This window comes from Schistocerca serialis, chromosome 2, assembly GCF_023864345.2.
Source record: "Schistocerca serialis cubense isolate TAMUIC-IGC-003099 chromosome 2, iqSchSeri2.2, whole genome shotgun sequence".
In the NCBI taxonomy this organism is placed as follows: Eukaryota; Metazoa; Arthropoda; class Insecta; order Orthoptera; family Acrididae; genus Schistocerca; species Schistocerca serialis.
The window spans coordinates 133,026,590-133,307,639 of NC_064639.1; the positions used below are offsets into that span (position 1 = coordinate 133,026,590).

At 42.9% G+C, this 281,050-nt stretch overlaps 1 protein-coding gene and 1 pseudogene across 2 annotated transcripts; both read left to right on the forward strand.

Annotated features, from left to right (window-relative positions):
• The first annotated feature begins 13,805 nt into the window (after window positions 1-13,805).
• On the forward strand, window positions 13,806-226,169 carry LOC126456838 (androgen-induced gene 1 protein-like). Of its 2 annotated transcripts, none has more exons than XM_050092646.1 (5): window positions 13,806-14,034; window positions 212,191-212,328; window positions 214,877-215,094; window positions 215,237-215,388; window positions 225,396-226,169. In XM_050092646.1, the coding sequence occupies exons 1-5, from the start codon at window positions 13,828-13,830 to the stop codon at window positions 225,443-225,445; spliced, it is 765 nt and encodes a 254-aa protein (XP_049948603.1). In that variant the 5' UTR covers window positions 13,806-13,827; the 3' UTR covers window positions 225,446-226,169. The 2 variants fall into 2 exon arrangements, with proteins under 2 accessions (XP_049948603.1, XP_049948604.1); XM_050092647.1 differs by lacking the exon at window positions 13,806-14,034 and adding an exon at window positions 32,730-32,929.
• LOC126459115 (5S ribosomal RNA) lies at window positions 61,111-61,228 on the forward strand (annotated as a pseudogene).
• Window positions 226,170-281,050: the final 54,881 nt, after the last annotated feature.

Genomic DNA, 281,050 nt, shown 5'->3' on the forward strand with positions numbered 1-281,050 from the left:
GTCCTTGAAGTAACCGATCTGTAACAGTTGTTTGGTCACAATGGTGCCAACTGCTGCTCATATTGCTTTGCAGCGTCATACGCCGAACACGATGGTCTTCCCTCTCGGTAGTCGTAATATTATTGGGCTTTCCGTCGTATGAAAGCTGTGAGTATCCTTGGAAAGGCACTCACCTAGCTGTGTATTAAATGGTCAACTTACGAGATGAGACCTATTCTTTGAAAGATATTTGTTTTATATAATTTACGTAACTGTAAAGATGCGCAACTAGCGCCAACGCTAATACATCGATTGCGCAGTCAAAGAAACATTTTAACAGAAGCTGAACTGAGCGTTCCGCTTCAATCTAAATAAAAAATATGGTATGACGGTAAAAAAACCTTTGTAGATCTTCAGATTTTATCGTACTTCTGCTTCTAATGTGAAAGCGTAAAGAAAGTCATCTTTAAGCCATAAAAGTGAGCGATCTTGCCAGCGTGCTGACAACAGTTATTGATTAATAAAATTCAAGTAATTTATGTTCGATACTGTAAATCGGCAAGTTTTTGTTATGAAGGTGTTGAATGGTGCAAGAATTGTCTCGGAGGAAGGAGAAAAGTAATGACTGTAATTTGTGACAAAAACGTGAACCAAGAAGTTAGCACAGGACAGCCTGAAATCTGATCGCACCATACAGTCAAAAAATTACTTATGTAAGTTATACTGTTTATAAATAAGCCCTAATTGCTTGTGAGAATTATTTGAATATATTTAGTGTTTACCAGATTTCTTATTCTATTCTCTTCCTTTATTTTTTTTTTACCTCCATGTCATATTATTTTTATAAATGTCAAACAGCCTTTACCACAGCAGAGAATACAGCGGCATCCTGGTCGTAGACACAAGACAGCTCCTTGTCTTCTATACAACTCATAGCTGCCCTATTTATTAATGATTTCATTTGCAAATGCAATTTTTTTATTGTTCATTGTTAGAGGTCCCTTAGGTAATTATAAAATTCTTATTGATTACGTAAAGAAATCTGGGTTGTTCTTTTCCAAATAACAGAAGCCTTTGCGTAATCAAAAACTAGCCTCCTTCTGACAACGATCAGGAGCCGACCAGAAAAAGGACCGCTTTCGTGTTTCCTGTGGCAAAGCGGTGCCATCTGGGAACACGACATTCTATTACGAAACACAATATATATATATATATATATATATATATATATATATATATATATATATATATATATAAAATTATCATATTAAAATTTCTTTTATCGCTCTTCCCTCTCGGTAGTGCCGCATAGCCGTCTGATCCCGGTCTTCTTGCATCATGGTGTCCCAGGGTCGATTCCGTGCCGGGTCGGGGATTTTCTCCGCCCGGCAACTGGGTGTTTGTGTTGTCATCATCGTTTTGGGAAGTGGCGGGCTTAGAAATTGCAACATTGGGCAGTTGTAGGGCGCTGTTGACCACGATGTTGAGTGCACAACAAACCAACATCACCGTCATCACCTACTTGCAGCAGTATATTCTCGTAATCACCGCTGTCAGCAATCATGTACATTGACGATTTGCCTGCCAAAGTCTGTCTGCAATATTGCAGAAGGAACATCCGTCTTCTCGTAGCCCTATTACACGGCCACTTCCAAAGTCAGTGAGGTGTTCATAATGGCGTCCTTGTCGCCTTCAAGGCATTCTTGACTGACAACTCACCACGTCCAATCTCAAAGGTAACTAGCGCTCACGACCGTTACAACGTGTTTTTTGAAGGAAACTTGATTTGCATCCTCACAATGGCGCTACTAGTGCCACTCTTACGCGAATGACACAACATCTGAATAGACATCACCTTTCAGGTGGAGAAACACGCCTAATAACTTTCGTTTATGTCGCACAACTTCTTCTTGATGTAGAGACTTGCTTCCGTCATTGTATACAGTGTACCTACTTCTTCTGAGTCCTCCGCTACATCTCTGACTAATGATAAGGTAAAGGGGATGGACAAAAATATCGAAGCACTTATTACGACGTAGGAAAACCGGTGGCGTTCAAAACAGCATCCAGTTGTATCGGAATGGATAAATACAGGTCCTTTGTGGTTGCCAAGTCTATTTTATTCCATCCTTCCTGCAAGATGAAAGTTCCGGCAAATATGATGGAGATGAATAGAGGTCACACCAATTTCTCTACAAAGCAGACCATGAAAGGTCAATAATGTTGAGATCTGGTGACTGTAGTGGCCAGAGGAGATATGAAAATTCGTCCTCGTGCTCACAAAACCAGCCCTGGACGATGCGGACTGTAAGAACGGGGGCCCCGTTGTCTGAGACACAGCATCACCATTGGGGAACAAATATTGTTCCATGGGATGGACCTGATCAGCCAGAATGGTCCCATCAGTCTGGGTAGTAATGTGACCTTGCGGAGTACCCATGGGGCCTCTCGGAATATCACGATTTGGCTGACAACTTCATCACCTAACCCCCATCATTTTCACTCTTGGGACGAAAACCTGGCAAGAAGTTGGGAACAGTGCGAAACAAGACTCATACGACCACATGAGCTTCTTCCATTGCTCCATACTCTACATTATATGGCTCCAGCACCATAGTTTCCTGAAGAGTAGTTTTGGAATCCCAGCTTGCCTAGCAATTCCCGGATTTTGGCAGTTCATTCGTGTTGTTTTGGTGCTCACAGGGTTCGCGAGTGCGACATTCATTTCTGCAGTGACGTTTGCAGCTGTCGTCCCGTTATTTTTCGTTACACTTCTCTTCAATGTTTGTGTGTCATGACTCAATAGATATACTATTGTCCGCGTTATGACTTAACGGATGGTGTTTCTCGGTTTTCCCGGTATGTTGCGCAAATTTTCGGTACGGCGCTTCTTGAAACACCAAACTCTTCTGCTGCCTTGGATACGGAAGCACCCACTACCAACAGTTTGCTCATGTTGGAATTCACTTAACCCCGACGTAATGCACTCACAACTATCGAGAATAGTGTTCTGGCCACGACGGACACTTGCAACGTACTGAGGACATTGCACAGATGGCGTTCACGGTCAAATACAACACGCAACCTGTAGGCTTGAGTAGCGCCTGTATTTATGTTAAAGCATGTCTTTCTCGTAGTGTTTCCATATTTTTGTCCACCCACGGCACATTGCGAGTGTGGCATTAGCTGGCTATATTTGGTCAAATTGGTGAGTGGTGTGTCTCATGTATATTTGTTTAACGTACGTGACAGCCGGCCGCAGTGACCGAGCGGTTCTAAGCGCTTCAGTCTGGAACCGCGCGACCGCTACGGTCGCAGGTTCGAATCCTGCCTCGGGCATGGATGTGTGTGATGTCCTTAGGTTACTTAGGTTTATGTTGTTCTAAGTTCTAGGGGACTTATGACCTAAGATGTTGAGTCCCATAGTGCTCAGAGCCATTTGAACCATTTCGTACGTGACCCTGGTAGGTTGCAAGATGAACTTAATATTGTGTTCCTGTGACACACCAAGGTGTAGAAGGGAACCAACTGTTCGCTGCAGCCTCACGACAGAAGGAAGATTTTAAATCGACGTTGTTATTTTACAAACATGCATCTACATCTGTGTCTATGTTATCTTCCCTCGGAGCACTTTCTCTCAGACGACCTGATGAGTTACAAGATTACAACAGGATTAAGCGAGTCTTAAGCAACAGGTCGATAACAAAACTGTTCCTCTAGCAGCACTGACGACTCTCCTTATCTGAGTGAATCTAAATGCATTGTGGACTTGGGACTTTTCCCCTCGCTTCCTAGGCACAGTCAGTATGATACGAGTACTCTAGATGTGACTCCCCTGATCAAAGTTCGATTTTACGAGATTTCGATTGTGATGCAGACTGAGCGACCCTTTACCCTGAAGGGTCACATCATCCGTAATCTCAGGCTTTTTGTCCATTAGTAACGTTAAACAGAAAGATATCAGAATGTGTCGCTGATCGCTTCATAATTTTCTGATGGATAGGATCTCGTGCTTGCAACCAGTTTGTTTGTGGAGGTGGTGCAGTGATAAGGCACTGGATTCGCGTTCGGGAGGACGGTGGTTCGGAACAACGTCCGACTTTCCAGATTTAGCCTTTCCTTGATTTCCTTACATCGCTCACGGTAAATGCCCAGACGATTCCTTTGAAAAGGGCACGGCCAAGTCCGTTCCGTATCTTCGTACAGCCGAGTCCCTTCCGTATCGTTCCCCAACCTGAGCTTGTAATCCGCGTCAGTCGATCATAGTCGACGGGATGTTAAATCCTAATTATCTTCTAATTTTGGTGGCCTTGGTGTTCATAGATTTACACGCTGTAGATGCCGTACTGTACGACTGGCCGCCTACACAATATGCACTGAGGTGACGAGTCATGGGATGGCGATATGCAAACATACAGATCGCGTACCCAAGGTATAAAAGGGCAGTGCTATGGCTGCCTGACAGTAGGGGATATATGTACAAAGGTTGATAGAAGTCAGTCCAGTGTATATACAGGGTGGTCCATTGATAGTGACCGGACCAAATATCTCACGAAATAAGCGTCAAACGAAAAAACTACAAAGAACGAAACTCGTATAGCTTGAAGGGGGAAACCAGATGGCGCTATGGTTGGCCCGCTACATGGCGCTGCCATAGGTCAAACGGATATCAACTGCGTTTTTTTAAAATAGCAACCCCCATTTTTATTACATATTCGTGTAGTACGTAAAGAAATATGAATGTTTTAGTTGGACCACTTATTTCGCTATCTGATAGATGGCGCTGTAATAGTAACGTATAAGTACATGGTATCACGTAACATTCCCCCAGTGCGGACGGTATTTGATTCGTGATACATTACCCGTGTTAAAATGGACCGTTTACCAATTACGGAAAAGGTCGATATCGTGTTGATGTATGACTACTGTGATCAAAATGCCCGACGGGCGTGTACTATGTATGCTGCTCGGTATCCTGGACGACATCATCCAAGTGTCCGGACCGTTCGCCGGATAGTTACGTTATTTAAGGAAACAGGAAGTGTTCAGCCACATGTGAAACGTCAACCACGACCTGCAACAAATGATGCCCAAGTAGGTGTTTTAGCTGCTGTCGTGGCTAATCCGCACATCAGTGGCAGACAAATTGCGCGAGAATCGGGAATCTCAAAAACGTCGGTGTTGAGAATGCTACTTCAAGATCAATTCCACCCGTACAATACTTCTATGCACCAGGAATTGCACTTTGAACGTCGTCTACAGTTCTGCCACTGGGCACAAGAGAAATTACGGGACGATGACAGATTTTTTGTACGCGTTCTATTTAGCGACGAAGCGTCATTCACCAACAGCGGTAACGTAAACCGGCATAATATGTACTATTGGGCAACGGAAAATCCACGACGGCTGCGACAAGTGGAACATCAGCGACTTTAGTGGGTTAATGTATGGTGCGGTATTATCGGAGGAAGGATAATTGGCCCCCATTTTATCGATGGCAATCTAAATGGTACAATGTATGCTGAATTCCGACGTAATGTTATACCGATGTTACTACAAGATGTTTCACTATGTGACAGAATGGCGATGTACTTCCAACATGATGGATGTCCGGCACATAGCTCGCGTGCGGTTGAAACGGTATTGAATAGCATATTTCATGACAGGTGGACTGGTCGTCGAAGCACCATACCATGGCCCGCACGTTCACCGGATCTAACGTCCCCGGATTTCTTTCTGTGGGGAAAGTTGAAGGATATTTGCTGTTGTGATCCACCGACAACGGCTGACAACATGCGTCCGACCATTGTCAATGCATGTGCGAACATTACGGAAGGCGAACTAGTAGCTGTTGAGAGGAATGTCGTTACACGTATTGCCAAATGCATTGATGTTTACGGACATCATTTTGAGCATTTATTGCATTAATGTGGTATTTACAGGTAATCACACTGTAACAGCATTCTTTCTCAGAAATGGTAAGTTCACAAAGGTACACGTATTATATTGGAACAACCGAAATAAAATGTTCGAACGTACCTTCGTTTTAATTTAAAAAACTTACCTGTTACCAACTGTTCGTCTAAAATTGTGAGCCATATGTTTGTGAGTATTACAGCGCCATCTATCAGATAGCGAAAAAAGTGGTCCAACTAAAACATTCATATTTCTTTACGTACTACACGAATATGCAATAAAAATGGGGGTTCCTATTTAAAAGCCCGCATCTCGTGGTCGTGCGGTAGCGTGCTCGCTTCCCACGCCCGGGTTCCCGGGTTCGATTCCCGGCGGGGTCAGGGATTTTCTCTGCCTCGTGATGGCTGGGTGTTGTGTGCTGTCCTTAGGTTAGTTAGGTTTAAGTAGTTCTAAGTTCTAGGGGACTTATGAATCATAGCACCATCTGGTTTCCCCCTTCAAGCTAGACGAGTTTCGTTCTTTATAGTTTTTTCGTTTGACGCTTATTTCGTGAGATATTTGGCCCAGTCACGATCAGTGGACCACCCTGTATGCAGATCGCGTACACAAGGTATAAGAGGGCAGTGCATTGGCGGAGATGTGACTTGTATTCAGGTGATTCATGTGAAAAAGTTTCCGACGTGATTGGGGCCGCACGACGGGAGTTAGCAGACGTTGAACGTGGTAGTTGGAGCTAGACGCATAGAACATTCGATTTCGGAAACCGTTGGGGAATTCAATATTACTAGATCCACAGTGTTGGTAGTGTGCTGCGAATACCACATTTCAGGCATTACCTCTCACCACGGGCAACTTAACTCCTGAGTGTTTGCGTAGAGCTGTCAGCGCCAACAGACAAGTAACACTGCATGAAATGACAGCAGAAATCAATGTGGGACGTACGACGAACATATCCGTCAGGACAGTGCGGCGAAATTTGGCGTTAATGAGCTATAGGAAAGACGACCGAGGCGAGAGCTTTTGGTGTCAGCAAGACTTCCCCTGCAGCGCCTCTCGTGGGCTCGTGACCATATCGGTTGGACCCCAGACGACTGGAAAACCGTGGCCTGGTCAGAGGAGTCCCGATTTCAGTTGGTAAGAGCTGATGGTAGGGTTCGAGCGTGGCGCTGATTCCACGAAGACGTGGACCCACGTTGTCAACAAGGCACTGTGCAAGCCGGTGGTGGCTCCATACTGGCGTGGAATGTGTTTACATGGCATGGACTGAGTCCTCTGGTCTAATTGAGCCGACCACTGACAGGAAATGGCTATGTTCGGCCACATGGAGACCATTTGCAGCCATTCACGGACTTCATGTTCCCAGACAACGGTGGAATTTTTAAGGATGGCAATGCGCCAGTTTGGCGGGCCGCAATTGTTCGCGATTGGTTAAGAACATTCTGGACTATTAGAACGAATGTTTTTTGCAATATGAATCCTATTGAACATTTATGGGCCACAATCCAAAGATCATTTCTTGCACAATATTCTGGCCGCGGAGTGGCTGCGTGGTTTGAGGCACTGTGTCACGGATTGCGCGGCCCCTCCCGCCGGAGGTTCTAGTCGTTCTTCTGGCATGGGTGTGTATGTGTGTGTCGTTCTTCGCATAAGTTAGTTTAAGTAATGTGTACGTCTAGGGACCGATGACCTCAGCAGTTTGGTCCCTTAGGAATTCACACACATTTGAACACAATATCCTGCAACGTCGACACTTTAGCTATTACGGCCGGTTATAGAGGCGTCACGCCTCATATTTCTGCAGGGGACTCCCAACGACTTGCTGAGTCCATGCCGGGCAAAAGGAGGTCCGAAACGATATTAGGAGGTGTCCCATGACTCATGCGTCAAAAAAAAATGGTTCAAATGGCTCTGAGCACTATGGGACTTAACATCTGAGGTCATCAGTCCCCTAGAACTTAGAACTATTTAAACCTAACTAACCTAAGGACATCACACACATCCATGACAGAGGCAGGATTCGAACCTGCGACCGTAGCGGTCGCGCGGTTCTAGACTGAAGCGCCTAGGACCGCTCGGCCACAGCGGTCGGCCTTTTGTGTCAGTGTATGCTAAACTACAAACACTAAACTACCATATGTAGTATACTGTATATGAATATTTCACAGAACTTATTGTTTACCGTAAAACTGCAAACTGTTTCTTTGCGTTTTTCTTTTGTCGCATGAACGTCAGGGAGATCGGGGAAGTCCTGACTGCTTTTGTTCCCTTGCGCTGCACCAAATCTCCTGCGGCGATTGTGACTGTACACTGAAACAAACAAAATTAATACTGAATAATTTGTTGAGTACATAGTAATCTGTTCCCCTTCTGCCCATGGCGATGTCAACATATAATTTATATTTAAAGTCTTTTATACGTGGGATCGCATTCTATCCTGTGGTTCTGAAAAAACTCATGTGATGTGGTTGCGGAAATAGAAAGTAAACACTGAGTTATATATATATTCCCTGAAGTATAAATGGGGAAATTTAGTTTCATTTGTGTTTTGATGGGTGTCAATGAACTGATTACTCACGCTGAAATAGCGTATTTAAAATGGAAACAATGAGAAAAATAAGAAATGGTATGTTAAACACAAATTGTGTTTTCCCTAAACCGCATCAGACAAATTCCGGGATGGTTCCTTTGAAAGGGCACGGCCGACTGCCTTCATCATCCTCCACTAATCCTATGAGATTGATGAGCTCGCTGTTTGGTCGCCTCCCACAAATCAACCAACCAAACACAAATTGATCTATTAATTCAACGTGAACGACAGGAGATTTTACTTCGATTGACTGAAAACATTCGCAAAGTACATTCTGGTGGAAAATATTTGATTTCATGGGGAAAACCAGAGATTCAGTGAATTTATGGGGTCCCATGTCATCGGTGTTTGCCAGTGTAACGCAGACAGTTAACAAACAAATTATAAACAGTTAAGACAGAAATTTTAACCAGAAGCATTAGCCCATCTCGCCCTACTTCACCTCAAAAGCGACACACCTGCAAAATGTTCAATGTCTAAAGAAATGGTGGTGCACACGTAGCAGTACACGGTCAAAGTGAAACTTAAATACATTATCACTCGTAACACTGTCCATTCGCTACATGGACAACACTACAACGGGGGCGTGCTGAAAAGAAATGCCTCCAAATTTTTTATGTGAAAACTCTTAAAGCTTTTTAAGTCAAACAAACTTTCTAGTATTTTACATCTTTATTCATCATGCCTACATATTTACTTCTCAACATAGCCATCGTGGCGACTAACACATTTCTCCCAACGACACACCAGTTTGTTGATGTAGTCACTTAAAATGTAACTACATTTCCCTATACGGCGACTCAGAGCTAATAAACTATTTCTGAGAATTTGTTTATTTGATTAGCTATTACTCCCAAGGGTATAGCGTGTAAATGTTGTTCGTTTCTGACAATTAACAAGTGGTGTAATTAAGCAATAGTCTTTCAATAATATTGAGAATAAATATAAACTTTAGTAAATCTGTTAGAATAGTAAAGAATCAAATAAAACAACTAGCTACATAAGACTTGCGAGTAGAGTCTGTCGGGTCCGTTTTAGGTAGGAACACATAGGTATAGCTTAGTCTGAAATTATTAAACCTTTCTTCACCCAATCTAATAAGAATATTTGCACTGATGGTCTTATTGGCAGCGTCTGGTGTCAGTTCGGTTACAATCATGCAGCGGCTTATATTTCTGAAATTATTTCTTGTGTTCGCAGGCCGTGTGGAATCACCCGTGTGCAGTGATGAATATTTCGATGGAGTGTGGATGATAGTTTGTCCAGTAAATTGCACTATCGGTAGGTCGCGCGTCTTTGCCTTAGCAGTGTGTGGTTCGCGCAGACATCGGAGGCGCGAGGTCACTGACACTGAGATCGAGAAGGTGAAAACATTACATGTTAACTGACGGTGGAGGGGGGAAAGGAAAGGAGACGGAAGGGATTACTAATATTAGCTGCATCGGGACATTACGCGAAATCAGCGGTGACGAGTAAAAATATTTAATGGATCGGGGCTCGAATCCGGGATTTCCTGCTTCCTTTTTTTTAATCTCATTTTGTTCGGTTTTCTTCGTTGCATCTGCTCGGGGCGGACGTCGTAAGACATCCGTTAAAGTTCGTTGGTGATCGATTAACTCAGTTTTTTTTATTACAGAGGGCAGCTAATCCTCTGACCGAAAACGCTGAGCTACCGTGCCGGCTAGTCCATGTTCATTTTCTACATGCTCGTTACTCTGAGATACCCGCAGGAAGTCGGACGTACTTGTGCATCCGCACTGAAGAAAGTGGATCTATTGCATTTCTAGGCGAATCAGTTATGTGAATGCATGGTATCTGTTCTTTCGGACACGTCCTTCTAATCCGATACATTAATCGCAAACTTAGTCCCAGTACCCAATTTCCCACCCACTAATAACCAATCCAGGTACCCTACTGCGCCATTACATCCATATTCCACGTCCCATGCACCTCCATGCCTTATAGATCCTTTCCCGCCGGAATTTTAATCAGTTCCCACTCTCCAACGACGAAATCCGTCCTGAGATATACCCCTCTTTCCAACCCGAAACACAACCCTCCACCTCACACCATCCTCCTATTTTCTCCTTATCCCTTAATCCACCTTGCTGACTTTTAGTAGTTACCTACGGTTCTACATGGCCGCACAGTCATACTTTTTCATGCGTCACCTAGCATCGCCTTCATGCCATGGCATCATTAACATTCATCAGTGATGTATTTTAACTGTAATATAAAATCGTCAGTCGAGTTGAAAAGACCATCAGTATTCTACATATGTATGTATTTTACACACTCCTCGTTTGTTCTTACTTGTTCTTACGTAAAAATCGTTAATACCGTCTGAAGTGTTGGCAGAAGAGCCAACACCGTGTTGCTACAGGAGGCCGATATGCACGCGTTTAATTACACGCAGACTGGCGTGAGGTCTGGAACATTACAAGGAAATGAGAACTTAGAAAAACGGACGCAGTTGCTGTAATACTTAACTTTAATCCATAATTGTAGAACATCGCCCTTGACGGTACATGTTTTATAATTTCAATATTAACTGGTAATGGCGCCTTGCTAGGTCGTAGCAAATGACGTAGCTGAAGGCTATGTTAACTATCGTCTCGGCAAATGAGAGCGTATTTGTCAGTTAACCGTCGCTAGCAAAGTCGGCTGTACAACTGGGGCGAGTGCTAGGAAGTCTCTCTAGACCTGCCGTGTGGTGGCGCTCGGTCTGCAATCACTGACAGTGGCGACACGCGGGTCCGGCGTATACTAATGGACCGCGGCCGATTTAAAGGCTACCACCTAGCAAGTGTGGTGTCTGGCGGTGACACAACACCGTCCACTTATGTATTTTTTACAAAATCATTTTAATGACACTTAAAAAACACGCCTCGTATAAAAGGTAAGTACCGTTTTCAAATGAAAAAAAAAACGTGCTAAGATATCTCAATAATTTTATTTTTACATGAAAGCCTGTCCAAAAATGGCTCTGAGCACTATGGGACTTAATTGCTGAGGTCATCAGTCCCCTAGAACTGAGGACTACTTAAACCTAACTAACCTAAGGACATCACACTCATCCATGCCCGAGGCAGGATTTGAACCTGCGACCGTAGCGGTCACTCCGGCCGGCCATGAAAGCCTGTACCTTAATCTACTTTTCTACATAATTTCCGTCAATATTGAGGCACTTGTCATGACGTTGTACCAGTTTTTGAATACCCTCCTCATAGAAGTCTGCCGCCTGACTTTTTAACCACTGCATAACCACTGTTTTGACTTCGTCATCGTCTTGAAGACGCTGACCGCCCAGGTGTTTCTTCAAGTACAGGAACAGATGGTTGCCACTGGGCGCAAGATCGGGGCTGTACGGAGGATGATATAGAGTTTCCCATCGAAAAGATGTGATGGGATCTTTGGTCTGATTCGCCACATGCGGACGGGCATTGTCTTGCAGCAAAACGATGGCCTAGCTCAACTTCCATGGACTGTTGCTTTGATTCTGGTCTGACGTAGGCCACCCATGTTTCATCGCCCATAACAATTTGGCTTAAGAAATCATCACCGCCGTTGTGGTACCGTTAAAGGAAAGTCCATGCTCTGTCTAAACGTTTGGTTTTGTGCACATCCGTCAACATTTTCGGTACCCAATGTGGGCACAATTTTCGGTAATTCAAGTGTTCGGTCACAATGCCATACCAAACACTACGACAAACATCAGGAAAGTCATCCCGCAAGGAAGAAATCGTAAAGCGTCTGTTTTCTCTCACCTTATTGTCCGCTTCCTGCACCAAACTTTCATAAACGACCAAAGGGCACCCACTCCGTTGCTCATCATGCACATTTGTGCGACCATCTTTAAATGCTCTCCCCCCACTTTCTTACCATTCCACCAATCATAATGTTTTCTCCGTAAACTGCACAGATTTGACCATGAGTATCGATCGCTTTTAGGCCTTTAGCACTAAGAAATCTTATAACAGCCCGTACTTCACAGTCAGCGGGGGCCGGCCTGAGTGGCCGAGCGGATCTAGGCGCTACAGTCTGGAACCGCGTGACCGCTACGGTCGCAGGTTCGAATCCTGCCTCGGGCATGGATATGTGTGATGTCCTTAGGTTGGTTAGGTTTAAGTAGTCCTAAGTTCTAGGGGACTGATGACCACAGATGTTAAGTCCCATAGTGCTCAGAGCCACTTGAACCACAGTCGGCGGGACTCACGTCTATCGGAGGCATCTTAAACACTCAGTACACAACGTAAACAAGGAAGAATCAGACTGCAATGGCGTCAGTGCGTAGATTAAGGTGGAGGCTTTCACGTAAAAATAAAATTATTGAGATACCTTAGCAAGTCTTTTTTTTAATTTCAAAACGGTACTTACTTAAAAAACACGCCTCGTATATTTTAACCATCTTTAAATAAAGTTTAGCGAGCGAGGTGGCGCAGTGTCTAGCACACTGGACTCGCATTCGGGATGACGACGGTTCAATCCCGTGTCTGGCCATCCTGATTTAGGTTTTCCGTGATTTCCCTAAATCGCTCCAGGCAAATGCCGGGGTGGATCCTTTGAAAGGGCACGGCCGAATTCCTTCCCTACTCGGATGAGACCGATGACCTTGCTGTCTGGTCTCCTCCCCCAGACAACCCAACTCATCCCCCCCCCCCCACCCCAAATAAAGTTTATGTAACCTTTGGCTGAAGAGCGGTTTTCATCCGCTGTCGGTTCGCCCCCGTTGTGGGGAATTGAAATAACAATAAAGAAAAAAAAAAACATTCGTATAGTTAGGACTGCGTTTGTAAATTAGGCTATGTTTATGTGCCTACGTCTTTCTAGGTCTGAAGATGGTTATTACCGACCACAATTAATTACATGATTATAAATAAATATTGTGATTCAAGACTGGAATTACGATGAAGCAAATATTTCTCTGGATCGCCGAAAACTTTTTCGTGAATATGACACCACTTGTAAACCGCCACTGTTTTGCAGAAGTACGGTAAGCTGCTCGGAACCGATCCGCAGGTGTGCCGAAGCGCCCGCCTCAGGTGTATCCGCGATCCCCGCTGCTCAGCGGGCTCCACCGTACGACTGACCTTATCTGGCAGTACGGACCGGCGGACGCCGGCGACGGAGGCTCCAAGAGATCGACGCTGTCATTCCGACAGGGCGGGAGACCTGCAGCCGGGTGAGCGCCTTCAAAGACCGCTGCACCGAGGGCGGATTACGCAACCCGCCGGAGCGAAGTCCGCCGTAAAATATAAGCGTGTCGGAGAACGTTATCAACGTCGGATTCATGCTGTATAAAAGCCGGACGAGCGCGGACGTCGTGTACCACTGCACGCCTAACCATGCAAGCAGTCGCCAAGGGTGTCTCGCGCTTCACGAGGTCGACGCAGATGGCGTCGGCGGCGCGGCTGCTACACGTGGTCGCGGTGCTGCACTACCTGGTCGGCATCCACGGCGCGGCGCAGCTCAAGATCGCCAGGGTGGGGCCCTTCCTGTCAGACGTCTTCTACAACATGGGCAACTGCAAGTTCATCACCTACTGGAACCTGGTGAGCGACTCCTCCTTCATTACGACGGCAGCTCCTCGTAGAATACTACACAGTGGGGGGTCAGCTCGTCAGCATCTGTTTGAAAAGACACGCTTCGGGTTACAACCGAACATTACCCATTGGTATATTTTGTGATCTCTGAAAGGCTTTTCATTGTGTGAATCATGAAATTCTTCTAGATAAGCTTAAGTATTGTGGTATGAGTGGGACAGTGCACAAATGGTTTAATTCATAGTTAACTGGAGGAATGCAGAAGGTTGAAATTAACAGTACAGATAGTCTCCAAAAAACCAGCAGAGTCCTCTAACTGGGGAGGTATCAAGAAGTGTCCCACAGGGTTCAGTCTTGGGTCCCTTATTGTTCTTAATATATATTAACGACTTGCCACTCTATATTCATGAAGATGCAAAGTTAGTTCTTTTTGCTGATGATACAAGTATAGTAATCACATCCAAGAAGCAAGAATCACCTGAGGAAATTGCAAATAATGTCTTTCAGAAAATTATTAAGTGGTTCTCAGCAAATGGACTCTCACTAAATTTTGAGGAAACACAGTTTATACAGTTCTGTACAGGAAATGGCATAACACCATTGATAAATATAGACTATGGACGGAAGTCTGTTGCTAAGGTAGAATACTCAAAATTTCCGAGTGTGTGCACTGATGAGAAATTGAATTGGAAGAAACACATCGATGATCTGCTGAAACGGTTAGGTTCAGCTACTTATGTTATTAGGGTTATTGCAAGTTTTGGTGATAAACATATCAGTAAATTAGCCTACTATGCCTATTTTCATTCACTGCTTTCATATGGCATCATATTTTGGCGCAATTCGTCATTAAGAGAGAAAGTATTCATTGCACAAAAGCATGTAATCAGAATACTAGCTGGAGCCCACGCAAGATCACCTTGCAGACATTTATTTAAGGAACTTGGGATATTCACAGTACCTTCGCAATACATATATTCACTTATGAAATTTGCCATTAACAACCCATCCCAGTTCAAAAATAACAGCGAAGTGGATAGCTACAACACTAGAAGAAAGGATGATCTTCACTATTCTGGATTAAATCTCACTTGGGCACAGAAAGAGGAGAATTATGCTGCCACAAAAATCTTTGGTCATTTGCCAAATAGTATTAGAAGGCTGACAGATACCCAACCAACATTTAAAAGCAAATTAAAAGAACTTATGAATGACTACTGCTTCTACTCAATAGATGAAATCTTAGATATGAAGCAGTAACTTTAAAAAAATTAATTGATTATTTTGTGTAAAGAAAACTTATTTTGAAGTGACGCGTTCCACATGCTTACGAAATATCGTATTCATGATCTACGGAACAAGGATTAATGTATGTATGTATATATGTATTGCTATTGGGGATGTCTACAACAAAGCCACAATATGGACTGTATACACTATCCACTGTCAGTAACCCGTTCGCGTCTTCATCACTAAAATTATTTATTAGGTCTACAGCTTTCCTTCTGCCGTTTCTTCTCTAAGTTTGATACTTTATTGCGAAAAACTTACAAAAACCTTACAATTCAAAGTACTAGCCACTACGTTGTCCATCCTTCGGGCAGAATACGTATTCTACTGCGAAAGAACTGGGTGTCTTTTGAGGCGATCCATGAATCGATCCTATTACTCACTTGTTCAGGTGACCGGAGGTGAAGGTCAGCCAGGTAGCGTGCCATTGATCGGGAAAGGTGGCTTTCAGAGAAAGCAATGTCAGGAGAAAACGGCGGGTGGGGTAGGACTTCCCACTTCAACGTTTCCAAGTATGTTTTGGCGGGTTTCGCGACATTGGTTCGAGCATTGCCATGCTGAAAAATCACCTTTTCGTGTCTATCTCTGTACTGTAGTCGTCTGTCTTTCAGTGTTCAATTCAAACGCATCAGCTGCTTTCGATAATGATCTCCTGCGACTGTTTCCGTTGGTTTCAGTAGCTTCGAAAAACCTTCTATCTTCCACCGCCGTGCCTGTCTTCGAATTTAAATCACCGTTTCTAAAGCGTTGAAAACATTTTCTGCACGTTCTTTCAGTAACAGGTGCCTCACCAAAGGTCTTATGCAGCATTTTATAGCCTCAGTCGCAAATTTTCCATATTAGAGACGAAAATTAAATTTCCAGCAAATGACGAGAGTTGCACTCGTAAGTTGACACATTCAGTCGAAAATAACTTTATGGCGCAATCACAAACCGACTAATATATTGATGGCTTTATGTTTACATATGCTTGAACTTGTATGACACTTTAACGACGACCTGAACCACCACTTACCCCCACTGCCATCTAGTGCAAAACGGCGGAAACAAAGTTGTAGACCTAATATTTAAAACTATTATCCATTATGGGTGTGGAACATTGCGACTGTGATGCGTAAAGTTTATCAGAAGAGACGGCAGTCAGTCGCCTTTTGTGTTGGTTTAGGTTTTATGCCCCTATGACTGATTTCAGGTCACCTAGCGACTCACCATCAGGTGGTACACACTTTCAATGATTGCATCACTGTCAGGGAAGTTGTGTAGCAGCTCCGGGAAGATAAAAAAGAACGAAAGTAGTAAGCGATGAGTGTGGAGAGGTGTCAGGAATTATTTATATCGCAAGATCGACTTGAAGACATTACTTACAGACACCTGTATTAGCAACCATGGGTTTTGTACTGGTACACATAAACTTATGTTTTCCCTATATGTTAAATTTACAGCACAACGCAAACTTCACCACAGGCAACAACTCCCACGTGCTTCACAAGTTGTAAACAAACCAAAGAGTATGATGACTTAAGCTAACATTCAAAGATCCAACGCAATATCTTTCAACATTAACTTTAGTCACACTCTCTGGTTTGTTTACATCCTGTAAAGCATGTGGGAGTTGTTGCATGTGGTGACGTTTGTTATTGCTTTAAATTTAACATACCGGGAAATCATAAATTGTGATTTCTGTGGTGGGTGGTGGTGGTGGTGGGGGGATTGTGAGAGGGAAGTCACGGTTTGTTTCTATCTCCCCTCCCCATTCCACGAATATAAATTTTATCTTGTTGCTTCCATGATGTAAATTGGAGACGGCAGCTGTGAAATATTTTGTTATAGAGACCAAAGACTATTCTTCTACTACTTTACCACTCAGCTGCGTTTATTGTTTTAACTTATTTGCTATCGATTGCGGAGGAACTTCGTCTTCGTCGTCAGGTACTTTGGCACTGCACGGATGCGACTTACCACAGCAAGAATATCCCGCTGACGGCCATATTCTATAAAACTTCGTGGAAGCATGGAACCTGTTACATGTTCTTTGGCGTCATTAATGAGATGGACGCTACGACGGTGTTGGAATTTCTGCAACCATTGGGTGACTACAGGAGTAATTCCTTGGGCTCATACGTCTCCAGTTTTATTGCGGACTCAGACTGTAATATCTGCATCCAGTGAACAGAATTCTGACGCACATTTTGGCCTTTACTGATCTCTTGAGATTTTTGTTTTTCCACGAATCCTTCCGAGAAAAACTGATATCAACTCGCGGGGTACAATAATTGTACCTCGGACATAATACTTGTTACAGACGTACCATTCAAAAGTCGGCCTGTTGCGAACAGCAACTGCTTGTTTGATGTTATTATCTTTGGTCGGCAGTCACAATTCTCGATTGGGGTTTTAGAGATCTTTTCCTACTGAAATACGTCTTTATTTCGAACAATATCATATCGATTTATTGCAAAACAATGGGTGTGGTCTCGTTACCGCCTCTTTACATAACACACCCTGGCGTCAACTTCCATTACACACAACGTTGTTCTAAACAGTCTTTAAACTCTTTCGTATTTTGCTCCGTAATAGTTAGTTGGTTCAAATGGCTCTCAGCACTATGGGACTCAACAGCTGAGGTCATTAGTCCCCTAGAACTTAGAACTAGTTAAACCTAACTAACCTAAGGACATCACAAACATCCATGCCCGAGGCAGGATTCGAACCTGCGACTGTAGCGGTCTTGCGGTTCCAGACTGCAGCGCCTTTAACCGCACGGCCACTTCGGCCGGCCGTAATAGTTAGTAATTATGTACAGTAATACGATGTGAGGAACCTGTAATTTGATTACTGGAGACGCACTGGAATAAAACGATACGTCTTCGGTAGAAGTAGAGATTTACTGAAAATGAAAAAGACTTTAAAACCAGTACATTGCTCATTTCATGAATTACATATTTATAATACTAATTCGCAAAGGGAGGAATATCATTGAGAAATATATAGTAAAAAAAAACTCACTTCTATAATTGCATCTGCTTCTGTATTAATATATAAATTATTGCACTTATAATTTTTAACCCAAAATTAATTACAAAAGCACTTACGATTCGCTAATCACGAGAAATTAATAGACGAAATAATGGCGTAATACCGAACCAAGCCTGATTAAATTAAAATCCATACAAATTTGTTATGTACTTTGTACTTTTGACACCATGTAACATTTAACGTAGTCCGTCTACCTAGCCGGGTGGTAGCGTACTTGCCTCCCATGCACTGGGTTCGGGTTCGAGTCCCTTTCGGGTTGGAGATTTTCTCCGCTCGGGGACTGGGTGTTGTGTTGTTCTCATCATCATTTCATCCTCATCGTCGGCCGCAAGTCGCCCTATGTGGTGACGACTGAAATCAGATTTACACTTGGCGGCCGAACGCGACTGGGACATCCCGGCCTACAATGCCATACGATCATTTCATTTCACATGTAACGTACTTGTAAAAGCACTACCAGCTTCCTTTAAAATATTTAACGAAGTTTTACTTTCGTCTGAGAGTACCGTAGGCCCCTTAATCTGAAGCATAGCGCCGTGCGGAAGTGATAGCGGCAAAAACTGAAAAAAATATGTTTCTATCGTCGACAATTGTCTTTTCTGACTTAAAATATAACACTTCCGGTTATATGCAAAAGGTATGAAGGTTTTCGGATAAAAAATTCCTCAATCGCATTGGAACTATGAACTGGGACATAACTTGTGCATCGACTGCAGTTCGTCGCACATCGAGGTACAAGATAAGATGCGATTAAGTAGCGTCAATCAGTTGCTGATTATCACGCGCGTCCCACGTTTGATAAAATGAGAATCCAGCAACAAATATAACTCCTCAAGCCAGCGGGGACCGGTAAACAAGAGAAAGCAGTAGCGCTGATAGCAATCACAGGCACGAGCGAGAGTCGGAGATTAGGGTTCAGCAATAGATTGACGCCGCCGTCATCACAAGGTCTTAAAGTAGCCTCATTAAAGCAAGCAAAGATAATCGTCGTACGATGTTTTTAAATTATTGGCTCCTTATGTGTGTATTCGCCGCATTCTGCTATGAAAGGCAAAAACTATTCATTTCAAAAAAGAAAGTAACCAGAGTTATGTGTAGGATTCACGCACGTTTAGCTAGCGGGCATCTTTCCAGCAGCTGGTAGCACAAACCATAGCCTCAGAGTTCATTTATTCACTTCTGAAAGCTCTGGAAGCGGTCAGCTGTATTTGATTTACCTCCGCAACGACGGACTACAGGATTTGCCGTCGTAAATGGGATCTCCCACTATCTGATATGCTCAGTCTCGGTTCCCACCAGTCCGTCATTATGCCTCATCCCACGCATTATTCGCCACAACGCTCTACCGAGTTGGATTCTGTGACTACGAACGTTGGAGGCGTCTCTGTGTGTTAAACCTGAAGTGCTGGATCAACGCGGCGAAACTGGTCATGTGCGTAAACCATCAATTAGCAGCTGTTTGCGGTTTTATTCAAATTCAGTTTACCAAGCAATTCAACGCCTCTGGCTGCCAGTGTTATAAAGTTGTACATGTTATTATCGCTCATCAACGAAGGACTTCTTATTTGTCAGATCCTTACTTGTTTTCCGCTTATCCATGTGATAATCCAGCATTGAACAACAGAAAGTGACATATTAATCTGTCAAAACAGGTTATTTGTAATAAAATATTCCAAATGGTTCAAATGGCTCTGAGCACTATGGGACTCAACTGCTGTGGTCATCAGTCCCCTAGAACTACTTAAACCTAACTAACCTAAGGACATCACGCACATCCATGCATGAGGCAGGATTCGAACCTGCGACCGTAGCAGTCGCACGGTTCCGGACTGCGCGCCTAGAACCGCGAGACCACCGCGGCCGGCTAAAATATTCCAATTGTGGGGCCGAAGACTGACTTCAATTTGAAAAAAAGATAGTAAAGTAAACATACAGTCAGTTCCACAAGAAACTGTACGCCATAATCTTGAATGTAACGCCCGCAGCCACATCTCTGGTAGTGGTCTCGAATCTGCACTCAAAGCGCTTTTGCACAGTGTATAGATAAACAGTATGAAGTTGAAGGTTTTATTTTGTCGGTTGCAGGTTTGGCTATTTGCCCTTATTTACAGCCAATATAAACGCTGGAGAAATGCGCAATATTCATTAAAAATGCTTTCTGACGTCCGTTAAGAATCTATTTGGTTCGAACGAGGCAGACTGGATGCTTCAAGAGAATAATGATCCGAAACTTTGCAGCCGTCTCTGTACAGCGTGGAAACAACACAATGGGGTGTTCACGATGGATTGGCCTCCAGTGTCTCCCGATGCAAATCCTATAGCAAATGTTTGGTCGTACATTAAGACGAAGCTTAAAGGAAAGCCAGTACATACTTTGAAGCAGCTGTCATATAAAATCAAGACGATGTAGAGATCGTTACCGAGACAATATGCAGATAATCTCGTGAAAAGCATGCCACAAAGGTGCCAATGGTGGCGACTGGATTAAGTATTAGGTAATTGTGCAATTAGAAATACATGTATTTTCACGTAAACATATATTTATATTAGAGTCTTTTATTTCATATAGATAACGGAGTACACTTTCTTGTGGAACTGACTCCATATCACAATTGCTAGAAAAATGACAGCTATGAGAAAAATCACGAAAGTATGAGAGGTCAGGGCGTAAACAGAGGCATATACAGCGTGGCAGAAACAGTATGAATAGCTTGTAAGGGTGTTGCAGGGAGCCGGCCGGGGTGGCCGTGCGGTTAAAGGCGCTTCAGTCTGGAACCGCGTGACCGCTACGGTCGCTGGTTCGAATCCTGCCTCGGGCATGGATGTGTGTGATGTCCTTAGGTTAGTTAGGTTTAAGTAGTTCTAAGTTCTAGGGGACTGATGACCACAGCAGTTAAGTCCCATAGTGCTCAGAGCCATTTTGTTGCAGGGAAGGCTGTCCTGGCTCAAATGGTTCAAATGGCTCTGAACACTATGGGACTTAACATCTGAGGTCATCAGTCCCCTAGAACGTGGAACTACGTAAACCTAACTAACCTAAGGACATCACACACATCCATGCCCGAGGCAGGATTCGAACCCGCGACCGTAACGGTCGCGCGGTTCCAGACTGTAGCGCCTAGAACAGCTCAGCCACACTGGCCGGCAAGGCTGTCCTGACAAGTAAATAATTCCCAGTTGTTTGGTACTGAAATTAGTCAATCAGGTCGTTCCGCACGAAAATTTAAGTAGCCTACCAAAGACAGTGCCGCCAAACTTGTTCTTCATTCGTTCGGGCAACGGTTCTCGAATTGCTCCGTGACCAAGGAGCGGATTTCTATGGTCAAGAGATTGAACGATTGGTAGAACGATGTATCCGTTGTTAACAAAGATTGGTGACTATACCGAAAAATAGTCTCATCTATGTGTGTCACATTTAAGTGTAGTGCAGCATTCAGTAAAAATTAATTGGCGTGCCATAATATTGTACAAGTTTATGAATCGAGATAAATTCGCTGAATACGAATATCTTTGCGTCAGCTGCATTAGGTACAGATATTCTACCCGTTGGTGACATGAAAATTTGTGCCGGACCGCAACTCCAATCCGAATTTCCTGCTTATTGCAAACGCCTTACCATTAGGCTATCCAGCAGGGCCCCCGGGCCGACACTAATTTCCATCCGTCATACTGTCTACATCCCCACTCCATAGTCTCTTACTTTCATCACTTAATGTTCTTAGCTTAATTCTGCATACAGCGAATTTATTTCCATCTAGTTTCGAACGGCCATCAATCATCATCAATGTAAATTTACTTTTTGTAGTCCCCTTTTAATATTTATGCAACACACTGCTTTGCGTCACCGTGATTGGCTTTCGACTTAATGCTGTCGGAACAAAGTTAGCTTTTGCATGCGAATAAACTCTGACAACAGTTTGTGACTGATTTGCTGCATGTCGCTACGAATACCTTGCAACTGACATTTGCCTGTACAAGGGTGCAGATTTTCGGTACACCCGCTGTAACACGGACAGGGTGACCCAAAAGTCCGTTAACATTCAAAAATGCTCTAATTCGCGGAATAATAATGTCGTGTGACTAGGGCCTCCCGTCGGGTAGACCGTTCGCCGTGTGCAAGTCTTTCGATTTGACGCCACTTCGGCGACTTGCGCGTCCTTGGGGATGAAATGATGATGGTTAGGACAACACAACACCCAGTGCCTGAGCCGAGAATCGAACCCGGGCCCGGGCCCTTAGGATTGACAATCTGTCGCGCTGACCACTTTTTTTCTCATTTTGTTCTATATTGATGTAACTCTTCAGGCTTTCCCGGCGATCTAATGACATCTTGGATTGTCGGGTGTTCTGCCGGATATCAGCGTCGTACTTGCACGATATTTCGGTCACGTAGCTCGTAACCTTCATCAGGTGCGACCTGAGACTCCTCCTCGAGTGGACCTGGTCCAGTATTTATGCCTATGGCCTTCCCCCCTCCACCAACGGCTGCAGGCGCGGCCCACAGAGGAAGCGCCTGCAGCCGTTGGTGGAGGGGGAAGGCCTTAGGCATAAATACTGGACCAGGTCCACTCGAGGAGAAGTCTCAGGTCGCACCTGATGAAGGTTACGAGCTACGTGACCGAAATATCGTGCAAGTACGACGCTGATATCCGGCAGAACACCCGACAACCCAAGATGTCGTTGTTCTATATTGTTCGTTGAGTTTGTTCGTGGCGGTCATCTGATGACACCCGCTCAGGTTGAAACTTCCTGGCAGATTAAAACTGTGTGCCGGACCGAGACTCGAACTCGGGACCTTTGCCTTTCGCGGGCAAGTGCTCTACCAACTGAGCTACCCAAGCACGACTCACGCTTCGCCCTTACAGCTTTACTTCTGCCAGGAGTGCTAGTTCTGCAAGGTTCGCAGGAGAGCTTCTGTAAAGTTTGGAAGGTAGGAGACGAGGTACTGGCAGAAGTAAAGCTATGAGGACGGGGCGTGAGTCGTGCTTGGGTAGCTCAGTTGCCAGCCGGCACGGTAGCTCAGCGTGTTCGGTCAGAGGGTTAGCTACCCTCTGTAATATAAAAACTGAGTGAACGGATCAACGAAGGACCTGAACGGGTGTCATCGGACGTCCGCATCGAACGAATTGAACGAACAATATAGAACAAAATGAGATCTAAAAAAAAAAAAAATTGGTAGAGCACTTGCCCCCGAAAGGCAAAGGTCCCGAGTTCGAGTCTCGGTCCGGCACACAGTTCTAATCTGCCAGGAACTTTCATATCAGCGCACACTCCGCTGCAGAGTGAAAGTCTCAACCCGTTCAGGTTGTTCGTTGATTCATTCACTCAGTTTTTTTATTTATTTTTTAATTGCAGTGAGTAGCTAAACTCTCTGACCGAACACGCTGAGCTACCGTGCCGGCGACCACACAGCTACCGGTGGCGGACGATTCAGTGAATAATGTAGGTAGAGACGTAAAAACTGACGCAAATGTCTGAAATGATTTGGCGTTCTATTGAAACCAAAAACGAGTGAAAAAACCGGCCAACAGATGTCGCTGGACAGCAACACGTCAGTGACTCCGCATTAGAATCGTGTATAAAATTAGCCGTAGTTAGAGATGGGGTGAGATCATCCCTAGCCTGTCTGATAAACACCTGCTTCAAGGTACAAATTTCATGCAGGTTTGATGCTCCACCTCGAACTGCCACACGTTTGAAACATCTCTTGCGTACATCGTCGGGTGCGGATCGCGTGCTAGCCGCCACTTGCGTCACTCTTGGTCTCCCAGGTCCCCAGGCCTCAGTCCGCGTGATTATTGGGTGTGGGGAGACCTGAAGGCGGAAGTCCGACCTCATCACGAATGCTAAAAGAAAACATCCGACGACGGTTTCTCACCGTCCCTACTGATACGCTGTACAGCTCTGCACACAACATTGCCGTTCGACCATAGGTATGCCGACATGTTGAACGTTTGTTGTAAAGAACATCATCTTAGCTAAAATCACAATTAACTGCTTTTGTATTACATGAAGCGCCATCTGTTGATCATTTTGTGGACTTTTTCGCTTTCAATAAAACCCCACATTATTTCAAGCATGGCCCATGTCTTAGGCGCATTGTCAGGGTTTGCGCGGCTCCCCCTGTCGAAGGTTCGAGTCCTCCCTCGGGCTTGGCTGTGTATGTGTCGTCAGCGTAAGTTAGTTTGTTAGATTAAGTAGTGTGTAAGCCTAGGGACCGATGACCTCAGCAGTTTACCCCCAGAGGAACTTACCACAAATATCCAAATTTTTTCCTATTTCAAGCATGTGTGGTAATTTTTACTTCTCTACCAACATTATTCCGTGAAGTGTCAAATTTTCAGATGATAACGTACATTTGGGTTATCCTGTACTCTGGTATGCTCGCAAAAGCTTGCATGTTTGAAAATGAACCAAGCGAGAAGCAGTTTGAACAGTGGTTAATTTTGCGCTCAATTACTCTACAGGCCATCTAACACGCTTGAACAACGTGCTTGATCATGCATGCTTGTCAACCCTACTGTTATCTGTGTGGGAATCTTAAAGCAGCCTCATACAAGAAAATATGTTTTTAGGCAATCTTCATAGAGGCAGTATGTCGAACAATGTTAAGTAAATGTGTTGCAAATTACTGTAAAAGTCTGATCGAGTAAATGAAACCTACTCTTGTTTCGTCTGTCTTAAATCAAAAGCCTGTCACTGTTACACAAGGAGGGATGTTCATTAGTCCTACTTATGGTGAAATACAAAGCAATTGCCTTGATAAAGACAGACATGTTGCTATTAAAAAGACAAAATCTTCCAGAAATAATAACAGAAGGGGAAAATTATGGTATTTATTTATCTGCGGCAGGAATTCTACATCTGCGTTTCACAGATATACACAGGTGCCAATATGAGGTTTCTTATCCCCTTCAGCTAGTGAGGAATCGCAGCATTTCCGTCAGCCTTTCGTATGCTGCTGTTTAGTCAACGGCGCAACAGCTTGAAAGACGATTGAAGTACGTTTCTCCATTAGTCCTGAAATAATTATACCAATCATGCGGATATCTCTTCAACTCACTGAGTAGCTTAATGTAAGAATAAAAGTTTTTCATTAGCTTGCTGTACTGTAATGCGGGCCCGCAGCAATTCTTTAGATGAGGTCATTTTCGCTTTCAGCTGTTAACTGTTTAATTCCGCTACTACAATTTTGTCTTTTCTGTTATTTTCAAGTATGAGATTTTAATAGTTGTTATCAGTTAGCTCTATTACCATCAAGAGCGACACAGCTCTATGTCAATGCCGTGATCCACTCATATTATAAAAATGTATGTGTATTTCTCATCTTCTCCTGAACCACTGGCCTGATTTCAGCCAAGATTAGTAAACGTATCACTTACTGTCTGGAAAGAATCGCTGTGGGGTAAGAGCCACCTACCTATCACAGTGGCGGAGGTGGGGGTGAAATAGAAGTGTAGCCTACGACGCGCGAATACCCAGATTTTATTCATCTTGTATTTCAGCACTTAGTGAATTATAATAAACTTTACGCGTAATTCCAATTCTCTGCGAAAACTTTTCTCTCCGGCAGCCTACACAAAATTATGAAAGGAAAAAAAGTTAATCGCTTACTACGTTTTCGCTGCCCGTGCAGTAAAACTGCCGCATCGGACTTAATGTTTTAATTCATTACTTCTTTACAATTAACTGCATTCGCAACACATTTTGCAGACAGTGTCCACACATACCATTGAACGTACCGGCAAAAATTTTATCACTGTACGACACATAGTTCAAGAGATGTACAGCCATAAACGCTGAGACGCGTGAAAAATCTGTCACATGATGCATAACGTTGAAATTTATTATTGCTTTGCTGCTAACTTTATTCGCAACACATTTCGTAGACAATATCCACATATGGCACTGAACAAAATTATATCACTTTACGACTCATAGTTCAGATGATACATTGAACTGCGTGAAAACAAACTGCAGGGAGAGTTTCGATAGATGTATACGTGGAATGTGTGTACAAATATGAGTTAAACGTGTTAAATATGTCAAATGCGTGTACGCGAGCAAAGTCGTGGTTGAAAAGTCTACGTAAACCCGTGGATCGATTTCAGCCAATCTTGGTACAATACTACTTACTGTCAGGCAACAAACACCACATACCTCTCATAGTTCAATAGAAATGACGTTGCGGGAGTCGCCACCGGCAGAATAAATTGCATACAGTGTATTTTTGTGTCTTCTTTAGAGTGGCGTAGGTCACAGGTTGTTTACTCATCGAATGATTCTTTTGGGGTAACGCCCGTTTGACATTTCCCGCAAACGGGACGTCATTTTAACGTCACACACAATACCGACGACCACATGATCGCCTATCGACTTTCGTTAGCTTTCGATATGGGCCTCTCACAGGATTTCACGCACGCGAACCGGAGATTTGCAAGAACAGGTCATTCTTGGAATGATTTATTATAATTATTGCTATAATAATCCCCCCATGAACCATGGACCTTGCCGTTGGTGGGGAGGCTTGCGTGCCTCAGCGATACAGATAGCCGTACCGTAGGTGCAACCACAACGGAGGGGTATCTGTTGAGAGGCCAGACAAACGTGTGGTTCCTGAAGAGGGGCAGCAGCCTTTTCAGTAGTTGCAAGGGCAACAGTCTGGATGATTGACTGATCTGGCCTTGTAACAATAACCAAAACGGCCTTGCTGTGCTGGTACTGCGAACGGCTGAAAGCAAGGGGAAACTACAGCCGTAATTTTTCCCGAGGGCATGCAGCTTTACTGTATGGTAGCATGGAGAGCTGCATCAAACCAGTCTCAGGACTGAAGACCACAACAACAACAACAACATAATAAAATGTCACGTAATGGGTTTGTCGACGGTTAATGCTTTAATATAAGAGTGCTCTGTTAGGAGGAATACTGTGACGGTAAGAACGAGCAACATCATATTAGGGTAGGGGTGATAACGTGGAGAAATAAGAGGGAAGGAGGAGACAGACATACACATGGGAAGAAGGACACGGACAATAAATGGTTCAAATGGCTCTGAGCACTATGGGACTTAACTGCTGAGGTCATCAGTCCCCTAGAACTTAGAACTACTTAAACCTAACTAACCTAAGGACATCACACACATCCATGCCCAAGGCAGGATTCGAACCTGCGACCGTAACGGTCGCGCGGGTCCAGACTGAAGCGCCTAGAACCGCTCGGCCACTGCGGCCGGCGGACACGGACACAGAGAGGGGAGGGGAAGAGATAAAGAAGAAAGGAAAGCCAAGATAGACAGAGGGAGGAGGATGATATGGACATAGAGAGGGGGAGGAGGTGGAGACGGACGGAGGGAAGTGGGGGGGGGGGGGGAGCAAACGGACACAGAGACAGACACAGATTGAAAGAGACAGAGAGAGAGAGAGAGAGAGAGAGAGAGAGAGAGAGAGAGAGAGAGAGAGAGCGGAGAGGGGGGGGGGGGGGAATGCCAGAGAGATGGGGGAGGAGGAAATGGACTAGTAGCAGATTGGAATAAATACATCTTCCGGTAAAGCCGGATATTCAACTAGTATGACAGAAAATCTTGTGCTTGAAAATGGCACAAAAGCCAAAATTGCGTATAAAAGAGAAAATGACATTTAAAAGTTTTCAGACTCATTACATATTGTGTATATCTCGCATTCATTTTTCTGTACTAAGATAAAAGGATGACGTAATGAATGTCGATTCTTGTGAGAGGATGGGCGATCTAACGTGACGGATCTGAGATCAATATTATTAAAAGTCTACGAATGTAGCATAGTATTCTGATTATAGTTAACAGTTGGAGGCGTGTTATTTTGTCTTCAGGCCTTTGAGAACTTCAGCTACGCCGAAACTCATCAGACATGTGATACCTCAACTATTACGTCGGTACTCCAAAAACATTTAATCGCAAAATAGTTTGCTGATCTACTATACGTCCGTTTAGTAGAGTTTATTTTAAAACTTCCACCAATGCAATCATGGCCTGGTATGGACGAATCTGGTAATGGTAATGATAATTTAATGCAGCAGAGCTAGGTAGTTAGAAAAAATCGTTTCAAATGCTAATGAGTAGCGTAGTTGGGTTTCAGATGCCTTTATTAGGTAACGGTAAACGTAAATATCCTACAACAGCAACCTTGTGTTCCAGTCGATCATTGAAAGTAATGATAAGTATTAATATCCCATAGAATTCGAAATGAAGTACCAGGTGTAAGAGCCAGGTAAGTAACTCGTGACAATGAGTGCACATTTACTGTGCCACCGCGGAGAACTACCTGCCTCAATAGAGAGGACTCATGTTTGTACATTATTGAGTGAAACAGAAATTTTGAGGCTGTTTTTTCTTCCCGCCAGAATGTGTAAAGTGCTGCACTATTGCCAGAGGACACGTGGCAGCGAGTTGGCACGCCGCGACTTCCTTTAGTGGAGTGGCACAGTGTGATGATTTTGCACTACAGACTGTGAAACATCCCCTTAGAAAAATTAATGAATTACTGTGCTGATAAACCTCTTACGTTATTTGATTTTCAAACAGCTTAGCAAAACTGAACGTACTCTAGACATTTCTCTCTTTACTTATTCTGATCATCACTAAACTGACAATATTTTTTTAGCGGAACGCAATCTGACTTTCAATAATCCCTACAAAAGAATGGCCCTGACTAACAATAACCTATACCTTTCATGAATCACTTACCTCACAAAAATCTTCGTTACACGAACTACTGCAATACAGCGAGCGCCACTACTGCCAGCTAAATAAAAGATTCTAACTACTGAAGGCACTAACTACTGATAGGCATAGTTAGCAAATGAAAGATTTTGATAGAGAACAATGTATTTACCTTAATAATGCTCAAAAGTCATCACATATATATCAGTTCATGATATGCAGTATTACAAATTTACTCTTTCTGACGGAAACACGTCCAGATCGTCCTCTCTCAAAACTCTGCCATCTCTCTCCCCACATCCACCACTGCTGGCGGCTCACCTCCAACTGCGCAACGCTACGCGCTGTTCACATCCAACTGCCCAACACTACAATAGCAAATATTCCATCAATGCAAACCAGCCACAGACTTCACAGAGCACAGTCAGTGATTTTCATATAGTGGCGTTACCAACATAAAAACCTAAACAGCCTACTTAAAAGTGGAAGTACTGACATTGACGTGGGGGTGGTTGACAAGTCATGAGGTAGGGCCAGGGTCTTTTATACCATGCTGGCAGCACTTGTTTGCGTCAGATTGGCTGGCCCAACGAATCACCGCGAGACGGAGTAAGATTTCTTTCTTTCTTTTTTTTTGTCATTAGTCTTTTGACTGATTTGATGCCGTCAGCCAAGAATTCCTCAGCAATACCGAGCAGAATCACGCGGAGCTCAGTGTGAGGAAGTGTCTGAAAATCCTGGGTGATCTCGCTAGGGGCCGTGCATTAGTACGATGGCTGAGGTTGTTTGGAATAGGTGGTTCAAATGGCTCTGAGCACTATGGGACTTAACTTCTAAGGTCATCAGTCCCCTAGAACTTAGAACTACTTAAACCTAACTAACCTAAGGACATCACACACACCCATGCCCGAGGCAGGATTCGAACCTGCGAACGTAGCGGTCGCGCGGTTCCAGACTGTAGCGCTGAGAACTGCTCCCCCACCTAGGCCGGCGGAATAGGTGGGCTTGTCCAGAACGTGCTGAGTCAAGAGTCGGCTGGGAGCTCATTGCTGGCCACCAAGTAAACAATCCCTGAAGAAGGAGAGGTAGCGTGGAAGCACCAGCAGTGGACTGTAACAGTCAGCACAGGGAGTCAACAGGCGTAACGTGAACATCGTCAAACTGTGGTAGTAGATGGTGTCTGCATTCCGGCACGCAGAAGAAGACAGCTCAGAGACAGGGAGGAAGGACGGCCAAGAGTTTCGGTCATGGTGGTACACTGCAGAGCATAAAATGCAGTGCAGCGGTGTGTACTTGAATTTGTGAACCGGCCTGCTAAAGGGGACTTCAAAACCATTCACTTATAATGTGAATACCAGTTTGACAGGTTCCTCCGTAAGTGGATGGGTCAATGTTTCAATAGAGTGCACTGCTGCAGTAGGAGAACTGTGGTAAGACACCACAAGGGATGATAATGCAGAATCAGACTTGGCATTCTATGAAGTATGTCAAGACTGTGAAAAATTAGATCGTACCATAACTGTACAGTGTGTTAACTGTAAGACGGCAGAGTTGTGATGGGAGTGCGGGGAGAGGAGGAAGCAAGCATTGGCTGGCGAGGGGAGAGGAGCCGATGGGGGGGGCGTGGGGGGGGGGGGGGGGGGACAAGGCACGCCTACCAGTTGCAGTGCTGGCACTACAAACTGCGCGCCATGCTTACACGAAAGCAGACGAAAGGCTTGGAAGTAAAACTCGCTTTAAATGCTGTTCGTAAACGAAACTGAAATCGTCATGTACATTAAAATCTATATATATAAAAATGAATATATATATGTTCGTCTACTATGCGCTCCCCCATGTAGTGATACCAACGACACTCTCTTCAGGTAAGTCACCCTTCCTCTGCCAACATTTATTAAACGTTAAGTTATTATCGATCCACGATTCATCGAGATAAAATATTTCTCTGCCTGCTTCCCTGAAGTTCTTTATGCCAACAATGAAACGAGATCGCCAGTGCACAATGTCTGGACGTTCTAACAACGCAGTCCTCTTGTTTTCCACCTTACGCCATATGAATCCCATAGACAAAAGTACTTTTCTCAGCGAGACAATACTCCGCTTCCAGCCTATTTTGTCGTGCAAAACTGGAAGCAGTGTTCGCAGGCTCGACACAATCTTCCGCACTGAATAAAATTCCGCTATCGTGTCGCGAATGACACGCTGGTTGAAATCATCGATCATTACTTCGATTTCTCCACTTCTTTTCCTAAGATAAAAGAGAGAGAAAGATTTATAAGAAAATGCCTTCTGCACTGCATGTATTTATTTGAATTTGGAAATGTACTGTAATATGAATGTGTTTCGAAATAATACAGTAGCAAGGAAAAATGAAATATAAAGTTAATTCGGTCGAAATAGGGGACTCCTTCAAAGTGATCGCGAACAAAGTATCTGAAATGGAAAATCACCTTTTCTTGTCAGGCGTTTATGGTGATACGCCAGGATGATTCTTGGAAAACTGTTTGAATCTTCCAATGCTACGCATGCGTTGTTTGTGTATGTAGCAGCTCTCACTGAAGATTTGTAAATGGGGTGAAGCAATTTTTTGTGCTCCCTTTCCCTTTCGCAGCATTCAATCACACGCAATATAATTTTGCGAGCATCGCTACGTAATACTGGTTTCCTTCTAACCGTAGGCCTACCGGTAGGTGTTGTTCGCGACTCCCGAGATGGGCCAGCAACTGCCTCTTCACTCATTTTGATAATGTTTAGCACAACTGCACAATAAAAACACGCAGAACGGTACAGCGCAAAACAATAACGAAGCTGACGACAATGGCTACCTTGTACAACACAGTAAGCTACGTAATGTTGGCAGCAGTCGAAACTGCGTGCCTTCCGAAGTCTCCCGACGTTTACCGACTTCTACCGATTCAGGACTAGGGAGAGGTCTGCCATCTAAAAGTTTACACACTGTACTTACATGTACTTGTATGTGGTGGCTTTAGTGTTGTCTGTGTGTACCATTATTGCGATGTCGTTGTGTTTCCTCCTCCGTTTTTCTATTGCACCACCACTACAAAACAGAGCAAAAAGAGCAAATAGTCGTCGTCCGATCTCCATGCAGTCGAAGCTCAAATTGACGCCTGTACGAGAAAAAACTATGTGGAGGCGAAAGTTGCTTGTGCGTGCTTGCACGTACGTGCTTGTAAAGCTGGCAGTTGAGTGTGTAACCGCCTTAGTCCTTAACCCAGTATTCCGGCAAGCAGATCGCGTGATCATCTCTCCGCAGCGGCAAACAGCGTATGCTGTTGCGATAGCCGCGCGCGCTGTCACCTCGCCGCCGCCGGTGACGTAGCCAGGTGTAACAGAGCTGCCAACCTGCAAGCGATCGCAGCGCAGCGGCCTGGATTTCCTTCGCCGTTAGTTGCGTTACTATTGACCTAAAACGCAGTGGAGGTGAGATTCTGTATCAAAGCAGCGCGGGTTAGATTACTGCCGTTCGCTTGAGCATTGCCGGGTCCGTAAGGAAAGGTGCGAATTCGTTCGTGAGATCATCTACGGAAGGTACGCGGATACAATCAGCCGTGCCTCGGCGACAGTTTCATAATAGCGGACCGCGTGTGCGGTGATTAAGAACGGCGTCTGCGCGCCTTGTTGTCGGGGAGGGGGCGACGCCTGAAGGAAAACGTGTAGTGCGGGCGGCGCGCGGCAGTCGACCCTCGGCCATGGACGCGAAGAGAGCCGTGCTGCTGCCGCTTCACGCCGTGGCGGTGGCGCACTTCGTGGTCGCCATCCACGGCGGTCTCACCGTCCAGTTCCCCCGCGGGGACGGCTCGCCCGGCGCAGAACTCCTCTGGAGACTGGGGCAGTCGAAGTACCTCACCTTCTGGAACCTGGTACGGCACACACCTTTACGCTACGTTATTTTCATTCAGTGCAGTTTTATACTTATGCAGCGGGATTGTGCAATAAGGTTTGCCGGAGACAAAGACGATCGTATTGGAGTTTTGAGTTCAGTTCCCGTGCTTACAGAAAAATGAATTGAGGATGAGTCAGCCTTTCTGCAAGTACAAAAATTATCGCCAAAACATGTCACCACAGTTGTGGCATCTTCAGTGGCGCTTTTATTATTTTCCTGAAATACATACATACAGCTTCTTTTAGGTGGTGGAATATGATACATCAGATTTTGTCTTTTCTTTTACGTTGTGTGCGTCCTGTGAGTGCCAGCCGAAATCAACAACAGGTCTAAATGAGTACACCACGTCATCAGCTGACATGAATGATGTTAGAAAACCGCCTGCATTGGATTTATTGTTTATTATTCGTTCTTGAAAATGTATGCTCCCGTAAAATTCGTGGCAATGCCCGTTTTTGGCCTTAGCATAGCAGTATTTTGCTAATCCTTGGCTGTGACAAGTTTTTTAGCGATCAAACGAGTTTTTTTGTAGTTGAAATTAGTAGTTCGATGTAACTTCCTACCTTCAGCGTTCTACTGTAACATCACATTTCAAAAGCTTCGATTCTCTTGTTAGAAGTGTTTGTCATCGACGTTCGCTTCCGTAGAAAATTGTTTCTTTAAAGAAATTTCCGCCATTTGGCTTAATTGTACATTTTGTCATGATATCGGCTTGTAGCCGTTCTCTACTGCATGTTGAGATGTTGAATCATGTCTGACCTGTCTGTGACATGTCATCGTCGAAAAAACATATTTTTGGGCGTATAGATCAGTTGTATTACAGGATACGAGCACTTAAGGAAGATACATTATATGGATGCATAATGAGAAACCCTTAACATACAGTATGGCATATTAAAAGGCTAATAGATTCCTGTGACCTGCATTTGTCGCTGACTGCAGGTCACAATAATGTATTAACTGTTAAATGCACCAAACTGTACGTTAATGGCTATTCATTGTGCACAATGTCAGCCATATTATGTATCTTCGACACATACTCTATCCTATAATACGACAAATGGTCTACAAGACCAGAAATGTTTTTTCGACAATGACATGTCAAAAATGGTTCAAATGGTTCAAAGCACTATGGGACTTAACATCTGAGGTCATCAGTCCCCTAGACTTAGAACTACTTAAACCCAACTAACCTAAGGACATCACACACACCCATGCCCGAGGCAGGATTCGAACCTGCGACCGTAGCAACAGCGCGGTTCCAGACTGAAGCGCCTAGAACCGCTCGGTCACAGCGGCCGGCGATGACATGTCACAGACACATCAGACATATTTTAACATCTCAACATGCATTAGGCAATGGCTACAAAGCCGAAATCATGATTGCATAAAAAGAAATGAGTGAATAATTAAAGTCAAACGGCGGAAATATATTCCAAGAAACCTATTTGGCTGTAGTCCCGCGCGAAGGAAAGAGCATTTCCGAACAAAAGTACACTCCACAGATGTACTGGAAAACGACTAACACCGAAAATTATTTCGAACTGGCTACACACCCAACATTACCTGGGTATTTATTTTGCCAATTTTATATTAAAAACTAATACCCAAAATGAACTGTTTCTTGTGTAATATTGAAAAAATCGTTTCTAAGTATGCGTAAAACCTTCAGCCTATGAAACAGTCGTACAAAGAGATGGCCGCTGTGGCCAAGCCGTTGTAGACGCTTCAGTCCGGAACCGTGCTGCTGCTACGGTCGCAGGTTCGAATCCTGCCTCGGGCGCGGATTGTGATGTCCTGAGGTTAGTTAGGTTTAAGTAGTTCTAAGTCTAGGGGACTGATTACCTCAGATGTTTAGTCCCATAGTGCTTAGAGCCATTTGAATCGTACAAAGAAATACGTATACTGTACAAACACAACTACAGCATCCCGGTCAATTTCTGTGCGCTGGGAGCGGCTGCTTCGCGTGTCTACAGCGCTGTTTTGTAAACGTCTCAACGGCAACGCCTCTTCGAAACTCTGTAGACGGCTATTGTTTCCCGCTACAGCCGTTCACGCTTAGCAGTTCCAAGCTGTCAGAAGTGCTGCCAGGTGTCAGAGATTTCCTTAAGCTGAATCAATTGTAGGAGTGTCTCGCTACTAAAGAATAAATGCATTAAAATTTCATGCATGATGCGGCATTTTTTTCGTATCTCAGTGTTTAACGTCATATCTCCTGAACTATTTCTGCTGCCATGATATAATGTAGGAGCATTTTGCGACATACGTGAATTCCGCCTGCGAAATTTATTGCGAACAGTTAGTAGCATAGAAGTAATAAATTAAAATGTTATGCACGATGTGGCAGTTTTGCACGCGTGTCATTATCACGTCATGGTAGTGGTTCTTACCCCGAAATCTATGGCTGCCTGACAGTAGGGGATGTGTGTACAAAGGTTGATTGAAGTCGGTCCAGTAGTGTAGGACATGTGGATGCATATACGAGGGGCGTTTGAAACGTCCATGCGAAAATAAAAACTACTTACGTGTTTCGGGTAAACCTTTTTTTTATTTTTTCGACATAGTCTCCTTTTAGACTTCTACACGCTGTTCTAATTTGTTGATATCTTCCGAATAACAGGAATTGTCCAAGTGTGTAAAATACCTATTAGTTGCTGCAGTCACGTCCTCGTTTGAATAAAATCTTTGTCCCGCCAGCCATTTCTTCAAATTGGGGAACAAATAGTAATCCGACGGAACCAAGTCTGGAGGTTCAAATGGCTCTGAGCACTATGGGACTTAACGTCTAAGGTCATCAGTCCCCTAGAACTTAGAACTACTTAACCTAACTAACCTAAAGACATCACACACATCCATGCCCGAGGCAGGATTCGAACCTGCGACCGTAGCGGTCGCGCGGTTCCAGACTGTAGCGCCTTTAACCGCTTGGCCACCCCGGCCGGCCAAGTCTGGAGAACAGGGGGGATGTGAAACGAGTTGGAATCCTATTTCCATTAATTTTGCCACCACAACTGCTGAGGTGTGTGCTGGTGCATTGTCGTGATGGAAAAGGATTTTTTTGCGGTCCAATCGCCGGCGTTTTTCTTGAAGCTCGGTTTTCAAACGGTCCAATAACGATGAATAATATGCACTTGTAATAGTTTTACCCTTTTCCAGATAATCGATGAGGATTATCCCTTGCGAATCCCAAAAGACATTAGCCATAACCTTTTCGGATGAAGGACTGGTCTTCGCCTTTTTTGGTCCAGATTCTCCCTTGGTAACCCATTGTTTAGATTGTTGTTCGGCCTCTGGAATGTATCCATGTTTCATCTACAGTGACGAAACGACGCTTAAAGTCCTGCGGATTCTTCCTGAACAGCTGTAAACCATCCTTGCCACACTTCACACGATTCCGTTCTCGGTCAAGCGTGAGCAATGGCGGAACCCATCTTGCGGATAGCTTTCTCATGTCCAAATGTTTATGCAAAAAATTATGTACTCGTTTATTCGAGACGCCCACAGCACTATCAGTCTCAAGCACCTTAACGTCTTTGTCATCCATCACCATATTATGGATTTTATCAATGATTTCTGGAGTCGTAACCTCCACAGGGCGTCCAGAACGTTTAGCATCACTTGTGCCCATATGGCCACTCCGAAAATTTTGAAACCATTTATAAACTGTTCTAATCGAAGGTGCAGAGTCACCGTAATGTTTATCAAGTTTCTCTTTAGTCTCCTGAGGCGTTTTGCCTTTCATAAAGTAATGTTTAGTCACCACACGAAATTTTTCTTCGTCCATTTTTTGACAATCACTCGACTTCCTTGATTCACACGAATGCAAAACACAAAGAAATAGACGAATATGGCTGAAACTTGGTGTGCGTTCTTTCCGAAGATGCTACTAACTAAGCAGTTAGATGGAACGTCTGCAAATACCTGCATAAGTTTTAACTTAACGTCGTTTGAAAAGGAGAGTAGAGTGGCTTCACTCATTTTCTGTAAAGACCTGTGTTGTTCTCCAGACTTCATGCTTCAGAGAGACAGACATAAAACTCAAGACATATTATCGATAACTGAGCTTCAACAACTACAGGCAACTGGACAGGTACGTCAAGAAATTTCAACAAATAACGTGAAGAACATATCGATGGATTACTATTTTACTTCAGCTGGGTCCATAAACTAGTAGGTTTCTAAAATTTAAATGTATAACGGATTATGCAGGGGAAAAGGTTTTAATAAACCACGGTGAGAGAGAAGGGTGTACTTTATTGCGTACTCTTTCTAATATTTATATAGACAACGCCCTCCGAAAATGGAAAGAAGAAAGCGCCAGAAGGGATCCATATAAACAAGAACAAATATAGTAATACACTATTACATGCTGATGTCATTGTACAAATGGCAAATTGTGAAGACAACTACAAAAAACAAAATTGTTTTATCTATGAACGCCACATACATGGACAAGGCCATGTGCACAAGGTGTTTCTTGGCTGTAAATGTTTTATTTCTGACAAATCTTTGTATAATGTGCCACATTTTTATCCACTATTATGACAACTTGACATGAGGTTCCAAGTCACAATGAACATATTTTGTAACAATTTTTGAAGATCAGAAGATGATAGGAAAGCCTGTCAAAAATGGTTGTCTAAAATAAAAAGAATCAATGCTATCTTCGCTGCAGAATGTTCGAGAGAAATACAATGCCTGTAGGGCCACTGCCCTGTTTACTTGAAGTGGGTAGCCACACAAGATTCTTGTCGATCTCCTCCAGTGTGTGTATTTGAGCGAAGGTAAAAACAACCAGTCATATGAAATTTTGTTCTTGAAACACGTGGCTGTGGAGTTCGAAGCCGTAGCACCATTGTTCAGACATTGTCAGTCACTGACAAAGACACATTAGGCAACAAAGGTGGAAAAGCGCCATTCTGTAATTTCGTCTGTTTTCGAAAGTTGTGAACTATCACTGGTCCCTTAGTAAGGTTGATAAGGAAGACTTGTTCCAGTGTCGCTTACAGCGGAGACGCGTGCTCAATCTTTGACAGATAAGAAGGCTGCCCCGAGGCCAGGGTTAAAACGAGCCCGCGTTGATTGCTTTGGGTGGGTATAGTCCAGACACGACCTCGAGCGACGCTCTCGTTAACAGGAGCTGCTCACAAGAAACTGGTTTCCTAACAGACGGACGCCTGTTAACTCGCTTCTATAAGCAGCGGAGATATCTGCACCGTCGCGCGCCTTCTCCACCTCCACCTCCCCTCCCCCCTCCCACCCCCCTCCAATTCGTCATAGCCGTTTATCACCACACTCATTAAGGGTAGGGTAGAGGAGGAGGGGGGGGAGGGGGAGGGAAGAAGTAGGTTAGGAAAAGCAAGATAAAATTTAATGACCTGTCGTTGACGGATGAAGCTTGTAATTTTCTTCTGGTTAGTGTTTAACGTTCAAATGGCTCTGAGCACTATGGGACGTAACTACTGTGGTCATCAGTCCCCTAGAACTTAGAACTACTTAAACCTAACTAACCTAAAGACATCACACACATCCATGCCCGAGGCAGGATTCGAACCCGCGACCGTAGCAGTCGCCCGGTTCCGGACTGCGCGCCTAGAACCGCTAGACCACCGTGGCCGGCAGTGTTTAACGTCCCGTCGACAACGAGGTCATTAGAGACGGAGCGCAAGCTCGGGTTAGGGAAGGATTGGGAAGGAAATCGGCCGTGCCCTTTCGAAGGAACCATCCCGGCATTTGTCTGAAGTGATTCAGGGAAATCATGGAAAACCTAAATCAGGATGGCCGGAGACGGGATTGAACCGTCGTCCTCCCGAATGTAATTTTCTTCTTCACTTCATTGTTTAGACAATACGCCTGTTCTGACTCCACATTTTTAGGCCTGTCTTTTTTCATTTTCTAACATCTCTTTTTCCTCAGCGTTTGCATTTGTTTACAATGACGAGAATACTGTCGTCTTCCATATGTTGAAGATGGTGCCTCAGTTTCTTCCTGTATTCTTTTACTTTGTCGTTTAAGTGAAATTTTTCTAACTCTTCTCGTATGTTCTCATTTCTTATATGATCTCTCCACGAAAAGCTTTTGACAGATTTTTCACAACATTTAAAGCCAGATATACACACCCTTTGTTTTGCAAACTTTCCTCATCTTGTTCAGTAAAGATTTATTTGTAGTTCCAGGTAACTGCTGAAATTTCATTTTATTCTGTACATCATCGTTATTTAAGTTATCACTCTCCAACTATCTAAAACTGGAGGCTTATTCCAGAGCCTTGTCTTAAATGACAATCCATACTGACACAACTTTAGTTTTAATGGACATTTTCATATTCTAGCATTGTCTTCTTAGTTCGTATAATCTGTACATGGAAGCTCGTAAATCTGCGTCCTTATCCTGTATAAGGACTTCATCAACTGCACGTAGCGTAACGTACCACGTAGTACTTTCTTTCATTTGCTTAACAGATTCTCAATATATGACAGTCGGTGATAAGCTACATACTTGCCTGACACCTTGATTTATTATTGACCCTTCCGTTCTTGAGCCGCCTAAGTTCAACATTATTTTTGGAACTTTCATGAAAGTTTGTTTGTATCAGATATATTGGATACCCGGTTTCTTCCATTACTGACAATAGTCGTTTTAATGATCGAGGGAAAAGCTTTCTCGTAGTCAGTAACGGCAGCATATGTTTCTCGACTGACTTCCCATCGTTGTTCTAGAATTCTTTTAATGCTCAAAATGTTATCGTTCGGAGAGCGTCTCTTCTTAAATTCACTTAGCGCTTCTCCCAGGAATACATGTGCTATTGCTCTCAAGCGATTATTTAATGTTTTGAGTAAGTTTTACAAAGTGCATTTAAAAGGCTTATACATTTGTAATAGTCGCTTGCTCTTCTTAGCCCCCCCCCCCATTTTTTTGAGATAATTACCTCCGCGGTCTTCCAGTTAACAGAAACTTCATTAATACGCCAGCATTCATTGAATAAATGTTAAAGCCTTATCTCCCTCACACTGTGTCTATCCATACTTAATGAGTTAGATATTTATTTCATCTGGGCCGCACTATTTAAAAATTTTTAGACATTTTAGTACGAGTTGGAGCTCGTCTGTTATTGACTCGTCTTATCGTATCGGTGAGGCACGTATTCCCTCTTTGCTGCAGCAGTTGCACTATATGTAATTTTTATAATCTATTATCCGTTGTTCTTTATTAATTACATCAATTGTAGCTTTGTCTCTTTCCAACTGATTAAACTTTTTCAACATTTCATGGGTGAAATTCTGCCCTCCACGTATACTTCCATGTATATGTTTCATGTTTGTAATAAATTTATCGTAAGAATCTTGGAATGATTTTATTACTTGTTTAGCATGGTTTCGCTTATTATCTACATACACTCCTGGAAATTGAAATAAGAACACCGTGAATTCATTGTCCCAGGAAGGGGAAACTTTATTGACACATTCCTGGGGTCAGATACATCACATGATCACACTGACAGAACCACAGGCACATAGACACAGGCAACAGAGCATGCACAATGACAGCACTAGTACAGTGTATATCCACCTTTCGCAGCATTGCAGACTGCTATTCTCCCATGGAGACGATCGTAGAGATGCTGGATGTAGTCCTGCGGAACGGCTTGCCATGCCATTTCCACCTGGCGCCTCAGTTGGACCAGCGTTCGTGCTGGACGTGCAGACCGCGTGAGACGACGCTTCATCCAGTCCCAAACATGCTCAATGGGGGACAGATCCGGAGATCTTGCTGGCCAGGGTAGGTGACGTACACCTTCTAGAGCACGTTGGGTGGCACGGGATACATGCGGACGTGCATTGTCCTGTTGGAACAGTAAGTTCCCTTGCCGGTCTAGGAATGGTAGAACGATGGGTTCGATGACGGTTTGGATGTACTGTGCACTATTCAGTGTCCCCTCGACGATCACCAGTGGTGTACGGCCAGTGTAGGAGATCGCTCCCCACACCATGATGCCGGGTGTTGGCCCTGTGTGCCTCGGTCGTATGCAGTCCTGATTGTGCCGCTCACCTGCACGGCGCCAAACACGCATACGACCATCATTGGCACCAAGGCAGAAGCGACTCTCATCGCTGAAGACGACACGTCTCCATTCGTCCCTCCATTCACGCCTGTCGCGACACCACTGGAGGCGGGCTGCACGATGTTGGGGCGTGAGCGGAAGACGGCCTAACGGTGTGCGGGACCGTAGCCCAGCTTCATGGAGACGGTTGCGAATGGTCCTCGCCGATACCCCAGGAGCAACAGTGTCCCGAATTTGCTGGGAAGTAGCGGTGCGGTCCCCTACGGCACTGCGTAGGATCCTACGGTCTTGGCGTGCATCCGTGCGTCGCTGCGGTCCGGTCCCAGGTCGACGGGCACGTGCACCTTCCGCCGACCACTGGCGACAACATCGATGTACTGTGGAGACCTCACGCCCCACGTGTTGAACAATTCGGCGGTACGTCCACCCGGCCTCCCGCATGCCCACTATACGCCCTCGCTCAAAGTCCGTCAACTGCACATACGGTTCACGTCCACGCTGTCGCGGCATGCTACCACTGTTAAAGACTGCGATGGAGCTCCGTATGCCACGGCAAACTGGCTGACACTGACGGCGGCGGTGCACAAATGCTGCGCAGCTAGCGCCATTCGACGGCCAACACCGCGGTTCCTGGTGTGTCCGCTGTGCCGTGCGTGTGATCATTGCTTGTACAGCCCTCTCGCAGTGTCCGGAGCAAGTATGGTGGGTCTGACACACCGGTGTCAATGTGTTCTTTTTTCCATTTCCAGGAGTGTATATACTCCGCTAGCCACCAAGCAGTTTGTGGCGGAGGGCACAATTCGCGCCGAAGTCATATTCCCCCCCCCCCCCCCCCCCCCACTCTGTTCCACTCGCGGATCGCACGAGAGAAAAACGACTGTCTGAACGCCTCCGTACAAGCTCTAATTTCCCTTATCTTTGAATGGTGATCGGTGCACGATTTGAAATTTGGTGGTAATAACACACGGCCGTTTCATGAGTGTACGCGACAGAAGTGCAGCCCTTCCGCAAATTTATGCAGATTTCAATGCTGGGCCATCAACAAGTGTCAGCGTGCGAACCACTCAACGAAACATTATCGATATGGGCTTTCGGAGCCGAAGGCCCACTCATGTACCCTTGACGACTGGACGACATAAAGCTTTACGCCTCACCTGGGCCCGTCAACACGGACATTGAACTGTTGATGACTGGAAACATATTGCCTAGTCGGACGAGTCTTCCAAATTGAATCGAGCGGATGGACATGTATGGGTATGGAGACGACCTCACGAATCGATGGACCCTGCACGTCAGCTGGAGAGTATGTAATGGCGTGCAGCATGTGTAGTTAGAGTGAAATAGGACCCCTGATACGTCTATATACGACTCTGACAGTGATACGTACGTAAGCATCTTGTCTAATCACTTGCATCCATTAACGTCCATTTTGCATTCCGCCGCACTTGGGCAATTCCAGCAGGACAGTGTGACACTCAACTCGTCCAGAATCGCTACAGAGGGGCCCCAAGAACACTCTTCTGATTTTAAACACTTCCGCTAGTCACCAAACTCCCCAGACATGAACTGTATTGAGCATATCTGGGATGCCTCACAGCGAGCTGTTCAGAAGAGATCTGCACCCCCTCGTACTCTTACGAATTTATGGGCAGCCCTGTAGGATTCATGATGTCAATTCCGTCCAGCTCTACTTCAGACATTATTCGAGTCCATGCCACGTCGTGTTGTGGCAGTTCTGCGTGCTCGGGGGAGCCCTACACGAAATAAGGCAGGTGTACCAGTTTCTGTGGCTCTTCAGTGTACATTCTTTATTAGTATGTTATGATCTTTTTGTAAAGCTATGAAAATGATGTCTTCCCCTAGCTGGTTTTTATCTAGTTGTTTCTTTTATAATAAATACATTACTTGCACAGGATTGACCTGAGACAAAGCCGCCCTGTTCTACTCCTATTAGTGTTTCATTCTCTAGACGTTGTTTTATAATTCGGACGCACAGCCTTCCCACTGATGCAATCTTATTTAGATTCGTTTCTTCTTTTTTTAAATAAAAACTTTGTATTCCTATGTGTAAGTTATAATTCATCTCATGTTTCCGCCTTCATTCTTGTAGGAGATATAGTCTTGTGAAACCGGATGAATCTTTATGAAGTACCTTATTTTGAGGGCCTACTTCGACTGTTCTGAGACTGCTGGACTGTGGTCAGCACCTGCTTCCTGGAATTGGCGCCACGAAGCTTTTCCTGTCTGGCCCAAAATACCCCGGCGTGGCGGTAATATCGAACCAGCCGCCCCCACTGGGGGTCCACGCCCACCTCAGGCACGCGACGGCAGAAGCAGACCAGCTGTCCGAGGAGCTGGCCGCACGCCACGGGCGCTCCGCTTCCAGGCAGATTGCTCCACCGTGGTCTCATTCTGCTTTCTCACACACAGATTTTACAGGTGGTACCGAATACGAGATACTTGTTATACGTAATCTGGCTCGTGTATGTCGAAAGATCGAAAGGATTGTTGGTAGTAGTCTTTGGGATTGTTACCGTGTAAAGAAGATAGTGGCTTTGTAACTGACTGTCCTATCCCTCTGCGCGCTGCCTTGCCATTGCTCTGACGGTCTGTCATGGGCCTTAGGGGGGAAGAGTGGCTGGGCGTGAAGGGAAATAAGGTGCAATCAATAAAAGCGACTGTGAGGCCATGGCGCACCTCCTTCCGGCCAGTTACAGCCCCCTGTCCCCCGTCTTCCTTATCAGAAATGAAGAACCGCCTGTTTGTGGTGCATGTGGTGTGCTGGTTACGGTTCACCACATTTTAACACTGTATTTTATATAATGACGAGAGGGTTCAAGCTGGTTTACCGACAGACCTGCCCTCAATTTGGGTGGCTCTGAGCACTATGGGACTTAAAATCTGTAGTCATCAGTCCCCTAGAACTCAGAACTACTTAAACATAACTAACCTAAGGACATCACACACATCCATGCCCGAGGCTGTATTCCAACCTGCGACCGTAGCGGTCACGCGGTTCCAGACTGAAGCCCCTAGAACCGCACGGCCACACCGGCCGGCCAATTTGGGTGATAATGAGCTGAATTTGGCACGTGTTTCACGATTTTGTGTTTCATCTTCGCTTCTACTTAAGCTCTTAGGTCGCGCCACTTTTAGTACGTTAAGACTACGACAGGCTCATCCCTTTGCTATTTTTATGACCCACCGATCTTCTTTTCTGGACTTGCCTCTTAGTAGCTGTCCAGATCAGATGTCATTGTAATGGTGTACCTTGACTCGCTTCCTCCATTGTACCGTTCATAGGAGTCGAGTGTGTTCATCCAAAAAAGAGTACAACGGAGCGTTTGTGGTCTTAAGCTGTATTTTAGGCTATTCTCATTTTGTGTTCTATAGCCCCATTCGCCTCACACAGTCAGCTGACGGGCGCTGATGACCGCCATGTTGAGCGCCCTCCAGATGTAGCCCCCCCCCTCCTCTCCCCCACCACACCCATCACGCAGGTACACTCGAATGTGTCACCCGCAGTAGGATGACAGCTCGTCTGGCTTTAGCAAGCAAGAGAGCTGGAAAAATCGGGCATCAGTCTTGAAACTAGAAGCGATCAGATGAATGAAGGGATCTCTTAGATCTGCAAGAGTTATTTCCAGGGAAAAAGGATCGAATAACTGTATACTCACACCCTACACCTGATTGCTGCGCATACGGGTGAAACTGAACATGGTACTGAAAGCAAAAGAAATTCAACTACTACTTTCTAATACCGAGCGGTCATAATTAACTTTCCCTTATTTAACAGGTTATAACACGGAAACTAACAACCGTACGAGGACCAAACTTGGTAGCACTAATGTCAAGGACAGGGGGAAGAGAAATAATGCAGAGTTAGTTCGATTGAAACGCTTTTAATGTGCCGCTACGGTACATCATACCATTGTATACCGATAACAGTACTGCTACAAATGGGGATCAATATGGCGTCCATCAGTGTCCAGAAGAGCCTGAAAGCGCAGGATTGTTTTCTGCACAGCAGAACGAAGCATATCCGCTTCAGATCAGCACATGTGTGAATGTTCCCCTGGTAAACCTTGTCCTTCAGGTAGTCCCACGACCAGAAATCACAGGGAGTGAGTTCAGATGATCTTGCAAGCCAAACATTTGGAAACGATCGGATGATAATTCGAAAGTTTCCAAATGTGTTTCGGAGAAGCAGAAGAAATTCACGAGCGATGTGTGGTGGGCCCCCATCTTGTATAAAACAGTTGAGTTCAGTGCGTCTGTCTTCTGTAGGGCGGGTACGACTTGCTGGAGAAGCTGGCCAGTCACACTGCACGCCTTTGGTCCTTGAGCGCCAACCTACTAAAAAAGAATGGGCCAATGATGAACGCAGCCGTGAAGCCACACCACACGGTGACACGTTCACTGTACAGAAGAACTTCATTCACAGTGACTGGGGGTGAAGATCCCAACATTCGGCAATTCTGTGTGTTTTCCTCACCCGTAAGAGAAAAATGAGCTTCGTCTACCCATAGGATGGTCCAGGGTCAGCTCTTGTCAACATCTGTCCTTGCGAGAAAGTGGAGAGCGAAGTCAACATGTCGTTGTGCGTGCTGTGGTGCAAGCTGCTGTACGATATGGATCTCGTACGGATACCATGTGAGAACGGTCCGAAGCACCTTCCGTACAGTGGACCACGGGATGTTCAACTGTCGTGACACAGCACACGCACTGCCTGATGATCGGGAATTGCACGCAGCGTTGTCTGCCACAGCAACAGCGATTTCGTCAACCACTTGTGGTGCAACCGGTCGTCGGCCTCTTCCCGGAGCGACGCCTATAGGACGATTAGAACTTCATCATGCTCTGCACAGCAGGTGGAGAAAGGGGACCCTTCCATAATCCTTTCAGCTGGCGATATTCTCGAAGTGCACCTGCAGCATTACTGTTGCTTTGACAACATAACTGCACCAACAATGCCCTGCTTCTCTTGTCCAAGCTCGTGTTGACACGTCAACAAGTGCACTGCGACCAGTCAGGTGTGTGAGGCTATGAATCACGATGACTGATCACGGCACCTGGTGCCCGTAGTTGGAACTGGACGGTAGCGCCGTGACGCATGGAGCATTAATGCTATCAAGTTTCGCACTCGGAAGGTGATTAGTTACCGTGTTATAACGTGTTAAACAGAGAAAGTTTAATTATAACCGCCCGGTATTTTACGAGTTGATTGCTGTGTAGTCTGGTCGAGCCCCTAAAGCCGTCCGTTGTGGCCGAGTGGTTCTAGGCGCTTCAGTCTGGAACCGCGCGACCGCTACGGTCGCAGGTTCGAATCCTGCCTCGGGCATGGATGTGTGTGATGTCCTTAGGTTAGTTAGGTTTAAGTAGTTCTAAGTTCTAAGGGAGTGATGACCTCAGATGTTAAGTTCCATAGTGCTCAAAACCATTTGAACCATTTTTTGAGTCCCTAAAAATTTCCCTAGCCGTTTGCAACATGATGCTGTCGTAATAAGCAGTATAAACAAGAGGACTTATCGATGATATTACAACGCCTCGAATATTTCTGCCTTCCTATTAACGCAGGTCTTGAAAATTCCGTATCTTCTGAAATTAAAATAGAGGATGGAACTCAAAATAGTCCTGAGCACTACTACACTTTTAGATTCTTGATCCAAACCAGTCCTACATTTACCACTTAATATCCGACTTTATCACCCGAACAAACTGCTTTAATCCGGCTACAACCGATCGCTGAAGAACACCATACACGAGGACCAGAAAATATCTTGAAAAAATTCACATTTAGTTTTTTTTAGTTCATGTCAATCAGCAGCTATGTTGGTTCCGACGTTGTGTGCTCAGAACGTTCCAATTCGCGAATTCATTCACAACTACATGGAGACGGGTTACACATATCTCACAAATTGTTCAAATCTGTTTTACTCTCGCCTCTGGCAATAACTATTTTCAGAATACGTTTACGTGAAGGATTTCACTCTCGCCTGCTACTAACACTTAGTTATTTTCTAATGACAGAAAATTAATTATCCAACCACTGGTGATGAAAATGTCTTGTCACAAAGCTTCGGGACCGATGACCACACAGTTTGGTCCCTTCAAAAATAAAACCAATCAACGAAGCAACCTACAAAGCTTCGCCCATTTGACCGCCGTCACACCAATGCGCGTTAGTGATCCTTGGCTAATGCAAGTGTTGTTGCTGCTGCGGTGTCAAATCAAAAGACTGTTTTGATGCAACTCTCCACTCTACTCTCTCTTGTCCAAGTCTTTTCGACTTCACACAACTACTACAGCCTACATCCATTTTAACTTGGTCTCCCACTACACTTTTGCTCTCGACACCACTCCATTATCAAGTTGCCGATTTCTTGAGGCTGCGGGATGCGTCCCTTGAACCGAACCCTTCTAGTAGTCGTGTCATAAATTTTTCTCCTCAGTTCGATTCAGTGCCTCCTCAGTATTTATCCGATCTATCCCTCTAATCCTCGGCACGCTTCTTCAGTACCACATTTCAAAACCTTCTGTACTCTTCTGGTGTGACTTGTTTATCCCCCACCTTCGACTACGTACAATTCCATACTCCATATAAATCCCCTCAGGAAACACCGTAACCCGTAAGTGTACACTAAATTGTGACCACCAACCTGATAAACGATACGTACACATTAGGCAAGGATAACAGCAGCGACGGGGTCGTGACATGGAGGCAGTGTAGCCTTGGTGGGTCACTGGAGGGAGATGGAACGACCTGAGCACACCGAATTTGTTGCGAAGTCCATCTGTTCGAAGCATCTTTCGGTCGGCAGATAGAATTCTTTCCGTTTCGTTAGAGGACGTAACCCATGGCCTCAGAATGGGTCGGACAAATACTTTGTATGTAAGAAGGGGAACTGGTTGTTCAACTTCACGTATTCGGTACTTCATGAGACGTACTAAGTCAGAGTTTAGCATGTTTAATCTGTTCACGTGTGTTTTCCTGATAATTTAAGAGTTCAGCTAGACAGATTCCGAGATATTTAACGTTTGGTGCTGCAGGAGGAACCCCAGTTTTAGTTATGACGTTTCCGTGATTTCTAATGACTGCTGGAAAGAGCGTAAGGCCTGGCACCCAGAAACATCGATCGCCGTCTACACTTTTTGGATCGGTGCCAAAAGCCCGGGCGTGCACCTGCATCCCCGGGACTGTATTCCACACGCTACTGCATCGCCATTCAGAGAATTGCACATCTTTCGCAAACAGCAAAATACTGGCACCTCGATTCTGGCAGATGCACACTAGCTTATACGGAATTTAAAATGAAAGTTATTGTCGTCCACAAGGGATTAATCGTAGGCATGCAAAGATGAAATATTCTACTTCCACGTGTTTATATCATATATCCAGCCTGCTGCGTTAAGGAAATAGTCACCTGGCTATACTTTATGACGGCAGCATTTGTGACGTTTCTTTCTCAAGAGTCGGCCGTTGTGGCCGAGCGGTTCTAGACGCTTCAGTCTGGGACCACTCTGCTGCTACGGTTTCAGGTTCGAATCCTGCTTCGGGCATGGATGTGTGTAATGTCCTTAGGTTAGTTAGGTTTAAGTAGTTCTAAGTTCTAGAGGACTGATGACCACAGCAGTTAAGTCCCATAGTGTTTAAAGCCATTTGAAACTTTTGAACTTTCTCACGAAGCTTTAGTCAATTGGACATCGCAAGATTGCTGTAGCTCGCAAGGTGAATTTTCTCTTCATAGGCGTTGGTATAAATTAGTTCCTCGCATTTCAAATGGTTCAAATGGCTCAGAGCACTATGGGACTTAACTTCTGAGGTCATCAGTCCCCTAGAACTTAGAACTACTTAAACCTAACTAACCTAAGGACATCACACACATCCATGTCAGAGGCAGGATTCGAACCTGCGACCGTAGCGGTCGCGCGGTTCCATACTGTAGCGCCTAGAACCGCTCGGCCACCCCGGCCGACTCCTCGCCGTGTTTTTCTATCTGTATGTGCAGGCTAATCTCAGGAATATTCGTAGGTTTTTCCTCGTAGTCAGACTGATTCACGAGGAAGGTCTGTGTGTATAAATATTTTGTGCAAATTGGATGAACGATGATGATGATGATGATGATGGTCGATTAAGTCGTGCCTCCTGAGAACTTTTCTGGCGTGCTCTGTTTAAATCGTTTACGTTATTCTATACGGTCCAGTCACATTAATGTGACCACCTGTTAAAAACCTTTTGCAGTGCGGACGTGCAGGAGGAAAGTCAATGAGGTACCAGCAGGGATGTAGAGCCATGCTGACTCCAGTGTCATGTACACCTGCACTAGGTTTCTCCGTTTAGGTTCTACGGCTCGTATAGCTCGATCGTTGTGGTCCCACAGATTCTCGATTGGATTTAGATCCGGGAGTTTGGTAGCCAGGGGAGTACGGTAAATTCATCCTGGTGCCATTCCCACAACGCACGTTCACTGCGAGCTGTGTGGCATGTTGCATTGTCCTGCAGGTAGATGCCATAGAGCTAAGGAAAAACAAACTAGATGTAGTGGTGGACATGATCTCGAAGGATAAATGCATAGCTGTGTTGATCCATCGTACCTCCCAGAATGACGAGATCACCAATGGAATGTCACGAAAATATCCCTCAGACCAACCGCATTGCTGCAAGGTTTTTGCCTTCAGATGTTTCTCGTCCGATGGTTCATAAAATGTGATTCATCTGAAATGCCACATGTCGCCACTCAGTGGACAGTGGACGTCCAGTTACGGTACTCCCGTGCAAATTTCAGCTGTTATAGCCGCTGAACAGCAGTCAGCACGGATACATGAAACAGGCGCATGCTTGCTGATGCCCAAAAGCAGCAACGTTCGCTGAAGGTCGTTGAGGAGCCACTGGTAGTAGCCCGTTGGTTCAATTGGGCGGTCAGTTACTCAACAGGTGTTCGGCTATTTGCCAGGCCATATCGCCGCAGCCGTCATTATCTCCTGTCATTTATGACCCTTGGTGCACCACAGTTGCCTCAAATGGTTCAAATGGCTCTGAGCACTATGGGACTTAACATCTGGGGTCATCAGTCCCCTACAACTTAGAACTACTTAAACCTAACTAACCTAAGGACTTCACACATTTCCATGCCCGAGGCAGGATTAGAACCTGCGACCGTAGCTATCGCGCCGTTCCAGACTGAAGCGCCTAGAACGGCTCGGCCACACCGGCCAGCACAGTTGCCTCAGTGCCGGTTTTGAATAGCGCCATTTTGCCATGAATGTTTTACTTTAATCACAGTGGCACGCAAACGGTTTACAAACTTAACCGTTTCGGAAATGCTTCCACTCTCCGTCCGAAAACCAATGATCATAGCCATTTGGACGTCAATAGAAATCGCTCAGTTTCCGCTTTCAGATAAAGACTGCACAGTTCCCCGCATCCAGACACCCCCCCGCGATACGCTTTATATACCATCCACTGTTAGTGCTGCCCCTGCCGCCTGTAAACGGCTATTGCGCGTTGACGTCGAAAATTAGAGGCGGTGGTCACATTAATGTGACTGGATCGTGTAACTGTACTTAGTTAATATACAGTTACGTAACGTTGTTCTCTGACTTTAATAACTCTACGCAACGACCCGTCAAAAAACTATCGCTGCGCAGACAAGTAGATACGAAGTGCAAGCCGTGCGAAGCCGGGTTTTATTTATATATATAACGTATATTTCGCACATAATAAATGCGAGTTAATTTCGTGTTATTAAATGTTACCTTTCGGACTCAGTTCCTTTTCCCTCTAAAATGTGTAACAGTATTTAAAAGTTGCCATATTGGTGGTTTAGTAAAGTAACAAGGAATCAGTATTTATGTAACTCATTTAGAGTAGTATGGCGATATTTGGAACTAAATTTCAAAGACGTTAACGGGAGTTTGAAAGTAAAAAGAGTTTTTTTTACATTTTTCGGATTTTTATCTCATTATAAAATTTACGATTTTCTACACAAAAAGACGCGTAGTTATATACAAAATCAGTTATGAACTCGCACTGGAAGTATTGTTTTTTAAATATCGTCTACACTGGTTGAAAATGTTAAGATTTTTACATGCATTGCTTCAAGATATAATAAAGTCGGTAGCCATTTGTACAGACTTCGAGGTCTGTACTTTTATAAAGATGAAATTACGTTGTTTGTATTGGAAACACCTGTAGAAAACAGCATAGTATCGCTTCGTAGCATAAACACGCGTTTTACGGCTCTAATCACTATGAGACTTAACATCTGAGGTCATCAGTCCCCTAGACTTAGAACTACTTAAATCTAACCTAAGGACATCACATCCATACACGCCCGAGGCAGGATTCGAACCTCCGACCGTAGCAGCAGCGCGGTTCCCCGTTTTATGTGTAATGGACAAAGTGACGAATAAACAGGTACGTCTCTCAAAAAGTAAAATATGACACCAAAATGAAGTGTGTTTAAGAAACATTGGTTTCATGGTAATAGATTTTCGAAGAAAGAGAAACATTGTGTTCAACATACGGCGTGTGAAGTTAGACGACAACACACAGCCCAACTCGTCAGAATCTAGAGAAACACCCATTAGTGTTTCGAAGACTAAAACAAAATGTTGTGAAACATAATTTTCTGAAACGTAAAGTGGTTTAAAATTTAGGTTAGGTTATATTCTGATATATTTAAACACCCTAATAAAGGTGTTAGGTGAGTGTGTGTTGTAAAGTATGTGGAGGGCCAGTTAGCTAACATGTAAACAGTGAGGTTTCAATTGCATTAGCCACGAAACTTGTCATCGATTGTTCTAGCTGTAAATATACTCATTTCTTTTGGAGTTCTCATAAGTGTAAAAGAATTTTATCGACTGAGAGCTAGTTGCAAAGGACACGATGTGTGCTGTGTGCTGTAAAGACCATGTCACGCCGAGCTTGTAGAAATAGTAAGTATACAGGATGTACTGGAGTTGCTGTGGAATTTGCTGCATGTGAGTCAATTAAACTGCTAAATAAATGACAGTTGAGTAACATACCAGCAGCTATTGATGGCACTTGGCAGAAGTTCGGCTGCAGTTATAAGAATTCTGTTGCTACAGTGACCAGTGTGGATACTGGAAAGGTAATAGACTTCCAGAATGCGACAAAACATTTAAAAAAATGTAAATCAGGGAGTGAAGAACAACATATCTGTGATAGAAATTAATGAAGGAACAGGTGGTGGTATGGTGGCCTCTGCAGCTATTGAAATTTTTAGTCGATCTATGAATGAATGGAGTTGTCTGTTACACAAAGTTCTTACGTGACGGGGACTCAAAAGCATACAACAGCGTAGTAGTCGAGAAGTCTTGTGATGCTAAGACTATCACAAAACTGGAATGTCTTCATGTCCAGAAGAGGATGGCAACAAGTTGAAGAAGTTGAAACAAAATTTGAGAGACAAGAAAGTTTCCAATGGTAAAACCATAAGAGGCAGGCTGACAGACAAAGTTATTGATGAACTACAGCAATATTATGGGATGGCTATTAGAAATAGTACTGGTGATTTGTTGAAATTGGATCAGGCAATATGAACTATCTCCTTCCACGGACTGTCAACAGATGAAAAACTAATACACCAACTTTGTCCTCCTAGACAAGATTAATAGTGCAATTACAGCAATGCCCAGTACTCACATAATCCGTACAGTTACAAACATTCCACGTCAGCAGCAATCATGGATGTCATTAAATCTATTTACAGAGACCTGGCATATCCTGAACTATTGAAGAAGTGTGCATGGTCATACTTAAAATTAAAATGAATCTTTCAATAATCTCATATGGATTCGATTATAAAATTTTGGTTGTTGGAATGAAGATACAAGGGCAGTGATGCTGTTATTGCTTTTAATGATAACAACGTTGGTAGGGTGGAAGTGTAACAGCATATGGAAATGCAGTGCAATTGGCCACTAAGGATTAACGCAGAGAAGAGAAGAACAAGAACCTTTAAAAAAAGATAAAGATTATGGTTCACAGTATTGTGCAGGGTGCTCCTGAGTGGCCAAAACTAAAGCATATATAAAGTTAGTTTGTCTTTTGAAACTCTATAAACCGTATCTGAAAATTTACATTTTCTGTTGCATATTTCCCTGAATCTCAGAGCAGAGTATTCAAATTTTCAGGGAGTATGTACTGTGCACTTCTTACTATATGTATATGTAGAGTGGCGTGGCGAAACGTTACGCTAAGCTGGCCAAAATGACACAGACTTGCCTTTACGATTAGCCATACCTCGTCCCCAGTACTGATAGAACGTTAAATTTTAATCCAGGATTGTTAATTACTTCTTCATTCTAGTGGCGGCGCGCAAATAAAGCATTCAGAACAACGCAGGCATATGCCACTAGTACGTGCATATGTCAACTGCTCTAAATCAAATTTACTGTGCCCATCAATAATATTGAAACACGTAGGAAGTGGTGAAAATCCATTACTCGTCACCGCTTGTGTTATTTCTGATAGCAAATGTAAACTGACTAATCTTTGTTTCCATGGCACTTTAAAATGACATCCAAACACGATCTCTAATTCTGTCGTACAGTACTTTACTAAAGAAATCAATAATCCAGTAACTGTTATAGGAATTATACAAGGTGGTCCACTGACAGTGACTGGGCCAAATATCTCACGAAATTAGCATCAAACGAAAAAATAAGAACAACAAATCTGTTCGAGCGTGACGGGGCAAAACAGACGGCGCTATGGATGGGCTGTAGATGGCGCTGCCATGGGTCAAATTGATAGAAACAGCATTGGTAACCACTTTTTTTATTACATATTCGTATAGTGCGTGAATAAATAGGTATGTTTGATTTGGAACATTTGCTTCGCTTTGTAATGGATGGCGATGTAATGTAGGAACGCACCCGATAGCATTGTGCGCAATTCATTACTTAAACTAGGCCTAATAACGCACTTTTCCAGTCACAATAATTACGCGGAAGACATAATCTTGTTGAAATGAAACGTTTAACAGTCTCAGAAGAAGTAGACATGGTGTTTATTTATGGCTATTGTGATCAAAATGCCCAACAAGCTTGTACTATGTATGTTGATCGTTATCCTGACAGACAGCATTCAAGTGTCCGGACCTTTCGTCGGATAGTTAATGTATTTAAAGAAACGGGAAGCGTTCAGCCAAAGAAGACGACGCAACCAAGAACTGCAACAAATGAAGATGCCCAAATAAGTGTCTGAGGCTAATCCGCACATTAATATCAGACAAACTGAGCGGGAATTGGGAATTTCAAAAACGTCGGTTTTGAGAATTCTACATCAATTTCACCCTTGCCATATTTCTATGCACCAGAAATTGCATGGCGATGATTTTGAACGTCTTGTAAATTTTTGCCTCTGGGCACAAAATAAATTACGAGACGATAACAGTTTTTTTTCAAGAGTCCTATCTAGTGACGAGGCGTCATTCACAAATAGATGTAACGTAAACCGGCATAATATCCACTACTGGGCAGCGGAAAATCCACGGTGGCTGCGACAAGTGGAACACCAGCGACCTTGGCGGGTTAATGTATGGTGTGGAATTATGGGAGGACATCTAATTGGCCCTTATTTTATCGACGGCAATCTAAATGGTGCAATGTATGCCGATTTCTTAATTAATGTTTTACCGATTCTACTAAAAGATTTTTCACTTCATGACAGAACGGCGTTGTACTTTCAACATGACGGTTGTCCGGCACATAGCACGTGTGCAGTTGAAGCGGTAGTCAATGGAATATTTCATGACAGGTAGCTTGGTCGTAGAAGCATGGCCTGCACGTTCACAGGACCTTTCATCTCCGGACTTCTTTCTTTGGGAAAAATTGAAAAATATTTGTTATTGTGATCCACCGACAACGCCTGAAAACATGCTTCAGCGCATTGTCAATGCATGTGCGACAATTGCTAAAGGCAATCTACTAGCTCTTGAGAGGAATTTCATAATGCGTATTGTCAAATGCATTAAAGCTGGACATCATTTTGAGCATTTATTACATTAATGAGATTATTACGGCTGCTCACGCAGTAACAGCATTCGATCCCATAATTTATGATAAGGTCACAAAAGTAAACGTATCACATCGTAACAATAGCAATAAACTACTATTTGTTTTTTAATGTAAAAAACCAAATTGTTACCAACTGTTCAACCAGATGGGTGAGGCGTATTATAAGTCTTGGAACATTACAGTGCCATTCATCACAAAGCGAAACAAAGGTTCCAAATCAAACATTCGTATTTATTTACGTACTATACGAATATGTAATAAAAACGGGGATACTTATTTTAAATAATGCTGTTTCTATCGATTTGACCTATGGCAGCGTCATCTGTTTTCCCCTGTCACGTTTGATGCTAACTTCGTGAAATGTTTGGCCCAGTCACTATCAATGGACCACCCTGTATACTCGTAATATCACGCCTACTGTGATGCTATCAGTTAAAATACTTACGTTTCAATCTCTTCAAGGCAGTTAATAGCTTCATGATGCGAGATAACTACAGATAAAGGTCGTTATTTATCTCAAAACAAAGCTATCGGTCGGTAACATGCTCTACAGCGGAGCGGGTCACGTTACTACGAAAAATGCAATGTACATCAACACACACATTGAATATTTACCGTAGCTACTACTAATCTTGCTTCCGGTAAGTACTGATTTAATAAAATGTCTCCAATGTTAAAATCAAAGCTATAATTTTACTATAAACCAGTGATATAGCGATAGGTAGCTCTGCGATAATATTAACTTCGATGATAACTGATCTCTCTGGTATTATCCCTTTTATTATCTTTACTTCCTTAAAACCTTGAAATAAGCTTTTAATTAGGAACGTTATTATTTTCTTTTATATAACTCAAATGAAATTCTGATTCAAACCTTTTCTAATATTTACTGAACTGTCTTAATCGTAATTGAGTTAAAAGTTCGACGAACTTCTTTGTTTTTTATCTTTGCCATTACTGAAATTTACTAATCTAGGCGTAGTCGCTTTTGAAAGCTTTGAAACTCAAAATAATCTTTCCCTTGCTTACGTTACTTGTGTAAATCTACTTCAGTGGGCATTCTATCCTTTCCACTAAATTGAAACACGTAACGAAGATTTCAGTCTGACTCTTCCTTCATTTAATTCAATTAATTAATTTCAATACAACTTTTTAACTTTAGTCTGAACGAGTGACATCAAATCTAAACTCCACACAAATCGGAAATGAAGAAAGACAAAAAGATTAAAACAAAAAGTCTACGTGGCACAAACATTTTTGTACTAAATTTAAAATTATAAGCAAAGCTCAGGCTCTTGAGGTGCTGACTTTCGTGTTCCCACCAACAGTCCGTAATTTGTCACTCGCCACCCTGTCAAGCAACGGAATATCGTAGTGTTACGTCAGTCGGTTCCGCTAGGGCACAAACTTATTCTCACTGTTAAAGCTACTAATTTACGGGCAACAATAGCTCTGTTCTCTCAATGTAAACCGTGCAGAGTCTGGTTCTCGGCTCTTATTAAACACCGATTGAGACTTTAACTCAACGGTACCCAAATCACTTATGATGTTCCACTATACCAGCAGTGCGTACTAAAACCGCAACAAACACAACCGCTGAACACTCAGTTACCTTAGAGTGCGTGTCTTATAACAACCACAAAATTATCGCAAACGCTTAATCATCTTAGAGCGTGCGTTCCTCTAAACAACACAAAATGCAACCGCAACGACTTTTAAAGACTTGCGCACATCAGGAAAATCACTAATAGCACTAATATTCCAATTCTGTGACTATGACTTATGAACACAAAGCTTCTCCAAATAAGGAACACAGCTTCCTCAAATCGAGTGTAAGTTTCCTCAGCAAGTTAGCTCGTCACTTTTGACCTCTGTGACCACGAATAAACTATATCTACGTCCTACCAGCGACAACTAACAAGTACGATGTCGTAGCTAAACCAACCAGGGCTTACGACCAGAAGAATCTCAAATTAATTGACCTCAGTGTACTCTAAATTTCTCTTACGGAACAGCATAAACTCAAAGCAGACAACTGCTGAACTCGTCTACGAAGACCGATCACACTAACTTATTGATCCAAAATCTGAACAAAGTCTATAGCTCCATTCAAATTTATGGACCATATTCGCGGTCTCGACTAGATCCACGATCAATTGCCTTTCCCTGGGTGACCGTTACACGCGATGTATAACTAGAGCTTTCACAGAGCAGCCATCGCATAGGACTGAACTTTTTAACACCCAATAACCATAGGGGAACTTCGACAATCATGTCACGATTCCATTGCTTTTAACAATTAACTATTCATTCATCTGCAGCCTTCGCTGCGACGAATAGTGGCCAGCTAGATCGGATGGTATCTCTGGCACGGACAATTGTTGGCTTCTGCTGGCGCCGCATGGAGACTCTTTGCCGCTACTTGCTCGACTGTCAAGCGTGAACGTTTGCTCGCTTTTCTACAACAGTTTGTCACACAAATACTTTAATTACAGAACATTATTGCATATTACATATTAACAACTTTCGAGCCTCTAAATTACTACGTTGAAGCGACGAAGAATCCGTGATGGCACTGGAAAACTTTGGCCCCGTGACAGGTAGCAACATACATATCGCGAGTCTACTGAAGTAAAAGAAAAATGTAATTAAAACTATTTGAGAGAAAGGACAAAAATTACATAATTCTCAAAAAAATGTGTGTGAAATCTTATGGGACTTAACTGCTAAGGTCATCAGTCCAAAAGCTTACACACTACTTAACCTAAATTATCCTAAGGACAAACACACACACACACACACACACACACACACACACACACACACACACACACATGCCCGAGGGAGGACTCGAACCTCCGCCGGGACCAGCCGCACAGTCCATGACTGCAGCGCCCCAGACCGCTCGGCTAATCCCGCGCGACACATAATTCTAAATGGGTAATTAAAGAAATTGTATTTCCGAACGCAGTGGCTGAAATGCAATGGTTGTAGTTCAGTATGCTCGGAACATACCACGTCCTGTAAGTTTTATGTTAGTTGCTTCAGTGGTTTCTGAAACATAGGGAAGCCAAACGACAAAGTTCGGCGTTGCTGAGATAGGGCGTCCCAATTCCCCTTAAATGACAGAGGGATTTGAAGAGCGACACCAATTAAAGAGGCGTAGTTCGAAACAGGGAAGATGCTGAGATAACTTAACATGTTCTAAGCTTCATAGACTTTTAAACTCCATTGTTATCTATGACAACAGAGGCCAGGCATCAGCTGAGTCGGGAGGGATGGTCGAGGTGTTCAATTTAAGGCAGTACCCTATGCGCCTGCTGAAGTGGTTTAATGAAAACAACGGCAAACTTAAATGTTACCTTGTAGGAGTTGTTGTTTTTGGTCATCAGTCTACTGACTGGTTTGATGCGGCCCGCCACGAATTCCTTTCCTGTGCTAACCTCTTCATCTCAGAGTAGCACTTGCAACCTACGTCCTCAATTATTTGCTTGAAGTATTCCAATCTCTGTCTTCCTCTACAGTTTTTGCCCTCTACAGCTCCCTCTAGTACCATAGAAGTCATTCCCTCATGTCTTAGCAGATGTCCTATCATCCTGTCCCTTCTCCTTATCAGTGTTTTCCACATATTCCTTTCCTCTCCGATTCTGCGCAGAACCTCCTCATTCCTTACCTTATCAGTCCTCCTAATTTTCAACATTCGTCTATAGCACCACATCTCAAATGCTTCGATTCTCTTCTGTTCCGGTTTTCCCACAGTCCATGTTTCACTACCATACAATGCTGTACTCCAGACGTACATCCTCAGAAATTTCTTCCTCAAATTAAGGCCGGTATTTGATATTAGTAGACTTCTCTTGGCCAGAAATGCCTATTTGCCATAGCGAGTCTGCTTTTGACGTCCTCCTTGCTCCGTCCGTCATTGGTTATTTTACTGCCTAGGTAGCAGAATTCCTGAACTTCATTGACTTCGTGACCATCAATCCTGATGTTAAGTTTCTCGCTGTTCTCATTTCTACTACTTCTCATTACCTTCGTCTTTCTCCGATTTACTCTCAAACCATACTGTGTACTCATTAGACTGTTCATTCCATTCAGCAGATCATTTAATTCTTCTTGACTTTCACTCAGGATAGCAATGTCATCAGCGAATCGTATCATTGATATCCTTTCACCTTGTATTTTAATTCCACTCCTGAACCTTTCTTTTGTTTCCATCATTGCTTCCTCGATGTACAGATTGAAGAGTAGGGGCGAAAGGCTACAGCCTTGTCTTACACCCTTCTTAATACGAGCACTTCGTTCTTGATCGTCCACTCTTATTATTCCCTCTTGGTTGTTGTACATATTGTATATGACCCGTCGCTCCCTATAGCTTACCCCTACTTTTTCCAGAATCTCGAACAGCTTGCACCATTTTATATTGTCGAACGCTTTTTCCAGGTCGACAAATCCTATGAAAGTGTCTTGACTTTTCTTTAGCCCTGCTTCCATTATTAGCCGTAACGTCAGAATTGCCTCTCTCGTCCCTTTACTTTTCCTAAAGCCAAACTGATCGTCACCTAACACATTCTACCCCTCCAAAACAGGAGAATTAACATCCTCAATTACCATCTGTGCTTTCGTGAAATAGCGCTAGCGACGGTTTTTCGCACGGTGGTCCCAGCTTCGATTACCAATGGTGAAGTCAGACCCCTCTGTGATGGATATGAAACAAGGGCTTTTCAAATGCGCGACGTCGGGGAGAGTGCTTGAATTAATGATCGTCGTCAAGCTAAAGTACTCTCCAGTCTGGGAGCCACAACACCTTATTAGCGCTGCGCTAGTCGGGCCACTCGCTCCAATAGCTGCTCCGCTTGTGTTGTTCGAAGCGGTCGCGCACTATCGTCCATAAAAAAATGAAACTAAAAAGTCAGGGTCTAAGGCACACATGAAATGGAAATTTGTGGTAAGGACTATGGGACCAAACTGCTGAGGTCATCGGTCTCTAAGCTTACACACTACTTAATCTAACTTAACCTAACCTACGCTAAGGACAACATACACACCCATGCCTGAGGGAGGACTCGAACCACCGACGCGTGAGAGGGGGAGGGGGAGGGGGAGGGGTGAGGGGGGGGGGGGGAGCCACGCGTGCCGTATCGAGACGCCTGAGACCTTGCGGTGACAACAAGGCACACCTGAAAAGTTGATAATCGGGAAGTAGTTCAGTATCAAGCAACGTTGACCAGAGAATATATTGTGTTTAAAGATTGGAAGGTTAATACGCACATGCAACATTAAGTCTTATACCTTAATACCTGCATTGGTATGACGATCACATTTGACAATTTTCGTGGGTGCAATACGCGTTTTCATCTCTCGCCATGTGAGATTCCAGTGACAGACAAATGTTCACTCACTAATCAGCGTTGTTATGGCATTGCGCATCTTCCCCATATGCTTCTTTTGAGGGTTGCATTCGGCACTGGCCTTTTCATGGATGACAGTGCACGGTCGCATTGAACAGCGCAGGTGGATGAGCTCTTGGATATTCGGCGAATCAGCTGACCTCCCCGCTCCCATCGAGAACATGTGGGATGCGTTGGGATGAAGTATTGCAGCACCAACCACCAGCACCGACGGACATCAAACAGTTGTGAACCGCGTTGCTGGAGGAATGGAACACCCTACCACAATAACTTTTTACCAGCCTTGTACACGGTAGCACGTTGCAAAACATACACTACCGTCCTTGATCACCCACCCTATTAAGAAACATGTCCCACCTTTTGTAATATCCAAATGTTCATCATAAATCGTGGTTACGTCAGTGTAGCTTCTGTCCACGAGTAATTGTCATTATCGTTCTTCTCACTCGGTATTTCTTTTAGCTACTTTCTGTTCTACAATTTAGCAGTTCTTTCTATTTGCGGCCCAAATTTCATCTAGCTAGGTGTGGTATCAACGTAAGTCATTTCTCCTTATTGCAGTTGTTCGTTCGTATTAAAGATATTATGGATGGGTATAGGCGGAAGCCGGGACTCTCCAGTGTCCTTGCCAGCGAAGAGGGCAACGGCTTTGCCGCAGTGGATACACCGGTTCCCGTCAGATCACCGAAGTTAAGCGCTGTCGGGCGTGGCCGGCATTTGGATGGGTGACCATCCAGACCGCCATGCGCTGTGGCTATTTTTCGGGGTGCACTCAGCCTCGTGATGCTACTCGACCGAATAGTAGCGGCTCCGGTCAAAGAAAACCATCATAACGACCGGGAGAGCGGTGTGCTCACCACACGCCCCTCCTATCCGCATCCTCACTGAGGATGACACGACGGTTGGATGGTCCCGATGGGCCACTTGTGGCCTGAAGACGGAGTGAGAGTGCTTGCCAGCAAAGAGGGCGATGGTAGCAACATAGCTCGATGCCTTTTTCCACGGAGTCACTGATAGTTTAGTTATACTGTTTTAATCAGTCACTATACAGCTTCAGCATTTCGCCGTTTACTTGTTAACTAAATATCGTATCCCCGACAACATTCTGGGGACATCCGCGCGAAGGCGTTCTTAAGATCTGAGAATGCCATTTGTAAAAAAGGGGCAACGACCCTTTCGGTAACAGGCTTCACTGTAATTTCGAGACGCGCAGCAAACAAGAGTTGGTGTAAGCGACAGGTACAGGCAATTTAACAAATGTTTCCACGAGTTAGCTGCTCCTTAAAGAAATGTGCTTGTCTGCTTCAACGCGCTGGGGCACTTTGTCGTTTGCGTTGCTGACAGTGTTGGGAGATTACTGCGGCTAACTCGCTATATGCATAATCAGCTATTTGACATTCATTGCCGTATAAAAAACGCCTTCCAACTATTCTGTGCGTTAGGCTCTTAAACTGTGCACGTTCATGCTGCTGCTGCTGCTGCTGCTTGGCTTCTAATGCCAGTCTTTTCACATTTGTTGAAGTCGAGCAAACAACGTTCTTAGGTGTATCATTCAGTCATCAAAGTGAATGTATTTCTCATTTATATTTGGTTTTCGTTACGGTCATAATCACCCAGCAAGATGGCGCAGTACTGGAGGGGTTGCCACTTGCAGGGGGTGCCAAATGGTCCCCAAGGGAAACAAGATTTTCCGGAAAATATATTATTAGAGCCGGCCGCTGTGCCCAAGCGGTTCTAGGCGCTTCAGTCCGGAACCACGCGACCGCTACGGTCGCAGGTTCGAATCCTGCGTCGGGCATGGATGTGTGTGATGTCCTTAGGTTAGTTACGTTTAAGCAGTTGTAAGTCTAGGGGACTGATGACTTCAGATGTTAAGTCCCATAGTGCTCAGAGCCATCTGAACCATATTATTAGAGTAAATTCTATATATTAAACTACGCGTTTCTAGAGGGAGCGGCTTACCGACTATCAGGCCAGATTTGCAGCTTTGTTCAAGAGTTCCTTGCAAATGCAACTCAACACGTGTCTCTTATCGGAACAAAATCTTCGGATTTTCTCTTCCGGAGCACGCCTAAGGAGTGTGATGTAGCAATGCCAGAAGACAGTAACGATTTGCAGAAATGCTTACAGAGCATTGATGACTAGTGCAGGGACTGGTAGCTGATCCCGAAGGTAAATAGATATAACATATTGCGCATACATACGAGGGTAATCCCAAAAGTAAAGTCTCCTATTGTTTATAAGTTCATAGACTTGTTTATTTCTATATTTTACATCAGTTTACAGCTTGAATGTTTAGCTATTTTTCGACGTAATCACCATTTCTGTCGATGCATTTTTGTAGACGCTGTGGCAGTTTTTGTATGCCCGTGTCATACCAGCTCGCCGCCATGTTGTTCAGAAAGTTACGAACCTCTTCTTTCACCTCGTCGTCGGAGCTGAATCGCTTTCCGGCCAAATGTTCTTTTAACCTAGGGAACAGGTGATAGTCACGGGGCGCCAAGTCAGGACTAGAGGGTGGGTGGGTGATTATGTTCCACTGAAACTGTTGCAGGAGAGCAACGGTTTGCCGAGCGATGTGTGGGCGAGCGTTGTAATGGAGAATGTGTACGCCCTTGCTCAACATTCCTCTTCTCCGGTTCTCAGTTGCCCGTTTGAGTTTTTTCAGAGTCCCACAGTACCGGTCAGCGTTAATTGATAAAGTCGACCAATAATACCTCTTTCCGATCCCAAAAAACGGTTGTCATGACTTTACCGGCAGACTGCAAACTCTTTACACAACTTACGAACATTTTTGATATCCATGTACGATTCACTATACACTTCTGTCAATTGATTGGCGATGGATTTTAATCGGAACGTGTCCTTTGCGTTCAAAAACCGAATAACTGCGCGCAATTCTCATTTGGCGGTAACATCCAAAGGGAGCTCCATTCTCAACGGCTGCCTAGCCAAGACAGCGCCTCAGAGCGGCGTGCGCATGTTTACACACAGCGTGTGAAGCACTCTTCATAACAGTGTGAGCAACTGCCACACAGAGTTTTGTAGTTAAAAAATAGGAGAACTTACTTTTTGGATTACCCTCGTAGGAAAAATAAATCCACTACTACATTGCTACACTATTAATGACAAACTGCATGAAACAGTAACTACTGTAAAAATATCTAGCAGTAACTATTCACAGCGACCTTAAGTGGAATGACCACATAAAAGAAATAGTGGGAAAAGCTGACGCCAGACTGAGATTCATAGCAAGAATCTTAAGGAAATGTAATTCGTCGAGCAAGGAGATGGCTTGCAATCCGTTTGTTCGACGGATTATTGAATATTGGTCATCATCTGGGGCCCCAAGCAGGCAGGACTGATAGAAGAGGAAGAGAAGCTCCAATGAAGAGCGGCGCGTTTCGGCGCGAGAGCGTTACAGAGCCTTTCAACAAAGTCCAGTGGTTGACGCTACAAAAGGCCTTGTGGATGACGGACAGTTTTCCTACTGAAGTTTCGGAAGAGTTCTCCCCACGCACCATTCGCGGATGGAACCGGAAAGGGGAATAAGTAACCACAAGTACCTCGCGCCGCAGACGGTCGGGTGTCTTGCAGAGTAATGATGTAGATGTTGATCATGTGCTTTGGACTTTGCTGACTGACTGCTTCATAAGAAACTTCCCATCTATAACACTCTAAAGGAGTGGTCGTCAAACTGGGTACGCGGGCCGAATTCTGCCGGAATCAAGTGCTGGTGCGGTTCGAGGTTCTCACATGGGAAACTGCCCATAGCACCCTCCTCACGTTCAGTGGTAAGATGGTCCAGTGCATAGTCCGTCAAAAACTGAACACAGATCAACAATGAAAACAGGAAGAAGGTGTACTGAACTACGAAAAAAGAAGCAGAGTGGAAACAGTGAACGGTCCTAGCACAAGATGAGAAACATCGATTGAATTGAAATAGCCACGGCGTCGCAGTTCTGTGGTCACGGTGCTGGACTGCGAAGGGAAATATCCGTGTTCAACCCTCCCTTGTGCCCCATATTCTTTTTTCTTCGCAAGGTTATGAACTGTCTCTCCGGTCACTGATGTGTCTGTTCGGTGTACCCTAATTTGTGTCTGTGTCGTGGTGTAATATCCGATTGCAACAGCGAATTCTAACGTTCCGTTTTGGAAGTTTTGGTCTTGAATTCCTTTGTCGGAACGCAGTTCACGCTAGTTTGTTGATTTTATCTCTGTGAGTGGTCTATACGGCAACTTGTCTGCTCTCACTACTCATCACATTTATTTGCGACAGTAATATTTTCTTACTTGGCTCATGTTCTATAACCATTATACAGTGTGACAACTATAAAAAAGCAGATAAAAATTCACTTGACGCTTTCCTGAGAGACAATCTGCACTCATTCCAAATTAATAATATAATTGTAGACCAGATGTGGCATAAATTCAAAGAAATAGTATCGACAGCAATTGAGAGATTTATACCAAATAAATTGAGAGCTGCATCAAACCAGTCTCAGGACTGAAGACCACAACAGCAACATACCAAATAAATTAACAAACGACGGAGCTGATTCTCCTTGGTACACAAAACGGGTTAGAACACTGTTTCAGAAACAACGAATCAAACATGCCAAATTTAAACAGACTCAAATTCCCCAAGATTGACAATCTTTTACAGTAGCTCGAAATTTAGCGCGGACTTCAATGCGAGATGCCTATAACAGTTTCCACAACGAAACTTTGTCTCGAAACCTGGTAGAAAATCCAAAGAGATTCTGGTCGTATGTGAAGTATCTTAGCGGCAAGAAACAATCAATGCCTTATCTGCGCGATAACAATGGAGATACTATCGAAGACAGTGCTGCCAAAGCAGAGTTACTAAACACGGCTTTCCGAAATGTCTTCACAAAAGAAGACGAAGTAAATATTTCAGAATTCGAATCGAGAACGGCAGCCAACATGAATAACGTAGAAGTAAATATCCTCGGAGTAGTGAAGCAACTTAAATCACTTAATAAAAGCAAGTCTTCTGGTCCAGACTGTATACCAATTAGGTTCCTTTCGGAGTATGCTGACGCATTAGCTCCATACTTAACAATCATATACAACTGTTCGCTCCTCTAAATATCCGTACCTAAAGACTGGAAAGGTACACAGGTACACCAATATTCAAGAAAGGTAGTAGGAGTAATCCACTAAATTACAGGCCCAAATCATTAACGTCGATGTGCAGCGGGATTTTAGAACATATATTGTGTTCGAACATTCTGAATTACCTCGAAGAAGACGGTCTATTGACTCACAGTCATCATGGGTTTAGAAAACATCGTTCCTGTGAAACACAACTAGCTCTTTATTCACGTGAAGTGTTGAGTGCTATTGACAAGAGAGATCGATTCCGTATTTCTGAATTTCCGGAAGGCTTTTGACACTGTACCACACAAGAGGCTCGCAGTGAAATTGCGTGCTTATGGAATATCGTCTCAGTTATGTCACTCGATTTGTGATTTCCTGTCAGAGAAGTCACAGTTCGTAGTAAATGACGGAAAGTCATCGAGTAAAAAAGGAGTGATTTCTAGCGTTCCCCAAGGTAGTGTTACAGGCCCTTTTCTGTTCCTTATGTATATCAACCATTTGGGAGACAATCTGAGCAACCGTCTTCGTTTGTTTGCAGATGACGCTGTCGTTTATCGAGTAATAAAGTGATCAGAAGATCAAAACAAACTGCAAAATGATTTAGAAAAAAATATCGGAATAGTGCGAAAAGTGGCAGTTGACCCTAAATAACGAAAAGTGTGAGGTCATCCACATGAGTGCTAAAAGGAACTCGTTAAACTTCGATTACACGATAAATCAGTCTAATCTAACAGCCGTAAATTCAACTATATACCTAGGTATTACAATGACGAACAACTTAAATTGGAAGGAACACATAGAAAATTTTGTGGGGAAGGCTAACCAAAGACTGCGTTTTATTGGCAGGACACTTAGAAAATGGGCCGGCCAGGGTGACCGAGCGGTTCTAAGCACTACAGTCTGGAACTGCGCGACCGCTACGGTCGGAGGTTCGAATCCTGCCTCGGACATGGATGTGTGTGATGTCCTTAGGTTAGTTAGGTTTAAGTAGTTCTAAGTTCTAGGGGACTGATGACCTTAGAAGTTAAGTCCCATAGTGCTCAGAGCCATTTGAACCAACTTAGAAAATGTAACAGACCTACTAGGGAGACTGCCTACACTACGCTTGTCCGTCATACCGCTGCGCGGTGTGGGATCCTTACCAGAGAGGACTGACGGAGTACATCGAGCCGCGCGGGATTAGCCGAGCGGTCTAGGGCGCTGCAGTCATGGACTGTGTGGCTGGTCCCGGCGGAGGTTCGAGTCCTCCCTCAGGCATGGGTGTGTGTGTTCGTCCTTAGGATAATTTAGGTTAAGTAGTGTGTAAGCTTAGGGACTGATAACCTAAGCTTAGGGACTGATGACCTTAGCAGTTAAGTCCCATAAGATTTCACACACATTTGAACATTTTTTGAGTACATCGAAAAAGTTCAAAGAAAGGCAGCACGTTTCGTGTTATCGCGAAATATGGGGGAGAGTGTCACAGAAATGACACAGGATTTTGGTTGGAAATCATTAAAAGAAAGGCGTTTTTCGTTGCGACTGAAATTTTTCACGAAATCACAATCACCAATTTTCTCCTCCGAATGCGAAAATATTTTTTTGTCATCGTCTTACATAGGGAGGAACGATCACCACGATAAAATAAGGGAAATCAGAGCTCGTACGGAACGATGTAGGTGTTCATTCTTTCCGCGCGCTATACGAGATTGGAATAATAGAGAATTATGAAGATGGTTCGATGAACACTCTGCCAGGCTCTTAAATGTGATTTGCGGAGTATCCATGTAGATGTAGATGTAGAACTGGCAAGATTATAAAAGAACGGACACATTACTTAACGAACGCGCGGTTCATAAATTTGTGAAAAAAAAATGGGGCATGGCGGAGATTTGAAAACGGGTCTCCCGCTTTGTAGTTCAACAGTATGACCACACAACCAAGGCTCTGTGATTCTTGGTGTACACTTGATATTGCACATATTAACCTCGCACCGTTCACTACTTCTATTTTACTTTTTTTGACAGTTCAGTCCGCCTTGTTTTCATACTACATCTGTGTTCAATTTTGGACGACTTATCCACTGGGCCATCTTACCACTAAATGTGAGGGCGTTGCGAGGGCAGTTTCCCTTGACAGCACTAGAATATTATTATAGACGGCTGACAACCACGAACCGCACGAGCACTTGATTCAGGCCGCATTCGGCCTGTGGGTCGCAGTTTGACGATCACTGCTCCAATGACCGCCTTGTCATTACATACGCATTTTGGTATCTGACAGTGATTTGGATTCCCTGTTCAGCCCGAGCAGCGATACAGAGAAAAGGTGAGAGGTACTCAGGCTTCATACCACGGTCGTTGAGGACATCGCCCCCACCACCGGCATGTCACGTGAGCCTGGCGACTAATGCACAGGGTCCGTAAATACTGAGGCGCCTTCGATAGCGCCACTGATATGAGTAACTGCCCTTGCCTGCGTTTACGCTTTTAGACTCGGAACGCACTGAAGTGTGTGCGCACGGGTTACAATGACATCCACTACACTCTGGACTTTATTGCTGGCTAGACGTTCATTTCGCGAAGTCTGCCGTCATCGACTACAGCGGTTTTCCCATCACCACCAGCGCGAATAATCATAATCTGTTCTACTTACAGCGAGACGGATACAAGATGCAGTCAACATTGTCGTTTAAATGAAGCATTTTTCACTGCTTAGTATTTGCATTTGCTAGGTCTTTGCCCTTTGTACAATTTAAAGCTATATTTTGAAATGCAATAACTTAAATTACTGTATAGATGGTGTTGTTTCAGTAAGAAATGCAACCTTTTTCTTTCTGAAGACAGTTCGGTTTTATTCTGGGTTCTGCACCCCGTATTATTCCCTGTCCTTTTCGCTACAAAATCCTATTTTCCAACGTAATCTTCGTTCAAGTCGACGGCCTTACGCAACCTTACTGTGAGAGCACGTATGCCCGCATGGTACCACTCTATTACTCGACGTCTTGCTACCTCTATTACCTCCCCACTATCCAAGTACTGTTTCCTGCGGAGTGCATCGGGCCAGATAGGTGGAAATCGGAAGGTGCGAGATTTGAGCTACAGGGGGATGAGGAAGAATGATCCAGTGAGGTAATGTGAGGACTGCCAACAGATTCGCCCAGCTGAGCAGCGAGATTATTTGTTTGTGATCCACCGATAACCTCGAACGAGAGGGTCCGCACGTTCCAACATGGCAGGAGTCACAGCTGTGTGCGACCGGCCAGCACACGGAAGATCGAACAGTTTTGTGAGACCTTGTTGCGACGATGACAGACGCTTCTCCCAATGATTCATCGTGTATTTGTTCACTGCCATATCTCCACAGACGTACTTAAAGTGTGTATGAATATCTGATGTGTTGGAGTTTTCCACCAAGAGAAATTCAATATTTGGAATGCACCTCCGTTATGACACCATTTTGAATACTACGTATTGCACCGCCACTAGTTGGAATTTCATGAAACTATCGAAAGTTTTCTACTGAAAATCTCGTGCTTGTACTCTTGTTAAACTTTACTGTTACAGAGATCGCCAAAACTTTATTTTTTTTTTTTATTGGTCCTGTGCGCAACATGTAACTTCCTTGGTCTTTCCGCTGCCACTGCTTGATCTGCTGCATTCCATTATTTAACAAAAACATAAAAAACCTATTATTCATGCTGAGTGCAATGCATGTTCTGTATGGCGGCTCCTGCTGTTGCTGCGGCTGCTGCTGCTTACTGCAACTACATATAATTCAAGAGAAAGGGTCTGGTCAAATCTAAACTCGATAAATGATAACCCAATCAAAAAAACTATATTCTGAAAGCGATTCTTTCTCATTCAATTAACAAAACGCTAGAAGCCCTTTGAACAATCGCTTCGTTTGTAAATCTGCCTCCAGTGGCATTAAAGCAATATTACAAATTAATCAAACTCTTGAGACAGACGGAAATACTTCTCAATTGATTAAATAGTGAAACAATTCCCTGACAATTACAAAAGAAATCAATGACAAAAATCAATACTTAATCTATTCGCCTAACAATGGTTTTCCTTAAGAATTCAACTCGTATCATTATCAAAATTACCGTCTGCCGCTACGCACATACACAAACCCTTTTCTTTAAATTAATAAGCGCGCTGCAAATTATAAAAAATATCAACTAAATACCAAATCCTGTGTCGCTGCTGGCGGACACAGCAGTACGGCAGCTCGGCGACGACCCCTCGCCCAACACACGTGCGTACCACAGCAGGCGGGCTCCTACACTGGCTTCAAAACTACCACTAGTTAATCCGTGCGCTGCGAGGTGCGACAACAATATCTTAGATTCCAGAGCTTGTGTATGCGCGCTGTAGCCAACCTTTACATCCTAAGAGAGTATTGCCAACTCTCACTATAGGGTCTGAAGTGGGAATGTTCCACTATGTCCCACAACGAACTCAGCAATTTTCCAATCGAAATTGGCAAAGAAAGAAAGTGTCATTACTCAATGAACTACCCTCGTAACATAACTACATAGCCTACGTTATTAACTCAGGATAGCATGGCGACACTTGACACAGGTGTTGCCGGTTAAGTTGCTGGCGGAAGAAGTTTCCACCAGTATTGGGAGGCTTGCAGAAGGTAGGAAAGGTGACGACATAAACATCTTGATAAGAAAGTTGGGGCCGGCCGGAGTGGCCGTGCGGTTCTAGGCGCTACAGTCTGGAGCCGAGCGACCGCTACGGTCGCAGGTTCAAATCCTGCCTTGGGCATGGATGTGTGTGATTTCCTTAGGTTAGTTAGGTTTAATTAGTTCTTAGTTCTAGGCGACTGATGACCTCAGAAGTTAAGTCGCATAGTGCTCAGAGCCATTTGAACCATCTGAAGAAAGTAGATAACGTCCTGCATTAAATCAAACTTTGCCAGTATTCGTAATAGAAGGGCATGTGACCCCATTGCTACTGCTATCACACATTGGACTGGTGAGCTGGGCATCTCCCAGTCTAATTGCACACTACTTAAATACTTCCTGCACCAGACAACCGCCACTTCTCATGCCCTGTTTTTCGAATCACTAGTATAATGGCCACAGTTTGTAATATACATAAATAAATACGAGTCACGGTTACGCAAGAAACTTTGTTCTGTGCTTACAGTGTACAATGATGGGAGTTACTGCGTTTACACTACATTTTCCCCACTGGCGTGTCCACAGCAGAGGTGCTCATATTAACAGTGCCCCTTCTTCTCCAGACCAAGCATGACGATTTGTACTTGGGACCCTGGACATTATGTATTATGCTAGAAGAGTATTAGGTTTAAGTGTAGTATCGACGACGAGCGGATTAGAGGCAAAGCACTAGCTCCGAAAGAAAGGGATTTGGCCGATTTCTTTCCTTCTTAAACACATTTGTGTTTTTCGAAAGACTTCTTTGGTGCTTTTAAAGACGTCTTTGGTGCTTTTAAAGACGTCTTTGGTGCTTTTAAAGACGTCTTTGGTGCTTTTAAAGACGTCTTTGGTGCTTTTAAAGACGTCTTTGGTGCTTTTAAAGACGTCTTTGGTGCTTTTAAAGACGTCTTTGGTGCTTTTAAAGACGTCTTTGGTGCTTTTAAAGACGTCTTTGGTGCTTTTAAAGACGTCTTTGGTGCTTTTAAAGACGTCTTTGGTGCTTTTAAAGACGTCTTTGGTGCTTTTGAACAACATGGGATCTTTGTTGGTTTTAAAAACACAACTGTGTTTTAAAGATATGACTCCTTTGTTTTTTAAAGATATGACGCCTTTGTTTAAAAAGTTTTCTTTGTTTTTAAAAATTTAATCATCTGTTTACCCTAAAAACTATGGTGCAAAAAGTTTTGCTTCTCAAACTCGCCTTTTGCTTCTCAAACTCGCCTTTTGCTTCTCAAACTCGCCTTTTGCTTCTCAAACTAGCCTTTTGCTTCTCAAACTCGCCTTTTGCTTCTCAAGCTCGCCGTTTGCTTCTCAAGCTCGCCGTTTGCTTCTCAAGCTCGCCGTTTGCTTCTCAAGCTCGCCGTTTGCTTCTCAAGCTCGCCGTTTGCTTCTCAAGCTCGCCGTTTGCTTCTCAAGCTCGCCGTTTGCTTCTCAAGCTCGCCGTTTGCTTCTCAAGCTCGCCTTTTGCTTCTCAAGCTCGCCTTTTGCTTCTCAAGCTCGCCTTTTGCTTCTCAAGCTCGTCTTTTTATGTAAAGAAAACTTATCTTTTTCAAAGACATCTGGTTTTTAAAGAAACACATCCCTCGTTTTCAAAAATAATGCGTTTGTTGGTTTTCAAAAGGACATCTTCATTACTTTTTAGAATGATAACTCTTCTTCAAAAATGTCTTTGCTGCTTTTTGTTTACAAAACTCTTCTTTAAAAAACAATTAGTCTGTTTCTTAAACAAGTCTCGATTGGTTTAAAAAAAACACGTATTTTGTTTTTATAATGTCTTTGTTGATATTAAAAATTCACGGCTGTTGCTTGCTTAAAAAATCAGATCGTCTTCGTTTTCAAAACGATATTTGTTGTTTTTTAAAATACGTCTTTCGTAAAACTCGTTTGTTTGTAGATATGGATCACGTTTGTTTTTTAAATATGTATCTGCTCCTGCTGCTCGTGTATAAACATGGCAGTAAAAGTAGGCTTGCGAAACTGTGTTGGGGTCTTCCGCAAGTGGCTTGGTGCTCGCTTGATCCTGATAGAGCCGGTTCGAGCCCCGGTGGCGGCGGTGGCCGCGTGAGTGAGTGGACCCTGAGATGACGGCCCGAGCCCCTGTGGGCGGCAGCAGTGGAGTGGAGAGCGGCGCAGTGCAGCGGCGCCTGCCCCTGCCACGTGCAGCGCGACCCTCTCCACCGGGCCGGGGAGGCGCATTGTCCCGAGCAGGCGCCGTCGCTGTGCACTTGTCAGCCGGCGCGGCGGGAAAATCGTTACCGTCCGCCGCCACCGCGGGGGAGGGGCGCTGAAGGGTGAGCCGGGGGCAGGGGGGGGGGGCGACGCTCCGGCGCGCGGCGTCTCGCGACACTCGACGGCGTCGCGGCGCCCGCGTCGCCGCTGCAGTAGCATTACTCGCGTCCTCCTGGCAGTCGCCCGGTAGCGTCTTCTGGAGGTGCGGTAGCTAGGGACCGCCGGTTGCCATGGTCAGGGCCTCGAGGGCGGCGGGCCACCACCGCCACTGCGGCTGGCACGTGACGGTCACGTGCCGCAAGGCGAGCGCGGCGGCACTGCACGTGTTCGCCGTGCTGCATTTCGCGGTGGGCCTGCACGGCGCCTACCTGCTGGAGCACCCACACGTGGGGCCCATGCAGTCCCAAGTCTTCAGGGAGCTGGGGCAGTGGAAGTTCCTCACCTTCTGGAACATGGTAAGCAGCGTCACACCACACCACGCGCACTCTCCTTACGGACGTAGCCGTAAACTACTTAGCCGACAGTCTCCCTTGTAGTTTCGGTACTTGATGAATTGCTTGTAGTCCGTAGATGACCAGTGGCGCAAGTTACGCTCAGTCCGAGCAAAAGTAATGCTGCGAATCATCTCCCATAAAAGTTTGTTTTCGGTTGTTCAATAGCTCACTTGTTTCTTTGTAGATAAAGAGCATGCTTGATATACACAGGTATAGTATACGAGTCATCACTACTTTCCAGGCACGTGCGCAGTTCACTGCCCACTCACAAAAATTATTAGATTTGAGTGTATGAGGGGAAACAATTACAACAACGCATATTGTACTTCTAATGCGAGTGCAGACACACAATGTCGCAGACGTCACACCAGTGCCCCAATCAGGACACGAACCTTCTACCTGAGCCTTGACTTTGGGTTACAGACACTGGCGTACCTACCTTTCTCTGGCATATTTCAGCCACTCTTCTCTGTTCTCTGTGTCTGTATCTGTAATGCAATGTTTTAGCATTAACTGAATTCAAGTTGATCCTCGCAAACAAGATAACAGGAGTCAGTCACTGTCGAAGATACTGTTTACAAAAACAGCGGCGAAGTACTGGTTTCGAACCGACAGCTTCATCTTCAGGCGGTTTTTCCGCGTTTAGATTGTTTGTCGTTTACATTAGTTGTTTACTGTTTTCCCCCTTGTGGCGAAAGTTCATTTTGGTGGTGGTGCCCTACAGAGAAAATAGTGAGAAACGACCTATTTAACTTTATCCATTAACGAATAAAAACGTAAACAAATCTGTAAGGCGGAATTGCTATAGTTTTAGGTTACTTATGTTGAAGATCCCGCCTCATTATGTTGTATTGTTACACACACACACACACACACACACACACACACACACACACACACACACAGGCACAGACACAGACGCAGAACAGTTTTTACCACATGGAAAACTCTAAACAAAGATGGCCATATCACAGACAAAACAGCGTCAAACAATTTTAATTGCACAAGAGCCATCTGAAACTGTCGGTTAGACATCGAGATCGGGGGCTATTTGAGTGAATAATTAAACGAATAATTAAATAAATAACTTCACTAACAACGGCTGGTTGCTGGTTTCTTCTATGCAACAATGAACTTGTATTTTGTACACAATCACAGACGCAAAATGTCTGTTTTCAACAAAATAACAGTAGCGGAATTCTTTCCGTCGGTGTTCGGCAGAACACGAAAAAATGCTAAATAGGAAACACTTTAATCATGTTTCGAGAAATTATTTTTGTTTGGTCATGAACCGGTTTTCGACTTTAGACTATTGTCAGGTGGCAACGGAATGTCGCGAACACAGATAAAGTGATTTGCGACTAAAACAGATTTTAGCTATACAGAAGATACACAAAAAGAAACTCTGGCATATAGAGCATTGACAAAGAAAAGTTTTCATCTTTTTACTTAAATGTAACTATTTTTATGTGACATAAAAATTAACTATTTTGTAAACACTCTACTTGTCATTTTGTAACTTCTGTATAATGAATTTGGTATGGAGATAGGTTGAACTCGAGCAAGAACAGAGGTTACTTCAGAAAGAAAACAATCTACATTTAAGAGGGTGAAGCAGGGAACAGATCTGATTCTTTTTTACGGCAGTGAACTTATGAACGTTGTATAATGTTTAGCTACTTCCATGGCGTGATGTACAGGTGCACCTTCCTGCCCTTCACCCCTGTGCACGCAAAGCTCCGCAGCTACTCTGCGTGCGCCACCGACTTGTCGTGCACTGGGGCAGTTACGGAGGGGTTGGGGGTGGGGGGCGAGGGCGGGGCGCACGTCACGAGCTCTGCTTACCTGAACAGGTAGACACGTGAGGGCAGCTGACATCATTACACATACAATACCTACTTACCTACCGTCATGCATTGCTCACTATAACAACTAAACTGCTGATATCATGAGGACAGTATTACACAAATGGTTCAATGAACAAAATGGTTTCCGGGGGTGCCACGGAAATGGTAATCATTTAACAGAGCTCCATAAACTATGAAAGTAAAAGTGAAGTGTATAGAGGTAGCAGTCATGTTTGCATGAGGTGTGCTTGCTTGTTTTGTTTGTTTCAAAATGGTTCAAATGGCTCTGAGCACTATGGGACTCAACTGCTGTGGTCATAAGTCCCCTAGAACTTAGAACTACTTAAACCTAACTAACCTAAGGACATCACACACATCCATGCCCGAGGCAGGATTCGAACCTGCGACCGTAGCGGTCGTGCGGTTCCAGACTGTAGCGCCTTTAACCGCTCGGCCACTCCGGCCGGCTGTTTGTTTCAGTTCTGAAAAAGGCTTTGGCAGAAAGCTCAGTACATAAGGCTCTTCGCTGTACCTGTCTGCAATTCAACGTGGCAAAATGTTTCGTAGATTAAATTCAGTGGCTGTACAGGATCATGAAATTTCCCATTTCTTTTATGGAAATCGTTAAAATGAAAGAATATTTCAGTCTTGTAAAGAGCGAATGAATACTTCTCTTCTCGCCCTCACTGTGTGTAATTATTTAAGCTGGCGTGAGATCGAAACGTAGCCTTCTGTGTTCCATCCATCACTGCTACTGCACTATAAAGAACGTCACAGTAAATATTTCGTTGAGCTGAAGTAGTCGGAAAAACAATCGCCAGGAGGCATTCCCCACTGAGGAGTACGTTGTATAGAACAATAGATATCAGTAGTCAACTAAAGTATGTCCCTTGACGCTGATAGTGTCTGTCAAGTTGAAATAGACCTTAAACTGGGCCACACCTAAAAAGAAGTGTTGCCAACGAATCTGACAATCCTGCTCCAAAACTTCCAGCACTAGTAAAATACAACCAAAAAGGAAAAATGTATGCCGAATGACTCATTCTGGAGCGGAATGTTTCGTTACGTCCTGGCAGACTACAATCTGGTGCAGGATCGAACCCTTGCCGTTCAGAGATAATGACTTCAACGGCTGATACAACCAAGTATTACTCACAGTCCGGTCAAAAGTTTCAATCTTCCAGTACATCACTGTTCTTTCGAAACTTAGCAGATGGTCACTTGTAGACCTTGTAGACGAATGAATAATGGAAACAGTACTTCAATTGTGGCCGAGCCATTCTTCTCCATTTTTAGGGTTCTGTACATCAGTTCGTAAAAGCAGAACACTCATAGGAACACTTTATTGTCCATCTGTCTGTCTGACTGCTAAGAACCCTTTATCTCAGGAACTGGTAGTCAAGTCTGCACACTTACCATAGTCATCTGTTGTTGAAATGTCCGCAGCTCGTGGTCGTGCGGTAGCGTTCTCGCTTCCCGCTCCCGGGTTCGATTCCCGGCGGGGTCAGGGATTTTCTCTGCCTCGTGATGACTGGGTGTTGTGTGATGTCCTTAGGTTGATTAGGTTTAAGTAGTTCTAAGTTCTAGGGGACTGATGACCATAGATGTTAAGTCCCATAGTGCTCAGAGCGATCTGAACCATTTTTGTTGTTGTTGAAATTTATTTTACATTTGGTTTGTCTGCAGGTACATAAATCAATTTGTGCTGTCTTTATTATCTCTGTACTATCTGATGGCACTCTTGTCATGTGCTGAGGATGTGATGCTAAGACTCTATTCTCAATGGCCTGACTTTAAATTACTTTTCATTGTCTCTGGAATTAATAAGTTAAGAAATGCAACGGATGAGGTTGGGGGCACCTTGAACCAACACATTCAGCACAGAGTTAGGTAACCTGCTTGCTTGAAACACACCCCTAACCAAGCTGATGCTAAACTGAACTGTCGAATTTTTAAACATTATTTGCTGTAATTTCATTTAACGTTTCTGCTACTCTCTCCTCTCATGGAGGTTATATTTGATTTCCATTATCCAATTAATAAAGAGGGGCTTAGGAAGTTTCATGAGGAACATCTAATTAGCACGAATGAACCTTCTATCGTATCGAACAACATTCTCCCTGAATTTGAACGACATCGATTTTAATCAACATTATTTATGAATAGAAATAACGTAAACTTTAATTATGAGTAATTACTATTAAATGAACTTCTGTCAGTCGGTATTTTACCCGTGAATTGCCCCTTGGTTATACTGGTCAGGATAGCAAGAGGGGGAAACGCTCTCAGAACAAGATTGTCATCCAATGACGCTCACAGATACGAAGATCGAAAGCAGCCACGCGCTACTGGTGAAACTTATTTCGTTAGCGCACGTCACACCGAAGCTCTATAGTCTATAGTCACTGTGCCTATTATCCTCAATGATTCCCTTTGTGTGCATGGCAGTTAGCAGGATGGGTATATTACCCATACTAACGCAATGTGGGAATTCCAGTAGCATATCCGTTGTTTCTGCAGTTTGCTCCCACCTCCAGTTCCGTTCGTGGTGGCCTTTCTGTCTTCAGCTATGGCTGTCCTCAGCCAATTGAAAAGTATGAAAGACATACGACGCGAAAGCAGCGCATTTTCTGCAGAAATACGAAACTGCCAAGACGCCTAAGTGATAATTTCATACTTTCTGGGATATGATTAGCGCTCTCGCAACTCATTTGTGTTTGTGTGGACATACTTATACAGTAGACATCAAGATGATAAAATGTGTAGGTTTATTAGATTAGAAAACACAAACTGTTTCACTGTTTCGAAACAGCGTATCGAAACATTACATTGTACTGTTTCATTTGTTTCGAAACAGTTACGTGTTTCAGTTTGCCCATCTCTACGCCACAGGTCGCCGCCTGTCTGACTTCAGGGAGCGGGCAAGCCTCCGATCCCTTTGTTCTGTGTTGACGTATGGAAGGCAAACTTCCTGCCGCCCACTCATGGCTTCAGCATCTTTCAACCACTTTCCGTAGTGTTATATTAGAACAAATAAGCCCTCGGTCACAAATATTAAGTCAATTTTTACTTAATATTTGTGACCGAGGGCTTATTTGTTCTAATATAATTCTGACACGGTCACTGAACCTTAGCAGCTATGTTCAAAGTTTTACTTTCCGTAGAGACCTACGACAGCAGCACGCGTACATCCGAGCAGCTTCGCCGTTTCAGAGTTGCTCGCTCCCAGGCACTGGGCCACAACAATCGGCTTTTGTCAGATTCGCTTAAGTCAGGGGATTTCCGCATTTGCGCCACTTACCGCCCCTAGAATACTTCCCCATTTGTCTCTGCTCCGCTCATATACTTCTTACCGCCCCATAGTTTTACAATGTCTGGAGGTTTAAAGCCGACATCATGTACATAAGTGAACATATAACGTCCGTCAAACATTTTTACGATGCATTACGTCGTTGGTAGTATAGTATCAGTCAGCACCAGAAGAGGAACTTCCATAATCTCAAATTGCTATTGTTACTCGGCCGTAGGGAGAATTATCTTAAGTCACTTTTCAATTCAAAGTAGGGTGCGTTGATACCTTGCAGTGCAAGCGTCCTAACTGATCACCAAGATTGTCTGCGGAGTATACCTTCACGGGAACAATCAGCAACGCAACTTGATGTTACGTCATGGAGTTTACTAACAATGAGAACTAGAAGGGTGTGATGGTGAAGAGGGAGAAGGCAACGGAAGATGCAAACGACTTCTGACAAGCAAAAGATAAGAATGTTATTGGTGTACAAAAAACTAAACGAGGACACGATGCCGAGTGAAGCAAGAAACAAGTATCTGCCCCAAAGCAGAATAAGCTAAATGCACACAGTAAATATTTCATTGATGATGTAGATAAATGTTACCTAATAACAGTTTGACATATAAGAACAATACTAGGAAATATTAGCTTTGCAAAAACTTGACAGCTTACGTCACAGGGAACTGAGCTTCCAGGCTAGCAAATAGACTCTGAGATAAACTGCTGCATCTAAGGGATCGGATTTTGAAAGATGACAGACCGAACGAGTCATTATGTGCCGGCGACAGAACATATTTGCTAAAAGTACATATTACATTTCATTTATTACAAAAAAAAGGAAGCATAAGAATTAATGCGGCCAGTAGCTTACTTAAATGGACCATGGATTCATACATGTTACACTGTTGCAAAAGTCAGTGTGTGCGAAGAATGCTGACTAACAGTTCCAGGCAACCTTTCAGTCTTGTGAGTGCAGTGTTTCGTTTCTTGAAAACTTCTCTTCTGTGACAATAACAGAAACGCTTCTGACTATCGTATAGAAACAGTCACAAAAAGATTATAAATATATAGACAAGGAAAGGTGAACTTTTGTCATCAATTAGAAAACATCAACCTTCTCTTTATTCAGTTAACAAAATTTTGCAAGTAAACAGCTTCACTCCTATTGTCGCCATACGATCTATAGAAATGATTGGGAATCTTGTTAAGAATAAAATCTGCAGCAGTAATAAGTCATACAACTCGCTCCGCAACCAGAAAAAATTACGGCTAATGCTTTCGCAGCAAATAAATGAATACCGTGCGTCATCGACTCTGTTGCAAGCATTTAGACGTAAAGCCGGGTTCCCACGTGCAACTACAGCGACGCCACAGCAAGAGGCATAACGACTGATAAGACAGTTGTGGCGCGTGCTGCTGTTTCCTCCGCAGTCAGTTTCCGCCGTATTGAAAAGCGTACAGCTAGTATTCTGCGACTGCTTGGACAGGTGTCGGTGTTGTCACTCAGATTAGAGCCTTAGAATTGAGCCAAGATCCACTAACAAAGCCTAAATTTTGCATTTTGAATTGCGTTTCACGCTAAAATCAGATGGTCACGTCAAACATACTTACAAAGGAAGTAGCACTTCTAAACAAAAATCCATTCGTGAACCTCTTTTGGATAACAGAAGAAATTTGGAGTACTTGCTGAGCTGCTGAAAAAGCTCTATTAAAAATCCGATACTCAGATAGGCATTACTTGCTCGAGTGAAACTATAAGTGATACTTCGAAATTTGCAATCTGGTGATTATCTGGCATCTTTCCAGTATTTATACCACATTCCTAAAAGCACAGTTTCACTGTCCTTGTGTAATCTGTTGGATACTATTTAAGAAACACTGAAGAGAGCTAATATGTTCACTCCAGCACCCCATATCGGTTAAATAATTCGGTATATAAACGCTATTTCCATACCAAATTTTGATTTATGCTTAGTACAAGTACACTATAATATATTTGGTGACCGGATATTCATGTTCCTTTATTGAAACCTAATCAAGCTGAAGTTATAGCGGCGCCAGAAACCTTGTTACTTTCTGTCTCAAGTGGAGCCTACATCTACATCTACATCCATACTCCGCAAGCCAAATGACGGTGTGTGGTGGAGGGTACCTTGAGTACCTCTATCGCTTCTCCCTTCAATTCCAGTCTCGTATTGTTCGTGGAAAGAGAGATAGTCGGTATGCCTCTGTGTGGGCTCTAATCTCTCTGATTTTATCCTCGTGGTCTCTTAGCGAGATACACGTAGGAGGGAGCAATATACTGCTTGACTCCTCGGTGAAGGTATGTTCTCGAAACTTCAACAAAAGCGCTTACCGAGCTACTGAGCGTCTCTCTTGCAGAGTCTTCTCCTGGAGTTTACGTATCATCTCCGTAACGTTTTCGCGATTACTAAATGATCTGGTAACGAAGCGGGCTTCTCTCCGTTGAATCTTCTCTATCTCTTCTATCAACCCTATCTGGTACGGATCCCACACCGGTGAGCAGTATTCAAGCAGTGGCGAACAAGTGTACTGTAACCTACTTCCTTTGTTTTCGGACTGCATTTCCTTAGGATTCTTCCAATGAATCTCAGTCTGGCATCCGCTTTACCGACGATTAATTTTATATGGTCATTCCATTTCAAATGGTCCAAATGGCTCTGAGCACTATGGGACTTAACATCTATGGTCATCAGTCCCCTAGAACTTAGAACTACTTAAACCTAACTAACCTAAGGACATCACACAACACCCAGTCATCACGAGGCAGAGAAAATCCCTGACCCCGCCGGGAATCGAACCCGGGAACCCGGGCGTGGGAAACGAGAACGCTACCGCACGACCACGAGCTGCGGACCCATTTCAAATCACTCCTAATGCCTACTCCCAGATAATTTATGGGATTAACTGCTTCCAGTTGCTGACCTGCTATATTGTAGCTAAATGATAAAGGATCTTTCTTTCTATGTATTCGCAGCACATTACACTTGTCTACATTGAGATTCAATTGCCATTCCCTGCACCAATCGTCGATTCGTTGCAGATCCTCCTGCATATCAGTACAATTTTCCACTGTTACAACCTCTCGATGTACTACAGCATCATCCGCAAATAGCTGCGTGCGGTTAATGCGGAAACGTGAACTGTGGCGACTTTGTTAGAAAACGTATCGAAACAGGACCAACGTGCTGTTATTTTCTTTTATTGGCTGCCGATTGACGAACACTGGTAGACATTCATCGGAGAATAAATAATGTATATGGGGCAGCATGTCCGTCGAATACTACCGTTGTGGCGTTCTCGCTTCCCACGCCCGGGTTCCCGGGTTCGATTCCCGGCGGGGTCAGGGATTTTCTCTGCCTCGTGATGGCTGGGTGTTGTGTGCTGTCCTTAGGTTAGTTAGGTTTAAATAGTTCTAAGTTCTAGGGGACTGATGACCATAGATGTTAAGTCCCATAGTGCTCAGAGCCATTTGAACCATTTTTTTTTTGAACTACCGTTGTGGAACGGTGCGACAAGGGGTACACACGATAACGCACGTCCTCACTTCGCAAATGTCGTAATGGGAAAGTTACACCAAGTCAAGTGGGAGGCAATGGAGTCCCCGCCCTATAGTATCGATCTCTCCCCACGCCATTATCGCGCCTTCGATCCTTTAACAAAGCCTCGAAGAGTCGATTCCTATCTGACGGGGATGTGCAGCAGCCATTTACAGACTTCTTCGCGTAGCGGGGACACGTATAATGTGGGTGAACAATATGGCTATCGAGTAGAGAGACCGTGCGCCGTTTTACGTGAATGGCAGCAATTCTGAGCAGGTCTGCGGAGAGGTCCGATGTCCTTAAATGGTTTAAAGACGATAATTAAATTCGAAAATACGGGTGAGCTTGGCGTGGAACCTGGAAAAGGTGTTGCTGCAGCTGACCCTGCGGCATCTGACCTGGGTCGTGTTAGTGCTCGCACAGTGTCACGAGAATACTTTATCCCGTCTTCGTTGATCCATTATGGATCGTGGGACGACGGCGGGTATGAACTTCTTGATGCAGCAATTTACCAACAGCCGTATGATTTGTAGAAATTTATTTTATTTTGTGAACTTCTATGTGCTGCCAGTTTCGGCATTACATTGATGCCATCTTCAGGCCCCACTCGTCATAGTCGTAAAATCACAATACACGGAGGGAGCCGTATAACTGGATCCGTCAATCAATCGTCCTGCAACAGCTTTTGGTGGCCAGGCGACACAGACTCATAAATAAGGAGCCTTAGTAACAGCAGGGGCAGTCATCACAGTTAAAAAGTATGTACTGTAAGTTGCCTCACAAGGGAACCTCCCCATCGCACCCCCCTCAGATTTAGTTATAAGTTGGCACAGTGCATAGGCCTTGATAAACTGAAGACAGATCAATTGAGAAAACAGGAAGAAGTTGTGTGGAAGTGTGAAAAAATAAGCAAAATATACAAACTGAGTAGTCCATGGGCCACATAGGCAGCATGAAAGTGTGAGCTCAGGAGCGGCGTGGTCAAGTGGTAGCGTGAGCAGCTGCTGAACGAGAGGTCCTTGGTTCAAGTCTTCCTTCCAGTGAAAATTTTACTTTCTTTATTTTTGCATAGTTATTATCTGTCCGTTCGTTCACTGACGTCTCTGTTCACTGTAATAAGTTTAGTGTCTTTGTTTTGCGACCGCATCGCAAAACCGTGCGATTAGTAGACGAAAGGACGTACCTCTCCAATGGGAACAGAAAACATTTGATCGCAAGGTCATAGGTCAACCGATTCCTCCACAGGAAAACATGTCTGATATATTCTGTATGACACTGGTGACGGCATGTGCGTCACATGACAGGAATATGTTGTCGACCCACCTAACTTGTACACTTGGCGAATGGGTAAAAAGAATCTTCTACCTTGCCCGATTTAGGTTTTCTTGTGGATGTGATAATCACTCCCAAAAAAGTGATGAAAACATGAGTTTGTCACATAAACTGAAAATAAAAAATTAAAATTTTCATTCGATGGAAGATTTGAACCAAGAACCTTTCGTTCCGCAGCTGCTCACGTTACCACGAGACCACAGCGCTCCTGCGTTTCTTATATCCTTGATATTGCATATCTTCCATGAACTACTCAGTTTGTATATTTTGCTTATTTTTTCACAGTTTCACAAAAGTTCTTTCTGTTTTCTCAATTGATCTGTGTTCAGTTTTTCGAGGCCTATCCACTGTGCCAACTTATAACTAAATCTGAGGGGGGTGCGATGGGGAGGTTCCCTTGTCAGTATCAAACAGATATTACTGCTACATTTGAAAATACTGAAAGCAAACAGCACAGTATACGTCCATACTGATAGTTGTAAGGAAGGAGTCTGTGTCGCCTGGCCACCAAGAACTGTTGCAGGACGATTGATTCACGTATCCAGTTATATGGCTCCTTCCGTGTATAGTGATTTTACGACTTTGACGAGTGGGCCCTGACGATGGCATCAATGTAATGCCGAAACTGGCAGCACACAGAAGTTCATAAAATAAAATAAATTTCTACAATACATACGGCTGTTGGTAAATTATTGCAACAAGAATTTTATCCCGTGGTCAACAGTACAGAAAGTTTTGCGGTCTATTTTACACTGGACCCGTACAAGACCCAGACGGCGCAGCAACTGAAACCTAACGAACCGCAACAACGTGCTGAATTTGCTGTTCGGTTTCTAGCACGGATCAAGGTTGATGATATGGATAGAGAGTCGAGGCACATTTTACACTACAGGGTGCTGTCTTTACACGGAAGTACCGAATTTGGGGCACTGTAAAACCGCGTGTTATGCACGAAGAGCCATTTCTGTCGCCATATGTGAGTGCGTGCTTTGGATTCACAAGCACTTTTATTCTCCGCCCGTCCTTCTTTGAAGAGAATGCACTCACAGGGCCTGTCACTTGCACCATGATGCCTGCATGTTATCGAAACCTCTTTGTACTTCATGTGATTCCTGCTCTGAAAAAGCGCAAATGTCGGGGAAACCGTTGTTTCCATGCAAGATTGGGCAGCGGTTCATGTCTCTGGCCCAATGAAAGAGCTGTTTACTGCGACCTTCCACGAACGTTTTATCCCCAGAAGTATTCCAGATGGCTTGCAAGTTCATCTGATATGAATCCGTCACTTCTGACTCAGCGGATATCTATAAGGACGCGTTTACCAGGAACAGATACAGTCTCTACCTGATATGGCCAAAGTACAGAAACACGTTACCCAGATTCCACCAGAACTGGTGCGAACAATTATTGAGTGTTGTTTTACGAAGGCAGCATCTCGTCGACAATTCCGGTACTCATACCGAACAAATTGTGTAAGCAGCCATCTATAATAATCAACATTATGCCTTTCTCACTTGTTTGTCCTCTTCTGGGCGCGTCATGTTTCCAGTCTACTACACATGCCAACATTTCCGTACGTGTTCCTTGCATTCAGGGCGCCAGATTTGCTCATGGTGGCCAAAATTGGAACTAATTTTTTTTCCCCAGTGTAAATCGGATCCACATTACCGCATTGGCGTATCTACAAAGTTTCGCCGCTACACGATAATTACAGCCCAAACTGGACTTCTATGAGTAACTGCACTATAATTATGACCACTTGGTAGATATAGAAAGGGAACCAATTTTTCTATATTTCATTAAAGCTCAGTGATATTATTTTGTATGAAAAAAAATGAATTTCAGAGAGGCACTTTTACTCTCCAAAACTCAGGCAGTTCACGAACTAAGATTAGTGCGTCATATTAATTCACACTTATTGTATACCGTAATAAGTATACTGAAGTAGAAGCCTTACTGCTCATATTGCGACAGCTACCGTCGAACTACCGAAATGTGGAAGCAACAGTTACAGAACACCACATGTTTCCCACTGGCCTTACCCTCATTTCTGAGGTTGATTTTGATCTGAGATTCTCAGGAAAGTCGTCACCTGTAGACCTGCGAAGGCTAGTTTGAAGCACTCTTTGAGGATCTTCCGGTGCTCATTGGAATCCGTTACAGGTATGCAAATGGCAAGCAGCACTGTAAGAAACTGAAGGGTTAACAGTTGAAATCTAAGACTATGGTGAGTAGCCAGTGCTTCACCGTCTTTTTTTTAAGAACCAAACAATCCAACCGGTATTATGTGAAGTGCTGCTCACTGAGACTTCTAACCACTGAAGGTCGAGAAGCGATTATTGTCATAAGGAAACGTCGTGTCTTTCCGTCGTAGATAAGAATTCAAAACAGTCAAATCAAATGGCTCTGAGCACTATGGGACTTAACATCTTAGGTCATCAGTACCCTAGAACTTAGAACTAGTTAAACCTAACTAACCTAAGGACATCACACACATCCATGCCCGAGGCAGGATTCGAACCTGCGACCGTAGCAGTCGCGCGGTTCCGGACTGCGCGCCTAGAACCGCGAGACCATTTCGGCCGGCTTCAAAACAGTCATTTGCATCGGTTTCCTTGTTGATAATCTGATGGATCAAGAAACTGAGTTTCAGAAATAATCAGTCGTTAACTCGAGAGCAAGAACAGAAAAAGGAAGAATAGACGACAACTCGCAACTTCATTTGAAAAGAATGTGCTACTACAAACAGACCTGAGAAGAAATCAGCAGGGGCAATCATCACATTTAAAAAGTATGTACTGTAAGTTGTCACAGTATCAGACAGATATTATTGCTACATTTTAAAACAGTGAAAGGAAATAGCAAGGTATACGTCCATACAGATCGTTGTAAGGAAGAATTCGATTTACAAGCGTTGTCTTTGTGAAGAGAGGTTCTCTTGAGAGACTTACTAATTTACAATCCAACTGTAAATTTGAATACCGCAAATATGTTGGTAATTCGCATTAGGAATTATTGTGAATGTTGGTACAATATCTAGAAACTTTGATACATAAGTATAACGAAAGATAAAGGCATTGCTATTATTAAGTGTAATGCGTCTATTATTTACAGTAAAGTTTTATCAGTTATACCGACCCCTTTTCACACACATCAAAAAAAGTTTTGCATCACCCCCTTTCCCAGAACTCCTGAAGACAGACATTGACTGTGGATATTCTGTCACAGACACAGTCCCTTTGACTGTTCAGAGATGTCAAAAAATGGTTCAAATGGCTCTGAGCACTATGAGACTTAACTTCTGAGATCATCAGTCCCCTAGAACTTAGAACTACTTAAACCTAACTAACCTAAGGACATCACACACATCCATGCCCGAGGCAGAATTCGAACCTGCGACCGTAGCGGTCGCGCGGTTCCAGTCTGTAGCGCCTACAACCGCTCGGCCATCCCGGCCGGCTCAGAGGTGTCACTAAACCCGCCCAAAGATGTAAACAACCATCCATGAGCAGCGCCTATTAGACGGAGCGGGCCCGACAGCCGATCAGTTCCAGTCATTCCACCAGGAAGGACGTACATGGCTCGTGTTTTCTGTAGTTCAATACCGCGGTTCGATCGCGTCTGCATTGTTACTTTGTGCCAGGAAGGGCTCTCAACAAGGGAAGTGTCCAGGCGTCTCGGAGTGAACCTAAGAGATGTTGTTCGGACATGGAGGAGATTCAGAGAGACAGTAACTGTCGATGACATGACTCTCTCAGGCCGCCCAAGGGTTACTACTGCATTGCGTGACCGCTACATACGGATTATGGCTCGGAGGAACCCTGAAAGCAACGCCATTATGTTGAATAATACTTTTCGTGCAGCCACAGGACGTCGTGATACGAATCGAACTGTGCACAATAGGCTGAATGATGCGCAACTTCACTCCCGACGTCCATGGCGAGGTCCATCCTCGCAACCACGACACAATGCAGCGCGGTATAGATGGGCTCAACAACATGCCGAATGGACTGCTTATGATTGGCATCACTTTCTCTTCACCGATGAGTGTCGCACATGCCTTCAACCAGACAATCGTCGGAGACGTGTTTGGAGGCAACCCAGTCAGGATGAACGCCTGAGACACACTGTCCAGCGAGTGCAGCAAGGTGGAGGCTCCCTGCCGTTTTTGGGGTGGCATTATGTGCGGCCGACGTACGTCTCTGGTGGTCATGGAAGGCGCCGTAACGGCTGTACCATACGTGAATACCATCCTCCGACCGATAGTGCAACCGCATCGGCAGCATATTGGCGAGGCATTCGTCTTCAAGGACAACAATTCGCGACCCCATCGTGCACATTTTGTGAATGACTTCCTTCAGGATAACGACATCGCTCGACTATAGTGGCCAGCATGTTCTCCAGACATGAACCCTATGGAACATGCCTGGGATATATGGAAAAGGGCTGTTTATGGACGACGTGACCCTCCAACCACTCTGAGGGATCTACGCAGAATCGCCGTTGAGGAGTGGGACAACAGTGCCTTGATGAACTTGTGGATAGTATGTCACGAATACAGGCATGCATCAATGGAAGATGACGTGCTATTGGGTATTAGAGGTAGCGGTGTGTACAGCAATCTCGACCACCACCTCTGAAGGTCTTGCTGTATGGTGGTACAACATACAATGTGTGGTTTTCATGAACAACAAAAATTGTAGAACTGATGTTTATGTTGATCTCTATTCCAATTGTCTGTACAGGTTCTGGAACTCTCGGAATCGACGTGATGCAAAACTTTTTTTGATGTGTGTATTTGCTCGCAGGAATCGTATTTCATAGAGTAGTAGTTTCTTTCCATGGTAACACCAGTCTCCTTGCTTCCGCCCGATGACCGCCGTATGGGAGATCTAGGTCTTCCGTTTTAAGAAAACAGAATTGACACTGCTACTCGTTTATTTATTGTCGTTTGATAACCCTGGTCGAGTAGAATTTGATTTTTGCTTTAGACACAATGTTTGCTCTATTGCCGCTAGTTTGATATATTTTAATTCTATTCTGAAATATCTTAAGCGGCGCACCATAGCAGTTCTGCTTTGTTTTCTAAACGAGATTGGCAGAACAAAATTGAAACCTAAATTGCTTCACATGTTATACATAGAGACACGGTATCGAACGAAAAGTATCGATACTGAACAAATGATCAGACATAATCTTTCAGTTCTTCCTTTCTACAGTCATTCAAAAACAATATTTTATCCAGTCGTTTCGCTGACAATCTGTTACGCGACTGTGACAACGTGCTGTCTGCCTTTGAAAATAAATGCTCTGAGTGTAGTGCTGTCGAAGAATGAACCATTCTCCTCTTCCTATTGATCTAAAGCATAACCCCACAGTTTTTCAAATAGCCTCATTCCAATCTTTCTGGCGAGCCGGAGCACAGTCGAAAGAGAGACTACTCCATCCTCCTATCTTTCGGGTGCTGTGTGGTGATATCGTTTCATTATTCCAAAAGATATATATCGTTTCAAGAGTAGAATCAATGTGTGTTTCGTTGCTGTTGGTGGTAGGAGTAGCAACATGATTAGTTACTGATAAACACCCTGTTGCAGATACTACACCTACATAAGCTCTGGGAAAAATGCGTATTTTTGAATATTGAGTCAAGAAAGCAGGATATTGAAGCCGAAGTTTTGGGTAAATAATGAAACTGTAATAAATCATTACTAGAATCATTTGATATGATACCTGTTACAAAGTTCTGATTTGATCAGACGTATCAATTGAAAAGTATCGAGTAAAAATGTATCTTTGTCGAGGTGAAATTATTAGACACCACGATACTTATTCTTGTGGCTAGCTTTACGGTCAATAAGCCCGTGTTTGATTGAAAAAGTTTTCCATACGGACGCGGGTGAGCCACTCGTTGTGCTCGTTGCGAACTCAAACGCGGTCTGTGTGTGGCTGACGGCAGTAAACATCGCTGAGAGAGAGAGAGAGAGAGAGAACGCGACTGCTGACTCAGCCGAGCTTTATAGCTTTGCTCTGCACGGGAGACAGCTGCGGCTTCGCAAGCATTTCGCAAACCGTGGGAAATTACAGCATTCGGCCTCCATATCCGTACAGTTGAGACATTATTGTGCCTACCCATTGTAAAGCAGGACCGAAACTGTGTACCATTTCTAATCTCCTTAATCGGTACAGAAGTACAGCATCTGTCAATTGTATTACTTTAATCTGTCATCAGTGCTTTACAACAGGTACCATATCGAAAACAATCTTAATTCTCACCGTGGACTGGCGGAGCACAACAGCAAAACATTACACATAAATGAGAAGGTACAACTGGGAATGCGTGCTGATTTATGTGGGAGGAACTATAAACTATTAAATCGGAATAGATGACACTTGTCGGAAACAGAAGTCATCTTCCGTTGCTCGTCAACAAAGAGTCGCTTTGGTGATCTGCAAATCATCGAACATCTTTTGAGTTGTTCTACGTACTCAACTTTTAAAAAGCTAACTGTCGAAAATTTTACACCTGCTCATGTGGCTCGCCTCACACTAATATAGTCTGAATATTTCAGTTGATAAATAATGATCTTTCTTTTTGTCTCAAAAATGGTTCAAATGGCTCTGAGCACTATGGGACTTAACATCTATGGTCATCAGTCCCCTAGAACTTAGAACTACTTAAACCTAACTAACCTAAGGACATCACACAACACCCAGCCATCACGAGGCAGAGAAAATCCCTGACCCCGCCGGGAATCGAACCCGGGAACCCGGGCTTTTTGTCTCCCCGTCCGCTCCCTCTCCCCTTTCCCTGTCGACACCAGACGAATAAATTTGAAATTAATTACAAAACAATCTACATTGCAAGGCACCTTTATTTATAGGGGACTGGTTTCGATCGTCACTTCATCTTCAGACCTTCAACCAGATTGATGGCCAATGGCTGTGCATGGGACAGGAACCGCCAGCAGTTGACCATCGTCATTCAGCGGTTCCTGTTCCTTGCACAGTCATTCTCCATCAATATGCTTGGAAGTCTGTGGATGATCATTTTGTGACAGAAAATGGACACCTTTTAGTAAACGTGCCCTGCGATCCAGTCTGTTTTACAACTAATTTCAGATATTACATTGTGATCGCTGACTTCCTCCAACAATGTTTCCAAAAATAGAATAATAATGACCATCAGTGTATAGCAAGCATAGTAACTAGTGTGCCGGCGACTTAATAAGATGTGGGTGTGTTGGAAAAACTGTTAGACACGCTTGTGTAACGCTCAACGTAGCTTAACGGTGATTTCTGATACATGTCAAGTGGGACTGAAGTCCACGGAATGAGAGGAGTGAAAGAATACTTTATCTCTGTTGTCCTCTTGAAGTAGTCAGCGGAAATTTCCTGCCATGATACGTAATTCATTGTCTTACTGCAAAGGCCGGATCGCCATGGGTGAGTCACCTGCAGATACCGTCGATAGCGACATGCTATGCGTTAAAGTGATATACTTGACAGAAGCTGTACTTCTGACCCGATTAAGGTGGTTACAAATGACACACTTGTAAATCATCCCTTATACCATGACAAATCTCCATGTAATCCATCACATATTTTATATGCTTACAAAGTCTGTTCACAAGACGTTCTTCCAGGGTAACGACCTGCCATCATGTGAAATATTAGCTCCACTCGATTTTTGTTAAGGGCGCTGGACCTGTTACATTTTGAAAATTACTCGTCTCCTTACTATAAACACCCCTCCCGGCCTGTCTTTGAAAATGCAATATACCAAATTATTTCGCACCTCAGTAAGTATGACCCTATTCAAAATTGAGAACAATTGAGGAGTGTTGACTGTAACAGACTTGATTTTCAAAATTTTATATAATTATTTATCGACTTTAAAACTTAAAATTGGGGCATAATCCACTTACTAAGGGGCACAATCTTCTGTTATAGGTTTAACACTAAGGCAAGTATTATTGTTAGGAACTGTGTATTCAAGGTTTGTTCAAAAAATCCAAGAGATTTGTCCATAATATTTTTCTACGCTTACCTTTTACTTATTGTGCACTGTGTCCTTAGAAATATTCTTACCCGGCCGGTCGTGGTGGCCGTGCGGTTCTGGCGCTGCAGTCCGGAACCGCGGGACTGCTACGGTCGCAGGTTCGAATCCTGCCTCGGGCATGGGTGTGTGTGATGTCCTTAGGTTAGTTAGGTTTAAGTAGTTCTAAGTTCTAGGGGACTGATGACCACAGCTGTTAAGTCCCATAGTGCTCAGAGCCATTTGAACCATATTCTTACCCACGATTGACACACACAGCTCCCAACGCAGTTTGCACTTCCAGAAACAGTCTTGGTATACCTCTTGTTGGATCGTGCTGCAACTTCGCAAATCTTCGTGCTTTCAATGGGGTTTTCAACCTTGGAAATAAAAAAAATTAAAAAAAACTCGCATGGGCCTGGTCTGGAGAGTAAGGAGCATGAGGCAGCACAGTGATTTTGTTTTTTGTGCAGTAGTCACGCGCCAACAGGGATGAATGTTCGGGTGCGTGATGCAGCCACGAATTGTCTCACCACATTACAGGCCGTTTTCTTCTCACATTTTTTCATAGCCGTCGCAACACGTCCCGATAGTACCGTCGATTGACAGTTTGTCCATGTGGCACGAATTCATGATGAACTAATCCTTCAAAGTCAAAGAAAACTATCAGCATGGTTCTGATATGTGACCTCACCTGACGAGCTGTTTTTGGTCTTGGAGAATCTTTCCTGACCCAATGTGAAGATTGAACCTTGGTCTCAACATCATAACAGAACCGTAGACCCACGTCTCATCGCCAGTTATGATTCTCTTCAGGACCATCTCGTCCTATTTTGCGAGATTCCAAAGCTCTTCACAGATTGCGAGGCGAAGATCTTTCTGGTCTTGACTCATGAGCCGTGGGACGAACGTGGCGGCAACATGATCCAACTGAAATGTTACGTTTTTCTACAATTTCTCGGACAGTCTGTCTGCGATTAGCACGCACAATTACGTCGACGTTCCAGACATGAGCGTCGTCGACAGACGTCGAAGGGCGTCCTCAACTAGGATTATCTTTAACTTTCGTCCGGCCATTTTTAAACCGTGTGAATCATTCGTAACACCGAGTACGGTGTAAACACTCATCACCGTAGCCTTCCTGTGTCATTTGGTGTCTATCCTAAGGTTTTCTTGAGCTACACGCAAAATTTAAAGCAGACGCGTTGCTTGTCTAAATCTGCCATTTCGAAATTTGCAGACTGTGCGACTCGATGTTCTATTAAGTACAGCACTGAACAATAACTGACAAACAACAATGAAACTCCGGCCTTTACACATTAACCACCGGCGTGTGCAGGGATGCCAACCGCATTTCGCTTGGTGCGAAATTACGAATGTTCCGGAATTCTTTTAAACAAACCTCGTATGTCTTGAAGCAGCGTACCTCAGAGCGCGCAAATTACTCAGATTCTATTCACACAAAATTTACACACAGTTTGTCTTTTGGGAAACTTTTTCTGTCTGATACCCTCCACATAATGATAAAGGGAAAAAAATTTATGGATTACTTTTTCGCTGTTGACGCTACAGGACTTCAACATTAGGCATGACATTTTGGTTTATTACTTCTTTGAGATTAACTCTAATTCCAACCAATTTTGCGGACTGTGTCGACCGGCCGCTGTGGCCGAGCGGTTCTAGGAGCTTCTGTCCAGAACAGCGCGACTGCTACGATCGCAGGTTCGAATCCTGCCTCGGGCATGGATGTGTGTGATTTTAGCTTAGTTAGGTTTAAGTAGTCCTAAGTTCTATGGGACTGAGAACCTCAAATGTTAAGTCCCATAGTGCTCAGAGCCATTTGAACCATTTGCACTGTATCGACATATACCTTTGAGCCTACCTGCGTAATTGGCTCATTGTGCAACACACATTTCAGGAGATATAACTGAGAACCTCAAATGTTAAGTCCCATAGTGCTCAGAGCCATTTGAACCATTTGCACTGTATCGACATGTACCTTTGAGTCTACCTGCGTAATTGGCTCATTGTGCAACACACATTTCAGGAGATATAACATCATAAACGTTGAGCTGCCTGCAAAACTGGATTTTGCTTAGAATGGAGCGCAAATTATCCAGGCTATACTCTTCCAGTGTTTCATAATGAGGGCATTTACGTCGACTTCTAAAAAACTCCAAGCGTGATTTCAAATCTTCTCTGAACGTTTTCTCGTTTACACGCTTAACGACAAATAGTAATCACATTAACTCCTTTTTAAAGTAACTAGACGTTTGACTTTTTTATGCATGTGAGTTCAAATTTTTAAGGAATACGGGTGAGAGCGATTACTGGTAATTACTATTTGGCATTAGCTTTACTACAGTGTGGGTACAACTTTGTCCTAGTGGTTGTAGTAATGTCTTTTTTGCAAAGTCATTAGCAACAAACAGCAACTGTGCATTATTGCTCTGATACGTTAGATCATCGCAAAGAGAAATGAAGGGACAACGCTGTACATACTTTACTGTGAAACTGATGCTGGGTGGCAATTATAAATGCCCAATAGTAAAACAATCCTGTCACAACGTGCGCTCTGGATAATTATAAATCACTAATACTTTCTGGTACACTCTAAAACAAAAAAAAGCACACCACGAAGGAATTATCCGAATGGGATAGAAACCAGTAGATGTGATGTACATGTACACGCAAGTAAATGATTAAAATTTCAGAAAAATTGATTGATTCATTCGAGAGAAAGGGCTGCGCAAACAAAGCAAGGCAACAACGTTCCCTCTAGCCATTATGCAAGCAGTAATTCGGCTTGTCATTGATTGACATACTCGTTGGCTGTCTTCCAGACGGATATTGTGCCAAATTCTTTCAGACTGGTGCGTTAAATCGCCAAAATATGAGGTAGCATATTAGGACCAACACTGTTTCGCATACACATCAATGACTTTCCCAGTAGTGTTACTCATGGTGAAAAAATCCTCTTCGCTGATGATAGCAATATTATAGTCACTGAGAAAACAAGAGAAGTCCTTGCCGAGAAAGCAAATGAAACTCTCAAGGAAGTTTGATTGGTCAATAAGTAATAAAGTGATCATTGAACATAAAGAAAACTAATGCCATGAATTTCAGTTTGAAGATGAAAAATGACAGTGTTAAATTAAATGTAGATGGCACCTTTATAGACTGTGTGACAAATTGTAAAATTTCTAGGAATGGATACTGATTCTCACTTGAAGTGGTGTGAACACACAAAGGTACTTGCAAACAGAATGTCATCAGAATGTTATGCCCTTAGAATCCTATCATCAGTGTGTAACATGCAGTGTCTTTTAGTTACATATTATTCATATGTACACTCAATTCTTAGCTACGGAATTCTTTTTTGGGGAACAACTGCACAAAATATGAACACAATTTTCATACTCCAGAAAAGATCCATAAGAATAATAACCAAAAATACTAGTCTAGCTCATTGTAAAGGTCTGTTCAGAACACTGGGGATTTTAACTGCTCCACTTTAATACATTTACCAGTCAGTTGTACACATCAAAAATAAGATTGGTAATTGCTGCACAAACAGCTCTGTCTATGACCATGCAACAAGAGATAGACTCAACTTACATCTACCAAGAAAAAATAAACATAAAACTCCAAACAGCATTTTCTACCAAGGAATAAAACTGTACAATGAATTACCAAAAGATATTAAAGATATTGCCAAAATACTTATTTAAAAAGGCAGCTAAAAAGTACCTGTTATGTAATACATTTTATACATTGAAGGATTACGTAGCTAAAACAGAGTAGGGGTTTGATAAAAAGTTATACAAATAAATAATAATAATAATAATAATAATGATTACGGAATACCCAACATTCCACATAACATCTTCATTTTATGTTTTTTTCCTTTCTAGAAATACTTACCCCAAAGCTATGCAAACCACAATACTGACACCTCTTCCTCTTTCTGAGCTCAACATCTCACTCATTATAGAGCGATGCTGACTCAGTTTTTCAGGATAGCAAATGGGAAGTTGCAGTACAGAAAATGGTCCAAAGAACACCAGTGTGTGTGTGTGTGTGTGTGTGTGTGTGTGTGTAGTGAGTGAAGTGTTATGAAACAATGTGTGTATAGTGTGTGCTTTGAATGATAGTGAGATACGAGTGAACAATATGGCATTATATTATTTAATAAGTTATTTCTAAAAAAAAGTATTGTATACCAGGAGTAAATCATGATTGTCTCTAACTAGAAGTTTGTAAATATATGTGTGTACGAATTAGCTTATTTTAAATTGATCTAAATTTGTAAATACTTTAATGTGCCCTATATCCTTGTAAAAAGAGAACTATGGATGAGTGAAGCTACAACTACTATTAAAATCCCAAGCTGGCTGGAGGTCCCTGCCCATAATGTTCCAAAGGTTGTCAACGTGGGAGAGATGCGCCTATCTTGTTGGCCAATGTAGGGTTTTGCAAGTACGAAGACGAGCAGTAGAAACTCTTGTCGTGTCTGGGCGGCCATTCATTATCTTACTGAAATGTAAGGCTATGATAGCTTGCCGTGAAGGGCAACAAAACGGGCCGTAGAATATCGCTGGCGTATCTCTGTGCCATAAAGGTGCTGCGGATGACAAAAGGGTCCTGCTATGAAAAGGGATGGTACCCCCAAGCAATCAGCCCTGATTGTCGGGCCGTATGGAGGGCGAGTCAGGTTCGTATCCTGTCGCTGTACGGAGTGTGTCCAGGGGGCCTGTTCTGCATCTTTCCGCTATTGTGCCGATCGTTTCGTTGCTCAAGAACACCGAACGGTTTAGTACTCGAATTAGAGCCCCCACCTCATTCAGTATGCATTTCGGACGCGATACCGTTCGGGTCTAGAGAATCGAAGCGCTGTTGTCGGTTCGCGTCGCTCAAGCCAATCAAAAGCAAGCGGCCGCAGATCCGCGCATGCGCACTGCAGCGCGCACAGCGCCACGAACACAAAACTGCCAGCAGGTGACACAGGCACGCTATTCTTCGAAGTACCGAAAATTGGGTTTACGTTGCCATAACACATGACGCCGCATTCCATCAAGCTGACGTGCCCGCCTTCAACAATCTTGCCTCCTCCTTAACAGTATCAAGCGCAGTATGTCCATTTCCGTGATTCTCAGCTGAAATGCACAGAAATTTTTACAGTTTCCCTGACCGCATGTTTCCATGCATGCGTAATAATGATAGCGTATTTGACTGTATTCTGCAGATTGTCGTAAATGCCGCATTATGTAATCTTATTCTCATTCACACTGACATCGTGTTTTGGATGTTACATTTCGGAAAATGAATTAGGATAGTGTGTAGTACCACATTGTACTAATATATCTATAAAAATGCCCGAAAAATTGATTCTGATAGTTTCAACGAATAAGAAGATAAACGGATTGTGGTTATAGCTCGTTCCAAGAGATCCAAATGATTAAGTAGCCCACTTCCCTATATGATACGTCAACGATTTGGGTATTAAAAACAAAATTGAAAAAACTCATTTTCGAGAGCTCCTGCAGTTCGTCGAAGTTTATAACATGCATCTCATGAATGAAAATGTTTCGTATATGGTGCTACGGTCTAAAAATATTACGGCGGAGATCTTTCATCTCTGTCTACTGTGGTTGAGGATTCGATCGCAGATAAATACTCGTGACAAGCAAGATTATGAAGATGACTACTGGTAGTTACATTCCCAGTAATTTAAGTTGTGCTCTTGGATTCCTGTCTGACCGCATACTCGGAAATCGCTACATATTCGCAAAAATGGTGAATTATTTCTGACAAGAAAAAATATAAAGGCCACTGTCTGTTGTTTCACTCTCAGCAATTTCATCTCCAGCAATTTCATATTTCTTTTTTTAAACACAAAGAAATCACGAAATCATTACTGAGGAAGTGCGCTCTTTCATGTAAGTAAAAACAAATATTGCAGAAAAATCGTAACTTACACGAATAACAATGTCTTAGAACGCGTTGCATAAATGAAGAGTAAAAAAAAAAAAAAATCTTGCAACCGTGTCTTTTCGTATCGCATTCCCACGCGCTAACCACTTGGCCACGCCAAACTACAAATTCATGTAGCACAAGTCTTGTACTATTGGGTAGAGGAAAGTAGGCTGACTTCATTGCCAAACGGTGTTGCATAAGTCATAAATGTGTGATAGTTTGGAAGGTTTCCAATATCACGCTTCTCATCATTGCTTTCCATTGTTACTTGAAAGTTGTAAACACGTTTCGATAATTACTAACTAAACCATTTGTGGGAAAAAGTACACAATGTCACTAGTAACGTCAGTTCACATTCTTGTAGTATACATAAGCAGAGCCGCTGTCTTGATATTTAATGATCTTTAAACTCTTATTTGCATAAAAATAACACTTATTTTTAGAGAATATTGACCGAAAACTTTTTTGTTTGTTTGAAGTAATCATTCACAGTAACAACCTAACCTAACCAGATTTCTAACAAAGGAAAATAATCTATTATGAACTCACTTTCCAACCGGATGCATCCTCTGATGATTCTTTAGTAAAAATCACTAAATCCAAAGCTAAAACCGCTAAATATGTTTAAAACAACAAATTATAGGTGTACATAAACCACAGCTCACCGATCGACAGGGCCACACCGAAATCCAATCCTCTCGGTACAATTGTCGTAAAATCGGTGGGAGAACCGTTCGGTAACAGGTCTCAGAAGCTTACAGAATAGGATATTTCGATAAAGAACCGAGAATGACGTCGCTACCGAGACTAACCTACTACACCGATCGGTATGAACGATACAGAATAGGGCCCCAGACACGTCTTCGGTCTGGTGTCTCTCTGGCTGGAGTAGAATTGTCTTCAGCAAGGAGTACCGCTTTGAACTGAGCCCCGACGACCAGCAAAGATATGCCCTGACAACCGAAGTGGTGCTCTAATGTGGCATTTCATTTCGTAGCAAGATCGCTTATAGCACAGCGGTACGTCGACGATATTCTACGCCCCATTTTACTGTCCTTCAGGGCAAACCATCCTGGTCTTAAATTTCAGCAAGATAATGCCCGCTCGCACACGGCGAGAGTTTCTACTGATTGTCTTGGTGCTTACCAAACCCATCCTTGGCCAGCAAGGTCCCAGATCTCTCCTCAGTTAAGAACGTTTTGAACATTACAAGTTGCGCTCTCCAACCAGCTCGGGACTCTGACGATCTAACCTGCCAGTTGGACAGAATTTGGCATGGTGTCCCTCAGGCGGACATCCAACCTATCAATCAATAACGAGCCGAATAGCTGCTTGCATACCGGCCAGAGGTGCTCCAGTACGATACTGACTTGTTCAAATAGTGAAGCTCTTTCCCTTGGATAGATCATGTATTTTTTTCTAAAATTGTCATCAGTTGTTTCTCTGTACATGTACATCACATCCATCGATTTCCATCCCATTCGGATAATTCCGTCGTGGTGAGTTTCTTCTGCTCTTAGTGTAAAAATTGTAGCACTAAAATAAAGTCGTATTTTCCATTCCACGTAAACTTGAGCAGCTAGCGAATATAACTATGTAATAATGATCATTTTGTTTTGTAGCTCCTTGTATTGGCCGTGTTTGCAGTTAAAATTGTTGGATGTGAGATCCGCCAGTAATACAAAACACCGTTTTTTTCTCAGTACCCAAACATGTTTCGGCATCACTGTGCCATCATCAGTGGGTTTTCGTTTTTATTTATTCTTTACATTTGGTGTGCATTAATTTTCTGGATCACTTGTGTGTTAATTACTACAGGTAGCTTGTCATGTTTTCGTGTGGCAAGCACTTCCTTTCTCCGCGTCATGCTGAGCTGTTGTGATGGACACGTAACTATAACAAGTATTTTCCACAAATAACGTAGTAAAAACACTTTTCACCTCACCAAAATACAGTGTGATTATGATTTGTTCAAACTGTGTTTTGGTGAGCTGAAAAGTGTTTTTACTACGTTATTTGTGGAAAATACTTGTTATAGTTACGTGTGCATCACAACACCTCAGCATGATGCGGAGAAAGGAAGTGCTTGCCACGTGAAAACATGACAAGCTACCTGTAGTAATTAACACGCAAGTGATCCAGAAAATTGATGTACACCAAATGTAAAGAATAAATAAAAACGGAAACCCACTGATGATGGCACAGTGATGCCGAAACATGTCCGGGTATTGAGAAAAAACGGTGTTTCGCATAACTGGTGGACCTCACATTCAACAATTATAACTATGTAACTTTATGGCATTTTCATATCTCCAACGTGTCTTGTATATGATTCACCGGTATTAATATAAATTGACTTTTCATTGGACATTGGTAGGCAGGTGTACCCTCTGGCTCCGCATTTTGTTAATTTTGTTCTTGTTTTACTAAAATACGAAAATATTTCAAATATAATCAAATTTACTTTACAAATAGTCTCCCTTTCTTTTCCCTGGCGTTTATCCCGTCTAGTACAGGGTTCGCTTTTCCATGATTTGGCAAATATTATGTTATTACGTAAGTTTGTGACAGGAAGTCATCCTGACTTGACAATCGTCAAGATGACCTAATTATGAATAAACTGCGTCCTGTGTTTTACCGTACTGTAACTGTCACATTCTGTGGGTCGGAATGTGGGAACAGCCCAGTATTTGCCTAATGAGCGTGGGAAAACCGCGTAAATTCCACACTCAGGCTGGCTGGTGTGCCGGCCAGATTCGGGTCTGGCTCGCCTCCCAGTCGTGCAACCTAGCGCACTGCGCGTTACGCTATACGAGCAGGTCTTTACAAATAAAGTAATAACAAGAAATGTACGCACAAGGTCCACGAACACAAGTAATTTATCCGCTAAAAGAGACAACTTCTTGGCCCCCTCTCAAAGGAAACACACTACAGCCATTCATGAACTTACCCTTGAGGCGCGTTGGGGCTAAATTGTTTCTCTTCGAGCATCGGCCTCGGACATTCGCAGCCTAAATCGTTTGGAATAAGTCGCAGCTCAATGTAACTTGCGTTTTTTGTGGTGTTCTTTTACATTTCGTCGTAAAGTGGTTTCTTATTCTTAAACTTTTGTGTATGTCTGTATTAAATGTGTTGATCTGAACACTAGAAGTAGTGCGACTACTTAAAACATCATCTCACAAAGAGTGAAACTGTAAGTGTACAGCGGTTAACTTTTACTAAAAATAATTAGAAAACTTAAAAGTGTATATTAAATAAGCTATCTTGTGAAATTCTGTATTGTGCAGTGCACTGAAGAATGCTGCAGTGCGTGACATCGCAGTTGTGACGTGTAGTTCCAACAGACAAAACAAAATAAAAGTTCTACATTAAAATTACAAACCAAATTTTGAAAGTATAAATGTCCTGTGATTTGATGTACGCAAACTAAATAACATTCCAGACATAAAATTATGCACACGCGAATGTAAAGACTGTGCTGTAAGAATAAGACTTTCCGACAAAGTAAGATCTTGAGATCTGAACTAAATTTTACATAAACTGAACCTGACAACAGTTGTGAAATGTAAAGCTTAATTGTAAATTATCCTTCTGTGTCATGACTGATATGAAAATAATCCTAACAAATTTTCATTACTTATCATGTGGTAATGGACACTCGGTACCGCTCGAAACTGATCAAAATAAAAAGTGCGGCATCAAACCTGCTAAAGGAAAAAAACCTTGCCCAGTGCAGTGCAAGGAAAATCATCTGCGATAAGCACAGTATGTTTCACTTCTGAGCATTTTCGTTCGGCTAAGTGCAATGTGCCGACACACAATAACAAAACAAAATTTTCGTGGAGAGACGGTGGTAGAAAGTCGATTTATTAAATGATTGATGGAGACTAGCATTAAAAACTGTATTGTGGATCTCATTCCTTAACAATTACTATCATCTTTAGAAAAATTAGTACTTATTAAAAATATTACTCTCCTATTTAGTATGTTAGAGTCGCGGAACTATAACTCGGAGCGCAAACCATGTGAGTAGATGGACAATCAAAGTAACTAACCCAAACAAATAAAGAAAAATCACTGAAAAGTTGCCTTTCGCAAACGCCTTACGAATTACGCGCGAACAAGCAAAGCAGCGACATTATTATTTTAAAATATTTACACTTCTCAATCAGTCTTCAAAAAATTGTACTTCCAAAAAGCGACATTCTCTAAATTTGCATCTCTGTGTTCTGCTAGACTTCCAATCCGGACAGCAGCGTAACAGACACCCAACTCCATCACTTACTTCACAGAAAGCTGCACTGGCAAAAGCTGAACTGGCAACGGCAATGCTATTGACAACCAAATATCATGTTGCCTGTACACAGAACCGTTATGGTGTAACATATCGACTGTTGAAGACTTCTGTTTCATATATATACAGTGTACGAATATGACGTACGACACATCGAATAAAAATAGAGAGCACTTCACTTTCACCGAATACAAAAATAAGCTAGAAACTTTAAAAAAGTAGGATGTCAGAAGTGCTGAGTGAAATTACGGAGAGTACGTCGCAGAATAAGGCAGTTTTGTTACCCTGCAGAAGCAAAATATAAGGAACATGTAACGTCCCCTTTGAAAAATTATGAAAGACTGCGCTGGTAAACTTCTACGTTATTTGATACAGAAGCAGCTGAGTAAAACTCAACGTACTCAGACAGTTTTCTCTTTAGTTATTCTGATCATCACTAAACTGACACACAATTAGCGCAACGTAATCTGACTTTCAATAATCCCTACAAAGGAATGGCCCAGACTAACAATAACCTATACCTTTCATGAATCACTTACCTCACAAAAATCTTCGTTACTCCAACTACTGCAATACAGCGAGCTCCAATACTGCCAGCTAAATAAAAGATTCTAACTACTGATAGGCATAGTTAGCAAATGAAAGATTTTGATAGAGAACAACCAATGTATTTACCTTCAGAGCGTTCAAAAGTCATTATATACAGGGTGTTACAAAAAAGTACGGCCAAGCTTTCAGAAAACATTCCTCACACACAAATAAAGAAAAAATGTTATGTGGACATGTGTCCGGAAACGCTTAATTTCCATGTTAGAGTTCATTTTAGTTTCGTCAGTATGTACTGTACTTCCTCGATTCTGTTGATCAAATAGTAAATTTTCACAATCAACATGTGTGGGCTGACGAGAATCCGCACGCAATTGTGCAATCACGTCATCAACACAGATTTTCTGTGAACGTTTGGGCAGGCATTGTTGGTGATGTCTTGATTGGGCCCCACGTTCTTCCACCTATGCTCAATGGAGCACGTTATCATGATTTCCTACGGTATACTCTACCTGTGCTTCTAGAACATGTGCCTTTACAAGTACGACACAACATGTGGTTCATGCACGATGGAGCTCCTGCACATTTCAGTCGAAGTGTTCGTACGCTTCTCAACAACGGATTCGGTGACCGATGGATTTGTAGAGGCGGACCAATTCCATGACCTCCACGCTTTCCTGACCTCAACCCTCTTGACTTTGATTTATGGGGGCATTTGAAGGCTCTTGTCTACGCAACCTCGGTACCAAATGTAGAGACTCTTCGTGCTCGTATTGTGGACGGCTGTAATACAATACGCCATTCTCCAGGGCTGCATCAGCGCATCAGGAATTCCATGCGACGGAAGGTGGATGCATGTATCCTAGCTAACTGAGGACATTTTGAACATTTCCTGTAACAAAGTGTCTGAAGTCACGCTGGTACGTTCTGTTGCTGTGTGTTTCCAGTCCATGATTAATGTGATTTGAAGAGAAGTAATAAAATGAGCTCTAACATAGAAAGTAAGCGTTTCCGGACACATGTCCACATAACATATTTTCTTTCTTTGTGTGTGAGGAATGGTTCCTGAAATTTTGGCCGTACCTTTTTGTAACACCCTGCATATATATATATATATATTTCCTTTTTCTGACGGACAAACGTCTAGATCGTCCGCTCAAAACTCTGCCATCTCTCTCCCCACATCCACCACTGCTGGCGGCTCACCTCCAACTGCCCAACGCTACGCGCTGTTCACATCCAACTGCCCAACACTACACTAGCGAATATTCCAACAATGAGTCCAACCAGCCACAGACCGCACACAGCGCAGTCAGTGATTTTCATACAGAGCGCTGCGTGGCGTTACCAACATAAAAACCTAAACAGCCTACTTACAAACAGACTGCCTGTGTCACTGGAATAAAATTTTGCAAGTCATCTAGCAGCTGAAAACAGCGAGCCCTGCTCACCAATGTAGTGTGAAAATACTATTTCAGTAACACTGTTTGCAAGTCAAATCAGTCGCGAGAACTTGTCCTGATCAGAGGCGAATTCTAATGGTGACAGGGGATGGTTACCTATTATTCTTAAATTCAGCACCCGCGTATTGTTCTACAGCACGTCGTGGAGACCAGCAAGGGCTTCTCGTCACATGTTAAGATTCGATTTAAAAATGCTTTCTCATAACATCCAGGGCAATGCAGAAGCCGTAGATGTACTTCCGCGTTTCTATGTGCTTCAGTGACGAAAGTAAATTACCCGTCAATTGTTCACCTCGGTAAGTTCGGCTCCGACTACCTTCGACAAGGGACGCTCGACCGTAAATATCGACAGTGTATTTTGTTTCCCACTGCAATTACTTTTCGTCCAATCGCTCGGCTTCTTGACATCTTCCACTCTCCATTTAGATACCACCAACATTCCGTCACCGATAAGTCTCTAATGAGGGTTCTTAAAATCAAATCTGACATTCTGAAAACATCGTTACGTCTCGTGTGGGAATTATGGGAGGGAAGTCCGTTACGTTAGGGTATCTTCGTCAGTCATCAGTCGATAATCAGAGTGAACGCGCGAGAATCATTATGTATGTAGCGGTAAATCAAATTAACACCTGCCTGTTTGGTCCCCATGACACGTAGAAACTAGTTTCCTCCTCCCAATTTTCTGTCATTGATGAACCAGGTTTCTTTCTCTACAGGTGTGCCCGCCACTGTCTTTCGTTTCGGTGCCTTTTGTAGGCATCACTCTTTCGAATTTGATATCGTCCTCCATCTGTTGTGCGATCTTATTCCCTTCTGATTTTGTTACGTCCTCGACAAGCTGGTTGCTGTCTTAGTCTGTTCCTGCAACCTTCCCCACTCCACTATTCCTCGACCACCCATTAGCCTGTCTTTTGCATTAAGAATTAGCCGCAGCCTCATTTCTGCACAAATGTATCTGGTTTCGAAATCTCTGTCTCAACATTATATAATCAGTATGAAACTTTCCAGTAGTTAGTTAGTTGGTTGTGTGTTCCATTGATCTATCGCACGGTACGGTAGCTGTTATGATGTGGAACGTGTAAAGTGCACAAGAAATGCACACATGAAACAATATTTTTTTAATTATATATATATATATATATATATATATATATATATATATATATATATATATATATATATATATAGGGTGAGTCACCTAACGTTACCGCTGGATATATTTCGTAAACCACATCAAATACTGACGAATCGATTCCACAGACCGAACATGAGGAGAGGGGCTAGTGTAACTGGTTAATACAAGCCATAAAAAAATGCAAGGAAGTATGTTTTTTAACACAAACCTACGGTTTTTTAAATGGAACCCCGTTAGTTTTGTTAGCACTTCTGAACATATAAACAAATACGTAATCAGTGCCGTTTGTTGCATTGTAAAATGTTAATTACATCCGGAGATATTGTAACCTAAAGTTGACGCTTGAGTACCACTCCTCCGCTGTTCGATCGTGTGAATCGGAGAGCACCGAATTACGTAGGGATCCAAAGGGAACGGTGATGGACCTTAGGTACAGAAGAGACTGGAATAGCACATTACGTCCACATGCTAACACCTTTTTATTGGTCTTTTCCACTGACGCACATGTACATTACCATGAGGGGTGAGTGCACGTACACACGTGGTTTCCGTTTCCAATTACGGAGTGGAATAGAGTGTGTCCCGACATGTCAGGCCAATAGATGTTCAATGTGGTGGCCATCATTTGCTGCACACAATCGCAATCTCTGGCGTAATGAATGTCGTACACGCCGCAGTACATCTGGTGCAATGTCGCCGCAGGCTGCCACAATACGTTGTTTCATATCCTCTGAGGTTGTAGGCACATCACGGTACACATTCTCCTTTAACGTACCCCACAGAAAGAAGTCCAGAGGTGTAAGATCAGTAGAACTGGCTGGTCAATTTGTGCGTCCTCCACGTCCTATGAAACGCCCGTCGAACGTGTACCTCACCCCTCATGGTAATGTACATGTGCGTCAGTGAAAAAGACCAATAAGAAGGTGTTAGCATGTGGACGTAATGTGCTATTCCAGTCTCTTCTGTACCTAAGGTCCATCACCGTTCCCTTTGGATCCCTACGTAATTCGGTGCTCTCCGATACACACGATCGAACAGCGGAGGAGTGGTACTCAAGCGTCAACTTTAGGTTAGAATATCTCCGGATGTAATTAACATTTTACAATGCAACAAACGGCACTGATTACGTATTTGTTTATATGTTCAGATGTGCTAACAAAACTAGCGGGGTTCCATTTAAAAAACGTAGGTTTGTGTTAAAAAACATACTTCCGTGAATTTTTTTATGGTTTGTATTAACCAGTTACACTAGCCCCTCTCCTCACGTTCGGTCTGTGGAATCGATTCGTCAGTATTTGATGTGGTTTACGAAATATATCCAGCGGTAATGTTAGGTGACTCACCCTGTGTACACATATATATATTACCATAAAGAGTTAAAGATTAATATTTCTATTATTTACCCCATTCCCTTAAATAGCATAAAATGCGGATACTATATTATAGATTTATTTATTCCTATTTAAGAACTCATCTATGGTACAGAAAGAGTTGGCAAGGAGATATGATTTCAATTTATTTTTGAAGCTATTACTGCAGTTTGTCAGACATTTTATTTCATCTGGTAATTTGTCGAACATTTTTATAGCAGCATATTTTACCCCTTTCTGTGGCAAAAATAGGTTAAGGATAGTGTAAGTCTTTCTTTTTTCTGGTATTATAATGATGAAGGTCACTGTTGTCCATGGCTCTTCCACGCATCCAAACTTCTTACGCAATACTTAAACCAAGCAACGATTAAATTTTACTCTGGGCAAAGTTCTACCACATAGCTTCCTCTCTCTCATTCCTTACCCTCACTCCCTGTTCTCAGGTGTTTCCTTCTCTTTCATTTCGTATTATTGAATTCCATTCTTCTATCAAAAAAAGGCATGGTGTGACTTCTCCGAGGCAGTTATTAATTGTAGTAAAACTCCATTTCTGTCAGAATGGCCTCTAATAATTACACTAGCGATTTCCGTGAATAAATGCTGTGATTGAAAGACATGTGGCAAGTGCGCAATTTTATTTACTGTCCTTTCTAACGTTTAACTTCTTGCAAATCTGTTGCTCTAAGAACAAATTTGAAATATACTACTTTGCAATACTGTCCGCAGCTCGTGATCTTGCGGTAGCGTTCTCGTTCCCCGCACACGGGGTCCCGGGTTTGATTCCCGGCGGGGTCAGGGAATTTCCCTGTCTCGAGATGACTGGGTATTGTGTCGTCTTCATCATCACCATTCATCCTCATTACGGTCGGAGGAAGGCAATGGCAAACCACCTCCGCTAGGACCTTGCCTAGTACGGCGGTGCGGGTCTCCAGCATCGTCCCCTACGCTCCTCGGAGTACGGGACCTCATCATCATCATCATCATCATCATTACTCTGCAGAACTTAAGGAGGATATAAGTTAAGTAAAGTAACATATTAACTACTTGATGGAAATGAATGAAAGTGCAAGGACAAGTCTCACAGTCGTGCACAGAATGCTGGAAGTCACATATGGTGAGGTCACCGTGCCTTTAGTGTCAAATGGGGCTCGTCTCGCAAGACCAACCGGTTGAAGGAACAGGAAAAGACAGTGAGCGTCAATCAGTGAGCAGTTGGGGTGCAGTGTGGTGGTGGTGGTGGTGTTCTTCATTACAACATGGGGCGAAGACGAGATTTGGATGACTTCACAAAGGTAAGAATCATCGGGAAACTGGATGGAGGACAGTGTGTTAAGCCACAGGCACTACTGCCCGAAGGAGAGGAGGTAGTCGACCACGCTCAACTACAGCAGCAGATGACCGCTGCATTGTGCAGCAGACAAGAAGGACCCACGCCAGATAGTGGGTGCTTCTGGAACCTCATTTAACGGAACTGCAAGGCACGCAATCTCACGTTCCATAGTGGCACGGAGACTTCAACGCGTGGTCTCTTTGCCTGACGACCAGTACGTCGTGTTCCGTTGACACCCGCACATCGAAGGAACCGTTTATGACGCTGCCGATAGCATAGGGACTGGCCCAACGAGGATTTGGATCGCATGTTCTTCTCTGATAAGTAGCGTTTCTGCACGTAGCCTCGTGTGGCGACAGATGGGAACACTTAATGAACGCAACATCATTGTCGAACACAGATGTTGTGGTGTAATGTTGTACGAGCGCATTGACCTCCAAATCTTACATCATACACTCGCCGATCAACGCTATTGTGACAATCTGCTCCTTCCCCACGTGCATCTTTTCAGTGGTGCATTCAGCCCTGACTTCACTTTTATGGAACTACGCAACCGCATCGAATAGCTAGAGCAGCTCTTGGGAGCAGAGGATTTTTGGCAAATGGACTGGCCAGTTCGTTTCCACGCATCAAATCCCTTCGAGCACGCGTGGAATGGTTGGGAGACATATTGCAGCACTTTCACATGCACCATCGACCGTCCAGTCGTTGTCAGCCACGCTGGTGGAAGAATGGAACTCCCTACCTGAGGAACTCCACACCAACGTCGTAGCCGCCATGGGAGGACGTTGCAAGCCATGGACTGCCGTCTGTGATGGTCGCACAAAAAAAAATGGTTCAAATGGCTCTATGGGACTTAACTTCTGAGGTCATCAGTCCCCTAGAACTTAGAGCTACTTAAACCTAACTAACCTAAGGACATCACACACATCCATGCCCGAGGCAGGATTCGAACCTGCGACCGAAGCGGTCGCTCGGTTCCAGACTGTAGCGCCTGGAACCGCACGGCCACTCCGGCCGGCGATGGTCGCACACCCTGTTAAGAACTACGTCCCGCGTTTTGTAATGTCCAGATAACTATTATGACTTTCATGTAACTATTATCTTCAAACTTCATTTCTTTTCGTCTCATTGCGTATTTCATCGATTACTTTCTTTACTATTCTACAGCCGTTCTAAGTGTGGTTCAAATATCATCGATCTACGTTACCAGGCAGTGACGTTAAGGTTTGAACACCAGTGTACTTATAGTTTCTTCGCTAGTTTTCTTATAATCTACTTTTAACTTACTTACAAGACAGAGAATGTCTCCGGACTCTGGTCGCTAGATTTTACTGCTGCCTGCTCAGTGTCACAGGGATGTTTTGTCGCCAGTTGGAGGCGGCATGTGGGACCTGGCAGAATGAAACTGCAGACCTGGCAATTTGATCGATCACCAACTGACTACGTTGAGGGCTAAAATCAAACTGAAAATCCTACGACTGACTACATGACCACGCCCCAGATTTGTCTCAAAATGAAACTGAATATCCGAACGGAGATGTTAGTAAGGATAAAGTCTAGTTTGCTTGGACTCCATTCACTCATACGAGCGTAATGTCAAATAAATTTGAATCTTCGTAGCGTAAGTTAGCTCTTTGGGATCTTAATCTGTTAGCGAATGTCCCAAGAGTGCTTAAACTTTGAGCTCTTAGTGTTGAAAGCTGCAGCTGCAATGTGCTTTTTCTTGACTGTGAACAGTGAACCTCAAAGTCCAGTAGATAAGCGAAAGGCTGCTCGTCGTTGTTCTACAGCTCCAGTCTCGCTTCCTAACAGTTGTAATGACACACGTGTATGTGACAGATACGGCAACTAAAAACCAATTAAGTTGTAAAACCACTGGAACGGCTTAAAACAAGCGTTTTCTTGACACTTTGTTTCGGGCGGAAGGAAAGCTGGTAGAGAAGTAATGCTTTGGGTGATTACTGAGCGTGTATTTAATTATGTTACAGAAAAATTTTGTCGAAAAATATTTTAGAATGGTGACACTGCAGAAATTCTCCCGAGGCATGTTAAATTTGAGGCAACCTGTGGCACTCAGAAAAAATCCATGTAGTCTACATGAGTGTAGCTACTGAACTACGTAGGGGATTTTAGAAATATTGATTTTTATATAACTGGAGAGTGTATGAATAAACTCGTTAAATTGCCACCAAAAAAGGACAATCTTTTGTTAATAAATATTGTTTAAATTAACTAATCGAAAATCCCCTCGTTGTTTCACTTTGAAATGCTATTTTAAAGTTATTGTTCAATTTTCAAATAAAAAGATTGAAAACTGCTGGAGTTATGGTGCTTGCCGTCTTGAAAAATCGTATTCCGAGAAAAAAAAATTAATAGAAATTTTGAAATGTGTTAGACATGAACAAATGAAAAATTTCTACCTCTAGAAAGTTCTTACCGTTAATCTGCTGTCCCAACACTGGCCTGTCATACTGTTGCCATTGCGATCGAAATCAGATCCACTAGAAGACCAGTTGAAGTAGCGGTCGTGCCAATTCCATGAACACACACAACTTTACAATACCGTTTAGCCCTACTCCGAGCAGACGCATTGCTAGGACGACTCGACAGTTGATTTCATATGCATTCCGTATAAACTCACTACTTGGTATAACAACTTCTGGGCACTTTGGACAAGCAATAATTATTGTGAAGCCTAAGCCTCAGGGACATCGTTCTTGCAACGTGATGTCTGCATTGCACGTTTTCCATTTCGCCTGTTGAGAAATAATAGAGAACACGGCACGAAAATTTATATTTCTATAGCTCAATCAGTAACTCACATCAAAATCCTGGTCATTGTCTTTCAATTTCATAGCAGATGACCGAGCGAGGTGGCGCATTGGGTAGCATAAGTCACTCGCATTCGGGAGGACGACGGTTCAATCCCGCGTCCAGCCATTCTGATTTAGGTTTTCCATGATTTCCCTAAATCGCTCCAGGTAAATGCCGGGATGGTTCCTTCGAAAGGGTACGGCTGACGTCCTTCCCAGTCCTTCCCTAATGCGATGAGATCGATGACATCGCTGTTTGGTCTCTTCCCCCAACCAACCCAACCCTCTTAGCAGAGGCACTGACTTCTTTCCAACGCCTCTCAGCCTCATATCTGTTGTTTGGACGCTTTGATGACATACTGCTTTGACGCCGCGTTGAATACCATGTTTTCGTATCTTTTCTGCCAGGGTACACTTTCTTGCGACTCACTCTTACTTGAAGACAAAACTGTGTACCAGATCACAAACTATTAAAAGTCAATACTGCACACAAAAATCAAGATTCGGAGCAAAAGAAGTGTCTTTTTTGGACACGGACTGACGCTTGCTGACGCCAAGCTAACATATTAACGTTTTTAAATGTTCTACGTACGAGGGCTGTCCAGAAAGTAAGTTAAGATTGATCGCGAAATGAAAATCACAGTGAAAATCAGAAATGTTTCGTTTGTAACAGTTAGATACACCTTTCAGATACTTCTCTACGTAGTCGCCGTTCTGACTCAGACATTCGTCGTAGCGTTGTACCAACTTTCCAATACCCTCATCATAGAAGGCAGCCGCCAGTGCTTTCCGCCAATTCTCTACGCTGGCCTGAAGCTCGTTGTCTGTGCCAAAATGTTGTCTTCATAGCCAGCGGTTCGTTTGAGCAGAGATGAAACTCAGTGGGAGACAATTACGGGCTGTATTGTGGGTAACCAAACATTTCCAATCGAAACGATGCAGGAACATCTTCATTGCCCCTGCGGAATGAGGCTGAGAATTGTCTTGAAGAAACCGCACAACAGTTATGTAATGTTGGTTGCATAGCTACAGGGGAAAATTCTCATCAGGCCCTCGTACTTGGCGGGAGACACTATTTTCTATAACATCTTTAAGCGCTCACTAAGAGCTCAGGAATGAAAAGAGCGACATAATTCTACCTAGAGTCATACTAGAGACACTGCCCAACACATCTTTGCAAAGCTTTATCGGATTTTCATAGTCGTTTCCATTTCGCGACCGATCGTAACTTACTTTCTGGACAGCCCTCGTATATAATCGGACACTACAGGGTGTGTCGAGTTAGCGCACGTTTGCCGTTTGGGGTCATCCGAGGTGCTCGAGCAGCTCGAAATTCCGTAGAATTTTTTTAGACTTTTGCAGCGTGTTTCAGAAAGTTCAAAGCATATTTTAAGCAAAAAAAAAAAGATATTTTGAAAATTCCACAGTGGTTTTAACCCTAAGTATTTGAAGGCAAGGAATCTACCTTATATTACGTGGTGTCACTCCGTGTCTCAAATATGGTCGCTAGACCGAAAGTAGTCGCTTGCGAATAAACATTCATTGCAACAGATTCTGGTGACCCCGGATAGCCTTGCGCGTTAACCCGCCGCTTCCGGGACTCGGGAAGACGACCCTGCCCCGGGTCGAATCTGCCTCGCGGGTTAACGTTGACGCGCGGTGAGTCGGCCGACCTGGAAGTGGATTTAGACTGTTTCCCACATCCAGTTAGGTAAATACCGGGCTTCTGCCCACGTCTCGCCTCAAACATTTAGAATACGTTCTCAAATTTGAACATGAGAATGAGATTTATATTGTAGAGAGCAGGCAGACGGGGTGTACAGACACAGGAAACTTTCAGTGGTCCCATGAAGCCGTTTTTCAAATACACTACTGGCCATTAAAATTGCTACATCAAGAAGAAACGCAGATGATAAACGGGTATTCATTGGACAAATATATTATACTATAACTGACATGTGACTACATTTTAACGCAATTTGGTGCATAGATCCTGAGAAATCAGTACCCAGAACAACCACCTCGGGCCGTAATAACTGCCTTGATATGGCTGGGCATTGAGTCAAACAGAGATGGTTCAAATGGCTCTGAGCACTATGGGACTTAACATCTATGGTCATCAGTCCCCTAGAACTTAGAACTACTTAAACCTAACTAACCTAAGGACAGCACACAACACCCAGCCATCACGAGGCAGAGAAAATCCCTGACCCCGCCGGGAATCGAACCCGGGAACCCGAGCGTGGGAAGCGAGAACGCTACCGCACGACCACGAGATGCGGGCAGTCAAACAGAGCTCGGATGGCGTGTGCACGTACAGCTGCCCATGCAGCTTCAACACGATACCACAGTTCATCAAGAGTAGTAACTGGCGTATTGTAATGAGCCAGTTGCTCGGCCACCATTGACCAGATGTTTTCGATTGGTAAGAGATTTGGAGAATGTGCTGGCCAGGGCAGCAGTCGAACATTTTCTGTATCCAGAAAGGCCCGTACAGGACCTGCAACATGCGGTCTTGCACTATCCTGCTGAAATGTAGGGTTCCGGAGGGACAGAATGAAGGGTAGAGCCATGGGTCGTAACACATCTGAAATGTAACGTCCACTGTTCAAAGTGCCGTCAGTGCCAGCAAGAAGTGACCGAGACGTGTAACCAATGGCACCCCATACCATCACGCCGGATGATACGCCAGTATGGCGATGACGAATACACGCTTCCAATGTGCGTTCACCGCGATGTCGCCAGACACGGTTGCGACCATCATGATGCTGTAAACAGAACCTGGATTCATCCGAAAAATGACGTTTTGCCATTCGTGACCTAGGTTCGTCGTTGAGTACAACATCGCAGGCGCTCCTGTCTGTGATGCAGCGTCAAGGGTAACCACAGCAATGGTCTCCGAGCTGATAGTCCATGCTGCTGCAAACGTCGTCGAACTGTTTGTGCAGATGGTTGTCTTCTTGCAAACGTCCCATCTGTTGACTCAGGGATCGAGACGTGGCTGCACGATCCTTTACAGCCATGCGGATAAGATGCCTGCCATCTCGACTGCTAGTGATACGAGGCCGTTGGGGTCCAGCACAGCGTTCCGTATTACCCTGCTGAACCCACCGATTCCATATTCTGCTAATGGTCATTGGATCTCGAGCAACGCGAGCAGCAATTTCGCGATACGATAAACCGCAATCGCGATAGACTACAATCCGACCTCTATCAAAGTCGGAAACCTGATGGTACTCACTTCTCCTCCTTACACGAGGCATCACAACAACGTTTCACCAGTCAACGCCGATCAACTGCTGTTTGTGTATGAGAAATCGGTTGGAAACTTTCCTCATGTCAGCACGTTCTGGGTGTCGCCACCCACGCCAACCTTGTGTGAATGCTCTGAAAAGCTAATCATTTGCATATCACAGCATCTTCTTCCTGTCGGTTAATTTTCGCGTCTGTAGCACGTCATCTTAGTGGTGTATCAATTTAATGGCCAGTAGTGTAATTCAGAATGTACTTATGTAAAAGAGCAACACTATCAGCATTACGTTCGATGTATAGAAGGTTACTCAAGCTTTCTGAAATTATATTGCGCAAGACTGTGTACATAAAACTATAAAAATTAAGGAGTGAATGAAAATGTAACTTTCTCACTCTTAAGCCTTCCGCAGATGCGACAGATGACGTGAACGCAGACGGGAATTCTAGCCTCACGAGCCATATCCCCGGCATCACATGGGACGCGCTGGTTAACACGATTTGCGACTGAAGTACTCTACAATGGCAATTATCGGCTGTATCTGGCTCCAAAACAACAGAGATTCTTTACGAAAATAAAAAAGCATAAAATTCCTTTGTTAGCTCTATTAAAACGCTTATTTCCTTCCATTATCCACAATATAGGTATTATTTTTTCTATGTACAAGTTCTAAGACAAAAGGAAAGCTCAATATCCAGTCAGTAACATCACAAGCTGTATAGCTTCACGAAACAGGACAAACGAGAGAGAGAGAGAGAGAGAGAGAAGCACTTATATTTACATAACATCGAATATTACAGAAAAATATTTCAGTTCATTTAATAACAAAGTAAAAATATTTCAGTTCATTTAATAACAAAGTCCCACAACACTCTAGACAGTGCGAAGACGAAAAGAAAATTAGTACACACGAAGACATGAAGCCACTAAATGTTGTTTCGTGACTCGGACCTTTATCGTCTACACTACGCTGTACTTCTACAGCAGATGACCTTGCATTTTGTTACGATCTTTTGTGCGCTTTAATAACCGATATGTCTGCTGTTAGCTGACATTCAATTATAAGGAATCCTACTAAGAACGACGCGTTTTGATGAATATTCTAAGTTCCATAGCCTTAAAACGTTGAACTTTCATAGGGGAAGCTATAATACGAAAATTCTTTAACTACCAGAATGACGTTCCCCGTCATTTTATGGCAACAAATTGTTCCAATGACGCCAGGTTTTCATGAAATCTTCAATACGCTGTTGTTTAGAAACACCATATATTCACAGGATACAACCATAACGGAACCCACCAAACAGTGTTTCAACTGAAAACAAAAAAAAAAGTGACGTCTTGCAAGTTCTGCTTGCGACTTAGAGAGCGTTCTTGCCTTTTATTGGTTCAACGTTTCGTAGCACGTTCCCAAAATATCGCAGAAAGTACTTTGTGTTTCACGTGAGACACTGGCTCCTCAGGGTGAAATATTAGGAAGTGACGTCACAAAACTCGTCCAACTCCACGTCAACGTTAGCTAAATCATCCTGTGTGAGAATAGCTTTAGGTATGATGTTCGTGCCCTACGTTGAATATCTTTTTTTATTGGCCTCGGGGTACAGTAGTACAGTCACTTCAGGTCTATCTTCCCACAAATTAGTGATTAATTTGAAACGCAAATCTCATTAACTTTAACAATAAAACTTAAGTACACTGGCCAAAGAGTCTTTGTATTTTAGGCTACCAAACTAGCCTCTAAATAAGCAAAATAGACCACTCACTCACATAAACAGAAACTAACGTATAATGCTTTAATGCAACCTTCTAACAAGAATTCTGCAAGCAATTTATAAGGAGTATCAAAAATATTTACCTATATGGTAAATATTTTCCATCTACACTGGCCCCAGTAGCGAAAGTTTACCACCAGCCCGTATACGTGGCTGACGTCCTGGATCTCGCGATAGCCAAAGTATGGCGATACGACGGGAATTCAGAGGTGGTGGTGTCGGTAGCAGCCGTGATTGAATTTCAATCTGGCAATGATCAAACGGTCTCGTGTTCCTCTTGCCGCTGTAGTTACGTTTAATATCCTAGTTTTCTGCCCATTACTGTTGCTTCGTTATGTGTATGGGTGGGGGGCGGGGGGGGGGGGGGGGGGGGCTACCGAGCGACGTGGCGCAGTGGCTAGCACACTGGACTCGCATTCTGGAGGACGACGGTGCAAACCCGCGTCTCGCCATCCTGATTTAGGTTTTCCGTGATTTCCCTAAATCGCTCCAGGCAAATGCCGGGGAGAGGGCACGGCCGACTTCCTTCCACATCCTTCCATAATCCGATAGGACCATTGACCTCGCTGTTAGGTCCCTCCCGCAAAACAACCAACTAACCAACAAGGAGGGGGTATGATTAGCCTCTACCAGGTGCCCCCGTGCAGATCTTCAGACCAGAGCAATTAGATCACCAGCTGGAATACATTCCTCTTCTATTCCATTTTTTGATGCTCGCAATTCTCATAACCACAATCCCGGTAAGTCCCTCCGTCTGTACAAACAATGTAGTCCCGTTACAGCTGCAGCTGTTTATTATCGCAAATAGCAGCTCCCTTTATTCTTACGAATTCAAGTTCGTATGTGCAACACTGAAAGTGAGTCCTTTATGATTACCATATGCTCAGCCTGGATCATACTATATGAACGGTAGTCACAAAAATTCAATTATCTAGTGGAAAAACCAAGTAACTACGAAACATGGTATTCTTCCTTCTCTAAATTTTCACCCCCCCCCCCCCCCCCCCCCCCCCAATGTGGCACATTTTTCCCAAAGATGAATGACTTGGTGGAGATCTTGGCTGCTAAAGACTGCAGTTCGGCTGTTCACGAAACGTTCCACCTCGAAATTACCTCGTCGTCATTCTGGAAATGTTTGCCACGCAATGTTTTCTTCATCAAAGGAAAGGGGCATGGAAAGAGGAAATAGTCACTGGGTGCCATGTTGGAAGAGTACGTGGGCCGAAGCAAAACTCGATAGCCCAAAGTAACGAAATGTGAATGTCACGCACAGATTGAACTGGTGTTATTTATGGAGCAGAAATATCCCCTTTGATATCCCCCGATCCTTCGTGTCGACAGCGTTCCATAACGTCGTTACAAGATTTTGATGATATCCTCCTGTGACACTTTGTCCCTTGCGAGCATAATATAAGGGGCTATCAAAAAATTTCCGTTCGAAGGCCGCACAGTCCAGGGTCGGCATGTCAATTTGGCAAAATCGCCGTAAGCATTGACGCAATCACCCACATACGCAACGGGTTTAAGATACCCGTCTGGTAAAATACCGAGCCCTCCTGCGTGAAGTAGCACGTAACAGCCAGCAGCACGTCTCCAACCGATATGGATGCAGGGCACTTCAAGGTCTCTTTTAACGGCCCGAAGGCGAGGTAGTCACATGGGGAGAGATCGGGACTATAGGTGGGCGGGAAGGGGGGGGGGCGGGGCGGGGGGGCGGAGGGAGGTTGATCGAGTGTCTTCCACTTGAGTTGGCGCAATTTCTGCGTTAAGACATTTGCGATGTGGGGACGTGCGTTATCGTGAAACAGCTGCACCCCTTGTCCACAACGATGTTTTTCGACAGACATGCTGCTCCATAAACATTCTTCATTTTTCAATTGATGTTTACCGGTGTTTGTCCTTCGGCAGCCAAGAAAAGAAAACCAGCAAATTGCCAGAGTTAACGTTTCCGCATTTACCGGACGCACCTCTGGTAGACCTACGTGTCGGTTAGTATATCGTCTCATCGGAGTCGCGGTACGTTGCATTTGCTCTGCAGCAGCGCCCTCAAACGGAAACCTTTTGGATCGGCCAATATATGTTAGCACCATGGCAGTCCCAAAAAACACTAAGCGTAGCTTTGCTCATTATGGATTTGTCTTCGCCTTTTGGCGTGATGGTGGTTTCGTGTTTCGACTACCTACTTTCCTCTCTTCTCTCGAGGTCACAGCAGTCGTCCGCGGCGATTAAAAAAATTCGTTCAAATGGCTCTAAGCACTATGGGACTTAACATCTGGGGTCATCAGTCCCCTAGACTTAGAACTACTTAAACCTAACTAACCTAAGGACATTACACACATCCATGCCCAAGGCAGGATTCGAACCTGCGACCGTTGCAGCAGCGCGGTTCCTGACTGAAGCGCCTAGAACCACTCGGCCACAATGGCCGGCCGTGGTGATTAGGCGGCTAAAGAAGTCATCTGTATTGGTCCGATACAGATGGAACACCTCCATTATGCCTCGGTCCAACCGGGTCTTTGAATGGATGAGAGGAATGTACGAAATACCGTGCAGGATAGAATTGATCCAGGACTGTTACTTTTTCCACTGTCGCCTCGAGCGCCCTTACTTCTCTTGAAATTTCTGATTCTTCAGGAACATGATCTGCCTCTTCGTTCTTCGTCATCCGGACTTCGTGCACTACACCGGAAGAACTGCGCCAACTAAATAGTGTCACATGATGGGGCATTGCTGCCGGACACGTCCAGCTCGGCAGCGATTGTTGCACCGTTGATTCTCTTCAAATACACAAATCGAATTACTACACGACACTCCACTTTGTGAAAGGGTTTTGCCATTTTGTTTTGGATACTGTAGCAGTGTGCGGGAATTCCAGTGTGTACCGCGACCGCAGATGTGTATCTGCAAACAACAATAAATTATTTATGTAACTTTATTTTAACTATAAATCGCAACTTTGACTGTCCCTCGTATATAGGCTCTCCTTCCTAAATGTGATGTGATCTATCATATCGCCTTCCGTCTAGCTCTCTCCGAGACATAACTTACGCACCCATTTAAGTTCTGATGTAAGGGAAAAGAGCGTGAAGGATGGCCTGACAAGGATATGACTGGACCTGGCGACTGCCGGATTACGTAATCTGGTAGAGGCCTTGGTCGTATCAAAAATCCGGCAACGGTGACCTCGTTATCAGACATCCGCGTAGTCCCGTCCAGGGTCAGGCCAGAGGCCGCGTAGCGTGACTGGTGATCTCTGTACGGAGTGTGTGATGCTCAATGGAAGCGTTATAGAAGTGTGCGCTGCTTTGCTGTCACGAGATGGATTTAGTATGGACTCTCTCCAAAGTCAAATATTTGCCGAAGTGTTTCGCGTACGGCACTCCCCTTCCGCTGTATTCAAGTAAATGGAAAAATCAACAGTGACCAAAGCTATCTTCACCGACGACAACAGACTTTACACCGTCGACCAGAGTTCAGATACTGGTTCTATTCCTGCCGTGTGAGGGACGTCAGCGCTGTAATTACGGTGGCATCTCGACCTAAGAACTGTAACAACAGGTGTGCATCAGTTGTGACAAATTGCAATGGAGCAGCATCTCTAAATCAAACGTACAAGACATTCCCCAGACTGGTTTGAAATAGAAAAAAGGTGCAAAGTTCGTCTCGCATACCGTGACTTCCGAACAAAAACAAACTACACGTGAATGTCTGCCGCGACTTGACTGATAAAGAAAACAAGGACATTTCTTTTCTGAAAAAGATCATCACGGGTGACCAGACTTTGTGTTACCAGTACGAACCTACCACAAAATGACAATGTGCAGAAATTCACATGAAGAGTCAGCTCTTTGACGACATAACAGACACTCAAGCCACCGTGACTCGCGTGTTTAACAACAGTGCAAAGATGGTCTTTTCTGACACTTTCACGTGGTTGTATGAACTTCCCGCGCGTTGTGCTCAAGTGGAGGCAGATTATCTAGAACATCTCCAGCACTGAAGCCACCATCTGTAACGCCTCTAATTAGTGGTAAAAGTAATTGCAGTGATATACACTTACTTAACAAAGATTCCACGAACTACTATGCAAAGGAAAGACGGCATGTGATATTTTTCTTATCGCTTGTATATTTATTCTTGTTGCCTAGCTCTTGTCTTGCGCTCGTGGTTCTGCATGTCTTTCGATGTAAGAGATTTGCTGCCTATTCATATTAGTTGAATTTCCGTAATTATCAGTGTTGAGTTTAAAAGAATTGTTCTTGTTGTAAAACGGAAACCTTTTGCTCTCCTTACCTATTATGTAAATGTGGCCAATGCTTTGAATGGGTGGAAGCTCGTGTGGAATTTTATTTTAATTTTCAAACGGCGCTTAAAATTGGTTTTCTTTCATTTCTCGCACTCTACATTCAGAACAATTTACATTTTAAAGTTATTTACCAAGTCCGATTTTCAGTTAACACACTATATTTGATTGTCGAAAACTTATCTTTACGTAAAATCACACTAGCAGGAGCCAGCATTAACTTTGGCTTCAGCCTGACGAAGTAATATTTCAGAATTAAAAGAATTTTCAATTTATTTCGAGTAAGAAAGAAAAATATTACATATCCATACCAGAGATAATTTTTCCTATCAGTAAAATATATCTATGATCTCAGAATAACAATTCCTAATACCACGATATTTTCACTTTTATGTATTGAATTATTAAATGCAGGAAGAGAAGTTCATTGTAATATTAAGAAATATTTATTCCTGTTTCCCCAAATAATTGCTTCCTGTAATAAAGTCAGACAGTCTAGTTTACATCTTTTCTCACTCAGTGCACTGTGAAAACGGAGTCTTACATTGTCGACGTGTTGCAAGCACTCTGGGAAAGTGGCTACTTTTATATTAAATGAGTACTTTCGTATATCTTCTTGCGTCGGACCACAGACTATACGAGTATACATATAAAATGTGAACGTTTGCCTATTTCTGTCCATTAAAACAGAAAAGGTAGTCTTCATTCTACAAGGAATTTGCGGCTTAGTTGGGCTCTATTTTAACCATAATAGACTATAGATCACGCGAACAAAATACTATGCCGAATAGTTGGAAGAAATCACAGGTCACACCCACCTACAGGAAAGGTAGAAGAATTGATCGACAGCACTACCATCCACTTTTAATGACAGCCATCTGTCGTAGATTCGTACAACACATTTTCAGCTCAAACGTAATGCGGCGTCACGAACAGAATGACTTGCACCATGGCAATCGGGTTTGATCCCAAAACACTGATCATGCGAAACACAACTAGCGATTGTCTCGTATCCAATCCTGAATATCGTCGAACCAGGATATCTGGTGGATACAGTATATTTTGACGTCCGAATAGCATTTGACTCAGTGCCTCACCAACGCTTATTAACTGTCTGTCTTCATATAGGATATGAAACGAAATTCATAACTGGGTCGAAGGTGTGTTCGTAGCAAAGACGCAGGTTAGCTCGGCTGAAGAGTTATCGAAAAAATGTGTAACTTCAGGAGTACCCCAGAGAATCGTGTTGGGATTCTTTGCTGTTTGTAGTATTAATATGCTGGTAACCAATAATAATCTCAGACTTTTCGCAGATGATGTACTTTTCGAAAAATGCCGCACAAATATTGAATTATATCTTCACAAGATTTTAAAGTGCTGCAGAATTTGGCAAACTGCTTAAAATGTTCAGAAGTGTAAAACTGTACGAAAAATGGGAAAGAGGTATGATCCTATGTTACAATATCAAAGAGTCACAATTACATTCGGCCAGTAGGTGAAAACCAGCGGAAAAAATGATACTGTCGGTGTACAAAAAGGCGAATGTGTTCCTCTTTAATAGACTCTGGGAGAAAAGTGGGGAACCAGCAGCCTCATTCCGCCTTCCTCGCCAAAAATTTTGGCATGCGAACATATTCGCGCTCTTTAAACACAGAATATTCTAGACCATTTTACCCAGTCTCTCTCTGTTTTAATCCGCAGCTCATAGCGTCACAGGTTCGATTCCCTGTCGGATCGGGGATTTTATCCGCCCGGGGACTGGGTGTTTGTGTTGTCCTCATCATTTCATCATCATTCGGAAAAGTGGCGAGAATGGACAGTGAGTGACAAGTTTGGGACTTTGTACGGGCGCTGATAGCCACGCAGTTGAGCGCCCCACAAACCGAATATAATCTTTGTAGTTACGCCTTCGTACTCGGCGTCTCCCTCTCACCAAGACTGTCTGGATGTGTGCCTCCCACTGTCTCGTTTTTTCTCCCACTGATTTACAGTATATCCCACTGGCACTGTTGCTGCTACACTTTCTGCACGAAAAGCTCGAATATGTTCGCACGCCAAAATTTTTGGTGAGGAAGGCGGATGACGGAGGCAACTGGTTTCCATCTTTACTGTCAGTCTTTTCAAGAGAAACGTATCTGCCTTATTTGTGATCCGCCAGGAGTATTTTTCAGCTGGTTCCCTTCTTTTCCCTGCTGCAGCAGGGTGTCATGCCTATATGAAACCTATTGCATAGGTCAGTTAAGTTTTGACAGTTTATTTACGTACCTAGACATATTTAGATACTTTGACACATGTAATCAACTAATAGGCACGCATAATATAAGGTAAACAAAACACCGTGTTTAAGACATCGTGTAGCCATCGTGGCGGTGGCTTCTGGTCACTTTGTGTAGGGGGAGACGTAAAAGCAGCGGCCGAATGAAGGGCGATACTGACAGCAAGTCCTTATACGAGGGTAATCCCAAAAGTAATGTCTCCTATTTTTTATAAGTACGTAGACCTGCTTATTTCTAAAATGGTTTACATCAGTTTACAGCTTGAACATTTAGCTATTTTTCGACATAAGGTGAGTAGGCGCTGAGGCAGTTTTTGTATGCCCATGTCATGCCAGCTCGCCGCCATGCTGTTCAGAAAGTTATGAACCTCTCCTTTTAACTCGTCGTCAGAGCTGAATCGCTTTCCGGCCAAATGTTCTTTTAACCTAGGAAACAGGTGATAGTCACTGGGCGCCAAGTCAGAACTATAGGGTGGGTGGGTGATTATGTTCCACTGAAACTGTTGCCGGAGAGCAACGGTTTGCCGAGCGATGTGTGGGCGAGCGTTGTCATGGAGAATGTGTACGCCCTTGCTCAACATTCCTCTTCACCGGTTCTGAATTGCCCGTCTTGAGTTTTTTCAGGGTCTCCCAGTACCTGCCAGCGTTAATTGTGGTTCCACCGATTCAGCTCCGACGACGAGGTGAAAGAAGAGGCTCATAACTTTCTGAACAACATGGCGGCGAGCTGGTATGACATGAGCATACAAAAACTACCACAAAAATGCATCGACATAAATTGTGATTATGTTGAAAAATAGCTAAATGTTCAAGCTGTAATGTGATGTAAACCATTGTAGAAATAAACAGGTCTATGTACTTATAAAAAAATAGGAGACCTTATTTTTGGGATTACCCTCGTAAGTGTGACCTAGAAGCGTCAAAAAAACAGAGAAGAAAAAGACAGTAAAAAGAAGAAAACCGGAAAGCAGCGGAAGACAAAGGCAGTAAAAGAAAGATTGCAGAGAGCAGGCAACTAAACCCCTCAAAAACTCTTTTTGATGACAGAGGGCAAGTACTGTGAAGAAGAACTTTGAAATTTAAGGCCAGAAGAGCAGTGGATTACGTGCAAGTTGTGCTCTTTCTGGACACATGAACTCGATACGGGACTTTAGGAACACAATTTAACTCTCATTTGTGAAAAGTGCAATGAGAATAATGTTTCACAATGAAATTTGTTTGGTTCTTTAAGTTTTTTTATCCATTTTTTACTTTAAAAATAAGTGGCCACTTCACCCACTCATGTCGGCAAAGTGGCCACGTTGCCACTTTGTGGAAATTGAATTGTTTAAAGTACTTAATTTGATTCTAAGACTGTTAAATTATTTGGTATTATACTTAAATAGTCGTAGATTGTAGTCAGTCGTTTCTGATCATTTCTGTCTATTGCTACACTTTGCCTGCCTCTCTTATATAGTTAAAGCACATGTTTTATGTGTAGAATGAAAATAGCTAATTATTTTTTTTTTAATTATGAATTTGGCCAGCTATGGACCGCATACAACTTAAGACTTATGGTGTTTTTTTTTCTTCCGTTCTTCCCAGTACTTCTTCATTTTCTCGCCAACTGCTCGTCTTTGCTCATCTGTCCACACTCTCTTGGGTCGAGGTTTTGGCGCATCTTCTTCATAGTTCGCGTTTTCTATAAGTAGCCTAAAGTTATTCCTGTCACGTATTATTTCTTCTGTAGCACCTATTTTGTTGGCGTCTTTCTTTACTGCTTCTATCCATCCTACGGTGTTTTTCAGCTTACTAACGTAATTAAAAATTTTCTTTGTAATTCGTGTTTCTTCCATTCTTTTTAAATGTCCATAAAATTTTAGCCGTCTCTTCCTCATTGTGTCTGTGATCTTTTCTGTATTTTTGTATAGGTCTTCATTTCTCCTTTTAATCCACCTGTTTTCCTTGTTTTTCTCAGGACCTAGAATTTTTCTTAATATTTTTCTCTCTCTTTTTTCTAGTTCTCTTAATTCGCCTTTCTTATTCAATGTTAGGCACTCTGATCCATATGTTGCTTGTGTCCTAATAACTGAATTATAATGTTTAATCTTTGCTTGTATGGATATTGATTTCTTATTGTAGTAGTTTTGTGTTAATTTATATGCAAATTCCAACTTTTTTATTCTTTCTTTATTTGTTGTGTTATCCAGTCCATTGGCTTGGATCCACTCCCCCAGGTATTTGAATCTATCAACTCTTTTAATTTTTCCATAATTTGTTTTCATAAACTTTTCTGTATTATGTTTGTGTTCTATATACTTGGTTTTTTCGTAGGATATTTTTAGCCCAGTCTTTTCAGCAATCTCGTGTAACATATCAAGCATAATTATATAAAAAGTAGAATCATAATAAGCGGAACCATTCCGCCTTGCTACTTTTCAGACGTACAGAGTAATGACAGACGTGCGCAGTTTTTAGAAGCTTTAGTGCGATTCCGTCTGTTTTAGTTATTCGGGAGTTGACCGTCTGGTTTTAAACTTTCTTTGCTTTTTGCGTTTAATTTGATTGGGAAACCACTGAGATTGAACTTAACATAAACATGGATGGACGTGAGAAATGAAAGGTTGCAATAAATTTTTCATCTGTGATTATTACTTTACGTATGAAATATTCTGTTGCAGATTAATGAAAATTAATTTCTTTGGATATTCCAAATTAATTATTCAAGTTTTACTTTTATTCAAGTACTAAAGCTGTTTGTGCAAGAATGAAAATATTATTGTCCATCGAACTTAGCAAACATTTTCATGTTGCAGGGGATTTTTGTTTAACTGGATATACCCCGACTAGTTTTGAAGCATAGGATTATCTTTACTATATGAAAATGTTTTCTTTTTTTATATATCGCTAAGCTCTCATGAAAACTATCCACTTTTAAATACACTTTACGATATGTTCAGAATTTATCACTTTTTTGAACGAAGATTTACAAAAGCTGCAGCTTGTATCCACCTGTGAATACACAATATAAAATCTACTATCTCTTTTTATTCTGCGTCTGGAGGGCTGTGAAAAGAAACACTTTGTTATTTTCCTTCGCCTCCACCTGTATCCTTTTTAGGATGTGGTCGTTATTGCGATCGTATATTTAAATCTGCCGCTGCTGCAGACTGCTCGCCAGCGGCGCAGCTCGGCACCGCCAGCAATATCCAATAAAATGCTGAAATTTCTTAAATAAAATGGGTAATGTCCGGTGCGAACTTTGCAGTAAATGTGACAAACAGATTTTACTAGATAAATATATTTTAACAGAAACAATTAAAATCTTTACACACCTTTTACAATCCCAGATACAAATGGCGTCGATCATCGACTTATAACAAATGAAGACTACTTAAGAGCCTAATGCAACGTCACGGGTTCCTCTGCCATTCAGTCCGTGCAGAAGACAAGCGATTCTATTACAATATATTGCCTATTTATATCTCAACTAATTATTGTACAGTCTTTGTCATTTTTAATTACATATCTTTTCTTGTGCGGCGGTTTTCACATCCTCCGCCACAGATAGTATTTCACACTCTTTGAATAATCATTTATAATAGCAAAATTCATAATTATCTTTTTCCTCACAAAATTAAGTGTCCTTTTGAAATTTAACTAACAGAAATACATATAAATTATTTGTTACAGTGAGCATTATATATCGAAATGTTCTTTTAACTTTCACTTTGGATGCGTGCTGCCAGAGAACGTTACAAAGCCGAAAGAAACCCGGCAGAACCCCCCCCCCCCCCCTTAGCGAGGCGCACTGAGACCGGTGTTGCCCTCGCTGAGCTCGGTGTATTGGCGGCCGTGGTCAGTGACCTTGCAGCGGAACGCCAGGTGGGAACGCAGGAAGTGACGGTGGCAAAGGCTGCCGTGACGTAGTCCACCTCGCTGCTGGGGGGCGACACTTACAGAGTGGGCCAAACACTCTCACCAAACAAAACCGCCTCACTCACTAGGTGGTCGCACTGTAGGAGAAGCACACAATGTGCTGAGATCATTGCAGGAAAACGCTGTACGTTTTTGACGCACTATCGAACGATGTGGTCGTGTCGAATATGTCCAACGAGATGTTAAAGAGATTGGAACGTGACTGCTAGGATGACAAAACGAATCAAATTTGTGCAACAAGACAAATATATCTGTTTCTAATTAGCTCCATCCGAGTCTAACTTTTTTTTTTCAGGCGACTACTGGGTAGCTATAATTAAAGTGCAGTTACTCACGGAGGTCCAGTATGGCTTGTAATTATCTTATGGCAGCGAAACTTGGCAGACATGCTAATGCGTTAATGCGGAACAGATTTACGCTGGAAAAAAATAAGTTCAAATATTCGCCACCAGGTGTAAATTTAGCGCTGCACATTTTATGTCGGTATTGCATCCAAGCTATTATTTGACGAGCCATAACGCGAGTGAACAGTATGGCTATCGAGAAGAACGAACGTGCGCTGTTAGTGAAAATGCGCTGTATTGAGTGTGTATCGCCAACTGAAAGGTCTGAAGGGAGGCCTGGTGTAATTTAATGGTTTACAGATGATGATGATGATGATGATGATGATGATGAAGATGAAATTCCAAAACACGGGTGAGCTTACTGTGACACCTGGAAGAGGAAGGAGTCTTATCCCAGTGAAAGTTATTAACGAGGTTGCTGTCACTGTAACTGACCATACAGCACATGCCCTGGCTAGTGTTAATTGTCTATCCCATGGTCAACAAGTAAAGGAAGTACTGTGGTCTGCTTTACTCTGGTAGCTGTACAAGATCCAGACGGCGCAGCAGCTGAAACCTAATGATCCACAGCAATGTCCTGAATTTGCTCTTCATTTCTGGTATGGATTGAAATTGATGGCATGTGACCGATCAATGTTCTATAGAGTCACGAGGCACATTTTTCACTACAGTGAATACACAGAGTGCAGAATTTGGTTTACTTTTAAACAGTGTGCTGTGCATGAAGAGCCATTGCTCTCGCTGTATGTGACTCTGTGGTGTGGATTCACGAACATTTTTAATCTCTGTCCGTTCTTCTTTGAAGAGAATTCACCATGGGACCGGCTAGGTCTGTACGTCATCCAAACCTACTTGTACAATGCGATTCCCAGTTTGGAAGAGCGCAACTGTTTTAATATGGGACTTAACTTCTGAGGTCATCAGTCCCCTAGAACTTAGAAATACTTAAACCTATCTAACCTAAGGACATCACACACATCCGTGCCCGAGGCAGGATTCGAGCCTGCGATCGTAGCTGGTCGCGCTGTTCCAGACTGTAGCGGCTAGAACCGCTCGGCCACTCCGGCCGGCAGAGCGCAACTGTGTGGGAAACTCTGTTTTCGTGCATGGTAAGGAAACATCTCATTTTTGCCCACCAAGGGAAAAAATGGCTGTAAGCACTATGGAATTTCACATCTGAGGTCATCAGTCGCCTAGAACTTAGAAATACTTAAACCTATCTAACCTAAGGACATCACACACAGCCATGCCCAAGGCAGGATTCGAACCTGCGACCTTAGCAGCCGCGTGGTTCCGGCTGAAGCGCCTAGAACCGCTCGGCCACAGCGGCCGGCACCAAGGCAACCTTCCACGATTGTGTTACCTCAAGCGGTTTTCCAGACCTGGCCTGCAAGACCTCCTGACCGGAATGCATGTGACTTTTTGCTCTGGGTATATCTACAAGAACGCATTTACGGGGGCACATTCGGGTTCTACCTAATGTAAAGGCCACTATACAGTAACATATTGCTCAGATTCCACCACAACTGCTCATGTCACGATCTTAACCCAATACATATGAATAAACTTTTATACATCTTTCTTGCAATCACTGCGCCCGATTTGCACCTGGTGGCCAAAATTAGAACTAATTTTTTTAGTGGAAATCTGTTCTGGATTATCGCTTTAAAATATGTACAAAGTTTCGCTGCCATACGATAATTATAGCCCACACTCTACCTCTGTGAGTAACTGCACTTTAAATACGACCACCTGGTGTTAAAAGCTTCGACATAGTTTCAAAAATGCATGACGACACGGTGCTGTCTTATAAATTTTTTATTCAAACCGGTTTCGGTTATTGATCATCTTCATAGTTCTGTGCATACGTACAAAACAGAATAGAAAGCTACGAACATCGAAACAGAATACTATTTCCAAAAAGATAACGTAATCAAATACTTACGAGAAAAATTTTACAGCTGCCTCACATGAAATACGTCTTTAGATACGAATGGTAACATGGGAAAGCCAAAATGTAAGAAACATTTAACAACGGTATGCAGTACTATAATAATGGGTCAATCAACAAGTGAAATATTGGCAGTCAGGCATACAAGTACGATCCAGAAGGTCGCAAGGGAAAATACGTATGATGAACACAAGGATTTTATATAATATGGATATTTTCTTTACTTTGTGCACGAGAAAAATGTTATATATTTACAAAGAATCATTGTGATCATAACAGCTGTTTTTCACTATTTTATACTTAATTTGCGACATTGTTGCATGTTACTTTGTGCTTGTATTGTCTTTGATTGTATTCACAATTCGCTTAACTTTGTGACCTATTTGATTGTACTTGTATGCTGGACAGTCAGTAGTTCACTTGCTGTCTGTTGGGCCTTTGCTATAGTCCTGAATACCTAGAAATGTTTCTTACGTTTTTGGCTTGACCATGGTATCATCCACATCTAAAGATAGCGTTGTCATATCTTCTACGATGAGGCAATAATTGTGGATAAGTATGTAATATCGTCAGAAGACGGTAGTGAACATCAGAAAGAGATGCAGATGATCGACAATTGGTACAGGGACAGCAAGTTGATACTAAATTTAAACAAACGTGACAGAGTTTCTGGTGAACCACATGAGGAGGCAACAAGTCTGTTTGCCGAAATATCGTGCAGAACTTACGTGACGAGAACGGATACCTGAGAATTCTACAAGTTAGAAACACGCCAGAAAAGCTTTGGATCGAACTGGAAACGGGAGCTACCACAAAACACCTAGGAATGACCCTCCGAAGCGACCTAAAGTGGAATGAACACACAAACTGTGGGAAAAGCAAATGCCAGGAAGAATTCTAAGCAAATATAATTCACCTGCGAATGAAGTGGCTTGCAAAATACTTGTTCGACTGATTGAATATCGTTCATTAGTCTGTGACCCTTACCAAGTAGGATCAACAGAAGAGATAAAGAACGTCTAACGAAGAGCGGTGCGTTTCGTCACGGGATCGTTTAGCCGGTGCGAGAGCGACACGAAAATGCTCAACAAACTCCAGCGGCAGTCATGGGAAATTCCGAAAGATTGCGATCGGGAAAGCTTAGGTAACGCACTACTTCCTCCCACAATCGTCTTACGAAATGACGACCGTGAGAAAATGGGAGAAATTTAAGTTAAAAAGGAAGTTTTTCGACAATCGCTCGTCCCAAGCGCCATTCGCTAATGTAAAGTGGAAGATGGGATTGCAGATGGGTGGCCGAACAGTCATGTCCAGTGGTCAGGCAGAATATGGATACCGCTTCTGTTCTTGGTCCATCAGACACTACAGAGTCGTCTATAAGGTTTTTTCCAGATCTTCCCCTCACATGAAATTTTCTTAGATTGTTTCAACTCTTCTAGAAATTTGTTGTTAATAATGCATTTCACTGCAAAATACATATTAATTTTTCAAGTCTGTTTAATTTTTGTGCCCTTTCTGGATAGAAAATCTGCTTTACTATCCAAGCCACAGTGACATATATCATCCAAACTGAAATTTTCTTGTTGTTATTTTGATGGTATTACTAGAAATTGGTTGTTAATAACGGGTTTCACTGCAAAATACATAGTCATTTTTCAAGTCTGCTTCATTTTTGTGCCCTTTCTGGCTATAAAATATGCTTTTTCATATTATCCAAGCCATAGTGACATATATCATCAGAACTGAAATTTTCTTGTTATTTTGTTGGTATTAACTTCTTGGACCTGTAACCTCAACGATGTTTGGACCCTGTGTGTTGATAACAGGCGAAATTGCTGCCACGGAAGGACAAAATTTAACTGCTTTGTCGATTGTGTGCAACTAGTTGGTTAACTGACATGTTGCAATCCTGATGACTTCAACTTCACCTCCAAAGTTTGAGTGCTGTGGTCCCCCAGTTTGATAGAGAGAATTTTGCTGTCTTTTCCTACCCCGACGTTTCGTTCTTTTTCCATTAATGAATCATCTGCGTGTACATGAGTATTTCAAGTTTGTTTGCAGTGCTGCAGCTCACATTATTAATTTATGTTTCACTTTATTTATAATTATCATTATGTCTGGCTGGTATTCAACTTTCGGCAGTTTATAATGCGATCTTACGACTTCTTCTGTCTTAAAACATCGCTTTAGAAAAATTATGAATGACTGTGCTGGTAAACTTCTACGTTATTTGATTTTCAAACAGCTAAGCAAAACTCAACGAACTCAAACAGTTTTTTCTTTACTTATTCTGATCATCACTAAACTGACACACAATATTTTTAGCGCAACGCAATTTGACTTTCAAAAATTCCTAAAAAGAATGGCGGTGACTAACAATAACCTATACCCTTCATGAATCACTTACCTCACAAAAATCTTCGTTACTCGAACTACTGCAATACAGCGAGCGCCAATACTGCCAGCTAAATAAAAGATTCTAATTACTGAAGGCACTAGCTACGGATAGGCATAGTTAGCAAATGGTTCAAATGGCTCTGAGCACTATGGGACAACATCTGTGGTCATCAGTCCCCTAGAACTTAGAACTACTTAAACCTAACTAACCTAAGGACATCACACACATCCATGCCCGAGGCAGGATTCGAACCTGTGACCGTAGCGGTCACGCGGTTCCAGACTGAAGCGCCCAGAACCGCACGGCCACACCGGCCGGCCATAGTTAGCAAATGAAAGATTTTGATAGAGAACAAACAATGTATTTACCTTAATAATGTTCAAAAGTCATCATCATATATGTATGTATATCAATTCATGACATGCATCTTTACAAATTTCCTTTTTCTGGCGGACACACGTCAAGATCGTCAGCTTATGGCAACCTCTCAAAACTCCGCCATCTCTCTCTCCACATCCACCACTGCTGGCGGCTAACCTTCGACTGCGCTGTTCCCATCCAACTGCCCAACACTACAATAGCGAACATTCCAACAATGCCAAGCAGCCACAGACTGCACACAGCACAGTCAGTGATTTTCATACAGAGCGCTGCATGGCGTTACCAACATAAAAACCTAAAAAGCCTAGTTACAATCTCAGTTAAGTTTCTGTAGCTGACACAAATATTCGGAGTGATGACAAAGTGCGTCCTCATGATCATAGATGGTCGCACTGTATTAATGTGGGATCATAGCAGAGGACAAATTTGAGGTAGTGTGACTATTCTTTATTATTTATTCCAGAATGCCTGTTTGTGCACCATCGTTTTCATAAGAGTATGATTCTCCTCAACTCTGCTGACGTGAAGGCAGTAAACACATGTCGAACAGCAAGCATCCTTAAGTTCATTAACTGCCTCGAATTGTGTGGCAGCAGGCCGTTGCGGCCGAGCGGTTCTAGGCGCTTCAGTCCGGAACCGCGCTGTTGCTACGGTCGCAGGTTCGAATCCTGCCTAGGGCATGGATGTATGTGATGTCCTTAGTTCTAAGTCTAGGGGACTGATGACCTCAGAAGTTAAGTCCCATAGTGCTCAGAGCCATTTGGACCATTTGAATTTGTGTGGCAGCAATCTTCTGTTAAATGAGCCCCATAACGCATTGTAGCAAGATGACAGATCAGGACCTCGGGATGGATACTTCAAAGGCGCAGACAAATGGACAAAACCACGTCCAATCCATTTATCAGGAAATAACTCATTGAAATATTCTCTAACGGCAATGGCATAATGTAAAGTTAGTGAAGAACAGTCTAGACAGCAATGATTATTTTATTTAAAAGGACCTGTTTCGGCCTAGTCTTAGGCCTTCAGAATAGCACCATCAGCTGAAATCGACTCTATCTAGAACAGTCAGTAGACGTCAGTCGCAGAGTTTCTGTGACAGGTCTATTGACTGTTATGGACATCGTTAACTTCAGCTGATGGTGCTGTTCTGGAGATAGCCTAAAACTAGGCTGGAACTGGTCATTTTAAATATGGCATCTAGACTGCTCTTCATTAATTTGATATAGCTTAAAAGATCGCTGTTCTCCAAAAATGTTACCAAAAATGTTGAGCAGCATAATGGCCTGCTCTGTCGTGCTGGAACCATACATGACGGAACAGTCTGCAATGTTGCGGATGTCGAATAACCCATGAAATACCATGATGAGATACGCAATGTGATTCACAGCACTGTCAAAAAAACTATGGACGTACCAAATGGGTTGCAGACATTGCAGTCCAGATCATGGCATGTGGAGGGTTGTGTTCAAATTCTTCGTAAAAAATGTGTATTTTCTTTACTCCACAGATACACGATTCTTGCTTCTGCCATATACTGCACAGCCATAAGGGAGTTGCAAAGACATCGAGCATTCGCCCACAAGTCTGGTGACGTTTTTACATGTCATTATCACTCAGTTCGTTTACAACCGAAGATTTCAATACCAATAACTTCGAATTATTTTTCACGTGGCTTTGTAATTTCGACTATGTAACTCTCAACTCCTGTGACCGCTTGCGAATGGGCTTAGGATGCTACCTTCACACACGTTTCCGGTCGTATAGGTGGTCGCCCTGAGCGGGAATTACCTTTTATGCAACCAATTGCAAAGAGCTTTTTCTCCCACCGTAAAATCATTGGTTTCGGTGGAGAAAGATTATGAAACCTACATGCTGAATATACCTCACAGATTTTCCTGTAAGGTGTCGTTGCCATGCCCAAGTGCTCATTACGATCCATCAGCCATGATTCAGATGAATATGATCACCTGCACAATAACAAACAATAATTCACTTACATCTATGTAATACATAAGGCCGGGCTTGGTGGCCGAGCAGTTCTAGGCGTTTCAGACCGGAACCGCGCAGCTGCTACGGTCGCAGGTTCGAATCCTGCCTCGGGCATGGACGTGTGTGATGTGCTGAGGTTAGTTAGGTTTAAGTAGTTCTAAGTTCTAGGGGACTGATAACCTCAGATGTTAAGCCTCATAGTGCTCAGAGCCATTTGAACCATTTTTAATACATAAGGGGACTTTGCGACCACTCTCTATGCAGGATCAGTTAGCTTCCCCTGCTGATGTCGTTTTATGCAACCCGCAATCTTATCTCTGGCCTTCAAAAACCATGCGCTACATTTTCGTAGTATCTCGCTCGGTACACACAAACTATTAATCCTGCAGAAGAAATGAACAGCGCCTTATTCTACGAAATTTAATTTGAACTTTGTACTGTGTTAGGTTCTCGCTAGAGAGTACGGTTTTAACAAAAGAGACGTACAAAAGTGACGTCCAAACGCACCACAATCCCCCACACTCATCCCTCACTAATCACGATTTCTCCTATGTTGTTCGTGACACTCCCTCCTACCACCGTATAAGAATGTCCAGCTACATTAACTATTTCCGATATTAGACCTTTTTTGGTCTCACTGAGCTGGTTGGGCTATTACACCACCAGCATAGTGAACTTCTTTGTTAACATCAGTAATTTAAACGTGCCTATGAGGATAATGAAAGAAAAACGACTTCTGCAAATTGTACACTAAAACTAATGACGTTGGCCATTCGACCCAAATTTAACCGTTAGAAGCACAACCGTTAGAAGCACAACCGTTTCGTAGTCAGAAGGCCTGACGAATACAACGATGTATTATTTATTGTAAGCTGTTAAAATTCACAGAAGTGTTAGGTAAAATTTGCGCAAACGTAAAAACGTAAATTCCACAAACGTTTTGAAAAAAAAGGGGGCGGGGGCGGCAATTTAGCAGCTCGCACGGGGCGGCACATGGGCTTGCGCCGGCCCTGTATGGACCTAATGGGCGAAGATGGTCACGTGATCTTTAGCAGCAATGCGGCCCTGCAACCATGAGGCCCGCGGATATGGGTGCACAAAGCATCACCGAACCGCCCGCCATGCTTAACTCTTGGGACGTGGATTCAGAACTAGGAAACAGTGTGAAACACTCATCCGACCAGCAGACTGTCTTCCACCGCTGCAAAGTTCAGTTTTTATGGATTCGGTATCATGTTTCCCTGTTACAGGGATTTTTATCACTGACCAGTCGTTTTGGAATTCCAGATCGCCTTGCAGTTCTCTGCTTTAGAGATCCCTTCGTGTTGTTCCGGTGCTGACAGGTTTTGCTGGATGATGAATGATGATGTTTGGCTTGTGGGGCGTCAACTGCGTGGTCATCAACGCCCATACGAAGCGCCAATTTTTACGTAGTCCAATTTTTACACAATCCAATCTAGCCACTGTCAGGAATCTACATCTACACGCATACTCTGCAAATCACATTTAAGTGCCTGGCAGAGGGTTCATCCAACCACCTCTATGTGTTCTTTCCAATTTAAGTTGTTCGTAATTGTAATACCTAGTTATTTAGTTGAATTTACGGCTTTTAGATTAGACTGATTTATCGTGTAACCGAAGTTTAACGAGTTCCTCTTAGCACTCATGTGGATGACCTCACACTTTTCGTTAACTAGGGTCAACTGCCACTTTTCGCACCATTCAGATATTTTTTCTAAATCGTTTTGCAGTTTGTTTTGATCTTCTGATGACTTTATTAGTCGATAAACGACAGCTTCATCTGCAAACAACCGAAGACAGCTGCTCAGATTGTCTCCCAAATCGTTTATATAGATAAGGAACCGCAAAGGGCCTATAACAGTTCCTTGGGAAACGCCTGAAATCACTTCTCCTTCACTCGATGACTTTCCGTCAATTCCTACGAACTTTCCTCTGACAGGAAATCGCAAATCCAGTCACATAACTGAGACGATATTCCATAAGCACGCAATTTCACTAGGAGCTGCTTGTGTGGTACAGTGTCAAAAGCGTTCCGGAAATCCAGGAATATGGAATCGATCTGAACCCCTTGTCAATAGCACTCAGCACTTCACGTGGCAGGCCGCTGTGGCCGAGCGGTTCTAGGCTCTTCAATCTGGAACTGCGCGACCGCTACGGTCGCAGGTTCGAATCCTTAAGTTCTAGGGGACTGATGACTTTAGATGTTAAGAAATGTTCAAATGTGTGTGTGAAATCTTATGGGACTTAACTGCTAAGGTCATCAGTCCCTAAGCTTGCACACTACTTAATCTAAATTGTCCTAAGGACAAACACACACACCCATGCCCGAGGGAGGACTCGAACCTCCGCCGGGCTCAGCCGCTCAGTCCATGACTGCTGCGCCTCAGACCGCTCGGCTAATCCCGCGCGGCTTAGATGTTAAGTCCCATAGTGCTCAGAGCCATTTGAACCAATTGAACTTCATGTGAATAAAGAGCTAGGTGTATTTCACAGAAACGATGTTTTCTAAACCCGTATTGACTGTGTGTCAATAGACCGGATGGTGGTGGTAGTGGTGGTGATGATTATGATGATGATATGATGAGAAAAACACAAACACCCAGTCCCCGGGCAGAGAAAGTCTCCAACCCGGCCAGGAATCGAACCCGGGACCCTGTAATCCAGAGTCAGCAACGCTAGCGCCCCCCTTTTTTTTTTAATCTTTGTTGACCTCAGCCGCGGGGGATTAGCCGAGCGGTCTCGGGCGCTATAGTCACGGAATGTGCGGCTGGTCCCGGCGGAGGTTCGGGTCCTCCCACGGGCGTGGGTGTGTGTCTGTCCTTAGGATAATTTAGGTTACGTAGTGTGTAAGCTTAGGGACTAATGACCTTAGCAGTTAAGTTCCATAAGATTTCATACATATTTGAAAATTTTTTGTTGATCTTATTTTGTTCTATTTTGTTCGGACGTCTCATGATACCCGTTCAGGTTGTTCGTTGATCTGTTCACTCAGTTTTTTTATTACAGAGGGTAGCTAACCCTCTGACCGAACACGGTGAGCTACCGTGCCGGTATCCCTAGACCAGGAGCTGCGGACGACAGACAGGTTCCCCGAGTGCGATAATCAATTCTGCAGCGACTTTTGAAACTGTCATCATCTTATTTCTCGTCGCAATCCTGTTCGACGACGGTCTGTTACGATCACTCAGGGCACACTTTCGTCAGCGTTGTGGCGTTTTTCAGATTTCCCAGTACGCGGTATGAACCTTCGATGTGGTGCCTCTTGAAACACCAATCACTTCGGCTGCCTTGCATACGGAAGCACCCACAACCATTTGCCCACGTTAGACTTCACTTAGCTGCGACATAACGAACATAGAACTAATCAGAGCACTGTTTTGATCGCAGGTACCGATCATGGTCAAATGCAAGCATGCGTTTCTCGCTGTTTTTCCATATTTTTGTCCAGCATTAAATTATTAGCTGTAGGTTGCGACAAATGCCTGCTTCGATGCTGAACAGAAGAGCTGAGGCAGTAGGCCTGTGAGCGGCTTTCCAGGGCCAAACAGGAAGTGGGAACGAGGCGAGCCGGGGCAAAATAGCCGCAGCGGGTCGTGCAGCTGTGTAGGGGGGCAGGGAAGGCCCTGTGTGCTGTACGCTCGCAGCGCGCCAGCAAGCGAGACCGTGCCGCACTGTAGAGCAGCAGAATGGACACGGAACACCACGACGCGCCACACTTCACTCATCACACGATGTGTACTTACAAGGGAAACTCCCCATTGCATCTCCCTCAGGTTTAGTGGTAAGATGGCTCAGTGGATAGCAAGTCAAAAACTGAACACAGATCAAGCATGAAAACAGGAATAAAGTGTACTGAACTACGAAAAAAAAAGCAAAATAGAAACAGGGAACGGTCCAAGCTCAACCTGTGCAACATCGACGAAGTCAGCGTCGCCAGGGCGTATGGTTACATGGTTGTTGTTGTTGTTGTTGTTGTTGTGGTCTTCAGTCCTGAGACTGGTTTGATGCAGCTCTCCATGCTACTCTATCCTGTGCAAGCTTCTTCATCTCCCAGTACGTACTGCAGCCTACATCCTTCTGAATCTGCTTAGTGTATTCATCTCTTGGTCTCCCTCTACGATTTTTACCCTCCACGCTGCCCTCCAATACTAAATTGGTGATCCCTTGATGACTCAGAACATGTCCTACCAACCGATCCCTTCTTCTCGTCAGGTTGTGGCACAAACTCGTCTTCTCCCCAATTCTATTCAATACCTCCTCATTAGTTATGTGATCTACCCATCTAATCTTCAGCATTCTTCTATAGCACCACATTTTGAAAGCTTCTATTCTCTTCTTGTCCAAACTATTTATCGTCCATGTTTCACTTCCATCTATGACTACATTCCATACAAATACTTTCAGAAAAGACTTCCTGACACTTAAATCTATACTCGATGATAACAAATTTCTCTTCTTCAGAAACGCTTTCCTTGCCATTGCCAGTCTACATTTGATATCCTCTCTACTTCGACGATCATCAGTTACTTTGCTCCCCAAATAGTAAAACTCCTTTACTGCTTTAAGTATCTCATTTCCTAACCTAATTCCTTCAGCATCACATGACTTAATTCGACTACATTCCATTATCCTCGTTTTGCTTTTGTTGATGTTCGTCTTATATCCTCCTTTCAAGACACTGTCCATTCCGTTCAGCTGCTCTTCCAAGTCCTTTGCTGTCTCTGACAGAATTACAATGTCATCGGCGAACCCCAAAGTTTTTATTTCTTCTCCATGGATTTGAATCCCTACTCCGAATTTTTCGTTTGTTTCCTTTACTGCTTGCTCAATAAACAGATTGAATAACATCGGGGAGAGGCTACAACCCTGTCTCACTCCCTTCCCAACCACTGCTTCCCTTTCATGTCCCTCGACTCTTATAACCGTCATCTGGTTTCTGTACAGATTGTAAATAGCCTTTCGCTCCCTGTATTTTACCCCTGCCACCTTTAGAATTTGGAAGAGAGTATTCCATTCAAGTTACGTGGTTACGGTGTTATATTGCGGAGGGGAAGATCCACGTTCAAACCTCACCAGAGCCCTTTTTTTTTTCACAAAATTATGAACTCTCTCTCCGGTTACTGATGTGTCTGTACGCAGTATTCAAATTTGTGTATGTGTGTGTGTGTGTGTGTGTGTGTGTGTGTGTGTGTGTGTGTCGTGGTGTAAAGTCCGTTTACAATAGCGAAGTGTAACGAAGGGACCTCTAGACGTACATACCTCCTATTTTACACAACTACCACAAGTTAGGACTCTTGCACTCCGTTTTGGAAGTTTTGACTCTTGAATTCCTTTGTTGTAACACAGTTCATTTCTGTGAGAGATCTTTGCGGCATCCCGCCTGCTCTCACTTAATCGCATCATATGTGTTATGACGGTAATATATTCCTACACGTGACTCATGTTCTATAATCAACGTTTGGTGTGACTATTGCCAGGACTACAGAAGGAAAACAGACACGTCAATGGCAGTTCATAAATTTTGTGGAAAAAAGAAGAAAGAGGGCACGAGGGAGATTTTAAATTGGATCTCCCACATGGCAGTCTAACACCGTGACCACACAGCCATGACACCTTACTTCTTGGCATTACCTCGTCTTAAAAAATCCATCACGCTCTGAGAACAACTGATTTCCATTCCTACAACACTAGAGGGAAAGTCGACCTTTATTACTGATTGTTAAAGTAGTCAGCGGTTCAGAGAGGGGTTCGATATACAGTAACAAAAATTTTTGATAATTTACCCAGTAACATAAAATGTCTGACAGGTAGCGAAGCAAGTTGCAAATGTAATTTCAAATCGTTTCCGCTGGATAATTCGTTCTATTCCATTGACGAATTTCTGCTTGAAACTGGTATCCGCAAAAAAAAAAATTGTTGGGTGAGTAGAACTAGAAATATGTTCATTAATTTTAACACTAATCATACATACGTATCCTGTAAACTAATTCGTTCCACAACATTTCGATAAAAGAATCGTTCAGAGACTCTATGGAACTTGTAAGTAACTACACTCGAGGATAGGCATTACAGTACTGGCAATGAAGCTGCGATGTGTGAGCATGGTTCAGTTTCCCCTAGTATGTACCACCGTTGTGTGATACAGTATCGTTCAATTTGTAACTAATTCGTTTAGTGTATGAATGTGGGTAGCGGTGCTCCGAAAGTGGGACAACAGTGCAAATGGAAAACGCGATTAGCACGACGAAAAAGCAGTGAGTAATAGATTAGATAGGTCTAATCTGAAGGAGCGAAGGTCAGTAAACTTCGTACTTCGATTCAATACTTTACCGTGTGACTAATCGCTTTTCGGAATCGGTTTCCCCCGCCCTGTCCCTTCTACATCTACATGATTACTCTGCAATTCACATTTAAGCGCTTGGCAGAGGGTTCATCGAACCACAATCATACTATCTCTCTACCGTTCCACTCCCGAACAGCGCGCGGGAAAAACGAACACCTAAACCTTTCTGTTCGAGCTCTGATTTCTCTTATTTTATTTTGATGATCATTCCTACCTATGTAGGTTGGGATCAACAAAATATTTTCGCATTCGGAAGAGAAAGTTGGTGACTGAAATTTCGTAAATAGATCTCGCCGCGACGAAAAAGGTCTTTGCTTTAATGACTTCCATCCCAACTTGCGTATCATGTCTGCCACACTCTCTCCCCTATTGCGTGATAATACAAAACGAGCTGCCCTTTTTTGCACCCTTTCGATGTCCTCCGTCAATCCCACCTGGTAAGGATCCCACACCGCGCAGCAATATTCTAACAGAGGACGAACGAGTGTAGAGTAAGCTGTCTCTTTAATGGACTTGTTGCATCATCTAAGTGTTCTGCCAATGAAACGCAACCTTTGGCTCGCCTTCCCCACAATATTATCTATGTGGTCTTTCCAAGTACCCAGGTACTTAGTTGAATTGACAGCCTTGGGAATTGTACTATTTATCGAGTAATCGAATTCCAACGGATTTCTTTTGGAACTCATGTGGATCACCTAACACTTTTCGTTATTTAGCGTCAACTGCCACCTGCCACACCATACAGCAATCTTTTCTAAATCGCTTTGCAACTGGTGCTGGTCTTCGGATGACCTTACTAGACGGTAAATTACAGCATCATCTGTGAACAACCTAAGAGAACTGCTCAGATTGTCACCCAGGTCATTTATATATATCAGGAACAGCAGAGGTCCCAGGACGCTTCCCTGGGGAACACCTGATATCACTTCAGTTTCACTCGATGATTTGCCGTCTATTACTACGAACTGCGACCTTCCTGACAGGAAATCACGAATCCAGTCGCACAACTGAGACGATACCCCACAGGACCGCAGCTTGATTAGAAGTCGCTTGTGAGGAACGGTGTCAAAAACTTTCCGGAAATCTAGAAATACGGAATCAACTTCAGATCCCCTGTCGGTAGCGGCCATTACTTCGTGCGAATAAAGAGTTAGCTGCGTTGCACAATAACGATGTTTTCTGAAACCATGCTGATTACGTATCAATAGATCGTTCCCTTCGAGGTGATTCATAATGTTTGAATACAGTATATGTTCCAAAACCCTACTGCAAACCGACGTCAATGATATAGGTCTGTACTTAGATGGATTACTCCTACTACCCTTCTTAAACACTGGTGCGACCTGTGCAATTTTCCAATCTGTAGGTAGGCTACAGATCTGTCGGTGAGCGAGCGGTTGTATATGATTTCTAAGTAGGGAGCTATTGTATCAGCGTAATCTGAAAGGAACCTAATCGGTATACAATCTGGACCTGAAGACTTGCCCGTATCAAGCGATTTGAGTTGCTTCGCAACCCCTAAGGTACCTACTTCTAAGAAACTCATGCTATCAGCTGTTCGTGTTTCAAATTCTGGAATATTCCATTCGTCTTCCCTGGTGAAGGAATTTCGGAAAACTGCGTTCAATAACTCCGCTTTAGCGGCACAGTCGTTGGTAACAGTACCATCGGCACTGCGCAGCGAGGGTATTGACTGCGTCTTGCCGCTTGTGTACTTTACATACGACCAGAATTTCATCGGATTTTCTACCAAATTTCGAGACAATGTTTCGTTGTGGAACCTATTAAAGGCATCTCGCATTGAAGTCCGTGCCAAATTTCGCGCGTCTGTAAATTTTTGCCAATCTCGGGATTTCGCGTTCTTCTGAACTTCGCATGCTTTTTCCGTTGCGCTGCAACAGCGTTCGGACCTGTTTTTTGTACCATGGGGGATCAGTTCCATCTCTTACCAATTTATGAGGTATGAATCTCTCAATTGCTGTTGCTACTATATCTTTGAATTTAAGCCACATCTCGTCTACATTTGCATAGTCATTTCGGAAGGAATGGAGATTGTCTCTTAGGAAGGCTTCTAGTGACACTTTATCCGCTTTTTGAAATAAAATTATTTTGCCTTTGTTTTGGTGGATTTGGAAGAAACGGCATTGAGCTTAGCTACAACGACCTTGTGATCACTAATCCCTGTATCAGTCATGATGCTCTCTATTAGCTCTGGATTGTTTGTGGCTAAGTGTGCTTTCGCAACCATTTACAATTCGCGTGGGTTCGTGGACTAACTGTTCGAAATAATTTTCGGAGAAAGCATTTAGGACAATCCCGGAAGATGTTTTCTGCCTACCACCGGTTTTGAACAAGTATTTTTGCCAACATATCGAGAGAAGGTTTAAGTCCCCAACCGCTCCAGCCGAAAATCCAGGTGTACCTATTGTAAGCTTTGTATATAATTATGTCTGTGTGTGAGAAAACTGAATATACTAATTTTGAAAACTTTCCCCTCATGTAACGTCTACGTAGGTAGCGTGTTCTATTGCTGAGCAAAACTGTTGGTTGGCCCTGGGTTGCGCGTGTAAACAGGTCGTGAAATAAAACTTTAAACTTCATGAAATGTAAAATTTGAAATAAAGAAAATGAATCTAATTAAATGCCAAAAGAAACTAATTTTTTGCTCAATGAAAACCATAAAACTAAAACTCAGTATCGAAGTGCATTATGAACGTTGCGTGATATGAAGTGCAATGTTGAATGTGGAGTATCCACAAATATAAATTTCTCCTATACTCGGAAGATGATAATTGCTTCAAATTACCAACACTGTTCACTGAAAATTAATCTGATTGCTAACACGACACCTGACGATTCCAACTACACACAGTTTGCTCAAGAATGCAAGGTGAGATCTGCCCTGAAATAGGTAACGTACTTCTTGCTCAGCGTGCTATTTTTGTGTCTGGAGTACTGACGTTCTCGAAAGCAAATGCAAATCAGCAGATGCAGCAGCTTTAAAATTGCTCCAGAATCTTCTCCATCATCATGAACGAGAAAGTATTATAAGAGTTCTCATCTCCATAGTAAAATGTTCCAGATAGTTTTTTCCAGACTGACAAATAACATATCTCATTCTGAAAAACTCAACTGCTCACTACTATGCATAAATTAAGAATGGCCTAGCGCTGCACAACTGACTAGCAAGTAAAGCGCAGATGAAACTAATCTTATTCACCATTCATGCAGTGCTCTCATTCAACTTTGTCCCAGTACCTTAAAGGTGAATTATTTACAATAACAGAAAACATGAGAACCTTACACTATTCTAGAAAAGAGAGACGGCACCAGACAAGAATGAGCATTCTGGAAGTTTGCAATGAGCTTAAGTGGTATAATAAAATTAAGCACAAAAAGATAAAAGATTTTCGGTGGTTCATTGATGTCAGCTTTATGGGCGGGAATCTTGTACTCTCAATCTCACGGTATGCATATTTACTATATATGATACCCCCTCAACATTTCCGGGCACAAGTACTAGTTTACCTCGAGCTTCGACAGCGCTTATCATATTTGCTTTCTCTCTGGGTGGTGGTCGTTTGAAGAGCTTACTCAAATATCGTTAGATGTACGTTGCTTTGCTGTGAACTTTGGAGAACAGGCGTTGTCCCTTGTGACTAGGATGCAGAGTAAAAAGAAAGGGAGAAGAGTTCTACGCCCCATTGGCATCAAGATTAAAACACACACACACAGCCTCTTCAGCTGGTGGTTCATTGGTTTTTTAATATCGTTAGGTGTGCGTTGCTTTGCTGTGGACTTTGGAGAACAGGCGTTGTTCCTTGTGACTAGGATGCAGAGGAAGAAGAAAGGGAGAAGAGTTCTACGCCCCATTGGCATCAAGATTAAAACACACACACACACACACACACACACACACACACACACACACACACGCACAGCCTCTTCAGCTGGTGGTTCATTGATTTTTTAATATCGTTAGATGTGCGTTGCTTTGCTGTGGACTTTGGAGAACAGGTGTTGTCCCTCGTGACTAGGGTGCAGAGGAAGAAGAAAGGAAGAAGAGTTCTACGCCCCATTGGCATCAAGATTAAAAAAACACACACACACGCACGCACACACACAGCCTCTTCAGCGGATGAGAATGGCAGGACAAACCGGCAGCGGCCTTCAAGGAACCGTCCACATGTTTGCCTAAGGTAATCAAGCAAAAGCGAAGACAACTGATATGGGTGGCTGACAAAGGGTTTAAACACCTATTATCTACAATGAGTCCTAATGCGCCATCTTGATTGGTATGCCGAGGAACTTATCTTAGAATATTAACATTCATGGTGTATTGAATGATGTTGTAATGAGACGACAAAATGACTCAAGTTGTTCACAGTTCTCCATTCAATGCGTCGTCGGAAATTTGTATCAGTCTATGAGTTTTCATGGAGTGAAATAGTTTTTCGCATGTAGCGGTATGTGCAGAAATTACAAATGTCCAGACTCTGATGACTTCCTGGTGGACATCCAATATAATCTCTCATTTTCTTCAACACGATCACAAGATCATTTCACAATGTTGTAAGTAGTTTTGTGGGCATCCAATATCATCTCATTTTCTTCGACCCAATCGCAAGATCATTTCACGATGCTGTAAGCAGTTTCTATCTGTCGGTGATAGTCACTGGCGTACCGAGATGTTAAATATTTCTTGAACCTAAAACGAAAGCAATAAAGGAATTGGGCTAAAATTAATTTTAAATAGACTCGTTTTTAAATATTTCAAGACGACCACTGGCTGATCGACACCAGTTATGCCAGTGAAGCCCTCGTATGAGTGTGTCGAAAATAAAAAAAAAATTAAAAATGAAAACATAATGAAACAATCTCCGTGGACAGTGTCATTTTTTCTCTACTATTTCACACGGAACAGCTGCTTGTCACAGACGCAGTCTACGAAGACAAGTGTGTGCTACATGACATGGAAGACGTTGAGCAGAGCTGGGACAGCACAGAGAGGACTGAAAGCTGTGGGAATTCTCTACCACACACATATTTTACGAATGTGGTGCACCGAACAATCTTCGCTGCACAAGACGCATCATGTACTATGGGTGACAGGTTCATGGTTGCCTATTGAGTTATTCAGCTTATTTCCGTTCGTATCCGCTACTACGAGGGTTGAATGAAAAGTAATACCTCCACCTTCGTTAATTGGGTTTGGATCGGAATATTTTAATAAATCAAACGCAGAAATAATCCTTAGAATGTGATCTTTAATTACCAATATTCACTTTTCTACACAATCACCAGCTAATTGGATACATTTCTGCCAACGATCAACAAGTTTTCTGAAGCCGTCATGGATGAAGTCAACACACTGTTTACGCAACCAGAGTCTCACAGTTCTCTCAACGTCTTCATCAGAAACATAATGATGTCCGTGCAGATCGACTTCCACTATCGGAAACAGATGGAAGTCAGACGGTGCTAAATATGGACTGTATGGAGGATGCCGTATGGTGCTGAGATTGTCTGTGAAGTTTTGCTATGGTGGCACGTTAAGTGTGTGGTTTGGCATTGTCATGCCGAAAGAAAACATTTTCGTTTCCCATTCGGACCCTTGTTAGACGTCGTTTCAGAGTTCACAAAGTTGTGATGTAATGCTCTAAATTTATTGTTGTTCCACGATCAAGGAAATCAAAATGGATAACACCAACTGCGTTCCACAACACTGTAGCCATGATTTTTCCAGCTGGAGGCTGCGTCTTGCATTTCTTTTTCTGGGGCGAGTCTTTGTGTGTCGATATTCGGTAGACTAATGTTCCTTATCAGGGTCGTAATGGTGTACCCACGTTTCATCTCCTGTCACAACTGAATGGAGAAAGCCGTCACCTTCATTCTCGTAACGCGAGAGAAGTTCCTGGCAAATTTCCAGTCTGTGCGCTTTCATTTCAGGTGTCAGCATCCGGGGTACCCATCGTGCACAGATCTTCCGATAGCCAAGCAAAGCAATAATGAGACCCACACGCTCTTGTTTAATGCCGAGTGTGCTTGCAATTTCTCTCTGAGTGATACGATGATCGTCCTGAATCAATCTGTCAACATTTTCCTTGTGAAACTCGGTGGTTGCTGTCACAGGACGTCCAACTCTTTGTTTGTCACGCAGGTCAGATGTTCCCACCTCCACATCTTTAAACTTACTCACCTAGCGACGCACAATACTCACAACAACACAATCACCATAAACAGCTTTCACTCTTTGATGAATCTCCTTTGGGGTGATACCTTCTGCTGTCAAGAATTCGATGACTGCACGTTGCTTAAATCGGATTGACCGACCGTCTGCGCAGGGTTCCATACTTTACACTGTAACAGCACGACCGCTCAATTCTAAGGCTTCCCGCCAACTGGAGCTGTAGAGAAGAGGCTACGGAATAAGACATACCAATGCTGCCAACTGTTGAAGAGTTACGAAGGTGGTGGCATTACTTTTCAGTCAACCATCGTAGGTTTTCTTTGAGGCTCATTAGTAATGAGGTTTTTTTTTTTCCATGAGTAGACCACCAACGCAAATGCGCCTGAAGGACCGGGTAATTTGTAATCGAAGCTTTGTTCCCTTAGCCCTTGGCGAGCGAACGCTGTACTGCAAAGCAGCAGCTTGTGTGTTGATTACTCCCAACGGAGAGGGTTGCTGCTTCCATTCTTTGGGTGTCTCTTGGACCCACTCCACTTCGCCGACCGGTGTGGTCTTCACCATAATCTTGCAAGGGGTCATTATGAGGTACTACGAGCCGGAAACAGCTGGACCAAGGTTTTCAAAGAGTTGTTACTCGTCTGCCAACCTCCTTTCACAGCCAAGCTTGGGATCAGCTATGGTGTAGTAGAACTAGAAGTAGAAGATCAAGAAATATACGAAAAACTTCTATAAGGTATGTCTGTATCTGTTCCGCGGTCGGAAGTGAGTCCTGCTCTATAAAGAGGAAGATTTTAACCATGTTCAGGAGGCTGAAATATTTTTACCAGCAGTCAATGGTTCCAAGTTGAACCGGATTCCTAATGGAAACGTTTGACAAGAACTGAATATTTTTGCAGTAAATGACAAACAGAACAGCACAAAACTGGAAGGAACATCTGGAACGAGTGGAAGAAAGGATGATTCCAAAGAGGGCCCCACAATACAAACCCGAAGAGAGACATAAGACTGTCAGTTAAACGATGGACCTTATGCCGTAACAGATCGATAGTCATAATTTCTAAAAGACAGAGGAAGAGATCACATCCTGCTAGGGTGATCTCGTCTTAGTATTATGACTTCAGTATATGGTTGTATAATATGCTAATCTGCATGGCAAAACTAATACGTAGCTGCGTGGTCTGGAATTTAGTTCACTTGTTCATTCGTCTTATAAAATAGTCTCATCACTAGTAACTCAGCTCGAATTAGGAATATTTGCTTGCAGCACTTTCCCTGTACGTGACTGTGCGACTCCTAAATTACGAACGAGCCACCTAGGACATTCCAAAGCGTAGGTACCCGGGCGCCAGTATCAACAAAGAGAAAGACTAAGTTGTTCAAAGTAGCTTTCTGAAGAAACAAACTTAGCATACGCCACTGTGAAAAGGAAAAACCTAAATCTGGATAACTAGTCTGGTGATCTGGACCCGCGCTCAACCCGAATGGACGCTCGTCATTAACCGTGGCGCCAATTCCCTCGTCGATGCTTGCCAAACGCCAACCTGCAGAACAAGGCGATTTACGTACGCCAGAAGGTACGCCCATGCTATGAATCCAATGCAGAATCCATAGACCATACACTGGGTCCTAAAGCCTGTAGAGCCCCACGATTGGAAAAAATTTCTCATCTCCACAATTACCTGCCGACAGGAGAGGTGGAGGTAGCAGCGGCGAACAGTTCCTTATGACCAAACTGTTTTATGTCTCCTGTTTTCTGTTCAGTTCCAAATCTCTGAATATTTTCTCGTGGAATGAGAGCGTTTGGTACAACTGACAGTGTTTGAAACAACTGACAGTGATTGATCCGTCTGGATTGCTCCCCGAACCCCCTCAGCCTCCCTGGTCCCATTTTGTAGTACGAGGGAGAGTCAGAGTTTTAACTACAATCTGGAAAGAGAGAGTCTGTGACCATAAAACTTGCTGTTTGTGTTAGTCATTCTTTGCATATTCAGCCCTCAACGTGACCCATTTTCCCAACGATGGGTGTCTTGGGGGAGCACTTGGCTGCAAGGGTCTAGAAGTTGGGTGTTCAGAAACTGTTCCAGTTCGCAAAATCACCTGATCTTTGTTACGTATATGCCTCCCGTGCAGTGGTTTCTTCATCAGAGGAAAGAGGAAATGGCTTGGCGCCATATGAGTATAATACAGAACGAGACAAAACTTGATTGCCTAAAACAGCAGCATGTATGATTATCCCACGCAGAACGAGCTGGGGCGTTGTCGGGGGGCATGAACACTCCCTTGGACAGCTTCCCGCGACTCTTCGTCTTCACACACTCCGCAGTATTCGTCAGGAAGTTCTGTAGTAGTTTCCTGTGATGATTCGTCCCTTATTAGGATAATCTGGTAGCACCACGCCATGGAAGTGCCAAAAAAGTCAGTAACACCTTGCCCAATCATGGTTGGGTGTCCGCCATTTTCAGTGGTAATGAATCCACATGGTTCCATCGATTGCTTTGCCCCTTCGTCTCGGAGCATACTGTCAAAACAATTGTCGTGGTGATGCAGCGGCTAATGAAGTTATCTGGATTGGCCTGCCACAGCTGTCACGTCGAACAAAGAAATTTACGTGATGAATAAATGTGTAAGTATAGCATCCAAATTAAGGAACACGATCCGGGACAGTTGCTATACCCCTGGCGCAGACGCTTCGCTTATCTACAACGTTATTTTGTAAACATCCCTATGGGAACGCCTCTTCAAAGCTCTATAGACGGCTATCGTTTTCGCCTACAGCCGTTTGTGCTTTGCAGTTGAAGACTCCCAAAAGCGCTGCCAAGTGTCGGAGATTTCCTTAAGTTTATTCGACTGTAGGAGTGTCTTAGCAGTAAAGAATGAATGTATTTAAACTTCAAGCGTGAGTGGCATTTTTAAGATCTGTTTATGACCCCATACGTCATGAACTGACAGGTAGGAGGTGGGTGGTTCCTGCCCCACAGCGATTGTTCCCTGACAGTAAGAGATATGTGTACTAAGTTTGGTTGAAATCGGTCGGTTGGTTTAGGAGCAGTCATACGCACACATCCTTTTTTTTATATTATGTATGAATTTAGGAGGCAATGCGAGCAATTCTCTTGGATTTTTTGCAGATAGTCTATCGTTAACCGATTAGTAAAGTCAACGAAACTTTTTGCAATGTGATTTAGAAAAGATATCTGGGAGTGGCAATTGAACCTAAACAAGAAAATATGTGTGGTCCTCCAAATGACTCCCAAAAACTCTCCACAAACTTAAAGGCAATCAATTCAACAAAATATCTAGAGCTCGCAATCAGGAACACCTTAAATTGGAGGGAAATGATGTGTGGAAAGGCAAACAGAAGACTAAATTTTATTGGCAGAATGCTTAGAAGATGCAACAAATCTACTGAAGGGACCACCTACACTACGCTTGTCCGTCGTCTTCTGGAGCATTACTCCTCGGTGTGAGACCCGCAGCAGATAAGATTCACGGAGGACATCGAAAAAGTAAAATAAGGGCAGCTCATTTTGTATTACCGCGAAATAGTGGAGAGAGTACCACGGATGTGGTAAGCGAGTTATGGTGGCGCTTTCATAGAAAAACGTTTTTCGTTGGGACGACATCTTTTCACTCACCAAATTTCTTCTCCGAATGCCAAAACATTTTGTAGATTTCCACGTACATACGGTTAAACAACCATCGTGATAAAATGAGAGAAGCCGTAGCTTCCAGTGATGGATTTAGGGATCCATTTTCCTCTCGCGCTATTAGGGATTCCAAAGATAGAGAAATAGTCTGGTCCTATTTACCCCTGTCAAAGACTTAAGTGTGATCGCAAGAGCCGCATTTTAGCACCATAGTCTGCTTTTAGTGAACAATGCTTTATTGACGACTAGTTCCTTAAGAACGAACAGCATTCAGTTTCAGGTGTTAGTGATAACTTGCATTTACTTCACATACTGGAGAAAGAGCGGTGGCCGAGCGGTTCTAGGCGCTACAGTCTGGAACCGCGCGACCTCTACGGTCGCAGGTTCGAGTCCTGCCTCGGGCATGGATGTGTGTGATGCCCTTAGGTTACTTAGGTTTAAGAAGTTCTAAGTTCTAGTGGACTGATGACCTCAGATGTTAAGTCCCACAGTGCTCAGAGCCATTTTTTTCTTTTTAGAAAGAGCGATATATGGATTATTAGAAGAAGTCGAAATAAAGAACCATCTAATGGCCGACACAAGTAGCAGTTCCAACGAACAAAGTGAACATAAAAACAGAATTTAATGAGAAAATGTATTTTAATTTTGTGGACTGCTATTTCCTATCTTGGATGTTTCTTGCAGGTTGGCATTATAGAAAACTCATTTCAGAGCCCAGTGTAGCTTTTCATAGAATTGGCTAAAATGTCATTTATGACAGCTTCTTTATTTTACACTCTTGACACTTTGCTTCCGTAATACGCTAATTTCCTTCTATACTTTCTACAACAAAACTGTTTTATTTTAACGACAATTGTGAGATGCAGTATGTGCCTGGTGTAAGCTCGTATTACTGACATAACAAAATGTTCGATCCCGCTTATTTTGAGTTAAGTGGTTTTTGATAAGATAGCGTGTTTCACTTGAGATGTGACCCACATTCATTCTCTCACTATAATTTATGCGAGTCACTGTGAGGTATCATGCGTTCGGCTCTGTGACAAGGGTCATATTACAATCGATAGGCTGTATCCTCTTTCAGATGCACGTGTTTGTAACATGGCTGTTGTCAAGCTTGACAGCAGAAGTCCAATTTCCGGATGTTAGATATATTGACGATCGTCCTGCAACTGCGACGTACCTGTGCTGATATGTGATGTGGAGAACATATGACAGCATTACAGAACGTATTTTATTATACATAAATCTACAATGTCAAGAGCGCACAAATCAGTTTTTAGATGAACGTTCATTTCAATCTTCTTAACTTTGTGGACTGTACGGCGCTAGAAAGGTTACAGTTAGTAACAACTGACGGAAAGTCATCGAGTAAAACAGAAGTAATAACTGGCGTTCCCCAAGGAAGTGTTTTAGGCCCTGCGCTGTTCCCGATTTACATAAACGATGTAGGACACAATCTGAGCAGCCATCTGATTGTCTGGAAATGATTCTGACATTTACCACTTTGTATAAAGTCAAGTGCTCAAAATGAACTGCAAAATGACTTAGACAAGATCTGTATGGTGTGAAAAGTGACAATTGACTCTTATTAACGAAAAGTGTGAAGTCATTCACATGAGTACCAAAAGGAATTGTGAAGGTGGTTGGATGAAACCTCTGCCAGGCACTTAAAAGTGAATTGCAGAGTATCCATGTAGTTGTAGATGTAGAATACGCTAACTAACGAGCACACAAGTGTAAATGCTGTAAATTCAGCTAAATGCTTAGGTATTACCGTTAGGAATAACTTAAACTGAAATGATCACAGAGATAATTTTGTGGGCAAAACAAACCAAAGACTGCAATTTATTGGCAGAACACTTAAAAAATGTAACAGGTCTGCTAATGAGACTGCCTGCACTATGTTTGTCCCCCTCGTCTGGAGTATTGCTATGCAGTGTGGGGGATCTGCATCACATAGGATTGACGAAGGACGTTGAAAAAGTTCAAAGAAGGGCAACTGGTTTGTGTTATCGTGAAATAAGGGAGTGTGTGCCACGGATATGATACACGAATTCGGGGTAGAAGTCTTCAGAACAAAGGCGTTTTTTCTCTGCCGCATGACTTTGTTAAAATTTCACTCACCAATTTTCTTTTCAGAGTATGAAAATATTTTATTGGCGTCCACCTACAAGGGAAGAAATGGTCATCGTAATAAAATAAATCGGAGCTGGAGTTTTCCCCGAGCGCTCTTAGAGAATGGAACGGTAGACAAGTAGCACTTCATTGTGAAGTGCAGAGTAATCATGTGTCAACGGCCTTGGCGCAGTGGTAACGCCGGTTCCCGTCAGATCACCGAAGTTAAAACGCTAGCACTTTGAGGGGTGACCATCCAGTCTGCCGAGTGCTGTTGGCAAGTGGGGTGCACTCAACCCCTGTGAGGCAAACTGAGGAGCCACTTGATTGAGAAGTAGCGGCTCCGGTCTCGCAAACTAACATACGGCCGGGAGAGTGGTGTGCTGACCACATGCCCCTCCATATCCGGATCCAGTGACGCCTGTGGGCTGAGGTTGACACGGCGGCCGGTCGGTCCCGTTGGGCCTTCCAAGTCATGCTCGGACGGAGTCAGCAGATATCATGTAGCTGTAGAAGAGTGAATTAGTGTACTTTCGTTTTCCATACCTATATGGTACAATGTATACAGATACCGATCTCTGAACGATGGTCTCTTTCATATATTGGTCTTTATTGTTTCAACAAAGACAACCGTTAACTTCTATATGAGATTTTACATGTCAACCTATCATAAGAAGATATCATAACAACCACCACCATCATCCATCCTTCCAACGATTAGGCCGTTGCTTGTTCCGAACTTACACAAAATCACTCCCATATTTTCCGAGGTGGTCTTCCAGTATCTCTTCTCCCATTAGACTTGCAGTCAGGATCTTCTGGGGAGTGCTGTGACCTGACATTCTCACGAGGTGTTGCATCCAATGTTCGCGATACTTTTGAAGTTTATCGTTCATCAAGAAAATACTTAATTCTGTTATAATATTTTCATTTCTAATCATGTGTCTTTCCGTGCAGATCTTCGTCCTCCTCAGAAAACTCAACTCTGCTGTTTGAATTATATTTGGTGGGCTCTCTTTGTACATTGACCCAACATTCTGCTGATCGTACCACAGACAATTTGGAATCCGTATATTTTATTTTCAATATCGGACACAAAATCAAAACTTACATCACAGCCTAAGAAAGAGAGTCGAGATATTGTTATAAAACTGAACTGTCTAAGACGATTATTGATCTGACAGAATATTTTCCACGGAATGCCATTATTTTCGTTTTATTACTAGAAATTTAAATTGTATTCGTAGCGTATTTCGTTCAGCTGCTCACCTTCATTCTTCTGAATAGTAACGTTATCATCTGCAAACGGCAGCACAGATAGGTACTCATTAATCGCTGTCTTAAGTACTTTGTTACTTTGCATTTCCAGTTACGAAGAATTAAGTCAATGTAAACATTAAAGAGTAGGCGACAGTCAACACCCTTGTCTTACACTTTGGGTAATAACTGTTTCTTCCAATTGAATGCTACCTGCGTTTATTACGAAGCGTGTTTTCTGTTAGGTGAAGAAGACATCCACAAACATAATCTTCCATAGCTTATCACGGCTTCATACCGTCGAAAGCCTTCTCAAGGCCGACAAAGGCCATAAAGATTTCTAGATTGCGTTTCTCTCTATTTTCTTAATTATAAACGCGTTGTCAGTGCACGAACGACCACCAAGATGTTTTTATTGTAATGTATTTTCACGTCAGTACCTATATGCTTCGTGAGCTGCAGCGCGAAATAAAAAGAGGTACGAAAGTTATTTGAGAATGGACGAACAAACATTTCAGTTTGTCCTTACGAAAGTAGTCCCTCATGTTTTCAAACAAGATACTGAGTCTAGAAGCGCAATTTCTGCAGCGAATCTTCAAATGGTGACTTTAAGAATTTTAGCGAGAACCGAAAGCTATGCGATCTTGCAGTGTAGTACTCACATTTCAGTGTACCATTTGACGTATTGTTCCAGAAACATGTGAAGCACTGTATAAATCACTTAAGAAGAAGTTTGTGAAGATAAGCACAACCCATTTAGAGTAACAAATACTTTTCACTTGTGTACACTTTATTAACAAGACTTGAATATACACGTCACCATAGACCGTTCAAGTTTTCTTTTTCTTGTGTCTAGGTGTATGTGAAACACACCGATGGCGTATTCAATAAACTTTCATCAGTCTCTTCCGACACAACCTATGAGCAATATAATGAACGTGAAGGTTATCACGCGCCTCATCGGCGTTTTTGTTTTCTCAAGGGTACCCAGTACCAGTAAACACTGGGTTTATAAATGACCTGTGCCCTCGCACAGCTCTTGAGAATTCATGCGTTCTATAAAAAAACACGAATGTACGTAAACAAAGTATTTTCATTTCGTAAAATAAATGTATTTAGAATTAATTGCAGTTTTGTGTACTTTCAGTTTTTCTACCAAGTACTGACATCTTAGTCTATTTAATTTCTTCCTTACATCATCCACAGTGCACCCACTTCAAATGCAGCTGACTGCTGTAGCTATTTCTTTATAAGATATCGGTTTTCGCAGTCAGTATAGTTCGTGTTATAAAGACTTCCGTATTATTCATGGTTTGCTGCGAACGTTGAGGTAGCCACGCACCAGACAGCTTTAGTCATTTTGCAGATTAAAGGCACTAAAGCAAGCGAAGCGACAAGTGTATAGTGTTGAACTTTTATAAAAGCTAATACCACCCTCTAACTTTTATCAAAGATCTTTGATAAAAAAAAATCTTTATAAAACTACACTAAGTACAGCGTCAGAGATTGACCAAAGCTCTTTTACAGTGTGAGACTGGCCTTTCGGAACAGATAGTTTCCAGGAATAGTGTGCAAATTTGACTGGATGCAGGTTTCATACAGTGGTGGAGAAGAATATGGAAACACTAAAGATACACACATTACCTTGCTTAATACGGTATAGGTCCGTCAGTTAGCATTCAAAACGGCTTTCAGTCATTTCGGAATGGATAAACGTTGGTAATGTACGGTATTCAAGGGAACCGCACTGCTCTTCTTACAAAACAGTCTCAAGTTCAGGTAGCGAAGATGGAGGTTTACAGCGAAGACGCACTCTTCTCTCCAAAGTAGATCATAGAGGCTCAATGATACTGACGTCTGGACACTATGATGGCCAGGGGAGATGCGACAATTCATCCTGGTGATCGCAAAACCAGTTCTGAACGACGCGAGCTGTTTGAATACGGACGCTGCTGTCTTGCAACGCAGCATCACCGTTGGGGAAACAAACACTGTGCCACGGGATGAATCTGATCAGTCAAAATTATCACACAATCCTTGGGAGTAATGCGAACTTGCAGCCCATGTAATACAACGATATGGCGCTCCCCAAATCATCATCGAATCCCCACGATGTTTCACTTTCGGGACGCAAACTCAGCCAGGATTTTGAAACAGTGCGAAACAAGACTCATCCGACAAAATGACATTCTTCCATTGCTCTATAGACCAGTTTTATAGTTTCGGCGCCACGTTTTCCTGTTACGGACATTTGCAGGGCTGACTAGTGGTTATGCAGTTCTAGCTCGCTCTACAGGTACGACTAGCTGCTTCTGGACCTCCCTTGGTATTGTTTGGCGATGAGGGGATTCGCGAGTCCGACACTCAGTTCTGTTGTGACTTTCGCATCTGTTGCCCTCTGCTTTTTCGTCCCAGTGCTCTCCGATGATCGTCTGTCACGATCGTTCAATACATAGTTTCGTCCGCGTTGCGACTTAGCGGATCATACTTTTCGCTTTCCCTGTATCCGGTATAAATCTTAGATACGGTGCCTCTTGAAACACCACAGTCTTCGGCCACCTTAATTACGGAAGGACTCACCAAACGAGCATCAACAATTTGCCCGCGTTTGAATTCATTGAGCTCCGACGTAATGCACTCATAACTACATAGAACACTGTTCTGACCACGACAGACAATTGTATTTGGCCACTAACGTCACCTGTGCAGCGTCCTCAATACCTTGCGACTGCACAACATTCAGGCTTGGCTGGCATCTTAAAATGTAAACTTTCACGGCCGGAAACGTCGCACTTAATGAAATGTTTCGCGCTGTTACGCCGTGGTCGAATGGATTTCACCGTAAAACCTGATTTTTTCATCCCCATCTACGGAGGACATTTTCAAGGGGGGATCGTACGCTACTGGCCATTAAAATTGCTACACCACGAAGATGACGTGCTACAGACGCGAAATTTAACCGACAGGAAGAAGATGCTGTGATATGCAAATGATTAGCTTTTCAAAGCACTCACACAAGGTTGGCACCGGTGGCGACACCTACAACGTGCTGACATGAGGAAAGTTTCCAACCGATTTCTCATATACAAACAGCAGTTCACCGGCGCTGCCTGGTGAAACGTTGTTGTGATGCCTCGTGTAAGGAGGAGAAATGCGTACCATCACGTTTCCGACTTTGATAAAGGTCGGATTGTAGCCTATCGCGATTGCGGTTTATCGTATCGCGACATTGTTGCTCGCGTTGGTCGAGATTCAATGACTGTTAGCAAAATATGGAATCGGTGGGTTCAGGAGGGTAATACGGAACGCCGTGCTGGATCCCAACGGCCTCGTATCACTAGCAGTCAAGATGACAGGCATCTTATCCGCATAGCTGTAACGGATCGTGCAGCCACGTCTCGATCCATGAGTCAACAGATGGGGACGTTTACAAGACAACAACCACCTGCACGAACAGTTCGACGACGTTTGCAGCAGCATGGACTATCAGCTCGGAGACCATGGCTGCGGTTACCCTTGACGCTGCCTCACAGACAGGAGCGCCTGCGATGGTGTACTCAACGACGAACCTGGGTGCACGAATGGCAAAACGTAATTTTTTCGCATGAATCCAGGTTCTGTTTACAGCGTCATGATGGTCGCATCCGTGTTTGGCGACATCGCGGTGAACGCACATTGGAAGCGTGCATTCGTCATCGCCATACTGGCGTATCACCCGGCGTGATGGTATGGAGTGCCATTGGTTACACATCTCGGTCACCTCTTGTTCGCATTGACGGTACTTTGAACAGTAGACGATACATTTCAGATGTGTTACGACCCGTGGCTCTACCCTTCACTCGATCCCTGCGAAACCCTTCATTTCAGCAGGATAATGCACGACCACATGTTGCAGGTCCTGTGAGGGCCTTTCTGGGTACAGAAAATGTTCGACTGCTGCCCTGGCCATCACATTCTCCAGATCTCTCACCAACTGAAAATGTCTGGTCAACGGTGGCCGAGCAAGTGGCTCGTCACAATACGCCAGTCACTGCTCTTGATGAACTGTGGTATCGTGTTGAAGCAGCATGGGCAGTTGTACCTGTACACGCCATCCAAGCTCTGTTTGACTTAGTGTCCAGGCGTATCAAGGCCGTTATTACCGCCAGAGGTGGTTGTTCTGGGTACTGATTTCAGAGGATCTATGGATCCAAATTGCTTGAAAATGTAATCACATGTCAGTTCTATTATGATATATTTGTCCAATGAATACCCGCTTATCACCTGCTTTTTTTCTTGGTGTAGCAATTTTAATCGCCACTAGTGTAGCTTTGTTGAATGTCCGAATGACACGTTAGCGAGCCAGGGTGTGAATCGGACATTCAACAAAGCTATGATCCCGTCTTGAAAATTTCTTCCGCAGCTGGGGACGAAACGTCGCGTTTTAGGGTGAAATCAATTCGACCACGGCCTAACAGCCCTGAACATTTTATTAATAGGTTAGCATCTGCATTTACGTTCACGCACGCATTGTTTTTGCCCAACCCCTGTATATCCAGTATGGACATGCAGGTGAGGGCGGCGATGGACCTTTGAAGATTGAAGAGGGTTAGTGGTCGTCCTCGCAGTTTCCGTTCGATCGGGCCATTCTTTGTGGTTGTCGGCCGGCCGGTGTGCGCTCCTCGGGAGTGGTTGTCGGAGGCTCCGTTATGCAAGAGTGCGAGGTCGCGGCCCGCGCCGCTGTGTTGACGCTCCCCCCCCCCCCCCCTTTCGACTCTCCCCACCACTCTCCACTTGCCGGCAGCCGCGGCAGGCGCCGCCGTCCACACGGCCAGTTCGCCGCGGCGCGCCACCACGGACGCACGTGCAGCAGCTCCTGCGCGCTCGCTTCCTCGCTCACCGCCATGGCCACCAGCGTAGCCGTTCTGGTGCACAGGGTCGCCTTCCTCCACTACGCCCTCTGGTCCCTCTACGACTTCTTCTTTTTCGAGTTCCCTGGCGTGCTGTCGAAGACGCTGGAAGCGCGTCAGCTGGGAAAGCTCAAGTTCCTCACCTACTGGAACCTGGTGAGTCGCGATTGCTGTTTCGCAGGACACAAACCTTCAACGGACCCACCCTCAGACATATCTCTGTACCTTATTATCTCTTCCTGCAATGTCTTGTAAACTGAAGAGCGAGCAGCGCTTGCGGTGCGGGAAGTCACCCTTCATGGAAGAACGCCTTGCCTGACGTACACACACACACACACACCAGCAGTTAATTTCCCGCCTAGTAGTACAGCGTGTGGTGATTACATAGATTCTGTTGACGTACATTCTTGCGTTAGTTATTAATTTTTGCGTTCCGTACATCATTAGATTTGCTGCAAAATGCACACTCAGACGAGTGTCTGAATACTGCATCCGCGCTGCGAATGATTCGAAATAACTTAGTGAAAGAACCTGAGGTTACTCCGTGTCACGTAAGTTGACAGATAGTTGGGACTCGTCTGCTCACTCTTCAGTTTGCAGAGAGTTTTATGAAGGCTTCATTCAACATTGACAAGACTATTGTTAATAAACATTTTTGGAAGAGCGATCAAAAAATTTTTAAGAAGTTTTTCTTTATAAAATTCAGTCTTGATCGCACCACGTATGCTACAAGAACATAGGTGACCGGTTTCGGTCATATCACATGACCATCATCAGACCCATGGCATCCTTCGAAGATGGTAGGTGGAGCAGTTCATATCACAGCAGGTGAGAAGTGACCAGTTGACATCACAGCAGCTGAGAAGAGTGTTCCACCTACCATCTTCGAAGGATGCCATGGGTCTGATGATGGTCATGTGATATGACCGAAACCGGTCACCTATGTTCTTGTAGCATACGTGGTGAGATCAAGACTGAATTTTAAAAAGAAAATTTTTTTATTGTTGACAAGACTGCTACAGGTACCATACAGGCAGTTCCCAGTGTAGGAGCGTGTTCAGAGCAGAATCTCAATCTGAGTAAAGAGTGCTGTTTGTATCTGCGTTTTTAATGGTTTGATACGATCCAACGCAATATTTCCTCTTTTGTAGCAGGTACGGTCCTCATGTACAGTAACTGAAAGTCTCTTGAAGTTAGGCTGTGAATGACGCCAGAATGTAGCGATGTATGACATGGTGTAGATATGATATCTGAGAGGTCTGTTACAGAAGAAGACGGCAAACGCCACGAGTTTACCGACACTGAACTTGGAACGATGATCGGCACAAGAGGCGTGGGTCGCAGCATATCGGAGATTACGTAAGGATTCGGGTTTCCGAGGTCGATAATGTCTAGGATGGTTCTTCAGTATCGCAGAGGAAATGTTCCCACACGGCCGAACTATCGCACAGGACGCCCACATATATTTCACGAACGGACACCATGTCGCTTCCGCAGAACTGGTCAGCGGTGTACTGTTGCCGATCTGAATGTGGGACATGAGCACACTTCTGTCAGGATTACATTGAGACAAATGCACCGCATAGGCTCCAGCAGCCGACGACCGACTCGTGTGCAGTGCCTTCCCGTGACTTCTGGCCTCTCATTGTATATATTATACACAGGATGACCCCGGAGGAATGGTCACTATTCAGCGATAAGACAGGAACGATCATTCGAAGCGAAAAAGTCTGGTAAACACGGGATCTAAAACGCACACCTCAATAGATACAACCATTTCTTCAGCTTAGATACTGTGAAACAAATCTCTTCTTGTGCAAGTTCCTTGCTTTCCATATTTTGGGAGGAGGTAGTATGGACCAAAACAAGAAAGAATTGTTTGTAAACGTAGGATCCAAAGTGCTTACCTAAAGGGCTATGAGCACTCGTTCAGTAGATGTTTCGCAGTTTCGGAGATGAACTCGTAAGCATTTTAGAGCCATGTTTACTAGACTCTTTCGTTTCGAATGATCGTTCCTGTCGTATCGTTGAATACTGACCATTCCTCTGGGGACACCATGTATACTTCATACCCTTGCATCCCCGAACAATTTTTGACCTCCCTCTAGAACTAGGGAAGTAACAGCACGATGTCTACACACGTATCATCATCCTCTTCCTTCTTCTAGTCAATGCTTCCCACGTACACAGTGCGTCCAAAAAGTTCCGAGAGTGATTTTGTTCCTAGCATTTATGCGAAGTCACCGAAGCAACCGCGGTAATAGTCTGAACTAAACTGTTGATGTGCGTTCGACCAGTATGTTGTGAGAAGGTTCAAATGGCTCTGAGCACTATGGGACTCAACTGCTGAGGTCATTAGTCCCCTAGAACTTAGAACTAGTTAAACCTAACTAACCTAAGGACATCACAAACATCCATGCCCGAGGCAGGATTCGCACCTGCGACCGTAGCGGTCTTGCGGTTCCAGACTGCAGCGCCTTTAACCGCACGGCCACTTCGGCCGGCTGTTGTGAGAAGGCAGCGTTGATTTCTGGACATGCAACCGTAATGTGTCAATGATGTTTTTTACACAAATCGCAGCGGAACAACGAACTGAAAATCTTTAAAGTGTTTAAGCAGTTATCCAGTGTCTTGCAGAGCAGAGAAGTATGTGTGAAGTTTGTCCCACACACACACACACACACACACACACACACACACACACCTTGAATTCCGAACAAACGAAAGAAGCGTGGACGCCCACGGCGACTTGACCGAAATGCAAAACGCGGACAAATCTTTGGTGGAAAAAATCGTCACGGCTGACGAAATGAGATTTATTGTTATCAGTTCGAACCTACCAAAAAACTACAAAGTGCAGAATTTAACATGTGGGTTCAAGGCTTGCACGACATAACTGACATTCAGTCAAATTGCATAAATTGAACAACATCGCAGAGAACGATTTTCAGACAGTTTCACATGATAGTATGAACGTTCTGTGCGGTGTACTCAAGTGGCGGATGGGGAAGAGGTTATGTAAAACACCTGAAACATTAAAACCACCGTCTTAACTTTCCCCTGTTTTCTATTAATCCAGGTTCGAAACTTTTTGACTGACGAGATATCCTCTTCCTTGCCGATTCTGCGGAGAATCTCATTCTTTATCTTATTAGTCCACCTAATTTTCATCTCCCTTCTGCAGCAACACATCTCGAACACTTTGACTTCTTTTCCGGTTTCCCGACGTGCTGGCTAGAGGTATGATTATTCCATTTAAAAAGTTCGTGTTGCTCATATCTAATACTGAAATTGTTTTAATAGCTTAACAATGATATGCGCGTGTGGAAAGCGCTCATTAGTGGCACTGCGTTGACGCTGTCAGCGTAAAGGACAGCGAAACTTTATTGGAAAGCAATGTTGAAGTTTTATTCTTATTGATATTTGAATGACTAAACTTGTTTATTGAAGAAACCTGTCTCACTATTATCCCCGATTGTCTTAGGGAAAACGATGGGGAGCCTAATTACAGATGTAATTTGACCATTCCGAATACGACTCAATCTCGTCTTGCATATGAGTTACGTCTTAAGACTACACGAAACGAATGCAATTTAAATTAAGTTTATAGAAGAATTCTTGGACAGCTGCTACGGGAAAAGTCCTTTCAACAAAGTTGTCCGCTTTCTTTACACCTCTTCGAGGTTATACACCCAGCTCGATCTACCAGCTTTAGGACTTGGCCGTTTTTGCACGTGCAGAAGCCATTGACAGCCGCTCTCAAGAAACGGAGAAACTCGTGGGACCAACTATTGTTGGAATCCAGAAGCTTTTGATTATATTTTGACTAGTCAAATACAGTACTGACATATCAATTGGAAGGTAGGAGACGAGATACTGGCAGAAGTAAACCTGTGAGTACCGGGCGTGAGTGGTGCTTCGGTAGCTCAGATGGTAGAGCACTTGCCCGCGAAAGGCAAAGGTCCCGAGTTCGAATCTCGATCGGGCACACAGTTTTAATCTGCCAGGAAGTTTCATATCAATTCATTTTTGCGGTTTCCTAGTCAGAACAAGTTAGTGTGTAGATATTCTTTTGATCAATATCTGCCTCTAATTGAGAAATTACATCTATGCTCCCTGGCCGACAAATACAACATAACGTTTCGAAGTGCAAAGTTCTAATGTTACGCACAATGTTGCGTGTGCCTGCCATCGTCCAACAAAATGTATCAGATCACGACTGATACAGAGCGAAAGGATTTAGCGTTATCACGCCCCTAGTGTGTGATCAGAGCGACGGCTACGATAACTGGCGCACGTGACTGCAGTCCTGCTCATCTTTAAACAGCTGCCTGCACACGTCACCAGAGGGCATGCGGTCGGCTGCGTAGTTCCTAGACTACAGGCCTCAGTTTTCTGTCCTCCTTTCTTCATTTCGTTTTTATCAACTTAAGAGATAGTCCATGAAAATAGGAAGAGCACAACGAAAACTTCAGGACAAAGTCAAGAGTGAACCTGTAGCCTACCAGTGATTTATTTGAAGTTATAATTAAAGCTAATATTGTTTTGCGAAAATGTTTGTTTGCCGTCTAAAATGAATTCTGAAATAACAGTACAGCCACAAGGTAGCTGTTGTCACAGCTACTACTCTTCTTTTCAAAGGGTAGTTCTTGCGAGTGATACATCCGGCGCGCAGTTTTAATATGTCAGAAAGTTTCAGATCAGCGCACACTCTGTTGCCGAGTGACTACTCGTTGTGGAAATAATGCTGTTTGACATTCATGCAGAATTTCTCGTGTTTTTCTTACTGGCCTGGCAGCTAGTGCGTTGTCAAGTCTTGACCAGGAATGGAGCGGACCGGATCTCATTACTTTTAATTTTCCGCGGTTTCCATACATCGCTGCAGCCGCACGCCTATGACTAACACCCCGTTGCACAACGATCCACATATAGCAGCTACAATGCAAAATCTCGTTTAGCTTTTGATAAGGTCACCGCCCGAGCAGGTTAGCGCGTTGGTTAAAGTTAGAGTGGGGGTTCAAAATATGTCCGTAATTTCAGATTTCCGCTTATATAACTTTACGCATATGTGGGCTCTCACTATCAAAAAGGTCGCATCAAGTTTCTCTTGTACTGGCAAACTAAATTTGCACTCTGTTCGTTCGCATTTGTTTCATTATTACGTTCGTCCCTTAGCACACCGCCAAAGTCCTCGACATCCGAAGTTGGGTCTGCAGTTTCTCTGTTGTTGGCAAAGCGCCATAAATTGTACGACTATAACCATTTTTCTGATTTTACTGAATTCTAATATTCACTATCTAATCGTAATACTATACTAACAAGGTGTAGCCTATTCTCTGATGCGCCGAAACATTCGAAGGCAATTTACTTCAGCTGTAGAAATAAATACAAAAATCTTGAGTATGACCTACAATTCTTTCAATTTTTGAGAGATCAGCAAATAAATTTCAACCCTTAATGCTTATTCAGTATGTAAAATATACGGCTACTTTCCCATATATGTTGGGCAGTTTCAACATTAGCTACCTAGTCATGCAGTTTTGTAGCTATCACCTCGCAAATAGCTCGTTTACGTACCCATGTTGATTGGAACCTTTTTGCTTTTATTATTTTATAGACATTTATGATTGTAATTTTCTGAACCCGAACGGTTCAAACAATGTTTTGGCTGAATGAACAAAATACGCTCATTCTCATTTTTTTCATTCAGCCGGACAGAAAAAACAATCGAAAATGTCTGTGTGTTGAACGAGCAGTGTGGTGTGGCATGCGAGTAACTTCCACGGCAGACAACTGAGACAGTGACCTTGCAAGTGATGGATAACTCGTAAGATACGAGAGAAATCCGTACGCTGAAGCGCAATGTGAGTTGAAGTTCTACAAGAAAGTTTAGCCCAAAACGTGTCGTTGGCATTGAGGTCACAAGAGACAGTAAGCGTCCGTAGTTTTCAAGCGAGTGTGTGTGTGTGTGTGTGTGTGTGTGTGTGTGTGTGTGTGTGTGTGTGTGAGGAGGGAGAGAATCGAACTGAAGGCTTTCCACGAACAAAATCGATGTCAGGTTTCGGGAGCCAAACCAACATTTTCAGCGACTCGGGGAAAATGTGTAAACATCAAGCTGATCAGGCAGTAACTTGAATATCTCACCACCCACAAAAGACTGCAGTCCCTTACAAGTAAAAAAGCTTTAACACTTCAAAAGGTGTCACTCACAAGTGCCTGAACCAGCATTTTTATCCTCTTGAGGATGATTCACCAACTAAGAAAGAAGGATCCTTTATTGTATGATTATATGATAGCGGAACAAACACTGGTAGCAGTTACTTCTGTAAAATATCTGGGAGTATGCGTACGGAACGATTTGAAGTGGAATGATCATATAAAACTAATTGTTGGTAAGGCGGGTACCAGGTTGAGATTCATTGGGAGAGTGCTTAGAAAATGTAGTCCATCAACAAAGGAGGTGGCTTACAAAACACTCGTTCGACCTATACTTGAGTATTGCTCATCAGTGTGGGATCCGTACCAGGTCGGGTTGACGGAGGAGATAGAGAAGATCCAAAGAAGAGCGGCGCGTTTCGTCACTGGGTTATTTGGTAACCGTGATAGCGTTACGGAGATGTTTAACAAACTCAAGTGGCAGACTCTGCAAGAGAGGCGCTCTGCATCGCGGTGTAGCTTGCTCGCCAGGTTTCGAGAGGGTGCGTTTCTGGATGAGGTATCGAATATATTGCTTCCCCCTACTTATACTTCCCGAGGAGATCACGAATGTAAAATTAGAGAGATTAGAGCGCGCACGGAGGCTTTCAGACAGTCGTTCTTCCCGCGAACCATACGCGACTGGAACAGGAAAGGGAGGTAATGACAGTGGCACGTAAAGTGCCCTCCGCCACACACCGTTGGGTGGCTTGCGGAGTATCAATGTAGATGTAGATGTAGATGTAAGGCATTTGAGCACGGCTGCTGTACAAAAACAATATTCCAAACTGTGCAGATGATCTGTTAATCGCTGCGAGACGGATTCACGTGTGCGGTTAGGTTATCTGCTTTTGCTGCAGGGTCGAAAGAAATGAGAGCACAGGCGGGCTGATGAAGTGTATATATATATATGTAACACACGTGATAAACATTCCAAGATCGCAGGTTAAAGTAAGCGTGAGATAAGCCATTACAGATGTGAAATGCTGGTACGTTAATAACCGGTGAACGCCAGAATGTTGAACGCAAGCATGCAAATGTACATGCATTGTGTTGTACAAGTACCAGATGTCAGCTTGTGAGGAAGAGTTTTATGCCTGTTGCACTTGGTGGTCAATGTTGTTTGTGGATGACGCTGAAGTTGTCGTCGCCGGCCGCTGTGGCCGAACGGTTCTAGGCGCTTCAGTCCGGAACCACGCGGCTGCTACGGTCGCAGGTTCGAATCCTTCCTCGGGCATGGATGTATGTGATTTCCTTAGGTTAGTTAGGTTTACGTAGTTCTACGACTAGGGGACTGATGACCTCAGATGTTATGTTCCATAGTGCTCAGAGCCATTTGAAGTTGTCGTCCGATGATGGACCACAAGTACTCCATTGGAGACAGACCTGATGATCCAGCAGGTGAAGGCGACATGTCGACCCTCCGTAGAGCATGCAGGGTTACAACATCCATATGGGGCGAGCGTTATCCTGTTGGAAAACTCAGTTGAATGCTGTTCATGAATGGCAGCAGAACAGGTCAAAACACCAGACTGGCGTACAAATCTGTGGTCAGGGTGCGTGCGATAGCCACGAGAGTGCTCCTGCTGTCATACGAAATCGCACCCCCAGACGATAACTCCAGTTGTAGGTCGAGTGTGTCTAACACACTGACAGTTTGGTTATAGTCCCTCAACCGACCTCCTTCTAATCGACACAGAGCCATCACTGCGACCAAGGCAGAACCATTTTTCACCAACGAGCTCTTGCTTGACACCACTGAAGTTCCAAATGGCGGCTGTTTGAGGTCAGTGGGATACATGCTACAGGGCGTCTAGCTCGGAGCTGTCCTTCAATTAAGCGATTTGTAACAGTCCGTTATGTCACTGTAGTGTCAACCGCTGCTCATACGAGGTGCATTCAAGTTCTAAGGCCTCAGATTTTTTTTCTAATTAACTACTCACCCGAAATCGATGAAACTGGCATTACTTCTCGACGTAATCGCCCTGCAGATCTACACATTTTTCACAACGCTGACGCGATGATTCCATGGCAACGGCGAAGGCTTCTTTAGGAGTCTGTTTTGACCACTGGAAAATCGCTGAGGCAATAGCAGCACGGCTGGTGAATGTGCGGCCATGGAGAGTGTCTTTCATTCTTGGAAAAAGCCAATAGTCACTAGGAGCCAGGTAAGGTGAGTAGGGAGCATGAGGAATCACTTCAAAGTTGTTATCACGAAGAAACTGTTGCGTAACGTTAGCTCGATGTGCGGGTGCGTTGTCTTGGTGAAACAGCACATGCGCAGCCCTTCCCGGACGTTTTTGTTGCAGTGCGGGAAGGAATTTGTTCTTCAAAACATTTTCGTAGGATGCACCTATTACCGTAGTGCCTTTTGGAACGCAATGGGTAAGGATTACGCCCTCGCTGTCCCAGAACATGGACACCATCATTTTTTCAGCATTGGCGGTTACCCGAAATTTTTTTGGTGGCAGTGAATCTGTGTGCTTCCATTGAGCTGACTGGCACTTTGTTTCTGGATTGAAAAATGGCATCCACGTCTCATCCATTGTTACAACCGATGAAAAGAAAGTCCTATTCGTGCTGTCGTTGCGCGTCAACATTGCTTGGCAACATGCCACAGGGGCAGCCATGTGGTCGTCTGTCAGCAATCGTGGCACCCACCTGGATGCCACTTTTCGCATTTTCAGGTCGTCATGCAGGATTGTGTGCACAAAACCCACAGAAATGCCAACTCTGGAGGCGATCTGTTCAACAGTCATTCGGCGATCCCCCAAAACAATTCTCTCCACTTTCTCGATCATGTCATCAGACCGGCTTGTGCGAGCCCGAGGTTGTTTCGGTTTGTTGTCACACGATGTTCTGCCTTCATTAAACTGTCGCACCCACGAACGCACTTCCGACACATCCATAACTCCATCACCACATGTCTCCTTCAACTGTCGATGAATTTCAATTGGATTCACACCACGCAAATTCAGAAAACGAATGATTGCACGCTGTTCAAGTAAGGAAAACGTCGCCATTTTAAGTATTTAAAATAGTTCTCCTTCTCGCCGCTGGCGGTAAAATTCCATCTGCCGTACGGTGCTGCCATCTCTGACACGTATTGACAATGAACGCGGCCTCATTTTAAAACAATGCGCATGTTTCTATCTCTTTCCAGTCCGGAGAAAAAAAATCGGAGGCCTTAGAACTTGAATGTACCTCGTACTGCTGCTGCAGGTGCAGTACGATGGGCCAGAGCCATATGCCGGACATCTTTACTCTTGGCAGTGTCACGTGGCCGTCCGAAGAAAGATCTTCTTGCGACCGTATATTCTCATGACTACCGCTGCCGGCAATCATGTACAGTGCCTACATTCCTGCCAAGTCTTTCTGCAGTATCTCAGAAGGAACATTCCGCTTTTCATAGCCCTATTACACGACGTCGTTCAATGTGTGAGGTGCTAATAATAGCGTCTTTGTCGCTGTAAAGGCATTCTTGACCAACATCAACTCACCACGTCCAGTATGAAAGGCAACTAATGCTCACGACAATTTCGGCGTGTATTTACAGCAAATTGCATGATCAGCTATGCCACTAGCGCTAAATTTTGATAGACGCCATTTTCAGAAGCAGAAACACTCGTACCAACTTCCGATTGTGTCGCACGACTCCCTCTTCGTGCTGCGCTTTTTATCCGTCGGTGTAAATACAGGGTGACACACGGGAGACGGACGGATTTTAATAAAATAATACTTAGCCAACTTTGAAATGAATGCATGTTTATTTACACAAACTCAAAGCTTATTATTTGCAATTTTAGTTAACAAAGTTATTTGTGTAAAATAATGCCGTCAAGGTGATGTCCATCATTTCGAATGCAGGACTCAAGTCTCTTTTCAAAATCTTCCATCACACGGACTAAAATCTCTGCAGGGATGGCAGCAATTTCTTGAATGACTGCATTTTTCAACTCGTCCAAATTTCGTGGTTTGTGGTTATAGACACAGTTCTGAAGGTACACCCACAGAAAAAAGTCACATACTGACAAGTCGGGAGACCTGGGAGACCAAAGAACATTGCCAAAACGTGAGATAATCCGGCCAGGAAACATGCGTCTAAGAACTGTCATTGAAGTGTTTGCGGTGTGCGATGTTGCCCCATCCTGCTAGAACCAAACGCGTTTTAAAGGGATTCGTCGTCTTCTTAGTTCTGGTTTCAAGAATGTTTCAAGCATACGAATTTAACGAACCGAATTAACAGTAGCTGTGGCCTCGTTCTCTTCAAAAAAAGTAAGGTCCAATAATGCCAATAGAGACAAGAGCACACCAGACTGTTACTTTTTCTGAGTGTAGAGGACGCTGGTGAATAAGGTGTGGATGCTCTGGAGCCCAGTAACGTAGGTTTTGCTTATTCACGGTACCGTTTAAATGAAAATGAGCTTCATCGCTCATCAATAAAATTTCATTTTCATTCGATCCCAAAATCACTTGCATTCTGTAAGCGAAGTCTTCTCGTACAGCAAAATCAGTTTCCTTAAGTTGTTGGACAATGAGCATTTTGTAGGGATGGAATTTTAATTCTTTATGCAGAATTCGTCTAACCGATTTACGATTGATTCGTAACTCACTAACATGATGTCTAGCTGACCGTCCTGGGCTTCTGACTGCCGCTTGCCTTACCCTTTCAACATTTTCTGGTGTCGTTACTCTGCGTCTCGGGCGAGGATGCTTCTTATCCAGTATGTTTCCAGTTGATCTGAAGTTTTCCACCCATCTGGGGATTGCGTTACACCTCGGAAGAACAGCTCCATGTCGACCGACATTAAACCGCGTACGAAACAATCGCTGCGTAGCAATAACAGACTCACCACTTTTCACGAAACTGTCATAGACTTAGTAAGTGAAATGGCGTCTTGTGTGGATCAGAACTATCCCCACCAATACCACCTCCCACCACCGCACCCTCAGTACTACGCAGATCAAAACCGTCCGTCTCCCGTGTGTCACTCTGTACTTATATTCAGCATTACTTCTCACTAGCCTACGAAATACGTCGTAATCTTCGGTATTCAGATCTCTTCATATCTCTACTGGCATTCTTGAAGACACTTGTAATTGATTAATTGACGTTTCGGAGTATTTGATAGTAGTGCTATGTTCTGTCACGTTTTGTCTGTTAATTTGTTTTTGAAATTACTGTTCGTATAATGAAAATAGTGTAGCTGTGTTTATCTTCTTTCCCTAAAAGGTGCCAACAGAATACCGGCTCGTCCTGTGTGTGTGTGTGTGTGTGTGTGTGTGTGTGTGTGCGTGTGCGTGAGTGGGTGGGTGTCACATGTTTTTGCACAATAATTTCTTAAAATGGTTCAGCCAAGAAGTGATCCTCCAGCCACTTGAAAATGTAAAAGATGCGGAGGCGAAAGCGAGCGGGGCTGTTGCAGATATTGTATCGCAGCCGTGGCGGCTCCCCTCCGCAGAAGCTAGCCAGTTCCGCGGCTGGGTTTCCCGTTATCGCTACCCACGAGCCGGCATCCGCCGAACGGTACACGGCAGTCTTCCGCTGTGACCCACATCTCCTCCACCGTACATTAGTACAATGCCAAGGGCGGCGTCTTCCCGCTGTTCGGGAGCCGTAGCGAAAAAAACTGCTCCCAATATGTCCCGGTACACCGCACGTTGCTCTCTTTTGTCACCAGCGGCCAGTCAGTGAAGTAAATGGACAGACCAGGGTCAGCGATAAGTCACCGACCACCTATTTAATCAGCAGTAAACACCGATTCTTTAAAAAATCGAACGCCCGTGTACGGCGTGTGGCTATAATGAGACTATTGCTCCAAAACATTTAATTTTAGAAACATCCTCACTATACACTCGCCTCTTCTATCCCCACAACGCTCCACGCGAATTTTTCATTGATGAAATCAGTGCCGTAAATCTTGTCCTGTGAGCTGCTTAAAGACGTTGCCGATTTTTTTAAATGTTTCAACGCACTGAAATCCGGTTCCTTTTAATGCATATTTGACCTTTGGGGAATAGATAAGTTACAGGCGAATAAGGTAGGCGGTCCAGCACGGGGATGCTGTGGTCACTGACGCTGCTGCCAAGCCTGCAGACCTCGTACCTCGGCCCGCTAGTTCTTCCATTCCCTCCGATGATCCGAGGATCCTTTATTGTATGATTATATGATAGCGGAACAAACACTGGTAGCAGTTACTTCTGTAAAATATCTGGGAGTATGCGTGCGGGACGATTTGAAGTGGAATGATCATACAAAATTAATTGTTGGTAAGGCGGGTACCAGGTTGAGATTCATTGGGAGAGTGCTTAGAAAATGTAGTCCATCAACAAAGGAGGTGGCTTACAAAACACTCGTTCGACCTATACTTGAGTATTGCTCATCAGTGTGGGATCCGTACCAGATCGGTTTGACGGAGGAGATAGAGAAGATCCAAAGAACAGCGGCGCGTTTCGTCACAGGGTTATTTGGTAACCGTGATAGCGTTACGGAGATGTTTAATAAACTCAAGTGGCAGACTCTGCAAGAGAGGCGCTCTGCATCGCGGTGTAGATTCCTCGCCAGGTTTCGAGAGGGTGCGTTTCTGGATGAGGTATCGAATATATTGCTTCCCCCTACTTATACCTCCCGAGGAGATCACGAATGTAAAATTAGAGAGATTAGAGGGCGCACGGAGGCTTTCAGACAGTCGTTCTTCCCGCGAACCATACGCGACTGGAACAGGAAACGGAGGTAATGACAGTGGCACGTAAAGTGCCCTCCGCCACACACCGTTGGGTGGCTTGCGGAGTATAAATGTAGATGTAGATGTAGATGTTTTATAGACCGTTCTGTCAGCAGGTGGCGTCGCTTTGGCATCACCACTGGCCCTCCCTTCACGGGAACAAGCTCTGGGGAATTAAACCTCTCCCAGCGGCTTGGACGACCTCCTCTAGCCCCTCTCGTCGTGAGATCATCATTGTAGCTAGCTCATTAAGGGCGTTTAATCTTCAGTTCATGACCTCCGTTTTTCTATGGCGTATTTTATGGACCTTTCTCAAAGTCTTTCCTTCTGTTGATAGGGGCTAACGTGTAGTCGTTTTTAACTTCTTTTTTATCTCCATGTTCTAGGTTCTGAGATGGGCGTGCATGACCCTGGATGTTTTTGCACCCTAAAACAAAACAAACAAAAAATGGGATCCTGTACTTCGTTAGAAACCTGGGAATAGACAATGCGGCTAGGAGTATATGCGTTGTCTTGATCAGAACTCGTGATTTGTTCTTCCACTATTCGTGTCTCTTTTTTTTATTTTCTCTCACGGAGCTGAGCAATAAACTCAAGGTAGAAGGTAGTAACGCTGATTCATAGCTTGACCTTTAAAAAACCAATGACGGTATACAATTCCATGAATATCGTAAAAACAATCATCGCTGTGGATCTTGACATGCTCGTTCGAGCTTTTTTTAATTCTTGATGAAGTTGGGCTCTTCCAGTGCATGAACTGGCTCTTAGTTTCTGCTTCGTAAGTCAAAAACTATTATTCGTCAGATGATTTCACCCATTCTAAGAAATTAGGCTCATTTTCAGTAGTATTCAGTCAGTACAAATATTTCGCGAGTTTGTTTGTTCGATAGTGACAATTTTCGGCGTCAGTTTCGCACACACTTTCTTAATCTTAAGTTGGTTACGTAAAATTTGCCTTCGCATTCTTTGAGAATTCCAATAGTTTCAGTAATCGATCAAATACTCAACCGACAGTCAGATCGAAGCAGATTACCTATCTTTCCAAATTTTCATCCGTTTTGATGTTGGCGTGCGTCCCCGGACTGAGCCATGTTCAATGTCTTCTCGGCTATCTTGGAAGCGCTTGAACCACTCAAAAACTCGCGTACAAGTCTATTCGCCATATCCTCCTTTTCGTAAAAGACACGTTTCAGTAGCAGCTTTTTCAAATTTCATATGAAACTTCACAACAGTTCGTCGCACTATTATTACACTTATCCTTTTTCCGTCAAAACAAAATAACAGCTCTTACACAAACGAAGGCCACGGCCGCACCGATTTGTCTGCAGACACGAGAGATGCCTCATTCGACTGAGAAGACTTCTCCCGTCTCAGTTGTTAGTCTTCCATCACTGGCACATGCGTACTAAATCTGTGACAGCGTCAACCCCTTGTTTTATAGCCACACCTCTTATAAAAGAGCGTAAAACGTCTGATTACATTACAAATGAGTTGATGTGTTAAATATTTGACGTTAAACTAGTAGCAGTTTAGAAAAAGTTTGAAATTCTATTTAAAGCTTGTTGGAATTCGCAAAGTGCCCTCATTCTCGAGTACCGGATAATATAGTTGGGGTAACTTGCACCCCATGGATTACGCTACTGTAAGATAACTTTAATACTCGACTTATTGTGCTCAAATTTTAACTTAAGGTTAAATCGTAATAGATTATCCCGCCTTTCAAATTGATTCAATAATTACATGAAATATTGAAAAAGAATGGAAAAATGCCGTGACGAGGTTTCAGATGAATAATTTCGACAAAGTGTAGAGAAGATGATTGAACATTTTGCGTTGTACGTATTCTGTAAGCCTTACGCCATTAGAGTCACTATTTGTGCTCAAAGCGACACTCGGTCGTCAATTTTGTTGCAACAAAATTCCTGCCGAGTTTAAGGAGCTTCAACTCTCCACACAGCCCTACTTTTGGGATCACGTTGTCTGGTAGCTTCTTTACAAAGCTTGCAGCTTTGATTGCTTCAGGGTTTATGTAAGTTTTGAGATATATGCGGTTAAAGTTGCCGAAAACCAAATTACTGCAAAAATAAGTCACTTTTAAACTCATATCTCAAAGGGTGTGTCTGATCCTTACTTGTGGTTACCGCAGTTTGAAAGAGCATTGTGTTCTCTATAGAATATTAAATTTCCACAAGTTACTGGACAAGACCACAAAAGGAGAGCTTTCGAAATCTACTTGTCCTTGAGAGAAATTTTGTTGCGCCTAAATTGACGAAATGAGTGCCGATTGGCGCAATAATAGTGAATCAAACAACGTGAAACTTGCAAAATGAGCACAATGCAAACTGTGAAACAACCTTTTCAAGTTCTGCAGCTCTACCACAGTTATTTACTGAAAAACAACAGTTCAGACTCTTACGAAATATTCCAAACGTCGCCTAGATATTTTGTCACCACGTGACTTGGGAATTCTACTGACGAAGTATTAAAATTTGTGGACTACAAATTAGTGTATATTCCTTTACTCATCCGATCTTCTGTTCCATGGACGAAACTAAAACCCCAATCTACTTCCGTTATATCTGCTATGCTACAATGAATACTCGCAAAACATCTTCGCCGCAGTGCGTCTACTTCACTACAGATGGTCTTTAACGATCTATAGGTAAAAGAAAAGTTGGTGGAAATTTGATCAGTAATACTAATATGTTTCATGTGTTCGATCAGATACGCTATGTGGAACCCATTTCGTTGCCTTGCTTCGATTGATCACGTACAGAAATATTCTCTGTGGCTCTACACGCAATGACAAATGACTGTGCTGGATTAAACGAGGACTGGCCTGCTCTACCATGTCTACACGTGTGCGGTCAGGCGTGGAACGCTCTGTGCAAACAGCCCTGTGCAACGTTATCCGACCCCTGACCTATAGTTTTCCACGAATGCAAACCACGGCACGCTGTAGAATCACCTGAAACGCAAAGATTACGATAAAGCCCTGTGTCTTGTCTTCCCCTCTCTGGAGCCCCCAAATGGTCTTTGAGGTCCTCTCTGGCTTGACCATTAGCTGTCACGTGCTTTAAATCTGAAAGCAGTAATTGAGAATCAACCGGATGAACCTGCATTCTTCCTAGGTATTGCTTCAAGAGAACATGTAAACTTACAGTTTGAACTTTGACTGAAAACCTAAAATCAGTAACCCCCACCCCGATGGTTCTTCATAAAACCGAACATCCTTGCATACAACAGCTTCAAACGTCTGATCTCTTTACACATGAGTCAGTGTGTTCAATATTTGACATTTAATAACTGGCGTTCCTTTTTAAGAAAAGCTAGTTGTTCACGCGTCCCATTGTTTGACGTCGTATCTCCCGAGCTGTGTGTAGTTCAGTGATATAATTTTGCAGGTCAGTTCAGCGGTACATATGGATTAAAAGATTGCGAATAGAGTTTGCAGTAAAGAACAACAAATTAAAACGTCGTGCCTGATGCCGAAGTTCCAATGTGTGAACAGCAAAAATGTTATAAACGAACTATTTTACGTTAAAATTTTGTGAGAGTCGTCAATGGCAGGTTAATTTACTATGGGGATATGTTTTGACCTTACTTAGTCCATTTCTACATTAAAGGGCACATCGATACATTCTGAAAACAGTGGGTTGTAAAATATATCAGTCACAAGATGATCTGTTCGACGAGATAATGGTTGTCCGTCGAATAAGTTTTAAAAATGGAAAAAAGACGAAAATTGCCAAACGTTGTTCTTGTGACACTGAAAAAATTAGAGGCTGTCATAATTGTCTTATAACAAACGACGAATTCGTTTTACACGGTCACCTGGCAGTACTGTAGTTAATGCTAATATTTACCTCCTCTGAATAAAAACGAATGCAACAATGCGGTATTAACAAAAGTTAGTCATATCATCAAGAGGTACAGTAAAGCCTTTAGCATTTATAATTCAACGTTTTTCCACGTATTCGTCAAGGATAGAATTAACAGAAGTAATTCCCATTGTGCTGTTGACAAGGAATTTATTTGCAAATGTCTGACGAACGCTGTGTGATGCGCTCATCTAGCAAGGATGTGAAGTGAGCGGCGTAATTCACTTCTAGTAGTAAATGCATTTTAATCTGATTTCGATCTGTACGGTATCACCTGTTACCTCCTTGCCTGCTACAATGGGCCGTCAATAGGATTCGGGTGAGCTGTTTCCGCGTCAATCGCTCGTGCATCACAGATGTCTAGCAATTTATGCCACTCAAAATACACCACTGCAAGCTCATCTTTATTCGAGATGAGCCAATAAGTTCGTAAAATCGTAAAATAAATCGTAAAATTAATACAGCCAATGGTTCCACAAGCGAGATAATTTTTTTTCTTTAAAAAAGGTAGGTTAGCTCAGTTAGCCAAGGGTGGAGGTAAAACACGACATTCGGTCCAATCGTTTTCGAAAACAGTGGAAAATTGTGATTACACATGACTGCGAAATACGCTTCCATTGTTGCTTCCAGTACCATAACAACTCACTCTGACACCACGTTTTATTTGTCGACCCCTGAAATCAGCCGTTCAGCTAAAAATTGTCATTTGTTAAAAAAAAACTGGATCCCATTTCAACCACCACTGTTTTCACTGGACTGTCACAATGTTTTATGGGATCTCTTAGGCTAACGTTGCTTATGTGAATGATTTTTTTCTCAATATGCCTATTCCGAAGTCGAAGTGATGCATTCCTAATAAATTGTCACACTGACGTGACACATGAGACATGTTTTGCGTGTGCCCCTTCAGCTGTTGTGAACGCCAGAGCCAGTTTCTGGTGTGCGATGGAAGGGGTTTTTGTCTGAGCTTATAAACTGGCTTAGGGGCTATTGACTTCCCCATCATGGCAGGTACTTTCCAGCACTTTTGGACAAGTAAAGTTTTGGACAAGTAAACCTTACACAGAGTTGTTATTAGCTGGAGCAGGATGCAACCAGTGAATCTGAGTTATATGCCTTGGAGAGCATGAACATTTAACGAATGTCGAGTGGCTTAGTACTCACGAATTCAGGGAGGTGGATCAGCAGACATGCTCGGTGTTTGGGGTGGGATGCTAATTCGAGAATGTTTCTGATTTCTGTGTTCGAACATTTTAGTAATCCACGGAGTATGTGTTCAGTTATGGGAAGCTGAGAGAATTAGAAAGTGCGTTTCTTGTACGTTGGTGTAGTGCTGAGGAGTTTTTCAGTTTTTGTAAGCGAGAGTGCAGTCTGTGGAACGTGCACTTGGTTGGTAGGAAGGCACGTGTTATCGAATGATGGAATCATTAGCTAGTTGAACGGCGACCTTGGTCTGGGCTTTCCATAGCTGTCCGCGTCCAGTCCCTGCTGTCGGAACTGGGGTCATTCCCCCTTCTGCCTCCCTTCCGGGTCCGTGCACCTACGCCTCCCTAGTGTTTGTCCCGGCCGTCTGTCCGTCTGGACTTGGCACAGGGACCCAAGGACTCGGTTCCGCCTGTGGCCCTCCGTCGCCGTTTTCTGGCGCTCCTCGCCTCCTTTTCGGGCTGTGAGACTGTCTACACTGATGGTTCCCTGGTTGATGGTCGCACTGCCTACGCTTTTGCTCACGCTGCCCATGTTGAACAGCGCTCCTTGCCGGCTGACTGCAGTATTTTTACTGCAGAGCTGGTGGCCAAACAAAAATGGTTCAAATGACTCTGAGCACTATGGGACTCAACTGCTGAGGTCATTAGTCCCCTAGAACTTAGAACTAGTTAAACCTAACTAACCTAAGGACATCACAAACATCCATGCCCGAGGCAGGATTCGAACCTGCGACCGTAGCGGTCTCGCGGTTCCAGACTGCAGCGCCAGAACCGCGCGGCCACTTCGGCCGGCGCTGGTGGCCATATTGCGCGCTCTTGAGCATATGTGTTCTTGCTCAGGTACGTCCATCGTCATCTGCAGTGACTCCCTGAGCAGCCTCCAGGCCATCGACCGCTGCTATACCTCTTCTCCTCTGGTGTCCTCTATTCACGAGTCTGTTTTCGCCATTACCCGCTCTGGTCGTTCGGTGGTCTTTGTTTGGACGCCAGGTCACGTTGGCATCCCGGGGAACGAACGTGTCGACAGGCTGGCCAAAGGGGCGATCGACGCCCCAGCTTTGGAAATCGGCCTACGTCTCGCGATCAGCAGCTGGTGTTGCGCCGTAAGGTGCTTGGGATGTGGACTGCTGAGTGGCGTGGCATGACATCCCCGAATAAACTGCGGGCTGTCAAGGAGACGACCGATGTGTGGCGCTCCTCCCTGCGGGCTTTTCGCAGGGCCTCTGTCATCCTGTGTCGGCTGCGCATAGGCCATACCTACGTGACGCACGGTCATCTTTTGCGTCAGGAGGATCCCCCCCCCCTGTGTCGGTGTGGGTTCCGGCTGAAGGTCGCCCACATTTTGCTGGAGTGTCCCCGACTGCGCACCCTCCGGTAGTCTTTTAATCTCCCGGGCACTTTGCCTTTGGTTTTATGTGACGATGCCTCCATGGCTGACAACGTTTTAAATTTTATCCGTGGCAGTCCTTTTTATGGTTCCATTTAGGGCAGTCCTGCACCTTTCCCTTTCTGTGTCTTTTGTCCTCACGTCTCTCAATATTTGTTGCTGTTTTGGTGTGTCGTCGGATGGTTGACTCTTTCCCTTTTTTTTTGTTCTTGTGGTCAGTCAACCAGTCTCCGGCCATCTTATTTTATTCTTTTCCTTTCTGTCTGGTGTTCCTCTGTACTCTTCTTGTCTGTAGTGTTTGTTACTGCATTTGTGTTCTTTTAGCGCCTGGGGGGCGTCTCCTCCCCCCTTTGGTTTTTACCTGCTTCGCCGATTTTCGGCTCGCCTGTTTTTGGAATGGGGGACTGATGACCTTCGCTGTTTAGTCCCCCTTAGACATCCCAACGACCACCACCACCATTAGCTAGTTGGAGGTGAAGTTTGGTGGAAGAGTAGTGGTTCGCCAGATGTGACGCAAAAAATTAAATTTGTTTTCGTGGAGATTCGAAGTGTTGTGTTGTTCTTCAGAGTGATGAAAATAGACTGCTACAGGATTTTTGGTAATTGTATAGGAGTAGTGACAATTTTAACCCTAACACAGTTGTCACAGTCTGGAGACCCATATGGAGACTGGATTTTTACTAGTGTAGCAATGCAGAGAATTTTAGATTCCGCCAACAGATGTTTCTGAGTAAGTCGGCGTAATTTCTCTCGCGCGCCGCTCGTCGCTAAAAGTGCGTCTATTCTGGCCGCAACAGATGCTGCGACTTTGCGCGACGACACCTCAGCTCCGAGGAAGGACGAAAAGGACGTTTCGCACATGCTGTCCCACTCACAGGTTATACCTGGAGGCTTGCATCACGGCATTAGAGCGGCATTGTTTTCTTGCAGGTTGTCAAGGGCGGAAGCCGAGCAAACAGGTTATCCCACTAGCGTGACTTGCTGTTCAACGTATTTTCTGACCTACAGTCATCATACAGTGCGTACTGCCGCACGGCGTTTTCTATTTCGACGTTTAAAGACCTTAAGGGGCTCCGGAACGCCCTATACTTGCAATGTTAAAATAACGCTTATAAATTACATCTTTCCTCTCAAAGTATTTGAGGTAGGAAGTTGAACTTTTTACAGATTATTTATTGGAATATGGGCTACAACTTAACACAGGGATTTTACAAAATTTTAGTTCAGTTATTAAAGATGATTTTTTTTTCAATTGTAATGAAAATTCACATTTTTTGCAATTTTTTATTTATATATTCAAAAATATACAGTTTTTTGGAAAAAGGCTGTGTTAAATTATGCAGAAGGTACTGTGTAACATTTACTGAAAGTTTGAAACAAATATGTTTGGAAGATCCTTAGAAAACATGTAATTAGTATGAGAAAATAAAAGTTTTGGGAATCGAGCGACAAAGATTGGATTAACTTTTTAGTGCATTCCAGGTCCATAGGATGGATTATCTTCATCCTCTGCAAAAACTCCTCCTCCAGCTTCCTCTTGTTCCTCCTCCTGTTTACTCTTGCTTGTATTTCTAGACTCTTTGCAGCCCTGTCTGCAGCCCGAAGGCGTTCCTTGTCTAAAGCAAGCATCGCTCGTTGTTGTGTTCGTAGATTTTGCTACCATTTTCTTCAGTTGCAGTTACTGCAACACTGTTCCAAAAGGTGGTCATGTATGAACACTTATCACATTTCAGTTGTATTTCACTAGCAAGCCCTACGTACTTTATTATGGAGAGTTCCAGACCAACTTCACTACAATGAATACATCTTACGCAGTTTGAAAAAATTCCTTTGAGAACCGACATATCAAATATTTCATTCACATCCGATTCGCCCATAAAACATTCATAGTTTTCACTCATTGAACCAAGCTTCTTCTGTGAAGTATTTTCTTTCCCACTTTGACTGCTATGGGCAGGTGTACTTGAGAGGTTAGGTTCACTCACTTGGTTATCGTCTTTATTGTTTACAGTAATAACATATACCTTTGGCTTTCCAACATTTCTCCTTTTCTTAACAGCCTTCAGAGGATTTCGAATAACTTTACTTTTACTCATTATTATACTTCAACAAAACAGAGACTCAAGAAACAGAATTAATTACGAATATTTTCGAGATAACGACAGAGTAAATAATCATGAAACAATCGACAATCACACCAGCGATATACACTCCTGGAAATTGAAATAAGAACACCGTGAATTCATTGTCCCAGGAAGGGGAAACTTTATTGACACATTCCTGGGGTCAGATACATCACATGATCACACTGACAGAACCACAGGCACATAGACACAGGCAACAGAGCATGCACAATGTCGGCACTAGTACAGTGTATATCCACCTTTCGCAGCAATGCAGGCTGCTATTCTCCCATGGAGACGATCGTAGAGATGCTGGATGTAGTCCTGTGGAACGGCTTGCCATGCCATTTCCACCTGGCGCCTCAGTTGGACCAGCGTTCGTGCTGGACGTGCAGACCGCGTGAGACGACGCTTCATCCAGTCCCAAACATGCTCAATGGGGGACAGATCCGGAGATCTTGCTGGCCAGGGTAGTTGACTTACACCTTCTAGAGCACGTTGGGTGGCACGGGATACATGCGGACGTGCATTGTCCTGTTGGAACAGCAAGTTCCCTTGCCGGTCTAGGAATGGTAGAACGATGGGTTCGATGACGGTTTGGATGTACCGTGCACTATTCAGTGTCCCCTCGACGATCACCAGTGGTGTACGGCCAGTGTAGGAGATCGTTCCCCACACCATGATGCCGGGTGTTGGCCCTGTGTGCCTCGGTCGTATGCAGTCTTGATTGTGGCGCTCACCTGCACGGCGCCAAACACGCATACGACCGTCATTGGCACCAAGGCAGAAGCGACTCTCATCGCTGAAGACGACACGTCTCCATTCGTCCCTCCATTCACGCCTGTCGCGACACCACTGGAGGCGGGCTGCACGATGTTGGGGCGTGAGCGGAAGACGGCCTAACGATGTGCGGGACCGTAGCCCAGCTTCATGGAGACGGTTGCGAATGGTCCTCGCCGATACCCCAGGAGCAACAGTGTCCGTAATTTGCTGGGAAGTGGCGGTGCGGTCCCCTACGGCACTGCGTAGGATCCTACGGTCTTGGCGTGCATCCGTGCGTCGCTGCGGTCCGGTCCCAGGTCGACGGGCACGTGCACCTTCCGCCGACCACTGGCCACAACATCGATGTACTGTGGAGACCTCACGCCCCACGTGTTGAGCAATTCGGCGGTACGTCCACCCGGCCTCCCGCATGCCCACTATACGCCCTCGCTCAAAGTCCGTCAACTGCACATACGGTTCACGTCCACGCTGTCGCGGCATGCTACCAGTGTTAAAGACTGCGATGGAGCTCCGTATGCCACGGCAAACTGGCTGACACTGACGGCGGCGGTGCACAAATGCTGCGCAGCTAGCGCCATTCGACGGCCAACACCGCGGTTCCTGGTGTGTCCGCTGTGCCGTGCGTGTGATCATTGCTTGTACAGCCCTCTCGCAGTGTCCGGAGCAAGTATGGTGGGTCTGACACACCGGTGTCAATGTGTTCTTTTTTCCATTTCCAGGAGTGCATATTGAACCATCACAGGTTAGCCACAACACATACTTTATCTCACATCACTAAAATGTACCTGATGAACACGGACGTTAATAATAACACCATTTGACAGCAGTTTAACAGCGCCACAGTGGGTCACGCCCATGTAGAACACATTTCAAAAAAAAATTAAAAATAGTTGTAGTCTTCGGAATTGAATAAATTATATATCTATTAAAAGGTAATAGTCTGCAGATTCAGAAACCGCAAAAAAGTAAAAATTGAACTTTTCATGATTTTGAGCCTTTCCGGAGCCCCTTAATGATGAAATGGCAATCAGATTCCCTTTCAAGAGCTCATAGGAAATACAGATCATTGTATCTCATTATCCTGTGTGAATAATTATCTGCAGTTTTGCTCAACGTTGTTTGCAGATTTCTGGAGGTATTGCCGAATGATAATCCGAACTAGAGTTGTAAGAGTATATTAGCAGAAGATACAGATTACTGTAAATGACAATCAGACCGACCAGAATGAAGACACTTCCAAAGATCAGAGTTTCAGCTGCAAGATACATGAAACATTATCGGAAAACTTATCGGATTAAGTCTTTATAAACAACGAGCGCTCGAGAGTATCCACCATTGTCTTTGTCGAGAAAACAATGAAAGGCTGAATATGTAACGGAGTTACAGTGTGAATGATGACGTAGTGCCCACCGTGACTATTAATTATATCCACGCCAACTATCATACGTCTTCCACAGCGTCACCATGCATAATCTATCAAGCGTCCGCTTCCCCTCATTGCTGATTGCGTAGCCCACAATTCTTTTACATTTTTAAGTATGTACCACGTTTTTAGAACCTTCAAAGCACAAATTTCGTCTGTTCTGACTTGCTCAGTTCGCTACAAGCGGTACACCACATTTATCCACTAGACAAGATTATTCATATCGTTCGTGATACCTTACAGCGCGTCTAAACACCAAGGCGAGGAGGTGGATTTTTGCCGAGTACAAGGAACCCGTCGGGACACAAGTAAACAACGTGGTCGAAAAAGCCGAAGAAACGTGTAGGAATGACGACGTACTGCGATGTGTTGTCCCTGTGCATGCCGTTGACTCATTTTCTGACAGCAGAATCATGCGTCGGCGGGAAACAGAATTGCCGGAAGTGGAAAACAACAAACTGCGGTCGATCGCGCCGTTATCTCACTGCCTGACGGAAGAATCATAGAATCATGCGTCAGCAGGAAAACAAATTGCTGGAAGTAGCAAACAACAAATTGCGGTCAATCACGCTGTCATCTCACTGTCTGACAGAAGGACCATGTGTCATTGGGAAACCGAATTGTTGTAAGTGAAGAACAACAAACTGCTGTCAGTAAAACTGACGACGCAGCCAAGTCGAACTTCATGCCAACCACACCGATGGAAGAAAGTGCTACTCGCCAGACTGCACTTAGGAGACTGCCCATGAACACACGGTTTTCTTCTCTACAGGGAAGGCCCACCGCTATGTGAAATTCGTAGTGTAACGCTTTGGTTCAATATGTTTTGGTGAAGTGTGTTTGTGTAATGACATAAGTACAACCCTCGGTTTGGCTGGAGACCCATCCATCATCCTCGCCGACGCCAATACCAGTGTAACACAGGTTTAGCAATTCTGGTGAATGTCGGGTCTCGTCCCTAAAGTCTTTGGAACGGAAGCTCAGCGTGCTCTGAATGGATAGCTCGCATTTTTGTAAATCAGTTTTATGTGTCATAGTTTAGTGTAGCATGACGGTGGTTTTTTACAGTTAATAAGTGGATTTTAATACATTATAAGAAATTTCGCCTTCGCATGTGTGAACAGCCTTCGCCCCCTCCCCACGAGAATGGTATGCTGACACTTGCAAAGGACGCTGATGACCATGCTGTTGACCGTCCCACATACGTCACTACCATTCATTTTCTCTTGCTCTCTCGCTCTCTCTCTCTCTCTCTCTCTCTCTCTCTCTCTCTCTCTCTCTCTCTCTCTCACACACACACACACACACACACACACACACACACACACACACACACGTTACTCATTCATTTTAACTAAATTTAATCCACAGGCACTTAGGTGACCTAGTTCCAGTGATCAGGACTGTAGGTCAGACCCCATGTTTGCTCGAACGAACTCTTGTGCTAATGTCGGGTAACATTCATTTCACAAAACCTTCCGGAAACGCGACGCATATTGACGTCACGCGCAGTATCGACAACCGCAGTAACTGCTATCGATTTTGTGACAAGAAATATGAATGTTATTGCTCCTCGTTTCACTCGCGGCAATTTAGGCTGTCCTCTCAGGTTCCTGCCTAACCTTGGAAATCTCCTCTTATTCCGAAATAAAGAGCCAAATATTTGCGAAAAGGAAAGAGGTTGATTTTATTGCTGCTCGTTTCAGTCGCAGCAATTAAAGCTGTCCGCTTTTGTTGCTGTCTAACCACACAATCGTATATCGCCAAATATGTGTTTCATCCTTCGCTCTATAATCAGAGGGAAATGTAAATATCATCGAATATAGCGGAACATACTCGCATGACTTTCTTATGAAAGTCCCAGAGGGCGCACTCTTATAAGAAAACATCAGCCGTTTATAAAGCATGTGACGTTTAATTACGACATTAATTATAATAAATTATCCCAAGAACGACGTGCTTTTAAAAGTTCCCGATATCCGTGCATGAAGTCTTGAGAGACCCGTATCGAACGCTGACGAAAGTCGATAGCAGTTCCTGCTGTTGTCGATGCCACACGTGACGTCAAAATGACGTCAAATTTGCAGAAAGTCTTGAGAAATGAGTGTTACCAGCTAATATCATAGGGTAGGAATGTCTATTGAGAGAGCTAAGAGTAATTATAAGTAACAATTCGCTCTTTTTGTGTGACGCAGTACTTCTTAAAATTTCAATGTGCTTCAAAATGGTGTCAATTGCGCATAGTGCACTTCTCCTAATGTCACATCCCGCGATGAAAACGATTATTAAAGTCGCCTAGTGCCTCCATCGTTTTTAAGTTTCCTGATAAACCTTTCCTTTTAGGTTACTTTTCGTTTTATGGAACAATAACAAATCACAGGGAATCACCCGGTGAATAAGTGCGGAGTGCTGTATGAAAGGCAGTGTTGTCATGGCTGAGAGGCCAGTTCTTTGACCAGGATAATGCAAATCATGTTTTCTTCACAATGCAGTACGCAATAGTTTCAGCGCAGGAAAGCGATAATTTTGAATAACTGTAAAATAGGTTTAAAATGTCACTTTCCAGCGTTACAAATTATGGTTTTTGTCGTCGTCGTCGTCGTCGTCGATGTCTTCTTCGGTCTTCAGACTGGTTTGCTGCAGCTTTCGACGTTAGCCTATCCCATAAAGGCCTTTTCATCTTGCATGTCCGCCCCCGGAAGCTGAGTGGTCAGCGAGACCGAATGTCAATCATAAGGGCCCGGGTTCGATTCCCGGCTGGGTGGGAGATTTTCTCCGCTCAGGGTCTGGGTGTTGTGTTGTCCTTATCTTCATCCTTTCATCCCCATCGACACGCAAGTCGCCGAAGTGGCGTCAACTCGAAAGACCTGCACCCGGCGAACAGTGTACCTGACGAGAGGCCATAGCCACACGGCATTTCCATTTCCATCTCTGCATAACAACTGCAACCTACATCCATTTGAACCTGCTTGCCTAGGTCTCTCTCTACAATTTGTTCCCTCCACATTTCCGTCCGTTATCAACCTGAAAATCCTTTGATCCCTCAGATGTGATCTATCAACTGATCCTTTCTTTTGGTCAAGTTGTGCCATATTTTCCCAAAGTCGATGCAGCACCTCATTAGTTATTCAGTCCACATCAGTAGCACCACATCCCAACAGCTTCGACTGTTTCCTTCTCTGAATGTTTATCGTCCACGTTTCACTCTCGTACAATACTACAATTAAAACAAATACCTTCAGAAATTATTAATAAGATTCAGTATATGCCGATTGTTATTTCAGTTTATAGTAACATTGTGGTATTTTTAAACCATTTGATTGATTCTTAAAAAATTTTTTTCATTCTGGTACATCCATGTCACGAACAGTGGCATAAATAAATGTGCAGTGTTTACTGATCAGTCACCTTAGGTGTGAGCGCTTCTGTTTTTGCCGTGATAAGATTTACAAAAAAAAATGGTTCAAATGGCTCTGAACACTATGGGACTTAACATCTGTGGTCATCAGTCCCCTAAAACTTAGAACTACTTAAACCTAACTAACCTAAGGACAGCACACACATCCATGCCCGAGGAAGGATTCGAACCTGCGACCGTTGCGGTCACGCGGTTCCAGACTGTAGCGCCTAGAGCCGTACAGCCACACCGGCGGGCGATAAGATTTCCACGGCAACCATTCAGACAGATCAGATGGCCGAATGTAAATCGTGTGATGTGCATGTTGTCAATCAAACTTGACCTACCACAGTCCGCAGACGAATCACTAAGCTAATAAAAAAAAAATCCAGATAAGTGAGAAGAACTTGCACACTGAGAGTTCCGTACAAACTTAATTATGTTATACGACTGCAGGGTATCCTTTCGGACATATCCGAAAGCATAGGTACCACCCAAACTCGATGGGCAATGAATCCACTATCTTCAGTACGGATACAGAAACATAGCTCGACCTCATGCGAGAACCTCAAAGTAGGGAGCATGTATAATATGGGCGGCGACTACAGAGATGTGGCGGTAGGTGAAGAAGTTGGTCGGTCGACGATGTTCTAGTACACTCAGTTGCGATAAATACAGTATCCGGGTGGCGCAGTGGTTAACTCATCTGTCTAGTAAGCAGGAGATCCTGGGTTCGTATTTCGGTTCGGCAGACATTTTCACTCGTCGCTGATGATTCCGCATGAAGTCCCAATGTAACTGACAACAATAGTTCGTTTCCTATCCTTTCTCCCCCTTCGCCTTTAATTTACGCCATATCAGTTATGTATGAAGACAGATCATCCAGCCCGGGAATCGAGAAACAATTTTTGCCTGTTATCGACATCTATACAGGTACGATATACGTCCAGCCATTCCGGAGAAAAAGTGGTCTTAACAAGAGGAAGAACTAGTCGGATAGCGAATGATAAAAAATACTTTTATGTGGTATAAGTACAACTTGACATTTCAAATTTTTTATTTTATTTGTACTGTGAAGCCTTGACTACTGGCCTTCATGGCTCTAGGTCAGCGAGAAGTACTCTATAGGTTTTGAGGAGTGGGTTTGCGAGTATCAAAATTTGTGACATAAACGACCGTATCTTTTGATTGCACTGACTTAAAAGGTTAAACTTTTTATAACGCGAAGGGACCGAAGACCTTACTATATGATGTAAATTTGAACCTCATACGTCGAGCCGTTCATGAGAGAAGCCAGAGTCAAGAGACGGACAGAGATACAGTCGAGCAACAAATTACAAACAAAATATTTTTTCGTTTTATATAATTACAAATTAACAATGTTCAGATTTTTTCCTTTAATTGTAATGTGGAACCATGCTTCTCTCCAAATTTCATGATTCTAGGTGAACGGGAAGTACGCTATAGAATTTGATGAGTGAGTTTGCGAGCATCAAAATATGAAACATGAATGGCATTTTTATTGCAGTCACTTAGAAGCTACAGTTTTGGACACCGCCAAGGGACCATAGGCATTAATGTGTGCCATAAATTTCAACTTGATATACGGGCATCCATTCCTAAGAAAATGGGTTTTTGAGAGACAGGGGACAATAAAGTGATCCTGTAAGGGTCACGTTTTTAGCGGTTGAGGTAAGGAACCCTAAAAATGGTAAGTTGCCAGGAGGCGAAATCAGGCACGCTACTATAGTTGTTTGAACGTAAATTTTTCTGTCGATGAGAAGCAATTACCCGCACCACATTGAAGATGTTAATACTGACGGAATTTCGTTTTTCACGTCCTCACGTATCTGCTACTCCAATACGACGTTGTATGCTCTTTAACAACAGAGATATCAGAGACATTTCAGTCATTAGCCAGTTGTCATATTCAGTAGTTCAGTGCAGCGATCCTTTCTCCCCCCTCCCCCTCTATGAATAGCTGAAGTTAAAGTCTGAGACGACATTCATATGTCACTACGTTTAGATGGGATTCCAAGACGTGATTTTCGTAAACAAATATCCCATAATCACTTCTGCTTGATCATGTAAACTGTAATACCTATTCGAGAGATGCGAACCTAGCTGCCGGTTTTCCTGTTCAACAATCTAAGTTGGCTCTCACGTAAACGCTTTACCGTTCTTGAAATGTGTTTGGGTTTTGATAATTTTGTGCAGCGAAGGGAAGGAAATATTAGTGTGAACAGGAAGTTATCCGAATCGTGTATTTACTTGTCGAGAAATAGACACCTTGCTTAGTTAATCGGAAAATGGAACGGCGAATTTCAAGGGTCATTCGTGTAAAACTTACGTTCGGAAAATAGATATCTGAGCGGGCTAGCAAATCGATACAGACTTTAACATACAGAGTGATTCAAAAAGAATACCACAACTTTAAAAATGTGTATTTAATGAAAGAAACATAATATAACCTTCTGTTATACATCATTACAAAGAGTATTTAAAAAGGTTTTTTTTCACTCAAAAACAAGTTCAGAGATGTTCAATATGGCCCCCTCCAGACACACGAGCAATATCAACCCGATACTCCAACTCGTTCCACACTCTCTGTAGCATATCAGGCGTAACAGTTTGGATAGCTGCTGTTATTTCTCGTTTCAAATCATCAATGGTGGCTGGGAGAGGTGGCCGAAACACCATATCCTTAACATACCCCCATAAGAAAAAATCGCAGGGATAAGATCAGGGCTTCTTGGAGGTCAGTGATGAAGTGCTCTGTCACGGGCTGCCCGGCGGCCGATCCATCGCCTCGGGTAGTTGACGTTCAAGTAGTTACGGACAGATAAGTGCCAATGTGGTGGCGCTCCATCCTGCTGAAATATGAGTTGTTGTGCTTCTTGTTCGAGCTGAGGGAACAGCTAATTCTCTAACATCTCCAGATACTGTAGTCCAGTTACAGTAGCACCTTCGAAGAAAAAGGGACCAAAAACTTTATTGGCTGAAATGGCGAACAAATGTACAACTAAATGAAACTTTATAGCTCCCTTAATTCGCCGACAGATAGTGCTTAGCCCTGCCTTTTGTCGTTGCAGAGTTTTAAATTCCTAAAGTTGTGGTATTCTTTTTGAATCACCCTGTATAATCTCGGTAGCGAAAATCGGTCTCGGACATTCGGTTTTCACCTTTCGTAAGTTGCGTTGCGTGCACCCGTGGGAAGTACAAGATATTTGATCTGTTTAGAGAGCATAAACATTTCACATAAAAAGAGAGTTCTTCATCAGAAAGTGGTTGCCCCATGACTACAGAATATTCAGTCGCCTATGTTTCAGAATGAACAGTTTCAGCAATAAGACTACCAGCAACACCTTTTTATGTCTACGCTCTTGAGTGTCAGTGACGCTTCGTCGTACGTGTGTTGACTGTAGGAATCGTGCGCGCTACAAGCCACTGTGTTAACATGTTACGCAACTTGTCACCCGTGGCGACCTCCGGGACGAAGCTTGTTGCACTTGCGGTCTTCACTTGATAGACAGTGCGTCTGCAGCGAAGTCAGCTTGTAAAGCACACGGCTATGTAGTATCTGTTGCTTTTTCTCTTCTTCCCAAGGAAAAAGCAAAATGCTGTTTATACTGAAAGAAAATCACCTTTCGCAGAGGGGCGATGTTCGTCTCATACATTGGAGTATCATTACCCGCAATAAGCGATTCTGTCAGCCTTGCTTTTCAATTTTAGCACATTTCTCGGATAATCTGCTGTCCAAATTGGGTACCTCCGGTAAGCGGCATACGTCCTTAGGACATAGTGGATACTATACGATGTTTGTTAATGTTGAATTCATCTGTCCTGTTCGTATTTTAACAATGCAATAGACTATATGCCTCAAGAAACTTCCTGGAAGATTAAAACTGTGTGTCAGACCGAGACTCGAACTCGAGATACAGTTTTAATCTGCCAGAGAGTTTCATATAAGCGCACATTTCTTTGCAAAGTGAAAACCTCATTCTACGTATTTCATGTTCATTCGTTTATCATATAGATCATCTACGTCAATATATGAACAGAAAGAGAAAGTGATGCTTTGTAAATACGAGTACCATAGACATCCACGGAGGCAGTCATATTACACACTTTCGACGGGTCCGTTGAGGGCAGTGGTGAGTTACTTCCAAAGACTTTAGCATGAAAGTTGCCTTCCCGAAACTCAGTAGGGGCTATAGATACTACTTTCCGTGCCACAGTCACAATGTACGACTCGACGACTGTTTTGCTTTTTCCCTTGATGCAGCTGATAACATTACGACTCTCAATGCTCACGTTTATAACTTTCGTAATACTAGTCATTCTTGCTATGTTTCTAACTTGGCAGTTTTAATGACAGCTAAAACAATGAGGTTTCCAAACATTTTTGTATTATTGCTACGTTCTCGAAGGAATTAATCTGTTGAAAGTAGTAGTCCATTGTAAATAGTTTTCTGAGAAGTATTAAATCTAGGCTAAAAGTCGAAATTAAAACCATTATTTCAACGATCTGAGAAAATCTGCCAACCAGTTGCAGATTTAAATGTTTGTTAACAACTCTTGACCATGGTTTCAACAATTGTAAAATTGTCTTCTTCATAAGTAGATGGACACTTACAATCACACTGGCGACGACAGATTTCCAAGCAAACGTAACGTCGTATGTGTGACCAGCAGTAAAACCAAATAAAGTCCGATTTATGGATTCTTCCGGTACCTCTCGGTAGAAAAATTCCACGTTTAAGATCGATTAACAAGTACACTGTTTCTGTTCTACTGATTTTTATTTATCTCGAATTAGCTTTCGGCGTATTAAGCCATCTTCAGTAAACAGACGCTAGTCAGTTGTTTCCTGAAGATAGTCTATTAAGCCGAAAACTAGTTCGAAATAAACAGAAATCAGTAGAACAAAAACAGCGTAATTGTTATTCAACTTTAGGTACAGATAAAATACATTAAAAAACACTCCCACTAGAGCTGGACTCGGCGTGAAAACCTTTACATTAAAATGTACAGATTATTAAAAGGCAGTGAAACGGCCCATATGTGCCTGGTGGCATTTAAAACAAAACAAAAAGGACTTGGTTGTCCGTTCGCTAAACTAATCAACACGTTCTAAAAATAAAAAAAGACGCGGAGGAAATGAAGTATTTATTGAAAAATCGGATATCCTGGTGTATGCAGAATAAGGAACAATTCCAGGATCAGTATAAGTGAAAAGATCCAAAAAATAGCTAGTGACGATGCTTCGTGAACAGAAGGAATCGAAATGTGTAAGGCATAAAAAAACAAACCGCCTTCTGTGTAGTTGCAGTGACGCACATCTGTAAGACGACTATGACGGCGATGACGATGAATCCCCGCCCCCATTAAAATGTCACTACAACGTTTGTTAGTAAAGTTACCAGGCTTAGCTCTAATACCTCTTGCAGTATTCTTTTCAATGAAGAACTACATGAAACGATCATGATATCTATCTGACTGTTTGTTTGACTCGATAAACATTTTCCATAGTCAATATTTAATACTTGTTGGCAGATGACTTAGTAGATTTTGGGACTGTGACAACGCGGCTATCGAACAGCTTATATTTAGAGCATGTTCACGGAAAATTAGAGCTAATTACAAAAGGTTCTATGCGACTGGAAGCGATGGTAAATATAGGAGTTGCGTTGCAGAGGGAGTCCGAAGCTGTCACACAGCTGCTACTGGAGAGAAGTAGGCTATGCGCCAAGCACTGTGATTCGTACTCTCTTCCAGGCCCGGCCAAATACTGCACACCGTGCAAAAGTGCTGAAGTACGGCACAGGTGCGTTCGATCCGTGTTCTCAGTCTTTTAAACACGACTGGGAAATGCATTTCTTCTTCATGGCAGTAGATGAAAACCCTGTGTTTTCTGCGTTGCCGAATAATAGTCGGCTAGCGCAAGTTCACGACTGAAAGACACTGCAACCCATTGCATAAAGACGAGTGTAGTGTACTGAATAGAGATGGGTCGTTCGCGGACAAACGGGTCCAGAGGAACGGTTCAAAAAGATGAACGGAAGGAGCGAGGAACGAATTCTAAGGAACTGTCGATACATCTTTTCAGATAACAAAAGACACATCAGCTTACTTCACTATTTCGATAAACAGCAGTAGAGATACTTATAAAAAGGCAAGTTTTTATGTTATTACACATGCAAAGGAAGTTGGCACGGCACACACGAGTGGCCATTTTTCCGTCTTTTCTTGATCCAATGTAAAACAGCATGTTCATTGTTGTGGGAGGCAGACCGACTTAGAACTGAATGAAGGCCGCGCTTCGTAATCGAGTCTATGGTGTCACATTTTGTAAAGAGAATATGATAACTCCTACGATATTAGGGTGGCGCACGAAAAATCAGCCCCGAGCACTAGACTGCTCATTGTCGTTTACCAATCGTCGTCTATTGTTTCGACGTTGTTTACATTAGCTTATTTGTTATTTCTTCCCTGCCTAATTGTTACATGTTTATCTATTGTGCTCGTAGCGGCCAGCAAATCGTGCGTAACTCGCGAGCAGTCTATACTCGGGGCCGGTTTTTCGTGCGCAACCTTATACTCGTATTATTTCACTACGATCAGCCACATAACGCTACAGTTGGCTAAACGATACGTTTTGCAGAATCACGAAAATTACTAGTGTGTCAGAATTCTGTTATGAATAAGAACTCTGTACTCCAGGCGGGAGGCAAGTGCCCCCTCTTGGCGCATTCCATCTTCAGTCACCTATGCTATTAATTTTCAATTTTTCGTAAGAACCATACACCAAACACAATGAACAGTGAACGAGTAAAAATGAACGGTTCCCAAAAAAAGAGCGATCACCAGTGAACTACACTACGGGCCATTAAAATTGCTGCACCACGAAGATGACGCACTACAGACGCGAAATGTAATCGACAGGAAGAAGATGCTGTGATATGCAAATGATTAGCTTTTCACAGCATTCACACAAGGTTGGCGGCGGTGGCGACGGCTACAACGTGCTGACATGAGGAAAGTTTCCAACCGATTTCTCTTACACAAACAGCAATTGACCGGTGTTTCCTGGTGAAACGTTGTTGGGATGCCTCGTGTAAGGAGGAGAAATGCGTACCATCACGTTTCCGACTTTGATAAAGGTCGGATTGCAGCCTATCGTGATTGCAGTTTCTCGTATCGCGACATTGCTGCTCGCGTTGGTCGATATCGAATGACTGTTAGCCGAATATGGAATCGGTGGGTTGAGGAGGGTAATACGGAACGCCGTGCTGGATCCAAACGGCCTCGTATCACTAGCAGTCGAGATGGCAGGCATCTTATCCGCATGGCTGTAACGGATCGTGCAGCCACGTCTCGATCCCTGAGTCAACAGATGGGACGTTTGCAAGAAGACAACTATCTGCACAAACAGTTCGACGACGTTTGCAGCAGCATGGACTATCACCTCGGAGACCATGGCTGCGGTTACCCTTGCGCCTGCGATCGTGTACTCAGCGACGAACCTGGGTGCACGAATGGCAAAACGTCATTTTTTCGGATGATTCCAGGTTCTGTTTACAGCGTCATGATGGTCGCGTCCGTGTTTGGCGACAAAGCGGTGAACGCACATTGGAAGCGTATATTCGTCATCGCCGTACTGGCGTATGACTCGGCGTGATGGTATGGGGTGCCATTGGTTACACGTCTCGGTCACCTCTTGTTCGCATTGACGGCACTTTGAACAGTGGACGTTACATTTCAGATGTGTTACGACCCGTGGCTCTACCCTTCATTCGATCCCTGCGAAACCCTACATTTCAGCGGAATAATGCACGACCGCATCTTGCAGGTCCTGTACGGGCCTTTCTGGATACAGAAAATGTTCAACTGCTGCCCTGGCCAGCACATTCTCCAGATCTCTCACCAATTGAAAACGCCTGGTCAATGGTGGCCGAGCAACTGGCTCGTCACAATACGCCAGTCGCTATTCTTGATGAACTGTGGTATCGTGCTGAAGCTGCATGGGCAGCTCTACCTGTACACGCCATCCCAGCTCTGTTTGACGCAATGCCCAGGCGTATCAAAGCCGTTATTACGGCCAGAGGTGGTTGTTCTGGGTACTGATTTCTCACGATCTATGCACCCCAATTGCGTAAAAATGTAATCACATGTCAGTTCTAGTGTAATATATTTGTCCAATGAATACCCGTTTATCATCTGCGTTTTTTCTTGGTGTAGCAGTTTTAATGGCCAGTAGTGTAGTTGCCACGGATGAACGACTTTGCCCTTCTTTAGATCTGACCACGTCCCTCCGTACCGCATCCAATGACGCCATTGACAGATGATGACCCAGCGGCGGTCGGTCGGGTCCGGTTGGGCCGTGTAGGTCCAGAACACGGGCTGCTATATTTGAACACCACAGGCGTGTTTTCTGTCGCCCGTTTCTCTCGCACGCCAGGGCAGCTCGAGCAGATAGCGTCAGTCCACTTGAGCGAGACGAAGCGCCGCCGGTGAGTCAGCCGCAGCGGCCTCGGCGGCTCGCCTGCAGACGTGGGGCTTCGCCCGCTATCGACTGCGCCTCGCCGCGCCGCCAGCGACGCAGACCCAGAGACTTGCTGGCCGCGCCGGCCCTCCGCCTCGGCCGCGTCCAAAATTGATGAGCGGGGCCATTTTGCACACAAAGGCGGCGCGCCCTCTGCCACCCTCGCGGCCCCCTCCCGCCCTCGCTGGAGTACTCGGCCGTTTTTGTCGGGTCGCGCGCCTGCGGCGTACTCCGTTCGCGACTGCGGCTGCTGCTACAGAGGGCAGAAGATAGGACGGGGGGAAAGGCTTTTGTTACAATGGCTCACTACAAGTAGTCGGACGGGCACCTGAAACAGCGGTCACTTCGCTGAAGGGTCAGTTTGGACACATTTTCCTTCTTTGAAACAGTTTCCATATCTCACGAAGTAATCGTCGTCGTCGTCGTCGTCGTCGTCGTCGTCATTGTTTTCAGTCAGTACTATCCTGTGAAAGCCAGTTCACCTTTTCATGACGATGGTGAGGTCACATACTCCGAGGAGCGTAGGGGACACCCGCACCGCTATACTAGGCAAGGTCCTAGTGGAGGTGGTTTGTCATTGCCTTCCTCCGACCGCAATGGGTATGAATCATGATGATGAAGACAATACAACAACACCCACTCATTTCGAGGCAGGAAAAACACCTGACCCCGTTGGGAATCGAACCCCATGCGCGGGAAGCGAGAACGCTACCGCAAGACCTCGAGCTGCGGCACCTTTTTATATCCATTTGAATCTGAATGTCTTCAAATCTTGTCTCCCACTACAAAAAAATATAGTTCAAATGGCTCTGAGCACTATGGGACTTAACATCTGAGATCATCAGTCCCCTAGAACTTAGAACTACTTAAACCTAACTAACCTAAGGACATCACACACATCCATGCCCGAGGCAGGATTCGAACCTGCGACCGTAGCGGTCGCGCGGTTCCAGACTGAAGCGCCTAGAACTGCACGGCCACAACGGCCTCTCCCACTACAATGTTTACTCTTGCACTTACCTCTATTGCCAACCTCACGCTTCCTTAATGCCTCATAACTTCTCCTGTCAGACGATCCCTTCTTTTAGTCAAGTTTAGCCAAAGTTCCTTTTTTTCTCCATTTCGATTCAAAATCTCCAAGTTAGTGGATTGGCGCGCAATTTCATAGCGTATTTCTTTAAGTTTAAACACGAGATACACACAAGAGACTATATTCATCAATAATGCAGGGTGATTACAAATGATTCATCGGGTTTTGGATGAATGTATTTCACAGAGCATTACATAAAAAATACTGGTAGATACATCGTATGAAAAAGCACATTTTCAAGTTTTACACATCATTACAAGCGGTCTATGCGCTCACCTCGTATTATACGGCACGCATCTATGCGCAAGTCAAGTTCAGCCCATACACATTCGAGCATGTCCCTGCCAGTGTACCATGCGCAAATGTATATAAAACTTATCACAAAATGGTTCAAATGGCTCTGAGCACTATGGGACTTAACTTCTGAGGTCATCAGTCCCCTAGAACTTAGAACGACTTCAACCTAACTAACCTAAGGACATCACACACATCCATGCCCGAGGCAGGATTCGAACCTGCGACCGTAGCGGTCGCGCGGTTCCAGACTGAAGCGCCTAGAACCTCTCGAACACCAGTGGCCGGCACACACATCCATGCCCGAGGCAGAATTCGAACCTGCGACCGTAGCTGTCGCGCGGTTCCAGACTGTAGCGCCTAGAACCGCTCGGCCACATCGGCCCGCTAAAACTTATCACACTTGCGCATGACATTTACTCTGAACGCTGACAGATGGCGTACACAGACTCCGTACCAGGAGTTTTCAAAACATCAGGAAGGCTGGTTTTATTCGTTTTCATTCCTTACCCTTTTTTTTAACGCAATTGACGTTCATCTTACAATCTCTGTTCATGATACTATCTATTCCGTTCGTCACCAGCTCGTGGTCTTGTCGTCAATATTGTTGACTCTTGATCATGGGCTCCCGAATTTGACTCCCTTGACCGGTCGTGTATTTTCTCCGCGGAAGATGGGATGTGTGTGTTGTCTTCGCCGACATCGATGCGCAAGTCGCAGAAATGGCGTCAAATAAAGAGACTTGTACCATGTTTCCGACTGCCCCGGAAGGGAACTCCCGTCAAAAATGACATACGCACGTTTCTATTCCGTTCAGCTGATCTGATCCCCCAAATCCTTTGCCGTCTCTGACAGAATTCCTCTTCCCCCCCCCCCCCTCCCCTCCTCCTCCGAAAAAAAGAGCAGACCCACTGTACTAACCACTGACGTAAACAAATTATTATGATAATATTAAACATATTATGTAATGTAATTGTTAGCGCTATTAATATCCTAAGCACATGTGGCACGTTAAATGTAGACCTAATGGCAAATTGTATTTCTGGGGATAGGAAGTGACAGTGTAAAACTGTGCCCTTCCCCTCCCAACAGAACCGAATCCTCGAAGCGTGACTGTATGTCCCCAATCATACACCTAGTGAAATGGTGAGCGAACACTCCGATTTTATATTTGAGAGTTTATGGCTGTTACAGTGCTCAAAACAACTGTGGCTCTAAGAACCAGAAGGGCCCCAAGCAAATCGTCATAGATTTTGGGATTATAGCATGTACGCATGCTTCTGACATCTATCGATCTTATGATGAACAAACTTTATATCTGTAGCCCCGCACTATATATACGAACATTCACGGAAAACTGTCTCACAGATTTCTCAGATATTCATTTCCATATGGCTCCAAAGTACAAAGTATAATTTTGGTGCTCTGTGCTGCTCAATTATATAGAGTAGACAACATAATTTAGCATCTACAGCATATACGTAGCCGTAATACTTCACAATCTGAGCTTATCGGCAGTTTCACCTGGACTTCAAGCCACAGAATATGCCTAATGAAAAAAATGACAATGAGGAGCATGACTTACAACCTTTACAACTGTCAAAATGCGATGTTGTCAGTGGCCAATATATAGAAACTTTCTACATTAACGTTCATAATAAAATCTTCAATATTAATCAATATTTCATGACGCAAAGTATGCACACTATTTTTTAATAGACATTGTAGGATATTGAGACTCGGTAGTTGTTCTACAAATTTCTTTAGTGGTATGTAGCAGATAGCTGATTATGATATAATTTCTTGTGCAAAACTGTCACCTAGCGGTTACTCAAGCTCTGTCGACGAAAACAACCACCACTGCAGAGCAACTATGCCATCTGTTAATTTTGCTGTAGGCAACACGCAGTCTGGTAGACAGCGTTCAATGGACATCGTCCTAACGCGCACGCTTTTATTGCGTCACGACTTTACATAACCAGTCTTCACTGGAAAAAGTCTTCTCCTAGTGCCATGGCCTTGACGCAGCGTCTAGCACTTGGCTATTTACACGGCTAAGCTGCTGTTGGTGTTATGCATATATACTGACCTCAAATTCTTAAACAAGAATAGAGACGGAGGTTCGACAGTTTCTCAGACGATTTTTTCAGCGCGTTTGAAATGCTTCTGATGACTTTGTCGGAGTGCTCATGCAGTCAGCTGTGGACAACAAGGTTCTAGAATACATTGCGAGCAACTAACTTGATAATTTGGCAGGCTTCTGATCCTCGAATGAAGACAAATGTCAGCAGTTACAGCTTTTTCCGATTTTTGTTCAATCGCTTGATCAATCTCAGCCGGCCGTTGTGGCCGAGCGCTTCTAGGCGCTTCAGTCTGGAACCGCGCAACCGCTACGGTCGCAGGTTCGAATCTTGCCTCGGGCATGGATGTGTGTGATGTGCTTAGGTTAAATGGTTCAGATGGCTCTGAGCACTATGGGACTTAACATCTATGGTCATCAGTCCCCTAGAACTTAGAACTACTTATACCTAAGGACATCACACAACACCCAGTCATCTCGAGGCAGAGAAAATCCCTGACCCCGCCGGGAATCGAACCCGGGAACCCGGGCGTGTGAAGGGAGAACGCTACCGCTCGACCACGAGCTGCGGACTGCTTAGGTTAGTTAGATTCTAGGGGACTGATGACCTGAGATGTTAAGTCCCATAGTGCTCAGAGCCATTTGAACCATTTTTGGTGCATCTGAATAGGTAAGGGAGTTGCATGTTTGCGAGTGCCAGCCAGGGGCATTTAACTTGCCGCAAATGTGTAAATAGAGGTATTGGATTCGATTCTGTATTTGATGGCAGGAGAAAAAACTTGGAGATGGTTCAAATGGCTCTGAGCACTGTGCGACTTAACTTCTGAGCTCTTCAGTCGCCTAGAACTTAGAACTAATTAAACCTAACTAACCTAAGGACATAACACACATGCATGCCCGAGGCAGGATTCGAACCTGCGACCGTCGCGGTCACGCGGTTCCAGACTGAAGCGCCTTTAACCTCACGGCCACACCGGCCGGCCAAAAAACTTGGAGAGAAACCCATTCCTAGCACAAGCATCGTTGAAGCCAACAAGCTTGTCATTCCCCTCCAAAAGACGGATTATCGCATAGTGTACATGGCCTCATATAGCTCAGCGTTTTGGAATTTAATGATCAATATTGAGCCCATCAAATGATACGAACTAGTGCGTCATCAGCTATCCTCGCCTAGCCGTCACGTTCTGAATGTGCGGTAAAAATTTCTTCAACCGACAGACCTTTGGATGTAACGTCAGCGAGGTATGGTAATCTGAAGCACCGTGGAGAGTTAACAAAAAGACACTCTCCACAAGACAATGCATAGTCAGTAAGCCCTCAGCGGCGCAATAGGAAAAATTTAGTCGAGGAATAAGGGAACGTAATAGTAAAAGCTGTTACTTGAAGCTACCGTATACATTTTTATAGTACATGAAACGTATTCGCAGTTGCGAATATGGACAGCCATCGGCTGTATAATGGAATGATAATGAAAATTAGTACCCGAATGGGACTTGTACCCAGATTTTCCACTTTAATCGAGCGATCGTCTTAACCGCTATGACCATCCGTGTAAGACGCACGAGCAGACCCAAAGTTTCATATGTCGTCGTTCCTGCGTCTCGTACATACACCATGCAATTCCGCTCGCGTAAATCGGGAAATCCGGGATTAGAGTCCCCGTCCGACACAAATCTTCATCGTCATCATTCCCTTACACAGGTAACGGTTGTTCGTATTAGCAACTGCGAATATGATTCATATATTTCATGAATTTCATAACGGCCCTAGTCGTCATAATGCCTGTAAGGAACATTGCCTCGTTGTTCTTAACACAGCCACTGGCCAGTCTGATACGGTCTGCCACAATTTCCTCCCTTTAATAAACCTCTTCATCTCGGAATTGCGCCTACAATGTCCCCAATCAATTATTGTATGTACTCTGCTCTCTCCTATGGTTTTTGTACTTTAACGCTCTCTCTAGTTACTAGAGTCTAATGTTATGAAAGTTATTCCCTGTTGTCTTAACACATCCTATCACTCTATTAATTTTTGTAGTAAATATTTTCCATGTATTCCTTTCTTGGTCTACTCTGGTGAAACCTTCATATCTTATCTGTCCACTCCAACATTCTTCTGTAGCGCATCGCAAAAGCTTCGGTTCTTTTCTTTGCCGGTATAATCCTGCGGTTGAGAAAAGGAGCAAAAGTACACTACCAAATGACGCCATTAAAGAAAAACATATAGCCTATCTGCAATGCGCTCTTCTGTGTAATGTCTCATTATCATCTTGGGTACTGCAACACAGTACGTAGCAAATCTATACTTTTTTCCTTGATGGTAATATAGGGCGGCGGTTTCAGTAGTTGAACAACCATCTTCAGGCCGTAGCTCTTAACGCAAATGGATCAATATGCGCTTTATAATATTAATTGTATTAGAAGCTACGGTCTGAGCAAGGTTGTTAAACATCTCGCATCTAAATGCTTCTTTACATTGTGAGTAGCTGAAATATAGGACGTTGCCCGGGCGAGAATATACGGGATGAGATGCATGTAGATTTATGTCCGTAAGGATATTATGAATGCAGTTATCCTGTCAGTAAGATAGTTTGGTCGCGGTGCGTAGCAGTGGGTGAGTGTGGTGGGCAAAAACCCGCGAAATATGGAGCAAATGGTTCAAATGTCTCTGAGCACTATGGGACTTAACTTCTGAGGTCATCAGTCCCCTAGAACTTAGAACTACTTAAACCTAACTAGCCTAAAGACATCACACACAACCATGCCCGAGGCAGGATTCGAACCTGCGACCGTAGCGGTCGCGCGGTTTCAGATTGTAGCGCCTAGAACCGCTCGGTCACTCCGGCCGGCAATATGGAGCAATAAATGCCGTTAGGTAAAGCTAAATAAAATGACTTACGAACGTTACCGTGTATGTGAGAATGTTTTTATTCTTTCATTCAGGATGCAAGGTAACAGCGATAGTGCTCAACGTATTTCATCCCTACTGTAGTGGCTGGAAGTCTGAATGACAAAACCGCACAACCATCTACTATGTCGGACGAATGAAACAATAAATGCATTTTCACTTATACGGTAAAGTTCTTAAGTCACTGAGTATATAGCTTGTCCCGAGAGTATTTATTGCTCCATATTTCGTGGATTTTTGCTCGCCACACCCACTGCCACGCACCGCTACCAAGCTCTCTCGCTAACAGCATGAGACAGACGGTTATCTGCTAGCACAGTCACGAGTGGGTGGTAACGGAGACGTAGTACGTACACACACAAGCCTTTTATGTATGACATTTATGGTGAACTATTACAGATCGCATGTCTCCTTAACTTGCGGTTAAGATCTTACGCATAAGAGATTTTCAATAGGAGGAATTGATCCAAGAGTTGACAATGCCCGGAGAAGACTGCAATGATTCATGAACAATCGTTTTTGTGTGCTGAATACAGTTAACAAAAAGTCAGGTTGTCAGCTCAGTTTTTTTCGTACCAAGCGATTTCTGAACCACTTATAATCCAGTGAGTGGTACAATTGGCGTTACAAATCTAGAGTTGACTAAACACCGTTCCATAATGTTACGTTCAAAAGAAACCTAGAACAATCACCGAAAATGTGTGCTGTGTCTTTCTCACTAATAACCGGAGACAATAAGAGCAAACCAGTAAAACACGCAGGTTCAGTGTTACGAATTCGTGAAGCCTGTGAAAATCAGCGACACTGCTAGTGTGACTCTTCAAGCTTTGCCAGCGGATGTGTCGCAAATAGTCTTCATGAGTTTGCAGCCGGATCACGTTGTGCAAATTCCACAATATTTTCTCCGACATCTTCAGGCGGTTCAAGTAGCCACTAGCAAGGTTGAACCACCAGAAGATGTCGGACAGTTGCTCCTTGGAAATATTGTGGAATTTGCACAACGTGATCCGGCGACAAACCCGTGAAGACTATTTACGACACTGTTAGTGTTAATAAGTACCCTCAGCAACTGATTGAAGAACGAACTACACGCGGCAAGACTGACATGGGCCACATGTCTGCAGGTTAAATGTTGCTGAAAGATTTTGTGCAGGCTGCGCTGGACAGCTTCGACAAAGATTAAAAATTACATTGTATGACACACAGTCGTATTTTTATTAAGGACTATAGATTTCGGTCATGAATCTAGCAATCTTCGGGCCCCAGAAAGGTATCCAGCTATGGACTGCCCAATTGCAATACGCAATGAATCTCTTACTCACTGAGGTGACAAGTCGAGGGACAGCGATATGTACAGATGTCGGCAGTATACGAGGGCAGTTCAATAAGTAATCCAACACTTTTTTTTCCTCGGCCAATTTTGGTTGAAAAAAACGGAAATTTCTTGTGGAATATTTTCAAACATTCCCGCTTCGTCTCGTATAGTTTCATTGACTTCCGACAGGTGGCAGCGCTGTACGGAGCTGTTAAAATGGCGTCTGTAACGGATGTGCGTTGCAAACAACGGGCAGTGATCGAGTTTCTTTTGGCGGGAAACCAGGGCATCTCAGATATTCATAGGCGCTTGCAGAATGTCTACGGTGATCTGGCAGTGGACAAAAGCACGGTGAGTCGTTGGGCAAAGCGTGTGTCATCATCGCCACAAGGTCAAGCAAGACTGTCTGATCTCCCGCGTGCGGGCCGGCCGTGCACAGCTGTGACTCCTGCAATGGCGGAGCGTGCGAACACACTCGTTCGAGATGATCGACGGATCACCATCAAACAACTCAGTGCTCAACTAGACATCTCTGTTGGTAGTGCTGTCACAATTGTTCACCAGTTGGGATATTCAAAGGTTTGTTCCCGCTGGGTCCCTCGTTGTCTAACCGAACACCATAAAGAGCAAAGGAGAACCATCTGTGCGGAATTGCTTGCTCGTCATGTGGCTGAGGGTGACAATTTCTTGTCAAAGATTGTTACAGGCGATGAAACATGGGTTCATCACTTCGAACCTGAAACAAAACGGCAATCAATGGAGTGGCGCCACACCCACTCCCCTACCAAGAAAAAGTTTAAAGCCATACCCTCAGCCGGTAAAGTCATGGTTACAGTCTTCTGGGACGCTGAAGGGGTTATTCTGTTCGATGTCCTTCCCCATGGTCAAATGATCAACTCTGAAGTGTATTGTGCTACTCTTTAGAAATTGAAGAAACGACTTCAGCGTGTTCATAGGCACAAAAATCTGAACGAACTTCTCCTTCTTCATGACAACGCAAGACCTCACACAAGTCTTCGCACCCGAGAGGAGCTCACAAAACTTCAGTGGACTGTTCTTCCTCATGCACCCTACAGCCCCGATCTCGCACCGTCGGATTTCCATATGTTTGGCCCAATGAAGGACGCAATCCGTGGGAGGCACTACGCGGATGATGAAGAAGTTATTGATGCAGTACGACGTTGGCTCCGACATCGACCAGTGGAATGGTACCGTGCAGGCATACAGGCCCTCATTTCAAGGTGGCGTAAGGCCGTAGCATTGAATGGAGATTACGTTGAAAAATAGTGTTGTGTAGCTAAAAGATTGGGGAATAACCTGGTGTATTTCAATGCTGAATAAAACGACCCCTGTTTCAGAAAAAAAATGTGTTGCATTACTTATTGAACTGCCCTCGTAGTATAAACAACGTATAAAAAGGCGGTGCATTGGCGGAGCTATCATTTGAACTCAAGTGATTCACGTGGAAAAGTTACTTACGTGATTATGGCCGCACGACGAGGATTAACAGACTCTGAACGCCGAATGGTAGTTGGAGCTAGAAGCATGGGATATTACATTCCGGAAATAGTTAGGGGATTCAGTACTTCCAAGACACACAGTGTCGATAGTGCGCCGAGAATACCATATTTCAGGCATTTGCTCTCACCACGGACAACGCGGTGGCCGACGGCCTTCAGGTAACGACAGATAGCAGCGACCTTTGTAAGTGATAAGAGGCAAGCAGCACTACGGGAAACAGCAGTAGAAATCAGTATGGGACTTACAGCGAATGTATCCGTTGGGCAATGCAACGAAATTTGGTATAAACGGTCTATGGCAGCAGACGACCGAAGCGAGTGCCTTTGTTAACAGCACGACATCGCCTGCAGCGCCTCTCCTGGGCTTATGACCATGGCGGTTGGAGCCTAGACGACTGGAAAACAGTAGCCTGGTCAGATGAGTTACGATTGCAGCTGGTAAGAGCTGATGGTAAGGTTAGAGTGTGGCGCGGACCCCACGAAGCCATGGACCCACATGGTCAACAAGGCACTGTGCGAGCTGGTGGGGGGTCCATAATGGTGTGGGCGGTGTTTACATGGAATGGACTGGGTCCTCTGATCCAGCTGAACCGATCACTGAATAGAATTGATAATGCTCGGCTAGCTGCAGACAATTCGCAGCCATTCGTGGACTTCATGTTCCAAAACAGACGTCATGTCACCGGGCCACAGTTGTTCGTGATTGGTTTGAAGAACATTCTGGACAGTTTGTGCGAATTTGACCACCCACATCGCCTGACATGAATCCCATCGAACAATTAAGGGACGTAATCGAGAGGTCAGTTCCTGCACAAAGTTCTGCGCCAGCAACACTTTCGCAATTATGGGCGGTTTTAAAGGCAGCATGGCTCAATGTTTTTGCAGGGGCCTCCTAACGACTTCAGCCCGTGGCACGCCGAATTGCTGCAATACGTGTGGCAGGAGGAGTTGGTGGTTCAAATGGCTCTGAGCACTATGGGACTTAACATCTGTGGTCATCAGTTCCCTGGAACTTAGAACTACTTAAACCTAACTAACCTAAGAACATCACACACAACCATGCCCGAGGCAGGATTCGAACCTGCGACCGTAGCGCCGGCCGGTGTGGCCGTGCGGTTAAAGGCGCTTCAGTCTGGAACAGCGTGACCGCTACGGTCGCAGGTTCGAATCCTGCCTTGGGCACGGATGTGTGTGATGTCCTTAGGTTAGTTAGGTTTAAGTAGTTCTAAGTTCTAGGGGACTGATGACCACAGCAGTTAAGTCCCATAGTGCTCAGAGCCATTTGAACCATTTTGCGACCGTAGCAGTCGCGTGGTTCCGGACTGAGCGCCTAGAACCGCTAGACCACCGCGGCCGGCGCAGGAGTAGTTCCGACATGATATTTTTAGGTACCTCATGACTTTTGTCACCTCAATGTTCATTCGAGAGAGTGGGTTTTATACTTCTATGTAGGTTTTAGCGCATGTCCTTTGTCCCTCTGTGTCCTCCACCCTAGTACTTTTAGGGTGGGAGTTTTAATGTGTTGCAGAGTGGCTGGCTTTTCCTTTTTATTCTCGTGGTCGGCCAGCCACTGTAATCTGCTTTCTTGTTTTACTCTCTTCTGTTTCTAGCGTCTCTGTTGTTTTCTTGTCCTCTTTTGTTCCTTTTAGGGTTCGTTCCTTCCCTTCGTTCTTGTGGTTTTTCCTTTCTTTCCGTTTTGTGTTACATGTCTCGTCCGTTTTATTCTCACACTTATGGCATTGTTTTATTAGGAACAAGGGACGGATGACGTCGTAGTTTGGTCCCTTCCCCCCTCTTTTAAACCAACCATACAATCAATGTTCATTAATACAGCTGCCTGTGTGTAACAGTCGTGTTTTGTAAACGTCACACACTTGTGCACATCGAAGTTTGTTGAGATTACAGCATCAGCTTCTGCTTTCCATTTTCCAGATATGAAGCGAACCATTGTTGGATTTTCCCTAATCCCATAATTTTTCAACAGATGAAAAAAAGTATTGGATCCTCAGTACATTAAAAGAAGCTACCTACTGTTCTCAACTTATACAGGGTGCTACAGAAGTAACCGTAAAATCTTCGTGGGTGCAATCTGCGCATTGATAGTAAAATACTAAAGTAGGTTTCGTCTGAAATTGCTTTATTTCCGAGATACGCAGTAGAGTAGGGATTACAAGTGCACCACAGACAACGCAGAATTAATTCTTGGTGATCCATAAGTAACTGTCCACACTTCGTGCGCGTAATGTATTCATCAAGATATGCATAAAACGTTAGTTTTTTCTTAAATTGAGTTACGCAGTACAGTAGGGGTCACAAGTGCAACACAAGCTTGATTTTTCTCATAAAGCAACAACACAGAGAGACCGCCGGCCGGGGTGGCCGAGCGGTTTTAGGCGCTACAGTCGCAGGTTCGAATCCTGCCTCGGGCACGGATATGTGTGATGTCCTTAGGTTGGATATTTAAGTAGATCTAAGTTATAGGGGATTGATGACCTCAGAAGTTAAGTCCCATAGTGCTCAGAGCCATTTGAATCATTTTTGAACAGAGGGACCCGAAATTCAAGACAATGCACAGTACATTTACCTCAGAATATGGTCAAAATTATGTGCGTGTACACGAAGACAGTGACAGGCTCGACATTGTAACACTCTTAAGAATGTTGCAGCCTCCGTTCATTTTATTCTTCACAACTGCACAGCCATTTTCAGTTCGCTCCAGTAGTTGTACTACACTCTCAGTTGCAACACTAGACACGAGCTCCATGAGACAGCCCCAAAGGTGTAAGTCCACGGAGGGTTAAGAGCTGGAGATTCGTGCACGACTTGTCCACTTACGGGTATAAGCAACTCTGAGACATTCCCTTGCCTCCCGACTGAAACGTGCAGGGCCATGGTTGACAAAGCAACATCGGTCGATATGCAGGCGAGCACGACACGGCGAAAGCCTGTACTGGCCCGTGATGTCATGCAAATCACAAATGACATTTCGTATCATATCTCTGAAATAAAGCAGTTTGACATTTATTTTGGTCCATACTTTACACCCACGAAGTGGGTAAAGCTACTTTTGAATCACCTTGTATAATTAAACATCAACGGCCGGCGACCAATACGGTCTTCTCCCCGTGCAGCAACAATATTGCCGGGAACCGCCGGGCGAAAGAGCGCGGTACTACGCCCAAGAGAGCCCCTACGCGTTTGTTTTTCTTTCCGCGAATACCCGTTTGCACGACGCTGTCACTTCTGCCGCACTGACTCGCGCCAGCGAACCGCTGAGTGACGTCAAGCGTCGCGGCACACATGTGCAGAGGTCCCGAGTTATTTACATTCTCGAAAAACCGCGCAGTCCAGCCAAACTCGAGAGCTCGCGGCTTGCAGGCGCTCAGCGAACGGCTCCAACTCCCGAGCAGCTTCGGCCCCCGCCTGCGAATTACGGTGTGAGCACTCTGTGTATTATCCCGCTAACTTCATTGATAAGCCCAACTGCCTGTACGGGACGAAAAACGTCCTCTGCACTAAAGTCAGTGAACGCAACTTTGCAGGGAATTTCGTTAGTGTTTCGGACTGGTACGCGAACCTCATTCCGTAACCTGAGTCATCTCTCTCTCTCTCTCTCTCTCTCTCTCTCTCTCTCTCTCTCTCTCTCTCTCTCTCTCTCCCTCCCCACACATTGAATGCTCGCTAAAGGCAAAGCTATTCGTTACTGCTGGTGCTACACAATTTTAGTCTGCCTCTTTCTCCCTCTTCGTAGCTTGTGGTCTAGTGGCGCCGGCTCGGTAGCTCAGTGTGTTCGGCCAGAGGGTTAGCTGCCCTCCGAAAAAGAAAAGAAAAAAAAAAAAAAAAAAAACCAACAACTTGAACGGATGTCATGGGACGTCCGCCCCTAACAAATACAACGAAAGAAACGAACAAAATGAGATTCATAAAAAAAGTGGTCAGTGTTGATACCTGTGATCACGGAGTCCCGGGTTCGATACTCGGCCGGGTTGGGGATTCTCTCTGCCCGGGGACTGGGTTTTGTGATGTTCTCATCTTTCATGAAAGTGGCTAGGTTGGACTTTGTACAGATCGGGAATTTGTACGGGCGCTGAAGACCGCGCAGTTGAGCGCTCCACAAACCAAACGTCATCCCTCCTCGTAATTTTCTCTCACATTTTGTAGAAACTTGAGATCATTTCATTTATAATCACAGCAAAACCCTTTTTCTTCTAAAGCATAAGAGGCGATCTAAAAGTTACGAAGTCCGTACAGTCTAGAATCGCTTTGCTTATTCAGGGAAAATCGCCGTGGGTATTGAGGCAATCATCCCACTTTCGCAGCAGGTTGAAGATACCGTGTCCAGCTGCGTGAAGAAATCCGTAACTGACTGTTCCACATCCGCGTCCATCAGGAATCGTCAACTCTTCAAGGTCTTTTTTAAGGGATCGAACGCACGATAATCGCACGTGGAAAGATCGGGACTGCATGGTGGGTGCTAGAATGTGTACCATTCGAGTTGGCGTAACTTCTGCTATACGACATTTGTGATATGGGGACGTGCGTTATCAGGGATCAGCAGCACCCCTTGTCGCCCACTATTCCACATCGGTGGGTTTAGAGACACAAGCTGCTCTATACGCAATCTTCGATGGATTTCTACCAGTGTTTGTCCTTAGGCAGTCATGAAAAGAATAAAAGCACGTTGGTCCTACTTGGACGCACTTGGTAATAGCGACGCCATAGTTCACGTTCCTGCCTTTACCACACGCACGCCGGAAAGACACGACGGCCGCACTGCTATTCGCTTGCCTACGTGTCGCTGCTTACAAATCCGCTTAGGAGTTGTGTTACGTTGCATATACGCTACAACAGCGCCCACAAGTGGGAACGTTTTGATCTCCCCTTATACTAGAATTATGAATCTGGAACGAGTGTAATGCTCTTATACACTCTGTGCTATTTCCTTCATGGATTAAACTATCACCATGTACTTTGTTTCCATTGTAGAGCTGCAGCATCTAAGTTGGTACTCATTTGGAAGAAGTGTCCACAGTTCGTGATCTTGCTGTAGCGTTCTCGCTTCCCGCGCACAGTGTCCTGGGTTCGATTCCTGGCGGGGTTAGGGATTTTCCCTGCCTCGAGATGACTGGGTGTTGTTGTGTCGTCATCATCATCATCATCATCATCATCATTCATGCCCATTACGGTCGGAGGAAGGCAATGGCAAACCACCTCCGCTAGGACCTTGCCTAGTAGGCGGTGCGGGTCTCCCGCATCTTCCCCTATGCTCCTCGGAGTATGGGACCCCATCATCATCACCATCATCACTGTCCTGTTATGGCAAGGCGCGCTGTTCCCCATTGCTACTTTCATTCATACGCTTAGTAAGTTAGCTTCGTTTAGCTACGAGTGAGGTGGTGTAAAGTGCGACATGCTTGATCGGAAACGAGTGATTTGGAGTAATGAATCACGCTGTACCCTATGGAAATTCGGTGGATGAATTTGGGTTTTGCGAATCCCTGCAGAACGTCACCTGCCATCATGTGTAGTGCCAAAAGTGAAGTACGGAGGAGGTGACGTTATGGTATGGGGATCTTTTTCGTGTTTAAGACCTAGTCCGCTTATTGCACTTAAGGAAATGCAAAATGCGGAAGGGTATCAACACATTTTACAGCATTGTGCACCGCTTGAAGTAGATGAACAGTTCGGACATGATTGTTTTTATCAGCATGGCAATGCGTTCAGTTCACAAACCGGGCAGTGGTTTGTGGACGTCCGCATTCCCGTAAAAGGCTGGCCTGCCCAGAGTCCCAACCTGAAACCAATAAAATATTTTTGGAATGAGTTACAACGTAGATTTGCTCCAGACCCCACCGTCCACCTTCTTTGGTTTTGGCTCTTGAGAAAGACTGGGCTTCAGACATCGACGCCTCTTTCAAAATGTCCCCAGCGGAGTTGACGCTGTGATAAATACAATGGTTTGACACATCTCATATCACTGTCCACCAATAAGGATCCGGATGCTTTTGATCAGGTTGTCCACGTTAGATCAACGTTTCTACAGTAGCAAGTGCGCAAGGAATTCAACACAAAATAGTATCCTCATGAATTCACATTTTCAAAAATGTGTTCACATTGTCATGTTGGACTACCTGGTTGGACAAAATGACACGCATTTACTCTTAGTTAATGACATAAAGATGCTACAAGTAATTGTCGTCATGGTCTTCAATCAGAATACTGGTCCTCTTCGTCTTCGAATAACTACTTCAACCTACATCCTTCAGGGTCTGCTTGCTGTATACATCTCTTGATCTCCCTCTACGATTTTTACACCCCCCCCCCCCCCACCCCTACGCTTCCCTCCAGTACTAAAACTGCGATCCCTCGCTGTCTCAGAATGTGTCCTGTCAACTGAGCCCTTCTTTTTGTCCAGTTGTGCCACAAATTTTTAGTCTCCCCAGTTATACTCAGTACCTCCTTAAGAGTTACGAGATCGTCCCACCTAATCTTCAACATTCGAAAGCTTCTATTCTCTTTTTGTTTAAACTGTTTATCGTACATGTTTCACTTACATTCATGATAACATTCCTTACAAATACTTTCAGAAAAGACTTCCTAACCGTTAAATGTATATTCAATGTTAACAAATTTATCTTCTTCAGAAATGCTTTTCTTGTCGCTGCCAGTCTACATTTCATATCCTGTGTACGTGGGCCATCATAATTTTTTTTGTGCCCAAAGAGCAAAACTCATCTACTGCTTTAACTGTCTCGTTTCCTAATCTGATTCCCTTAGCATCACCTGATTTAATTCGACTAATTCCATTATCCTTGTTTTGCTTTTGTTGACTTTCATCTTACATCCTCCTCTAAAGACCCTGTCCATTCCGTTCAGCTGCTCTTCCAAGTCCTTCCTGTCTCTGATAGAATTACAATGTCATCGACAAACCTCACAGTTTTTTTTTCTTCTCCCTGAACTTTAATTCCTTCTCCAAATTTTTCTTTGGTTTCCTTTACTTACTGTTAAATGTGCAGATTGAATAATATCGAGGATAGGCTACAACCCTGTCTCACTCCCTTCTCAATCACTGTTTCCCTTTCACGTCCTTCGACTCTTATGATTCCCGTCTGGTTTCTGGACAAGCTGTAAATAGCCCTTCGCTCCCTGTACCTTTAGAACTTCAAAGAGAGTATTCCAATCAACATTGTCAAAAGCTTTCTCTAAGTTTATAAATGCTAAAAACGTAATTTTTTCTTTCCTTAATCTGTCTTCTAAGGTAAGTTATACGGTCAGTATTGCATCAGTGTTCCTAGATTTCTCTGGAATCCAGACTGATCTTCCCAGAGGTCGGCTTCCACCAGTTTTTCCATCCTTCTGCAAACAATTCCCGTTAGTATTTTGCAACCATAACTTACTTAAGTGATAGGCAATTTTTTACACCTGTCAGCAACTTGTTTCTGTGGAATTGGAATCTTTGTGTGTGTGTGTGTGTGTGTGTGTGTGTGTGTGTGTGTGTGTGTGTGTGTGGGTGGGTGGGTGTTTCGCCTGTCTCGTAGATCTTGCACAGCAGATGGAAGAGTTTTGTCATGGCTGGGTCTGTTCTGAAAGAATGCCGTCTGCTCCTGGGTCCTTGTTTCGACTTAGATCTTCCAGAGCTCTGTTATGTTCATCTTGAAATGTCGTATCTCCCGTCTCATCTTCATCTACATCCACTTTCCTTTCTATAATTTTGCCTTCAAATTCATCTCCGTTGTATAGAGCCTCTAGATACTCCTTCCACCTTTCAGCTTTCCCTCTTTGCTGTGGCTTAAAGGTTAGAAATGAGAATCTAACAAAGTAACTTTCTTTGTGAGAGATAGTACACATTTTATCTGCGAGCTGGTATTTTATCCCGAGTAAGGCATGACACACACAGAGCCAGATATGAAGTAGTGTTTGTGCAGTACCGACAGGACAGTATAGGTGATCATTTTTATATTTTTTTTTACTTCTCTGTAACGTATTCATGGTTTTATGTTGTAGTATAAACCGGTGACTGTTGGAGAGTATAACGCTGTGAATGACCGACTCCTAGACCAGCAGATTTATGAGAGATCTGCCGCAGTTGCCCAAAAAAGCTAAACTTCTATCAAGGGAAGACCTTGGACACATTTAGCTCATATTTCACCGATTACTTTTGCGATTTTTTTTTTTTACCACGTAACTGTCGCCACACACAGTTTTTGAGAGAACCACCCCTAAGATTCATGGGGCGCAGTCAACTCAAAATTGACCGCATCGGCAGATAAGTGAAAATTGGGCATTTTCATTATCATTCAAGGGGTCCGCAAACTCATATGTTCCGAGATATGTAGGAAAAAAGTTTTAAGACTACCATTTATGTTCCATACAGGCCACGCGCCGCTTGCCTAGCGACCTAAGCAAATGGCTGGGGGCGGAGGACATGTGTTAAATTTCTGCATCCATAAAAATGAAGTTAAGGCCGAATGCACATGAGGAACGAGTACAGTCACAATAACGTTGACTGGTGAGCGTACCATTTTCAGACTTGATCAGTACGCTCATGCAACATTATGCCTCCCCACACCAAAACACACAGATCACCAAAATGATGTTGTAGGACAATGCTGGACGCACACTCATGGAGAGAGGTGGGACCCCCAAATATTTGAAGAAGGTACACTTATCAGTCAGTGTTGTTGTGACACTGTTCTTCTTCCCCACGTGTGTCTCTTCTGGGGTGCATTCAGCCCTAACTTCGCTTTTGCGGATGACAATGCACGAATGCATCAAAAGGCGCAAGTGGAGGAGCTCTTGCAAACAGAGGATATTCGGCGAATGGACTGATCAGCCCGTTCAAACGATTTAAATCCCACTGAACAAGTGTGGGATGCGGTGGGCAGACATATTGCGGCACCTCCACATGTATCGACATGCACCTCCACATGCCTCCAACAGATGTCAACTCCATTGCTGGAGCAATTGAATGTTCTACTATAAGAACTCCTTAGCACCCTTTCAGCTATCATAGGAGGACATTGCAGAAAATTCTGTGCCATCTGTGTTCTCACACCCTGTTAAGAAACTTGTCCCACCACTTGTAATGGCCAGGGGACCATCATGAACCGTGATGACTTCAGCGAAATTGTTGTTTGAATAAAAGTGTCATTTTTGTTCATCTCATTGCGTATTTCTTTTTTCTTGAAGTTACTTTCTGTGCTCTATTGCAGCAGTTCTTTCTATTTTCAGTCAAAATTTTATAAAGCTATGTTACTTGGCAATGACATATCGTGCGTCAGTTACTTCCTTCCTTTTTACTTATGCACATGAGTGTACAATATAAAAAGTCTTGAGCTAAATTAAGTTTCTCCAAGTAATAAGTTATCGAAATTATTGCGCTATTTCTGTCAAAGCCATGATGATTGAACTTTTGTGTCGCAGACAGTTTCCTTCCTCACTTTCCTCTTTTTATTAGAGAGAGAGAGAGAGAGAGAGAGAGAGAGAGAGAGAGAGAGAGAGAGAGAGAGAGAGAGAGAGAGAGCTAGCACTGGACTGTTTCACCGAAATTGTATATTTTAAAATCCACTATTAAAAAGTCAGTAAAAATCTGGATTGTCTCCCTTACACCCACCTTCGGCAATGACTTAAGATCTGGCTAAATCATTAACTGGTAACACAATTTTAAACGATATTAAAAGCCCTGAACATGCACAAGGCTATATTATGCACAGTTAACACATGCTGTGCACCACACACTACAAGTTGAAGGGTATTAAAGGCAGACGAGATGTACAAGCTATCATCTGTTAGAATATGATAAGTACCTGGTTAAAGTTATTGAACCATTGAACATGTAATAGGGAACTTCAGCATTTGACAATGCTAAATATACTTAGGGATCATAACTAATCATTTAAGAGACAAGTCAAGGTGGCAGACTAATTTTGTCAATAAGAGTATATTAATGGTGACAGGTAAAGCTTATCACAGTATCTTTCTATGTAGCAGTTTGTAGCAAAAGCCTACAAAACTGGATTCTACTGCACAACTGAGTAAGAAAACAATTAGACTGTACAGTAGACACAGCTACTTTCCTGAATAGCTCTGTCATGGTAACATTCTGTTTGACATGCTACAGTCCCACGAAGTAAAATAGCCAATTACATTTAGTGGTTATAATTTTCCTTGAATTTAAATTTGAATTAAAAGCAGCTATTTTAGATGTTTTCCTCACTTTAATGACAGAACTATTTCACCAATAAAAAATTACCACCCTGAGCACATCTTCAGATTCAAATAATTAACTACTTCTTCTTTTCAGGTGTTACAAACTGTGTACTTCACAATATGTGTCATCAATGATCTCATTGGAACAAATGACTCTCATCCTAAGAAGACGCCATTCATTCGGAGTCTGAGAGATTTTATTCAGGCGTCTTTGGCTTTCCCACTCTCAACTGTAAGTAAATCATTGCATAATCTCTAGTATATTACTGATAACATTTGTTGCATTTAAGACATTGTGGAGGCTATGGAGTTGAGTTTTTTTATTAAGGAAAATTTAGCATGTATAATTTCAGCTTGCCATTAGACTGACGGTGACATACAGAAAAGGATTTCAAGCTTTTTAAACCAATGGTAACTTTGTTCAAAGAAAATGAGAAGATACAGAGGAAAAGATACTTTTTTAGAAAGTAAACTGGAGTGTAAACAAACATTCTTGATAAAGTGATATCAGACAGAATGAAACGGATGTTAATAATGGAATGGTACTGTGGGATCTGGCATGATGGTGAAGAGTGCAGTCTACAAGGAAATTTAGAGCTTCATACTCTTTTTTGTGATCATGATAAGAAGTAATCTACCTACAGTGCTTAAGACAAAGATGCAGTCTTTTGTCCCTACTTCTTAGAATCAATTATGGAAGTAAAAGGAAGGTACAAGATGGTGTTAAAATAAAAGGTGAAAAGATATCAATGAAAAGATTCCCTGATGACATTTTATCCTCAATGAAAGTGAGGTACTACTACATGATGTGCTGAATGGAATGAACATTCTAATGGGTATAGAATACGTATTGAGAGTAAATCAAAGAAAGATAAAAGCTGTGAGAAATAGCAGAAATGAGTACTGCAAGGAATTTAACATTACAATTGGTGGTTATGAAGCATATGAACTTAAGGAATTTTGCTACCTGTGCAGCAAAGTAGCACATGACAGGTAGAGCAAGAAGGACATAAGAAACAGACTAGCACTGGAAAAAAAAAGCATTTCTGGCCAAAAGAAGTCTATTAGTCAGGCCCAGATCTGGGAACGGGGGAGAGGGAAGGCAGGAGGGTGGGGTGGGGCAAACCAGGATATCTGCCCCAGGCAGCAATTTCAGGGGTGCCAAATTCATATTCTTGAAGAAAAAAACCTTTTTCCACAGAGTGCCTAGCATACAATGCATGTATTCATATGATTTTGAAACGCATCCCTGTTGGTTTTTAAGCATTTTTTAATACATTCTAAGAGATTTCTGAATGAATAATAGGTTGATTTTTGAATGTGATGTCTCTGTTAGGGGAATCCCTGTCGCATGTAGAAATTAAAAAAACTTTCCCACAGACAAAAGAGATGAGCTGAATAAACCCAAATGGGTGAATGCCAATTGCTATTTGTTATTGTCTTTGATTAGGTTTGTGAATGATTAGCATTTTTATAATTATTAACAAATCCATAGATTCAGACTACCAGAGTGGAAATAAATGACTAACAGGAACAGTAGGTAAGAAAGATGACATGATATTGTCTCTGTGTAACCAAGAAAATTAAATTTTGACAGAATATTTTTGTCAGATTGTTACACTACTATGGTCCACTATAAAGTTTTTACCCCAGTTCAGAAATATTGTAGTTCTGAGGCTTAAATTGAGGAAGAAATTTCTGAGGATGTACATTTGGAGCACAGCATTGCATGGTAGGAAGACTGGAACAGAAGAGAATTGAAGCATTCAGGATGTGGTGCCACAGAAGAATGTTGAAAATTAAGTGGACTGATAAGGTAAGGAGTGAGGAGGTTCTCTGCAAAATTGATGAGGAAAGGAATATGTGGAAAGCACTGACAAGAAAGGGGGACAGCATGGTAGGACATCTGTTAAGACATTACAGAATAACTTCCATGGTACTAGAGGGAGCTGTACTGTAGAGGGTAAAAACTGTAGAGGAAGACAGAGATTGGAATACATCCAGCAAATAATTGGGGGCATAAGCTGCAAATGCTACTCTGAGATGAAGAGGTTGGCACTAGAGAGGAATGTTTGCTGGGCTGCATCAAACCAGTCAGAAGATTTTTTTAAATGGTCAAACAAGGATGATGTGGGAATTAGCTGCAGCCTCTGGAGTGACCATCCAAGCATTTGACTTAAGATACTTAAGGGAATGCCAGAATACTTGAATCAGGGTAGGAGGATAGCTTGGTGAGTCACATGTAATATAGACTTTAGTACCAAGGCTGCAATGGAACAAAGGTGGTAAAAGGAAGAAAGAACTCAAGCAAATGGTAAACTGACATGAAAAACAAATAAGACAAAAAGGTCTTAATAATAGATCATGAAAGCAAGAACAAAATCACCTTTTCTTTGTCCTCTGCCCATTGCTTAGTAGTTTAGAATCTAGTAGTGTCTCAGTCTACAGGCGTTTTGCACATATGATTCTACTACTATGCACAAGTATATACTTTATTATAGTATACACTTTATTTTATTATGAATAATTTGAATTTTTGTACAAGTTATAGCACTGTACATGAATTGTGTGTTGATCTACCAGGTCAGAACTATTTGCTACAATTTCTTATAAATATATGTGTGTTATTACTGAACTTAACACCAATTTAAATAGTCAATTTTTGTGTATTTTTAAGTAAGTATGATAGCTGTATATGAGAAGCTTGGTTATTGTTAATGATAGATCATATATGCAAGATTAGTTTTTGAATGCTACTTACCTTGTGATTTCTCTTCTAGTTTGTATGCTTGACTTTCTGGAGCCTATATGCAATTGACAGAGAACTAGTTTTTCCAAAAGCAGCAGATACATTTTTTCCATGGTGGCTCAATCATGTAATGCATTCCAACATATTAGTATTCTCACTGTTGGAGACAGTTGCTACATATCACAAGTATCCATCAAGATCAAAATGTTTGCTTGGTCTTGCAGTTTTCACAATTGTTTATCTTATATGGTAAGTAAGGATTACAGTATCATGTAGCTTTTATTTATCTTTAATAAGTTCACACTTACAGTACATTAAAACTGCATATGTTTGGAAATAATGTGCTTTTTACAGTGTTCTTACTGCAAATACTGAATTTGTATATTTTCAGGGTGCACATAATTTACTACCTCTCAGGTGAATGGGTCTATCCAGTACTAAGTGTCCTAAATGTTGCCCAGAGAATAGTATTTTTCCTCATACTGATGCTCTTATTTTTTGGGCTCTATTTCCTGGGAGAGGTACTCAACAATAAAGTATGGGGTAAGTAACAAAACATTTTCTTTAAAATCAAGATTTGAATCTGTCAGGTTAGCCATCCAAAATACAGGATACTTCAGAATGAACATATTTGAAGCGTTCATTACAGTAAACATAGATTTATAAATAAAACATCAAATGAAACTGCAATTTGATTTTTCTTACAAGAGCCAGATAGATCAGATGGTAGGTAGCAGAGGCACATACTAGATTCTTTATGAACCACCAAAAGTAAAAATCAAAAGGCTTCAGATTGTGCAAGTCTTGAAAAACAAGCTGTCATCTACCCCCTTTGAGACCAATTCAGCAGTTGAGTACAGCTCTGTTCAACCAATTATGTACTGAGGTACGCTGGTGAGGTGGTGCACCATCATGCTGCCACATAAAGTTCTGTGTTTCAGCTTCTTAAAATTGAGGAAAGAGCCATAGTTCTAAACATAAACATACAGTTGCTTCACCAAAAAAGAAAGACCCATAAACTTTCTGCCAGGATATGGCACAAAAAACATTCAATTCAGGGGAGTATCATGGGAACTGTACCATCTCTGGGCTTTAGCCGACCCTCAGTTGCGCACAGTGTTTGCTCACATTTTCACTTAGATGAAATACTGCTTTATCACGGAAGATGTCACGATCCAAAAAAATTATCATGCAGAAACATTTTGTTTGCAATGATGACCACGTAAATTGTAGTCTGTAGGCATTCGTGTTTGTAACAACTGCAAACAATAAAGACATAATTTTAAGTGTCTCCTTAAGTCACCACATAGACATCACTGGAATGGCTAATTCATGGCTAGCCTTCTGAACAAATTTCTTGGGGTTACACGTGAGACTATCACTAATTCAACACATTCGTCCATCACTCGTGGTCATTGAACACTCTCCCCTTTGCACACAGGCGTAAAAACAAAACTTTTTGAATTGGTCTTTCATTTGATGTATTATTTACAATTTCAGATTGAATGTGATAAATGCTGAAAAGCTTTATAAATTGTACATTTATTCTGAAACACCCTATGCTTCATATTATTCATGGACATGGTTAGACTGGCTTTTTGAAATGTGGAACTGGTTGTGAATAAATCCAAATGATTTTTGTCAACAAGCAAGGAGAGAGAATCATTTCCTCTTTATGTACTAAGTCTGCAATATCTTGTCTTTATTTAATAATGCTCCAGTTTTGGTGAAAATGATGTAGAGTTGGGGGTAGAGGATAATCTGTTTGAATGATAGAATGAAGGAATCATTTTTTTGTTCATTGATTTTTAATAATTATAGTTCCTTGAAAGGTCTGCTAAGACATCGAAAGGTGTACTGGTGAATAGTCTGACCCCAGTAGCTGAGTGGTCGGTACAACAGAATGTCAATCCTAAGGGCCCGGGTTCGATTCCCAGCTGGGTTGGAGATTTTCTCCGCTCAGGAACTGGGTGTTGTGTTGTCCTAATCATCATCATTTCATCCCCATCGACACGCAAGTTGCCAAAGTGACGTCAAATCGAAAGACTTTCACCCGGCAAACTGTCTACCCGACGGGAGGCCCTAGTCACATGACATTTACATTTTTTTACTGGTGAATAAGAAAGGTGGTTGATTGTGTAACAGGCCGTCATTAGATGATTGTCTTCTGGGTAGGAGTATTACTGTTGGGTGTCCCACATAAAACTGGTACACCTTATGTACCAGTTTATCATCTCTAGTCTAATTGACAGTGAAGTGGCACCACTGTCTTGAAATGCCCTTGGTCACCACTTCAAACATCTCTTATAAACAGGTAACTACATGTTTTTTAACTTCACTAATATCTATTCTTTTTTAGTTAGTTCATCGTTACTTGAATCTTGGGTGTGGGACATAATGGTTTTATGAGGGATCCCCTGTATACAACAGTAATCTATATTGCATATTATTCCCTTAGTTATTGCATGCAAAGTACATCTGAGAAATGAGGAAAGAACATGATTGCGTAAGGGACAAACATTTTAAAATGAACTTCTCATAGAAAGTGTTGAAGACTTTTTATTTACAAAAATATTTTCACAAACAGCTGGGATGTGTAGCTCTCTAAGATGTACAGTAATTAGCTGCACTTGCATAGACTTTTGGTGTTAGCAACTGGCTATAAATAAAATGTGCTGTATGAATGTTATATCTGTTTATGGTTGCGACAATGGATAGAAACAGTTTTTTTTTTTTAATTAAGTGTAATAATCTTGCACGCTGTGTAAAGTCAAATGGCACTCGGTATTCTTGGGGCTCACATCCATCACATTCACTTCTTCCTTAATGATGAAGGTAATTGTAATATGCTGAAGCACTCGAGAACTAGGCTCGAATCAAGGCACAGCTGTCCTATTCCCAGACTTATATAACACTGCGACAGAATAACAGATGTTTTGAATATAACTCTTTGTGTTAGTTATTGTAACAGAGAAACCCAGTGTTTTAACTAACTCTTCCTTTGCTACTTGGTAGAATAATTTTATATTTAATGTAACTGCAAAATGCACTACTATTTAGCTTTGCAACAGTCAGTTTCCCATTTTTAGCCTGAGTATGAAGCATGTGTATCTTATTTCAAAATATCAATATAATGGAAGGAAACATTCCACGTGGGAAAAATTATATATAAAAACAAAGATGAGGTGACTTACCGAACGAAAGCGCTGGCAGGTCGATAGACACACAAACAAACACAAACATACACACAAAATTCAAGCTTTCGCAACGAACTGTTGCCTCATCAGGAAAGAGGGAAGGAGAGGGAAAGACGAAAGGAAGTGGGTTTTAAGGGAGAGGGTAAGGAGTCATTCCAATCCCGGGAGCGGAAAGACTTACCTTAGGGGGAAAAAAGGACAGGTATACACTCGCACACACGCACATATCCATCCACACATACAGACACAAGCAGACATATTTAAAGACAAAGAGTTTGGGCAGAGATGTCAGTCGAGGCAGAAGTGTAGAGGCAAAGAAGTTGTTGAAAGACAGGTGAGGTATGAGTGGCGGCAACTTGAAATTAGCGGAGATTGAGGCCTGGCGGATGACGAGAAGAGAGGATATACTGAAGGGCAAGTTCCCATCTCCGGAGTTCGGATAGGTTGGTGTTGGTGGGAAGTATCCAGATAACCCGGACGGTGTAACACTGTGCCAAGATGTGCTGGCTGTGCACCAAGGCATGTTTAGCCACAGGGTGATCCTCATTACCAACAAACACTGTCTGTCTGTGTCCATTCATGCGAATGGACAGTTTGTTGCTGGTCATTCCCACATAGAATGCATCACAGTGTAGGCAGGTCAGTTGGTAAATCACGTGGGTGCTTTCACACGTGGCTCTGCCTTTGATCGTGTACACCTTCCGGGTTACAGGACTGGAGTAGGTGGTGGTGGGAGGGTGCATGGGACAGGTTTTGCATCGGGGGTGGTTACAAGGATAGGAGCCAGAGGGTAGGGAGGGAGGTTTGGGGATTTCATAGGGATGAACTAACAGGTTACGAAGGTTAGGTGGACGGCGGAAAGACACTCTTGGCGGAGTGGGGAGGATTTAATGAAGGATGGATCTCATTTCAGGGCAGGATTTGAGGAAGTCGTATCCCTGCTGGTGAGCCACATTCAGAGTCTGGTCCAGTCCCGGAAAGTATCCTGTCACAAGTGGGGCACTTTTGTGGTTCTTCTGTGGGGGATTCTGGGTTTGAGGGGACGAGGAAGTGGCTCTGGTTATTTGCTTCTGTACCAGGTCGGGAGCGTAGTTGCGGGATGCGAAAGCTGTTTTCAGGTTGTTGGTGTAATGATACAGGGATTCTGGACTGGAGCAGATTTGTTTGCCACGAAGACCTAGGCTGTAGGGAAGGGACCGTTTGATGTGGAATGGGTGGCAGCTGTCATAATGGAGGTACTGTTGCTTGTTGGTGGGTTTGATGTGGACGGACGTGTGAAGTTGGCCATTGGACAGGTGGAGGTCAACGTCAAGGAAAGTGGCATGGGATTTGGAGTAGGACCAGGTGAATCTGATGGAACCAAAGGAGTTGAGGTTGGAGAGGAAATTCTGGAGTTCTTCTTCACTGTGAGTCCAGATCATGAAGATGTCATCAATAAATCTGTACCAAACTTTGGGTTGGCAGACTTGGGTAACCAAGAAGGCTTCCTCTAAGTGACCCATGAATAGGTTGGCGTACAAGGGGGCCATCCTGGTACCCATGGCTGTTCCCTTTAATTGTTGGTATGTCTGGCCTTCAAAAGTGAAGAAGTTGTGGGTCAGGATGAAGCTGGCTAAGGTAATGAGGAAAGAGGTTTTAGGTAGGGTGGCAGGTGATCGGCATGAAAGGAAATGCTCCATCGCAGCGAGGCCCTGGACGTGCGGAATATTCGTGTATAAGGACGTGGCATCAATGGTTACAAGGATGGTTTCCGGGGGTAACAGATTGGGTAAGGATTCCAGGCATTCAAGGAAGTGGTTGGTGTCTTTGATGAAGGATGGGAGACTGCATGTAATGGGTTGAAGGTGTTGATCTACGTAGGCAGAGATACGTTCTGTGGGGGCTTGGTAACCAGCTACAATGGGGCGGCCGGGATGATTGGGTTTGTGGATTTTAGGAAGAAGGTAGAAGGTAGGGGTGCGGGGTGTCGGTGGGGTCAGGAGGTTGATGGAGTCAGGTGAAAGGTTTTGCAGGGGGCCTAAGGTTCTGAGGATTCCTTGAAGCTCCGCCTGGACATCGGGAATGGGGTTACCTTGGCAAACTTTGTATGTGGTGTTGTCTGAAAGCTGACGCAGTCCCTCAGCCACATACTCCCGACGATCAAGTACCACGGTCGTGGAACCCTTGTCCGCCGAAAGAATGACAATGGATCGGTCAGCCTTCAGATCACGGATAGCCTGGGCTTCAGCAGTGGTGATGTTGGGTGTAGAATTAAGGTTTTTTAAGAAGGATTGAGATGCAAGGCTGGAAGTCAGAAATTCCTGGAAGGTTTGGAGAGGGTGATTTTGAGGAAGAGGAGGTGGGTCCCGCTGTGACGGAGGACGGAACTGTTCCAGGCAGGGTTCAATTTGGATGGTGTCTTGAGGAGTCGGATCATTAGGAGTAGGATTAGGATCATTTTTCTTCGTGGCAAAGTAATACTTCCAGCAGAGAGTACGAGTGTAGGACAGTAAATCTTTGACGAGGGCTGTTTGGTTGAATCTGGGAGTGGGGCTGAAGGTGAGGCCTTTGGATAGGACAGAGGTTTCGGATTGGGAGAGAGGTTTGGAGGAAAGGTTAACTACTGAATTAGGGTGTTGTGGTTCCAGATTGTGTTGATCGGAATTTTGAGGTTTTGGAGGGAGTGGAGCTGGAAGTGGGAGATTGAGTAGATGGGAGAGACTGGGTTTGTGTGCAATGAGAGGAGGTTGAGGTTTGCTGGAAAGGTTGTGAAGGGTGAGTGAGTTGCCTTTCCGGAGGTGGGAAACCAGGAGATTGGATAGTTTTTTGAGGTGGAGGGTGGCATGCTGTTCTAATTTACGGTTGGCCTGTAAGAGGATGCTCTGAACAGCCGGTGTGGATGTGTGAGAGGAAAGATTAAGGACTTTTATTAAGGATAGGAGTTGACGGGTGTGTTCATTGGCTGAGTTGATGTGTAGGTGAAGGATTAGGTGGGTGAGGGCAATGGATTGTTCAGTTTGGAACTGGTATAGGGACTGATGGAAGGAAGGGTTGCAGCCAGAGATGGGAACTTTAAGTGTGAGGCCTTTGGGGGTGATGCCAAATGTCAGACAAGCCTGAGAAAATAGAATATGGGAGTGTAATCTGGCTAGGGCGAAGGCATGTTTGCGGAGGGAATGTAAATAAAACTTAATGGGGTCGTTGTGGGGGTGTTGTGAGGGTGACATGGTATTAGAAGGTGGAAAGTGTAACATGAGGTGAAATGAAAACGAAAATAAAAATATATGGGGAGAGATAAAGGTGAACTGGAAAAGTAACTGGAGATCTGGAATGAAAAAAGGCGAAAAGGTGTTGGTTACAGCTGGGCTATGTTGGACTTGGGTTGGTAGACAACCTCTGTCCTATCCAAAGGCCTCACCTTCAGCCCCACTCCCAGATTCAACCAAACAGCCCTCGTCAAAGATTTACTGTCCTACACTCGTACTCTCTGCTGGAAGTATCACTTTGCCACGAAGAAAAATGATCCTAATCCTACTCCTAATGATCCGACTCCTCAAGACACCATCCAAATTGAACCCTGCCTGGAACAGTTCCGTCCTCCGTCACAGCGGGACCCACCTCCTCTTCCTCAAAATCACCCTCTCCAAACCTTCCAGGAATTTCTGACTTCCAGCCTTGCATCTCAATCCTTCTTAAAAAACCTTAATTCTACACCCAACATCACCACTGCTGAAGCCCAGGCTATCCGTGATCTGAAGGCTGACCGATCCATTGTCATTCTTTCGGCGGACAAGGGTTCCACGACCGTGGTACTTGATCGTCGGGAGTATGTGGCTGAGGGACTGCGTCAGCTTTCAGACAACACCACATACAAAGTTTGCCAAGGTAACCCCATTCCCGATGTCCAGGCGGAGCTTCAAGGAATCCTCAGAACCTTAGGCCCCCTGCAAAACCTTTCACCTGACTCCATCAACCTCCTGACCCCACCGACACCCCGCACCCCTACCTTCTACCTTCTTCCTAAAATCCACAAACCCAATCATCCCGGCCGCCCCATTGTAGCTGGTTACCAAGCCCCCACAGAACGTATCTCTGCCTACGTAGATCAACACCTTCAACCCATTACATGCAGTCTCCCATCCTTCATCAAAGACACCAACCACTTCCTTGAATGCCTGGAATCCTTACCCAATCTGTTACCCCCGGAAACCATCCTTGTAACCATTGATGCCACGTCCTTATACACGAATATTCCGCACGTCCAGGGCCTCGCTGCGATGGAGCATTTCCTTTCATGCCGATCACCTGCCACCCTACCTAAAACCTCTTTCCTCATTACCTTAGCCAGCTTCATCCTGACCCACAACTTCTTCACTTTTGAAGGCCAGACATACCAACAATTAAAGGGAACAGCCATGGGTACCAGGATGGCCCCCTTGTATGCCAACCTATTCATGGGTCACTTAGAGGAAGCCTTCTTGGTTACCCAAGTCTGCCAACCCAAAGTTTGGTACAGATTTATTGATGACATCTTCATGATCTGGACTCACAGTGAAGAAGAACTCCAGAATTTCCTCTCCAACCTCAACTCCTTTGGTTCCATCAGATTCACCTGGTCCTACTCCAAATCCCATGCCACTTTCCTTGACATTGACCTCCACCTGTCCAATGGCCAACTTCACACGTCTGTCCACATCAAACCCACCAACAAGCAACAGTACTTCCATTATGACAGCTGCCACCCATTCCACATCAAACGGTCCCTTCCCTACAGCCTAGGTCTTCGTGGCAAACGAATCTGCTCCAGTCCGGAATCCCTGTATCATTACACCAACAACCTGAAAACAGCTTTCGCATCCCGCAACTACCCTCCTGACCTGGTACAGAAGCAAATAACCAGAGCCACTTCCTCGTCCCCTCAAACCCAGAATCCCCCACAGAAGAACCACAAAAGTGCCCCACTTGTGACAGGATACTTTCCGGGACTGGACCAGACTCTGAATGTGGCTCTCCAGCAGGGATACGACTTCCTCAAATCCTGCCCTGAAATGAGATCCATCCTTCATGAAATCCTCCCCACTCCGCCAAGAGTGTCTTTCCGCCGTCCACCTAACCTTCGTAACCTGTTAGTTCATCCCTATGAAATCCCCAAACCTCCCTCCCTACCCTCTGGCTCCTATCCTTGTAACCACCCCCGATGCAAAACCTGTCCCATGCACCCTCCCACCACCACCTACTCCAGTCCTGTAACCCGGAAGGTGTACACGATCAAAGGCAGAGCCACGTGTGAAAGCACCCACGTGATTTACCAACTGACCTGCCTACACTGTGATGCATTCTATGTGGGAATGACCAGCAACAAACTGTCCATTCGCATGAATGGACACAGACAGACAGTGTTTGTTGGTAATGAGGATCACCCTGTGGCTAAACATGCCTTGGTGCACAGCCAGCACATCTTGGCACAGTGTTACACCGTCCGGGTTATCTGGATACTTCCCACCAACACCAACCTATCCGAACTCCGGAGATGGGAACTTGCCCTTCAGTATATCCTCTCTTCTCGTCATCCGCCAGGCCTCAATCTCCGCTAATTTCAAGTTGCCGCCACTCATACCTCACCTGTCTTTCAACAACTTCTTTGCCTCTACACTTCTGCCTCAACTGACATCTCTGCCCAAACTCTTTGTCTTTAAATATGTCTGCTTGTGTCTGTATGTGTGGATGGATATGTGCATGTGTGCGAGTGTATACCTGTCCTTTTTTCCCCCTAAGGTAAGTCTTTCCGCTCCCGGGATTGGAATGACTCCTTACCCTCTCCCTTAAAACCCACTTCCTTTCGTCTTTCCCTCTCCTTCCCTCTTTCCTGATGAGGCAACAGTTTGTTGCGAAAGCTTGAATTTTGTGTGTATGTTTGTGTTTGTTTGTGTGTCTGTCGACCTGCCAGCGCTTTCGTTCGGTAAGTCACCTCATCTTTGTTTTTATATATTATTTCAAAATATGTTACATGAAAAGTGTGTTTAATATGTAAAGAAGTCTACATTTTCTGCTATCGTCTGTGAAATTAAAACTTAGGTGACAGAATGTTTGAGATAATGGAACTGATTCAGGAGTGAAGAGTTTTGGTTTAGTGTGTTCTTGAAAGTACTTAAAGTGAGAGGATGGTTGCTTTGAGAAGGCTGATGCTGACGTCATTCCCCATTCTTGTCCAGTCTGAGCTGGGAGACATTTATGATCATCTTGTCATTGTTGGGATGCTATTCTACTTGGTAGGGTCAGAGTTTTTATTTCACCAATGAAATATGACATTAAGCTTAAATATTTTATGGGTTAGGTTAGTGGTGTTTAACGTCCCGTCGACAACGAGGTCATTAGAGACGGAGCGCAAGCTCGCGTTAGGGATGGATGGGGAAGGAAATCGGCCGTGCCCTTTCAAAGGAGCCATCCCGGCATTTGCCTGAAACGATTTAGGGAAATCACGGAAAACCTAAATCAGGATGGCCGGAGACGGGATTGAACCGTCGTCCTCCCGAATGCGAGTCTAAATATTTTATGGTTTCTGATTTAGCAGAAAGAGTAATTCTCATAGAGTACATCATTGCAAATAAAACAAAGGGCTAGATAATTCCAGATGTACGGCATGCTATAACAAACATCAGTCAGTGTAAATAAAATATGAACAGGCAGCTCTCATTAAAATTTAACTTCCCTGTAAATCATACCATTTGTTTTAAAACATTTGCTGTGTACTGTTTGTAACTGAAGGACTGAACATGGTAGTTTCCTGAAATTAAGTGTAATTCATGTAGCCTACCATTAAATTTGGGGTAAGTAAGAGAGAGAGGCATGTGCAGCTATGGGTAGATTATTACAGTGAACCATCACTACTGGCTAATGTCCCTGTGATAGTGCTGATCCTAAGCAGAAACAAGGAACTCTCTTTAGTGCCCATCACTTTCATGCTATACTTTATGTATTTTAAAAGGTGGACAGACAGTTCCGAATTTCATTAAATTATTTATTTCAGCCTTAAGTCAATCTAGTAATGACGTACCATGAGCTCAAAACTGGTATTGATACTATTTGTGTAAGCTCAGGATGAACTGTAAGATAAAAAAAATCACTTTTGAGGTTTTAAGACAGAATAACTATCTGTGCATGCATAATTATCTTCGTGATAAACATCAAATCTGTCATTGTCAATCTTCAATGTATGTTTTTCTGACATTAATATACCATGTCTGTATTGTTTTCAGTCTCTTTATTAAATTTTTATCAAATGGGTTTCTGTGAAATTATGCAAATAAAATTCTCACTGTTGATAGAACTTCTAAAAAATGCCTGTAAGTCATTAGTTTTCAATCTGTTTTTCAGAAAGTGAGGTTGCAGAAGGTCAGAAGACAAGAAAAATGAAGAAAAAATAACCTTGGCAGCTTAACCACATTGTCTCCATTTCATCATCTCGTCAATGTTCAAAATATCATCATCAAAATACTTAATTTTGTACTGTTGAACATACTGAGAAATAAAATGTATTGTTATTTTTCATCCTTAATATTTAAGGGTGTACTATTATACATAAATTGTTACTGACAATAGAATTAGAGAAAACTGAAAAAAGCCTGTTGGCACGTAAACTGTAAACACGAAGGAAAGGAAAGCACTGGGACAAAGTCTGACTTGACTTGCAGTTGTTTCAGTTGTAGAAATTTGATCAATTTTAACATACTGGATCTTTCGAGCAAAACAATTTAAAGAGAGCCAAAATGTGACAATCATATCAACAACAGTAGCATGTTTATAGACATATGTAAAATAATAATAATTTTTTGAAATACGAGCAAATATGTGCTTTTTACTTAGCCTGATAGCATCTTATAATTAATTGATAATGAAATGTTTTAAAGCAATTGTCAGATGGTTACTGCTACCACTTCTAATTTACATAAAAACAGTTGCAAAAAGTATTTGTTCCAAAACTTCTAATGCTACAATACTTACTACTGTACAAAACAGTATTTGGCCTGTGAAAAACTCAGTTATTAAAAATAAAAGTCTTACTAAAGCTTGTGATTATTTTTTATTACTTCTGTTAATGTAAAAGAAAAGTTTTATACAGTGTGAGCATTAAATTTCACATCAAAAATCTGTCTTACACACATGTACAACATTTATATCTCTCACATATTACTAAACTACACTTATAAACTTCCCTTTACTTTATAACAGCCATGCTGTGAGATGAAGAAAATACAGTTGGCATATGGCTTTGGTTATCAGGCAAAGGAAATTACTTTTTCTATATAATAAAATTGTTTGTTCTTCTGACAGTTCCAATGCAATTATTCGCATTAAAGACTAGGCTTATACTGATGGAAGTGCATACCTGTATCAATGTTTGTAAAAGTTAAGAGAAAATTTTTAAAAAGATATGAAATAAAACTTCTAGATACTGCATATAGAAACTATTTACACTTTCAGAATGTCTTCAGTATTATTTAAACTGCACTTGTGATTACAGAGTGAGGAACGTAACTACCAACACTTTCTCCCACTGAAATGGTTGCACAACACAAATTTACTGAAGTATTATCTTTGGTAGTTGACCTGCCTAATCATCATATAAGGCATTGTGTTAAGAGGGTAAGATTAAGAAGTACTGGAGTGTGAAAGCCCAAACATGTGAAATTTGAAAAAATAACTAGGTCAAAGAACATTTGCAGGACGAAAGTAGTAAATTGCACAATGTTGTAATTAACTCCATGTTTTTTAGTATTCTGCATTTATAGAGAACATTTCTGGGGTGTGATTTGCTTGGGCCTGAGTCCATACCTCTTATTTTTCCATGAAATTCTGAGTCTACAATGATGCTGAGGTAAAATTCTTGAAAGAGTACCAGTTTACATTTTAAAATAGAGAGGTTAAGAGCACATTTTATGGTGATCCATAAGAGAGACAGTGCATTAAACTTCTAGGGTTGACTGATGAAGCTATAGATCAGTTTGAATTCCTGGTTTAGTCTAACTTCAAACTATTAAATACATTTACTTCTCACTGTTTGGGAAATATTATATATATATAATATATTGCAGAAGAACATAGGTCAACACTCAGATAGTACTGGGTTGGTATGAGATAGATAATAAAAAAGAAACAAGGAATGCAAATTGGAACTTGGGTACTCTGAGGAAGTCCTTTCAACAAGTCATGATATCTAATTTACAAACCTCTTATTTTGCAGCAAATTCAAACATTTGTTCCAAACAGTACCTGAAGCTTACCTCACAGAATAATGCACGTTAATCGTATAAACTGTGAGTACACAGTGTGTCCTTCTCAAGTTGATTTGCACCACCATTTGCCTCCAGAACAGTAAGCATTGCGGCCTGTTGGTGGTTGAACTCACCGCCCAATCATCTTTGTGTAGATCTTCAGGGTCAGCGAACTCCCAGCATGATGCTGGTCATTAATCACAATCCCAGTGCCAGACTGACATATTAAGACTTGATTAACAATGCAAATCAGCTTAACTTCTGTCATCCTAGCCTGAAAAATGAAATTAATGTTTTTGAGGGCAGTAATGTAAAGTAAAATTCTGACGTACATGTTTAATTACTCATTTTCAGTCCTTCCAGTTTCTTATAATTATTCTCAAGCCCTCAATCTTTATTCATCTCACTTTTTACCTGATGTATTCAAACAAGTGAGTACTATTAACTCCTGACTTGGTTACAGTATTGTGAAAAGGAAAGTTGCTTGCTACTCACCACATAGTGGAGATGCTGAGTCGCAGATAGGCACAACAAAAAGACTGTCACAAATATTGCTTTCAGCCGGTAATGTCTTTGTCAAAATTAGATCACACACACACACACACACACACACACACACACACACACACACACACACAGTGTTAGACTTGCTTACAATAATGACCAAGGGTTTTTCCTCCAACTTATTATATCTACATTTCAGCAACAGTAGATGCTGATAAAACTTCATAATTGATGCAATGATGTGGCAGAGGACATTTCAAGTCATCTATGTTGGCAAGGCTATGTGTGTGTACCTGCAAAACTGATAATATAGTAAGCATGTGGTACTTGAGAAAGTGTTGTGACTCGCCGATCTTTCAAAGGAGCCAATTGCGACAACAACCGATACATTAGACTTGAAATCCATGAAAGTAACAGAGACTTACATGTTTGTTCGTCCATGACATGAAATGCCAAGAAGTGCTGTCGAAGATGTTTTTCGTAATCAGACCAGTCTTGGGCCGTCTCGTCCGTCGTAAGGAGGAAAAGGAGGTAGAGACAACGATGAGAGATGCCCTGCATTTGATGCCACGACGAAATCATGAATCACATTTGTGAGAAACGTTTGCTGTTCTATGTGACCTTGCAATAGTTGCTCTAAAGTAGCCATGGAAACATGTGGGTCAACGATGGAAAAGAAAACTCCCATCCTCTTCGCCAGTTGTTATAAGTTCAAGTTGAACTAATATATTTCAAGGAAAATGCAATACATGAAAGTCACAGATCAAATAACAGAGTAAGACGTGTGTACACTTTAACAGTCCAATCATAACTGAGTTCGAGTCTAGCAGCCGCTGGCTGGCTGGCCGCTTAGGTGGCGCTGCTGCTGCATGGCTGGCAGACAGCGCCGCATGTAGAGGATGTACGTAACTGCGCGGCGGCACTTTGAAAGATCGGCCAGTCACAACAGAAAGAACTGAGTGACTGGTGGCTCAGTGCTACAACTTGGCTTGCTGAACTGTCAGTCACAAAGTTATTTTAACCAAAGTATATACTGTCTTGGTGCTACATCATGAACCAGGTAATCCTTTAAGTTATCACTAAAAAACGTGTCATGTATAATGATTGTGGTCTTGTCTTTCGTGACATTTTAGCTCTATCTACTCCAGTCATACATCGTCCAGTCACATTAATGTGACCACTACCTATGTTCAGTGTCATCGTGCATTAATCATTCACAGATAGCCAGTGCCAGCACTAAGAGGGAGGGTATGTAAAGCATGTTGGGGATGTAGTAAACAGGGCAGTCATTGTAATGCAGAAATGGAGCCATTCATCTGTCTTTAGAGCGGGCATGATAAATTGGCTTTCAGGCCAAGCGTGTAAGAATTTCCAAGACGGCTTCAGTTTGTGAACTGTCTGTATGATATCACTGTTAACGCACACTGTGCATGGCGAAATGACGCTTCCCAAAACCAGTGTTGAGGCAACTGTGATGCACCAAGAGCCACAGATGACAGGGGGGAACAATACCTGCGATGATGTGTACATGCGAATAGATGTGAAACTGCTGAACTGGCCACCCATGTGAACCAAAGGGCTGATAAGTATTCAGTGAATGTTGCTGCCTATGGGACTCCATAGCAGGTGTCTGTTTCAGGCACCCTTGCTGACTGCTGTTCCTCTGCGATGAAAACTTAAATTTGCATGCCAGTACCTCAGCAAGACATCCACTGAATGGCAACAGGTGGCCTTCTCAAATGAATCGTGTTTTAATTGTCCATCAGACAGATGGAAGTTGGATTGTGGGAACAATCCAGGCCAGAGGAGGGCATGTTATGGTCTGGGGAATGTTTTCATGGCCTTCCCTGGGTGATTTCATCATTATGGTAGGCACAATGGATCATCACAAGTATGCATATATCCTTAGGGACCGTGTCCACCCATACACGCACTTTTTTTTATCCCCCAGCACAATGGCATCTACCAGTGGGATGATGCAACATGTCACATAGCTCGCATTGTATGTGCTCTGCTTTAAAGATCACCACGATAAGTGTACTGTAAACCCTTGTTCACCAAACTCCGCGGATTTAAACCCAATCAAAAATCTGTGGGATCATGCTTGTGCTATGAGAAACCTAGCACAGGTGGCCACAACATGGGACTCAGCATGGCTTCATATCCCTATTGGTACCTTCCAGAACCTCCCCCTCTTCCTCCACAACTCACAGTGGGCCATGCTGCAAAATGTGATTATCCAGTACTTTGTTACAAGGCTACATTAATATGACTGGACAGTGTAGTAGATTTATGTCCTCAGGCAGTTCAGTGAACACTCTCAAGGTCACCACAAGGAAATTGTCTTGAATTCTGGCTAATCACCATCTTGGACTCATCATAATTAAAAGTGCAGCTATTCACAGAGATCAAATGTGGGTTGTAATTTTCATATGGCAGCAAAACTAGTTAGATATTCTAATGTGTTAATGGAGAACCAATTTAAGGTGCAAAAATTAGTTCCATTTTTGGCCACCAGGTTTGAACCTAGCACTGTGAATGCAAGAAAGATGTTTGGAACAGTTTCCGTATGTGATGGATTAGGAACAGGAAATGGGCAGAAAAGATCAAACAAGTGAGAAAGGCATAATCTTGCTTTCATTATTAGCTGCCACTTATATAATTTGTTCAGTATGACTTATGAGCACCAGAGATGTTGGCAACATGCTCCAGCCGAAAAAAAAAAAAAAAAAAAAAAAAAAAAAAAAGTTGATCACAACAGTTCTGGTGGAATATAAGCAACATGTTCCTATATACTGGCCGCCAGATCTGGTACAAACTGAATGTGTCTCCAGTAAATGTCTTTATTTAGATACAATCAGAGTAAAAAGTCACATGGGTTCAGCTCAGATGATCTTGTAGGTCATGCATCTGGAAAACTTCTGGAGGTAACACGTTCATGGAAGGTTGCATTAAGCAGATCTTTTACTAGGTGAACGACATGAGGTACTGCCCCACTTTACATGAAAATAGTGGTTTCCACACAGTTGCACCATTCTAAAAGAGGAATCACATGGTGTACAAGGCGGTCTCCACAATGTGCAGACATCATGGTACACCTGTCAGGCCTTCTGGGTGTATTCTCTGCAAAGAAGAATCGACCAACAATAAAAGTGCTTGTAAATCCATACCATACAGTCACATATTGGGTGTGCAATAGCTCTTCGTACACAACACACAGTTTAACAGTAGTTCTATGTATTCGGTGCACAATGTAATGTAAAATGAGCCTTGTCACTCCCCAGAATATTAGCCAGCCACGTCATCAACTTTGATCCATTACAGACACTGACATTGCTGCACATCATGAGGTTTCAGTTGCTGCACTGTATGGATCTTGTACCGATATCAGTGTAAAATAGGCCACAAAATTTGCCATACTGTTCACCATGTGATGGATAATTCTCGTGATGCAGTATGAGCACTAGCACTCTCTAGGACATGTGCTGCATTGTCAGTGACAGCAACACTGACAGCAACCTGATCAGTAACTGGCACTGTGCTAGACATTTTCCTCTTTCAGGGGGACTTTTTTCTCCACCCAGGGCTGGGTGTTTGTGTCATCATTTCATCATCATTCGGGAAAGTGGCGAGACTGGATTGTGAAAAGATTGGGATTTTGTACAGACACTGATAACCACACATGAGTGCCCAACAAACTAAATACCATCATCGTCATCTTCATCATCATTCTGATCATTGTCCCTCTTCCAGGTGCCATGCCAAGGTCACCCACGTTTTATAATTTCATTAATTCTTCTTTAAACCATTTAATGACATTGGGCCTCTCCTGAGACTTTTCAGTCAGCAATACTCTCTCAATGCAGCACTGCAATTGCTGCCACTTATGCTAAACAGTTTCATTAACAGTACACAGCAACATACCATTCAGTCACATTATGGCTTGTCAAATGAGAACATGGTATGACATCCTTCATACAGACAGGGTAAATCTAGATTTTCACCTAGTAGCCAAAATTGAACTTTTTTTTTTAATGCATTAGATTATCTACCAAGTTTCACCACCACACAATGATTATAGCCCACACTGGATCCCTGTGGGTAAGTGCACTAGTATGTGTGGAAGACTTTTGACGGTCAATTTTCTGTTATTCTCTTGTTTCCTCATTTTTAGGATTGGATAAACACATGTAAGTAGTTTTTGTACTCCAGTGATTAGTTTTCATTTATAAAAACCATCATTTTAGTGAGTGTAAGTCACCTATCAATATTCTTGTGGCAGTTCATTATTCTGTTTTTCACTTCGTTAAAATCATATAATTTCTTGGCCTCATAAAAAAAGAAAGTTAGCTGCTCATTTTATCTGGGGAACTAAGCTCACCTGGTAAAAATACTAGTACCCCCTGAAAAGAGCGCACTGTTCACTTAAATCACTGTATGTTGTTCAGTACTCGAACCAAGTGGCCATGTGACCCTCCATTGTTGATACAACTCATGGCAGTGAAGTGCCAAGTGCTGAGTGCTAGCTAGTCATGAGGATGAATCAATGTCAAGACATGATAGAATGGCAGACAGGATCTATCATATTTGGACATGCGCACGGCCACAGTGTGAATGAAGTTTAATTTTTTGAATTATCAACAGGGGCTGTCCATTATTTCAACAAAGAATTATGTTCCACTCACATCCAGACAATATGGCATAAGAGTAGTGATTATAAAAGTATCATAAATGATAAGAAAAAGAGATGAGTGACACACCTTGTCAATAAGAATCAGTTACAAACCATTCAAGAACTGCGGCTGTCTGTCAACGCCCATTCACCTCTACCAGTTTCTGACCGAATATTGTGAATGGAACTACTTGCAAAGGACAGTTGGAGTCAGGTCCCTTGCAAAAGGCCATAGCTCCCAGCAATAATTAAAGCTGCAAGTCTTCAATGGGACAAACAACACTGAAAGTGGATCTGCAGTTGTCTGCAGGCACGTAGTGTGGTCCAATGAACTGCTTCCTTTTCTTTTTCTTTTTCTTTTTTTCTTTTTACGTTATGAAAGGAGTAGAGTGCACTGATTGCACAATGAGACATTTTACATGCAGTGGGTGGTGGGTGTAGTTCAGGTCAGATATGGTCCTGTGATGTTCTGGAAGTGTTTTTGACATCATGACTTGGGCCCAGTCGTTTAAGTCACCGAGAACATAAACTTGGATATCTAGTTGCCCTTTCCTCTACATCTTAATTACGAGTATGATGTGGACACTACCATCTCAAAGATAGTACATTCCTGGTATGATAAATACGTAGGTTGGAACTTAAATAGTGGCAACGCTGTTGTGGAGACAGTATACAATGGACTCTACTATTTTCACTGATAGCACATGTTGTTGACATACCTACCTTACTTCCGAGCAAATGGACTCACCCATCCCACATCACCGGCGTGTGCACAATTGAGAGAAACACAGTCACTTGTGAGTGAGTGGTCTAACATAATGGTGTCACTATGTTTTTGAAACAGGAACGACAGAGTTGGATCAAGATTGAATGTGCTAGAGGTCATACAGCGTGACAGTGTCATCAAGGCCTTCAAGAGGTGTGCAGGGAATTGGCATTACCTTACAGAGCAGTGGCACATTGGGTCAAGCATTCAACAAAGGTCGGCAAACTGCGGCAGACATGCATTGGGCAGGTCGTCCTAGCATCTCTAAAGAAGACGTTTATGCTGTTGCCGCGTTAGTGGACAGTACATTGCTCAGAACTCAAACCAAGTGGCCATGTGACCCTCCATTGTTGATACAACTCATGGCAGTGAAGTGCCGAGAGCTGAGTGCTAGCTAGTCATGAGGATGAATCAATGTCAAGACATGATAGAATGGCAGACAGGATCTATCATATTTGGACATGCCCACGATTCGTGAGCTTGCCCACGAAACTGAGTTAGCACATATGATTGTGCTTTGCATCCTAAAGGAATGCTAGGGCATTCGAAAAATTGCATCACAATGGGTTCTGCATGACTTGACGGAAATGCAGAAATGGATGTGTTATGACACTGCTCAGAAGTAGTTGGAGCACTATGAGCACAAAGGAGATGCTGTCTTACACCATATCTTAGCACTGGAGGAGACATGGGCCACATCGTACGAGCCAAAACTGGAATGCCAATCCAACGAATGGCGTCATTATGGGTCGCCAAGAAAGTCGAAAGTGTGTCAGAGCCCCAGTATGGTGAAAGTTATAGTGATTCTCGTGTATGGCTGTGATGGTGTTATCCTAATGCATTACATTCATTCCTCCATGGCAGACCATCAGTGTTCAGTATTACTGTTCATTTTTGAAGCATCAACTGTGACCAGCTTTGTGAAAGAAGCGGCGACATTTCCTGTGCAACCCACCCATCATTTTGGATGACAATATGCGGACACATACAGCGCAAGCTGTGGCTGCTCTGTTTGGTCGATGAGACTGGGAAGTACTGTACCATACACCATACTCCCCGAACTTAAGTCCTTCTGACTCTGATTTGATTCCGAAGATGAAGAAACCACTTTGTGGCATTCGCTTCAGAACTGCTCCAGAGATTCTACTGACAGTAGAACACTCTATTTGCACCATCAACTGAACAGGCTCTGCCAACGGTATACTATGCCTTCCACATCGCTGGCAACAGGTTCTATGCAATGCTTGTGACTACTTTGAAGGACAGTAACAGGTGCAAACATGTAACTCTTTTGTATCAGTTGTGAATAAATAGTTGCCCCTATGTAAGTTCCAACCCTCATGCTTGGGCATCCTATCGCACATTAATTGGTTCATCAAACCACCTGGTTTTAATCCCGTAGAAATGTCTGGGACTATTTGCATTGGTGAGTGAAGCGTAGTAGTAAACATCCCCACAGTCTGATAGCCTTAGGGATCTAATCGTTAATGAGTGACTTCATCTGGATATTGCATACCTGAATCATTTCAGTTAACAAGTTAATCAATTGTCTGTAAAATTTGTTCATCAAAAATTAAATCAACTACAAAAGTGGAAATTAATTCAACTACAAAATCAGGTGGAGGATGTAGTACAGAACCTTGTGGCATGTCTGGCAATGTATCACAATATAGAGTAATTCTCATTCCATTTTATACCAAGAGGTACACAAGCTCATTAAGTGGTGCTGCATGTTGAGGCTGTTGGGGAGCCAAACTGGCAGTGGCTCAGTTTGGGTTTGGCAAATATGGTGTGCCTCTGGCAAATCCTGGTAAACGCAACTAACCTCTAGACATGCTTCTACAATCACTGTTGGGTTTAAGTATGGAAAGCAGTATCTCTCTGATTGTATACATGTCACATAAAATTTCTTATGACCAGATTATGTTGCCTTTGCAAGAATATAAGCTCCAGTATATTACAAGCTGTGACTAATAAGTTCTCATTTACTGTACATGTTTTGGAATGAACTGAACTGCTGGTAAACTACAAATGGCATTATATTAATTAATCATTTATACTCATTTACTTACAACACAATTAACGTACAAACAGATCTTATCCATGGATTAGTTGGTATTATGGTAGTGTTTTCATAAGGGAAATGAAAACAAAGTAAATAACATGTAGAAAAAATATAAAACTTCTGTTAACGAATACACTATACTTCTCTTTTCATGTTTGATGGGATATTATCACACAGAATGAAAAGTTCACATTTTTATGGATTGATTGTGAGCACAGTTACAAAAAATGAAATCTTTCCCCATTTCCCATGGTTGATGTACCATCGCATGTATAAAGAAGATTCATATAGATGCTTGTTCTTATGCTGTAATGTAGATGACTCAACAATCCTTCTCCATTCAGAAGAAATATTTTTTCATACAAAGTGCAATAAAATAAGCCAGTTACCAAGTGAGGTGGTGCAGTGGTTAGTTCACTGGTCTCGTATTTGGGAGAATGATGATTCAAACCTGCATCCGGCCATACTGATTTAGGTTTTCCATGATTTCCCTAAATTACTTCAGGCAAATGCTGGGATGGTTCCTCTGAAAGGGCACAGCTGACTTCCTTTCCAATCCTTCCCTAATCCAATGGGACCGATAACCTTGGTGTTTGGTCCCCTCCCCCCAAATCAAACTACCAAACGAAACCGGTTATGCATTTTCTCACTGTATCACTTGTTTTATAGTTTCAACCAAATAAATGGTTTTACCAGTTTACCTGTATGTATAAAATAAACTAAAATCTGATGAATGTATAGAGCTACATATCAATCTTTGGTGCTAACAGGAATAAGTTTTAGGACTTCAAAGTATTTCAGAGTATGTACAAGATTAAAGTGTAAGCATATATCTCATATATGATAAAATGTAACAATGATAACATGATAAAGTCACAAAATCTATTCTTTACTGAATTACCTTCTCAGACAAATTTAAAAAATATTCTCATAACTCATTTACATTACTTACAACTATGTCAAAACAATTTTAAGCAAAATCCCACAGCAGTTTCAAATTCCCATGACAGAATGTATTTCTAGACAATAGCAGTCAACTCAATTTACTATATTTCCACAAAATTACTATGTAGCAACAAAACTGCTTGGTGTACTTTCAGACAATACAACCATCCCATATATTTTCTATATCAAAAATAATTTTCTAGTTTCATCACAGTTTGAACACCTCCCCAATTCTACTTTGAGCATTATTTTCTTCAATTAGTTCAGACTTGCTACAAGAAATACTCAGATGGTACTATAAACTAATCAGCAATATTACTTTCTCCCAGGCATTTATCACAAATAACTGTTGTACTTCTTTCATCATCTCATGACATGTTCTATTTTAAACATATTAGATGTAGCTAATATAATTCCTCATATTATCATCAGACTCACCGTAAACAAAGTACAAAGCTTCCTCTTATTTTCAGGTACAAGCACAGACTATATGACACAACTGATCATCACACACCACAGTGCAGAAGAATGTTCCCCAAACCAGAAAGCAACCACATCACAATCATCATCTCCATAATACTACAATACAACCTATACCCCATCAATATCTCATAAAATGTATGAATGATATACTTACAAATCAGTATCACATCATATATAAACCTACCTGATTATATCACCATTGTATTCATTAATCGACTTCTCATATTTCAACATAAATATGAAACCTATCATCTCCACGTTATAAAATATTCTGACTATAGTCTATCAGTTTTCAAATCATAACTGCACAGCACGTGTTCAGTACTTTCAAAAATGACAATCTCTCCTCTTATATGTATTTCAACCATAATTCCAGTTCACACACGAATTTACTCTCATAAAGCATAGTTCTCACTTGTTACTGCTGTCAAGAACTACACAATTGGTCTGGAGAACAATCTTCCCACTTTAAGCATCTGTGACAGTATAATGTACTTGAGGTAATGGACAAGTGTTATTAGTTTGAAATTTTCAGTTAATTGTCCTCTTCTCATAACAATTTTTTATCTATCCTTTAATTTTAACAGTCATATTCAAGAGGCTGACTATAGATCTTGAAAATGACAACAGTAAACCAATAAGTCTGATTTCCTATCTTTCCAGTTACAAATGTAGTACAAATCTTCCTCAAAAATTTTCTAAATTTATGTTTATACAGTTTCCATGAAACCAAATAGAGCAGTACTTCAAAGTATAGCTAAAGTAAAAAATATTTTTTGTCAAAGACAGACAAAAATGAACCTTCTTAAAATCAGGACAACTTCTTCACTACACAAGCACAAGCATGTGTTTCAATCATAGTAGTGTAAAGGACCTTTAATGTAACCATGTTGCAAAATTGTTTTAACCAGCTGGATACAATCTTCGTTTCAAAACCATACAAGACTTTTGACTTTCAGACAAATAATAAAAACACTTCTCATTAATATTGGTGTGTAACTACACTTAAAATACTTTGTTATATGTACATCAAATACCTAATGAAGAAGAATAGAATGGCAGTGGAAGATAATATGAAAAATTTAGAGAGTGGTCACAGGATACATGTGACTCTGGAAATCAAAATTTTTGAAGTAAGATCCACATTAGCACAGGGCTCTGTGTCTGCCAGACACATTGTATAAAAATGGGCGTATACCTCCCTGGAGTCAGTGAAGTTCGGGAATATATAAATTGTCATTATTTTCAATACCATCTGCTGCTACCTGTAACATGAATTTCTTTGAAAGCACTTGCTTCAACTCGGTGCTTAATTTCTAAAATTTTAGGTGCCGATCTGCACCTCTTTAACCACAGAACCATTACCCCCTCCCCCCCCCCCCCCTCCTGCCATAAAGAATTAAAAGTTGTGATAAAATTGACAATGATAAATCATCTTTTGCAAAATACTGCTCTTAAATTCTGGTTTTTAAACCAAAATTTCTTATAATCAAAACAATAATACAAGAAGACTTAATATAAACTACAGGTGCTACCATCTGTCCCCATAACTGTGTCACTCTGCTCCCTAGTTCTGCTCAATTCATATTGGCACACGTCAATGGTCTTTGGGACCATGACATCATCTTATACACTCCTCACACTTTTTATTTCTCGATGACACACACAACACAATATGTCACCATGCTACTAGATCACTGAAGTTGCTCATAGTTGTAAACAAAGACAGTTGATGTGAAGATCACTGATATGTAGCACAACTTCAGAATGAGGGTCAACTTAGCTCTCAATCACCACACACACACACACACACACACACACACACACACACACACACACACACACAAAGCCCTGAGTATGACACGCCATGCTGCTTCAGCTTTGTCCCAGAGGTCATCAGTCGTAAAGGCTTTTGAGCGATGCTGTTCTAGTCTCTTGGCAATGTGCGACCAAACATTTTTTATGGATGAGAGGTCTAAACAGTGTACTGAGTAGGGCAGATATCTAACAGGATATGTTGAAGCAGGTCAGGACAGCTTGGGAAAAGTGAAGCATTCTGCTGTCATCTTGAAAGATAATGTCACAGAGTCCTTTTGGACATTGGGTGCAGTCACTGGCCTTAATACTTCAGAAATGTAACGCTTTCTGTCCAGATTATGAGATCTGTGGACCACAGGTGATCATGTTGTGTACACAATGGCACCTAGTTCACACCAGATTCTGAGTGTGTATGATGGTGACAAATGTACTCAGGCAATCATTGTTCTTCTCGAAGCATCCATACAGATGCACCTAGTGTGATGCTGTATGTAGAACTGGGTTCCAGCTGAATAAATGATGTGGGACTACACCTGCGTCCAGGGTTGTCATGGATGCACCACTGTTGGTGTGCCTCTCTCTGCTGTAGCATCAAGAGGAGTCACAGCAGTAATCACCATGCAGGACTGTCTGGTGTATGCTCCCCATGGATACTTATCTTCCTCCAGCTAATCCAGTTTCCTGACTCAAGTTATGCAAAGTTGCGGTACGATCATATACAGGCAAGCTGAACAATATGTCATCTCAGACGATAGTCACGTGGGGGACTGTTGTGATCCTGTATGGCATTGTGTGTGGCTCTTCTGAATCTATAGATTCCATATTCCCATGACAGTCACAGGATCCTCGCCAAGATATTTAGCAATATCAGGGAACTACACTGGTGGAAAAAAAGTAATACATCTGGAATTATGATGTTGATTTTGGTCCGATGATGGTGTAACCCCCAGGGGATAGTTGACTTACCGATAATAGTTTCAACATCATCCGCCAAAAGACAGCATAGTGGCAAAGCTATTAGAGTGCCGTTTGTGTCTACCCTTTAATAGGGAATGCTCACAGCCTGAAGGCTTGGTGTGGTGCAGACGTGTGAAGTGCAGAGGCAACCATGCCATGGAGACACACTCATGCTTCCTACAGCCAACTGAGTCAATTTGAAAGGGTTCAGATTGTGGCCTTGTGAGTGGTGGGATGGTCCTTTCAGAGAAATGCCTCATGAGCTGGATGCCCTGCAATGGTTGTGGAATGATGCTGGTATCAGTAGCCACGTGAACATTCTCACACCAGTGGATGAGGTGATGAAGACACAGACACCTGGGCAGTATTGTCTCTGGACTTGTCTCCAATCAAGTATGTGTGGGATATGTTGGTACGAGAAGTGACTTGTGCAACTTGTTAACCAACAACTCTCGGAGAACTATGTCAACAGCTTGAGCAGATGTGGCATACTTTATCCCAGGACAGTATTCACTATCCACACAATCAACTGGATCCTAGAGTCAGCACCTGTGTTGTTGCCCCTGGAGCCTATACCACATACTAATATGGTGTTTCAGCATGGGTCAAACACTGGTACCTTAGAACCATTTCTGCTGTTGATCTGTAAATGCAATCATTTCATGTATTCTGTATGCCCTGTTGCAACACTTATTCTTGAGTGAATTGGAAACATCTGGGAGGGTGTACTATTCTTTTTTCTGGGAGTGTATAAACTGCAGTCTTGATAGTCCATGATCCTCACAAACGAACAACACTCCAATACTGTTTCAAAACCAGATATCCATTGACCAATCTTTCATTACACACAGGAGGTAGACTGCATTACCTACTCTTTGCAGTTGCAACAAAATGCAAATCATTTGAATATGCAATTATGTAGTGTAGTGATTAATTTATAAAGTTTTAGGATGATAGATACATCTTTTCAACCACAAAATCTACCCCCTCCCCCCCCCCCCCCCCCCTCCCCAGCCGTAACAATCACAAGTTTCGAAATTGAGGTTTGAAAGAGTTCATTTCTTATTGTCAAAACATTAAAACTACAAGATTTAATATATACAACAAGTGCTACATTCTGTTCCAGTAGCAGTGTTACTTTCTTCTGTAGTCCCATTGTATACATATTGAAACAAGTCGGTGGTCTTCGTGACTACGACGTCATGTTTCCAACTGCTGCCAGTCCTAACATTCAAACCAGTGTTGCCAACACAAAAAGATTTATTCTGTTAAACTAGAGTCAAATTGAAGCTAAAATTTACTAAAGGCTTATCATTATTATTTACTCTCCCAAAAATTAAATTTCAATACACTGACAACTTACAAAGAATCTTTTTGCCATCAGCATTGCATATTATTGTTATAATAATAATAATTATTATTATTATCACTATTACTATTACTGTTACTACTACTTCTAAAAGGAAGCCTGCTAAGTTTAGATTACAGTCGTGACAATAATGTAGTTCAAGCCACAGTAACTGAATTTCCTCCTCATGTAATAGTGTGGTGTCTTGCCTGTCCACTGCTGGAGTATTGGGGCCAGGTGAAGAAAAATCTGCAAGGTATACTCTCATGGTGCTGATCACCATAGTAGTAGTTTGCCTGTTCAGCACAGATGTTGCTATCAGATTTGGTTGGCTAAAGGCTCCTGGCAACCCTGTATTGGACTATGGTAAAACCAAAAGAATAATAGCCAGATCTGAAAGTACTTGGTAAAGGGTTTAAGCTGCTGGCATCTTTGTATGATCTAATTTCATTCCAGAATGCCAAAATCTTGTTTATTTCTTTCAATTGGACACTAGTGAGCTTCAGCCACAGAAAAACAATTTTGGTTATTGTGCAGTCTGTCAAGCCCATTTCCATAGCCAGTGATACAACTGGTTCTTTTAGCACTCACAGCCATTCCCTTGGAGCAATAGAGAAGACGTTTTGTAACACTTGCACATTTTGGGGCAAGCAATGTTGCAGCTCGGAAGCAAGGGAAACAAGAAAATCTCCACTTCTTTTCATTCAGTAACTCTCTATAATCAATTTGACGAGAGAAAGACTTTGAAAATCAAGAAAACATTTCTTACAGCAAAAACTCCTAATTCTAGGACAAAGTTTCAGCTGTGGTATAAGATACCTTCAGCTGTACAGAATGGCAGGCACAAGAAATTAAGACACACCATTATCCCTTGTATCCACCTTGGGTTATCTGGGTAACATTTATAATTGCTAATTATCAGGTGTGTTGAAACTAGCATCCATAAGCCTTATGTTATTCCTCATCTGCATTTTCATAAACGTCATAATAAAAGCAAAATTTAAATACTTTCAGAGAAGAGCATTAACAATGGAAAAGAATATAATGTATTCTTTAACATTATTCGCGTAACCCAGGTAAATATAAATCTCCATTAGAACAGATGTAAAGTTGGCAAATGAAACACTTAATTTTAAAGACTATATTAGTAATTTTATTACTCATTAGGTAACCGAGCAATAATACAACATATGCACTCATAAATATATGCAAAATTTATCAAATGTTTGGTAATTGTGACAATTAGTTACACAGTATTATATAGTTACTAAAGTCTGCAGCTCGTTACACTGGAAAGACAATCTTGGAATTATTATGTATTCACAAAGTCCTCACACTGTTGTTGTAATGTGATGCTCATTACATATTGGGTTATCATGTTTCTTGCAACTTTTTTCTTGTTTTTCCTCTTTCTTTCCTTTGACTAAGCATACAAAAAAGTCGACAATGATTACCAGCCATAGAGAAGCATCTCATTTTGGCTGAGCCTCCACTCGTTCAAGATCTAGAGTTAGAGGCCTCCCATCATGCACTCAATACCACACTTCGAGACAAATTTTCACGAGCAGTTAGGATTTGATAATCTAGAGATAATGGACGGCACTGTCAAATGTTTTGCAAGATCCAGTAGAAACAGTCTGCGTCTATGAGTCACATTTTTTGTTTGTGGAATGTTCCCCATGTAAATAATGTATTCCGCTAAAAAACAATATACAGAATGTTGTAAAAAATGCTTGGGGACATCTCTGCGTTCTCCTTTTCACACTGCAGTGAGAGCACAACTTGTCTGTATTATCAACGCCCCCATTTGTGCTGTTATACACACATCAAATAAATTTTGCCTCACCTCGGTTCCCAGAGTTCCGAAACCCATACAGAAAACTGGAATAGAGATCAACATAAACATCATTTCCACCATTTTTATTGCTCATGAAAACCACACATTGCATGTTGTACCACTATACAGCGAGTCCTTCAGAGGTGGTGTTCCAGATTGCTGCACACTGGTACCTCTAATACCCAGTAGCACGTCCTCTTGCATTGATGCATGCCTGTGTTCATCGTGGCAAACTATCCCGTAAGTTCATCAAGTCACTGCTGGTCCAGATTGTCACACTCCTCAACTGCGATTCGACTTAGATCCCTCAGAGAAGACCGTGCGGTCTAAGGCACCTTGTCACGGTCCGCATGGCTCTCCCTGTTGGATGTTCGAGTCCTCCCTCTGGCATGGGTGTGTGTTGTCGTCAGCGTAAGTTAGTTTGACTAAGTAGTGTGTAAGCTTAGAGACCGATGATCTCAGCAGTTTGGTCCCATAGGATCTTACCACCTACCTCAGAGCGGTTAGTGGGTCACATCATCCATAAACAGCCCTTTCCAATTTATCCCAGGCATGTCGATAGGGTTTGTGTTTGGAGAACACGCTGGCCACTCTAGTCGAGTGATGTCATTATCTTGAAGGAAGTCATTCACAAGAAGTGCTCGATGGGAGCGCGAATTGTCGTCCATGAAGGCGAATGCCTCGCCAATATGCTGCCAATATGGTTGCACTATCAGTCGGAGGATAGCATTCATGTACCATACAGCCATTACGGCGTCTTCTATGACCACCATCGGCGTATGTTGGCCCCGCCCCCAAAACAGCTGGGAGCCTCCACCTTGCTGCACTCGCTGGACATTGTGTCTAAGGCGTTCAGCCAGACTGGGTTGACACCAAACACGTCTCCAACGATTGTCTGGTTGAAGGCATATGTGACACTCATGGGTGAAGAGAAAGTGATGCCAATCCTGAGCGTTCCATTCGCCATGTTGTTGGGCCCATCTGTACTGCACTGCATGGTGATGGACGTCGGGAGTGAAGTTGTGCATCATGCAGCCTGTTGCACACAGTTCGAGTCGTAACACGATGTCCTGTGGCTGCACGAAAAGCATTATTCAACATGGTGGCGAGGCTGTCAGGGTTCCTCCGAGCCATAATCTGTATGTAGCGGTCATCCCCTGCAGTAGTAGCCCTTGGGCGGCCTGAGCGAGGCATGTAATCGACAGTTCCTGTCTCTCTATGTCTCATCCATGTCTGAACGACATCGCTTTCATTCACTACGTGACACCTGGACATTTCTCTAGTTGAGAGCCCTTTCTGGCATAAAGGAACAATGCGGACGCGTTCTAACCGCGGTATTGACCGTCTATGCATGGCTGAACTACAGAAAACACGAGCTGTGAACCTCCTTCCTGGTGGAATGATTGGAACTGATCAGCTGTCGGATCCCCTCCGTCTAATAGGTGCTGCTCATGCTTAGTTGTTTACATCTTTGGGCGGGTTTAGTGACGTCTCTGAACAGTCAAAGGGAGTGTGTCTGTGATACAATACCCACAGTCAACGTCTGTCTTCAGGATTTCTGGTAACCAGGGTGATGCAAAACTTTTTTTGATGTGTGTGATAGTGTATAACATCTGGCTTTGAAACTGGGACAGAAGTGGATGCATCATAATGCATTTTGGATAACGTTAGACCTGCTTCCTTCTTCTCTGGGACATACTATGGACAAATCCCAAGCCATCAACAGCCTTGCTAATGACAGAGTTGTGAAAAACTAAGTCACTGAGTACATTTCTGCCGGTATCTTTGAAATGTTATATAAATCTTTTATACGCTGCCCCCTTCATTAGTTTCTCTTCCAGAAGCAGATTTACCTGTATAAATTGGGCTAGTCATTGGATAAGAATTTCGCGAATCACAAACCCACGAAACCTTCAAGCCATATGTGGCTCACTTTGAGGGCATGTACTGAGTATACATCATCTTTCCTTTGTAAGAAAAAAGCTGCTCATGAGCAGTGAGGCGATAGACACATATTATTTTGGAAGATTTGTCAGATACTGCAGCAGCTTTGTCACTTTTCAAACGCACAGCACTTGTCGAAACTTACAAATCTGCTTATCTGTCAAAACCTGTTGAGGGATAAGCTTGCACGATACAACAGGAATGCATTTGTTTTCCACGTATCCTTTGTGTGTTCACAGTTGGAGACTCTTACTCCAGCTGCAATCAGTACACCTAGGTATGAATCAATTTCTTAAGTTGTAAACTGCTTCCACTCTCTCGCTGCTCCTTCTGAAAAGGTATTATTTGTGAATTACTGATTTGCCTTCCTGTTGGTTTCACGTACTATTACGTGTGTTCCATCTGTAAATATACTCTTTTGGGTATCATTAATAGAAATAAATTTTTGCTGCACTTGTTGGACCACAACTTCCAGCAATGCTTCAACAATTTTCTTGTCACAAAAAGTTCTTTATGCTATTCAGTTTCGTCCTTACCACGTAGAATGCCTGCAGAAGACACAATCGCTTCATTGTTTTCTTCAGCTCTGACATTTACATCGCTTCTGTTATCATTCGTCTCTCTTTCAACATCAGTATCATTACAAACTTCAATAGAATTTCAATATCTGAAGCAGCAGCGTCTTTCTAAATTGAAATTCATTCGTTCGTAGAATCATCTTCACTAACATCAGAAGCTTCACCCTCTTGTGGATCAACAGTAGATAATAACTTTTTAACGTACTCTTTTTTCGCTTCATAACGTTATCTGGTGTATTCAGATTTCGTGTTTTCTGACACACTGAAGTGCCAAAGAAACTGGCATAGGCATGCGTATTCAAATATAGAAATATGTAAACAGGCAGAATACGGCGCTGCGTTCAGCAACGCCTATATAAGACAACAAGTGTCTATCCCAGTTATAGATCTGCTACAATGGCAGGTTATCAAGATTTAAGTGAGTTTGAACGTGGTGCTGTAGTCGGCGCACGAGCGATGGGACACAGCATCTCTATGGTAGCGATGAAGTGCTGGGTGGGGAGAAGAGGAAATTTTCCCGTACGACCATTTCACGAGTGTACTGTGAATATCAGGAATCCGGTAAAATATCAAATCTCCGACATCCCTGCGGCCGACAAACCCTCGAGTGGGCGCTCTGTTGTAAAAAGTACAACCGCAGCAGTTTTTTTATGCCTGATCGATGCCTTAACCTTGAGCTATTGCACCATTGCTGCCATGTATTCCATTGTCGACATTTTCTTGACAATGTTAAAGTGGCTTCAGTTCGTTTGGTTAGCTTTCTCAGTTTGTTTTCTGACTGTAAGCAACGATGTGTCGAGTGTTGTAAAAAGTACTACGCGCACTTGCTGGTGTGATAGTTGGAAGTTTTGTTCCAGCCATCAATGACCAGAGGTAAGTTTACTGAAAAGTTAACTATACTTGCTCGTTGCATCTATAAAGATGCAATTTAAACGTTACTTTGGTTGCACCAACATCTGAATGTATTTATTCATTTCAATTCTTCGATGTGTTGTTGAAATGTGTATCACACGAAAAAATTCGCAAACTGCTCGAAGACAGTGATGATAAAGTCTATCCAGACTTCTGAGACTTGGAGGAAAGTAAAGTAGATCTGAGAGATGAAAACACTTAATAGAACCATGGCAGTGAATCTGACAGTGATGATCCTGAAGAGACAGCAGATGTACGAGGGTTCTTTATTGAAAAGACAAAGTATCACGTTGGTGTAAAAGCGAGTGTGCTAAAACATCAAAAACCAACAGAAAAAACATTGTGCAAATTCCACCAGATCCGAAGAGGAATGTAGTGGGTATAACTGATGAAGTTAGTGCTTTTTTGAAAGTAACTGACCTTGACTTTATTGACGAAATCGTGAACTATACAAATACCTATATAAATAAACAGCGAGACACACATCAGTTCTCGCGCAAAAGAGGTAATAAAGTGACGAAATAATGACTATGTTCGGGATTTTTTTTCTTGAAGAAGAAGCAGAAGAAAATGCCATCATGCTAATCTACTGGAACTGTGGGCAGCCGATGGAACATGAATGCTACTGCTTAGGTCTGAAGTGAGTTACAATAGGTTTCTGTTTTTTTCTAAGCTGTACGTGGTTTGTTGATATGGGAACGAGGAATGACAGGAGAAAAACTGGTAAGGTGGTTGCAGTTCGTACAGTATTGGATCTTTTTGCTGCTAACTGTCAATGTTCATACAGCCTGGTGAATTCACCACGATAGATGAAATGCTGTAGATGGATTCAGTACATACCCGGCCAACTGGCTAAATTGGGACAAAATTATTTTCTCTGTCTGATGCAAAAACATTTTATTGTATTAATCTGTAGGCTTATTGCGGCAATATCGGGTATCTAATGCTCCTGAGGACATAGTGAAAGATATGTGGTGCCTATAGAAAATTCTAGCAGGATCCTTACGACTGACTATTGCTACAATAGCTGCCTCCTTTCTAAATATTTGCTGCAGAAGACTATCACTTGTATTGGTACGAAGATCAAACGTGAAATTCTTCCAGAATTTCTCCCAAACAAAAGAAAAGAATTTGGAAGTGCAATGTTTGGATTTCAGTAGGATATGACATTAATTTCAAATGTTCCTTCTAAAAGCTGTGCTATCAAACTTTTGTCTGCTGTGCATGACATGGCGACAGTGCAGCTCAACTCTAGATTCTCGTGGACGATATAGACTGAGGAGCCAAGGAAGCTGGTACAGCTGCCTAATATCGTGTAGCCAAGGAAATTTGTACAGCTGCCTAACATCATGTAGGGCCCCGTGAGCATGCAGACTTTTTTGAAAGTAACTGACCTTGACTTTATTGATGAAATCGTAAACTATACAAATACCTATATAAATAAACAGCGAGACACACATCAGTTCTCGCGCAAAAGAGGTAATAAAGTGACGAAATAATGACTATGTTCGGGATTTTTTTTGAAGAAGAAGAACAAGAAAATGCCATAGTGGTAATGTACTGGAACTGTGGGCAGCCGATGGAACAGTAGCCAGCAAGAACTGGAATGGCCAGAGCTGAGTGTTGCCAGCTGTGCCTGTACGACAGTAAATTCATTGGTTTACCCGGTAACCTTCTTACAGAAATAAAAGTATGTCTCTTTTGGTGTGGACACAAACCTGAAAACATAATTGAGTACAACATGACAAACGATGGAGTTGACGTTGTGCTGAAATGTATGCCTGATACTCAATTTCAAGAATTACAAGGAGGTGGGCATTGGATACTTATTCATTTTTCTGAGCATTGCCATAATTACTTCGCAGACAAATAGACTGTGAAAAGTGTTACGAAAGAGCTTATGTCAGAAGACTGGCTAAATTGTTAGTTAATGAACTAAAAGAGCGAAAGCTTTTGTTATAAATGTTGAAGATAGAGAACATGAACTGCTTTCTTCAGTAAATATAATAGTTTCTGTAAGACAAGTTTGTTTTTGCTGACAAACGACCATGTTGTAAATTTTACAACGCTCGCCTGCCCGTGTAACAACAGTGGGCGCGCCTGCCGGAGGGTAAAAGATCCTGCTAGAATGGGACCAACGATGAATGAAGAGAAACGTTCAGCGTGACAGAAGTGCAACCCTTCCGCAAAATTGCTGCAGATTTCAATGTCAGCTTGAGAACCATTCAACGAAACATCATCGATGTGGGCTTTCGGAGCCGAAAGCCCGCTCGTTTACCCTTGGCAGCTGCTCGACGCAAAGCTTTACGCCTCGCTTGGGCCCGTGAACGCCGACATTGTACTGTTGATGACTGCAGACATGTTGCCTGGTCAGACGAGTCTCGTTTCAAATCGTATCGAGCGGATGGACGTGTATGGGTATGGAAACAACCTCATGAATCCATGGATAGTGCAGGCACAGCTGGCAACACTCAGTTCTGGCCTTCCAGTTCTTGCTGGCTACTGTTGCACAATTCATTATCGTACAGTGCAGCTCAACTCTAGATTCTCGTGGACGATATAGACTGAGGAGCCAAGGAAACGTACAACTGCCTAATATCGTGTAGCCAAGGAAATTTGTACAGCTGCCTAACATCATGTAGGGCCCCGTGAGCATGCAGAAGTGCTGGAACACGACGTGGCATGGACTCGACTAATGTCTGAAGTAGTGCTGGAGGGAATTGATACTATAAATCCTGCAGGGCTGTCCATAAATCCGTAAGAGTACAAGGGGGTGGAGATCTCGTCTGAACAACACTTTGGAAGGCATCACAGATATGCTCAATAACGATCATGCCTGGGGAGTTTGGTGGCCAGCGGAAGTGATTAAACTCAGAAGAGTGTTCCTGGAGTCACTCTGTAGCAATTCTGGACGTGTGGGGTGTCGCATTGTCCTGCTGGAATTATTAAAATGGTTCAAATGGCTCTGAGCACTATGGGACTCAACTGCTGTGGTCATCAGTCCCCTAGAACTTAGAACTACTTAAACCTAACGAACCTAAGGACATCACACACACCCATGCCCGAGGCAGGATTCGAACCTGCGACCGTAGCAGCAGCGCGGCTCCGGACTGGAGCGCCTAGAACCGCACTGGCTGGAATTATTCAAGTCCGTCGGAATGCACAACGGACATGAATGGATGCAGCTGTTCAGACGGGATGCTTACGTACGTCTCACCTGACAAGGTCGTATCTAGACATATCAGGGGTCAAATATCACTCCAACTGCACACGCGCCAGACCATTACAAAGCCTCCACCAGTTTGAATAGTCCCCTGCTGACATGCACTATCCATGGATTCATGAGGTTGTTTCCATACCCATACACATCCATCCACTCGATACGATTTGAAACGAGACTCGTCTGACCGGGCAACATGTCTGCAGTCATCAACAGTCCTATGTCGGCGTTCACGGGCCCAAGCGAGGCGTAAAGTTTTGCGTCGTGCAGCTGCCAAGGGTAAACGAGTGGGCTTTCGGCTCCGAAAGCCCATATCGATGATGTTTCGTTGAATGGTTCTCGAGCTGACATTGAAATCTGCAGCAATTTGCGGAAGGGTTGCACAGTCTATTTGTAAATTCATTGGTTTACCCGGTAACCTTCTTAGAGAAATAAAAGGGTTATTGATGCCTACCATTACTTCTGCATTGTCAGTACCCTGACGTGATTAAATGAATGTTTACTCCGTACTCATTAAGGAAAGATATCAGGCTATTGGTTATTGCCACTACGATGCTTCCTCCTAATTCTTCTATTCCTAAGATTGTGGAAACAGTGCGACCTTGGGCTTCTGAAAAGCATACCACAAGTCCGCAGATTTATCCAAAACTACGCTGAGATATTACTTTCCAATGTCCTTTTTCAGACTGACTTTGAAATGTGGGCGAAGAAAGTTTCTAATCACACCACTACACTTGTTTCTATGCTAACGCATTAAGAGACATGGTCAGCACCTTTAAAACACCTGTTTGAAAGACTGCAGAGGTGATCCACAGATCTTACTGCGCAATGGTTAGCCGCAAACAAACTTCTGCAACACAGACTTCCTTTGATTGGCTAACTGTATGTGAGTCTGGTTTCAACTGCCCCTGAGAAGAAAAGGATGTTTCGGGTTTTTAAGTTATTGAGTAAATCCAATAGTCGCGAATTTAAATTGCACTGTTAAAACGACATTGTGCACTACAAGTGATGGTGAGGATCTCAAAAAGCTAGTCTTTCTATTGTTTGTTGTTAAGCCACTTTTTCGAAACTTTTGGGTATATTTTTCATCCTTTTGTTCGACATTTTTGATGACGTAACTAATAGAAAACAACTGCACCACAAAGATTAACAATTTAACACTATGCACCGACGTGACAGCTCAGCTTCGGTCCAGAGTTACTTGTAAATTCAATTCTAAAAGCAAAGACCTAAAACTAGAAAAGATTGTTAAATTGTGTTTAGTCAGGGTAAATGTGTAAGCGAAATCTGATAATTAAACATACCGCATATGCAGTAAGCACATGAATGATAGACTGTAGGGGAGGGGGGGGGGGGGCGCTGAACCTCATTCACTGAACCTCATTCACATCGTTAGTATTATGCGCTGTCGGGGAATGATATCAAAGCACTGAAAGGTATTCTAATTCATTTGTTAGATCCTGACCTTGTGAGCTGTCATGGTTTAAACTTGAGAGGAATGAACAAGCATGTGATTGTTGAATAGCCTTATAACTTTGGCCAAATCGTATTACGACAATCATTCATATAAACATATTTCTCGCAGGGCAAGATGGTGTGTATAGATGACGTCATATTTCATAGGTATTGTGTAATATGCACGTTTCGTCGAAATGGACGTGTGGGAAGAAGGGAGTTAAATTTAAGTCTCATCATAATTTAATCGTAGAAGTTAGCTCGAGCCCTATTGTTGCAAGTTTACGATTTTATACACTAATTTCTTAAGGGAAACATTGCATTGAACAGAAAAATGTTGTTGCAGATGACAATCCACAGATCCATTAAAAATTCGTTTACCACTAAACGCAAAATTTCACCAGTTGATAGTGTGTAAAATCCGTCAAATTCAGCGGAAAATCCACTAACTTGGCAAAATGTTGCACTGTAGGTGCTCGATGAAAACTTGTCGGAAGGGGGGAGGGGGGGGGGCGACAAGCTATGTTGGGGCATGTGGCCTTTCCTGCAATCTGGGAATGTCTCTTTATTCATTATAGAATTCTCTCACTTTCTAGCAATAGTTATCAGTTGAGACGGGATTATATTCATTTCCATATTTGGCTCCTTTTCACTGGTTATTGCCTATTTTAACTAGAAACTACTAATAATACATATTTTTAGTTTTGTTTACAATATTTTAAGAATTTAGCCGGATGATCTCCAGCTCGATCTAATTTTGATGTCTCACAGATTGACCATGACCTAGAAGTGCCTGCAACCGCTAACCGTGTCACATTGTCCTGCAGGTCTTGTCGGCGGCAGATGTGGTCGTTTCAACGTCTTCAATTGTTTTATATATAGTCTGTCTTGCACGACGACGGCGACTGTGTCGTCCCAATGTATCCGGACTGGAAAGCTTTGTTGATCGTGACATCATAGCATACTGAACATATCATGTTACTGAAAATGCTAATAAAGACTTTGGCAAATCAACATATATGTCACCCTCACCCTTTTCCTTGTATACACGTAATAGACGTAAATTATCTGTTAATGAAACTGTTTTTATATGGATTAAAGGTAAAGGTACTTGTGAATATGTTAAATTTGTAGGAGATTGTACATTGTATTTTCACAAATAAATTGAATTGTAGCGTAGCCCTGAATTCTGTAGCGTAGCTGAGAACCTGTAAGCGTACATCTCGAATCTGTCGACATAGAGTATGCAACAGCATGTTACGTCAGCTCTCTGAGCGCTTGACCTTTGACCCCGTCGGACTGCGCAACGGACATGAATGGATGCAGCTGATCAGAGTCGTATCTAGAGGTATCAGGGATCAAATATCACTCAACTGCACTCGCCCCAGACCATTACAAAGCCTCCCCCTGTTTGAATAGTCCCCTGCTGACACGCAGTGTCCATGGATTCATGAGGTTGTCTCTATACCCGTACACGTCCATCCACTCGATACAACTTGAAACGAGACTCGTCTGACCAGGCAACATATCTGCAGTCGTCAACAGTCCAATGTCGGCGTTCACGGGCCCAAGCGAGGCGTAAAGCTTTGCGTCGTGCAGCTGTCAAGGGTAAACGAGCGAGCTTTGGGCTCCGAAAGCCCATATCGATGATGTTTCGTTGAATGGTTCTCAAGCTGACATTTAAATCTGCAGCAATTTGCGGAAGGGTTGCACTTCTGTCACGCTGAACGTCTCTCTTCATTCATCGTTGGTCCCATTCTTGCAGGATCTTTTACCCTCCGGCAGGCGCGCCCACTGTTGTTACACGGGCAGGCGAGCGTTGTAAAATTTACAACATGGTCGTTTGTCAGCAAAAACAAACTTGTCTTACAGAAACTATTATATTTACTGAAGAAAGCAGTTCATATTCTCTATCTTCAACGTTTATAACAAAAGCTTTTGCTCTTTTAGGTCATTAACTAACAATTTAGCCAGTTTTTCTGACATGTTCACTATCGTAACAATTTTCACAGCCTATTTGTCTGCCAAGTAATTACGGCAATGCTCACAAAAATGAAAAAGTATCCAATTCCCACCTTGTAATTCTTGAAATGGAGTATCAGGCACACATTTCAGCTACAACGTCAACTCCATCTTTTGTCATGTTGTACTCAATTATGTTTTCAGGTTTGAGTGTTTCTTCATCCACTGTCGCCATGTCATACACAGCAGACAAAAGTTTGATAGCACAGCTTTTAGAAGGAACATTTGAAATTAATGTCATATCCTACTGAAATCCAAACATTGCACTTCCAAATTCTTTTCTTTTGTTTGGCTGAAATTCTGGAAGAATTTCACGTTTGATCTTCGTACCAATACAAGTGATAGTCTTCTGCAGCAAATATTTAGAAAGGAGGCAGCTATTGTAGCAATAGTCAGTCGTAAGGATCCTGCTAGAATTTTCTATAGGCACCACATATCTTTCACTATGTCCTCAGGAGCATTAGATACCCGATATTGCCGCAATAAACCTACAGATTAATACAATAAAATGTTTTGGCATCAGACAGAGAAAATATTTTTGTCCCATACTTAGCCGGTTGGCCAGGTATGTACTGAATCCATCTACAGCATTTCATCTATCGTGGTGAATTCACCAGGCTGTATGAACATTGACAGTTAGCAGCAAAAAGATCCAATACTGTACGAACTGCAACCACTTTACCTGTTTTTTCTCCTGTCATTCCTCGTTCCCATATCAACAAACCGCGTACAGCTTAGAAAAAAACAGAAACCTATTGTAACTCACTTCAGACCTAAGCAGTAGCATTCATGTTCCATCGGCTGCCCACAGTTCCAGTACATTAGCATGATGGCATTTTCTTCTTCTTCTTCTTCAAGAAAAAAAATTCCGAACATTGTCATTATTTCGTCACTTTATTACCTCTTTTGCACGAGAACTGATGTGTGTCTCGCTGTTTATTTATATAGGTATTTGCCTAGTTTACGATTTCATCAATAAAGTCAAGGTCAGTTACTTTCAAAAAAGCACTAACTTCATCAGTTATACCCATTACATTCCTCTTCGGATCTGATGGAATTTGCACAATTTTTTTTCTGTTGGCTTTTTGATGCTTTAGCACACTCGCTTTTGCACCAACGTGATACTTTGTCTTTTCAATAAAGAACCCTCGTACATCTACTGTCTCTTTGGGATCATCACTGTCAGATTCACTGCCGTGGTTCTATTAAGTGTTTTCATCTCTCAAATCTACTTTACTTTCCTCCAAGTCTCAGAAGTCTGGATAGACTTTATCATCACTGTCTTCGAACAGTTTGCGAATTTTTTCGTGTGATACACATTTCAACAACACATCGAAGAATTGAAATGAATAAATACATTCAGATGTTGGTGTAACCAAAGTAACGTTTAAATTGCATCTATAAAAACTAAAAAAAGCAACGAGCAAGTATAGTTAACTTTTCAGTTAACTTACCTCTGGTCATTGACAGCTGGAACAAAGCTTCCAACTGTCACACCAGCAGGCGCGCGTTGTGCTTCTTACAATATTCGACACGTCGTTGCTTACAGTTCATAAAACAAACTGAGAAAGCTAACCGAAGGAACTGAAGCCACTTTAACATAGTCAAGAAAACGTCAACAATGGAATACATGGCAGCAATGGCGCAATAGCTCAAGGTTACGATCAGGCATAAAAACTGCTACGGTTGTACTTTTTACAACAGCCTGCCCGCTCAACGGTTTATCAGCCGCAGCGATGTCGGAGATTTGATGTTTTACCGGATTCCTGATATTCACAGTAGCTACACAAGTGAAATCCCCACTTCATCACTATCTCGGAGATGCTGTGTACCAGCGCTCATGCGCTGACTATAACACCACGTTCAAACTCACTTAAATCTTGATAACCTGCCATTGTACCAGCAGTAACCGATCTAACATCTGAGATAGACACATGTTGTCTTAAATAGGTGTTGCCGATCGCAACGCCGTATTCCGCCCGTTTACATATTTCATACATGACAAATGTGAAGTGCTAAATTCACGTGTTCCAAAAAACTTTGTGCCTACCACCTCAATGCTGATGAGCAGCTTTTTCCTTAGAAAGGAAAGACGAGATATACTCAATACATGCCCTCAATGCGAACCACATATGGCTTGAAGGTTTCGTGGGTTTATGATTTGCGATATTCTTATCCAATGACTGGCCCAATTTATACAGGTAAATCTGCTTCTGGAAGAGAAATTCGTGAAGGAGACAGGGTAGTAACAGATTTATATAACATTTCAAAGATACCCACAGAAATATACTCACTCACTGATTTTTTCACAACTCTGACATTAGCAAGGCTGTTGATGGTTTGGGATTTGCCCATAGTTTGTACTGTGAAAAGGAACAACCCCTATACACCTCCAGAAATGCAACCTTCCTCTTCACGCCAAGAACTGTTGTCTATATTTGGATTCAGACAAGATAACGTTTCTCAGCCTTCATATGTCCCAGAGAAGAAGGAAGCAGGTGTAACGTTATCCAATATGCATTATGATGCATCCACTTCTGTCCCTTTTTCAAAGACATTTCTTATACACTATTACACACACCAAAAAAAGTTTTGCATAACCCCAGTTCTCAAAACTCCTGATGATAGACGTTCACTGTAGATATTGTATGACAGACAAAATCCCTTTGACTGTTCAGAGATGTCACTAAACCAGCCCAAAGATGTAAACAACTATGCGTGATCAGCGACTATCAGACGGAAGGGATCCGACAGCTGATCAGTTCCAGTCATTCCACAGGAAGGACGAACATGGCTCTTTGTTTTCTGTAGTTCAACCATGCCTGGACGGTCAACACTGCGGTTCGGTCGCGTCCGCATTGTTGCTTTGTGCCAGGAAGGGCTCTCAGCAAGGGAAGTGTCCAGGCGTCTCGGAGTGAACCAAAGCGATGTTGTTTGGACATGGAGGAGATACTGAGAGACAGTAACTGCCGATGACATGCCTCGCCCAAGGGCTACTACTGCAGTGAATGACCGCTACGTACGGATTAGGGCTCGGAGGAATCCTGACAGCAACGCCAAGTTGAATAATGATTTTTGCGCAATAACAGGACATTGTGTTACTATTCAAACTTTGTACAATAGGCTGAATGATGCGCAACTTCACTCCCAACATCCATGGCGAGGTCCATCTTTGCAACCACAACAACATGCAGTGCGGTACAGATGGGCCCAACAGCATGCCAAATGGACCGCTCAGGATTGGCATCACATTCTCTTCACCAATAAGTGTCACATATGCCTTCAGCCAGACGATCGTCAGAGACGTGTTTGGAGGCAACTCGGTCAGGCTGAACACCTTAGACACACTGTCCAACGAGTGCATTCAAAGTGGAGGGTCCCAGCTATTTTGAGGGTTGGGCCGACGTACGCCGCTGGTGGTCATAGAAGGCGCCGTAATGGCTGTACGATACATGATTGCCATCCTCCGACCGATAGTGCAAGCATATCAGCAGCATATTGGCGAGGCTTTCGTCTTCATGGACGACAGTTCACCCTCCCATCGTGCACATCTTGTGAATGTTATCCAGACATGAACCCTATCAAACATTTCTGGGATATACTGAAAAGGGATATCTATGGACGATGTGACCCACCAACCACTCTGAGGGATCTATGCCGATTCGCCATCGAGGAGTGGGACAATCTGGACCAACAGTGACTTGATGAACTTATGGGATAGTATGCCACCACAAATACAGGCATGCATCAATGCAAGAGGAGGTGCTACTGGGTATTAGAGGCACCGATGTGCAGCAATTTGGAACACCACCTCTGAAGTACTCGCTGTGTAGTGGTACAACGTGCAATGTGTGGTTTTCATGAGCAATAAAAAGGGCGAAAATGATGTTTATGTTGATCTCTATTCCAGTTTTCTGTACAGGTTCCGGAACTCTCGGAACTGAGGTGATGCAAAACTTTCCTTGATGTGTGCTTAACAGCACAAATATGGGTGTAGATAATATGGACAAATTGTGCTCTCATTGCAGTGTAAAAAGGAGAACACGGAGATGTCCCCCAAGCATTTTTTTAAACATTCTGTATATTGTTTTTTTACCGGAAGACATTATTTAACAGGAAACAATCCAAAAACAAAAAATGTGACTCATAGACGCAGACTGTTTCTACTGGATCTTGGAAAACATTTGACAATGCCTTCCATTATCTCTAGATCATCAAATCCTAACTGCTCGAGAAAATTTGCCGTGAAATCGGGTATTGAGTGCATAATAGGAGGCCTCTAATTCTGGTTCTTGAATGAGTGGAGGCTCAGCCAAAATGAGATGCTTCTCTATGGCTGATAATCATTGTTGATTCTTTGTATGCTCAGTCAAATGGAAGAAAGAGGAAAGACAAGAAAAAAGTTGCAAGAAACGTAAAAACCCAACATGTAATGAGTATCACATTACAACAACAGTGTGAGCAATTTGTGAATAAATCATAATTCCAAGATTGTCTTTCCAGTGTAATGAGCTGCAGACTTTAGTAGCTATATAATATTATGTAACGAACTCTCACAGTTACTAAACACCTGATACATTTTGCATATATGTATGACTGCACCTGTTGTATCAATGCTTGGTTGCCTAATGAGTAATAACATTACTAATATATTACTTGGAATCAATAATTTCATTTGCCAACTTCACATTTGTTCCAATGGAGATTTGTAGTTACCTGGGTAACCCGAATAATGTTAAAGGGTACATTATATTCTTTTCTATTGTTGATGCTCTTCTCTGCAAATATTTAAATTTTGCTTTTATTATGACATTTATGAAAATGCAAATGAAGAATAACCTGAGGCCTATGTATGCTAGTTTCAACACACCTGATAAATTAGCAATTATAAATGTTACCCAAATAACCCGAGGTGGACACAAGGGATAACGGTGTGTGTTAATTTCTTGTGTCTGCCATTCTGTACAGCTGAAGGTATCTTATACCACAGCTGAAACTTTGTCTCGGAATTTGGAGTTTTTGCTGTAAGAAACGTTTTCTCGATTTTCAAAGTCTTCATCTCGTCAAATTGATTATAGAAAGTTACTGAATGCAATAATTGACGGAGCTAATCCATTGAAAATAGTTAAGAAGAGCAATACACGTTGAATGTCTATTTTAGAGGATGTTTCACCTGTTTTTTCTCAGTGGCCAAAACTAAAAACCACTTTGAGATAGACAGACTTGTTGAGAAGTGCTATACTGCCCAACTTCTCCAGAACATGTACAGTGATGATGTAAACAAAATTTATCTCACTTTTCTGAAACCTCATTTTGACGAATGTCAGCTGGTACATTCAGCCAAATTTTACAGACCAGTCATCGTCTTGTAGAAGTGATCTTTTTTACAGCAGATGTTCGCAAATATAATTGTGTCATTGAGAGTGTACTTAGGTCATGAAGTGGAAGTCTTAATGGAATATACGAATTACTTCCAAGAAAATTTCATCTGTGGTTGAGATGCCATAAGAAAAGATGAGGACATTTTCTTGTTTCCCTTGGTTCTGAGCTGCAACGTTGCTTCCCTCAAAATGTGAAGGTGTTACGAAACGTACTCTCAATTTCTCCAAGAGAATGACTGCGAGTGATAAATGAACCAATAGTATAGATGGCTTTGGAAATGGGCTTGTCAAATTGCACAGTAATCAAAATTGTTTTTCATTGGCTGAAGCTCACTAGTGTCCAATTGAAAGAAATAAACAATATTTTGGCATTCTGGAATGAAATCAGGTCATACAAAGATGCCAGCAGCTTAAACCCTTTCCCAAGTACTTCCAGATCTGGCTATTATTCTTTTGGTTTTACCATAGTCCAATACAGCGTTGCCAGGAGCCTTTACCCAACCAAATCTGATAGCAACATCTGTGCTGAACAGGCCAACTACTACTATGGTGATCAGCACCAGATTTTTCTTCACCTGGCCCCAATACTCCAGCAGTGGACAGGCAAGACACCACACTGTTACATGAGGAGGAAATTCAATTACTGTGGCTTGAACTACATTATTGTCATGACTGTAATCTAAACTTAGCGGGCTTCCTTTTAGAAGTAGTAGTAACAGTAACAGTAATAGTGATAATAATAATAATAATAATAATAATAATAATAATAATAATAATATTCTATCATAGTCATGGCATAGCTGATGGATTTGCATTCCCTTTTGACTGATTCCTCATATTGCACTCATGTACGCGATCAGTGCTATCCACCGCAGAAGGTGCTGTCCATCCACCAAAACTCTTTCCACAACTCAAACAAGCGATATCGGTCAATCATTATGTGGTAACCAACAGCGTGCCAGTGCAAAGATGGGATGGGAGAGACACCATCGATGTATCTAATAATAAGCATCGCAGTAGATAGTGCGAACAATTTTAGTTATTTTACAGTAACTCCAACACCGGCCAATGATGTGACAACATGGTTCCCTTATTTCAATATCAAAGCTAAACCATCTCTTCTCCACTTTGCGAGTATCATGGCGAACGTGGATAGATGACTGTGCAGTACGTCCATTCAGTGTTTCTTCTCGAGCACATAAATCATCGTAGTATACCAGACAACGCTCCACATATTTCAAACACCTCTAGCATAGTGCTTAATTTACGATCTGTCTCTCTGCGTATGAGAGTCACAGGGTAAAATTAGAGAGTGAAAGACCCTCCTCACACTGTCATTGACCAACCCGCCCTGCAGCACCATTATCGAATTAATCTGCAACCGACTAGAAGAAGACCACTACACTCCACGTCTCGTGAATGAGTGAATGAATGGAGCTTTCCGAGTCCTCACCCATCCAAGTGCACAATATAGCTTTCCGGAGACGTATAATGTCCACTGTTCACATCCGATCACGGTTCAGAAATTATATGATGCCTGCATCAGGCCTATATGAAATGATCGTTAGTAGCGGGGGATACCTCCTACAAGGAAACAGATAAACGCATAGCAGCAGTGTCCGACATGTGAAAATTACAAGTCATTCAGTTACTAACTCTGTAAACAGCGCATCTGTCAGGCAAATGTGTACACGGGGATTGCAGCGCCTCACAACTACCTATTGCCAACTTAGTTATGACGCTGAAGTGTCGATTTTACACCCAAGATGCGACATGTGGGTTGGAGCACGTCGCATAAATCAAAGTTCATTAGAGGAATGTGTCAAGTTTCATCACACATGAGATGGAACTCCTCTGATGACCAACAGGTTTACCATTAATGATCGCAAGTAGACAATGTTTTAAACCACATACAGAACAATATTGATTTTTATAGTACGATTGCATTGGTTTAATTCGTGAATGCAACTGGGTTTTAAGACAAACTTTTTTATGCTTCTTATAGTTAATATTGTGGCAGCTATTTATTGCACCACACATAACACGACCTAGACTATGCATATGTAACTTATGTATTCTGACACAGTTATGTCATATTTTATTGTATTTTAATTTATTTTATTATTCATTTATACTAGTTAATGATTTAAGTATAAAAACATTTTCTTCCACTGGGCACATGACTGTATGCAGTACCTTGATTGTTGTGATTCATGGCCTATTACAACTTTGTGGTATGGATTTATGAATAATAGTGTATACATATGTTCATCTATTATGCTATATTAGAGTAAAATAGGGAAAATATTAATAACAGCATGACATAGGTAGAAGCGTGTCTGCCCTAATGTTACATATAGTTTTAATGAGATAAAATATGTCCTTTGTAACCACTTACATAGTTAGCGAAGATACCAGTCAATTGTTTACGTATATTCTATATTTTTATAATAGTGCATTTGTTCTAGTCATTGTACACGGGCCTAAAGATGGCATCAATGTAATGTCGAAACTGGTTGCATATAAGAAGTTCATAAAATAAATATCTACAATACATACGGCTGTTAGTAAATTATTGTATCAAGAAGAACAAACAGAATACGTGGCTGTATACGAGTAGAATGCAGGCTATGTCACGCGACTGATGCATCTGGACAGAACAGTGGAAAAACTGACCTGCAGCAACTTCTCCTTCTCTAGAATGCAACAGTCAACCATTAACTCGTACCTCGTTGCAGCTCCAGCTGAATCGATCACCCTATCCACTCTCTGTTATCCTTTAACGCAGGTGCAAGTAAGTGTAAAGGTGAATGATTCTCTGTCTTCCTGAAAAGCATCAAGTACAATAGTCAACTCACGTGTATCACTGGTACATCAATGGACATACAGTACAATGCTGCCTGGACGGAAAAAAAATTGACTGCCTCCCTGGTTCCCTTCATTTCGATGTCGACGTTTTCTCGGATACCTCTTGTTGCTGTATACTTGTTCCCATGTACAGTGTGTAAACTTTTAGATGGCAGACCTCTCCCTAGTCCTGAATCGGTAGAAGTCGGTAAACGTCGGGAGGCTTCGGTAGGCACGCAGTTTCGACTGCTGCCAACATTACGTAGCTGACTGTATTGTACAAGGTAGCCATTGTCGTCTGCTTCGTTATTGTTTTGCGCTTTACTCTTCTGCGTGTTTTTATTGTGCAGTCGTGCTAAACATTATCAAAATGAGTGAAGAGGCAGTTGCTGGCCCATCTCAGGAGTCGTCAACAACCCCTACCGGTAGGCCTACGGTTAGAAGGAAACCAGTATTACGTAGCGATGCTCGCAAAATTATATTGCGTGTGATTGAATGTTGCGAAAGGGAAAGGGAGCAGAAAAAATTGCTTCACCCCATTTGCAAATCTTCAGTGAGAGCTGCTACATACACAGGACAAAGCATGCGTAGCATTGGAAGATTCAAACAGTTTTCCAAGAATCATCCTGGCGTATCACCACAAACGCCTGGCAAGAAAAGGTGAGTTTCCATTTCAGATATTTTGTTCGCGATCACTTTGTAGGAACCCCCTATTTCGTCCGAATTACCTTATATTTCATTTTTCCTTGCTACCGTGTTGCTTTGTATGGAAACACCACTGGTTACTGTATTATTTCGAAACACATTCATATTACAGTACTTTGCAATCGGATGAATGGTTTGTGAGCGCATAGTAGACAAACATACATACATTCATTTATTTATATATGTAGATTTTAATGTACATGACGATTTCAGTTTCGTTTACGAACAACATTTAAAGCGAGTTTTACTTCCAAGCCTTTCGTCTGCTTTCGTGTAAGCATGACGCGCAATTTGTAGTGCCAGCACTGCAACTGGTAGGTGTGCCTTGTCCTCCCCCCAACGGCTCCTCTCCCCTCGCCAGCCAATGCTTACTTCCTCCTCTCACCGCACTCCCCTCACAACTCTGCTGTCTTACAGTTAACACACTGTATAAATTGTTTGGCCTGAACCAGAAGATACGCAAGTACTTCCTCAATTTCCCCTCATTTCAGTGCATATTCTGTCAATTTATATCTATTCCCTCGTCATTTTTCGCATTTCTATCGATTTTATGTCATATCTATCGATGCGATCATGACGTAACCTCTCGTTCTGTGTTCTAAAACTGCTTGTAAATGTAACACAGCTGCCAACACCTAGCCCAAATGCACTGATCGGGAGGTGTAATATAGCACTGTACTCGACTGTATCCAGTCATCTCCACATTTGGGGAGTTTGGTGAGCGTTTTCTCTGTGTTCTGTATGTATAGCTTTCGTGATTGCATGGAAATTTGAGGCTGAATATGGAGGTGCGTTTTCACTGGATCGTTATTCCCTCCCATGTAATTTGTTCGCTTGACTGCTTCTACACATTTCGCGCCTTTATTTAATTGAGAGAAGATCGATTGTGGTGTGTGGATCTAACAAGTGGAAAACACATTTGCCGGTTCTCTAGACATGAGAAACACTTTAGTTGACCTTGTAAATTATAGGGATGATTTGGAATCTATTACATCACTGATATCGGTATTCGAGAGTGGAAATACTAGTTTCCTCTATTTGTTTCGAGTTGCCGAGTAAATGTCTTTGGAGACGTGACAAGTTTCTATTTAGTCAGTGGTTTACAGCATGCCTCACCTAGCTAAAGTTTCGGGTTTGTAGAGAAATAATTTCCAGTCTATATCTTGTGAATTATGTTGCGTTAGCAATCGGTAGGATGCTGTCTAGTGCTTGTTATCGAGAAGTACAGCGAAAATGGTATAATATTATTGTGAACCATGAGAAAATACATGTGTTCTTGTAATCCCCGAGTCTGGAGATGTGTGTAGAAAAGCGAGCGAGCAAGGAAGCATCTTTGGAGCAGAAACAGTAACGTGTTTGTGCCAAGGGGAAACGAGCCCGAATTTGTAGAACAGCTCTGAGTGCGGCTTCGATCCGCTGAGGCTGCTCTGGTTGCGTGTTGGGGTTGGATGACTTGTGATCATCGGCTGCGGGAAAATATCTAGCGTTGTGAGGAGTATATATATGGTACTGTCTGTCTTAGAGGTATATGTACAAATGATATAAAAGCGATCATTTTGTTTGGCACAGGATATGAATTGTATGTTTACTACATCAAGACAGTACACAGTGATATATTGCTGGGATGGAGATCGGTTTCGCACACTAATATTCAAGCTCCTGTCCTCGGTGGGAGAGCAGTGTGAGTAGGAGTCTTTCTGTATTTGACTTTATGACGGGTACGTGGTGATATATTGATGGGTCACAGGTTGGTTTCACGTTCTAATATTCAAGCTCCTGTCCTCAGTGGGAGAGCAGTGTGAATGAGGAAGAGTCTTTCCATATTTGACGACATGTATGGTAGCTTGTAAGATTTAATTGCCAGTGCTATATGGCGATCTGTGTACAGTAACCACTGAAAGTCTTGTCTGCATAAGGAAAATAGGCGGACGGTGCTTCGATACCGGCGGCATCAGTAATTCGGCAGGTAAATTCGATAAGAGCCAATCATAATGCTCGATTCATTGACATCCTTTGTGCAGGGATATAGGAGCCTCTACATAGCGTAGGGGACGTTGGTGTGTGTTGAAAGCACGAAGGGTAAAACGTGATGGATGGGGTACCACATTAGGTCCCCGAGGAAGAGTGGATTCGACATTATTCTGTGTTATTTTCGTAAACAGGTTCTGTTAGGGCAAGAATTGCCGTGCATACAAGCTGAGACATCAAGAAAGCGAGTGGTAACTGGGACACTATACAATTTCCGCAAGGTCGACTCGCTTTTTATTTTTTACATAGTCATGTGACATCATCATAAGATTAAGAGCCTTGTTAGATGTGTTTGCGATGGTTTGTAGCTACACGCACGCACTTCATGGTGTTGCGTCAGTCATGCTGAGCAGTTAAGCATAGTTAGTTGGTCTCTCATGCCGCACTAGGAACAATGTGCCCTGTGCTACTCTGTCATCAACAGTAAAGATACATGCTGCCCGGAGGTGTCTCACATATGAGACCGGCGTGAGCATGCCTCGGAGTTCTGTGACATTAGTATAACACTGACTGTATACTCGAAAACAGAGGCAACTTTCACCTGCGTCTGGCAGTGGGTCGTGGCCGTGAAGCACGCATGACCCAGGAGTGTCCGTGCTCGTGCCCTGTCATGTCAGCAATGGTGCTAGGTGAAAACATATTTCAAGAGGAATTTCTCAGGTACCAAGTATGAAAGGGATGTCGCCACCTCATGCTTGAGGGCAATGGTGTGTTGTTTGATGGCTGACAGTCATGTCACTTCACGGGGCTGCAGGTAGCCTCCTGTGTGGTCTACTGGACAGGGGGTGGCGGATGGTGCTTGTGCATTTGATTTTGTGTCTGTTGCATTATTTTGCAAGCAGGTCTGTAGGCTGAGCTATGCGTTATTTGGACGTTTTACTAGTACTGAGCGTGTCTACACATCAGTGTACTGCCTTATTTAGGAGGAGTCTGAATGTCTGTACTGAAATTATTTCGATATATTAGTTGTTTGAGTGTCTGCAGAGAGTTATTTAGGAGTAGTTTACATGTCTGTGGGCTGTGTGGCGTGACCCCGAGCATGTGTTTTGTATCAGTGTGATAAACACACTCTATCCCTAAATACATTGTTGCAACATAAGTAAAGCACACTCCTTTCTTACTCTCTCCAGCAACCCAGCGCAGACTGATCATTTTCGTGCCATTTTTCTCCTTCAGACCACCATCTTGGATTACATCACAGGAGGGATGACAGCACCCTCTGGTGGAAGTATTATGTACTAGGTCAGTTGGAGTGTAGATCTTGTGGTCGAGACACTGCATGCAAAATAAAAACTTATGTCCAGCACAGGCAGAGTCGTTTTCCCGCCATTTTCCACCACCATCTTGGATTGTGTCACGAAACGGACGACAGCGACGGATGGAGGACTAGACAGCCTCCTAACTACAGGAACAGTGCTTTCGGAACGTTATGGGATTTCGAGGCAGTGACTTGGCGGAGGACATCTCTTACTCGTCGAAATCAGGTGGATTTAAATGCTGTATATCGAAAACTGAAAGAATCGTGACTATATGGCAGGTAAGCGATACTCTGACGAAAGGGGAGTCGAGAGGTGAGCTCTATACTGCTTCTTCTAAGTATGGTGGGCAAACATATTACAATCTCTCACATACGTCTCGCAAGGTGACTGCAGTGAGAAAATTAGGGCCTAATACAAACGATTTGTACTGAGAAACAATCAGCAGCAGACGTTGCGTCTTTTGTTTTCTCGATAAATAAAAGACAATCTTCTTCTGTTAGTTTTGTATGCCTTTAAATGCAAGGACTAACATCTTATTAAGGTAGACTAAACTTAGATCTACATCTACACTATGTGATCAAAAGTATCCAGACACCCCCAGGAACATACGTTTTTCATATTAGGTGCATTGTGCTGCCACCTACTGCCGGGTACTCCATATCAGCGACTTCAGTAGTCATTAGACATCGTAAGAAAGCAGAATGGGATGCTCCGCAGAACTCACGGACTTCGAACGTGGCAGGTGATCGGATGTCACTTGTGTCATAGATGTGTACGCGATATTTTCACAGTCCGAAACGTCCCTAGGTCCACTGTTTCCGATGTGATAGTGAAGTGGAAACGTGAAGGGACACTAAAGAACAAAAGCATACAGGCCGACCTCGTCTGTTGACTGTCAGAGACCGCCGACAGTTGAAGAGGGTCGTAATGTGTAATAGGCAGACATCTATCCAGATCATCGCACAGGAATTCCACGCTGCATCAGGGTCTACTGCTTTACTATGACAGTTAGGAGGGAGGTGAGAAAACTTGGATTTCATGATCGAGCGGCTGCTCATAAGCCACACATCACGCCAGGAAATACCAAACAATGGCTCACTTGGTGTAAGGAGCATAAACATTCGACGATTGAGCTGTGGAAAACCGTGTGGAGTGACGAATCACTGTACACAATGTGGCGATCGGATGGCAGGATGTGGGTATGGCGAATGCCTGCTGAAAGTTATCTGCCAGCGTGTGTAGTGCCAACAGTAAAATTCAGAGGTGGTGGTGTTATAGTGTGGTCGTGTTTTTCACGGAGGGGCTAGCATCGTTTGTTGTTTTGCGTGGCACTATCACAGTACAGGCCTACATTGATGTTTTAAGCACCTTCTTGCTTCCCACTGTTGAAGAGCAATTCGGGGATGGCGATTACATCTTTCAACACGATCGAGCACCTGTTCATAATGCACGGCCTGTGGTGGAGTGGTTACACGACAATAACATCCCTCTAATGGACTGGCCTGAACAGAGTCTAGACCTGAGTCCTATAGAACACCTTTGGGATGTTTTGGAACGCCGACTTCGTGCCAGGCCTCACCTACCGACATCGATACCTCTCCTCAGTGCAGCACTCTGCGAAGAACGGGCTGCCATTCCCCAAGAAACCTTCCAGCACCTGATAGAAGGTATGCTTGCGAAAGTGGAAGCTGTCATCAAGGCTAAGGGTAGGCCAACACCATACTGAATTCCAGAATTACCAATGGAGGACGCTACGAACTTTTACGTCATTTTCAGCAAGGTTTCCGGATGCTTTTGATCGTATAGTGTATATGTATACTTCGAGAGGTACCGCACGGTGCGTGGTGGAGGGTACTCTGTATTACAACTAGTCCCTCCCTTTCCTATTCCACTCGCAAAATAGAGGGAGGGACAAAAGACTATCTATATGCGCTCATAGGAGCGTTAATTTCTCGTATCATATCTCTGTCGTCCTTAAGCAAAATGTATGATGCTAGCTGTACAGGGCTATTACAAATGATTGAAGCGATTTCATAAATTCACTGTAGCTCCATTCATTGACATATGGTCACGGCACACTACAGATACGGAGAAAAACTCATAAAGTTTTGTTCGGCTGATGCCGCACTTCAGGTTTCTGCCGCCAGAGCGCTCGAGAGCGCAGTGAGACAAAATGGTGACAGGAGCCGAGAAAGCGTATGTCGTGCTCGAAATGCACTCACATCAGTCAGTCATAACAGTGCAACGACACTTCAGGACGAAGTTCAACAAAGATCCACCAACTGCTAACTCCATTCGGCGATGGTATGCGCAGTTTAAAGCTTCTGGATGCGTCTGTAAGGGGAAATCAACGGGTCGGCCTGCAGTGGGCGAAGAAACGGTTGAACGCGTGCGGGCAAGTTTCACGCGTAGCCCGCGGAAGTCGACGAATAAAGCAAGCAAGGAGCTAAACGTACCACAGCCGACGGTTTGGAAGATCCTACGGAAAAGGCTAAAGCAGAAGCCTTACCGTTTACAATTGCTACAGGCCCTGACACCCAATGACAAAGTCAAACGCTTTGAATTTTCGGCGCGGTTGCAACAGCTCATGGAAGAGGATGCGTTCAGTGCGAAACTTGTTTTCAGTGATGGAGCAACATTTTTTCTTAATGGTGAAGTGAACAGACACAATGTGCGAATCTGGGCGGTAGAGAATCCTCACGCATTCGTACAGCAAATTCGCAATTCACCAAAAGTTAACGTGCTTTGTGCGATCTCCCGTTTTAAAGTTTATGGCCCTTTTTCTTCTGCGAAAAAAACGTTACAGGACACGTGTATCTGGACATGCTGGAAAATTGGCTCATGCCACAACTGGAGACCGACAGCGCCGACTTCATCTTTCAACAGGATGGTGCTCACCGCACTTCCATCATGATGTTCGCCATTTCTTGAACAGGAGATCGGGAAACCGATGGATCGGTCATGGTGGAGATCATAATCCCCAATTCATGTCATGGCCTCCACGCTCTCCCGACTTGTCCCCATGTGATTTCTTTCTGTGGGGTTATGTGAAAGATTCAGTGTTTAAACCTCCTCTACCAAGAAACGTGCCAGAACTGTGAGCTAGCATCAACGATGCTTTCGAACTCATTGATGGGAACATGCTGCGCCGAGTGTGGGAGGAACTTGATTATCGGCTTGATGTCTGCCGAATCACCAAAGAGGCACATATCGAACGTTTGTGAATGCCTAAAAAAACTTTTTGAGTTTTTGCATGTGTGTGCAAAGCATTGTGAAAATATCTCAAATAATAAAGTTATTGCAGAGCTGTGAAATCGCTTCAATCATTTGTAATAACCCCGTAGAATCCTTCTGCAATCTGCTTGAAATGTCAATTCTCAACAGTGTTCCTCGAAAAGAACATTGCTTGGAGAGTCTACATCGTGTTGGAGTTGCAGTTGGCACTATACATCCAACCCACACCCACTTAAACCTTGCATTGTGTCACAGCCAGCAGCAGCAGTGGACACGAGCCTTAAGTTGACCAGAAGCTGCAGCTTAGCCTCATGCAACCTGTGGATACAAAGAAAGGCTCTGGCTAGTTGATTGTTGCCTACAGTCATTAAGACAAGTCCTGGGAACAGGGACCGCAGAATCCTCTTGATGCCTGAATAGTGAAGTAGCCAGTATCCTGGTTGAGCGGCGACAGAAGCAGACATTTGTGTTGCATGTATTCGCTGATCTATACATGGAGAAGGGGGGGTGGGAGTGGGAGGAGGATATTACTGTTGAACGTCCCATCGACAACAAAGTCATTATACAGGGTGGTCCGTTGATAGTGACCAGGCCAAATATCTCACGAAATAAGCATCAAACGAAAACACGAAACTCGCCTAGCTTGAAGGGGGAAACCAGATGGCACTGTGGTTGGCCCGCTAGATGGCGCTGCCATAGGTCAAACGGATATCACTTGCGTTTTTTCAAATAGGAACCCTCATTTTTATTACATATTCGTGCAGTACGTAAAAAAATATGAATGTTTTAGTTGGACCACTTTTTTCGCTTTGTGATAGATGGCGCTGTAATAGCCACAAACGTGTAAGTACGTGGCATCACGTAACATTCTGCCAGAGCGTACGGCATTTGCTTCGTGATACATTACCCGTGTTAAAATGGACCGTTTACCCACTGCGGAAAAGGTCGATATCGTGTTCATGTATGGCTATTGTGATCAAAATGACCGACGGGCGTGTGCTATTTATGCTGCTCGGTATCCTGGACGACATCACCCAAGAGTCCGGACCGTTCGCCCGATAGTTACGTTATTTAAGGAAACAGGAAGTGTTCAGCCACATGTGAAACGTCAACCACGACCTGCAACAAATGATGATGCTCAAGTAGGTGTTTTAGCTGCTGTCGCGGCTAATCCGCACATCAAGATCTGACAAATTGCGCGAGAATCGGGAATCTCAAAAACGTCGGTGTTGAGAGTGCTACATCAACATCGATTGCACCCGTACCATACTTCTATGCACCAGGAATTGCATGGCGACGACTTTGAACGTCGTGTACAGTTCTGCCACTGGGCACAAGAGAAATCACGGGACGATGACAGATTTTTTGCACGCGTTCTATTTGGCGACGAAGCGTCATTCAGCAAAAGCGGTAACGTAAACCGCCATAATATGCACTATTGGGCAACGGAAAATCCACGATGGCTGTGACAAGTGGAACATCAGCGACCTTGGCCGGTTAATGTATGGTGGGGCATTATGGGAGGAAGGATAATTTGCCCCCATTTTATCGATGACAATCTAAATGGTGCAATGTATGCTGATTTCCTACACAATGTTCTACCGATGTTACTACAAGATGTTTCACTGCATGACAGAATGGCGATGTACTTCCAACATTATGGATGTCCGACACATAGCTCGCGTGCGGTTGAAGCGGTATTGAATAGCATATTTCATGGCAGGTGGATTGGTCGTCGAAGCACCATAGCATGGCCCGCACGTTCACCGGATCTATCGTCCCCGGGTTACTTTCTGTGGGGAAAGTTGAAGGATATTTGCAATCGTGATCCACCGACAACGCCTGACAACATGCGTCTGCGCATTGTCAATGCATGTGCGAACGCCGTTGAGAGGAACGTCGTTACACGTATTACCAAATGCCTTGAGGTTGACGGACATCATTTTGAGCATTTATTGCAATAATGTGGTATTTACAGGTAGTCACGCTGTAACAGCATGCGTTCTCAGAAATGATAGGTTCACAAAGCTACATGTATCACATTGGAACAACCGAAATAAAATTTTCAAACGTACCTACGTTCTGTATTTTAATTTAAAAAACCTACCTGTTACCAACTATTCGTCTAAAATTGTGAGCCGTATGTTTGTGACTATTACAGCGCCATCTATCACAAAGCGAAAAAAGTGGTCCAACTAAAACATTCATATTTCTTTACGTACTACACGAATATGTAATAAAAAAATGGGGGTTCCTATTTTAAAACAATGCAGTCGATATCCGTTTGGCCTATGGCAGTGCTATCTAGCGGGCCAACCATAGCGCCATCTGGTTTCCCCCTTCAAGCTAGACAAGTTTCGTTCTTTGTAGTTTTTTCGTTTGACGCTTATTTCATGAGACATTTGGCTCGGTCATGATCAATGGAGCACCCTGTAGATGGAGCACAAGCTCAGGTTAGGGAAGATTAGAGAAGAAAAGTGGCCATTCCCTTTCGCAGTAATCATCCTGGCATTTGCCTTAAGTGATTTATGGAAATCACAGGAAACCTATTACGGGATGGCCATGCATGGGTTTGAATCATTATCCCCCAAATGTGAGTACAGTGTGCTAACCACTCCTCTGCCCTGATCGGTTTTTATGGAAGTTTGAGAAGAATCAATATGTAGTGTGTTTGCTCTGGATTGTTATTCCCCCTCCCCTCCCTCCCCACCCCCCTCCATGTAAATTGTTCAGTTGACGTCTGGACGTTACAGTCACAGTGACTCTCTCCATTCCTTGAGCGTCTTGTACAGCCAGTGAGTGGATACCTGGAAATGGGCCCAGAACTGCCAGCATGGTCACAGCTCCTGGCATTCCTGCTGTCAGTGGACAGCACGTGTTGTGCGAGCACAAGTTGGTGCAGTTGGAAGGCTTTTGTTTTTCAACCGGATATATTTAGTGGAAACGTTGTGGTGGTGGAATGTGCTTGCATCCTCAAACATCAGCTCGTATTAGACCCCACACATATTTAGTGTTATGGTCTATTTGTGGCAGAAATTTAATTTCTTGATTTGCAAAATGTTTGTGTGTGATTCTCAAATGTAAAGACCTGATATAAGTATTATTATGCAGAAGAATCATTGTAAGGTGTTGGTGAGTATTTTAAATGAGCTATTTGACTCCTGTAAGTTGTTCAACAATTAATTTGATACGATAGTATAAATGGATTATTTCCAGCCATTTTTGATATCGCAATTGCGCCTGCTCCTTCCTTTGTCCGGTGACATAATAAGAGCGGGATATTTTTCCCAAATAAAGAGAACCACAGCTCGCCATTTCTCACCATTTTAATTAATTAATGTTTAGATAAATAAACAATATATTGCTTGAGTTTACCGCCCATTTCGTGTCATGAGATCCTCCCGGTCCTGCAGCTCAACATAGATTGAGTTTTTCGTGCTGATTCTCAAGTTGGGGGAGAGGAGCCGGCAAATATGAAGTAACCACTTGAGAGTAAGGGAGAGAGAGAGAGAGACAGAGAGAGAGCGAGAGAGAGAGAGAGAGAGAGAGAGAGAGAGAGAGAGAGAGAGGAAGCAAGACTCTAATTTCCCAGTCAAAGGAATGCAGCCACCTAAAGAGAATACTTGTGTATTTTTGAAGAGTTTCACCTGCCTAATCCTGTCAAGTTCATGTAGGGCGGCTTCCTGCCGAAGTAACAAACAATATGACAATATGTTTTTGGTGCTGGGTGCATCCGATAACCAAGCTGCTGCTGCTGCTGCTTTTGTGTATGCTGCACAGTATCCTCAAAGGCACCATCCCAATAGAATGTTTTTCATTGCCTGAAGTGACACATTTGGGAAAATGGTCATCTCCATCCATAAGTAATGTACAGAGGTCGTCCAAAGACTAGACGTAAAGCCTGATTGCTGAAGTTTTGCAGAATGAGGAACTGCATTCATACTATTACACGTTAACTCAGTGGCCTGAAGACTGTATTTGACGGGTACAGCTTTGTGAAGGGCTTTTTACCAAGTGGAAGATAATGAACATTTTACAAATAACATGACATGAACTGATGAACCTACATCAATTATTGGTCAGAACACGAGCCACATGTCACCTGCAAATGTGGCTTTCAGGCACTCTTTGGCATAAACCTATAAACCTGTGGGCTGTAATTGTGGAAAGAGTGCTCTTGGACACTTATCTATGTCCAGACAAGTTTAATGGACCCGTGCATCATACGTTTTTTTGCAACACATTGCCTGACACGTTAGGAAACGTTCCACTTGGTGTTCAGTGACAGTTATGATTTCAACATTGTAGTGCACCTTGACACTTTGGAATGAATGCATGTAACTATTTTAATGAAGAGTTTCCATGGAAATGGATTTGTCATAGATGTCCAACGTTTTTCCCTCCAAGTTCCCTGGATCTTTATAGACTAGCTTTTTATTTGTGGAGACACTTAACAGAACAAATTTATAGTATTCCACTCATGGATGTACATGACCTAATAGCTCATGTGCATGCTGCTTCGACAATGATGGATGCAGGTATGTTGCATAGGATCCAGCAAAGTATGATCTAGCGAGTGGCGAAGTGTCTGCAAATGCAAGGTGGTCGCCTTGAACATTTTCTCTAAAGTGAATGTTGCTCGTATGTGTACATATCGACTTTATGATGATAAGCCTGGATGTCAAACGTACAGGACGGAATTGTTGTGCACAGCAGAATGGAAAATCTAGTGTAGCGTACTTATTGTGTGGGTGTTTTTTGTACCTTATTGGATACAGACTATGTTACTGTATCCACTGTTATTTTCTGTTGCCTTTATTTGCGTTATGGACAAAACAAACTTGTCATTTATGCAAGTTATGTCTTAATCTTTAAATAAACGTATCAGTAATAGAAAATAGACATTTTTCCTCAAAACTCAATCAGAGCTTGGAAAGGTATTGAGTCCAAAAATTAACATTCTCATATATGGGAACTTAAATATGAACACAATGAAATCAGATGATATTAGTAGTACATACTTGAGTATCTTCTGCAGCTACGGCTTAATATCACTGGTAAACTGTCCATCTAGAGTGATTAAACAATCGTCCTCCATAACAGACCATGTGGGAACAGACATAGAACGATAGCACCACGGGTCACTTGTTCAAAATCTAGGCCTATAAAATCATCTCAGGCAGATATTCAGAGCAAATATTTATGTAGAAAAGTCTGCTAAACTGAATGCATACAGAAAGGTTTGCTCAGAACCAAACCTATGTCAGTTCACATTCCAAATACAACATGAAAGGTGGGAGGAAGTGTATGCAGAAACAAATATAAACAAAATGTTTAATAATTTCATGACAATATTTAAACTATAATTTGAGGAAGCATTCCCCAAAACATTGCATTCCATTGGAACTTCAAAAAAAGTATATGGGTGACCAGAGGTATCAAAACATCGTCTGACACTCTAACACACCTGAAAGGTAACAGTCTAATCAAAACCTATTTAAACACATAGATTTTAACCATAAACAGTAATTTCTACCATAGAGGTGTATGGAAATATGTACTTGTGAAAAAGTTATGAAGAAAACAATTACAGAATCATAATTACACTAATATGTAGAAGTCTGTTAATTGGTAGGAACTTTTTATATGATATGAATCTTGTGTGATTAGTAAATATAACAAGTGCATTGTTAACACTTGATACCTAAGCGTTTATCCACACTACATTTAATATAGAGACTAGAATTCACTCATGTGTTTAATATATAAGAATCAAGGTAATCATTGAAATGTATCATTTGTTTTAGGATGAGAGTTTTAATTGTTAATTAATCAAAAATGTTTCTAAACAATGCTGACAATTGTTTGGGATTGTTAAGAAAGTATAAATAGTTACAGCCATGTTGGCAGTGTAGGTCAGTAATTTGAGTTTATTTAGACAGAAAGCATGTAGCTCGTTGACCTTGAATTATTTCATTGTTGTAAGTATGTTACAACTTTTTTCAGATTTGTCAAGATGATTTTAATTAAATTGAGATTATAATTAATGTTCAGTGGAAACAAAAAACACAATTAATTATTAAAAAATAACTTTATAGTTATTTTCTACAGTAACTGTCTCCAGAACTTACGCTGCAACAGACTGCCAGATACGATGAGTAAAACAACCCCTAAGAATGTTATAATTGGTGTATGGAGCTGTGACACAGTGTAATTCTGTAAACTAATCTTGTATTTTGTTTCAGAGCTAGCCCGCTTGTTGAAGTAATATTCCATTTTCGAGAACAGGACGAAGAAGAACGTGAGTAACGTTGGAGAACCAACTGTAAGCACAAAATTTATTTGAATTTTTACTCTTGAAAATTGTTTTTCGTCTGCTTGTCATTAAGGACGATAATAGATAGGTTAACAACAATAGGGAAGTTGATGATAACAGGGAGGTTAATGGAAAGTTGCAAAACAGTGTAGATATTACTGATAATAATGTAGTTAAATGGGTCAATGAAATCGGAGGGGATAGTGACCACAGTAATGTGTGTCCACCCTTTCGTGGATTTGAACCTAATGTGTCCACCTGGGATAGGTTAGTTCAGCTTATGGAAGAATAAAAACGGTCAACTGACGAGCATAGAATCACTCTTGATTAAAAGCGTGATTTGATTGATAAAAAATTAGACAAACAAGGAACCCAAATTTGCGAGACAAAAGAGAGTTTAGAAAGGTTTTGGGAAGAAGTAGATGAGAATACCTAAAATGTGTCGACTATAGAAGGGGAAATTGTTACCTTAAAAAAGAAATACCAAAAATTCGAAGAGAGGCTAGATTCCATGGAAAATTTCGAAAAAGTTGGTACTGTTCAAGTGTTACAATTAAAAAAGCTCAACAAAGATTTCGTAAAGAAATTCACAGAAACAGACCAAAATATACAAAATTTCACTAAAATTGCAAATGATAATGCTGCAGAGTTAAAAGAAGATGTAGGCACTTGTTTAGGCGAAATTTCGAACTTCAAATCTAAATTTCAAGAAATTGAAGATTCTGTTGCTGTGAAATCTTTCTGTAGTTACAGCCCATTGTGGAACAATGTTAACATAAAAAGGTTTTCATGGGAGGGCAATATACATCCAGTTGATTTCATGTAGCAGATAAAAGATAATTTCACTAATAAAATGAGCGATAGTTTGAAAATTGAGTTTTTTAAAAAGTTTTTAGATGGGGAGGCTTTGTCATGGGCGAACCAGTCAATCAAACCTGAAATGTCGTTTATTGAGTTAAAACGAGCTTTCATGAACAAATTATGGTCAGAAACTAAACAAGCCAGAATTAAGTCAGAATTTTTGAATGGGCCAAATTTCAGACTGGGTAGTGGACACATGAAAATCTTTTGTGAACAACAGTTAAGAACTTTAGTACATCTCGATAAACCACTTGATGAAATGATCCAAATAGACGCATTAAAACGTATATTGCCGAAAGGGTACAGTGGAGTTTGGTCTATGGACCTGACGACACCACTGAAGAATTTTTAAGGTTTGTAGAAAAATTGGACTTAGCATGGGAAAGAAATGACATCTATGATGACAGGCAAGATGACAGTGGAAATAGAAATAGAGCCTTCAATTTCAGAAAGGGAAGGGGTAAACAAACGGGACATACCAAGACTATGCATCCAAAAGACATGAAGTGAACAGAATAAATTTTGATACGGAATTTTGGGAGAATTTTCTATCTCAAAACAAAGATGAACAAAGAAAGAAAAGAAAATCAGAAATAAAATTAGAAGAAAGCAAAGTACAAATTTCTTTAATAGTAGTAATGCAGTAATAGTCGTTGATAGTGATGAGAACAGATCTGATGAATATGGTTTTGTGAGAATGTTGAGTGACTGTGAAATGAATGAAAAAGCTGATACTGGTGCTGTATGTGTGGAAGCTGATGTTCATGTGCTTGGTAATGTAAATGAGAATGACAGAGTCATTCCAGATTAAATTGCAGTAGATAATAGACAGGAAAATGAGGATGTGGTAGAACAGAATAGTCACAGTGTTGAGGTTGTTGAAGAAGTATGTGAAGAGGGAAATGAGTTTGGTGCTCAAAATGATATTAAGTGTGAAGGTAATGTTTCTAATGAGAATGTTTCAAATGATGATGATAATGATGTTGACGATGATATGTTACTTATACAATTAGATGGGATGGTATGTGTAGAAGTTAAAGTAGATGATTTGATGCTGAATGATTCTGGAAGTTCTGGTGTGCGTTCGAGTAATGAGTTAGAAACCAATAGAGCAGTGCCTAATAGATTAGTGTTACCAGCTGGTGTTAGTGATGTTGTGTCTGGATGTGTTTGTAAAAATGATAAAGAAAATCTAATTAGTGATAGAGTACTAAGTGTAGTCAATGACTATAGTAGCAAATGTCAGTATGGTGATCAAAAGCGTAAGGTCTTAAGTGAAATTTGTCAAAGTGTGTACTCAGATGAGAAAATCGCCATGAAAAATATTGAACACTCCCCTGGTGGTAATATGATTAGTAAATGTGTAGACTCTGTAGTAAAAGGTAGTGATTGCGATAAAGTGGTGAAAATAGTTAGTGACTATGGTGACAGATGTAACCATAGTGGCCAAAAGTTTGAAACCATAAATGAAATTTGTCAAAATGTGCGTTTAGGAAAGGAAAGTTGTTTTGGAAATTTGGAACAGGCATCTAATAGTAACTCAATTAGCGAATGTGTACAAGTAGTGAAAGAAGGGAGTGCGTGTGTTGAAATCAGTAGCTTGCAGACAGATTTGAGGGAGCTTTGCAAAAACAATTACCTAGTTACTGAAAGTACCACAAAAGTGAATAAACAACCAGCAAATAGTAAACTTGTGTTGAAGAATGTATATTCTATGCCACACATGCTGTACATGCTATTAAGACACGTTATGAATTTTTTGATACAGTAGTCATGAAAATACTATTTGAAAGAAAATTACAACTCATGAAAAGCTCAATTAATGTGCACTACTTTTTGAAAATGCAAACACTGATAAGTGAGAAATTGGATAAGTTAACATATTTGAAGCTAATACTGTAAAGTATTTTTTGCAGTTTATATTCATATTTCTTTTATGTGTGAATATTTGCATATTTTTACCTATATTTTGTCTATTCATAGTGGGGAGAGGGGTTGAAGGGGGTATATTTCAACATTTTTGTATGCTTTTACCTGGCATAGATTGGGGATGGTTTGATTTTTAAGTAAGACCATTTGAATTTGTTGTTATTTGGACTTAGGAACGTGACACAGCTGAAATTGTGCAGACAACTTTAATCACCTGTTTCGCATCATGATATTTGTTCTTTGATATTTGACACACCATTGGAAATTTATTTGTTATGCATCTTACTTTACACAGTCAAGATCATACTGTACACTTTAGCAATCTCTATGGTGAGTAGTTTAACCCAGTAAAAGTGAAATAACCAATAAGAGGAAGTTTATTTTCATTTTTGTTATCACTGAATATTTGAACATTTTTTAAAATTCTTATGTCCATCATAAATTATGAATCAAATAGTGATTTGAGGAGTTGAAATAGTTGAGAATACATTCTGTCCACTGGGGGTGAACATCCTCTCAGAAACATTTTTCAATAGTTTGGTGGTGAAATTTAACAGGTAGGGGATCTGTGGTACTTTCATAGATACACCACGTGGCATATGGTGCCTTACCCCATATTTATTTTCTGGAAGCACTCCCCTTTTACTATCCTATCTTGTTAGTAGAGCAGTTAGGATCCTTCTACTATCCTAGAGTATACAGTGTGCAATTTGTAAGACACAAGTCCATATCTTGACCAGGCACTTAGAGTGTGGAATAACAAAAGACACCATTTTCAATTTTTTTAGAAACCATTATTTTCAAAAACAAATGGTATCCATTTTTCTTATTACGATTCATCGTGTAGTGATTTGCTACTGTGCACCAGTAAAATATAAACATAGTAATTTAGTATATGGTCATTCAGTGTGAAGGAACAGGATTTATTACATGAAACTTGCGATGAAAAAGCAGATGATATGACTGACTATTTGTGTGGCATGGATATTACATTTCTGACAGATGCTGTTCAAAAATATTGTTTGATTCTATCAAAGCTATGAATTCTGATGAAACATGTAGTGACAAGCACAACAATTGTATGAGGACAGTAAGAACAGATGCTATTTCAAATGATGACAACCTCACATCATTCTAACTAAATTTTGCTCAGGAGGTTGCAAGCTCTTTTTGCAATTTGGGGGTGGCAAACTCAAGTCTCTGAGCTGGTATGACTATTTCCTTTTCAAGTCACATCCTCTCTTACTTTTGTGTACAAACTCACCCTCTTCCACTTTCTAATTCGGACAAATAGTTAGAGACTGGATGCCAAAAGGGAGTGGTGCACATATTTTATACTAAGCAAGCTGCCTTTTTCTAGTTATCTATATTCGAGGCAAACTTTGGGCAGGTGTAATAATATGTGGTTTAATAATGCAATGCAATGTATGAATTTTGAGGAGAGTTTGTGTATAGTGACATTCTATCACTTTACAACTGAGCTGTGATTACAATTAGGTTAGACTGTTTGTAGCCTTACATTTGTGTTCTCATTTGGTTGGTCCTGTTACTATACCTATTGTGTGGAAGTCACTGGATAGACATTGATTTACTATCAAGTATGAAAATACTTTATGTCATGATCTTGTCCTTAACATGTGTTAGATCTACTGTGTAATTGCCAAAGGAATGTTTATCAGAAAGAAATTTATTATGTTTGTATTACTTAAGAAAATGGAATTTTATGTTGGAGATAGTGATTGGGACAGATGTGTTCTGATTACCGGGATTTAAGATTCACACAGTTTTATTTTCATGTTATTTCTACCACTTCATTGGCCATTATGATCAACCATTGGTAGTGTTATTTAATTATTCTTTTGCCATCTTAGTACTATAAAACAGGGACAAGGTTTGCTATATGCCTGGTATCTGTATAAGTCATGCTATCTCCTTAGTATAGATGTGAGGTGTTCTTTGTTACAATGTCTACACAAATCTGAACTGTTCAGTACTGCTATACTGCTATATGTCACAGCAAGTCAATGCTTTTCGATGTATACAAATGTTAGCTTGCAATCTGATTCTTAGTGGAAACTGGTTAAATTTCTCCAATACCTTATTGAAAATACTCTGATGACCACTAACAATTCATATGTAATGATTAGCAAACGAAAAATTGAACATTGCGGTTTCACATTCCTGGTATAGCTATGGTTCTTGCAGTCATCTACTTTCAATTGAAGTCTAGTTGATTCATTAATACGTAATTGAGGAGGAAATATATATATATATATATATATATATATATATATATATATATTTATTTATTTATTTATCATACCTTTAGAGTGGCTGAACTAACCATTTTACTCTTAATATTAACTCATTCATATTTAACCACTGGTACTTTACCCTTGCCTTAACCTATGTTGGAATTTACCTTATCTGTGCCCAATTTTATTTACTGTCTTATCTGATGTTGCTACATCATGTCTTATGTGGTGATGACCAATGAGAAATCTGTCAACTAGTTGTTGAGCAGTATGTAGTATGGAAGTACCCTGCTGGTACTTCATTTGCCAATGTAAATTTTATTGTATGGTGGCATGTGGCCATAGTGGCTCTCAGTCTCTATGAGAAGATGCTGAAAAACTTGGGATGATGACTTTCAAGGTGCCTTTTACAGTTGTTGTGGGCAAATCCCTTTATCTGTCCTTGTGGTTTCCTGACTTGAAATGTTCATGTCAGTTCAATTGCTCTAAAGTCTGAGTTTAACTTGTAAAGAATGAGGACGTTTGATCCTACAAGTGGTACAGTCATTATGTCTATGTGCATTTCAACAACTGAAAACTGAGATAATTTTTCCATGAAAATAGATGTCTGAAAAGCTAAAAATTACTGTTTCTTGTAAATTACTTGACAACTACCTATACATGATATAATCATCTGTTTCATCTGGTCTATCCAGACTTAATATAATGATGTACTGCTACATGCAATATAATCCTTTAGAATCACCTATTGTCAATGTAATTTCACGCTTATGAGTGTTTATTCATATGTGCTGCTACTTGTAATATTTTATGCATATACTTAATACAATGATATACTGTTACATGCAACATGGGTCTCAATAATCACTTATTATCAATGCTCTATTCCTTCCAAAACAAATGCACTTACTATAATTAATCTACAGCTTACAGGCACAAAATTAGAGCTACTGATGTACTGACATATATCATATTATGATGAGCTGCCACATACAATCTAATTGTCTGTAATTATTCATTGTCCAATAGGTAAACTACTTTATATATATATATATATATATATATATATATATATATATGACTTTGTCTTATATACAATTTTGGAACATTATAAACACATGAAATATGTCCTTGAGCTTATTCTAGTAACTTTAATTTTATATATCAGACCTGCTTCCTGCTTAATTTTGAAAGCGTAACAAAAAAATTTTCTTTTGTCATTATCACACTTGACTCTGTGGTGTTTAGCAAATATATTGATGCATATGAAAGTACTTTACATAATTTGAACATTGTAACACTTGGATGATCTGCCCAACAAGGAAGTTGACTTTGTTTATTTTTTTGATATGAGATATGCTGTAATTCGATGCATTGGCTACCTTATTTCTATATTATTATGTTTATATAATAATT

Coding starts and splice junctions, on each gene's coding strand:
- LOC126456838 (XM_050092646.1), top strand. CDS start 13,828: ATGCAAGCAGTCGCCAAGGGTGTCTCGCGCTTCACGAGGTCGACGCAG. Junction 215,095..215,236: donor ACAATTGTTTATCTTATATG/GTAAGTAAGGAT, acceptor GTATATTTTCAG/GGTGCACATAATTTACTACC. Junction 215,389..225,395: donor ACTCAACAATAAAGTATGGG/GTAAGTAACAAA, acceptor TCTGTTTTTCAG/AAAGTGAGGTTGCAGAAGGT.